General features: G+C 39.4%; 23 protein-coding genes, 1 long non-coding RNA gene and 2 other non-coding genes across 32 annotated transcripts in view; 11 read left to right on the top strand and 15 right to left on the bottom strand.

Annotated features, from left to right (window-relative positions):
- Positions 1-3,901, top strand: part of LOC141911998 (uncharacterized) — a 12,301-nt gene extending 8,400 nt beyond the window's left edge. Inside the window, exons 11-15 of the mRNA XM_074803148.1 lie at positions 430-612; positions 1,047-1,187; positions 2,031-2,269; positions 3,131-3,215; positions 3,315-3,901. Coding sequence (XP_074659249.1) covers positions 430-612; positions 1,047-1,187; positions 2,031-2,269; positions 3,131-3,215; positions 3,315-3,490 — 824 coding nt within the window. The 3' untranslated portion in view covers positions 3,491-3,901. The remainder of the gene's footprint in view (positions 1-429; positions 613-1,046; positions 1,188-2,030; positions 2,270-3,130; positions 3,216-3,314) is intronic.
- An 8,534-nt stretch (positions 3,902-12,435) lies between these two features.
- On the top strand, positions 12,436-22,294 carry LOC141912008 (oncomodulin-like). Its single transcript, XM_074803163.1, has 5 exons — positions 12,436-12,450; positions 13,186-13,323; positions 20,123-20,254; positions 20,439-20,515; positions 21,919-22,294. Exons 3-5 carry the CDS (start codon positions 20,240-20,242, stop codon positions 22,208-22,210), a joined length of 384 nt encoding a protein of 127 aa, XP_074659264.1. The 5' UTR covers positions 12,436-12,450; positions 13,186-13,323; positions 20,123-20,239; the 3' UTR covers positions 22,211-22,294.
- A 3,215-nt stretch (positions 22,295-25,509) lies between these two features.
- LOC141912228 (uncharacterized) lies at positions 25,510-27,498 on the top strand. Its single transcript, XM_074803447.1, has 3 exons — positions 25,510-25,695; positions 25,880-25,956; positions 27,207-27,498. Exons 1-3 carry the CDS (start codon positions 25,510-25,512, stop codon positions 27,496-27,498), a joined length of 555 nt encoding a protein of 184 aa, XP_074659548.1.
- A 7,041-nt stretch (positions 27,499-34,539) lies between these two features.
- LOC141912227 (uncharacterized) lies at positions 34,540-36,694 on the top strand. The gene is made up of 3 exons (XM_074803446.1): positions 34,540-34,725; positions 34,910-34,986; positions 36,394-36,694. Exons 1-3 carry the CDS (start codon positions 34,540-34,542, stop codon positions 36,692-36,694), a joined length of 564 nt encoding a protein of 187 aa, XP_074659547.1.
- A 3,686-nt stretch (positions 36,695-40,380) lies between these two features.
- Positions 40,381-46,014, bottom strand: LOC141912007 (uncharacterized). The gene is made up of 4 exons (XM_074803162.1): positions 45,952-46,014; positions 44,130-44,346; positions 41,311-41,386; positions 40,381-40,513 (listed from the first exon to the last, which is right to left on the bottom strand). Exons 1-4 carry the CDS (start codon positions 46,012-46,014, stop codon positions 40,381-40,383), a joined length of 489 nt encoding a protein of 162 aa, XP_074659263.1.
- A 17,256-nt stretch (positions 46,015-63,270) lies between these two features.
- On the top strand, positions 63,271-90,909 carry LOC141912003 (secernin-2-like). 4 transcript variants are annotated; one of them, XR_012620106.1, is made up of 8 exons: positions 63,285-63,356; positions 68,760-68,955; positions 69,920-70,107; positions 71,147-71,349; positions 72,184-72,423; positions 73,675-74,218; positions 90,747-90,800; positions 90,881-90,909. XR_012620106.1 is itself a non-coding variant. In XM_074803156.1 (6 exons), the coding sequence occupies exons 2-6, from the start codon at positions 68,809-68,811 to the stop codon at positions 74,151-74,153; spliced, it is 1,257 nt and encodes a 418-aa protein (XP_074659257.1). In that variant the 5' UTR covers positions 63,271-63,356; positions 68,764-68,808; the 3' UTR covers positions 74,154-77,805. The 4 variants fall into 4 exon arrangements, 3 of the variants coding, with proteins under 3 accessions (XP_074659257.1, XP_074659258.1, XP_074659256.1); XM_074803156.1 differs by lacking the exons at positions 90,747-90,800; positions 90,881-90,909 and having other exon boundaries at positions 63,271-63,356; positions 68,764-68,955; positions 73,675-77,805; XM_074803155.1 differs by lacking the exons at positions 90,747-90,800; positions 90,881-90,909 and having other exon boundaries at positions 73,675-77,805.
- Positions 78,575-83,392, bottom strand: LOC141912000 (uncharacterized). Its single transcript, XM_074803151.1, has 2 exons — positions 83,337-83,392; positions 78,575-82,005 (listed from the first exon to the last, which is right to left on the bottom strand). Exon 2 carries the CDS (start codon positions 81,971-81,973, stop codon positions 80,057-80,059), a length of 1,917 nt encoding a protein of 638 aa, XP_074659252.1. The 5' UTR covers positions 81,974-82,005; positions 83,337-83,392; the 3' UTR covers positions 78,575-80,056.
- LOC141912001 (uncharacterized) lies at positions 83,988-88,806 on the bottom strand. Of its 2 annotated transcripts, XM_074803153.1 has the most exons (3): positions 88,673-88,806; positions 87,719-87,802; positions 83,988-86,999 (listed from the first exon to the last, which is right to left on the bottom strand). In XM_074803153.1, exon 3 carries the CDS (start codon positions 86,965-86,967, stop codon positions 85,219-85,221), a length of 1,749 nt encoding a protein of 582 aa, XP_074659254.1. In that variant the 5' UTR covers positions 86,968-86,999; positions 87,719-87,802; positions 88,673-88,806; the 3' UTR covers positions 83,988-85,218. The 2 variants fall into 2 exon arrangements, with proteins under 2 accessions (XP_074659254.1, XP_074659253.1); XM_074803152.1 differs by lacking the exon at positions 87,719-87,802.
- A 906-nt stretch (positions 90,910-91,815) lies between the features above and the next one.
- On the top strand, positions 91,816-92,376 carry LOC141912011 (uncharacterized). Its single transcript, XR_012620107.1, has 4 exons — positions 91,816-91,925; positions 92,026-92,052; positions 92,137-92,195; positions 92,280-92,376. It is a non-coding gene; the product is annotated as an uncharacterized LOC141912011 (long non-coding RNA).
- A 4,835-nt stretch (positions 92,377-97,211) lies between these two features.
- Positions 97,212-100,001, bottom strand: LOC141911997 (uncharacterized). Its single transcript, XM_074803147.1, has one exon. It carries the CDS (start codon positions 99,971-99,973, stop codon positions 97,706-97,708), a length of 2,268 nt encoding a protein of 755 aa, XP_074659248.1. The 5' UTR covers positions 99,974-100,001; the 3' UTR covers positions 97,212-97,705.
- Positions 100,002-120,807: 20,806 nt separating this feature from the next.
- Positions 120,808-124,293, bottom strand: LOC141912009 (uncharacterized). The gene is made up of 3 exons (XM_074803164.1): positions 124,132-124,293; positions 123,165-123,259; positions 120,808-122,271 (listed from the first exon to the last, which is right to left on the bottom strand). The coding sequence occupies exons 1-3, from the start codon at positions 124,190-124,192 to the stop codon at positions 122,056-122,058; spliced, it is 372 nt and encodes a 123-aa protein (XP_074659265.1). The 5' UTR covers positions 124,193-124,293; the 3' UTR covers positions 120,808-122,055.
- Positions 124,294-126,163: 1,870 nt separating this feature from the next.
- Positions 126,164-155,937, top strand: LOC141912006 (uncharacterized). 2 transcript variants are annotated; one of them, XM_074803160.1, is made up of 8 exons: positions 126,164-126,178; positions 127,045-127,230; positions 127,872-128,037; positions 128,266-128,437; positions 129,243-129,300; positions 129,375-129,494; positions 155,208-155,315; positions 155,541-155,937. In XM_074803160.1, exons 4-8 carry the CDS (start codon positions 128,276-128,278, stop codon positions 155,657-155,659), a joined length of 567 nt encoding a protein of 188 aa, XP_074659261.1. In that variant the 5' UTR covers positions 126,164-126,178; positions 127,045-127,230; positions 127,872-128,037; positions 128,266-128,275; the 3' UTR covers positions 155,660-155,937. The 2 variants fall into 2 exon arrangements, with proteins under 2 accessions (XP_074659261.1, XP_074659260.1); XM_074803159.1 differs by lacking the exons at positions 126,164-126,178; positions 127,045-127,230 and adding an exon at positions 127,676-127,781.
- On the bottom strand, positions 139,228-142,285 carry LOC141911999 (uncharacterized). Its single transcript, XM_074803150.1, has 2 exons — positions 142,160-142,285; positions 139,228-141,327 (listed from the first exon to the last, which is right to left on the bottom strand). The coding sequence occupies exon 2, from the start codon at positions 141,293-141,295 to the stop codon at positions 139,340-139,342; it is 1,956 nt and encodes a 651-aa protein (XP_074659251.1). The 5' UTR covers positions 141,296-141,327; positions 142,160-142,285; the 3' UTR covers positions 139,228-139,339.
- An 18,660-nt stretch (positions 155,938-174,597) lies between the features above and the next one.
- On the top strand, positions 174,598-204,795 carry LOC141911993 (uncharacterized). Its single transcript, XM_074803138.1, has 30 exons — positions 174,598-174,729; positions 175,459-175,608; positions 176,149-176,216; positions 176,399-176,478; positions 177,056-177,111; positions 177,596-177,654; positions 177,926-178,070; positions 178,425-178,523; positions 179,138-179,274; positions 179,894-180,023; positions 180,500-180,544; positions 181,905-182,023; positions 183,033-183,170; positions 183,341-183,455; positions 184,053-184,266; positions 185,215-185,324; positions 186,245-186,417; positions 194,865-195,116; positions 195,691-196,012; positions 196,536-196,664; positions 197,293-197,640; positions 198,400-198,637; positions 199,355-199,554; positions 200,097-200,221; positions 200,866-201,065; positions 201,428-201,552; positions 202,045-202,289; positions 203,005-203,169; positions 203,862-203,993; positions 204,479-204,795. The coding sequence occupies exons 2-30, from the start codon at positions 175,479-175,481 to the stop codon at positions 204,761-204,763; spliced, it is 4,584 nt and encodes a 1,527-aa protein (XP_074659239.1). The 5' UTR covers positions 174,598-174,729; positions 175,459-175,478; the 3' UTR covers positions 204,764-204,795.
- On the bottom strand, positions 190,017-193,741 carry LOC141912010 (replication protein A 14 kDa subunit-like). The gene is made up of 5 exons (XM_074803165.1): positions 193,704-193,741; positions 192,480-192,589; positions 192,031-192,105; positions 190,909-191,017; positions 190,017-190,308 (listed from the first exon to the last, which is right to left on the bottom strand). Exons 2-5 carry the CDS (start codon positions 192,576-192,578, stop codon positions 190,229-190,231), a joined length of 363 nt encoding a protein of 120 aa, XP_074659266.1. The 5' UTR covers positions 192,579-192,589; positions 193,704-193,741; the 3' UTR covers positions 190,017-190,228.
- Positions 204,796-205,633: 838 nt separating the features above from the next.
- Positions 205,634-212,480, bottom strand: LOC141912005 (protein LSM12 homolog A-like). The gene is made up of 5 exons (XM_074803158.1): positions 212,299-212,480; positions 210,716-210,849; positions 209,321-209,430; positions 207,808-207,970; positions 205,634-207,109 (listed from the first exon to the last, which is right to left on the bottom strand). Exons 1-5 carry the CDS (start codon positions 212,426-212,428, stop codon positions 207,056-207,058), a joined length of 591 nt encoding a protein of 196 aa, XP_074659259.1. The 5' UTR covers positions 212,429-212,480; the 3' UTR covers positions 205,634-207,055.
- Positions 212,481-237,605: 25,125 nt separating this feature from the next.
- Positions 237,606-239,625, top strand: LOC141912133 (glycerotoxin paralog 1-like). The gene is made up of 2 exons (XM_074803352.1): positions 237,606-238,736; positions 239,262-239,625. The coding sequence occupies exons 1-2, from the start codon at positions 237,671-237,673 to the stop codon at positions 239,522-239,524; spliced, it is 1,329 nt and encodes a 442-aa protein (XP_074659453.1). The 5' UTR covers positions 237,606-237,670; the 3' UTR covers positions 239,525-239,625.
- Positions 239,626-241,438: 1,813 nt separating this feature from the next.
- On the bottom strand, positions 241,439-242,425 carry LOC141912225 (uncharacterized). Its single transcript, XM_074803444.1, has one exon. It carries the CDS (start codon positions 242,423-242,425, stop codon positions 241,439-241,441), a length of 987 nt encoding a protein of 328 aa, XP_074659545.1.
- Positions 242,426-245,190: 2,765 nt separating this feature from the next.
- LOC141911710 (formimidoyltransferase-cyclodeaminase-like) overlaps positions 245,191-288,358 on the bottom strand; it is a 46,980-nt gene continuing 3,812 nt past the window's right edge. The window contains exons 1-12 of one of the 2 annotated variants that reach the window (XM_074802720.1): positions 255,252-255,364; positions 254,090-254,273; positions 253,206-253,334; positions 252,251-252,351; positions 251,991-252,170; positions 251,159-251,296; positions 250,331-250,524; positions 249,608-249,734; positions 248,471-248,676; positions 247,809-247,947; positions 247,222-247,317; positions 245,191-246,657 (exon numbers count right to left, since the gene is read on the bottom strand). In XM_074802720.1, the coding sequence (XP_074658821.1) occupies positions 246,571-246,657; positions 247,222-247,317; positions 247,809-247,947; positions 248,471-248,676; positions 249,608-249,734; positions 250,331-250,524; positions 251,159-251,296; positions 251,991-252,170; positions 252,251-252,351; positions 253,206-253,334; positions 254,090-254,273; positions 255,252-255,305 (1,635 nt within the window). In that variant the 5' untranslated portion in view covers positions 255,306-255,364 and the 3' untranslated portion in view covers positions 245,191-246,570. Of the gene's footprint in view, positions 246,658-247,221; positions 247,318-247,808; positions 247,948-248,470; positions 248,677-249,607; positions 249,735-250,330; positions 250,525-251,158; positions 251,297-251,990; positions 252,171-252,250; positions 252,352-253,205; positions 253,335-254,089; positions 254,274-255,251; positions 255,365-288,358 lie in introns of those variants that run through there. The other variant, XM_074802721.1, reaches the window with a different exon arrangement.
- On the top strand, positions 258,746-260,493 carry LOC141912144 (uncharacterized). The gene is made up of 3 exons (XM_074803361.1): positions 258,746-258,799; positions 259,527-259,670; positions 260,113-260,493. The coding sequence occupies exons 1-3, from the start codon at positions 258,746-258,748 to the stop codon at positions 260,491-260,493; spliced, it is 579 nt and encodes a 192-aa protein (XP_074659462.1).
- Positions 261,161-281,394, bottom strand: LOC141911953 (uncharacterized). Its single transcript, XM_074803075.1, has 5 exons — positions 280,960-281,394; positions 263,659-263,795; positions 262,951-263,033; positions 262,446-262,560; positions 261,161-261,702 (listed from the first exon to the last, which is right to left on the bottom strand). The coding sequence occupies exons 1-5, from the start codon at positions 281,253-281,255 to the stop codon at positions 261,581-261,583; spliced, it is 753 nt and encodes a 250-aa protein (XP_074659176.1). The 5' UTR covers positions 281,256-281,394; the 3' UTR covers positions 261,161-261,580.
- On the bottom strand, positions 267,547-270,982 carry LOC141911954 (uncharacterized). Its single transcript, XM_074803076.1, has 5 exons — positions 270,900-270,982; positions 270,529-270,667; positions 269,623-269,705; positions 268,616-268,730; positions 267,547-267,673 (listed from the first exon to the last, which is right to left on the bottom strand). The coding sequence occupies exons 2-5, from the start codon at positions 270,635-270,637 to the stop codon at positions 267,606-267,608; spliced, it is 375 nt and encodes a 124-aa protein (XP_074659177.1). The 5' UTR covers positions 270,638-270,667; positions 270,900-270,982; the 3' UTR covers positions 267,547-267,605.
- On the top strand, positions 272,798-272,870 carry Trnaf-gaa (transfer RNA phenylalanine (anticodon GAA)). Its single transcript has one exon. It is a non-coding gene; the product is annotated as a tRNA-Phe (tRNA).
- On the bottom strand, positions 275,002-275,073 carry Trnad-guc (transfer RNA aspartic acid (anticodon GUC)). The gene has a single exon. It is a non-coding gene; the product is annotated as a tRNA-Asp (tRNA).
- LOC141911952 (toll-like receptor 2) lies at positions 277,245-279,963 on the bottom strand. The gene has a single exon (XM_074803074.1). The coding sequence runs from the start codon at positions 279,961-279,963 to the stop codon at positions 278,263-278,265; it is 1,701 nt and encodes a 566-aa protein (XP_074659175.1). The 3' UTR covers positions 277,245-278,262.
- On the bottom strand, positions 283,012-288,254 carry LOC141912143 (uncharacterized). Its single transcript, XM_074803360.1, has 5 exons — positions 288,202-288,254; positions 285,703-285,839; positions 284,996-285,078; positions 284,652-284,766; positions 283,012-283,133 (listed from the first exon to the last, which is right to left on the bottom strand). Exons 1-5 carry the CDS (start codon positions 288,207-288,209, stop codon positions 283,012-283,014), a joined length of 465 nt encoding a protein of 154 aa, XP_074659461.1. The 5' UTR covers positions 288,210-288,254.

Below are 288,358 nucleotides of genomic sequence, written 5' to 3'. Positions count from 1 at the left end.
ACACACTCAGCCACGGCACGAACCCGTGCCACACTAGACCGGGTGCGCAGCTACATGCGCAGATTTACCGCGTGAAAACTTGCGCCACCAATCATAATGCTCGTTGTCTAATCGCTAATTGTATGATTTCACGAAAGAATATTAAATGGGACAACCCTACAATAAACCTGGATATCTGATTGGCTAATATTGACATCATCTAAGCTGCGCACTCGGTCTAGTACCGCAGCGAATCTCAATGCTATCAGGTTCGAATCCCTGCCGTGCTGGGATCACGAAATACTCGATAGAATCCAAATTATGCATATTTGCGTAAATTATGAAAGCTAATATGCATAATTCATGTAGATATTTAACGGGCTATCTTTGATATGTAAATATATTACCAACGTATGAATGTGTTTCGTCTCAATTTACTTTTTTGCGCAGCTCCAATCGACGGTCATTGGTCGAGGTGGTCCACGTGGTCTGCATGCTCTGGCCAATGCGGTGCATCTGGAACTAAAATACGGACGCGCGTGTGCGACGACCCGGCACCTAAAAATGGAGGCGCCGAGTGCAGCGGAGACAAAACACAAACAGCTAACTGTAAATCAGCGAAATGTGAAGTTGGTAAATATCACACTTATCCAAATGCATCCCATAAGAATGTTGGACTCTGCATCCAATCAGAGTCTGGATCTCTGCATCCCATCAGAGTGTTGTATTCTGCAGCCCATCAGAGTGCGGAATTCAGCGTTCCCTAAAGGTAGTTGATACTTAATCACAATTCTCTTGTGGTTTCTGAACGCCTATACTTCAATGGAGTCTACATCCCTCGACCCTTTAGACAGGAAATACTTTACTTTATTACCATTTTTCAAACAGACTTTGCCAGCACGCTTCCAAACACTTATTGCCATACTTCAAACAGGCGCAGACGTTTCTGAATGGAAATGCACTTCGAATACCTGACGTTGGACATTTTATCATCAAGACTCATTCAAAAAAATGACGATCTTCAATCGAGACAACTTTCCATAATGGATGCCCTCGTCTTTTTTCAGGGATCAGTACGGAGTTCGAGCACGGTAATCAAAGCTTGTGGTCAAACGTGGGAACGACGGCTAATTGGACCATAAAAGACATAGGCACGCCATCTAGTAACACCGGTGCTGATGATGACCATACACTGCAGGACTACACTGGTAAAGTTGCGATGGAAAAATCTGCCAATCCAATTGAAACAATTATGTTAAGGCTTCCATTTGAGGATGTATAGATCAGGAACTGATTCAAGGCAGTCATATGCCACTGATGTATCATTCGATGTCTACTATGATTAATGTTCTGAATTCATCATTTAACACTCTCTACTGTGATCACCGTGCCTCTGCCTCAGAAGCTTGAATCTTATGAATGTTTTAACTTTCAGAATCATGCTCTGATTTGATTACTCTTGAAAACGAGTTAAAACATTTCTCTTTAGACGATCTGTTTATTTGACTGCTTTTGGAGCGGTGTGGCCGAGTGCTTAAAGCGTTCGGCTCTGGGAAACCAGTTCATGAGTTCGAATCCCATATGACCATAAAGTCATCGGGGAAGACACTTATAATTATTGCCTCTCTCCACCCATGAGTAGGTACCTGGCCTGATAGAGGTACCTGGCCTGACCGCAGCGCTTATTAGCTGATCTGATTGTTACTTCTCCCAAGAGATGACTGATACGATGTACATGGTTAGGATTATAGGCTGGGGCAATAAATACCAATTCAATGAAAAGCGCTTTGAGCTGCTTCGCTTCGATTTAGCGCTGTATAAGAGATTATTATCACCATTCTTTAAGTTGTTAATTTTAAGCCCAGCATGTTTTCAAACAGCGCCGAAATGTAAATGAAGCGCGGAATATTATTTCCCATTTACTAATTTTGTAGAAATTTCATATGAATACGTAGGAACTATGCCACGGACACCAGACCATCATTAACAAAGAAAATATTGAAAATCAAACCTACTATGTCCACTGATGAATTCTGATGTATTCTATTCAGGGCATTTTATCTACATCGAGGCATCGGATTTGCACGAAAACGACGAGGCCATTCTTGAATTGAATTCGGTTACGTCAAATGCTACGTGTAAAATGCATCTTTGGTATAACATGTTTGGTGCGACGATTAACACGCTGAGCGTAACGGCAGACGGCAGCACTATCTTCACTATATCCGGCAACCAAGGTGAAGGTTGGAAGGAGGCGATCGCGACAGTTCCAGAAGGAGATGATATTACAGTAAGATATGTGTTCATTGCAGGGCAAGGGAGAATTAGAATTTGATATTTATGGCGGTTTCACAGTTGTTCTGCACTGTGCATTCGGGAAAATGTACCCTATCATACTGGATTTTGCCTATTTTCGGACATTTTTGTCTCATTATTAATGAACTACAAACGAACATACTTACTGATATTTTATCAGCTCATCTGTTCAGGACTTTCCGCGAAGCATTTTTGGATTGACAATCAACTAAGAATACCAGGCACTATAGACATGTTCACACTTCACATCTTCACATATGTTCAGGTTTTCGTCCGAGACATTTTTTGCATTACATTTTTTCATTGATTTAACTACAAACACCAGACATTAGACATTTTATCAGCACACTTTCAAAAACTGATCGCCCACGCTTCACATGTGTTCAGTACTTTACTTGAGACATTTTTAATTGAAAATGAACTACAGACACCAGACATTAGAAATTTTATCAGCACACTTTCAAAAACTGATCGTCCACACTTCATATGTGTTCAGTACTTTACTTGAGACATTTTTAATTGAAAATGAACCACAGACACCAGACATTAGACATTTTATCAGCTCACTTTCAAAAACTGATCGTCCACACTTCACATGTGTTCAGTACTTTACTTGAGACATTTTTAATTGAAAATGACCTACAAACACCAGACATTAGACATTTTATCAGCACACTTTCAAAAACTGATCGTCCACACTTCACATGTGTTCAGTAGTTTACTTGAGACATTTTTAATTGAAAATGAACTACAAACATCAGACATTAGACATTAGACATTAGACATTAGCCATTGCTGAATGGTATGAAATAAACATTAACGTTAATCGTTTCAGGTTCGAATTCACGCCACCAGGGGTCTCGACTATCTCGGTGATATTTGCGTCGATGACGTCGAATTTGTAAATTGCCCCCCAAAAAGTAAGTACCCGGAAATATCCAAGGCATCCGGATCGACGTCCATGAATCAGGAAATACGACCCTTTCGAGTTACTCCACTTTTTTAAACTTTTTCCCCAGGAGACGGAAACTGGACAAAGTGGGGAAATTACGGATTGTGTAGTGTCACGTGCGGCGATGGCACTAAAATGAGGACGAGGACTTGTACGAATCCGTCCCCGCAAAATGGCGGCGCGGATTGCGTCGGTTCAAACAGCGAAACTATATCGTGTAACGACGGAGCTTGCGCGCGGTAATACGACTAGATAATCAAACCAAACACATCATCTCTGCTTTTCCTACAGAGAACGCGGTAAACCTTCTAAAGATAACCACGATTTCATCGAAAAAGACTTATTCAATAAAACCTTCTAAAATGACAACAATTCCGCACGCTGCATGCGTCTCGCCCGATTGTGATAAACCCCCTAAAGCTAACGTGTGAATGTACAGACTTGTCTAGAAATGATGACCGATCCCATTAGGTTCTCTTATGACGTCAGAAACTATCGCTCTAACTTGATTGATGCCGGAGTGAACGATCGATAGACCTTGATGACGTCATATAAGGCTTATGGGTGTAGCCATCTCCTGGTACTAGGATGTCTTACTTGCTTCGTAATGCGAACCCGCATTATTTTAAGAATTTGGAAAATAAAACTCATTGAAATCGCTGGCGTTTTTTTTCTATACCCGTTTCTTTTTATCATCTATGGTGGCTGATTCGGGCCGTACTAAAAAGATTTTCTTTTCGGCTAGAGCAACGATAAAAGAATTTTCACAGTGGCCCTTTTTTGGTTTTCTCGCGCGATAATTCAAAAGGTTCAGTTTTCTCGCGCGAGAATTCAAAAAGTTCGGTTTTCTCGCGCGAGAATTCAAAAAGTTCGGTTTTCTCGCGCGAGAATTCAAAACTTTTGGTTTTCTATATCTCACATCGGCTATATATATATATATATATATATATATATATATATAATATATATATATATATATAACCTATATGTCGGTTTATATGTCGGTACGGTATTATTACCTATATCGTCACGGGCTGTGATTTGGGATTTACACTCGGCGCGTATCAGTCAGTCGCTCGCAAAACGCACGTATAATTACACCGCTTCCTACCATTTCGTACGTACTCGCTGACGGTTACAGTTATGTTGAACGCCTCGATGTCAGCGAGGTGCATGTATTATGATAAAGTAGTGTGGAATCTTGTTTCAGCGACGGTGATAGGACCGGTCGCATGGTCCGGCCTCGTTATCAATTCGCTTACAGTGGTGGTCTTATATCGACTACATAAAATGAATAGCTCGGCGACTTCGCATTTCTTGTTATTGTTACTGGCGGTTTTCGATATTGTCTGTTGCATCGGAGTCGTTTTGTACAACCATATAACCTGGGTCGTGAAACTTTTCCGCTATGGAAAGATAGGTCTTTATTTAGACGGCGCGGTGGGAGCCACTGAGCTCTATATTGCGAGTAATGCCATCTCAAAATGGGCATCTTACATTCGTAACGTTCTGACCCTATTAGTGACGTTCGACCGAACGGTTCATATTTGTTTTCCGCTTAAAGCAAAGCGACATTGGAATCTGAAACATTGTTATGTTTTTTCGGCCATTTGGATCCTCATTTGGAGTGGGATTGAGGCAAACCATGCGCAAGACCGGATCGTTGTGTACGTAAAATATCCATGTACATACGGCCTGACTGTCCCCGGCCCAAAATCTGTTACAAGCCACCCTAGATATACGTCTTTGATAAAGAATGTTTTCTCCTCATATTTGCCGTTCGCTCTTATACCAATCTTAAATGCGATAATGATAATCAAATTACGAATATACGCTAGAAATAGGAAACAATTGACCGGAGGTGCAGATACGAGTAAAGAAAATAAACTCGATGGAACGGCTTACAGAATGGTATTCGTCGCATCAGCCATATTCATGGTGTCAGTTTTTCCCGATATGCTATTCAATGCTTTATTACGTATTACCCCATGGTCCATCCTGTGGCGAATATTACTCGTGAATGACGTTTTCCAAGCCATTAATTCAGCTGTAAACGGCATATTCTATTATGTGTTCAGTATAAAATTTAAAGAACGGATGAAAGTGTTGTTACGCTGCTCTTGAAATCGTACGTTCGCTGCAATGCTGTTTTTGCCATCGATTATTTACGAGGAGCTCGCCTGCCACGGTTTGGTTGCCACCCGCCGAAGCTCACGCCAATACGAACCCTTGTCACGACCTTGCATTCATAACTTCATATATTCATGCATTCTGCATGCATGCATAGCTTATAGCTAGCTGTGTGTTTGTTGGGATCGGCGCACCTTTCTCAATGTGACCATTCAACCCTAGCGGTCAATTCTATATAAGATTTGGTTTAAGCGTCGTTTCACTAGACATGACAAACCCGTCCAGCTGTTAGGACACCGTATTGGGTGTAGTATAGTAACACATGTATGCTGTTCACGGGGTAAGTTAAACTATTCTAATATTCATTCTTAATAATCATTCCAAGCAAATTGCTTAATAGATAAACCATTGCATTGTTCTATCTTCGGATAAATCTTTGTATTATAATCAAATAACATTACAATTGAGACGCACGTTTGGTTTGCAGGGTTTATGACCCTTATAAATGTCGTAACAATAATTGTTGTCTTTTAGTTTGTGAATTATATCCACTCAGATACGTCAAGTGAGTGCGTGTCTCGAAACCTCCCGTACTCAAGCTACGTCAGTTAGTGCGGTTAACGTCTGAGCGCCTGATATTTCAGTTACTAACGGACGGTCGTCAACATTCGCAATATCCTGGGAGACTCGTCATACGTTGATCAGTGTGCACCCATCAAGGTCACGTCTCACTCGGATACCACCACGGCTCACTACTGGAGAAGTGTGATCAAACTCTAACTCTAACTCCATTCTAATTAACTGTAGAAGTTACGTTGGAATAAATTTGTAATTCGTTTTGTTTTAATTTAAGAATTCTTGTCGTCCGTTGTTGATTCTCTGCTATCGGATATCCTATTGGGGTTTTCCACGGACCCTCGTGACAACCCTTGCCGCAAACCCTTCATTGGTCTATTACATCGCCCGCGATTTCTTGGGCGGACACGTTGCCGCTAAGCTAAGCAGGCGCATGTAAATTCTTTAAAATTGCCACTCGTCCTACAATCATTATTCGATGTTGACGAGGAGGTGCTTGTAAAATCTCTAAATTGCTACTTGTCCTACAATCATTATCCATTCGTTTTCGTTCAAAATATGCACATGTTCGACTTACTTGATTTGAGGACGAATATTGTTGGAAAAAGGAGCAAAATGTTCACCCAAAATGAGCTTCTTTTGCATCTGATTTTCCAAATATTTTCTGCGCGACTAATCCCTGGATCCGACATTTGCACGGGCACCTTACAAAACGATCCACTAACATGAAAATCGTTGAAATGGTTGGCTGATATGGCGTCCTCATCGGATCCGCTAAACCGGGAGTGATGTTAAAAACCGCAGTGGAATGAATGCTTGGGCCACGCAAGGAAAATAGCTCGCAGTTTCAGTTTCCGCGCGCGTCAAAAAAAAGGTTCGTCAGTAAAGATAGAAAAGAAAAATGCGCATCCCGCATACAGAAATCCATTTTTATATTTTGTTTTGTTTTTTGAAAAATGGTATCGCACACCCGCACGCATCCTGATAAACAACCTTATCACACTTTCTTATTTTTTGTCTCACGGTCGTTTCCCAATTGTTACTGGCCGTCGAGCAGTAAATCAAATTTGAATATTCTTAATATCCATATTAATGATAGTAATGAAAATGATATTCATTTACTGTCCGTTACAAAAGACATCTCAACAGACTTTACAAATTACAGATATAAAAACTTGGAATATTAAGATGGCAGCATAAAAACATAAGACAATGGACACTGTTTAAAGTATTACTCAATATAATTCTTATTGTTCTATCATTTCGATAAAAACAATAACAAATACAAGCAAATGAGAACAGTGATTATATAAAACGAATTTATTATATATAAAATTTTGATTGGATTTTTTTATATTTAGCGAAGATAGGTGACGTTGTCAGTGTATTTGAAAGGCGACGAACGAATGTTCGGTTTTCCCGTGAAATGTAGACGATATAGACGATTCTTTCTTTAGAAAAGAGCAAACGTGTTGTAACGTGTTTTTTCTCTCTACAGACCGGTTTTTCATTTGATCGAATACGCTTGGAAGTACCACGCGTGTTTTACTAGCTATATCAGCTGTTTGCGCCATTCCGAAACCCTTTACCCTCCGAAACATAGGCGCCGTTGTTGCCGGTTCCCATCAAATACACGGATATTCTTATCGACGAATATGGTAAAAGCTAAGGCGACGATCGGCGGTTCTCAGGTAAGAATGAGCACGATTTAGTCGCTCGTTATCATGTCTCACGTCCCTCCCTCGGCGTGATGCCTCTCTCCCTCGCGTCCTCTCTCATACCTCCCTCTCTCATACTTCCCTCTCCCTTCCTCGCCCGTACCTCTTTATCATTAATTATGCGAATGAATGAATCATTTCGAATGAATACATGCCCTGGTTTTTAGTGAACAAAGCTACGCGACGACTGACAACAGTCTGGTGTCAGTCTACAGTTAGATGTAGAACCCGGCTATATACTGTTTTATACAGGCTTTACAGGATACGGATCAAGGTACTGTTTTCATATATGTCATGATCCTTATTACACGATCATCGCTATCGGGCAAAAAGCAACAGAAATCAAATATTACAGTATCAACAACATATTTACATTTGCACCTACAGATACAACAAGAAGAGCGCATAAAGGATCCTACAACTACGTCTCTATACTTCACCATTCACCAATCATCTAATCATATGTAGCACACACACACAGAAACGGAACAGTAGCTTTAGGTAATTGATGATGTAAAAATTGACCAATTTATGTAAATAAACATGCGTATTATAACATAAATAGGCGCTTGCAGGTCAAGCTACTGTTTTCATCATCTATATCCTATACGTAGAGATAGGATGTAGGTAAAAATTCCCCAGGTAAATATATCCCCCCCCGCAAATCCCCCTTGGTAAAAATCGGCCCATGTATTCACTTTTCTATCAAATCTAAATCTTTTTACAAAAATATCTCGGCATACATAAGTAAATAGATATTTTATCGTTACTTTCGAACTAAGTTTCTTTACCATGATCACTTCTTATCAGCCAGTAGTTTAAATGACCGAATTCAATCGAAAAATAATTTTGTATCTACAGAAATTATTGATATAGAATGGAAGTTGTGCAATAGAATTTTGAATGTACCTGAAGTTTTTTGAACGTAAGAACTCGAGTGTCAATTCTATTGAACATTTGAGTGAAATCAACAAATACGGGGGAAATTTTGCCCAGGGGAATTTTTACCTGTCACCTTAAAGATATAGACATTTATACACCAAAATCGGTCAAAATCTTAAGATTGGTCTTAACGTTGTGAAATCGCCTTCAGAACTAACTTCATCTGAGAATGTGTATTGAGTGCCGATATCTAAACACGCGCATTATTGGCAAGTTTTTTTGACTTATTCGGAATCGCGCGATTTATATTTTCGAGGAATTATCTTTTACCAATTTCGTTATTACGACAATTACCCACGTATCTGCGAGTCTGGTTGTTACGACGTTTTTAGGCAATTCGATTAAATAGTCATCCGTACTAGAAAACGAAATAAACAAACAATCATCATTTGGAAAGTAATAAAACTGAAAGCCACGGCCTGTGTCGTCTAATGGGATTATTGTCTTTCGGGAAATAAAGATATTGTTCGCGGATACGAACTCGGTGTCGCATATATATAAACATCACATTTCGCTTTAGTGTTTTTAGCGATCGAGATATGGACGCGTTACTACGCCACTTATACTCAGCAATATGGATAGCTTTATTCGTTGTTATTTCCGCCGCCGGCTCCGCGAGGACAATGAAAGTCGGTACGTACACGTGTTACCTTAAATGACCCACAGTTATTCAAAATATTTCTATTTCATTCATATCTCTTATCGGTAAGTGGCATTGCTAAATTTACGTGTATCTTTTCGTTGCGTAAACTTATGACTATGATATTGATGACCACTGATCTGGGTACTCATAAAACCCAAAATTCTAATCGATTCCACTTACCTCAGTATAGAACGAGTATCAGGTTGTTCTCTCCCATCCTCCCTCTGCAGGGACTCGAACCTGATGGCATCGCTACACTCAGCCACGGCACGAACCCCTGCATCAGTAGACCGGGTGCGCAGGTACATGCGCAGCTTTCCGAACGAAAACTGGCGGCACCAATCAGATTGCTCGTTGTATAATCGTTGAGGCTAATTTCAAGGAAGAACTATAAATGGGAAAACCCGGGCTAAAATAAAACGGGATTTCTGATTGGCTAAAAATCACATCATCTGAACTGCGCATGTATCTGCGCACACGGTCGATTATGGCAGGGTTTCGTGCCGTGGCAATCTCGATGCCATCAGGTTCGAATCCCTGCCGGGGGACGATGGTTTTCTCCTAACATTGATTGTATTAGAGTTTGGGCTGCTCTCTCCCGACAGAACTACAGCTAGCGTCTAACTTCGACATAATCGAGCGCAATTTGAAGCGGAATATACTAAGAATGTACCAATAGCTATTATTCCGGTCTCTCCAACTCTTGGTTTAAACTTCCTATCCATACTTCATTCCGCCAGCGTATTAGGCTTTTTATCAAAAGTATACCCCCTCGGGGTCCCTTTTTGCACTTTTTCTTTGCTGAAATATCACAAGTACCTTCTTTAACTTTTCTACCCATGTAATAAGTGATGACTGCATTTTATATTGTACTTTCTAGAAAAGAAATAAACTTATACAATAATACGAATAATAGTAAAATAAAAGTTTTGCGTCGATTTTGCCTTATGATTCATATGAACTTTGGTGGCACGCCTTGTCTTTGACTATGTCTGTCACCGAATTTCACGTGCAAAGTTGCGACGGACAGAATTCTAAACCGTCTGCGTTTATTTCGAAATATCTTCTCTCGTAGTCTGCCTCGTCACCGATGAATTCTCGAATATGCAAGAGTTGGTCGAATATTTCTCGAGCGCCATTCATCGTACGCGTATGCGCCGAAAACGTCTCTCGATTTTACGTTCGTCGATTTTCGACCGGAGATGAACAGCGGGATCGGCCTCAACGAAAAATGTGAGTCTCTTGAAAAAAGATGCATGATTCTATCGGTGAAATGAATACAAATACAGCCGGAAAGCAGCAATGTTAAAATATGTGTATAACGTCCTGCCGACTTTATATCAGACGATGAGCGTCGTTCTCAGATTCATTAAAAGTTCACAAGACACAATTTGCTTTCGTTTTATCATCATCACCCACAGTTCAGGTAAATGTGTGCCATTACCTATTCCCAAGTAACCCTTCCGATCAGGCGAGGATCAGTGGCCATTGATTTCCAAATTGCTTGAATGTTCTTAAGCAGTCTCAATTTTTTTAAAATTAATGTTCTGAAGACAAGATTTGCGGTCGTTTTATCATCGTCACGCACGATTCAGGTACAATGTGCCATTACTATTCCTCGGGGCCCTGTGTCGACGTTTGAGTGGATATTTCCTAGGAACCCCGTCGGTCGAGTACATCTTCGCTTTCCGGAGTTTGATCGCCGCCCACTGTAGCTCACGCCAATACAAACCCTTGCCGCAAACCCTTCATTGGTCTTTTACATCGCCCACGATTTCGTGGGAAGGTTCCCGCTCAGCGCCCACCAGTCTATATATCTAGCCAATCAGATGCAAGGTATTTTATAGAGCAAACGTAGTGCTGGTAAAAACACATCTGATTGGCTTGATACGTAGACTGGTGGGCGCTGAGCGGGGATATCCGCCCAAGAAATCGTGGGCGATGTTATAGACCAATGAAGGGTTTGCGGCAAGGGTTTATATTGGTAATTGCTCTATAGCGTGAGGTGATCAAACCCTGGCAAGCGAGGATGGTCGGGTATCAATCTTACCGGGTATAAGAGCATTGTCGATTTTCTAGTTTTGTATTGTTGCTTACATCGGCAAGTCATTAAAGATGTCAAAAATAATGAAGCCACCTAATATATATATCCAGTTTTGAAAAAGCCAATCAAGAAACGTCCTATCATGCTATTTACTAAGAAGCGATGTCGATGTCCCGGAATAAAAATCATTTCGTTTCAGGTGAACTTGATGATTTTCTGGCCGCGTTCAGCTCGTACGTGGCGAGATTTCGGGTACACATCCCGTGCATCAAACACTATCCACTCGTTCTGGATTGGAGACTCCGTTCTTTCATTGACGATTATGCCGATAATAAGAAACGATATGATCGACTCACGTGCACAAGCTCTGGGCGTATCACATTTCATTGTATACACAAGAAAGCCAAATGCGTATAGGACATTCTCGGTGGTAAGTGCGTAATGATATATGTGACGTTTTTGGTTTCAATTCACACTCATGGACACTGGACGGGGCATTGAGGTTGGAAAGTCTGCACCACGAATTGCCCTTCAGTTTTCTGTTCGCTGTTATAGTTTATGAAATTATTACGGAATGAATATTCGTTTACAGGCAACTTTGGCTGGCATGAACACATATCTTTACCGTTGGCTCCTTTTGACATTTGTAAGTATACCTTCTCCTTGATAATAGCATATGATATATGATATATGATATATGATATATGACCTCCTCCTTGATAATAGCATATGATATATGATATATGATATATAATATATGATATATAATAATGATATATAATATATGATATGATATGATACGATACGATATGATATGATATGATATGATATGATATGATATGATATGATATGATATGATCAGTTACTTACAACATATTCTTGATTGCATTTCCTATTTTTTAAGGAAGATGTTCCGTACGTGCGATTCGTAAACGCGATTCGCGATTCACTCATATTTAGAGTTGATGTATCAAAGACCAATCCATCGCTCTCGTTTCTGGACATGCTTAACCTCGATGCGTTAAACAAATATAACCTTACCCAATTATCAACGGGCAACAAGTCACGTGATTATGGACTGTTCGACACGCTTCTCGCTTTGAATCAATTCGCCGAACGACAAGACGAACAGAAATCGAAGGGATTTTTTGTAAGTTGAGATTCTCAGTAAAATTACGATTGCTTACACAGCTTATTGCACTTTCAGCTACTGCTACGATACAGTAAGTCATTAATATCCCAAATTACTTACCGATTCAGTAAATCTGTGATTTGGTTTCAATTCTCAATGACTTTAATGATTCAGCAAAATTGTCTTCGCTTGCTAACGTAAACGCGATTCGCGATTCGCTTACCCACGCAACACATAGCTTGCGAGTTTTGTGGAAAGGTCTTGCTGCATTCGTACAATGCAAAATCACGTCAGGTTTTGCGACGTAATTGTTGTTTAGACGAATTATAACATAAAGCCGGAGTTTAACTCATAAAACTGGTCGACGAAACCATAACCGTATAAGCAATCTACTAGAACGTGATGCCGGCAACATCCGATGGCGCAAAGAAACAACGGGTTATTCCTAGTGAAAAATCAGTTCATTTTACAGCGAAATTTGAACTCGATTTTCTGGCTTTCTGATTTTCGCGGTCAGTGTATGGCATAGATTTCACTGGAAATTGATTTACTAATCGGAAAAGTTAACTCGAATTTATATAAATGTAGAAGGGAATTGAAGCGCAGTTTCCCAGTGCCACTAGCGATCCTAGCAGATTATCGCTCAATCCTCGCTTCCCTCGGTAGCCTTGCCGGTTTCCCATTGAGCTGAAACGAAAGCTAGTGCTCCAAAATGGTTTTCAATTTGTATCTGAAATAATTAGTCGATTCTAGGATTCTGACATCGAAGCTGATGGGTTAAGCGGACGTTTTAACTTCTCACTGAAGAAATGTAGTGAGGCGCCTGCCGTTTATTTTCTTAAAACCAACACGGATAAAAAGAAAACTCGATGTAACTCGACTGAACTAAAGGTAAGAATCTTCGACTAAGAATATGTTGGCCGAAGTAAAGCAGAAATTTGTATAAAGTTTCAACGAATCTAGATAACAAAGTTTAAATTCAGCTAGAATATATTTAACCGATACTGTAAAGTAGTTATGATTAGTTATTAATATTACGACGCGACGACACTCTCATCCTCGAATGCTTCAATGATTCAGTAAAATTATAATGGGGAACCGGTACCGTTACTGTGGAAATCGAGGATTCCACATATATATGGCAGGCGAGTGTCCGCCAGGTTTGCTAGTGGTAACTCGGTTACCACAATTTCTACTACATTTCATTTAAACTCGAAACAACTTTTCTCATCGGCAAATTTCTCTTAATATAAACTATATCATACACTCATTGGGAACGTCAAACTTACATATGTCTATTGGATGTCAGACTTGTTCCATTTGGGAGCCTAAAAATCCAGTTCAAAGTTCAATGAAAATGAACTAATTTTCACTGATTACGATTACGATTTTATTTACACTCCAACCATTTACATGGTATATGGAGGAAAACTATTAAATATGCCTATATAAATATTCACAATTACTGAGTGCATTGTTGCGCCATCTGGTGTGCGCCGGTACCCCACTATCACCTATACACTCAGTGTATATGTGCTTGTTAAACCGGGTCAGTGTCTCTTTGATATATTGCTGTTTTACAGTACACGACATGGAAGGCAATGGATGAAGGAGAACCGATCAAGCCTATTCCACCTCCGGGCGTACATCTTTTTGCCTGGGATACCATATGGATACATATAAGACTGGTTTGTATTGATCTACACACAGCACCTGCTATGCCAGGTGGCGGAACTAGATGGCATTCTAGTATTAGATTGTCAAAATTTATTTCATTTTCAATATATATAATATATATATATATATATATATATACATATATATATATATATATATATATATGTATATATATATATATATATATATATATATATATATATATATATATATATATATATATATATATATATATATATATATATATATATATATATATATATATATATATATATATATATATATATATATATATATTATATATATTGAAAATGAAATAAATTTTGACAATCTAATACTAGAATGCCATCTAGTTCCGCCACCTGGCATAGCAGGTGCTGTGTGTAGGTCAATACAAACCAGTCTTATATGTATCCATATGGTATCCCAGGCAAAAAGATGTACGCCCGGAGGTGGAATAGGCTTGATCGGTTCTCCTTCATCCATTGCCTTCCATGTCGTGTAATTGAATTATATATATATATATATATATATATATATATATATATATATATATATATATATATATATATATATATATATATATATATATATATATATATATATAAATTCAAAATTATATGTACACCTACATCCTCCGGCCGTAGTCGTGAACATCACCACGAAAAACCGGTCGGCTGGAAGAGATCGTCCAGAACCCCAAAATTACACGGCCAAATGGCCAAAGAGAATGGGAAACGTGCTCCCTTCTCCAGCAACTAAATTGAGATTAACAAACTGAACATATGTACACTATTGCCACAACATGTCGAAGGCCGGAAAAGCCAACCGCAAGGTCCCTAGTCCCCCGAGCCGGGAACGAATGGAACCTGACATGAGACAGCGCTTCTCTTGAGCGAGAACAACGGCGCCAAAAGCAGTCAAAGAGCCTATCAGCCCCGACACGTCACGCAAGTAGAAAGACGCAAAGGTAGACGGGGAGGACCAAAAAGCTGCCCTACAAACCTGGTCTAAAGAACCACCAGAGAAAACCGCCCACGAAGTGGCCAGAGACCGAACCTGGTGAGACACTACTCTCGCGGAATCGGGCACCCCTTCTCGGTTGAGCGCCTCCTTGATGAGTGAGACTATCCAGCGGGTCACCTTGTCCCTGGACTTCTCCGAAAGGGGGAGAAAAAGTCTTTCCCTGGACTTATGCATGGGCTCGGAGCGAGACAGGAACATCCTCAAAGCCCTGACTGGGCTCAAGGCCGAGTCCGGCGAGTCACCGGAAACTCCCTGAGTCAGCGCCTCGATTCTCCACTCCCTGCCCGCAGAAGATGGCTTCTGGTTTAAATGACGAAACCTGGAGTCGCATAATAGCTAGGCCGAAATCCGGTAATATGCGGCTCCGTACACCAAAAGAACTTTAGATCCTTGATACCGGATTCGAGAGGAGGCCACGACCAGTCCTGGGAGGAACGAGGGGCTCCCCATACCGTTGGGTCGAGCGAATCTTTGTACTCCTCCAAGTAGGTTGGGTGTTGTGCTAACACCACCGCCGCTGGGTACTCTGGTTCCTGGAAAATACGAGATGCCAGCCCGCGTGGCTGCGTAGTTTTGAGCTTAGGTGCCGTGCCCTTGTATTTGGAGAAGACGTCTCGAATGAGTTCGGAGAACGGCATCTCTCCAGCCGTCAACACGTCCGTAGCCACTGAAGGAACGGGAGAGGTTGCCCTTTTCGTCCGTAACGTTTCCGTAGACTGATGCGAGACGTCCAACGGGACGGATTTTCCGCCGGATTGACGAGGGCCTACCGCAGGACGAGGCAACTGGGAAGTGCCATCCGCTGAGGCTTCCGAGTCAAAATCATTATTTTTATCAAGAACTAACTCTGGAGAGGAGTCGCGCTCTGAACCGAAGGGAGAACCGCGCGGTAGACGGTCCGATTTAAGTGCTTGTAGTTCTTCGCTTGAAGGAGCCGGCCTGAGGCTGGAATTAGGCTTCCTTCGGTGTCGCACCGGGGACCGGGAACGTGACCGAGAGGTCGACGATACCGACGACATTCTTCTCCGGCGGTAGATATCATTATCTCTCCGGTGTTGCGCGCGTGAAACGGAGCTCCTACTCGGAGATCGAGAACGGTGTCTCTTATCCGTTTTCCTACGGCGCTCTCGTGGGCGACGCTCACTGTGCGCATTTAACGAGCGATCGGCTGCAGAACCTTTGCGCAGTGATACAGAGATCGAGTATTCGCGTGCCTTGCGGACCTTGACCGGGGTCCGGGACCGGGTACCGGTACCTGAAGGTGAACTAGTTTCTGACCGGGGACGGGTTTTTGACCGAGACCGGACCTTCGACCGGGAGCGACCGGTTGACTGGGCCCGTGACCGGACCGGGGACCGAGTTATTGAATTCGACCGGGACCGGGAAATCAGACGTAACCGGGCCGGTTGGCGCGATTGAGATCCCGTGGAGACGGAATCCGCCGGGACGGAACCCGGCGCACCACCCGTAGGAGGTGGGTCCGAAACCTGCGTGACCGGCCGATTGACATATCGACAATCTTCCACTCCTCTGTCTCGATCAGTGACTGTAAATCATATATTTACAACCAGATGGGCGTTAAACAACCGATAAATTCAACCGATTTTCCGACCAAACAATTCAAGCAGTCTTGCTCAAGCCGACGCCAGCGTAAAAAGATGGTGAATCTCCCGTTTGGGGCGCCACTATACGGGTTCTCAAAGTCGTTATTTCTGGCGTTATTTCCGGCCAAGCTAACGTTGGCTATGTATGTTTAAGGGAATACCAATATTGATGACGTAATGCACATCGACTTGCACAGTACCCATTCAATAATGCAGAGAAGCTTCATTCATTACTGTAACGGTTTTGACGGCGTCGAAAATGAAGTGCGGAAGACCAAGCAAACTAGACGGGCCTCACCGGGTGAACGATGAGTTATGAAATGTGAACTCACTATGTTATTCATCATTCTATATCTGAACAGGAGCCGCCTTTCTTTATGAAATCAGAAGATGGAAATTTCAGCGGAATTTTTTACGACCTGCTCGAGACGTACAGACCGTTTACTACAGTCAAATTTGCATACATCGATCATGATTTGAAATATAGTGCGAAAATTTTGGATCGCCTTCAAATTTTTGTGAGTATTTTCTCTGGCAATTAATCAAATTTTCAACCAACATCAAAGCAAACTTTGTTGTATTTGTCAAAAATATCATAATACTGCACGCATTTCCACCGCTAGGGGGAGATAGTAGCTGGTGGATTTTCTAACGACTTCGAGCGGACAACCTCCGTGGATTTCAGCGACCCGATTTTTCCGGCGTGGTTGCACCTGGTATCGAAGCTGCCCAGAGTTGAGAAGAATCGCTGGCAATTTCTAAAACCGTTCGTCGGCACTTTTTGGCTGATTATTCTGGCAACGATACTCGTCATAAGTATATTGCTGTCGTTGTTGACGTTTATAGACTACACAACCGACACGATCTCTTTAGTGGACAGTCTCTACTTCACGATGGCTCGACACAGTAGCGGCAGTTCGGAGACTAATCCTAACGCCATTCCCAGTAGGATCCTCGTCACCGTTGTAATGTTCCTCGGTCTAGCCCTGTCGGCCGCCTATACGGCCAATATGACGGCGTTCTTGAGACTGAGAGCCGTTGAAAAACCGATAAAGGATCTCAACGAATTGATCGAAAGGGGCGAGGGAAATTTCGGCGTCATTAAAAACACACAAGTGGAGAAAGTTTTGTCGAAAGCGCAGAAATATCCCGATATCATGGTATGGAACTTTATACACCGAACCGGTAATATACTGCCGGATTTAGAAACGGCTGTTGAAAGAATTGTCAACGAGAATTTCATACTGATCACCGATACGCTAACGGCGCGGTACGCGGCAGCGCAAAGATGCGATTTAATCGAATACGGACTTAAAGAGGTTCACGGGTTACGATTCGCATTAGCTTTGCCGAAGGGTTCTTTAGTAAGACACGTAATGAACTCGTTGATAGCCCGCATAAGAACTCGGGGTGATCAAAAAGAGATAATAGACAGGTCAGTAGTAATATTGGGAAAAATGCTCCGCTCCGGTTTTGTAATTTTAAGGATGACCACATCATAATTCTCCGCCAGCCCCCTGTAACATATTACTCATTTCCGTACATATTAACCATTTGAATTTCTGCCACACTTTACCCTGGTCGTATATACCTGGTGTCTGGTGGAAGACCATATACTATAACTCAATCTCACCCCCCCCCCCCCCAATCTCACTCCCTCCCTCCAAATGCCCAACCCTTGAATATATTTCAGTTCGCTGAAATGGTTCGTACAACAACACTGACCACGTGTATGTACATCAAATGCGTCTCAAGCGTTATTGATCCGAACGGAGGAACAGCCAGCCAACCCACCAGGTGGCGTTAACTTTGAAATGGAAATTTATTGGGCCCGAATTGATTACTAACTGACCCACAACATAACTGCCTGCTTGTATGTGTTAATACTACAGTTAGTCCTACACTAGCATCACCTGGTGGTTCCTCGCGTGTCACCAGTCGAATCGTAGTTGATGTCCTGTTGTCCGCTAGTGACACCTGGTGGATCTTCACTTAACACGAGTGTTATTCTCAATTGCCACGGTAGCTGGTTTCCTATGTACATCATACTAGCGACACCAGGTAGATACTCACGTTCCACTGGACAGGTGGAATCCTCTATAATTTCCACAGTAGTTGATGTCATATTGCGCACTATAACAACCACGTTAGACCCTCACATGCCATGACTAGAATCCTCAATTGCCACAGTCAGATTGCCGGCACCTGATTACAGCGTTTCAGACCAATAGTTAAATGTTTTCGTTCATTGTTTTCAAGTACGCCACGCGTCAGTTTAAATGCGACCATCCTACCAGGTGGTCAGACGAAACGTCAGAGACCGAACCGTTGACGTTTTTTGAAATGTCGGGTGTATTCCTCATATTAGTTATCGGACTAGCCGTCGGGTCATCGGTAGCGCTTATAGAACGCTTACTGTTGATCTACAGAAGAGCGAAATTACAGGAAAATGGCGGCGGCGACCCGAGAAAATAGTCAACACAATGTGTTCCTCGTTGAATAATAAATGCGTTCAGCAAAACCTTGTCTGCACGAAGCGCGACGTAAAATAAGCTGAATATTCTGAAATACTTTTAATCTCAGTAATATTGTTAGATATTATCAATTACTGTAATATCAAAAGGTATAATTGATTACTGGAAAATCATAAAATATTATCAACTGTAAAATTTTACTTTATAATCAATTATTGTAAAATTATTGATGAATTATGATGAATTACTGTAATATGAAAGATTCGCAGAGGTTCAAATGATTATATTATGCGTCTAGGAAACTCAGACGGACTGAATCGCCACGAGGTTACTCAGTGGGCGGAGTTCAACAAAAAACACGCGTGATAGATAAACTACGCTGGCTCTCGTAAAACGTTATATTTCCTAACGTCAACAAAAATTCCTTTGCGAATAATATTTTAAAGTTTTAGTATATATCTTTTGCATTTAAATATCGCATTAAAATCTCGAGAATTAACGTTGATTTTCTTTTCGTTCGTTGTTTTCAGGTTCATGTTCAAAATACACATATATATCTAATGCGCGGCATGTCTGTTCAAATCGAAATGTCCGGAGTTCATTGAAAGAGTAACCGTCCAATGCCCCTGATCCTATCAGTCAAATCATCAAAAGAATTCATTAAATAGACAAAGAATTTACATTGGTGGTTCGTCCGTGTATTGAATGGATTGAATGGGATTAACATAACGACGAAAGAGGGAATGCGTCTAAACCTGTCTCGAGTTTATAGTCGGCGATCAAAACGCACCTTCTAAACCGGGCGGGCACATTCGGCGAATTGACACCGGGAAGTAAAGCGACTGAAACATCGAAATGGACTACGTCAAATATTTTCAGTTGTTCGATGTCATTTTTACTAAATTTCAGATCGACGATAGTTTCAAGGAGGTTTTCCTGCGAGTCGTGCAGCAATATACCAAGAAGTATAACGGACATGGACGTTGCCAGCTCTCGTTACATGAACTGTCGAGGGTCCTGCCGAATATGAAATATATCAAGGTAAGATCTTTTCAGATATGAAATGTCTCTTCGAAAGATGCCTCGAATTTTCTGTCCACATATCGTGCAATACGTGTTTGAATAGGTGTTATCTTTCAGAAATCGATTTTTCGTAAACGATATCATTGAGAAATCCAAAATGCGGATGATATATTGTAAGAATTTGTACGTGATATTTTTTCAGCATTTGGATAATACGTACAACTGCAGAGAAAATAGAACACTGTTAGATTTCAATGACTTCGTACACGACTGGTTCAGGTATGTCATCGATAGTGCATATGCATAAAAGAGACAGCGGCAGCGGTACTTCGGGGGCAGATTCTGGGGGCGGTCCAGTGGTTCAGTTGTGGTTGCCTTTTTTACTAAGACTTACATTGTCAAACCTTACAAATCTGACCACTCATTCTCCCAGTAATCGGTTACTTTCGGCTTTATTCGAAAAAATATTTGACAATGATAGAGGGACCCCGTTATTGCCCTTTGAAATGGCTGTTTTATCCAAGAAATACCTTAGCTGTTCTTCCGAAACAAAATTTCCCTAAATGTGCCTCTTTTTTCTAGTCTCCTCGATGGGGTTTATTTCATTAATCGGTATCCGCCCTAGGTCGTTCGTTCCCAGGGACCACATTAGTGTGATACACACCCCACATTTCAAGATGAATACCTAAAACCTGATATGAGGATTAGGTGAAATGTCCATCACAATGAGGACTCGGTGCCACCAGCTATCCCACTAGATGGCGTGCGCATCGGTGCAACAACCCTGTCAAAATCTAGTTCATTTTGGATGAACTTTCATCTAGATTTTTAGCCTCCCTCATCAGAAATCAGGCAAATCCCCTTCTTGATAATCTCGAATGATCTTTAGGTTCATATATAGGGTGAACTTCACTTAACTCACCATTCAAAGAATTCAACAAATTATGGTTAGATTTTAATTGAATCTTAGAAGAAATCCGGGAGTCGTTGTCTGAATGCACACTAGCGACCCTGGAGGATCTTCGCTTACCACAAGTAGAATCCTCGATTGCCGCAGTCGAACGTAGAGTCCCCATTGAAAACTGACGTTACCGGCCATCTTGGATTTTTCGTTTAAGCCAATGTCATGAAGAATATGCTGGTTGGGTTGATTTTTCATATGGCCGGTACATGACCGAGGTCGCTCGATATTCGGCTTTTTGAAATAGTCGTAAGCTTAATACGTTGGACTTTTAAGTAATGTTTTCAAATCGAGAAAAAAATTCGTGAAACTATATTTTTGATGAGGTTTCAAAATTTGAATGGAAATTTCCAAATCATGGTGTCAGGATTCGGGCTTATGATATGTCCAGGGCCCAGTTTCACGAAAAGTTTAAGCTTAAAACGGTTGAGTTTGAATTGTTGTCCTAATTGAAAACATGAAGTAACCAATGGCAATTAATCAAAAAATTGAGTTAAATTTTCGTGAAACTGGGCCCTGGGCCTTGAATAATCTAACGTTCCTATAATTTGGAATGGTTCACTCTGTTAGTCTGTATGAAGTAGGCACTTGTCTTCTGTCTTCGGTTGCTTGACCTATTACTGTCGTCTTAGCCCGGGGGTCGGATTATCATTACGAAACACTAATCGGCTGTCAATTCATTATACTGTCGCCTCATTTATTCATTTCACAATTATTCCAGCGAGAAAGTCGTTAAAAAGTGGAAGGACACCTTCGAAGAATTCGACAAAGATAAAAGCGGGGATTTGGACGCGGAAGAAGTCGAATGTTACCTGTCATTTCTGGGTCAGATCGGAGAACAAGGAGAAAAAGTAAGAGCGACACTGATGGAATCCGACACCGACGGAAATGGAAGGATATCGAGCGACGAATTCGAGAAATTCGTTAAAGCGGAAATTAAGAAGGATCTCGAAGCGATATTGGAGAATTTTATCGTCAAGATCGACCAGGATTGGCAAAATGCAGTGATGTAACACAGTATTAAATATGTATACATTCATTTAAGTATTTCTTTGAAAATGTGACTTAATCAAAAACTCTTAGTTTTGTTGGTTTTTAGGCCGTCTACTGGCCACCTAGTTTTATTTGTAAAATATGGAGCAAAATAAACTTTGAAAATTCGTCATTACACGTGCCTTTTCTTAATTGATTACTCGGAGTGCGGCTTTTTATAGTCGTCTTAATGGTAGGGAACAAGGAAAAGCAGAGGAATTTGAAATCGTTTTCGTTGTTCGTGGTATGTTCAGTATAATATTTCGGAAGGACTGTAGACAAAAATATATATCAGTGAAAATCGTGATGAAATGAATTCAAAAGATCGGAGAAATGAAGTAAAAGAATTCTTTTTTGCAAATTGTAATCACGGGAGAGCTGGAGCATAGAAGGCAAACAAGACGGCAGTGTTGACATTAGACTGGTTTATTTAGTATACTGCCAAAATTCACAATGTTGCATATAATTTCTATTTTGAAACACCAATATTGATGACGTAGTGCACATCGACTTGCACAGTACCCATTCAATAACGCAGAGAAGCTTCATTCATTACTGTAACGGTTTTTACGGCGTCGAAAATGAAGTGCGGAAGACCAAGCAAACTAGGCGGGCCTCACCGGGTGAACGATGAGTTATGAAATGTGAACTCACTAGGTTATTCATCATTCCATATCTGAACAGGAGCCGCCTTTCTTTATGAAATCGGAAGATGGAAATTTCAGCGGAATTTTTTACGACCTGCTCGAGACGTACAGACCGTTTACTACAGTCAAATTCGCATACATCGATCATGATTTGAAATATAGTGCGAAAATTTTGGATCGCCTTCAAATTTTTGTGAGTATTTTCTCTGGCAATTAATCAAATTTTCAACCAACGTCAAAGCAAACTTTGTTGTATTTGTCAAAAATATCATAATACTGCACGCATTTCCACCGCTAGGGGGAGATAGTAGCTGGTGGATTTTCTAACGACTTCGAGCGGACAACCTCCGTGGATTTCAGCGACCCGATTTTTCCGGCGTGGTTGCACCTGGTATCGAAGCTGCCCAGAGTTGAGAAGAATCGCTGGCAATTTCTAAAACCGTTCGTCGGCACTTTTTGGCTGGTTATTCTGGCAACGATACTCGTCATAAGTATATTGCTGTCGTTGTTGACGTTTATAGACTACACAACCGACACGATCTCTTTAGTGGACAGTCTCTACTTCACGATGGCTCGACTCAGTAGCGGAAGTTCGGACACTAATCCAAACGCCATTCCCAGTAGGATCCTCGTCACCGTTGTAATGTTTCTCGGTCTAGCCCTATCGGCCGCCTATACGGCCAATATGACGGCGTTCTTGAGATTGAGTGCCGGTGAAAACCCGATAAAGGATCTCAACGAATTGATCGAAAGGGGCGAGGGCAATTTCGGCGTCATCAAAAACACCCAAGTGGAGAAAGTTTTGTCGAAAGCGCAGAAATATCCCGATATCATGGTATGGAACTTTATACGCCGAACCGGTAACGTACTGCCGGATTTAGAAACCGCTGTTGAAAGAATTGTCAACGAGAATTTCATACTGATCACCGATACGCTAACGGCGCGGTACACTGTAGCGCAAAGATGCGATTTAATCGAATATGGACTTAAAGAGGTTTACGGGTTACGATTCGCATTAGCTTTGCCGAAGGGTTCTTTAGTAAGACACGTAATGAACTCGTTGATAGCCCGCATAAGAACTCGGGGTGATCAAAAAGAGATAATAGACAGGTCAGTAGTAATATTGGGAAAAATGCTCCGCTCCGGTTTTGTAATTTTAAGGAATACCACATCATAATTCTCCGCCAGCCCCCAGTAACATATTACTCATTTCCGTACATATAAACCATTTGAATTTCTGCCACACTTTCCCCTGGTCGTATATACCTGGTGTCTGGTGGAAGACCATATACTATAACTCCATATCACCCCCCCCCCCCCAAAAAAAAGCCCAAACCTTGGTACGTACAACAACACTGACCACGTGTATGTACATCAAATGCATCTCAAGCGTTATTGATCCGATCAGAGGAACAGCCAGCCAACCCACCAGGTGGCGTTAACTTTTATTGGGCCCGAATTGATTACTAACTGACCCACATTTAGTGGGAGCATTCTGACATTACAGCGAGTCAGACCAACAGTTAAATGTTTTCATTCGTTGTTTTCAGGTACACCACGCGTCAGTTTAAATGCGACCATCCTACCAGGTGGTCAGACGAAACGTCAGAGACCGAACCGTTGACGTTTTTTGAAATGTCGGGCGTATTCCTCATATTAGTTATCGGACTAGCCTTCGGGTCGTCGGTAGCGCATATAGAACGCTTACTGTTGATCTACAGAAGAGCGAAATTACTGGAAAATGGCGGCGGCGACCCGAGAAAATAGTCAACACAATGTGTTCCTCGTTGAATGATAAATGCGTTCAGCAAAACCTTGTCTGCACGAAGCGCGACGTGAAATAAGCTGAATATTCTGAAATACTTAATAATCTCAGTAATATTGTTAGATATTATCAATTACTGTAATATCAAAAGGTATAATTGATTACTGGAAAATCATGAAATATTATCGACTGTAAAATTTTGCTTTATAATCAATTATTGTAAAATTATTGCGATATTATAAAATGTGATGAATTACTGTAATATGAAAGATTCGCAGAGGTTTAAATGATTATATCATGCGTCTAGAAAACTCAGACGGACTGAATCGCCACGAGGTTACTCAGTGGGCGGAGTTCAACAAAAAACACGCGTGATAGATAAACTACGCTGGCTCTCGTAAAACGTTATATTTCCTAACGTCAACAAAAATTCCTTTGCGAATAATATTTCAAAGTTTTAGTATATATCTTTTGCATTTAAAGATCGCATTAAAATCTCGAGAATTAACGTTGATTTTCTTTTCGTTCGTTGTTTTCACGTTCATCTTCAAAATACACATATATAAACATCTAATGCGCGGCATGTCTGTTCAAATCGAAATGTCCGGAGTTCATTGAAAGAGTAACCGTCCAATGCCCCTAATCCTATAAGTCAAATCATCAAAAGAATTCATTAAATAGACAAAGAATTTACATTGGTGGTTCGTCCGTGTATTGAATGGATTGAATGGGATTAACATAACGACGACAGAGGGAATGCGTCTAAACCTGTCTCGAGTTTATAGTCGGCGATCAAAACGCACCTTCTAAACCGGGCGGGCACATTCGGCGAATTGACACCGCGAAGTAAAGCGACTGAAACATCGAAATGGACTACGTCAAATATTTTCAGTTGTTCGATGTCATTTTTACTAAATATCAGATCAACGATAGATTCAAGAAAGTTTTCAAGTACGTCGTGGAGCAATATACCAAGACGTATGACGGAAATGGACGTTGCCAGCTCTCGTTAGATGATCTGTCGAGGGTCCTCATAAATAATAGATATATCGAGGTAAGATCTTTTTAGATATGAAATGTCTCTTCGAAAGATGCCTCGAATTTTCTGTCCACATATCGTGCAATACGTGTTTGAATAGGTATTATCTTTCAGAAATCGATTTTTCGTAAACGATATCATTGAGAAATCCAAAATGCGGATGATATATTGTAAGAATTTGTACGTGATATTTTTTCAGCATTTGGATGATACGTACAACTGCAGAGAAGAGAGAAAACCGTTAGATTTCAATGACTTCGTACACGACTGGTTCAGGTATGTCATCGATAGTGCATATGCATAAAAGAGACAGCGGCAGCGGTACTTCGGGGGCAGATTCTGGGGGCGGTCCAGTGGTTCAGTTGTGGTTGCCTTTTTTACTAAGACTTACATTGTCAAACCTTACAAATCTGAACACTCATTCTCCAGTAATCGGTTACTTTCGGCTTTATTCGAAAAAAATATTTGACAATGATAGAGGGACCCCGTTATTGCCCTTTTAAATGGCTGCTTCATCCAAGAAATACCTTAGCTGTTCTTCCGGACCAAAATTTCCCTAAATGTGCCTCTTTTTTCTAGTCTCCTCGATGGGGTTTATTTCACTAATCGGTGTCCGCCCTAGGTCGTTCGTTCCCAGGGACCACATTAGTGTGATACACACCCCACATTTCAAGATGAATACCTAAAACCTGATATGAGGATTAGGTGAAATGTCCATCACAATGAGGACTCGGTGCCACCAGCTATCCCACTAGATGGCGTGCGCATCGGTGCAACAACCCTGTCAAAATCTAATTCATTTTGGATGAACTTTCATCTAGATTTTTAGCCTCCCTCATCAGAAATTAGGCAAATCCCCTTCTTGATAAACTCGAATGATCTTTAGGTTCATATATAGGGTGAACTTCACTTAACTCACCATTCAAAGAATTCAACAAATTATGGTTAGATTTTAATTGAATCTCAGAAGAAATCTGGGAGTCGTTGTCTGAATGCACACTAGCGACACCTGGAGGATCTTCGCTTACCACAAGTAGAATCCTCGATTGCCGCAGTCGAACGTAGAGTCCCCATTGAAAACTGACGTTACCGGCCATCTTGGATTTTTCGTTTAAGCCAATGTCATGAAGAATATGCGGGTTGGGTTGATTTTTCATGACCGAGGTCACTCGATATTCGGCTTTTTGAAATAGTCGTAAGCATAATACGTTGGACTTTTAAGTAATGTTTTCAAATCAAGAAAAAATTCGTGAAACTATATTTTTTAATGAGGTTTCAAAATTTGAATGAAAATTGAGTTAAATGTTCGTGAAATTGGGCCCTGGGCCTTGAATAATCTAACGTTCCTATAATTTGGAATGGTTCACTCTGTTAGTCTGTATGAAGTAGGCACTTGTTTTCTGTCTTCGGTTGCTTGACCTATTACTGCCGTCTTAGCCCGCGGGTCGGATTATCATTACGAAACACTAATCGGCTGTCAATTCATTATACTGTCGCCTCATTTATTCATTTCACAATTATTCCAGCCATAGAGTCGTTAAAAAGTGGAAGGACACCTTCGAAAAATTCGACAAAGATAAAAGCGGGGATTTGGACGCGGAAGAAGTCGAATGTTACCTGTCATTTCTGGGTCAGACCGGAGAACAAGGAGAAAAAGTAAGAGCGACACTGATGGCATCCGACACCGACGAAAATGGAAGGATATCGCGCGACGAATTCGAGAAATTCGTTAAAGCGGAAATTAAGGAGGATCTCGAAGCGATATTGAAGAATTTTATCGAAGAGATCGACAAGGATTGGGAAAATGCATGGATGTAACACAGTATTAAATATGTATACATTCATTTAAGTATTTCTTTGAAAATGTGACTTAATAAAAAACTCTTAGTTTTGTTGGTTTTTAGGCCGTCTACTGGCCACCTAGTTTTATTTGTAAAATATGGAGCAAAATAAACTTTGAAACTTCGTCATTACACGTGCCTTTTCTTAATTGATTACTCGGAGTGCGGCTTTTTATAGTCGTTTTAATGGTAGGGAACAAGGAAAAGCAGAGGAATTTGAAATCGTTTTCGTTGTTCGTGGTATGTTCAGTATAATATTTCGGAAGGACTGTAGACAAAAATATATATCAGTGAAAATCGTGATGAAATGAATTCAAAAGATCGGAGAAATAAAGTAAAAGAATTCATTTTTGCAAATTGTAATCACGGGAGAGCTGGAGCATAGAAGGCAAACGAGACGGCAGTGTTGACATTAGACTGGTTTATTTAGTATACTGCCAAAATTCACAATGTTGCATATAATTTCTATTTTGATACACCAATATTGATGACGTAGTGCACATCGACTTGCACAGTACCCATTCAATAACGCAGAGAAGCTTCATTCATTACTGTAACGGTTTTGACGGCGTCGAAAATGAAGTGCGGAAGACCAAGCAAACTAGACGGGCCTCACCGGGTGAACGATGAATTATGAAATGTGAACTCACTATGTTATTCATCATTCTGTATCTGAACAGGAGCCGCCTTTCTTTATGAAATCGGAAGATGGAAATTTCAGCGGAATTTTTTACGACCTGCTCGAGACGTACAGACCGTTCACAAGAGTAAAATTCGCATACGACGATCATGATTTGAATTCTAGTACGAATATTTTGGATCGCCTTCAAGTTTTTGTGAGTATTTTCTCTGACATTTAATCAGATTTTCAACCAACATCAAATCAAACTTTGTTTTATTGTCAAACATATCATAATACTGCACGCATATCCATCGATAGGGGCCGAAGGGTTCTTTAGTAAGACACGTAATGAACTCGTTGATAGCCCGCATAAGAACTCAGGGTGATCAAAAAGAGATAATAGACAGGTCAGAAGTAATATTGGGAAAAATGCTCCGCTCCGGTTTTGTAATTTTGGGGAACTTCACATCCGCATAATTCTCCGCCAGCCCCCAGTAACATATTACTCATTTCCGTACATATAAACCATTTGAATTTCTGCCACACTTTCCCCTGGTCGTATATACCTGGTGTCTGGTGGAAGACCATCTACTATAACTCAATCTCACCCCCCCCCCCCCCCCCCAATCTCTTTTCCCTCCCTCTAAATGCCCAACCCTTGAATATATTTCAGTTCGCTGAAATGGTTCGTACAACAACACTGACCACGTGTATGTACATCAAATGCGTCTCAAGCGTTATTGATCCGAACGGAGGAACAGCCAGCCAACCCACCAGGTGGCGTTAACTTTGAAATGCAAATTTATTGGGCCCGAATTGATTACTAACTGACCAACAACATAACTGCCTGCTTTTATGTGTTACTATTACAGTTAGTCCTACACTAGCATCACCTGGTGGTTCCTCGCGTGTCGAATCGCAGTTGATATCCTGTTGTCCGCTAGTGACACCTGGTGGATCTTCACTTAACACAAGTGTAATCCTCAATTGCCACGGCAGCTGGTTTCCTATGTACATCATATTAGCGACACCAGGTAGATACTCACGTTCCACTGGTGCAATCCTCTATAATTTCCACAGTAGTTGATGTCCTATTGCGCACTATAACAACCACGTTAGACCCTCAAATGCCATGACTAGAATCATCGATTGCCACAGTTAGATTGCACTGATTGCCAGCACCTGATTACAGCGAGTCAGACCAACAGTTAAATGTTTTCATTCGTTGTTTTCAGGTACAAATTTAAATTTTTTTTTTAGTTAAGTTAAGTTTATTTACTCTACAATTATACAATTGCACAGAGCACAAAATTAATTTACAATAGACATTGCAACATTTAACATTAGAAATGTATTAAACATTTGCGTATATACAACGCCAATTTTTTAAGAGTTTGGCAATTTGAGTTGAACAAATCATACAACTTTACGTTATTGGGGAATCTCCAATAACGCTCCGGGATATATCTAGCTCTGGATTCCTGGAAGTACGGGCAGACGAGTAAAAAGTGATATTCATCCCCCACCGCCACTAAATCACACTTTTGGCACAGCCTATTGGCACGGGCAATTCCACGCCACCGCCCAACTTCCACCGGTAGCCTGTGAGCTGAGCATCTAAATCTACATAAAGTTAACCGGTCCCTAGGGGTTAATTCAGTTAGATACTTTTCCATTTCGAAACGGCATTTGATTGTTAAATACGTAACAGCCATAGTGGAATCAGTAAGTTTTGCATGCCAGACTTGCATAAACTGATCCTGCAATCTCTGTTTAAGAATCAGACTCAAGTAATTCACGTTTGGAATATTTTGATTTTCCCAAATATATCCGAGCCCATTTCGGAGCAAAATGTTCTTCACAGAATCCATCCAAGAGTTAGCTTGACCATCAATATAGCTATTATAAACACAACTGTAAACCTTTGACGATAATTTATCATCAGTTATTAATTTTGCCCAAAAATTTACAATTCTAAGCTGTACGTAAACTTCGAGAGGAAAACGACCCAGTTCTCCATAGACAAATGAGCTATTAGTAGATTTCTTTAACTTGAGTAAATATTTAAAAAATTTCAGCTGCACGCACTCAAGAACTCGGAGATTTTCGTAACCCCAAATTTCACAACCAAATAATAGGATTGGTAATACCATGCTATCATATAACTTTAAACTAACATCAACGTCGAGTGAATATTCGCTAACCTTTTTTAAAACAGAGAACATAGCCCGCTGTGCTTGGGTTGCTAACGCTTTTCGGCACTGAGCAAAAGACCCGGTATGGGAGAATAGTATACCCAAATACTTATAGTTATATACTAACTCCAACACTCGACCGTTTATATTAAACTCCGGAGGGTTTCGGAGTCTTCGTTTCGAGAATATCATTACTTTTGTTTTTTCGCAATTTATTTGTAACTTCCAATCTTTGCAATAAACATGCAGGTTGTCAATCAATTTCTGAAGACCCTGTGGACTCTCGCTCATAAGTACTGTATCGTCTGCGTACATAAGGATCATCAATTTGACCCATGCATCATTACGCATGCGCAGATTTAGGGAGGGACAATTTTGAGCATCTAAATAGCCTTCCAGATCATTTAAAAATATTGAAAAGAGCACAGGGGACAAATTTTCTCCCTGTCTGACACCCATAAAACTTTCAAAGGCATCTGTTTTACTATCATTAGAAAATACACATGACTTGATGCCCTGGTACATGCTACATATTACATTTAGAACTTTGCCCGTAACACCACTATTGATCATCTTATGCCACAGAGCCTTTCTCCATATGCTATCAAAGGCACGTTTGTAATCTACAAAAATGCAGTAAAGCTTGCGATTACTATTCAAAAACATATCCACAAGTGACTTAAGGGAGTATATATGGTCCAGAATGCCGTGTTTTTGTCTGAAACCTGCTCGATTTTCCAGTAGTATATTGTTCGTCTCTAGGTAATTAGTTAGCCGGTTGTTGATGACACTAGTAAAAAGTTTGCCTACATTGCTCAACAAAGTCACGCCCCTATAGTTACTTGGGTCATCAGCACTACCCTTTTGTTTGAAAATAGGTATAATCATTCCGTTTAACCATGATTCGGGGATATTACCTGTATCAAGGACATTGTTAAAAAGACACATAAGTGTTGGTAGTAAACTCTCCTCGGCCGATTTTAAGAACTCGTTAGGGATTTTGTCCGTACCACAAGCCTTAAAGTTTTTTAATTTATTTATACTCTTTAATATTTCATCCCCGTTAATAGGTTGATTTAAAGGGGTTTGGTCATAGTTATTGCCGTTAAAGTCTTCGACGTTATGAAGCCGTGGTTCACTTCCATCAAGCACAGGACGCTCGTTCATAGATTTAAAGTGATTTAGAAAATCAGCGCTTGAGACATTACACGTGTTATTGTGGTTCTTCTTGAAATAGTTCCAGAAGTTGTGAGGGTCAGATTTTGACAGTGAACGTATTTTCTTGTTGAAAACCGTCTTCCTATCACTATTCCATTTGTGAATGGCGTTTTTGTATTTACGGAACGCACGGTTCATTATGTAGTGATTATTACGTGAGGGTAAAGATGAGTATGTTCTTTTTGCACGACGATAATCCAACCTGGTGTTTCTAACGACTTCGTTTTGGGTAGCCTTGGCCGGTGGCCGAGGTTTCGATTTACGTTTGACAATTCGTTTGCCCATTACTTTAACGGCTGATTGTAACATAACAGCACAAAGCCGTTCATTGGCTTCGCTTGCGCTCAATGACCCATTCATCAGGTTTTCGTTTATTTCAATAAGGACCGTTGAATTTCTCGAAATGTCTTGTGCGAATTGGTCTTTTTTATCTGGGTCCCAGTTCACTACCTCCTCCGGTTCGAAATTTTGAGAACCAGTTACAACTGGCGCTGATGTCTTAAGTTGTAGATGCGTCACGATGGCGCTATGTACGTCGGAAAGTAACCGGTCGAATGCCATTACCTCCAGCCGCTTTACATAGTTTATAAGGTACGATGACGAAATCATGTAGTCGACAATATGTTCATTATCTCCTTTATGGCACGTAAAATCACCAACTGTTAAATCAGGGGCTATTCGACCATTCAGGATAATGATTGAATGGTTTTTACATAGTTCCACCAACCGTAAACCGTAGTTGTTAATAGAAAGATCCTTTGTTTTACGTCTGGTAATATTGAGGGAATTTAATATTTGTACACAAGTATGGGTGTCTGCAAAAACCTCGTTTTCGAATTCCAGCCCTTGTGTTAAAAAGTCGTTTGGGTCACTATAATCAAATAGGCTTCCAGTGTACGCATTAAAATCACCACAAATAAATAAGTGCGAATCATTAGCATTATAATTCTCTATTATTTCGAGATTCAGTTCGTCAAAACACTCACTTCCACCGTAACTGCTCGATTCGGGTGGAACGTAAACACATCCAATCTGGATATTTTTTTCAGATCCAGTTAGCTGCTTATGAACGCGCAGCCACAGAACTAATTTACTTTCGCTGTCAATAGGGCATACATGTGGAGCTAAGTTCAGTCTAACGGCGATCGCTATGCCTCCTGAACGGAACGATGATATTTTTTTCCGGTTCTTAAGGAATATTTTGTATCCTAAACTTTTAAAAAACTGCTTTATCCACTGTTCGTCCGTATCATCGAGTTTAGTTTCAGTTAGCGCGATAACATCGTTTTCCAGAATTAGCGCCTGAAATTCTGGGACATGTAATTTGCTCCTCAATCCACCAACGTTTAGTGATAGAATGGATAATTTTGCCTCAGTGTCCCGTTATGCCTGGACCGGATCGCAATCTAGTGTCATGCGCGCGTTCCTCAGCACCTCGCCTAGATCGCCTAGGCCATCATCCGTTGAGGTAACCGATGAAGAAACCCGTGCCCGTTTCGAATCAGGCTTTGATGACGCATGTTTTCTATTGTGATTCGGTTTCCCCGCGAATTTTGAATAAGATACGGTTTTTGGCACTGTATCATGTTTGTCAAAGCTCTCTGGGCTTGGTCCGGCACGAAACGAAAAAACCCCTTCGTCACGTGTGGCGTCTTGATTTTCGGCTACCGTGTTCCCCTGCGGCGGGGCCACTTTCATTGGTTTTTTCTTACGTCTAAATTCGCTACCATCACCCTTATACGGTTTTTTGTCTACGAAAAGGTTACCCTGCCAGTTGAAGAACGCTTTGTGACCAGCTTTGACGGCCGCTTTTTTAATTGGGAGCAATTCGCGGATTTTATTCGAAGTTTCTGGGCTGTAATCCTCGCTGAGTGACAGTCCCGTACCTTTAAATTTATACGCGTTCCGCGCGTCAGTTTAAATGCGACCATCCTACCAGGTGGTCAGACGTATTGTCAGAGACCGAACCGTTGACGTTTTTTGAAATGTCGGGCGTATTCCTCATATTACTTATCGGACTAGCCGTCGGGTCGTCGGTAGCGCTTATAGAACGCTTACTGTTGATCTACAGAAGAGCGACCCGAGAAAATAATCAACAGAATGTGTTCCTCGTTGAATAACAAATGGGTTCAGCAAAACCTTGTCTGCACGAAGCGCGACGTGAAATAAGCTGAATATTCTGAAATACTTTTAATCTCAGTAATATTGTTAGATATTATCAATTACTGTAATATCAAAAGATATAACTGATTACTGGAAAATCATAAAATATTATCAACAGTAAAATTTTACTTTATAATCAATTATTGTAAAATTATTGATGAATTATGATGAATTACTGTAATATGAAAGATTCGCAGACGAGGTTCAAATGATTATATTATGCGTCTAGGAAACTCAGACGGACTGAAACGCCACGAGGTGGGCGGAGTTCAACAAAAAACACGCGTGATAGATAAACTACGCTGGCTCTCGTAAAACGTTTTATTTCCTAACGTCAACAAAAATTCCTTTGCGAATAATATTTCAAAGTTTTAGTTTATATCTTTTGCATTTAAAGATCGCATTAAAATCTTGAGAATTTACGTTGATTTTCTTTTCGTTCGTTGTTTTTACGTTCATGTTCAAAATGCACATATATAAACATCTAATGCGCGGCATGTTCGTTTAAATCGAAATGTCCGGAGTTCATTGAAAGGTTAACCGTCCAATGCCCCTAATCCTATAAGTCAAATCATCAAAAGAATTCATTAAATATACAAAGAACTTACGTTGGTGGTACGTCGCAAAACGCATATCTAATGTTCGTCCGTGTATTGAATGGATTGAGTGGTATTTTCCAAGGTTGCTTAAAAACATAACGACGACAGGGGGAATGCGTCTAAACCTGTCTCGAGGTTATGGTCGGCGGTCAAAACGCACCTTGTAAACCGGGCACATTCGGCGAATTGACACCGCAAAGTAAAGCGACTGAAACATCGAAATGGACTACGTCAAATATTTTCAGTTGTTCGATGTCATTTTTACTAAATATCAGATCGCCGATAGATTCAAGAAAGTTTTCGAGAAAGCCGTGGAGCAATATACCAAGAATTATAACGGACATGGACGTCGCAAGCTTCCGTTTCAGGAACAGTCGAGGGTCCTGCCGAATATGAAATATATCAAGGTAAGATCTTTTCAGATATGAAATGTCTCTTCGAAAGATGCCTCGAATTTTCTGTCCACATATCGTGCAATACGTGTTTGAACAGGTATTATCTTTCAGAAATCGATTTTTCGTAAACGATATCATTGAGAAATCCAAAATGCGGATGATATATTGTAAGAATTTGTACGTGATATTTTTTCAGCATTTGGATAATAAGTACAACTGCAGAGAAGAGAGAAAACCGTTAGATTTCAATGACTTCGTACACGACTGGTTCAGGTATGTCATCGATAGTGCATATGCATAAAAGAGACAGCGGCAGCGGTACTTCGGGGGCAGATTCTGGGGGCGGTCCAGTGGTTCAGTTGTGGTTGCCTTTTTTACTAAGACTTATATTGTCAAACCTTACAAATCTGACCACTCATTCTCCCAGTAATCGGTTACTTTCGGCTTTATTCGAAAAAATATTTGACAATGATAGAGGGACCCCGTTATTGCCCTTTGAAATGGCTGCTTTATCCAAGAAATACCTTAGCTGTTCTTCCGGACCAAAATTTCCCTAAATGTGCCTCTTTTTTCTAGTCTCCTCGATGGGGTTTATTTCATTAATCGGTGTCCGCCCTAGGTCGTTCGTTCCCAGGGACCACATTAGTGTGATACACACCCCACATTTCAAGATGAATACCTAAAACCTGATATGAGGATTAGGTGAAATGTCCATCACAATGAGGACTCGGTGCCACCAGCTATCCCACTAGATGGCGTGCGCATCGGTGCAACAACCCTGTCAAAATCTAATTCATTTTGGATGAACTTTCATCTAGATTTTTAGCCTCCCTCATCAGAAATTAGGCAAATCACCTTCTTGATAAACTCGAATGATCTTTAGGTTCATATATAGGGTGAACTTCACTTAACTCACCATTCAAAGAATTCAACAAATTATGGTTAGATTTTAATTGAATCGTAGAAGAAATCTGGGAGTCGTTGTCTGAATGCACACTAGCGAACCTGGTGGATCTTCGCTTACCACAAGTAGATTGCCGCAGTCGAACGTAGAGTCCCCATTGAAAACTGACGTTACCGGCCATCTTGGATTTTTCGTTTAAGCCAATGTCATGAAGAATAAGCGGGTTGGGTTGATTTTTCATATGGCCGGTACTTGACTGAGGTCGCTCGATATTCGGCTTTTTGAAATAGTTGTAAGCATAATACGTTGGACTTTTAAGTAATGTTTTAAAATCAAGGAAAAATGTGTGAAACTAAGGTTTTGATGAGGTTTCCAAATTTGAATGGAAATTTCCAAATCATGGTGTCAGGTCTCGGGCTTATCATATGTCCTGGGGCTGGTTCTTCAGTTGAGAGTTACGTCCAAAAAAGGTCTTAAATCTTAAGACTGGTCCTAAGTTGTTAGATTGGCTATAGAACTAAAATGATCTTAAATTGGTCTGAAGTCTAAGCCATGACTTTGGAACTGGGCCCTGGGCCTTGAATAATCTAACGTCCCTATAATTAGGAATGGTTCACTCTGTAAGTCTGTATGAAGTAGGCACTTGTTTTCTGTCTTCGGTTGCTTGACCGATTGCAGTCCTCTTAGTCCGGGGGTTGGATTATCATCTCGAAACACTAATCGGCTGTCAATTCATTATACTGTCGCCTCATTTATTCATTTCACAATCATTCCAGCGAGAGAGTCGTTAAAAAGTGGAAGGACACCTTCGAAGAATTCGACAAAGATAAAAGCGGGGATTTGGACGCGGAAGAAGTCGAATGTTACCTGTCATTTCTGGGTCAGATCGGAGAACAAGGAGAAAAAGTAAGAGCGACACTGATGGAATCCGACACCGACGGAAATAGAAAGATATCGCGAGACGAATTCGAGGAATTTGTTAAAGCGGAACTTCGAGAGAAACTCGAAGCGATATTGGAGGAATTTATCGTCAAGATCGACCAGGATTGGCTAAATGGAGGGATGTATACATTATAAAACATGTTATTCATTCATTTAAGTATTTCGTTGAAAATGTGACTTAATCAAAAACTCTTAGTTTTGTTGGTTTTTAGGCCGTCTACTGGCCACCTTGTTTTATTTGTAAAATAATATGGAGCAAAATAAACTTTGAATCTTCGTCATTACACGTGCCTTTTCTTAATTGATTACTCGGAGCGCGGCCTTGACGTTTTAAAATGGAAGGGATCAAGGAAAAAGCGGAGGAATTTGAAATCGTTTTCGTTGTTCGTGGTATGTTCAGCATAAAATTTCGGAAGGACTGTAGACAAAAAATCTATATCAGCGAAAATCGTGATGAAATGAATTCAAAATATCGGAGAAATAAAGTAAAAGAATTCATTTTTGCAAATTGTAATCACGGGAGAGCTGGAGCATAGAAGGCAAACAAGACGGCAGTGTTGGCATTAGACTGGTTTATTTAGTATACTCACAAAAAATTGATTTACAGGATTGGACACATTTGATAGATATTACAGATTTTGAACCCAGTGACAGAATCATTTCAACACACAAATCATTCGGTTAAAAGTAAAGACGGACGTGACCAAATAAAAATGTATTCTTTTTTGAAAAGTCTCATGAAAACCCGACGGAGGACTTATAGCTATTTGATGATTTCGTTCGCAGAATTCCGGCAGACGAATCCGTTCACCAAATAATCAAGAAAAGCCTGTGAATACTATAATAGTGAATACTGTAATACTATAATCTGGATTTAACTGTATTCAGTGTATACCATTTCAAGCATGAATTCTCTTTTATACGTTAAAGCAGTTTGTGATTAACACATCATTGGACACAGGTATTTATACTGTTGGAGCCCTATACTGTGGGTGAGAAATAAACTAGACGTCTTCTAATACAGTCGTTTCGTCGTTCGTAGTCCAACAGGGAAGGCGTTTACAAAGCCTCACCTGGTGTTAAATCCCGCGAAGAAAACTATATAAGATTAAGTTTAAGTTTAATGAAATAGACCATCGTGGTCCTCAATTTCGTTACAATAATTTTCTATGAATACAGTACTTTCGATACACGACACAATACAATTCGGAAAATATAACGCCGTTCCCGTATCGGCACCGGTCAATTTGTTGAGTAGTAATTTCGAGGATATAATAATAATATAATAATAATTAATTTCTTATATAGCGCATAACTAAAATAATAATCTACGCGCTGTACAAAGGGTTAATACATTTATATATAAATCAAGAACTTAAAAAGCATATGATTAAGCATATGATATAACATGATTGGATTCTTTTCAGACCTAAGAAACAGTATTTACCTAACTTTTAGCAATTCGTTCTCATTCTGTGTACTCAATAACTGAGTACGGTATCGAATCCTATTTAGTCGAAAATCTGTTCAACTCGGCAAATGTTGAAAGTTTTTTCTGTCTCCTATGTTAAACCATACATTTAAAATTCGCTCTACTAATTTCTCAACTCGAATATTCGTTCAACTCGGACTATCTTTTAACAAAACTTCGTTCAAACCCCGGTGTTAACTCGACTATCTTGACGACCTCCCGGCAGCGAACACAAGGATCGGTCAAAACATGCACGTGTTTACTGCTTTGATTAGTAGGCTATCGGTAGCACCGCTGACGGAGACATTCAGTCATTCGTACGTACACGAACTCCTAATTACAATCGATCCTAAATACCCGAAAATTAACGGCCTATTGCCCGTTTATTTATTACAAAATTCACTACGATAACGCGGTAGGCGGCAGTTCATGATCGTTCATTTTCCTTCGTGCCAAATGAATGTACTTATATTTTGCATCTGATAGTCAAACAAGCCATGTCGGATCGAATGTTTTATTGAGGTTTTTCAATTTTTCAACGATTTTTTTTTCACAAATTTCGTCAAAACCCCAACTGCAATTGTTTCGGACCGTTGGGTTTGCTGGTTGCTTCAGAGCTTTTGGATTACTATGTTTCTTTTCGCTGCTGTGATTCTGATTTCACGGTTTGAGTATTTCCGGGTTTAATATTTTGTACGTGCATTTCTGTTCAGTTGGGTTTGTGACTGCGTGGCGTTTTGGTCACTGCAATGTTTCGTTACACGAAGAAGCGGAATAAATTGTAAGTCGGTTGATTTTCCTCTGTTGCCGTTCAGTCTAATTGATTTTTGATAATTACAACAATATTCTGTAAACTTTTATGTTTATAATTTGTATTCCAGTTAACGGTTATATTCTAATAAACCAGTAAAAATTGTCCGCGTATTCTGTCGTTGGTTTGGGATTCGTCCTCGGACACAAATTCCGCTTAACTCAATGATTTTTTTTCTGGTGCCAATGAATTCGAGTTGAGCGGAGTCTACTGTGTATCTATGTACAGATAGGTATCTATAATAATGAGGTTTTATGAATTTCCGTCGCAAATCGTGAAATCTAGGGCATTTTGGAAATAAGATAATATTCATCTTCAAGGTCAGTTCCATCGCAAAATCTACAGTTCCTCTGTTGTCTCTCGAGTGGAGGTCTTTGCCACCTCCAGGGGTGGATCTAGGGTTTAATTATGGAGGGGGGCAGGTAAAGCGTCACACCGAAAATTTTCTAAATTTGATTCAATTTTAGAGCTATCTTGGCTTTTCTGGTGGCACCTGGGAGCCTTTGCGAATCCTGTATCCTAGACATGTATTAAACAGCCAAAGATAAGAGACAAAAAAAGGAAAAGTGGTCTAGCCCCCCGCCCCCCCCCCCCATGAAAGTCACCGGAAATCATCAACTATATTTTTGAAACACCCAATTACGGATGGTTTAGTTTTATAAAAAAAACTTTACTTAAATGAAAAAAAGTTTCAAAAACAATTTTTAAGGCACCTTGAAATTTTGAGGGGGAGCGCTCCCCCTGCTCCCCTTGAAACCACCCCTGCACCTCCCCGTTTCTATTAATAAGATATGGCTACTCATTCGAATTGTAGCTATACTTTTACGGCAATTCGATTCAATTAGTCTTAAATATATTTCCTTTTCGAACATTGATTTTTGATTCTCTGTAAAATGTAACTCTTCTGTATTCGTTTAACTTGCCAAGTCAGGTTTGAACGAACTGATCTTGAAGACGATTTAGGTTTCATAGACCGAGCGTCGAGGTTGTCCCCTTGAGTCAACAACAGTCTAGAGCGGCATATTAATATAAGGACGAAAAGTTACAGGAAAGAAATTGTGCTACGATCAGAACGTCATCCTCCCACGGCAGGGATTCGAACCCGATGGCATCGCCACGCACAGCCACGGCACGAACCCCTGCCACACTAGACCGGGTGCACAGGTACATTGGTTTTATTTTCTCGTTCTCTTTTAAATTTGTTTAGCTTTCTTATGATTTTATTGTTCTGCTTTTCCGTGAAATAGATATTGAATTGAATGCGCAGCTGTGCCGCACGAAAACTTGCGGCACCAATCAGATTGTTCGTTGTATAATCGCTAAGGTAAACTTCGCGGAAGAACTATAAACGGAAAACCCGGGCTAAAATAAAACGGGATATCTGATTGGCTAATAATGACACCATCTAAGCTGCGGGTGTAGCTGCGCACTCGTCTAGCGTGGCAGGGTTTCGTACCGTGGCAATCTCGATGCCATCAGGTTCGAATCCCTGCCGGGGGAGTCTGAGAGCGTAGCGATATCATAACACGTTTGTTCCGTTCAAACTTGTCCGCAATCGGCGATTAAGATCTTTAGTTTAGTTTTTCCACTTTGGGTGCCGTAGCTTTCTATCCTTCTAACTAAATCCATACCTTCAGCGACTTCTCCAAAAACGACATGTTTCCCATCCAACCTGAAGAATAGAATATTGAGAGTCATCCGGCGACTTAACAAATTGTGAAGGGATGAAAAATGCATATTGCATATATATGTGTGCGCGCGCAGAGATTTTTCAGTCTAATCGGTTTACTCCAGACAATGCGCCTCGAGTATCCAGATGTTCGGGCTTCAATATATATATATATATATATATATATATATATATATATATATATATATATATATATATATATATATATATATATATATATATATATATATATATATATATATATATATATATATATATATATATATATATATATATATATATATATATATATATATATATATATATATATATATATATATATATATATATATATATATTGATATATATATTGATATATATATATATATATATTGAAGCCCGAACATCTGGATACTCGAGGCGCATTGTCTGGAGTAAACCGATTAGACTGAAAAATCTCAATTGATCGGCTCTAGGCCAGCTTGTGAACCATTTTCTCAAACTGGCACATTTTATTTTAGCGTAAGCGATTCCAATAAACCGTTCTAACATAGAGAACACGCCGTCAGTCATCTTTTACTAAACCGAAAACCGTGTTCTATTCCCAATACCCGAATTGAAGTGATGTGGCATGTACGGACGCATAGCACACACCTATAAAGTTGAGGGTCTAGCCGCTTCCCTGCTGTTCCATGCAGCGCCCGGCGAAGTCGCCATTTCATACATGCCACATGTAAATACAGATTACGTAGAAGCGTTCATTTTTGACCTTTTGAAATTGGAAGTTTTCATTTACTTACCAACTTGTTACTACGGTAGTGATGAAGAACTGTGAACCATTAGTATTCGGACCAGAATTAGCCATAGACAAAAGTCCTGTCGGAAATAAATGTTTCTTAGAAAAATGCTTCGTATCCTTGAACCTCGTAAATATCCCTAGGATGCCCTGTAGGTCAAATATGACCCCCTCCTTGTTAGCCGGTCGTAAATTTAAGAACTGTTGATGGTGGGGTGCAAAAGTTCATAGCTGTGTTTAATAGCACCTTTGCTACCTAAAAAGGCCCAATGTTCCATGAGCCGTCGTAGAAAATTCACCGTGTAGCGCTCCATGAAATGAATTTACCTCTTCGGCCCAAGGGGTCATATGTGACCCATGGCCAGAATGTAGTTTGTAGAATGTAGTAAATATTTAGGTACTCTAAACTAATAAAAAGCAACCTAGGGGTTGTATTTGACCCATCCCAAAAAAAACATGTCAGCGTTAAAATATATCCCAAATTGCAATTGATTCGCCATAATAGCCCCAAAATTAACTGAAAAACATAAACGTGCGGTTTGCCCTACAGTCAAAAGTATGTTTAGGAATTCCCGATGTGTATAATCCGTTAGCAGGAGCCAGGAGAGCGCATTATCTGTATATGCCTAGGGAATATATTCTTATAGTGCGTTCGTTTCAACCAGAATACGTTCTACCTGGTATTCCGGAATAGCGTATCAAATCTGTAAATCTTATAGAAGTGGCAGACATAGAGTTTAGAATTCGGATAATATTCCTTAACTGGAATATACGTTCAATCGATAACTGTCCTATAACCGTGCGCTTTTAAGGATTAAGAATTTCGAATTCAGACAGGACTTTATCTTTAAACCTCTATCCATATGCGAATTTAATAAATTTCAAACCCTCAGATTGTGGAAAAAAAATTTTTCAAAAAATATTGGGTTCTCGATACTTCTAGACGGTTTAATACGATTCCCTACACTCAAATAGGATGATTCCGCTTGTTTCTGATGATCTAGCAATTCTGGGGTCGTTAGGGCCACCCAAAATTTCAAAAATTAATAATTTTTCACCTTCATCCCTGTCCTTCGGGTACCCCTGTGGCCAACTGCAGCTTCAATTGTCTCTCTATGTGGTGAACGGAAAAAATGGCCAAGGAAAAAATGGCCAAGGAAAAAATGGCCAGGAAAAAATGGCCAAGGTATTTGCCTAGGAAAAAATGGCCAAGGAAAAAATGGCCACGGAAAAAAAGGCCAACGAAGATTGAATGGAAAACTGTCATTTTCTTAACTAAAACGAAATCAAATACATCGGTGTTTTGGCATGTCACTTTTTGAGGTTATTAGACCAATTCCTGAATTCTAGTTTAGGTTAATTTGATGATCATATCTCACTTTGATGTTATCAGTCACTGCACTAGTTTGCTATATAAATTACCACACAATTTCAACGCATTTACCTTTGATGATTTAAGATTTTAATCACTACTAAGTTTATTCATTAAACACTTGCATGATAGTTCTTGATATATTCGTCATATGTAATGAAATGAAATGTCACATTTCTGAACTCATTAATACCGATTTTGATGTTTTAAACCCTATGAAAAATATATGATGTCATTAAATAGAAGACTTAATGTTTTATGGCCATTTTTTCCTTGGCCATTTTTCCGTTCACCATATAGAGAGACAATTTGAAGCTGCGGTTGGCCCCAGGGGTACCCGAAGGACCCGGATGAAGGTAAAAAATTATTTTTTGACATTTTGGGGGGCCCTAACGACCCCAGAATTGTTAGATCATCAGAAACAAGCGGAATCATCCTATTTGAGTGTAGGGAATTTTCCTTGGCCTTTTTTCCCGTGACCATTTTTCCTTGGCCATTTTTTCTATATCGCCATTATATCCACTGAGTCATGTATAGTAAGGTATACCAGCCGCTGTGTCTACTTATAAAGCTTTCAATTTTAGCCCTACTTTGTTATACAACCTGACCTCAATTCACCGATAATCTTACAGAATTGTGGTCTGGGTAATATATGGTTGCAACAAACTTTTCCGGATATTCCCTACCTTGGGGAACTCGTAAAACTTAGACTAGAAGATCAATTTAAACAGACGTGGCATGGATCGATGGTACTATCCTCTAAATTAGATACGTATAGAATATTGATTGGGGGCAAGAAAAATATCTTTCATCACTACCACGAAGTTTAAGAATCTCACTATGTAGATTTAGATGTTCCAACCATAAATTACCAATAGAGACTGGTGGTAGATATGAAAACAAACCACGGAACGAACGAATTTGTAATAAATGTAACGAGAATACTATTGGGGACGAATATCATTTCATACCGAAGTGCGAATTTTTCAACGCTATTAGAATTTTGTATATACCTAACAGATATAGAATTGGCGCAAATCATTATATAGATTATTTATAGATTCAAGCAATTGCTCAGTAATGAAAACTTGTATTAAACTCTAAATACATTACGACTGCTACACGGCTATTATAGCTAGGGCTATTAATATGTACAAATTTGCCAGCTTTTATTTATACTATTCATACTATTTTGTTATGCTCAGAAAAATTGTATATCTTTTTGGGAGCAATAAACTAAACTTGAAACTTGAAACTTTATACATTGCCATTTAGATAGTACGGGGATATACCCTACGTTACCTGAGGTAACAGTCCGCTGATACAAAGAGTTCAACGACTGTACCTCCGGTTGCAGTCCGCACGGGATTTTAAGGTTGACCAAATTGTTATATATTTTCAATCTGGAATTTCATTGATCCCATGGTCCACATTGAGGGGTCTGCTATTACCTGGTTTAGTATGCTTCAGGGAGAAGTTTTCATCCGCGAATTTGTTGCCGTAGATACTTTTGCCACCGGTTCCGTCGCCTCTGGTGAAGTCTCCTCCTTGAAGCATGAAATCTGGTATAACGCGATGGAAAACGGAACCTTTGTACCCGAAACCCTTCTCGCCTGTGCACAGCGCTCGGAAGTTTTCGGCGGTTTTAGGGACGGTATCATGATACAACTGAAAATAATGAATACGAAATTTGATTGTACCATTTACATCAACCGAGACTCTATAACGATCGAAGTAACATTTTCGTCGTGGCCTCTCCCGAGCTAATTTAAGACTTCTAACTTTAAATCGTTATCATGCAACACCCTCCCCCCCCATAGGTAGAGTAAATAAGCCGAAATTCAAATGGACACCACAACACAAATCGTGACGCCGATCAACAACTACGTACTACAGGATATAGCGTTCAAGCCCGAGCAGCAGGCTGTCGAAATGTATCTTCATCAGTGTTTGTCGCCTACACAAACGTAGTTAGTTACCTAATCGTTGGTGGTAAGCTTTTTATAATCGGATGGGCTTATACCAACGTTAGGGATGACAAGGACCAAAACACGGTTGAAAAAAGTAACACTTCAAAAGTATACTTTCTATTCACTTCAGTCCACAATTAATGGCTTAATTCACAAACTAACACAGGTACCTTTCGAAATAATCCAATTTTATGTATGTTTCGAGTGGTTAATCAACATTATTTTGAGAAATTAATTAATTTCTCCACCAATTTCGCCATTGGCCGCCATTTCTCTGTATTGCACATGTGGCATGATAAGACAAGGGGACCTACAAGGATTTATATAAAACTTCCGAGACGAAACGACAATTTTTATTTTTGATGGTTTTCCAACTTATATTTCAAATCTTCGTGTTTTCCATAATAAATAATGAAATAATAAATTCTGGTAAAAGAAAAATGTGAATAAGTGTTGATTTCTTAATTTTTTTCAATTTCGTCGTTTCGCTTCGTTAGTTTGTGCTGTTGTCCTCGCCTCAGTCCACAGGTGCCAGCACCTCCAGTAATTTTCAAAATGGCAGCTGTTGACCCGACGGAAATTTACTCTCACTTTACGGCCGATTTGCACATGGATTAAGATCGTCAGGTGAGGTGTTATAGGTATCAGACAAACTACGAATCTGTTGTGCGTCGATTACAACAAAAAATAGACGGATATCTTAAGAGACAATGAAATGCCAGGCAAATTACTCGTCAGTCAAATTGGCTGACGAAGATTTCATACAAAAATGACCTTCCCATTCCTGACTGTGGTTTGTGAAAATATCCGATTGTGAAACTAAACCACAGACAGGTTACTGACTAACACAAACGCATCCTATAGCAAAGTGTGTCAAAATGTGTATCAAAATTTTCCTTTAGTTTGTATCATCTCTGATGAATTCTATTTGTCTCTGGATTGTATGAGATATAGTTGAAACCTTGAATAAACTACAAGCTTCAGTTACATTTTTCCTTATTATTGTGGGATTCTCTCTACATCGCTTCAACACGGATTGTTTTATCAATCGTGATCGTGAACGGCACACGTTTCATTTCTTTTAAAAACGCCAATCGATTTCCGTTCTAAAGGATAACGAAACGGAAAATCAACGTTAACGATGTCAATTTAATTCTCAAGCTGTACCGCACGTGATATGCCAACAAGACGGCAAAAAAACCGTTTTTGGTCGGTGTTCAAAACCACCGTCGCTGCTGTGCTGTGCATCAACAATACCGGGCCTTCCAACAAACTAAAAAAAAACGTTTTATTGATTATTTACCTTCATGATAATTCGTCCCGCGGGTTTTCCGTCGATTGTGATATCGAAGAAAACGTTTGCCATCGCAGCAGCGTCGAAAGAAGCGATTTGATTTTCGTCGACTCGAACCTTCGATGAAAGAAGTGAAGCACGCCGTACGGTGTACCGGGTGTGATACACAACGATCCCGCGTTCATCCAATATAAGGTAGGCCGATTGCACCTGGCGCACCACATAGCGCGTATGGGCGACAATTCCCTTCAAAAATCAGCGTTTCGTCTATTTGTCAGTACTTCGATAAAATGTCATAATATAATACCGTCCAAATGTCTAAGTGTAAATTCAAATTGTGTAATATCGGCTAAATGTCACGAGGGGGCGATAATGTACGGATAGTAGAATGGCGGCCTATTTTTTGGGATTCGCGATCATCTCAAGGTCGTTCCACCGTTTATTTAACATTTCAATTCGCTGCTATAGTTCCATAGGCTATGACAACTTTTGCCAGAAAAACCACAGAGGCTCGTATGAAGTTTGGGGCTAGGTGAACTGTAGGAGTTAACTCACAAACGGAGTACACGTCACTCATCGAAACAGAGAAGAAAATAAAAACATCTTGATAAGCTAAGCCTCGGGACCTAAAAAGTTGTTTTCAGGACCTTGGATTTACCTTGTCCTTGGTTTCAGTGGGTGCAGATTGTTTCTAGCAGTGCTGATCAACTTTGAAAAAAAAACCCACAATTGGAAATCGCTTCCGAATGAGATTCACGACCTAGCGATTGGACGTACGATGCCGATAACAGATGCTCACTGTTGCAACAAAAGACCAGGGCTGGATTAACTCGATTAGTTTTCATTCCAGTAGAACATGTTTTATTACTACTACGTATCAATAGTCTAATCGACCCAATGTTACATGTGAATCGGCGCGTGCTCGTAGCGTGGTTGAAAGGGTCTGGTCTCTCGATTATTGCGATCAAATATCATGACTTTAATCCCGTCATAGCTCAAGGGAAAATTGAAATTATTGTTACGATTCATAATTATTTACCGTGTTCAATCCTGCATTAATAATGAATAAAGTGCATTTGATTTGAATTGCTAATTACCCCCTAAAAACGTCTCGAAATGCACTTTGATTGTAGCATGTAGATTAAACTTATCCGTCTATTTTTCTTCATTCGAATTTTCATTCGAACGTTTACAAAAGCTATTTTTTTAATTCCCGAGACCCCCCTGATGATACATGATTATACGAAGAAATACATTTTCTAGAAGGTACGTCGCAATAGCACCAGTCCTGATTCAGACGACTGCGATTGACGATGTCACTTACATGTATTCCGTTAAAAAAAAATATATCAAAGTATAGTTCTTAAGAAGTTTGCAAGTCACGATTTTAATTATCCCGCAAGAGACTTGCGCATGCGCAGAAATGAATGATATAGAATTGTAAGCAAACCACGAAAACGAAAGATATAGTCTGCGCATGCGCTGGTCGTGAGATGATCGTATATCTCAGTATATGGGAGTTTTTTTTTCATTTTTTACCATCTACTTTCCCTCGGAAATGGTTTTAATCGTTCGTATTTTCAGGTTGAATATAACGTTATCTATGGAATATATATATATATATATATATATATATATATATATATATATATATATATATATATATATATATATATATATATATATATATATATATATATATATATATATATATATATATATATCGAAGGCGTTAAAGATGCCAATGCTGGGCTTCGATACTAATAAGGATTTTAAGGTTTGAGACTGGGTGGGAAGAGAAATATATTGGGATGAAAAAAGAAAAGAAATGTAATAATATATACGTACTCAAAATCGATTATGATGACCATTTAAATCAATAATTAATAAATAAGCTTGTAATAATTTACTGACATAAGATGGTTGGAGAAATGGTCAAAAAGCTAGATATGGGGGTTATATTCAGCAACTCTCTTGTGAATACTCTCTATAAAGTACGAAAAGTTTGGTCAGTGAAATATCAAGTCTGAATGTCAGAAAAAGTGGCATCTCCGACTGGAAAAATGTTAATGATAACGCAAGCAGTGTATGGGTTGCCTTTTACAACAAAAGAGCGATATTTGAGTATCCTGAATTTCTACGCGTGCGGCAAAAATTGGGCATAGTTTTTTTTTTTTTTTCATTTAGAAAAGAAGATTCATTCCAAATCACCTTTGCAACGTCTCAACGTATTGAAATTTATTGATTTAATGTATGATACTAAATATATTGTAGAATACCTAAGTGCTATTGTTTAAGCATCGACGATGGTTGAAAGCATTAACGCATCTTTGTTGTATTTAAATTGTCTTCGCTTTCACCCATCGCTGTTTATACACTTTATCATATTCCATCATTTTATATCGTATAACCTTACGTGGAATCAAAATAAATTGAATAGAATTGACAGTGAATCGGTCCTGAAAATCATAACCCGTTCGATGCACACATTAAACATATCTGATCGTGTATTGACGACAAATATTATGCGGTGCATTCAATCCTAGTATTTCAAACATTAAGTCGAATGCAGCAAAAAGGATATCGAGTTAATATCTAATGAACGGATAATGCATCGGGAAACGGATAATGCATCAGAATTTCAGATGCGCGTTAATTTAATCAGTTCCAATCTAAGATCCGAACTGTGGTATAGTCTAGTATCTAGCAGTGCTGTTCCTGCTGTCGTCGGGAATTCGTCTGCGTGCTATTCAGACTTATTCGCCAAAACATATCATCATACGTATTATTCGTGACGTTAATGGATATTTTCTAATGTGGCAAAACGCGCGATGTCGAAAAATGAATCAAAATGCGATGGAAAACTTGAAATATCGGATAAGTTCATACAGCGAGTCACAGTTCTGCCCGTATTGATAACGTTTGGTATTTTCTTCAACAGTCTCAGTATCGTGATCCTAAAGCGACAGTCGTCGCAGCACAGGTCGCTGTTTCTGCTCAGAGCTTTGGCCGTCGCTGATATTTCTTTTCTCGAGGTCAAATTCTTCCGGGAGTTCCTGCGTCCGTTGCTGAATGTAGCGGTTTACGGGATTTCCTTTCAACGCGTCGTAACTCGTCATAATCCAAAATTTGCTGGGTTTTATTGGTTGTATTTTGCTATGTTTCCGTTCAATCGGTCGACGAAATTTACGAGGAACTGGATAACGGTTCTGATGGCAACAGAACGGGTTGTGAGTCTTAGTTTCCCGCTGGTGGCGCAGGCTCACATCACCAAACGACGCCTATTAATATGCGTCAGCTTGCAATACGTTTTCTTCGCTTGCTTCGGTCTTTTTTATTTTATGTATATAGGCCATTCATTTTATTGGTTGGACGTTTGTACAGGAATTTACGTTCCAATACTGGCCGAAAAAAAATTAAATCATATTCAAAGCCATCTTATATATTACGTGGAAGAGGTTTTAACAACGATTTTCACGAGTCTGATTCCGATGTTATTTCTTATAATGCTCAACGTCGTTCTTGTATATTTGCTGAAACGAATTGGTAAAAATAGACAAAATCTCGGCACCCAACAGTCAAAGTTCAGCAACCTCGATCGAAAAGCAACTAAGATGACGCTCGCTATTGTCATTGTATTCATCATCTTAGAGTTTCCAACTTCGATGTATACTTATAAGAATATGCTGGTGTACATGGGCGTGTCGCAGCCGAGTAGTGAAGTTAGGGATCTGCTAGCGCGTGTATCAACTATAGGGTCCGACCTGCTGACTCCTTTAGATTCGTGCGTCAATTATTTCGTATATTGTGGAACCAACGACAGATTCAGGGCTGAAGCGATAAGAATATTCAAACGTTTTGGAAGTAGGTGTCGCTGTTTAAGACAAGAGAAAGTGTCGTGATTGTCGGAGTGAACATGCCTTGACGTAGCGGCCAATTACTGTCTGCCACACATGCTCTCCGTACGACGTTGTGGTCCGTAATTTCGCTAATAATCGATTGATCTGTGAATATTATGCATCAATTTGTTCAGTAAGGAATTTGCATTCAGAAATAAATCATGAACTGGCATAAATTTGTTTGAGTTTTCATCTATCAGCGATAGTTTATCTAGCATACGCTCGCGTAATGTTGAAAAAAGGCTTTTATGGCCCGTCACGTGGCGCCACCTACTGTATTTTGCTATGCTAATGAATAGGTAATGACGTCATAGCAACGTTTCCGAGTGTCCGCGGAGCAGTTTTTCAGCACTACACGAACGTATACTGAGTAAACTATCGCTGATAAATGAGAACAAAAACAACTAGCAGAGTTTTTTGTTTATTTCTGAATGCGAATTCCTCCGCTGAACAAATTGATGCAAAGGTAGATAAAAGGATTATTAGCGAAATCCCGGATCAAAATGTCGCACGGAGAGCAGGTGTGACAGACGGTAGAATGGATCGAATGGTTTATTTCTCTCTAACCAAACATTTGTACATTTGTATATAGAGAATACAAGAATTTATACAACAATATTCATAATTTACAAAACATAAAAACAAGAAAATAAAGATTTACACGCTCCGCGGGACTTTCACGAAGCACCAAAACGGAATACATGGCCACACTTCGTATTGTGTAGAGAATATGGTATGAATTTCAGTTAATTTCAGCTCGTAGGATTTCAAGGAACAATATGACTATTTGATGTTATCTTGAGAAATTGATAAATGATATTGCCGCAGTGAAGCTGGTGAGGAACTGTCCCGATTGAGTGTACCTTGGCAATATCGATGCCAGCCCATCAGGTTCGAATCCCTGCCGGAGAGGATGGATTTACACAACTTTCATGGATTCGAACCCCAACACCTGAGCCACCAGGTCGACAGCAAACAACAGCCGAGGCCTTCGCGATAACTACTGGTTCTTAACGAAATCTAAACGGCTACTAATTTTCGCTGCATTGTTTTATATTTGCCATTGATTATCAGAGAGACACGTAAATTCATCAATAGAAAAATAACATAAATCTCGTGATGATAAGGCCACGCAAAGAAATACCATTGTTTCTCGTCAGCCTTTTTTCTTAACAATGAGGGCGACAGGCTTTCATTTTACCTCCCTGTTTAAAAAAAGAGAAATAAAAAACCTTATTACAATATTCAAAAAGTGATTAGAGCGAATATTTTCAATTTTTCAAATGGGGAAATTTAGGCATTTACGACCTTCAATCAGGATAAACAGCAAAACCAAAATACTCACCTGCCAAAGTAACATTTGGGAGGCGACCGTGAAGATGTTTTACTTTTTTCAAGCGAAACGGAAACAGATATCTCCACGCGGAATGCGCGCACGGAAAATGAAATTGATGAGAAACAGGCTAACTTTGAATTTGCGTGGCCTCTATCAGGGTTTTTGTGACTGACCGACAGCAAACCCTATTTTGTTCTTGTGATTATACACTAGGGCGTTCCGACCGGCAAAAAACCTTATCATTATTGTCGTGATTATTTTTAGTTTTCCGCAAAATGATAGAAAGCCCTTGCCGTCCGTCTCGTGATTGATATTAGCAGAAATACGACTCAAGCATTGAAATCGTAATGTGGGCAGCTGAATAGAAAAACAGATCCCGTGTCATTCATGTGCCAATTATCTTAACGGACATATTCTCGAAGAACGAATCTCGTTGCACTTAAGCGCCAATTATCGTGGCTCAAATGAATGGAAAAAGCTCTCTGTTAACTTAAACAGCGGAATTTGCTTACAAAACTTTTAAATAGTTTTATCGCTTCAGCCCTGAATCTGTCGTTTGTCCCACAATATAGGAAATAGTTGACGCTCGAATCTAAAGGAGTCATCACGTCAGACCCAAAAGTTGATATACGCGCTAGCAGATCCCTAACTTCACTACTCGGCTGCGACACGCCCATGGACACCAGCATATTCTTATAAGTATACACCGATGTGGGAAACTCTAAGATGATGAATAAAATGACAATAGCGAGCGTCATTTTAGTAGCTTTTCGATCGAGGTTGCTGAACTTCGAATCTTGGGTGCCGAGATTTTGTCTATTTTTACCGATTCGTTTCAGCAAATATACAAGAACGACGTTGAGCATTATATGAAATAACATCGGAATCAGACTCGTGAAAATCGTTGTTAAAATCTCTTCTACGAAATACAAAAGGAGGGTTTGAGTATGATTTAAATGTCTTTGGGCGAGTACCGCGATGTAAATTCCTGTACAAACGTCCAACCAATAAAATGAATGGCCTATATACATAAAATAAAAAAGACCGAAGCAAGCGAAGAAAACGTATTGCAAGCTGACGCATATTAATAGGCGTCGTTTGGTGATGTGAGCCTGCGCGACCAGCGGGAAACTAAGACTCACGGCCCGTTCTGTTGCCATCAGAACCGTTATCCAGTTCCTCGTCAACTTCGTCGAACGATTGAAGATAAACATACCGAAATACAACCAATAAAACCCTGCAAATCTCGTACCATGTCGAGATGAGATGCGTTGGAGGGATATCCCGTAAACTGATACATTCAGCAACGGACGCAGGAACTCTCTAAAGAATTTGACGGCGAGAAAAGAAATATCAGCGACGGCCAAAGCCCTGAGCAGAAACAGCGACCTGTGCTGCGACGACTGTCGTTTTAGGATCACGATACTGAGACTGTTGAAGAAAATGCCGAACGTTATCAATAAAGGCAGAAATGTGACTCGCTGTATGAACCTATCCGATAGTTCGAGTTTTTCATCGCATTTTGATTCATTTTTCGACATCGCGCGTTTTGCCGCATTAGAAAACACTAATTACACGCCACGAATTGTACGTATATACTGGCTAATCAGCGCGGTACGGTTAGTCTCAACTACGAGCAAAGTGTTAGATAATTGCTCGTAGGTCTCAATATCAGACCATGTACACATTCTCATATTACATCAACAACACTGCTAGATACTAGACTATACGGTTCGGATCTCAGATTGAAACTGATTATCTAAAATATTTTGCACATCTATTTCGCGCATCTGAAATATTTTTATGCATTATCCGTTTCCCTAATGCATCGGTTTCCCTAATTCATTAATATCTTTGAAATTGACCAAGTACATTATTTTCGATATGTAGCAATGTTTGAAAAGTATCCACGCGCTATAAGGAATACAAAACTAGATGTGTACGTGTCTATCGAACAGGTTATTGTCAGGACTGATAAACCTATCCGTGAATGAAAATCTATCAGTATGCCAGTATGTTTTTGGGTCTCCTTTCTTTATTTACATAAACCGGAATCAAATCCCCGTCTCGCGCCCGACAGGCGTGGTGGGTTTGTTGGGGGATCCACCAAATCGAAACAAAAGAAATCTAACCAGAATCTACCGCAATCAAATAAAAAACAGGGACGTTCTCTTTTTCAAGATCAAGTGCAGCACTGCTGCGCACTAGCGACACCTATTGGATCCTGGTGGGTCATGTTTAATAAACGTAGTTACTCTAGTGTTGGCCTGTTTAATAAACGTAGTAACCATAGTGTTGCCCTGGTGAATAAACGTAAACCTGGTGTTGGCCTACATTTATTCACCAGGCCAACACTATGGTTACTACGTTTATTAAACAGGCCAACACTAGAGTAATTACGTTTATTCACCAGGCCAACACTAGGGTAACTGCGTTTATTCACCAGGCCAACACTAGGGTAACTCCGTTTATTGAAACAGGCCAACACTAGAATTACTGCGTTTATTAAACAGATTTTTCGCTCGATATAGGTACATTACGACATAGCGTTTTGACGAGTGATGAAATTGGGATATCGGGCATCTTCCACCTGTCCATCTGTATTCATAAAACTCCATCGATTATCATCCATCGATTATCATCATTAAAAACTCCAGAATTTAAATATTTCAAACGTAATATCTACCGTAGAGTGATTCTTATTCTAAGTAGGAATATTATATTATATGAATCGATTTTATATCGATTTATGAATAACCTTGAACTTGTGCATGCATTTTATCATTTTTAAGATTTTGAATCGTAGTATTACTTATCATATCCTATCTTAAATGACTTAAAATTTTACGTGAAATAACTACTGGTTACTAATTACCCGCATTCGTTGTATAGATATCATGAATGACCCGTTAAATGGAACTCGTGTTTCTATTGTCACGTAGCAATTCGACCAATGTAAGCCCTCTGTACAATAAGTAAGGTGGGACCGTTTCCCTGGTACAATATACTTAGGTAAGCAACGATACCACCAGAGTCTTATATTTCTCATATTGTCCGAATCGTTAGACCGCTATAGGTTACAAATAATTCCGACTTTTTCGGACTGAAGCTGGAGATACCGACTTAAACGTTGTATTTGAACAGTTGGTGATCTGAACACACATATCAATTATCTCACCCTCCATTATACATGCATTAGACGAAATAGTATATTCATTCGTCACGACAAACGCGATCCGGGATCGGCGTAGTTAGTTGAAGACAAAAAATATCCGCTGAAATCGACTGACAGCAACTAGCGAACATGTCATCACAGGTAATTTTTTCTGATTCGTATATGAAGTCATTAATTTTTTGGAATCGTAGTAAAATACTTAGAAATAGTAACATCTCAACAACTCGATTCAAACGATCGTTCACGTAACGAACGAGAAACCTAACTTAAAAGTTTATTGATGCGTTGGAAAAAAAACGCATATTTTGCTTAATATCGTCTATAATTGATGATATAAATCATATAACAATAAGTATCAATAAGTAAGTGATTTTGGATTTGAATATATCGATGATTTAATTGAATTGATCGGCAACCAGCCTAACCTGCAAGTTTTTTGCACAAGAGATTTTCCACCATCTTACTCGTAGTACCGCGCCTGTCTACCTAAAAACAAATTCGCGTCAAATACCCGCCCGGTAACAATTTATTTTCTACTATTTTACGTCCACATGTCTTGATTTCATGATGTCAATATCTGACGTATATTTCAATTCGTGATCAGAGTTTCAACGTTTTTAGGAATATGGGGACTCGCGAGGACGGATCTTAAATGAACGTTTCCCCATCCAAGCTCAATGCAAAATTTCATAATTCGTATTTCCTTTTTATGCCGTGTACGTCATATTAAGTCAGAGTAATCTTCTAACTCGTATATTTTGGAGGATTTAAGAAATAGTCGTATCACGTTGATCGCGATCACCACGGCGCGTTGCTCGGATCCTGCTTGAAATGCAAAAGAATATCTTTTTCCTTGATCCAAACTGTTGGTGATTGAAAATAAAAGATTTCAATGACATCTTAAGTTGTGTTCGTTTTATCAAAGAGAAACACCTATGATGCATAAGAATGTTTGGAAATAAGATTATTTTCTTTTTTTCTCAAGTTGGGCAATGTTCCCTAAAAATTTATTTCTAATGTAAAAATGTCTATATTCACTGACTCTTCGAAAAGATCTTTTCCGTGTAAGTATTGGCCATTTTGATCGGTTAACAAAAGCGCTAGGTTGACCTTTGATAGCCGGATTTGATGGGGAGGTTTGCTATTCGATAGGTTTACACGGATACAGGCCCACCACACTAATACAGCGATGCTGTAAGCTCTCAAGCCAGGCGAAATATAGTCAGACCCCTCTTGCGAAAAAGAAAATCGCCTCTACTCTCGATATTTATTGATGACAGTGCGCATCGACTCCCACTGAGAACCCCTCATTTATACCGCATACTATACGTAGGTATCAATTTTCTATATTAACATTATTGTAACAGTTTTCACGGCATCAGAAGGAATTGAAACAAGTATCGAAACTTTTTTCTTTTCAGTGTTTGTTGATTTTAGTTCTGATAATGGTCGCACAGGGCGTTGGCGTTGCTAATGGTGGTTTTTTGTCTTTTCTGAGTGAAAAAATCTGCTCAATGTGTTCAATGCACTGCGGCGCAGGATGTGTCAAAAAAGTATTCAGCTACTTAGACTGCTATAACGAATGTTTCCATAAATACTGCGTTCACTGTCCTAATTAGTTACGAATTAAAACAACAAAGCTTATAAGCTTACGTGAAAATAATTAAAAAGATCTGTTCATTCAGATTCAGTTACACAGTATAATTGGTATTTTTATGTATTGATTGTTGGTTTATTTCTTCGGTAGAAATTACGATACAAAAAGGCATTCACGTGGCAATGAGGAATCATAAAACCTGCTATCCCGCAAGATGGCGTGACCAGCAAGAGTTTTCATACGTTGTCAAAATTCGTTCGAATGAATTTTAAAAATAAATGTCTACGGATACGAATCCATATATTATCAAAGGACCCATCAAATACACATTGAACTAGTTATACTAGCCAGTGATTGGTGTAGTTTTCATCAATAATTGATTTATTTGTCTATGAAAAAAAAAAAACGTTTATTCAGTTTTAGCTGAAATGTAGAAGAAATTGAATGTGGAAGACCGAGTAACTTCTAGCGAACCTGGCAGATCCTCGCTTGCCGTAAGTGGAATCCTCGATTGCCATTGTCACATGAGGTTAGAGGTTCGCCATTACACGAGAAACACGATTGTCTTTTTCTACGTATAGCGAAGAAGAAGGCGAAAAATGATCCCGGGTCTCGATCAAGATTAAGACGACCATTCCTAACTTCACTGCAAATGGGCATTCACCTATAGTGCACATGGTCTCGTGAATTTACGTGCTGTTACAACATATCAGCATAGAATACTTATATGAAGGTTTACAAAATTGAAACGGGTTCAAGGCAAACCGCTGGACCCAGTTTTATTATAGACTGGTATTGATTATAACCCGGGGTTAACTCGGTCGAAGATGAATTGCGTTAGCCCCGGTTTAAAGTTGATACTAGTCTATAAACCGACCCTTGAAACTTTATTTCCAAAAAGCAACAATATAGACTATGGAAAATGAGCATCGATAAACGGTTTTTGAAATGAAGAGAATTTGTGTAAAGGCGAATGTCAACTCCAAGCTAATTCAATCTTCCAATGCTACATTGTACGCGGTCAAAAGCTTTTATTACACAATTCTTACAATGAACAAACTTACAATGAACGAATACACTAAGACATCGTGGTGGATTTGTTTCTGAAACAAAATCCAAACAAAAAAAAACAAACCAGCTCTACCAAACCTGTTAAGGAAACACTAAACAGGGACAATGTCTTTTTTAAATCAAGAACACCATCATTTAAGGCTAAAAACAATTGAAAGAAACAAAGGTAATGTAAAGGATAGGCGGCCGGACGGGTCACCTTTAAAGCTTAGCTGAAATTGGAAACTAAGGTATCAATTGTTTTTAGCCTTGTACATGTACATGGAATCACTTACTTGCGACGACTTCAATTTGTTAGTTTTTTAGTGTCCATGCTAAAACTTACTGCTAAATTGTCCTACCTTCGACTTGAAACAGCTAGCTACGGCAATTACATCTGATTGGCATCATTTGGAATAAAACGAATCAATATTATTTCTTTTTTTTCTAATTTGGCTTAGGTTGTTGATCGGCGTACCCACCCAACACTAAATAGTACAAACATACCTTTTATGCGTTCTTATTTGGTGCCAATCAGAAATACTTGCCGTAGCTAGCAGCTCGAATGTATAGGAACGCATAAATACCAGTTCGACTTTTCGTGAAATGTCCCCGTAACCGATCCACAGTGAATATGAGTTGAGTTGTAAGATTGAATCAAACTTAAAATCAATTGTTATTTGACTGGATTTCTAGTGCATATCTGTGTACAGAAATATTCGCGAATTTCTCGTCCTAGTAAAAGATATATGTAAAAGTTGACCACGTAGTTACAAGCGTGGAACTGGGTGAAAATGTCTAGTAGAAAATCTTTCTGTCCTGCTGAGATTGGTAAATATACAGTAATAGTGTTAGGAAGTGTAAATATTGCAAATGCAATTGAAACTGTTACAAGCATTATTGTTGTACGTTTTGAATTTGTAGTTTTTTTATCGGACGAAACCATTTTTGACCCTCTGAACAACTGAACTATTATAACATGATTCGATACTATAATCAGGGCTAACGGTATGATGTAAAGGTGGATGACTTTTACGGTAAAAAAAGTTATCTGGTCAGCTAATTCATGGTAACATCCAAAAAGCGGGTCGGAAAAATGTATCGACTAAGTTGGTAGAAGACATAGAATCAGTACGTTCACTGCAGTAATTATCATTATAACAGTTCTAGCGAATCTCGGTGTACATATCAAACGAGATGTGAACGGGAAGAGCACAACTGCCGCACGTTCAAGAGTTATAGCAACTATTAGCCACGAACTATTGCAGGCTACGAGCTCCATAAGAAATTCATAGATTTTACAACTGACCAGTGATTTCATCACGAATATCGGACCCGTTTCCACGCGTAAGAGAACAAACTGTAAAACAGGCATAAAAGTTATACTAGCGCAGTACACGGAATCGCAGACTGACAAAACGATCAGATAGTTGGCGTAAGATAAACTGCGGAATCTGCGACTTATCATTATGACGAAGGGAGCTGAATTTCCGAAAGCTCCTAGCAGGAACAAAATAATCAGAATAACCAACGACAACGTACGGTAGCTTTCAGGCTTATTTGCCAAACCCATTAAAGTAATGTAACTGCAATAAGTTCGGCCAATTTTCATCTGGGAAAAATTCATCTCTCCGTGAATATCAAGCGAGAATGTCGGCTACACTTGTCTGTGAATGTACGGTACTGATCTCGCATCATTCAGGTCTATGTTGTGAAATTGATACCCTTATTAATCATTAAGAATTTCCATGGAAGTTTGCAATTCATTAGCTGGCATCAAATGAAAAATCCATTCTTAGTATTCTGACACAGGTCACAAAAACCAATGAAAACGGGTTTATTCTCAGTAACATATTGATTTTAAGCTTGGGACTAAATTGCATATAAATATGTATGCGCGAACAAGAATCCATCGTAAATTGTAGAATATCTAATTGTAATACATCTGAAAAAGTTGGATTACTACAATATTTGCCTAAGTTTGGTTCGTTCTGGATACCGACATCACAATGACAGCAGAATCATGCATGACCCGTGGCGTTCAGGACTTAGAACCTTATCGGTTGACGTGCCCTTCCTAATGACTTGAAGAAAATGAGCTAAGATGATAAAAAGCCTGTGCCGAACATGAACATTAGTATACCTTAGACAAAAAGGGCACTTCTTTATCTCGGGTACACCTTCCACGAAAAGGGCCCTTTAACGTGGCAGCTATTTTATGTGTAAGAGGAACCCTTTTAACAAAAAATGCACTTGCATCGACGCGAGGTTTTATGGACACTATTTTTTGGATTGGCTATTAAATATAGGAACAATTACATCAAGCTAAGATATAATGATGGCTGCCAATACCAAAGCAATCTGTAGACCACCAAATGCTCCATTAGGGCCCCATTCCTACTGCGAGTATTCGGTCTATGGGTGCCATTTTCGAGTTTATTGACGCCGCTGGGACTCTGTCGCTTCGCAGCTCGTTGGACGAAATTCCTAGACAGTGTGATGTTATTCGATATCAGGTGCCGTTTTATGTGAAATAACCATCACACTTTCTAAATCCTGCCTATGGGACTGCATCCCCCAGATCAGGTGTTGAACAATAATCCCGCGTTTTACTACACTTTCATGGAAATTGGGAAATTCCAAACAAATCCAGACCTATACTGGCTCTAAAGCGGGGGCACCCTGGGCGATGAGTCGGGCGATGAGTCGGGCGATGAGTCGGCCGACTAAACCGCCCGGTGTGTCTGAGCCACAACTCATACCACAGAATCGGCCGCTCACGTAACCAGAGGCAACGCCCCTTCCGAGAAAGATGGATTTGAAAAGTTGATCGTAAAATTTCAAATTTCATATCCAAGTTCAATAAAAACGGAAGGCTCAGAACCACACGACTGTTACTCTCCCAGAATACGAGAGTCTACATTTATTTTTGTTTGCGCCGAACCGGTGCCAGCATCTCCAGTGACACAGATATACTCGGATACAACACCCAGGCTTTTTCGGAATTTTGAAAAATCCCTCGATCTACTTGCTGTAGTCACCGTTGTATCGAAACCCATATCGTCTGGTAGTGAGACTAACCGCGTCGCTGATTCTCCAATATATACGTATCATTCGTGACGTTAATGGATATTTTCTAATGCGGCAAAACGCGCGATGTCGAAAAATGAATCAAAGTGCGATAAAAAACTTGAAATATCCGATGATTTCATACAGCGAGTCACAGTTCTGCCCGTATTGATAACGTTCGGTATCTTCTTCAACAGTCTCAGCATCGTGATCCTAAAACGACAGTCGTCGCAGCACAGGTCGCTGTTTCTGCTCAGGGCTTTGGCCGTCGCTGATATATCATTTCTCGCTGTCAAATTCTTTCGGGACGTCCTTCGTCCGTTGCTGAATATAGCGGTTTACGGGGTTTCGCTTCAACGCTATTATCACGATGGCAGATTTATGGGGTTTTATTGGATGTATTTCGGTATGTTTATCTTCAACCGTTCGACGAAGTTGACGAGGAACTGGATAACGGTTCTGATAGCCGCTGAACGAGTAACAAGTCTCGGTTTCCCGCTGTTTGCGCATTCTCACATCACCAAACGACGCTTATTAATATCTGTGTGCTTGCAATACGTTTTCTTCGCTTGTTTCGGTCTTTTTTATTTCGTAAATATAAGCCATCTATTCTATTGGTTGGACGTATGTACAGGAATTTACGTTCCGATACTGGCCCGAAGAAAATTAAAGCGTATTCACCTAGGTCTTCAATATTGGGGTGAACAGATTTTGACGACATTTTTCTCGAGTCTGATACCGATGTTATTGCTTATAATCCTAAATGTCGTTCTTATAGTTTTGCTGAAAAGAATTGGTAAAAATAGACAAAATCTCGGCACCCAAGATTCAAAGTTCAGCAACCTCGATCGAAAAGCTTCTAAAATGACGCTCGCTATTGTCATTTTATTCATCATCTTAGAGTTTCCTTCTTCGCTTTGGGTTTATACAGCTATGCTAATTGACTTAGGCATGCCGCGGCCGAGTGATTCAGTTTATAACACGATTATGCGTCTATCACCTATAGGGTCCGATGTGTTGAGTCCGTTAGATTCGAGCGTCAATTATTTCGTATATTGCGGGACCAACGACAGATTCAGGGCTGAAGCGATACGAATATTCAAAGGTTTTGGATGTCGTCGTTCAAGACTGCAGAAAGCGTTGTGATTATAACCACGATACATGGTGTTTGCGGGTAACAACACTGATGAAACCGTGAAAACATTATCAGACTTTGTTTAGCTCGTATTAACGGAATCGTGCACAAACGTGGCTCAAACAAATAAACGAGCTCCCTAAATTACCATTTTACATAACTGTTAAGAGCGAATTCTTACCCGAAAACTACGTCACCGCCAAAATGACACGCGGTCAACGGTCCGTATAATCGCTCTGATTAGAAACGGTACATTTCCGCTAGAAGTAGAGACCGGTCGTTTTAAAGGAATACCTCCTGAACGGAGATTCGGCAGACAATGCGATGAAAACGTTGTCGAAGACAAACGTCACTTTTTAACATCTTGTGACGGATACGCAGAACTGAGGAATACGCTACTGTTTACCACTCAAACTGGTTTATTCAAAATCGAAAAAAACAATATAAACTTTTGGCTAACTACATTATCCAAACAAATGCGATGCGCCATAAATGAGTCTAAACAGAAGTTATGAATATTTAATCTGCTCTTATAGCCCAAAATTGGCCGGTTGGATCGACTTAGTAATGCATCATCAAATTATGTAACGAAATCATATCATAATATATCCAAACTGCACAATGAACAAATTATATATATCAAAATGTTTTTGCATGTATTAAAATGTATTGAAATGTAAATGGCCCATGTAATGGTCAGCGCAACATCACTTGTGTGAAATGGCGCATGATACTTCCACTGGTGAAATCACGAAATACTTGTGAGAATGTCTATAAAACCGATTAAAGATTCCTTGGCTAATATTGCAGGGGTGAAAATAGAATTCAAGAACAGTATCAGTTCGAATGCGTTGATCGTTTTTGTGCCATATACCGTGAACTTAAGTTATACATATACCATGTTAAAAGTGTATGATATTTTATTCTGATGGGATCAATAACTGATTCTGCGTATTGATTTTAACTTGATATGAAAAAAAGGATCTTGCAAAATTTTGTATTTTTCCTGTAAAAGAATAATTACAAGGAATTGGAAAAATAAATACAGCGACACCGACGCGGTGAACATGAGCCTTCACGCGAATAAGAGTGTTGGAAAAGGTCATCATCGTCGCCAACTGACGTAAAGAAGGCCCGGTAATGGCCTATAGGTGTTCAGCTCGTTTTCTATCCGCAATTTGTCATGTTTCATTGCCGAAACCCCATCATTTGTGGAATTCAATCGGTGCGATGAACGATTTTCAATTAGGTTGTATTGATTTGTGGTATTTTTGTATGGAATAACTTGGGTCTATGAACCGCAAAAAACCTGGATGGGCATTTCCAGGCCGGATTTAAGGGATGGTCTCGACGTCCGGACCTCTGGCTTCCCATTAAGGTTGCCATTTTGATAGAGACAGATCATTAAAACCTTTCAATTTCACACTTGTCCTCTCGGAAATTGCATTGGTTCTTCGCAAACTCTTCTTAGATTGAGCGGGGTTCCACTAAAGTTCTTTGACGTGGCTGCTTTATCCGAGAATGCCCTTTCTCTGGACCCGGGCTTCCAATTTTCGTCCTCTGATTTCTGGATAAACAAAACGACTATTTGTGCCAACAAAAATGACCGGCGGCCTGAATCGAAAATTGCGGCCGCATGCCTGGAGTGACACGCATAAATCGTCATTTATTACATCATTTTTCCTGGGGGTCAGTATCATCCTTTGTCACTGTGACAAAATGCAATACTTGAAGATCCTAACAAATATGTGTTTGACTGCGCCAGCTTCACAAGGGGTTGGAACTCAAGCTGTTGGTCTAAGCGAGCGAAACCGGACCCCTGGCAAGCGAGGATGGACTGCGCAAGCAGGTGGCGCAGAATTGGACCGGTAACCAGTCTAACCAGGCGGAAAGACAAGTAATCAACCTATTAAAAATAGTACCTCTTACAATTTTTACGTCCATCATTTACGGTGAAAATCACGATTATTAAGTTCAATACCCCAATCGACGATTCACTAAAAGTAGTTTTCTATTTACACGTCGCCGGATATTTATGTGCCGAGCATGCGCACTGGAGCCGGTACCCGCAGCTTCCGGTCGTCGGGGATTATTTAGACAAGAAAAGGGCGTCGTTTTCGACTCGATTTAACGCGCAATTTCTGCATCGAAACGTGAGTAAATTCTCCTGAATTATTCGTTGAATAGTTTAAAATTCGATCCGATTTCAATCTATTCTAATATTAATCGGCGAAATGTAGTTTTAAGTCGTTAAAATCGGCTTTCTTCGTCGCGCCGATCGCGGGATCAATTCGTTCGCGAACTGTCAAAACAACATTTTGACAGCTGTCAAAATACAACAGTAGACTGCGCTTAGCTGGGAATATCGTTTTGCTCCATAAAACTGGAGTCCTGCACTCGTTCAGTCAGTGCTGGACTACAGTTTGTTTAGTCTGTACCCAGCCTACGGTTTAGTTCAGTAGTAATCAGATTCAGCGGTTTGGCTCAGTTTAGTCAAACTCAATAAGGGGCCGTGCATAAAGTACGTACGCTTGACTTCCGGATATTTTTAACCCCCCCTCCCCCTTGTACGCTCATTGTACGTTTTTTTATAACCCCCCTTGCGTACATACTTTTAGGGGTAACCCCCCCCCCCCAGTAAAACAGAATTTTCAGGAATAATGGTTTAAAGAAGGCAAAATCCACCCTGGTTCAACTGAGTTCCTGCTGATGTTGATCAACAATGTTCCATGGCGACGAAATGAAAGACTGAAAGTGGGGAATTCCCGAGATCCAAATATAATATATTGAATGCAACAAACCCAGTGAGACCCAGGTTTCGCAATTAAGGCAGTGTTTGCTATACATTAAAGGAAGACAGGTTTACCCACAGTTATATGTTTCGTGCACAAAGTACGTACTATTAATATTAACCCTCCCCCCTTGGAAAGTATGTACGTTTTTAGCTGACCCCTCCCCTCCCCCTGTACGCTTTTGTACGGATTTTAAGAACCCCCCACCCCCCCTACGGACGTACGTACTTTATGCACGGCCCCTAAGACTGTGGGTTTATAGTCATTCATTGGACTAACTATGACTTCCGGCAGTGATGTAGTCTGTAGGCCTATTGATCACTCGCACTCTGAAGAACCAGTCTTGCACAAACTATTCATTCACTATGAGTTAGTCAACTGCACTGGACCCAGCCAGAATATCCGAATGACATTTGTTTTCACCACGGAAATAATTTGATATAGAATTAGCGGTAGAATTAGAAAATTCAAGGATAGTTTGGAGAACAGAGTTAGAGAAAAATAGAGCGGATAGAGCGAGACTCGAACCCGGGCCAGTAAATTACTAGCGCAGTGTCGTCCCACTAGACCACGGAGCTCGCTGAAACTGTTTTAACTAGATATAGTACCTCTCCTTAACCTAATCCTATCCCTAGGGGTAAAACGGACCCTAACCCAAACCCTCTGGGTCTTTTAGACCCTTAACCCATCGGAACACTTAAGCCAATAAATGATTTTATTGTTACTTTTTATTAGTTAATACTATAATATATATAGTAATGATGTACAATAAAATAGCGGAAGTAAATACTTTGCCGTTTATTCAGTTAAATATCGAAAAGAATATGACAAAAATATCGCATCCATCAGAAATTCTGAACAACCTCATTTTCCGGCTTTTGTTATGGTAACAGAAATGGAGGACATGTCGAGGGATCAAATCAGTTTGGCTGTGTAGGTCTGTACACGCGCGACAAATTAAAATCTTACTTACGGCCAAACAAAAAATGTATTCTGTTTCTGGTCAGCAGGCGCGTCGATCTTGAACCCCCGCTTCGAAATTTTTTTTCGGAAACAAAAATCGGCTTCGAAATTTTCGCACCGCGTCATCTAGTCAAACTGGAAGTTTAGTCCATCTATTCATTGCTATTGTCTGATTGTGAATGAAAACGAAAAGCATGTCGATAACTAGCCAGTAACCTGTCTGTGGTTTAGTTTCACGATCGGATATTTTCACAAGCCACATATTATGTTATATTAACCACATTGGTATAAGCCCATCCGGTCATAAAGGGCTTACCATCAACGATTAGGTAACTAACTAGATGATATCGATATCGATTTTGAAAGGGCCGGCTACTATACATCCGTTCGGACTTTTTCCAGTCGACTAATCCACCACACTCGATATTCCAACGTAGGAACATTAAAAAAAACTGCATCATTTTGTGCAGAAAGAGGCCTGACCAGAAACAGAATATATTTTTTTGCCTAAAAGACACATGACGTACACAAGAAAATATATTTTTGAAAATGGTTTATTCATTTAAGATTTTTGTTTAAAGTTTTTTTTTTGGCTTACAGGATACTTTCCTACCATTGAAAAAATAGACAATTTTTTAACATTGCTCGGAAATCCTTTAGGTGGTCCCGAGTATCCCGAAGTATGCAGAGTCTACTGTTGGTTTTTAAAACTGTTCGGGGTTCGTACACGTCCTGGAATGCCTGGATTTCTTGGTAATTGAGCGAATCGAGCAAAATCAATTCCACAACCTGGAATTCCTGGAAATTCAGGGGTTTTTAAACTCCAGGGCCCGGTTTCATAGACTGAGTATCGAAGTTATCCCTAGGGGTTAGTTAATCCTCAATCTGGATGACGACCATCATAGTAACAATTAGAAACCATGGTTATAACTGACGAATTTCAAAATGTTCCCAGGGACTATTTTTCTTCCACATCTATGAAACCCAGCCCTGGAATTTCAGGATCTCGGTCTGATCTGAAAATTCTCTAGTTATTTCTATTGTGGTCAGGCTCATTTTCAAAGTGTGGTCTCATGCAGGTATGATTTGTGAAGTGTCTACACATTGTGATTGTAGCACCTGGCTTAAGTCTTCGTAATAGGCAATTAGTAAAAACCATTATTCCCAGCTAGTAAATTATGGACTTGTAAAGTTATAAAAAATAAGGTCCAGGTCTAGGAATTATCAGTAGTTCAATCAGTAATAGCACTGAAGTTTTAAACGATAAGGTTTACCTTCATTGTAGGCTACGTGTGCAATTTAGATGACTGTAGACTCGAGGAATTATCAGCAGTTAAGTCAGTAATGGTACTGCGGCTTAGTCAGAGTCCTGTACTAGTCAGTACTAGGCTGCAGTAACTTTAGTCGGTAGGCTAACTGAAATCCTGTGATTAAGTCAGTACGAAATTGCAGTTTAGTCTCTACCCAAACTGTGTTCAGTCAGTCAGTAAACTGACTGCAGTTTAGTCAGTAAGCTGGACGGTGGTTTAGTCAGTAAACAAAGCCCTGTGGTTCAGTGTGTAACTGGAGTCCTGCACTCGTTCAGTCAGTGCTGGACTACAGTTTGTTTAGTCTGTATCCGGACTAGGTTTAGTTCAGATTCAGCGGTTCGGCTCGGTTTAGTCAATAAGACTGTGGGTTTAGTCATTCATCGGACTATCTACGAATTCCGTCAGTGATCGAAATTGTGATGTAGTCTGTAGGCCTACTGATCACTCGCACTCTGAAGAACCAGTCTTGCACAAACTATTCATTCACTATGAATTAGTCGACTGCACTGGGCCCAGCCAGAATATCCGAATGACATTTTTTTCATGGAAATAATTTGATATAGAATTAGCGGTAGAGAGAAGAGCCGGCCCCGGTGTATTCCCAGGTACCCGAACCGGGTAGTGCATATTTTTACGAACGCGCAGCGTCACAATCGTCTAGACTGTCGCGGCGGCTGGATTGTTACCATGGTAACGTGTTGGCGTATAGTCCAGTCATGTACTGATGTGTATTATTGTTAGTGATACTAAAACCTCGCCACTCGCTTGAAAACATACGTATCAGGGATTAGAGACAAACCACACATCTGTGACACTGTTTCGTGAAGATGTATGTCATTTATGTCCCGAATATAGTCTTGATTGAGGTACCGGCTATGCCACCAGATGGCATGACTAACAGTAGGTCATACTTTCTGTTAATTTCAAATATTGTATACTTTGTATTAGTCTCCCTCCATGTACCATAGAAATGGTTGGAGTGTAAATAAAATCCTAATCCTAATCCAGGGTCATTTCAATTTCAACTGGATTTTTTAATATAAATATAAGATTCACCTTTCTATTTTTCGCTGTTTGGTTTTCACATCTATGGACAATAGATTTGTGACACTGTTTTGTGAATTGATAAAAGTTAAATCGATTTTAGATTTGGAATACTTATGAAATTGAAGTGCCGAAAACAGAGTTACTACTAGTGGCGACACTTCGTGGATCCTATGTTTCCGTAGTGGTGCCCTACTGCACGCTAGCGACACCTGGTGGATCCTCACTTGCAGCAAGTCGAATCCTCTATTGCCGCAGCTACTGCATACTAGTGACTCCTGATGGCTGCTCACTTTTGGTGCAATGAGCCTTGATTGCGATTGTATAGCATTGTCTCATTGTAAGGCTATTGAAGAAATTGAAGCATGGTGGCTACAGCGACTCCTGGTATATCCTCACATCCCCATTCTATTCCCATAAATGCTATGAAGTGTCCCACGCTCTGATCTCAGCTAGTATGAAGAATGATAGCGGAAGCCCATACAACTGAGGGTCATTGGCTGATTTGTAACTATGGGATATCTCATAGTGGCAATGATGCCTGAACTGGAACTACAAGATATCTCATAGTGGCAATGTTGGCTGAATTGTAACTACGAGATATCTCATAGTGGCAATGATGGCTGAATTGGAACTACGAGATATATCATAGTGGCAATGATGGCTGAATTGGAACTACGAGATATATCATAGTGGCAATGATGGCTGAACTGGCATTACAAGATATCTCATAGTGGCAATGATGGCTGAACTGGAATTACAAGATATACTAGTGGCAATGATGGCTGAATTGTAACTACGAGATATCTCATAGTGGCAATGATGGCTGAACTGGAATCATAAGATATCTCATAGTGGCAATGATGGCTGAACTGGAATCATAAGATATCTCATAGTGGCAATGATGGCTGAACTGGCATTACAAGATATCTCATAGTGGCAATGATGGCTGAACTGGAATTACAAGATATACTAGTGGCAATGATGGCTGAATTGTAACTACGAGATATCTCATAGTGGCAATGATGGCTGAACTGGAATCATAAGATATCTCATAGTGGCAATGATGGCTGAACTGGAATCATAAGATATCTCATAGTGGCAATGATGGCTGAACTGGAATCATAAGATATCTCATAGTGGCAATGATGGCTGAACTGGAATCATAAGATATCTCATAGTGGCAATGATGGCTGAATTGTAACTACGAGATATCTCATAGTGGCAATGATGGCTGAACTGGAACTACAAGATATCTCATAGTGGCAATGATGGCTGAATTGTAAATACGAGATATCTCATAGTGGCAATGATGGCTGAACTGGAACCACAAGATATCTCATAGTGGCTTTGATGATAGAACTGTAACCATGAGATGTCTCTGAGTCAGCAGTGAACATGTTGTTCCATGTCAAGAAATAAATAATCCCGTGTTTTATTTTTTAAGTCAGTGGTTAGCGGTACGTGCAGCTGTGTCCAGGTCCCTGCGTTAGGTCATGTCGTGCAGTACGTTCGTGGTGCTTCCACCGGCGACCGGTGACGGCTCCATCATATTCGGCAAGAACTCCGATCGGCCGGAGAGCGAGGTCGCCGAGGTCGTCTATCACGCGGCTGCCGATCACGAAGCCGACTCTAAATTACAGGTATCTATTCCCGTTCGATACGATCTGGAGTCTGTTGAGGCCTTTAGCAAACAGAGTCGACTCCTAGGTTCCTTAATAAAAGCTCCTAAACTTAAGATGCTAGAAATTCCTTTTATTTAAACAAAATGCCCCAACAAAGAAGATTTTAAAAGGACAAAGAATAAATCCAAATGGGCTCGGCTAAGGCCCAGAAAAGCCGCTTGTTGTCCGAGATTTTCTGTTTGAGGGCCACCGGAACCCTCACCGTGCTTGCAGCCCTAGCATTGCCAAGTCTGCCCTTCTCAGATTGAGCGTCGATTGCAGTTTTCAGGTCCATCTCCATTCGAGGAAAACTAGATTCGCCCTCTTTAAATCACCAAATTTGAATCCATCCCTTTCTGAAGCGGGTGGCTGTGCGTGAACTCAGTTTTTTCAGACGGCCAAGCCAGCTTATTCAGCGAACTGACTTTCTGGTTCGGCTGGTTTGATCGTTTTTACCCCTTAACCCTTTCAGTGCGTCTACACCGCATATATATGTATAAATCGGTGATGGATTTTGCTGGTACACTGCGCTGCGGTGTATTGATTTAATTAGTAATTAGTAATTATCTCTTTTGAAAGATGGCAGCACCTGTCAAACATAGTGAAATATTAGTAACTAATGATACACCGCGCCGCGGTGTACACGCACTATAGTGCTATTCCCGTTATTCAACACACTAGGGTGAAATTTTCCCATTTTCTCAAGCACTATAGGGTATTAGTTAGTCAGCACGGAAAGGGTTAAAAGGTTTTGGGCATATGTCCACGTCTAATACGGCCATTCTTTCAGGACTAATTTGGAGGTTACATATATACCGGTATACGTTCAAGTGAAATACATGAATATCGTGAGATTAATTGAAACCCTGGGAAAAAGGATTATGAAATGATAGAAACCTTAAAGGGCTTAATAGATCGCTATAAACTGGTTCTCTGATTTCAGTGCACGTACATCGAGATTGATCAGGTCGGCCGCACGGAGGCCGTCGTGCTGAGTAAACCGGTGTGGTGCTGGGGCGCCGAAATGGGAGCCAATCAGCACGGAGTCTGCATCGGCAACGAGGCCATTTTCACGAAATTGATCGGACCGGAAACGAAGGACAAAAAACTGCTTGGCATGGATTTAGTCAGGTAAATAAAACTAACATTGAGAACCTGGTGGATCGTCGATACCACCGCATGGAATCCTCTATTGCAGCAGTAGGTTATATCCTACTGCACACTAGCGACACCTGGTGGATCCTCGATAACATCAAGTAGAATCCTCTATTGCAGCAGTAGGTTATATCCTACTGCACACTAGCGACACCTGGTGGATCCTTGATAACAGGAAGCGGAATCCTTATTGCAGCAGTAGGTTACATCCTACTGCACACTAGCGACACCTGGTGGATCCTTGATAACAGGAAGCGGAATCCTCTGTTGCAGCAGTAGGTTATATCCTACTGCACACTAGCGACACCTGGTGGATCCTTGATAACAGGAAGCGGAATCCTCTATTGCAGCAGTAGGTGATATCCTATTGCACACTAGCGACACCTGTTGGATCCTCAATAACACCAAGCGGAATCCTTTATTGCCGCAGAAGTTGACGTCCTACTGCACACTATCGACACCTGGTGGATCCCCCATTACACCCAGTGGAATCCTCTTTGGCGGCAGTAGTTGATGTTCCACTGCACACTAGCGACACCTGTTGGATCCGTATTTGCCACAAATTTAATCTTCTATTGCTGCAGTAGTTGATGTGCTAATGAGCCACACTAGCGACACCTGGTGGATCCTCACTTGCCACAAGTGGAACCCTCTATTGCTGCAGTAGTTAATGTCATATTGCACACTAGCGACACATGGTGGATCCTCACTTGCCACAAGTGGAACCCTCTATTGCTGCAGTAGTTAATGTCATATTGCACACTAGCGACACATGGTGGATCCTCACTTGTCAGTAGTGGAATCCTATATTGCCGCAGTAGTCGATGTCATATTGCACACTAGCGACACCTGGTGGATCCTCATTTGCCGCAAATAGAATCCATTATTGCCGGGATGAATTGCGTATTCCTTTTCCAATTGATTTTTGCATTAAAAGTCAATTCAATTGATTCTGATTTTTTAAACGTATATGTATTAGAATTTTATTTCGTCGCTTTATTTTCCGACATTGAAGATTAGGCCTCGAACGCAGTAGAACGGCGACCGACGCGTTGAAGGTCATCACGTCGTTGTTGGAGTGTCACGGTCAGGGCGGACCGTGCTACGAAGACCCATCGATGGACTTCGTCTACCACAACAGTTTCCTGATCGCCGATCGCTCGGAGGCCTGGGTTTTGGAGACCGCCGACAAGTGGTGGGCCGCCGAAAAAGTGAAAGGTTGGTTTTTTTTTGTGCATTTTGTGCATTTAAGAAATTTACTCGCAGTCGAATCGTATCGCCGAAGTCATCAACCTTTGACATCATCAAATTTTCGACTAATGATTTGATAGACCCTTCCCTAAAAATGGCTGCCTCAATCATTCCACCTATGACGTCATCAAATAATGTACCTTCATATTAACTGTTTCCTTTCATAAACCCTATGACATCGTATTAATTACTAGTGATTTGATGTGTTAGACACTACTTCCGGAAAAGATGGCTACCTCCATAAATCCCCCTGTGACATCATCAAATAACCTATTAATTATTAGTGATTTGATGTGTTAGAAACTTCCGGAAAAGATGGCTACCTCCGTAAATCCGCTTAGGGGTCATTCATTTATTACGTACGCATTAGGGGAGGGGGAGGGGTCAGTGCAATTGCGTACTGTAATGCTTAATGTATACGAAAAAATGGCCGATTTTGCGTACAGGGGGGATCGGGGGGTTGAAATTCAAATTTTATGCGTACGTAATAAATGAATGATCCCTTATGACATCATCAAATAACCTACTAATTACTAGTGATTTGATGTGTTAGTCACTTCGGAAAAGATGGCTACCTCCATAAATCCCCCTATGACATCATCAAATTTTCTATTAGGGTTTTTTTTAATATGACCACCAAATGATTGTGATTTTACCCAAGCAAGAAAATGCGTTTGCGTCCGAAATCCCTTAATGAGCTCGCGATATTTGCCAGCGATCTTATCTATGGACCCACAAATGTAAGATGGCCATCCAGGACCATATATCCCCCTATGACATCATTATTGTTTTCTTTTACAGATGGAGTTAAACATATCGGCAACGTTTTGTCGATCGGGAGTAAAATCGACGCCATGTCGGACGGTCTCGAGGAGCACGCGAAATCGAACGGCTTCACAGGTGGCGCCGCCGAGTTCAACTTCGCCGATTCGTACCGCGGCGAGTATCCGTCTGCCCTCGTCGACTCGGTGCCGACCAATCAGCATCCGGCTAGTCGCTACGCCGAGGGTAAACGTCTGCTACTAGAACATTCCGCCACTGGTAAGTGAGTGAGGGCGAAGTTGATCCCATTATTCATATCCCTTCAGCCCTTCAGGAGAGGTCCTGGTGTCCTGGAGCACCCCCTACTATTGTAGGCACTATTGCACTTTTGTGCCCCCTCCCAAAGATGTTTACTTCAGCATATTATTGATCAGTGTAGTCTGTGACTTTTAGGCAAAACAAAATCTGACTTTTCTGAGTCAAATTTGTAGCTTCGATTTCAGCCTGCGTGGTTGTCTATTGAAACGGCTTTGCACCAGAATATAATGTCATCCTCGAAATTTCGCCGAATTGCTGTTAAGGGTGCAAATGGTAAAAACCGTGAGAGTTCCGGATTTTCTCACGGGTGATTAGTAATATATTAATATATATTAGTCATGGGTCTGCTCAATTTGTTCATGATGTCTCGATTCCGTAGGAAGATGGCGCACTTTCCAGATATTGCAGAGTTCGACTTCGTTTAGCTGATACAGATCGGTGCGAATTTTCAGAATGAAAGACGACATACGATTGGCTGGTGTCAACAGTTGTGACAAAAAAGTGTTGTGACATAAAAAGATAAAATCCCACTATTTACAGATTAAAAGAATTTAAAAACCAGATTTTATTTATTCAATCAAAGATGTATAAAAGGCACGACGTTTTGCTCTCACACTAGAGATCATCGTCAGGTGTGAGATATAGATTAAAAACAGGGGTATATATACGGAGGAGGACAGGTTAATTGAGTAATATTGGTGAGTGAGTAAATAATTAGTGTTTGGCAAGGCATGAAGTAATATACTTAGAAAGAAGGGAATTATGCTTTTAAGAAAGAAGGGAATTATGTTTTTAATCTATATCTCACACCTGACGATGGTCTGTAGGGTGAGATCGAAACGTCAAGTCTTTTATATATTTTTGATAGAATTAATAAAATCGGGTTCTTAAATTCTTTTAATCTGTAGATAGTGGGATTTTATCTTATTATCCGTTCACCACGTTCGAGTGTGGTTATCGTTCTATTCTGTTGTGACATAAAATTGCACTAGCCCGGGGGACAAGTGATAAATGATAACCTACTTGCCCTGATAAAGATATACTTGTCCCGGGCAATCGGACAAGTGTTAAGATCGGACCCTGCAATCCCATATGAATTGACCTAAAAGGTTTATTTGAAGTATTAGAAATGTTTCAGGTGGTTGCTTCCACCCTTCTTCGGTCTAAAATTACTCGTGCATTTTCCGACGATCTGATGTTGTTATTTTGCAGGCAGTTTCTCGGTACGGGACATGTTCGGTATACTGCGTAACGAGGAGAGCGGAATCTGCCGGTCGGGACCGCGCGTCATAACGACGGCGAGCATGGTATCGGTGATCGCGCCGCTCGACTCGACCGTACCGTCGACGCACTGGTTCACGGCGACGCCGAACCCGCAGTACTCGGTGTTCAAACCGTTCGTGTTCTCGCGCGACGTCGCCATCGGGCGCCACACGGTGGCGCCGCGCGACGACGACGCCACCGATCGCGAGCACACTCTATACAAGCATCACAAGCACGCCGAGCGCCTGATGCGCACGCCCGAGGGCGCCGAACTGAAAAACACGCTGTTGCATTTAGAGTCGACGTGCGTGCGCGACGTCGACGAGTACGTGCGTACGATCGACGTGTCGCAGGACGCCGCCGAGTTGGAAGATCTGTTCAAGGACGTCGTCGAGTCGGAGATTAAGTTCTACAAGTGGGGCGTTTAATCGTCGCCCCTTTGGAAACATCCACGGATACGGAAATAGTAGATCCGCGCTCGATCCCGATCGCGGTACGTAATCTTATCGGTTCCGCAATCATCCGGATTAAAACTGGTTTTACTCTAGCTATGATTTTTCGCCGAATAGATTTCATCGGTCCAGAATGATTGACCAGATGAACCCTTTCAGTGCGGTGTATTAATTTGCGATCGACTTCACTAGTACACCGCAGTGCATGGATGTAATTACGTATTTATTAGTTAATATTACCCTTTCGGTGTGTCTACACTCAGCGCGGTGTATAAATCACTGATGGACTTAGCTGATACACTGCATCATGGTGTATTTTGATGCTATCAGCATCTAGTTGTTCTACTGAAAGATAAGCACCAGCATTGGTGACTTGATACACCGCACCAAAGTGTAAATTCACTACAATGGTACGCTTGTTCTGTCGGATGCAAGGCACTAGGGTTGAATTTTTTCAAATTTTCCGATTATCTCTGGCACTTTAGGGTATTGCTTGGTCAGCACTGAAAGGGTTCAGTCGGTTTTAACTCGCATTATCGGCGAACCATATCGGGATTAAGTGGGGTCTCTACTTTCGAGTGATATCGGTGTGGAATCGTTCAGCCGAAAACCACTGTTGGAATATCGTTAAACTATAGTAACTAGAGTCGGCTTCATTCGCTTGTAGAACCGGAGTTATATTCGTTCTCTGTGTAAACGTACTTAAGAAGAATATCCAGATCGCCAATTTGCGGTTATTAGATATGACCTTAGTGTTGTTTAAACATCGGGAAATTAACTGACGTTCACTCTGTGGAACTGGATCGTGGTGTTTTTTTTTTTCTTATCTGTCAGCATTTCGAGTTGTAAACTCGGTACTTATTCCTGATTAACTCAGAGTTTCTCTGTCACCGTAAAAAAGAGTTCTCTTAGAGTCGAATTTGTGGCTTGTATGCCGTAATGCTAGTCGTGCCGGGCCGGTGAAATTCTGCTTGACGGACAAATTTAAGCCTAGGTTACTTAAGTTAGGAAAATTTGTTTTTCGTACAGTTAGTTCTTTACGAAATTTTTCTGTGATAGGGTGGTGTTCATTTCACTAAGCGGGAATAATTATAGTAAATAGGGGCCTATCATATTGAGTTCATAGTTAGACCCAATGCCGTGCAGAAAAGTGAACCCCATATCGATTTCGTTTTAGGAATTTCTGATAAAATGAATGTGTCGATGTGCTATTTGTTGTAGGTACTTAAACAAATTGCGCTCAAAAAATGATTATTATACATACTTCGTCGTCGCAAGTTGTTTGAGACGAGGGGCTGTTTAACCCTGTAAAAAATACTCGCTTAGTTTTATGAAAGCTTTTTGCCGGTATCAATCTGCAGTCGGTGGACTTTGCATCCCGCCTCTGACATTGGATACTAATGAGTTTTGAGGCCGGTCCGGTCTAGTGTGGCAGGGTTTCGCACCGGTTCAGGTTCCAATCCTTGCGAAGGGAGGATGAGACTTCACATGTGTTCGGAACTTCACCCGAGACATTTTTGTAAATGAAAATGAACTAAAAACACCAGACATTAGACATTTTATCAGCACAATTTTGAAAACTGAGTGTCCACGACTTCACCTGAGACAATCCAACCTGCAGATTGATACCTACGCTGACCAAGTGCTATATGCGTGTGTATTTGTTACCGGTTTGTTGTTTTTACTAACAGGGGGCGCTGACCGCATTATCACTAGTCTTCGCTCTAGCCGTAAGTAAATAATCAAAGTGTCCTGTACAACGGTGTCGACCCGATTAATCTGCCAAAAAGGTACATGACAAAATATTGTGTTATATAAGTGTTCAAAGATGATTACCATTTTCATCGAGCTCGCGAAGCGCTCGGTCATTAAAACTATCAGAGTTGTTTCCGCATCGAAGTTTGTGATTCCTGTTTTTCTAGTCAAAATCCTGCATTCCATTTATTTATTCATCTTTAGTCAGAGTCGACATGATGCATTTTTAAAAAATCTGTGCTTTTAACGCCGGTTTTAAGGCGAATGCGAAAAATTGCGAAGAATATTTTATCACTTTATGTCGCGTAGGTGCATGTTGTCATAGTCAAAGTCTGTTATAACGCATCTTCACTTGCCAGGGTTTGATTGCTGCCCGCAGAAGCTCACGCCAATCAGCCGATCAGCAACCTGTCCGCCCTAGAAATCTTGGGTAGTGAACGGTTTGCGATGGCGTGAGCTTTGGGCGGTAAGCAAGATGGTTATAAAGCTGCCATCTTTTTATAACGCCACTGGTCAACACTATAACGCCAACATTCTTTGCCGAGAATAAATTAATAGAGAATAAAAGCTCAATTTGACTGGAATTCAATGGAAAAGGACTTTAACTGTAAGTGTATAGCATTTGTGGTTTTTGAATTAAAAATTGGTGTAGCTCGAACTCTTTTGCGGGAGCCCCCACGCTTCAGGATTCTAACATGCGTAGTCCTGTGAATTTTTTCAAATGTATTTTGAAGAACAGCTGAGGGTTAGTTAATTGTTCTACAGAGTAGGGGCTGACATGAGACTCGAGTTTTATTTATCGTTCGAAATAGTGTGTGCGTTTGTTATGTTTCTACTAACCCCCTTTATAGTCAAGCGTGTGAACAAGGTTTTATTTTTCAAACTTTTTTTTAAAATAAGGGATATACACAACCCCTGAGATGTATTTCCACTGTCTCACGTATGGGTTCTGGTTGAAGCTAGGTGTGAATTATACCTGGATTAGAGTACGATCCAAAACTAATTCTCATCTGCTCATGAGAGTACTCAGGGGCGGATCCAGGGGGACCTGAGTTGTGAGACTAAGTGCGAGGCTATCAGAAGTGCCCATTTTCATTTTTCCGACCGAGAAAATGGTGCATTTCAGCGCAGGAGCATCCCTAATACATGTATCCCCTCTAGGACAGCAATGTGCCCTTTTCGGACGGGACATGTTCTTCAAAATTGGCGCCTGGATCCGCCCTTGGTACTTCAATTTAAATATTATGACATTATTGTATAATTGATAGTCCCCCATTAGGATTGGTTCATTGAAGGGACCGATCAGGGCGAGTTGGTCAGGGTGGTGAATGAGGGTTAAATCGGAACAGGGTGAGCAGGTAGGTAGATTAGCGGGTTGGGTAATGGGGTATTTTCAAAAAGAAGGCTGGGAAGGCTAGTCTAGAGTGAGGATAATTTACACTGGGGCTGGGTGATGTTTTAGTTGACAGAGTCGGCCAGGGATAGTTAAGGGACTAAAGGTTGAGGGATCATAGATATGAGTCGGGGGCCTAAGGTCCAAGGTAGGTTAGTCAATATGGGGGGGGAGCGGCAAGTTGCGGGAGGTCTATTGACGCCAGACTTTTCTGTATTGTGCCGTATAAATATTATACTGTGTTCTAAATTAATAAATGATCGATGTAAAGCGGCGAACTTCATAATAGCCTGAGTGTTTGATCTCTCCGCCACCACCAGGGGGCTCCAGCAATCAGACGCTGCTGCTGTCGCTAGTTCCTGTGTATATATATCTCTATATGTGGTCAACTCGGTGTTATACTTACTCCATACATATGTGTTGTGATTGAATCAATAAAATCATGATCTATGCTTGAACACGGTACAATTTAAAACTAGCGTTCTCTTTTTCAGTTTTTCTATTCACGGTTAAAACCCCGTAATGCAGCTGTCAATCTGCTGTCAGTACCCAACCGTGCAGACGATCGACTTTTGACTTGCAGTGCGGACGAACATATTTTTCACGAATGGTGAATGTCTTTGTCTTATATTCATGGTTCCCACTGTTATATGAATTCAAAATTCCCAAGTTTTTCCCAAGTATTTCAGTGATTTTTCAATTTTCCAAAATGGTAATGAACAGATATCGTCATACTACAGTCAACATTTTAGCGGTGACTGGTTGATAAAGGTGATTTTCAAGGGAAATCGCAGAAGAAAGTTGCCCTTTGGCGAATGCAATACGTGAAATGTAATGAACTTCCCAAATATTTCCCTGATTTGAGGAAAATCTTTCAAATTCCCAAAAATATCCAAACCGGGAATTATTATTTTAAAATTCCCAAGTTTTTCCAAATTTCCCTGTTCTGTGGGAACCATGTATATTGATGGTTCAGACACGACAACAATCATTTTCAAAGATAATTGTCCTGGACGGACATGTTTTGGGAAAATGGGAAAATGGTGACAGTCTGTCGAACGTCTGCAGGGGTTGTGTACATACAGGGACCGGGTTGCCAAAAAGTTGGTTACAATTAACCAGTGGGTAATTGACATAGTGATAATGAAAGGTTACCATGCTATTTATCTGCTGGTTATTTTTAACCAACTAGCCCCAGCTGGTTGATAACTGCATAAGGGGGTCCCTACAGATCAGTGTCTGTATCACTTGTAACATATGTATCCCAATTAGAGTCGACTCCTCCTAAATCGGTACTGTTCACTTCCATAAACCATTAATTCAGTGGTTTTGTAAGAACATTTTTATTCTATACACTAGCTGCTCGGTTTCAAATTTGGTAACCACCTAATTGGGTAAAAAGAAGTCCTGCTCCCAACTCCAACAATGTAAGCAGAGTCTACTCTTTTACAACAAATCCGACAAAATTTCTCAAAATTGAAGGAATTTCGAGCATCTTAACCCTTTCAGTGCTGACTAATTATTACCCTATAGAGCTGAAGATAATTTGAAAATTTTTAAAAATTCCACCCTAGTGTGTTGAATAACGGAAATACCACGTAGTGCTTCTACACTGCGGTGCGGTGTATCGTTAGTTATTAATATTTCACTATGTTTGACAGGTGCGGCCATTGTCCAAGAGAGATAATTATCAATTGCTAATTAAATCAATACACCGCAATGCAGTGTACCAGCAAAATCCATCAGTGATTTATACACCGCACTGCGGTGTAGACGCACTGAAAGGGTTAAAAGCATCGAAATTTCCTGCATGTTTTAACACTTGGGGTTCTGAAACTTCCTCTTCATGTTTGCCATTCAGAAATGAAGTTAAGACATGAAGACACCATCCTCCCTCAGCAGGAATTCGAACCACGGCACGAGCCCCTGTCACACTAAACCGGGTGCGCAACTACATGCGCAGCTTGCATGAAAACTTGCAGCACCAATCTGATTGCTCTTTGTATAATCGCTGAGGTAAATTTCACGAAAGAACTATAAATGGGAAAACCCGGGCTAAAATTTAACAGGACATCTGATTGGCTGATAATGACATCATCTAAAGCTGCGGGCACTCGGCCTAGTGTGGCAGGGTTTCGTACCGAGGCAATCTCGATGCCATCAGGTTCGAATCCCTGCTGGGGGAAGAATGTTGCCGTCCTCAAACCTTAGTACATGTACTGTGAAACCTTGTTATATCAGCCTCAGATAATGATTTATCAGTGACATATTACACAACTAGAATTTCATCCCAAATGCGACAATATCAATTATTTTCATATACATGTAACTAGATATAATGAACAGACTTCATGGTCCCCTGATATTCGTCGTGACGAGGTTCCACCGTAATTACAGCCGTTTTGGCTGATTCGGTGACGCAACTACCAATTGCAGATCATCATCATTATTCCGCTAAACATCGGATAAATCTAACGGAAAAAAGAACCGCTGCCACCTGGTGTCAATCTCCATTTAGATAAGTTGATGAATTGCTATACATTGTCTATTTCATGAATGAAAATCTATATTTTCTCAGACAACACCGCTAAACAACACCATTATCTTCATCAAAAACTGAAGATAATTATCATGGTTGAGTTAAAAACATGATCAAGATTATCTCTATGTCATTTGGTTAATTTTGTCATTGGCAATGGAACTGTTGCTGCCTGCTGTCGATTATTCATAATCAATTATCGTCTAAAAATATCCATATTCTCCCAGAACACACTGCATAGTGTTGCCACGCGAATGATTTGTCGTATTTCATCTTTTTTATCGGATTCACACTTTCCTTTTCCTCAAAGTCTGCCTCAGATTCGGTTCCCTCATCCGCGTCGGAATCAGACTCATCATGTGAATGCGTGCCGACCTTTTTAGAATCAGTATTCGCCTCATTTGTCTCATCATCTATCTCAGAAACTGTATTAGCCTCATTTGTCTCCTTCACCTGAGTGTTCACTTTAGTCTCGGAATCGGACTCACTTTCTGAATCCGTGTTGACCTGCTCGGCGTTTGTCATCATCCCCTCCGTTGTCTTCTCAGAGTCGGCGTCTGTTTCAAAATGATGATGAACGTTTTTCATATGTTGATTCAGCGCAGCCTTGTACAAATAATTCTTCAAACAGAGTTTACACCGAAATCTCCTTCCAGTGGACCGTTGGTGCGGCGTTGATTTCAGATGAACCGCAGATGTATGATCTTTCAGCGTTGCCTTTCTGGTGAATGTTTTATCACAGTGATCACATTTAAACAGACCCACACCGCCGTGCATGGTCTTTAAATGGTACTGCAGGCTATCTTTCTGACTGAACCCCTGTTTACAAATCTTGCACTGGAACGGCTTCGCTTCCTTATGAATGGTCATGTGTCGCTTTAAATGACCTTTTAGTCCAAACGTCCTAAGGCAGATTTCGCATTGAAACGCCCGAACGCCTTCGTGCACGATCTTGACATGTCTTTTCAAACTGGTAATTGCTATGAAACGTTTCTCACAGATGGCGCACTGGTGCGGCTTTTTCAGATGAACCGAAGATGTATGATCTTTCAGCGCTGCCTTGCTGGTAAATGTTTCACCGCAGTGATCACATTTAAACGAACCCACACCGCCGTGTATGGTCTTTAAATGGTACTTCAGGTTACTGTTCAAAGCAAAACGCGCTTCACAAATCTCGCATTGGTACAGCTTCGCCCCCTGGTGGATGGTTGTCAGGTGCCGGTTTAGACTTCCCTCTTTTCCAAACGTCTGCTGACAGATTGCACACGTGTACGGTTGAACGCCTTCATGGACGACTTCGACGTGGCTCTTCAAGTTTGATTGATTAACGAACGGTTTTCGACAAACCTTGCACTGGTACGGCTTCACCCCATGGTGGGTGAGCGTCACGTGCCGAATTAATTGAGGTTTTCGCCCAAACGACTGCTGACAGATTTCGCATTTATACCGTCTGATGCCTTCGTGTATGACGTCGATATGACTTTTCAGTTCGAATTTATTAACAAAATGTTTCTGACAGGTGGCGCACTGGTGCGGTTTTAGTTTCAGATGAACGAAAGACGTGTGAACTTTTAAGTCTCGTATTTTGGTGAATGTTTTATCGCAGTGATCGCATTCAAATGGACGCACGCTGAAGTCGTGGTTTGCCATTATGTGGTACTGCAGGGCACCTTTCTGACGGAACCCACGTTTACAAATGTCGCACTGGAACGGCTTCGCCTCCTGGTGAACTGACATGTGTCGCTTTAAACTACCTTTTCGTCCAAACGTCTGCTGACAGATTTCACATTGAAACGCGCGAACGCCTTCGTGCACAATCTTCATATGTGCTTTCATACTGTCAATTGCTGTGAAACGTTTCTCACAGATGGCGCACTGGTGCGGCTTTAATTTCAAATGAATGGCGGACATGTGATAATCTAACTGTAGTTTGGCATAGAATGATTTATCGCAGCGATCGCATTTAAACCGATGCACGCGGTCGTGCATGCGGAGTTTGTGTTGTCGTAGATTCCATTTCTTGCTGAAACTCTTTTCACACAACTCGCACTCGAACAGCTTCGCCCCCTGGTGGACGGTCGATTCTTCGTGGTGTTGTGACGAACTCATTGCGACGTTCAAAAATCAGCCTAACGTCGAATCTAAAAACAAACGGAATTGCACATTAACGGGGTCAAAAATGATTAAGATAAGGTCCAACATAGAGTAGACACTCCACTTTAACACGTTCACTGCCGGCCGTCTAAAAAAATTCAACAGTTCTCCTACTTTGAATAACCCGCTAAGTAATGAGACCCCTTCCAACCTCAAAAATGAATTTATGAATGAAAAGTGTTGACTTTTTTCAGCACAGTATGTAATGTGGTAAAGAGATCCGCTTCAGGTTGTTTCATGCTTCAAAACACTGGATATTTCCACGGCAGGATTACTAATGTCTGTTTCAACCTGACTTGAGAGCATTCCGGGTGGCCTAGCTCGCTCATTTTTGGTAGTACATACCCGATAAAGGTCTTAATAGGTCCAGAAAGGACTGGGAGTCGACCTAAATCATCATTTTTTAATCCATTTGAAACTGTATTGAAGGATATCCACAAAGTCTTCACTGTAAGAGGTTAAATGAAGAGAAGTGACTCCATGATTTGTGATGTTCCATGCCTACGTATCAAACTTCAGTTGGTAGGCATGGAGACATATTGTTTAACTTTCAAATCACGGAGTCTCTTTTCTATCAGGAACCCCTCTCAATGCAGATTTTTTGGATATCCTTCAATACAGTTTAAAAAAGTCGATTAAAAAGCGATATTTTAGGTCAGCTGCCAATGCATTCTGGCCCTAATAAGATTTTTATCAGGTATGTTCTACCAAAACTGCCTGAGCTAGGCCATTCGGGATGCACTCAAGCCAGGTTGAAATAAACATTAGGATTAAGGATTAAATTTATGTTTACACACTCGCTGTTTTATGTGCGCTGTTTTGATGATTTAATGTTCATGGCCGTAGATCAATTTTTCAATGATAAAGCGACGTTAAGCCAAAAAACTAAACAAACAAACATATCTATACAGTGATATTGGTATAACATGGGTTGACTAGATATGACAAACAATACGGATATCACTCTCAAGTTGGACACATTTTAACAGCCCCAAAAGATCCAACTCGAGCGAAGTCTACTGTACACTGGGTATCTGTACGCGATTGGCTGGCGATGTGGGCGGATAAAGGATTTCATGGAGGGGGTGCACAAATCCAAATTGGGGGGTTTGGCAAGTCCTTCCCCAGAAAATTTTTTAAAATTGGCAAGCGGAGCGACTGCAGGTTAGGTGTCCCGGACCTGGTGTCCCTAATGGTTATGTACCTTACCAGCTTACCTAACCATAACTAAACTAGCACCACACAGTGGAAAGGTGACCCAAACTGCAGTAACGGAACGACAGCGCTTTTTTGGACCATCGGCATCAAAACAACTTACCTGCTTACCGAGTCTCGGCTCAGTCGTCGTGACGACGTGTGACGGTGTACTGTAAAATTGAAACCTTCTCCTTGGTGTTTGTTTTGTCTCGAAATAACACGAGATGCGATTGATCGCTGGGAATTGCCAGCATACTGGTACGATAGGAGAATTTAAAGGGCCAGTTTGTGATAGTCCTTTTCTCCTTGCTATGTTAAACAACGCGCCGCACGTTATTGATTATTTCGGCCAGCATTTTCGATCAAAGCGCCGTCTACTAAATGAACATAAGTTCGAGTCCCGATTTATTCCAAATTCAATCCGACCTTTATTGTGCCAAATATATAATCGGCATACCACAATTTAAAAGACAAATATACAATACAAACATTTTCATATCTAGGGACGAAATCAAGTTACAACAGTTCAGGGAATTCTTGATATTTTAGGGAGAACTCATGAGAGAGAAATCATGACGTTATGAGACGGAAAATCGAAAACCCAGTGTAGAGAGAATCCCAAAATGATAAGGAAAAATTCCGAAAATGTAACTTTGATATAGTAGTTTATTCAACGTTTCGACTATATCCTAATAGTCATCTTCAGGAATAATGAGATACAACAAAAAATATAGAGACTAATTCAAGTAATCAGAGATGATACAAACTAAGGAAAATTAACGTAGAAACAGTTACACGCTGTAAAATAGATTAAAGGGAACCAAATCAACGGGTAATCATAAGCAACAATAGTGAATATAAATATAAATTGTAACTTAAAATCAGTTGTATCGGAAAACCCGGGCTAAGATAAAACGGGATTTCTGATCTGGCTGAAAATGACATCTTCTAAGCTGTGTATGTACCTGCATACCTGGTCTAGTGTACAGGGTTTCGTACAGTGGCTGAGTGTAGCGATGCCATTAGGTTCGATTCCCTGCCGAGGAGGGATGAGACTTCACATGTGTGTCGGAACTTCACCCGAGACATTTTGTAAATGAAAATGAACTAAAAACACCTGACATCAGACATTTTATCAGCAGACTTTTAAAAACTAAGTGTCCACACTTCACACGTACACGACTTCACCCGAGACAATCCAATTGATGCAGATTGATACCTATGCTGACCTGTTTTTACTAACATGACAACCTCAGATAATGATTTATCAGTTACATACTACAAAACTAGAATTTCATCCCAAACGCGACAATATAAATTATTTTCATGTAACCAGATATAACGAACAGACTTCATGGTCCCCTGATGTTTGTCGTGACGAGGTTCCACCGTAAGTTCAGCCGTTTTGGCTCATTCGGTGACGCAACTACCAATTGCAGATCATCATCATTATTCCACTAAACATCGGAAAAATCTATCTCGATTCACGGGCGGATCCAGGGGCATGTTGTGACCATGTCGACCAATAAAAAGGGCATATATTCTTAATTTAGGGCGGAAAGGCATATCAGCAAAATTGTTGAAATTTTACTATCGTTTTAGAGCTTTCTAAGCATCTCTGAGAGGCATGTAGTCAAGAAACATAGGTTATATATTTAAGAAAAATATCTATGGTGTATCTCAGGTGGTTACAACGGAAAATTTTGATAAGAGAAAAAATAAAAAGGCGCTTTAAAATTCCGACCGTGTCGGGCCACACGGTCTAAATCCGCCCCTAAGATTTAGATAAGTTGATGAATTGCTATACATTGTCTATGAGTGAAAATCTATATTTTCTCAGACAACACCGCTAAACAACACCATTATCTTCATCAAAAACTGAAGATAATTATCATCGTTGAGTTATGCTAAACATGAAACATGATCAAGATTATCTCTATGTCATTTGGTTAATTTTGTCATTGGCAATAGAACTGCTGCTGCCTGGTGTCGATAATTCATGATCAATTATCCTCTAAAAATATCCATATTTTCCCAGAACACACTGCATAGTGTTGCCACGCAAATGATTTGTTGTATTTCATCTTTTTTATCGGATTAGCACTTTCCTTTTCCTCAAAATCTGCCTCAGATTCTGTTCCCTCCTCAGTGTCGGAATCGGACACATCATGTGAATCTGTGCCGACCTTCTTAGAATCGGTATTCACCTCGTTTGTCTCCTCATCTATCTCAGAAACTGCGTTAACCTCATTTGTTTCCTTCACCTGAGTGTTCACCTCAGTCTCGGAATTCGACTCACTTTCTGAATCCGTGTTGACCTGCTCGGCGTTTGTCATCATCCCCTCCGTTGTCTTCTCAGAGTCGGCGTCTGTTTCAAAATGATGATGAACGTTTTTCACATGTTGATTCAGCGAAGCCCTGGACGAATAACTTTGCAAACAGAGTTTACACCGAAGTCTCCTTTCATTAGTGGCGTGCTGGTGCGGCATGAATTTCAGATGAACCGCAGATGTATGATCTTTCAGCGTTGCCTTTCTGGTGAATGTTTTATCACAGTGATCATATTTAAACGGACCCACACCGCCGTGCATGGTCTTTAAATGGTACTGCAGGCTATCTTTCTGACCGAACCCCCGTTTACAAATGTCGCACTGGAACGCCTTCGCCTCCTTATGAATGGTCATGTGTCGCTTTAAATGACCTCTTTGTCCAAACGTCCGGAGGCAGATTTCGCATTGAAACGCCCGAACGCCTTCGTGCACAATCTTGACATGTGTTTTCAAACTGGTAATTCCTATGAAACGTTTCTCACAGATGGCGCACTTGTGCGGCTTTGATATCAGATGAACCGCAGATGTATGATCTTTCAGCATTGCCTTTCTGGTGAATGTTTTATCACAGTGATCACATTTAAACCGACCGACACTGTCATGTATGGTCTCTATATGGTACTTCAGGTTACTGCGCAGAGCAAAACGCACTTCACAAATCTCGCATTGGTACAGCTTCGCCCCCTGGTGGATGGTTGCCAGGTGCCGGTTTAGACTTCCCTCTTTTCCAAACGTCTGCTGACAGATTGCACACGTGTACGGTTGAGAGCCTTCGTGGACGACTTCGACGTGTCTCTTCAAATTTGATTGATTAACGAACGGTTTACGACAAACCTTGCACTGGTACGGCGTCGCCCCCTGGTGGACGAGCGTCATGTGCAGATTTAATGGAGTTCTTCGCCCAAACGTCCGCTGACAGATTTCGCATTTATACGGTCTGATGCCTTCATGTACAACGTCGATATGTCTTTTCAGATCGAATTTATTAACGAAATGCTTCTGACAGGTGGCGCACTGGTGCGGTTTTAGTTTCAGATGAACGAAAGACGTGTGTTTTTTTAAGTCTCGTATTCTGGTGAATGTTTCATCGCAGTGATCGCATTCAAATGGACGCACGCTGTTGTCGTGGTTTGTCATTAGATGGTACTGCAGGCTATCTTTCTGACTGAACCCCTGTTTACAAATGTCGCACTGGAACGGCTTCGCGTCCTTATGAATGGTCATGTGTCGCTTTAAATGACCTTTTCGTCCAAACGTCCGGGAGCAGATTTCACATTGAAACACCCGAACGCGGTCGTGTATGCAGAGTTTGTGTTGTCGTAGATTCCATTTCCCACTGAAACTCTTTTCACAGAACTCGCACTCAAACAGCTTCGCCCCCTGGTGGACGGTCGGTTTTTTGCGGCATTGTGACGAACTCATCGCGACATTCAAAAATCAGCCTAACGTTGAATCTAAAAACAAACGGAATCACAGATTAACAGGGTCAACAATGATTAAGATAAGTTTCAACATAGAGTAGACGACACTCCACTTTAACACGTTCACTGCCGGCCGTCTTAAAAAAAAAAATTCAACAGTTCTCATACTTTGAATAACCCTCAAAAATGAATTTATGAATGAAAAGTGTTGACTTTTTTCAGCACGGTATGTGGTAAAGAGATTTGCTTCGGGTTGTTTCATGCTTCAAAACACTGAATATTTCCACGGCAGGATTTATAGGATTAAGGATTAAATTCATGTTTACACACTCGCTGTTTTGATAATTAAATGTTCATGGCCGTAGATAAATTTTCCAATGATAAAACGACGTAAAGCCAAAAAACTAAACAAACAAACATATCTATACAGTGATATTGGTATAACATGGGTTGACTAGATATGACAAACAATACGGATATCACTCTCAAGTCGGACATATTTTAACAAACCCAAAAGATCCGACTTGAGCAAAGACAACTGTACACAGGGTATCCGTACGCGATTGGCTTGCGATGTGGGAAAATTGTGCTTCATTACCAATGCTCCTCAGTGGTCGATTCCGAGCTAAGGCCAGCTATGTAATACAGCCCCGGTGCCAACCTACGAGTTTATTCGTAATGGCAATTGGGGGCAGCACTGTATCATCATAATGGCAGCGAACATTTAAAGAATGAATTGTAGGCCTATATACCTGTTATGCCCGTGCCTTTAGTGATGGCCAACTTTTCACTCTTGTATAGGACAGGCCTAGCCTAGGCCAACAATACAGCATTGCCTAAAATTAGTTAAGGCCAAAAATCAAAAAAGTGCATATTTAGCCGTATGCCGCAAAGTATTTACTACCGCTATTTGACAGTACACACATAAACTAAGTAACAATTAAATCATCATATTGGGTCTAGGGTTTCAATAGGGTTACAGTCTAATATAGCTATTTCAACTCGACTTGAGGCATATCCAAAAAGTCTTCATTAAAAGGGTTCATGACAGAAAAGAGCCTCCATGATTTGAAAGTTTAACAATAGGACAATGCCATGCCTATGTAGGCATGGAAACATATTGATAAACTTTCAAATCATGGAGTCTCTTTTCTCTCAGGAACCCCTCTCAATGCAGACTTTTTGGATCCTTCAATTCAGTTTCAAATGGATTGAAAAACGATGTTTTAGGTCGACTGCCAGTGCTTTCTGATCCCAATAAGACACTAATGAGGTATGGACAACCAAAAATGAGCGAGCTAGGCCACCCGGAATGCTGTCAAGTCAGGTTGAAATAGACATTAGTCAAATGTTTTGAGCTACTACGATCGTCGAAAGCTACTTATGATTACAAATTTATGCACAAACCATAGTTTACTTCTATCTGATTACAGAACAGTCAGTTTGAGGTAAGTTGACGATATAGTAAGGGGTGAAATAGACGCTCAAAGCCTCGTCCTTCAGAATGAGGGAGGAAAATTAAGCTTATATGAGCACTTTCGCCCTCTACTGTTTGCAGAACAACGGCTATTTAGTTACAAGACTAGGTGGTCCGTATTTTCTCTAATCAACTAAGTTCTCCAAACAGTGACCGCGCTTTTGGACCATCAAAACTTACCGAGTGTGTAAAAAGGAGGTAAGTGTAAACTAAAAGATGAAGTTGGTACCTTTAATCTTGCCTTTTTTGGTGTTTGATTGTTCTTTTGTTGAAATATCACGAGATGCGATTGATCGCTGGTATTACCAGCATTCTGGTATGTTGGGAGAATTTTAAGAGGCGGTTTGTGATAGGCCTTTCTCCTTGCTGCATGTTATACAACGCGAACGATTATTTGAAACAGGTTAAACTGCAGCTATGCAGCATGTCCCGTGAGAGGACCTGGGGCCTGTGACGGGACAAGGATGTCCCGTCACAGGTCCCGATGGAAAATGAAAACTTTGCATTTCGTAGACGAAATGTCGAAAGAAACTGCACTCGATTGGTTACTATATACACTCAAAATAATGTTAAGAACATGTTAATAATCGAAATTTGTTCGTAATTTTATTATTTCAGATCAATGATATCATCAAATCGAAACATTAAATGTAATAATGAAGATCGGATCAAGAGAAGACAGAACCACAGCTATCGAAATTTCAATTTTTAGTGTATAGACTGACTCATACTATCGAAAATAAAGTGAATGTATCTTGACAATTTTGGTGCCAATGGTGTTAGTAACCGTTTGTTAAGCGTTACACTGCAAACAAAAGTAAAAGTGGAGGGGGCAACTTAATGGCCCTAGATCACTCTCGAGAGAGAATTCAAAGTGAGGGACCCGATTCAACACACTGTCCCGTGAGAAGACCCGATTCAACTTACTGTCCCGTGAGAGGACCCGATTTTAAATACTGTCCCGTGAGAGGACCCGATTCAACACACTGTCCCGTGAGAGGACCTGATTCAACACACTGTCCCGTGAGAGGACCCGATTTCAAATAATGTCCCGTGAGAGGGCCCGATTCAACACACTGTCCCGTGAGAGGACCCGATTTTAAATACTGTCCCGTGAGAGGACCCGGTTCAACACACTGTTCCGTGAGAGGGCCCGATTTTAAATACTGTCCCGTGAGAGGATCCGATTTTGAATACTGTCCCGTGATAGGGCCCGGTTTCAAATAATGTCCCGTGAGAGGGCCCGATTCAACTCACTGTCCCGTGAGAGGGCCCGATCTTAAATACTGTCCCGTGAGAGGACCCGATTTTGAATACTGTCCCGTGAGAGGGCCCAGTTTCAAATAATGTCCCGTGAGAGGGCCCGATTCAACACACTGTCCCGTGAGAGGACCCGGTTCAACACACTGTTCCGTGAGAGGGCCCGATTTTGAATACTGTCCCGTGAGAGGACCCGATTTTGAATACTGTCCCGTGAGAGGCCCCGGTTTCAAATAATGTCCCGTGAGAGGGCCCGATTCAACACACTGTCCCGTGAGAGGGCCCGATTTTAAATAATGTCCCGTGAGAGGACCCGATTCAACACACTGTCCCGTGAGAGGGTCCGGTTTTAAATACTGTCCCGTGAGATGACCCGAATCAACTTGCTGTCCCGTGAGAGGACCCGGTTCAACACACTGTCCCGTGAGAGGGCCCGATTTTAAATAATGTCCCGTGAGAGGACCCGATTCAACACACTGTCCCGTGAGAGGACCCGATTTTAAATACTGTCCCGTTAGAGGACCCGGTTCAACACACTCTCCCGTGAGAGGACCCTATTTTAAATACTGTCCCGCGAAGGAACCCGATTTTAAATACTGTCCCGCGAGAGGGCCCGATTCAACACACTGTCCCGTGAGAGGACCCGGTTTCAAATAATGTCCCGCGAGAGGGCCCGTATCAACACACTGTCCCGTGAGAGGACCCGATTTTAAATACTGTCCCGTGAGAAGACCCGAATCAACTTGCTGTCCCGTGAGAGGGCCCGGTTTCAAATAATGTCCCGTGAGAGGGCCCGATTCAACACACTGTCCCGTGAGAGGACCCGATTTCTAATACTGTCCCGTGAGAGGACCCGAATCAACTTGCTGTCCCATGAGAGGACCCGGTTTCAAATAATGTCCCGTGAGAGGACCCGATTCAACACACTGTCCCGTGAGAGGACCCGATTCAACACACTGTCCCGTGAGCCAAAAGTTGTTGAATGAGTATCTTTATGACAAATAGTGAATATTGGTGGAATATTTCTCTATTTTGATTTGTAGGTGTCCGGCGAACGACAGGACCAAGACGATGACGTGGGCGATGATATTTCAAACGTGAGTCAAAAGTTGTTGAATAAATATCTTTATGACAAATAGTGAATACTGGTGGAATATTTCTCTATTTTGATTTATAGGTATCCGGCGAACGACAGGACCAAGACGACGACGTGGGCGATGATATTTCAAACGTGAGCCAAAAGTTGTTGCATGGCGGCTAGCAACTGTAAAATGGTTTATTGAGGCGAGAAAACGTTGACATAACAGCACATGAGCTACGATTAATGGCTGTTTCATACCTTTCTGAAAATAGATATTGCGCTGTAAGTAAATTAAAAACCCATTGATATATCAAGACAGACTACAATAAATATTATATACACATATTATGGTTTGCTTCGCTGGATGGGGCTGATAAGGCCGACTTTCTGGAGTCTCATCTGACATGGCCATTATATCTTAATAAAATGAGACAAAGAACCACCTGGGCCGATGCTTTAGTTGTCCGTGCCACAGCTGACTGTTAAGGGAGACCAATGGTACTATATACCAGTTCAGAGCAGTCAAACATCAATATGATAGATCCTGTCGAATGTAAAAATGCTGAACCCATCTTACTAGGGCATATTCAAGATATTCACTACGTTGCCCTAGTAAAAAGGAGCTATATCCCAAGACGACGCGTGTCAGTCGAGAGTGTCAGAGGGTAACCTTGCGGCCTAACCCACGGAAGACGGTAAGTTGATAGTATATGCCACCCCTTCTGACTATTTGGCAAAAATAATACAGCCATCAGAAGCCTTGTTCATGTCAGCTAAGGGTTAATTAATTGAATTTCATAGCGTCAAAGTGACAGTTACCTCTGAGAACCGCAGAAAAAAAGAAGACGGGTTGTCGATAAAGGAATCTACTGCGTTTGCAAGAAACCAGATGATGGAAGGTAAAGCTTAATTATATCATATAAGATCAGGCTGTTGTTTTAAGATTCAGTCGTCATTGTCGAAAAAATCTTTTACCTTCACTTTCACTTTCACTTACCTTCACTTTCAAAATTTTCTGCATTTGCATTTTGGGAAGTATTTGCAATGCGATGAATGTAGTGGGTGGTTCCATCCGAAATGTATTGGTCTGAACGAAGATACTGTGGAGAAAATTGACTATAGATGCGAAACGTGTTTTCAGGTAAGCGATGAACTAAAAAAATATTTTGATCAAATAAGCTATGCCTATATCCTTGCTATGCTATCCTTTTATACAATGTGATTGCATTCTTTTTATATAGGTACCTAAACGATTCATTAAGAGTCAGGTATGGAATCCGATACATAATGCATACGAAACTCTTGCCATTTTCCACTAGAAAGCAATGAATCAAATGTTTTTCTTTTCGCAGCTTGGCGCGGTTGAATATCACGTTTCTCGTATAATTAATGCCGAGATAAAAGACAAGAGGTAAATATTGTACCTTAGTAGAAATCTCGCCAGTTTGTTGAATTTTTCAAACTTTTGTTGATAATATACAATCTTTGGTTTCAGAAGGCCGGAATTCAGGAGACATTTGGACTTGATTAACAAAGACCATGAAAGAGCCGAAAAAGAACTGAAAGGATATGGCTATGGGCTTTTAACTGATGGGGTAAGCATTGATAACAGAAAATATGAAATGCGTACAAATAAATGAGCTTTCTTTCGATCATCGTAATATTCAATATTTTAAAGGGCCATGCATATCTCTATAGTGTAATGAAATCATACGTCAGCCCTACCTTTGCGGACAAATCGTAAGTATATACATGAATCAGACGTGAAGTTTTTTTACTATATTTCGAAATGATAATCAATTCATTTCAATTACAGGAAACCATATTCAACTCGCTACATGACCCTCCGACAACATCATTCTAAAATGCTGAATTCAGTTTTTAAAGAAGGAAAGACGTAAGTTCATTCTCATCTTCTATTGCTAATTTCTTAAAAGAATTTCATCCATGTTATATTCATTGTATTAAAATATTTTTCAGGTCAGCAGTAACGTATGTTAATGACGTTTTGCTTAAAGAGGCCATTTGTTTATTGGTGTCAACCTACCGAAATATCACATACAACGAGGCTGATATTCTTGGAAGAAGAACAGAGGCCAAAAAACTAAAAGATGTACAACGACTAATGTCCAAATACTTCTTGCCAGATTATTGAAGAGTGAAGCAGTTTTCGATTCTTAAATGGAGCTGTTGTAGATTGGTTATCCCGTAATGATTGTATTCTATGGAATAAGTTTTCTTGTTGCGATGAATTTTTGGATTGCTAGAGATGAATTTTTGGATTGCTAGTCTTTGCTGAATTTTGGTAATGGTTTTAATAGGAACCAGATTGTGACATGGATGTTTGAATTGTTGAAATGCTGTCCAGTCTTCTAATAGATGTGTGTAGTATATAGCCTATAGAAGTTCTTTGCAATGATGTTTCAGAAGTTATGAATGATGGTTGAAAGATTCCAGCCGGGGCCGAGATGGTATTGTAAATTGTTGTTAATTAGTGGATCGTTTTATCTGCCTGGTTTGTTGTCGATGTCTTATGCTGTGTACTACTTCGTGTTAAATATTATTTTTGTATTGTGTCTTAACAGACAAGGGCGTTTTCTGTCATCCAATATGAAATGATAATTTTTGGTTCAAATTATAATACATCTATCCGGAATTGGGAAATATTGCTGAAGAGTAAAAGGGGAAATATGAAAGAATTGATGATAACCTTTTTTACCGTGTAAAGTAATAATTAATAATTAAATGATAAGTAACAATTTAGTTTGGCGACAAAGATTTAGTAATCTAAAATGCTAAATTGATTTCGAATTCCAACGTATGTTGTTTATGTTCAAATATGAATAATATAGTCTTCGAATGTAATATGGTTTACAGATTTTGATAAATAAATAACTGAACATAATTTCACATATATACGATTTGTTTTATGTTTTAAGGGGACATAGCCAATTTGGCTTTTAGTACGTACATCCAGCCATCATTGTACGCATATTGTTGAAATAATAATTTCTTGTTGTAATTTTTATATATGGCAAAAATGCATTATCATTATGAGCATGGGACTCAACATTGACAAAGTGGACAATTTTAGTCCTCTCACGGGACATTCTTTGAAACCAGGTCCTCTCACGGAACAGTAAGTTGATTCGGGTCCTCTCACGGGACAGTGTGTTGAATCGGGTCCTCTCACGGGACAGTATGTTGAATCGGGTCCTCTCACGGGACATTATTTAAAAGCGGGCCCTCTCACGGGACAGTGTGTTGAATCGGGTCCTCTCACGGGACAGAGTGTTGAATCGGGCCCTATCACGTGACATTATTTGAAACCAGGTCCTCTCACGGGACAGTGTGTTGAACCGAGTCCTCTCACGTGACATTCTTTGAAACCAGGTCCTCTCACGGGACAGTAAGTTGATTCGGGTCCTCTCACGGGACAGTGTGTTGAATCGGGTCCTCTCACGGGACAGTATGTTGAATCGGGTCCTCTCACGGGACAGTATTTAAAATAAGGTCCACTTACGGGACAGTGTGTTGAATCGGGTCCTCTCACGGGACAGTGTGTTGAACCGGGTCCTCTCACGGGACAGTATTTAAAATCGGGTTCCTTCGCGGGACAGTATTTAAAATAGGGTCCTCTCACGGGACAGTGTGTTGATTCGGGTCCTCTCACGGGACAGTGTGTTGAACCGGGTCCTCTCACGGGACAGTATTTAAAATAGGGTCCTCTAACGGGACAGTATTTAAAATCGGGTCCTCTCACGGGACAGTGTGTTGAACCGGGTCCTCTCACGTGACATTATTTGAAACCAGGTCCTCTCACGGAACAGTAAGTTGATCCGGGTCCTCTCACGGGACATTATTTGAAACCAGGTCCTCTCACGGGACAGTGTGTTGAATCGGGTCCTCTCACGGGACAGTATTTAAAATCGGGTTCCTTCACGGGACAGTATTTAAAATAGGGTCGTCTAACGGGACAGTATTCAAAATCGGGTCCTCTCACGGAACAGTGTGTTTAATCGGGTCCTCTCACGTGACATTATTTGAAACCAGGTCCTCTCACGGAACAGTAAGTTGATCCGGGTCCTCTCACGGGACATTATTTGAAACCAGGTCCTCTCACGGGACAGTGTGTTGAATCGGGTCCTCTCACGGGACAGTATTTAAAATCGGGTTCCTTCGCGGGACAGTATTTAAAATAGGGTCGTCTAACGGGACAGTATTCAAAATCGGGTCCTCTCACGGAACAGTGTGTTTAATCGGGTCCTCTCACGGGACAGTATTTAAAATCGGGTCCTCTCACGGGACATTGTGTTGAATCGGGACCTCTCACGGGACGGTAACTTGAATCGCGGGTTCCGTTGTAAAATCCTGCGTGAAAAACGTGCATTCATATCCCCTATTGTCCCCCTGGCCCTGCAGTAAATTAGAATTTTTCGGTAGGCCCTCATGTATTTATAAATGAAATCAAATTGGAAAATGTAATAATTACAATCGATAGTTGAATTTATTTATTCATAATCGTTATAGGCGGAATACATAAGAATATATAAGGGACTCGAAACCGCTAGCATTGGAATCGACGTTTCATGTAAGAATTCTACATTTGTCCCGTGAGAGGACCCATGTCCCGTCACAGGCCCGGGTCCTCTCACGGGACGCTGCAGTTAAACTCATATGGATTATTTTGATTTTCGGCTCATTATTTTCGACCAAAGCGCCGTCTACTCCAATGAACAATTCAATTCAAATACTTCATTGGCACTAATAAATTTTAAAATAAAATATTTTAGTGATACGTCAACAAAGTTAAACAAGACAAAGAAATGGAAAAATGATGACAAATTATTTAACATATTAAAAGATATACAGGATAAAATATGAAAAAGTTGACCGGATGTGTTCAAAGAACGCAGCACAGTAGTTGGCCCCAGTAGATTGATTTAAATACCTGACGTCCTGATATCGGCAATGGAATAAATAGAATTACTGACTAAAATACGAATTTTTGAATCTATCTCGATGAACGCTTTGGCCCCCGCATTGAATTCGATTAAAAGCGGGCTCGACTGTATAAGTTTGGAATGTAAAAACTTTATCATCCGACGATCGAATGGGGGAGAGACGGTCGAGTTTATCAAAAAGGAGGTTTCTAGTTCATTTTTTTAAGTGTTGGACATTTCGTGTTGAAATGCAAGTTCTAATCCTCAACCTCGACGCCCGGTGGAACATGCTCCGGCTTGGAGAGGGTAGGCGGGGTGTCGCCCACGTTCTATTTCGAACCTTTTATCCGTCCGATCGTATTCTTTCGCGGTCCGTAAACAACCAACGAGTCACTTAATGGTTTTTCAGCCGAATCAAGGAAATCAATGAGGGCGATGTCCACCAAGTTCATCCTCGCTTCCCACCGATGCTGAACCAGCTGTGGCCTATCACTTTGCCCATTTCTTGGCAACCTGTCCGTCCATCAGAAATATAGGACAATAAATAGACCAATAAAGGGTTTTTACGGCCATGGTTTAATGTTGGCGTGAACTTTCGGTGTCAGGCAATCAAACCCTGGCAAGCGAGGATGACCAAGCCCAGCAAATGGGGGCTGGTTTTCTTTCCCAGAGCACTCTACATACAAACCGGTAAACGCAGCCCATGTTTAGAATAGTCTCACGTTCCGATATCGACGTCCCGTCTTTTAGGATATTTATTCTAGATGGTATAAGCCGAATGATTTGCATTGTAAAGACCGTTTTACGTTTTGAAATATCTTTTTCCGCTCCGTTGCTGGTTTATCAACTCCTATGCAGGGAATTGATAAAATCAGGAACGAAAAGGAATAAGAATTTTCCATGCTTGAAAAGTCATCTACCAGAGACCTGCGCAGCAAATATACGAGAAAAACTATCTTTTCAAGTTATATCAGACATTGCAAGTGGTGTTCTACCGCAGTGGATGGCTGGTATGTTCAACTTTTTGAAGTCGCAGTTATCAAACTCCCATGACAAACTTGTGCCGCCCCGTGATAAAATAATTTATTCTTAAGATGAAGAGGCGATCAAAAAACAAAACCGAAAAAGATAGGAGCGGGAACGGAAACGAGCAAGATATACGGTATAAGTGCGGATCCAGGGGGTGGGGGGTTCCAGGGGTCGTTTTAACATTATATTCTTTATGAAACGCCCCCCCCCCCCACACACAATGGAAAAAATCCTGGATCCGCGCCTGCGATACCTGTTCCATTGCGTTCAGTTGCTGGAATTGTATCATCAGTCCAGTTGAACCTCGTTAATACGTTTCTGTAAACGTATAATGATCACGGGGTTTAGAGAACCTCCCCTAAATCCGCCCTGCACATCAATACAGAGAAGCTTTCTGATAAGGATAATGAATATATTTTTGTATATAATCATGAATTCGCTAGATGTAAACGCAGACACATTACAAGAGAATATGTTGCCTATATTACATTATTCAAAAATAGGACACATGATTCTATATTGATGAATTGATAAAAATGTCACATATTAACTTGTTAAGAAAGATTTTGCAGTGAAAAAATCACGAAGCTATCAAAAACTTCAAATCTAATCAAACCTAATTACCGTGGAACCTCGTTATAACAACCTTAACTATAACGATTCCACTTAACATCAGAATAATCCAACGAAAAAAACTGCTGCCACCTGGTGGCAATCTCGATTTAGACAAGTTGACGAGTTACTATTCTTTGTCTAAAATGAAAATTAACACTTTCTCAGCAGACGACACCTTAACAACATCGTTATCTTTATCAAAAACGAAGATAATTATCATCAATAAATTCTGCAAAGCATCAGACAAAAAGTGATCAAGATGTCATCAGATATTAGATATGTCATTGGCAATGGAACTGCAGCTGCCTGGTGGCAATCTTTGATAAGTTCATTATTATTCATCGTCTACAAAAATCCATATTCTCCCAGAACACACTGCGTAGTGTTGCCACGCGAATGATTTGTCGTATTTCATCTTTTTTATCGGATTCACATTTTCCTCTTCCTTAAAATCTGCCTCAGATTCTGTTCCCTCCTCAGTGTCGGAATCGGACTCAACAAGTGAATCTGTGCCGACCTTCTTAGAATCGGTGTTCACCTCGTTTGTCTCATCTGTTCCAGAACCTGTATTTACCCCCTTTGTCACCTTATCTGACTGACAAACGGCATTTACCGTCTTTGTCTCCTCAGTTTTCACATCCTCGATCTCCTCCTCAGTCTCGGAATCGGATTTTACCTCTAAATCTGTGTCGAACATCTCAGAGTCTGTATTTACCTCGTTTGTCTCCTCTTCAATTTCTAAACCTGTCTCCTCCGCCGTCACCGAGTCTTTTTCAAACCGATGATGAGTTTTTTTCACATGTTGATTCAGCGAAGCCTTGTGCGAATAACTTTTCGAACAGAATTTACACCGAAATCTCCTTTCAGCGCCCTCTTTAGGATGTTTGGAAGACACGTGTATCGCCAGACTGTCTTTTGTTCCGCATGATTTCTCACATATTTCACAATTAAACGTTGCTGATGACGATGAAAGACTAGAATGACTAGCGCCCCTGGTGGAATGAATTGCTAACACCTGCTCATTTGGAGTACCGGTATTCTTTGTTTTGAACGTCTGCTGACGGATTTTACAACGACGCGGTCTGTGTTTATGCACGCTCTCTAAATGAACTTTCAACGACGATTTTGTTGTGAATCTTTCCTGACAGGTGGCGCACTTGTGCGGCGTTGATTTCAGATGAACCGCAGATATATGATCTTTCAGCGTTGCCTCTCTGGTGAATGTTTTATCACAGTGATCACATTTAAACAGACCCACACCGCCGTGCATGGTCTTTAAATGGTACCGCAGGCTACCTTTCTGACTGAACCCCCGTTTACAAATGTCGCACTGGAACGGCTTCGCCTCCTTATGAATGGTCATGTGTTGCTTTAAATGACCTTTTCGTCCAAACTTCCGGAGGCAGATTTCGCATTGAAACGCCCGAACGCCTTCGTGCACAATCTTGACATGTGTTTTCAAACTGGTAATTCCTATGAAATGTTTCTCACACATGGCGCACTGGTGCGGCTTTTTCAGATGAACCGCAGATGTATGATCTTTCAGCGTTGCCTTTCTGGTGAATGTTTTATCGCAGTGATCACATTTAAACGGACCCACACCGTCGTGTATGGTCTCTATATGGTACTTCAGGTTACTTCGCAGAGCAAAACGCGCTTCACAAATCTCGCACTGGTACGGCTTCGCCCCCTGGTGGAAGGTTGCCACGTGCCGGTTTAGACTTACCTCTTGCCCAAACGTCTGCTGACAGATTGCACACGTGTACGGTTGAACGCCTTCATGGACGAATTTGACATGTCTCTTCAAATTAAATTGATCAATGAACGGTTTACGACAAATCTCGCACTGGTAAGGCGACGCCCCCTGGTGGATGAGCGTCACGTGTAGATTTAATTGAGATTTTCGTTTAAATGCCCGCTGACAGATTTCGCATTCATACGGTCTGATGCCTTTGTGTACAGCGTCAATGTGTCTTTTCAGATCCAATTTATTAACGAAATGTTTCTGACAGGTGGCGCACTGGTGCGGTTTTAGTTCCAGATGAACGAAAGACGTGTGATTTTTTAAGTCTCGTATTCTGGTGAATGTTTCATCGCAGTGATCGCATTCAAACGGACGCACGCTGCTGTCGTGGTTTGTCATTAGATGGTACTGCAGGCCATTTTTCCGACTGAACCCCCGTTTACAAATGTCGCACTGGAACGGCTTCGCCTCCTTATGAACGTTCATGTGTTGCTTTAAACTACCTTTTTGTCCAAACGTCTGGAGGCAGATTTCGCATTGAAACGCCCGAACGCCTTCGTGCACAATCTTGACATGTGTTTTCAAAGTGGTAATTTTTACGTAACGTTTCTCACAGATGGCGCACTGGTGCGGCTTTAATTTCAAATGAACGGCAGACATGTGATGTTTTAACTCTTCTTTGGCACAGAATGTTTTACCGCAGTGATCGCATTTAAACCGATGCACGCGGTCGTGTATGCGGAGTCTGTGTTGTCGTAGATTCCACTTCCAGCTGAAACTCTTTTCACAGAACTCGCACTCGAACAGCTTCGCCCCCTGGTGGACGGTCGATTCTTCGCGGCGTTGTGAAGAACTCATCGCGGCGTTCAAAAATCAGCCTAACGTTGAATCTAAAAACAAACGGAATCACAGATTAACAGGGTCAACAATGATTAAGATAAGGTCCAACATAGAGTAGACACTCAACTTTTACACGTTCACTGCCGGCCGTCTAAAAAAATTCAACAGTTCTCATATTTTGAATGACCCTCAAAAATGAATTTTTGAATGAAAAGTGTTGACTTTTTTCAGCACAGTATGTGATAAAGAGATTCGCTTCAGGTTGTTTCATGCATGAAAACACTGGATATTTCCACGGCAGGATTACTAGGATTAAGGATTAAATTTATGTTTGCACACTCGCTGTTTTGATGATTTAATGTTCATGGCTGTAGATCAATTTTCCAATGATCACACTTGAACACTTTATTTTTCAAATATAATTTACAGCATAGTGTACAGAGCATAATACAAAATACAGTAAATTAGACCTGGAGGGGCCTGTAGAAGCTAAGGAATAGTTTGTATAAAACAAAAGAGAAAGGAAAAGAAGAGAAATGCAATAAAGAAAATAATATGCTCACAGTCAACCCTTAAACAGACAAAATGCAATCAAAGTAAACTATGATAACAGCTTGATTAAGATATAATCATTTAATAAGCCAGTTATTTTCTGAAATATTCCAAAAACAATAATTTAAGTTCGAATAACTGTATGATAAAATCAAGCACAAAGTTGCTTTCTATAATTTCTTAGGAACAGTTTAGAATTGTAGTAATTAGAAAAGTAGGCTTTCAGGCCAGAGAACGAGAGGACGAGACACCACTCATCACCACAAATAATTTTTTTCCTAACACTCATCACCACAAGTAATTTTTTTTCCTAATAAATGGGGGAGAATGAACACCAACTAGAAAACAATAATGTCAATAAAAATCAATATTATTGTCAATATTGTAAAAAATACATCGATACATCTAATAAAACACGACATGAAAAAACTGCAAATCATATAAAAAATGTAATAGATTTTGAAACTCCAGAAAATTCCAATGAAAGAAAAGAACGATTAGAAAATATGAATGTGAATGAAATAAAATGTGAAGTTTGTGATGAATTTATAACAAAAAGGAATTATAATAGACATCTCGAAACAGAAAAACACCATCAAAATTTGAGAAATAATGTTTTAGGAATAGATTATTTTGATGATAAACCACAACAAGTAAAAGAATCAACTTCAAAAACTAAATCCATTTCAAATAAACCTTACATGGAAAATGTTAGAAATTATATTGATTCACTAGAAATAAAAGATACAATTGAAATCTTAGAAACATTACATAGTAAAATTGGTCCTGCAGCTATTATATTTAGATTTTTTAAAGGTACAACAATAGAAGATTATAGTAAATTTAATGAAATAATAGAAAAAATACTAGATTTGATAACAGATGTTGAATATCCAAAAATTAGTATCTCTGGGAAAGTAAGTTTTATAAAGTCAGAAGAAAAAATGAATTATAATATTCAAACACTCTCTGAAGAAATAATTTCAAAAACACAAATAAAAGAGAAGTTAGAAAAAATATTAAATGAATTTAAACGTCATATTGAAGAAAGATATTTTGAGGGTTCTGGCTTAACATTGAATGAAATTATATATTTAGATTTAAATGTTTATAATACAAAAAGGAATAAAACATCAAAAAGTAATAAAATGTTTAAAAATGATTCAAACTTTACAACAGAAAAGGATATTAAAGCATCATCTTATATTAAATTACCATTTACAACAAAAGCAGTAATAAATGTTCAAAATGAAGATAATAAATGTTTTCTATGGTCAATTATTAGTTGCTTACATCCAACAGAAGAACATGTTTATAGAATAACAGATTACCGGAAATATGAAACATTATATAAAATTGATCAATATCCAGTAACTATAAAAATGATTCCTAAAATAGAAAAAGTTAATAATTTAAAAATAAATGTATTCGAATTAATGCAATTACCAAAGACAAAAGGTGAAAATATTAAAGATTATACATTGGAAGCTTTATATTTAACAGAATATTATGATAATGAAAATGCTATAGATTTGTTATATTATAAAAAAGATGAAAATGAACATTATATGTGGTTAAAACAAATTGATTTATTCTTTAGAACAGAAAGTGATCATCATAATAAAATTTATCTATGTAGAAAATGTTTATCTAAATTTATGACTGAGAATACATTATTAAAACATAAAGAATTATGTGATAATAAAGATTTTTGTAAATTAATAATGCCAACAGAAAAAGATTATAAATTGAAATTTACTAATCATAAATTTAAAAATATTGTTCCATTTGTAATTTATGGGGATTTTGAATCGTTGAATAAAGAATTAACTGATCAAGATAGAAAAGAAATATATAACAAAAAGCAATTATTAAAATCAATGGATAAAGGAAATGAATTAAATGAAGACACAATACAAGACCCACCAATTATAAATACAATTAAAAAAGTTCATCAAAGAGCTGCTGCTTATGGAATTTATATAAAATCAAATTATCCCGAATTATATGAAAGTCAATATATTTCTTTTAGAGGTGAAAATGTAGTTAATGATTTTTGTGATAAAATGATTGAATTAGAAAGTGATTTTGCAAAATTATTAAACAAAAATAAACGAATAGTTATGACAAAAGAAGATGAAATTGATTTCAATTATGCAACTCATTGTTGTTATTGTGAAAAACGTTTTTATTCATTTGATAAAAGAGTTAGAGATCATAATCATTTAAATTCAAAATATCGTGGAGCTGCTCATGAAGATTGCAATTTACAAGCTAAAAAAGTAAATTTTGTACCAATATTATTTCATAATTTATCAGGATATGATACCCATCTATTTATAAAACAATTATCAGGAAAATTGGGTGCAATTAATCAAGAAATAGAAGAATATAATGCTATGAATGAAGCAAATGTAAGAAAATATGATTTTAAACAATTAGCTAAAACATCTGAAAATTATATTTCATTTCAATTTGGTTGCATTAGATTTTTAGATTCTTATAGATTTCTAGCAAGTTCATTAGATAATTTATCAAAAAGTTTAGTTGATAATGATTTTGTTATAACTCGATATTATTATCCAAATGACCAAGATTTTAAATTATTGAGATATAAAGGCGCAATTCCTTACTCATTTTATAAAACACACGATGATTTTAATGTAACAGAATTATTAAAAGATCAATTTTATGATAAATTAAAAGAGGAGTATGTGAAAGACGAAGTTTTTGATAGAACATTAAATATTTGGAACCATTTTAATATGAAAAATCATGGTGAATTAGTTGATTTATATTTAAAATCAGATGTTATGATATTAGCTGACATATTTGAAAAATTTAGAGAAGTTAATTTGAATCATTTTAATGTTGATCCTTGTTATTGCTACTCTAGTCCTGGTTTAACCTGGCAATGTGGTTTAAAATATACAAATGTAGAATTAGATTTATTAAAAGAACCAGATATGGTTTTATTATTTGAAAAATCAATTAGAGGTGGAATTAGTGGTGTTATGGGAGATAGGTATTTTAAAGCAAATGATGAATATAAATTATTATATATTGACGCCAATAATTTATATGGTTGGGCAATGATGCAACCTCAACCATATAAAAATTTTATATTAACAGAAGTTGAAAATGGTGATAAAACTGATTGGGAAAACGCAATTATTAGTTTAAAAGATGAAGCACCAATTGGTTATTTCTTTGTAGTTGATTTAGAATATCCTGAAAATATAAAGTTTAAAACAAGAAACTTACCTTATTGCCCAGAACATTTAACTGTAGATGATAGTTATTTAAGTGAATACCAGAAGAAAATAAAACCGAAAGATCATGTTTTTACAGAAAAATTAATACTTACTCAAAATAATAAATACAATTATATTGTTCATTATAGAATGTTAAAATTTTATCTAAAACAAGGAATGAAATTAAAGAAAGTACATAGATATATTGAATTTAATCAATCGAAGTGGTTAGAAAAATATATAGATTTCAATACTCAACAGAGAACCATATCAAAAACAGATTTTGAAAAAGATTTCTTTAAATTAATGAACAATAGTTTTTATGGTAAAACATGTGAAAATATTAGAAATAGAAATGATATTGAATTAGTAAATAATTCTGAAAGATTAAGACATTTACAATCAAGTCCTAGACATTTAGGAAATAAAAGATTTGAAGATTATTTAACAGCAGTTAAATTAAAAAGAACATCAATGAAATTTAATAAACCTATATTTATTGGTTCGACTGTTTTAGAAGTATCAAAATTATTAATGTATGATTTTTATTATAATGTTTTACAACCACTTTTTGGAGAAAAACATATAGAAATATTATATTTTGATTCTGTAACAGCTGACACCCCAATATTATTAAAATGTAATAATAAAATATTGGTGAGAAGAATTTCAGAAATAATTCCTAATCAAAATGAATGTTATATTTCAAAAAGAAAAAGAATTAATACAAATAAATGGTTTAATGGATGTTTGGACAAGAAATGGATGGAAAAAATTAAAGAATATTATTAGACATAAAACAAATAAGAAAATCTATAGAGTTAGAACTAAATTAGGGTTTGTAGATGTTACTGAAGACCACAGTTTAATTAAACGAAATGGTGATGAAATAAAACCAACTGATATAAAAATTGGAGATGAATTATTACATAAAAGATTTTTCCAAAGAATGAATCATATGTCATTTGATGAAATTATTGATAATATTTATAATATAGAACCCGAAACATTAGAAGAAAAAGAATATTTTATCAAAGGATTTTTCATGGGTGATGGTTCAGCAGGTGTGTATAATTATGTTAATCGCACTCAATATCGTTGGTATTTATGCAATCAAGATTTGAAATTATTAGAAAGAATAAAGAAATTTTGCGAAGAAGTTTATTCACTATTAGAATCATTTAGAATCATGGACCATATGAAATCATCCGCGGTTTATAGAATATTTGTAAATAATCCTAAAGATTTTGCTATAAAATATAATGATGAATTCTATATTCATGCAATAGTGAAAAGTAATACTTCAACTAAAGAAAAGATAGTACCAGATTATGTATTAAATGCAAAAAATAATTTAAGAAAATGGTTCTTCATTGGATTCTATGCCGCAGATGGCACTAAAAAATTTACAAAGGATAAAACGATAACCTTTGCACAGAAAGGAAAAGTTGCTATATCAGGATTGAATATATTATGTAATTCATTAGGCTTCAATATGAATATTGGGTTGATTAAATCTAAACCAAATTGTTTTAATTTAAGGCATGTAGAAAAAGATTTAACTGAAGAAGTTAAAGATTTATTTGAAATATATAACCCAACTGATTATGTTTATGATTTATCAACAGATGATGGAACATTCAATTCTGGGTTCCCATTAATCCAAAAAAATACTGACGCCTACATACTAAAAATCAAGACAAATGACATAACAAAAGACTTAAAAACATTAAAACATCATTTTGATTTTAGCAATTATCCCAAAGATCATGAACTATTTAGCAATGATAATAAAAAGATTCCTGGTAAATTTAAAGATGAATTAGGAGGTGATGAAATGATTGAATTTGTTGGGATAAGAAGTAAGATGTATAGTTACAGAACAAAAGATCATGAAGCTAAAAAGTTAAAAGGAATAACAAAACATGTGGTTGATAAACATATAGAATTTCAAGATTATATAAAGTGTTTATATAAATCAATTGTAATGAAACACAAAATGAATTGTTTAAGATCAGAAGATCATGAGATGTACATTAATGAAGTTGAAAAAACTAGTTTAAATCCATTTGATGATAAAAGGCATATTTTAGATGATGGAATAAAAACATTACCTTATGGCCATTAAAACATAAAATCAATATCATCAAACTCGAAATCATTATTGGCTTCTTCATTTTCATTTAATTGTTCAGGTTCTTCTTCCATTCCATTTTTCTCATTTAAATAAAGTTCTATCTTGTTCCACATTTCATCTCGCTCTCTTTGTTTCTTTTTGTTTGTTAATTCGTCAAATGGAATTATAATATCTAGGTTTAAATAATTTACAATCTTATTTAAAAAGAATTCATAATTTATTGAATCTGTTATTCTATTTTCCAAATGATACATTAATATTTGTTTGAATATTTTTTTTATATTTTTCATATCTTCTTCTGTTAATTTAGGTTTTTCATAATAATCGTTAAATAATAAATATAAATACATTTTCTTTTGTTTTGTGTTAAATGTTGGTGGAATAATTGTTTTTATAATATCTTTTTTAGTTATTTCACCAATTTCATTTTCTATTATTTTCATTTTTTCAAGCCATTGCATATATTCTGGTGTATGATCTTCTATAGAAAATATTTTAAAAATTTCATCAAGATAATTTAATTTTGGATCTATGAGAAAATCTCTAGTTTTTTCTTCACCCAATAAATTCTTTTGCCATCCACATTCATTACAAAATATCACAGGACCTTCTTGTCTTAAGTACTCATAAATACATTGTGGGCATTTTTTTCTATCATAGCTTGGTAATAGATCTTCATTAAGCTCTTGGTATTTTCTTACGTTTTCTTTATGTTTTATTGTTCTATTATGTAGATTTGAATTACTTGTTGTAATAATCAATTTACAATATTTACAATAATATGTTTTTCTTGTTAATTCATTATATTGTTTTTCTAACTTTTCAACTGTTTCTTCATTATCTGGTAACGTTTTCTCATATTTTATTTTTTCTAATAAATTATTTTTTCTTTCATTGAATTCAGTTTCAAATTTATTAGAAATTTTATCTATATGTACTTTACGAAATTGATGATTCTCCCAATCTTCTATATTTTCAGGGTTATATTTTATTCGACATGGCTCACAGAAATGATCTTTTATATTATCCTTATCATAGAATAAGAAAGGTCTTTTCCAAATAATTTCAGGTTCAACTTCAACAGAATTACTATTACTTTCGTTACTATCAACATTAGCCGTTGCGCCATTAATTCTACACTTCTCTGAATGTTTTTTAACATAATTTCTTGAGAATAATTTATTACATTTTGGGCAGTTTATTTTAGGGGGTTTATAATTTTCATCATGTTTTTTCATATGTCGAGCCATATTACTTTTTCTTAGAAGTTCACCACAAATTTCGCATGCTATCTTCTCATCCATTTATAAAGGAAAAATTTTTTTAAAATTAATTTTTAGTGATGAGCGGTAATTTTTTTATGTTATAAATAATGGTAGAATTAAAAGAATACAGAATATTTGTTGATTCTAGAAGACTTACAAATTATAAATCACATAATTTATTAGTACAATTAGATAGAGAATTTAAGAATTGTGTAGATTTAAAATTAGTAAATATAAGTTTATGTAATTCTTTTTATAATATATCGGATAAAACTGATGAACATAGAAGCCTTCTTATTTTTGATAAACTTGAAAAAAAATGGATTCAACTTATGCTTACACCAGGATTATATGATTTAGAAACATTAGAGCAAGAAATTAATAGAAAAGCTCGGATTAGATTAGGTAATGGTAATTCTAAATTTAATATTAAATTCATAAAAAGTGAGAGCTCTAATAAAATTAAAATAAAGTTTGATGATGAACTTATTAAACTTGATAAATCTAGTGTATTGATGTCAAGAAGACATACTTACACGGTAAAAAAACCTATAGCTAAACTATTAGGAATTACTCCAAATCAATTTGGTGGAAACAAACACGGTAACTCAAATATAATACCTTTTACACACTTTTATATTTATTGCAATTTAATCGATCCTACAAAAACATTCGAAGCAACTAAAGATACAACATGTAATTCTAGTATATTAAACATTTTACCATTGAAGAATGTTAAACAATTTGGAACGCAAATAAATTATAATTTAGCTGAATGTGATTTCAAACCTTGTATTCCTCAATTTAATAATTTTAAATTAGAAATAAGAAATCATAATGGATACTTAATTGATTTGAATAACTTTCCTGTAATTTATGAATTAGTTATAAGATGTAAAGAGTAATTTTTCACCTATATAAATGAATATAACTGTTGGACCGAGTATATGTTTTGGGTTTGATTTTAAACGTGAGAAAGAAATGAAATTTAACATTAATGATGTAATAACACATATCAAAAATATTGCATTTTCTAATGAAACAACATTTGAGTATGAAACAACAATTGATAAAGAAACTTTAAATGTAGAAAAGATTACTAATTTAATTAGAGAATCTTTAAGATTTTATGAATTAGATGAAGATTTTATCATCGATGATATTAAAAACATATTATCCAAAATATATGATAATCATAAAACTAGTAATAAAATACATGTTGAATTAATCATAAATAAGTTAACTAAATATTTTGAAGATAGTAATTTTTTTGATAAATAAATGAGTGATAATAAGTGGATAATAACTGGATTATATAATGGTGCCTTACTATCAGTTGGAACGGTTGGTTATTCAATGGTATTAAAAAAAGTATTCAAAATGGGAAATGTTAATGTTGATAGATTTGATATCAATGATATTTTGAAATTAACATTAGCGGTTACTTTATCTAATTTAACAATTGATTATTTGGAAAAACAAAAATATATTCCTCCCATATAAATGTGTAATTTTTTTTGTTAAATAAATGGCTTCTGCAATTATAACTATTATAGGATCGGCAATTGTTAACGCTTTAGCATTTACTGGTGGTGGTTATTTATTTAAACATATTGATAAAAATAGTTCATTAGGAGAACAAAGAAGACATAACTTAGCGTTAGAGAAATACAATAAAGCTGCAGAAGAATATAGAAAAAAGAGACAAAACTATATGGATTACATCAATAAAGAATTATATGATCAGAAGATTTCACATAGAGATTTTCAATCAGTTGATGATGCAATGAGTTTATATAACGCAGTAACAAATAAAGAAAAATTACATCTATACAAACCTAAATTATCAGATTATTATACCCCAAGTAAAGAACAACAGAAATATGAAATAATATGGATTTTAGGTGGAACAGTTATTGTTATATTTGTTGCTTATAAATTTACTAATTAGTAATTTTTATTCTAAATAAATGGAAGATAAAGTTGATAGTATTGATATTATTCCTCATGATATAAATAAAACTAAATTAAAAACATATTTAGAAAAACAAATATAAGAATTTGAAAGTGACTTAAAGATAAAAAAGAAAAAATATTTAAAAAGTAAAATTATATATTATTTGATTATAAGTGGTTCGGTTACAATTAGTTCTGTAATAACATTTCTAGCAATATTCAGCCCATTAACACCTTTAGCTATATCAATTGGTGTATTAGGATTAAGTTCAAGTGTTTTAACTGGTATAAGTTCAAAATTAAATATAAAAAGTAATAAAGAAAAAATAAAATCTAATATAAAAGAAATTAATAAATTAAAGAACACACTAGATTATATAATAAGTTTAAATGGTCATATAACAGTTGAAGAACAAGATAAATTATTAAAAGAATTAATAAATTATTAATTTTTTTAAATATATAAATGGTAGATAGTTTTCCAAAAGCTTTCCAATATAATAAATCAATTAAATATAATATTCCAGCAATAGATTTTAATAAAGATATTACATATAGAAATGAAGTTTTAGATTCATTAACTAATTTAGAAATTTATGTTACTGAAACTAATAATTTTAATGCAAAGATGGAAAATATATTTCATGTATATTTAATTAATTTTAAAAAATTGAAAGATGAAAAACAATGGTTATTAAAATCTAATATGAAGTATTGGCAGAATCAATTAAATTTTGCTGTTTATTGTGCAACAACAGGATGTGGAATTAGTTGGAATGATCATTTGAATAATTCTAAATATAAATTAATTCAAAGTTTATTTAGATTTCATACATACTTTCAAATCAGAATAATATTAAATGAATTAGAGTGCGCTTTACCAGGATCTAGGTATTTCAAAGAATTAGATAATAATATTAATTTATCAAAGTTTTATAAGATTTGTAATGAATTTAATATAGATATAAATAATTCTGATTTTAGAACAAAAATTGGAACAATAAGATCACTTCCTTGCCCTAAAAAGATTGCAGAATATTGTGCACTTCCCATACCATCTAATAGTTTTTATAATATCTATAATAATAAATTAGGTTATGGTAAAATAGAAACTAAGGATTTAGAAACATTAAATTTCAATAAATTGCCGAAATTTTATGATCATTTAAAACAAGAAAACAATAATGGTTGGGTTTTTTTTTATTTTAGAAAATAGTGAAGGTTTTACTTAATCAGGTATAGAAAGAATAAATCAATCTATTAGAATTTATTTGATTTGTATTCTAGGTGCGCAAGTTGAAACAAGATCACCGATAATTGGAAATTTGAATACATCATTCGATACACAAAAACAATTTAAAGTATTATTTGAAGATTCCATACATGATGATAAAAATAGATCGATTCCAGAAAACATTATAAGATATCAAAATTATTTAGATAAATCTCATGTAAGACTTAATTATTGTATAGGCCCTAATCTATTAATTATTTCTAATGATTTAGTATTAAAGATGGGAAATATAATTGGTTATAATAATCTAATTAAAACTGCAACAATAAATAATTCATTTGGATTGAATGATATAAATAAAAAGATTATTACTGCTCTAAAATTAATGGAAGGTGAAAAAAATAAAAAACATATTCAATCAACAGAAACTAAAACTAATAATATTAAATTAAATAATGATTCTAAAATAAAAGATTACAATACATCAGAAGATATAAAAACTGATAAAATTCAACATGATATAATTAAACTAAATGATGATAATAAATCCCATGAAAATACTAAATTAGCTATAACTTGTATAGGAATTGTTATAGGAGGAATATTATATCTTAAATTTTAATTTTTTTATTATATAAATGGATGTAGAAGGTGGAGAAGATATTGGAATGGATCCTTTTGATGAACCTGATATAACTGATGAACAACCACCTGATTTTGATGAAACAAGTTTTAATGATGGTAATGAACCAGAATATAACAATAATTTAAATATGCCTGATTATATTAAAAATGCTGAATCACAATTAAATCCTGAAAATTTTGACCCAGATTTAGTAAAACAAGATTTAGATAATTTAAACAAAATACCTAAATTAGAAGATTTAATTGAAAAATCTAATTTTAACATAAATGATGAAGACGTTGGACTTTTAGCAGATCAATTAAAATTTTTAGATAATGGTAAATGTTATTATCGTTTGAAAGGTGATTATTATATTGATATCACTTATAAAAATAATAAAAATAAAATATTATCAGAATCAACTTTAGAAAAATTAAAACCAGATAGAATTAAAATAATAAGTAATAGTAATGAAATAACTGATGTTACACAAAAAGAAATAGATGATAATATAGATGTATTTAAACAAAGAATTAATGAATTATTTGAAATAATCAAAAAGAAATCAGAAACAGAAACAACTTCTGAACAGAATATAACTTCCAAAAATAGTAAACTTAAATCAAATAAAGTTCCAATTGAAAAACTTTTACCGAATGGATTACTTGATGCAACAGATCAAGAATTAGAAGATTTAGATATATTTTCTGATAAAGCAATTAGAGAAATTATTAGTATAAGACTTGCATCTGATAAAATTGCACATAATAAAAGTATAAGAGATTTTAAAATTAGAACTTTAGAAAAAGAATTAACTGATAAAAATAAAGAAATAGAACAATTAAAGTCTGATTTAGATCATCAAGTAATTGATGAAATAGAATATAGGCAAAAAGAATTACGTTTAGAAAAAGAAAAAGATGATTTAGAATATAACATAGAATTACAAAAAGAAGAAATTAAATTATTGTTAAAATCATATGATTATAATATTAATAGATTAAAAGTTATTTTTAAAGATTTGTTGATTAAACCAAATTCTGAAATATCATTAAAAGACAGGATGAAGTTATTATTTAAATTAGAAGGAATAACAATTCTTTCAATTCTAACAGCTGTAACTATGGTATTTACAACAATTGGTTTAGCAATATCAAATGTTTTGAAATCTACTCCTACTCCCACTCCCAATAAACCAGATAAACCTCCAGGTAATAATTCTGTACAAGATAAAGTTAAGGATGGTTTAAAGAAATTAGCAAAATATTTATGGGAACTATCTAAAAAATCTGCTGCAGCATTGCCAGGAGTTATTGCATCAATTGTTGGTTTTATATTGAAATCTGCTGGGAATATTCTTAACTTTGCTGCTGAACATATTATTTTATTTTTAATTACAGTTGTAAGTGCTATTATTTTTGGTTTAGTAAATATGATATCAAAAAATAAATAATTAATTTTTTTGTTAAATAAATGAGTGGGAGTTATATAAGTCCTTCGAAGAATCATAGAATATCTAATGCTATTAAAGCAGAAAGATCACATCATATAATTACTCATAACCCTTCAAATATTAATCCCGATGAAACTTTATATGTTAGAATTCCTAGATTAACACAAAATACTTTTTATGTTCCAAACAGTATTTATTTATCAGCTGATATAAAAGTAATCGGTAATAATAATAATTATGTTGTTGATAATGTTGGAAGATATTTGATTAAAAAATTAACAATAAAGATTGGTCCGGAAACAGTTTTCTCATTAGATGATTATAATTTATTTTCACATTATAAAGATTTATGGTTAACTAAAGAAAATAGAAATAATATGATATTTCAAGGAATTCAATCAGAAAACCAAAATAAATTAAGATCTGAAGCCAATAACGCAGTAGTAAATAATGGCGTAGATAATTTGATTAAAAAGATTTATGGAAGCAAATATAAAATTCCATTAGACTTTGAATTGATAAATAATAATGCACCTTTATATAAATACGCAATTCAAGAAGATATTATATTTGAGATAACATTTGCTCCTGTAAATGAAATTGTATTATCTAGCGTTGTTAAAGATATGAGTTATAAATTATCGAATATATGTTTAGAATATGATACAGTAACTGATGAAAATATTTCAAGTATAATTCAAACTCAATACAATCAAGGGTTTTCATTATTATATGATTATATTGATAAATTTAAAACTGTAACTATTAATGCAAATGATGAAATAATTAATGAGAATATTAACTTTCCTAGAAGATCTATTAAAGGTATATTAATATTTTTTACCATTGGAACGTATACTAATGGCGCAATAAATGTTGACAATTATTATAATCCTGAAATAACAAAAGTAGAAATAACTATCGAAGGAATAGCGAATACAATATTTTGCCAAGGAATGAGAATGATTGATCAATGGCCAGAAATTAGAAAACATTTTATGAATGAAAAAGTAAAATCATTTGAAAATTGTAATATTAATCAAATTGATTATTATACCGGTAATAAATATGCATTATGGTTAGATTTTAGAACAACAGAAGATAATTCATTACATGGTTCTGGAAAAAAACTACAAAACACTAAAGATGGAATACAATTATTCATGACAAAGAATAAAGGAATCAAAAATTTTAAAATGCACATTTATATTATATCTGACGCGCAATTAAATATTGTAAATTCACAATTAGATAGTATTCAATATTAGAAATATAAAGTTAAAATTAAGGATATATAAATGGGTGGTAAAAAAACTCCTAATACTAAAGAACAATATTTAAGAAATTTATATTACAACCCTGAGAGTTCGGTTGCTTATTCTTCTACTAAAAATATATGGTGTAAAGTAAAACAAGATAAATTAGATAAGATAATCCCACAAAATTTAGTTAAATATAAAGATATAAATGAATTTATGTTAGAACAACCAACATACACAACACATAAAAAAATTGTTAGAAAATATAAAACTCGTAAAACTATGGTTAGTTATGTAGATCAACAGTGGCAAGGAGATTTAATTGATATGAAAAATGTTAAGAAAGATAATGATGATTATTGGTGGTTATTGAATATAATTGATATTTTTAGTCGTTATGTATGGAGTTTCCCACTTTATAGAAAAGATGCTGTACAAACATCAAATGTTTTAAGAAAATTTCTTTCGGATGATAAACTAAATCCAGAAAAAATACAATTTGATGATGGAAAAGAGTTTGATAATTCACTTGTTCATGAACTCTTAGATAATCATAATATTAAATATTTTTCAACAAAATCAGATAAAAAAGCAGCAGTTGTTGAACGATTTAATAGAACATTAAGAACAAGAATGTGGAAATATTTTACAGCAAATAATACTTTTAAATGGATTGATGTTTTACCAAAATTGATAGAAGGATATAATAATTCTTATCATTCTTCTATTGGAATGAAACCTATTGATGCTAGAAAATCTGAAAATGCTGAAATTGTTTGGAATAATTTATATGGAGCATTTCTTGTAGATGATTTTGGTGAACCTAAATTTAAAGTTGGCCAAAATGTTAGAATATCTAAGTATAAAAAGATATTTGACAAAGGATACGATCGAAATTTTACTAGAGAAATATATAAAATAAAAAAGGTAATAAATACAAAACCATATGTCTATAAATTAGAAGATTTAGATGGTGAAGAAGTTGATGGCTACTTTTACGAAGAAGAATTAAGTTTAACTACTGAAAATCTAGAACAAGAATATAAAATTGAAAAAGTATTAAAAACAAAAACTATTAAAAGAAAAAAATATTCTTTAGTAAAATGGGTTGGATGGCCAGATAAATTTAATGAATGGATATTATCAAGTAAAATTAAAAATATATAAATGAATAAGGAATTATTCATATTTGAGCCTCATAATATGTTAATTTCTGGTGTAACAAATTGTGGAAAAACTTATTTTATATTAAATTTATTAGAAGCTATTTATGAAAACTATTTTGATAATATAGTATTATTTTGTCCAACATATGAATTTAATCAAACTTATGATAGAAACATTACTAGAAATAATAAATTTATTATATTAGATCCTAAAACAGTTAAAGAAAATTTAGATAATTGTATTAAAATAGCAATTGATATTTATAAAGGATCAAATACATTATTCATTATAGATGATTGTGCTAATCTACATGATTCAAAAGTTAGAGAAAGTGAGTTATGCTATTTAGCTTTCTCTGGGAGACATTTTGGGATAACAACATGGGTTTTAAATCAGAAATATAATTCAATTGTGAAAGATTTTAGAGAGAATATAAGATTTCTAGTTTTATTCTACAATAAAGATAGAAAATCAATGAAAAATGCACTTGAGGAAAATGTTATTATTCCACATGATTTACATAATGAATATATGGATAAGTTGAAAAATATTAAAAGATCAAAATTACTATTTAGATTACAACACCCATTTAAATATGAATTTATTTAAATTCAATTAGTTTGTTAATCTAGTTGAATTCTAGTTGAATTCTAGTTATTAGTAGTTGTAACAAAAATCAAATAGATTTAACAATATTTTAACTAGCTTGTTAATCTAGTTTAATTCTAGTTACATTCTAGTTGAATTCTAGTTGTTAGTAGTTGGAACAAAAATCAACTACATTTAACAAGAAATAAACAAAAACAACAATATTTCAACTAGCTTGTTAATCTAGTTGAATTCTAGTTACATTCTAGTTGAATTCTAGTTGCAACAACACAACCAATTTCATTTGTTTTATAAATGGGAGGTGAAAAGAAAATAAAATCTAAAAATGGTGATGTTCCAATTGAAAAAACTTTAGATGATTTAGGAATAACAGAAACAAAATTAACTCCAGATGATGGTGCTTTAAATAATGTTACAACAAATAATAATTATGAATATTATCTTTATTGTAAACATCAATTAGAAATATTAATAGCATCTGGAAAATGTAAAAATTTTGTCGGTAAAAATTTAACTTATAATGAATTAGATACAATGAAATCAGATGAAATTATTAGATTATTTAAGATTTATGAAGCCGCGAGAACAGCTAAAATTAATGACGCGATATCAGAAAATGTAGTAAAAGGTTATAGTAAATTATGTAATTATATACTACCAATTGAAGATGAAAATAGATTATATTCCGATTTAAAAAATGATTATTTAGTTATGACTGAATTAAATAAATGGATTGGATATTTATCGTTTCAATTAGGAGGATTTATGACATTATTATCAACCGGGGTTATAACATTTTCAAATATTGAAAGTAAAAATATTTCTATAATAAATGAGCGAAGTGAAAGAAGTGAAGGAATTAACTGTGAAGAAAAAACCGAGAACTCAGAAACAAATTGAATGGTCTCGACAATTAGGAATTAAATCACAAGAATATAAAAAAGCTGTAAAAGAAAAAATAAGTAATAAAAATGTTAATAAAAATGGTGAAAATATTGTTATTTCTACTCCTTCTGATAGTAGAATATTTGATAAATATCTATATTTTACAGTTGGATTTGTAATTGTATTCATTTTGATTGGGTGTAATTGGTATAAGAAATCAAATAAAATTCATGATATTAGTAATTCTGAACCAACTGCTATCAAAAATGAAAGTACTTCTGAAATTCCAAAATTGATAATAAAAAAAATGGATTAATATTTTAGAAAAAAAGCAAAAAAAATAATTGAATATCTCACTACTTTTGTCTATCACTGTGTGGGTGCTGTTTATGGCACCATCTATGCGGAGCAATTAAATTGTCCAGATAAGTCATTTCGGATTCTAGATATTCATTATTTTTATTAATTTATTTTTTTAAAAATTTAATCAACAATTTCTAAATCATGATGACCGTCTTCATTTTTCCCATGATATATTATTTTAAATCCTACTAAATCTTTCAATTCCTCCGTACTCAATGAAACCCATTTATCGGGTAAAAACACTTTAAATTCTCGTGATGTACTAACATTACAGTAGCTTAAATTAGCTGATACTTTCTCTCCATATTTAGTTTTTATCTTTTCTAATTTCAATATCTTATGTTCAATTTCTTTTGTAACATCAACTAACTTTTTTATTTCAAATTGTTTTTTTGCTGGTTTTATTCTGATATTTATTGTTGCTAAGAATGCTTTTCTATCTCCCATTTATTAGGAAAAGAAATTACTTGTGGTGATGAGTGGGGATTACTTCCCCTTGTATATAACAAAAACGCTATTAACCGTTCTCACCCAAGCCTCACAGCATCTATTAGGAGCAGTAATTATAACTGTCTAGATAAGTCATTTCGGTTCCTTGATATCAAATTCCTCAACGTATTGTTCATTATTTGGATCATTGTTCCATAATTCAATAAATTTCTTTGCCTTTGTTAACTGTTCTAAATATAACTGTAAATCTAGTTTATTATATTTAATTTGATTTTCTTTCTTTTCTAAAGGCCGTAAATTTTTCCAACCCCACATAAGTTTTTTATTGTATTCATCATTCCTTTCCATTTATAAGGAAAAAAAATTACTTGTGGTAATGAGTGGGGATTACTTCCCCCTGTATATAACAAGCGCGCTATTAACCGTTCTCACCCAAGCCTCACAGCATCTATTTATCCGGGTACAGTTGACACGCAATCACTGTACTACTACAGTAATAGCACACGCGTTAATAACCGTTCTCAGTAGAGACTCACTGTATCGATCTATCCACGCGCAGCTGCTGTTACGCGCCCTCACTGTATATGTGTTTCACAGAGCAATCGTCCGTTCTCACTAGAGCCTAGCTGTGATGAGTGGTGTCTCGACCTCTCGACCTCTGATCTGAAAGCCCACTTTCCCAATTACTTACTACCAAAAATGAGCGAGCTAGGCCACACGGAATGCTCTCAAGTCAGGTTGAAATAGACATTAGTAAGAGATATAAAATATTACGAACATCTCGTTGTGAATAGGCGTATGATAACATAAAATGTGTGACTTCAGGGTGACACATTTCCCGATGTTGATGATAACCAGCCGCGGTGTTCGCACACTGCACGGGAATAAATTTCGCGACAAGAAAAATGGAATTAGGCCCTAACTTTGTTTTTTTTAAATATCTAACAACTATGGATCATAAACGATTCGCGACTGCTTTCTGAACGTACCATCTGACGCACATTTTATTGTGAATTGCATTATACGTGTACAGATCTATTCATACTCGAAACTAGTTATTTTTTATGATCTCTATAGTGTATAGTATACCAGGCCTTCCTTATGTAAAACACACAGCTGCGCTTCGACACCGTACCGTACGTATGTTGTCTTCTGCATCGCGGCTGATTGTATTCGGATACACGGAGCACATAGGTCTACAACGCGGCGGCTTACGATAATGGAAGCGCAAAAGAAGGTATTTGAATACGTTAAAGACGGTTTATCAAAGCGACAGCAGATTCTAGCCGAGTCCGGGGGACAGGCTGAGGTTACATTTTGTGACCATAAATTCACGAACTTTGAAGGTGTTTTGTTCCTGGATGGATGCGAGGGATTTGTAAAGAATCTACCGGCAGCAGATCAAAAAGATGCTAAATTCCTAGAAATAGGATGCGGAACCGGTTGTATCAGCGTGTTGCACTATCTACGCAACAAAGCAAATCTGAGCTATGTTTTGGCTACTGATATAAGTCAACACGCTCTGGACAACACCAGTTACAACTTCAACCGTTACAGCGTCCCGGGAGAGGTACGATATTCCGATGTATTCGACAGTATTTCCGAAGATGAGAAATTCGATTTGATTTTCTGGAATTTTCCGTTCGTGTATTTACCTACCGATGCTGAGGTCGTCAGTACGTTAACTGTGCTTGATTTGAGTATGGTCGACGCTGGGTACGAAGCAGCAGGGCGATTCATGGCAGGTGCACATAAACACCTGCGTCCCGGAGGTAAAGCTATCCTTGGTTTTAGTCGTACAATTGGACGTCTCGATATACTGGAAAACATGGCCAAGAAAGAGAACCGACGTTTGGAAATTATTTGGAGTGAAAACACTGTCCAGAGCGGAGTCGCGGAAATATTTGATTTGGTTCAAGTGATTGCTATGGATTAATAATAACTAACTGATGCAGCTTGATCAAAGTGTAAGGAAATTTGTGCCGATTGTCTGGAAACGTTCAAAAGGAAGGCTTTTTCTATCAATTTCTTGTGCTTATTCTGTATTCCCCTAAATGGGGCTGAAAATGTACAACATGAAAAACGTACAACAATAATTAGTTAATAGAATCAGAAAATGCACAACATTGAAAATGATAGAATTCTATCATTTGACTGTTGTGCATTTTCCATTTTGCTTTTTCTGCTATATTCTGGCACTGGATCTTTCTTTCAAATTCATGTATGTTATTTCCATGTTGTACATTTTTATAGAGTGCATTTTCTATTAATTTCCAATAGTGGATTTTTCTACCAAATTCCGACTGATCTTTTCCACCATTTTCAATGCCGCACAATTTCCACCCATGTCTTTTCTGTCATATTCCAAAAGTGGTTAATTCTGTATGATTCTTGTTGGTCAAGCACCATGTTGTGCATTTTCATGTTGTACATCTTCTAGCTATCCCCTTTTACAGTAACAGTTCTATTCAAAGTCGAATCCTCGTAAGCAATGTACTGAAATATTTGAGTCTTTATCTACTAGCAAAACATACCCTCGTTTTTTCGTTTCATGTGTATCAAATAATATGAACAAGAATCAAATTAGGTCCTAGCGCATGAAACAAGATCACGTAGCTAAAAACAAAAATCGTCAGCCTGTTTTATTGGCTTTTCGCGAATGTATTAGTTTCGGTCTGTCAAAATACACTTTATGCCTCCACGTAATTCACACAGTACAATGTACAATTATTTATAACACGAAGATGGCAAGAAAAATTACTTCAGGCCAGGCCAATTTTCTCCTTCGTTTCATTTGAATGCGCGATATAATTGAATCGGATTTAAAAAGCTTTCGAAATAGGAATTGGATTCGATATTTACTGGTAGAATAAGATTTGATTGAATTTGCAATACAAGGATATGGTTTAATAGAATCGAAGTCATCCACGCCTAGCACCGATATAAGAAAAGAAGCCATTTTTCCTAAACCTGGCACAGTTGTCAAGGATAAATGATTTTGTAGTGCAAATAATTCCTGAAAACGAAGTTTCTCGGACTCATTTCTCGTAGTATCCGAATTGTGGGATTTAACCATATGGTGAAAACCTTTAGAAGGGAGCTGATCCAGGAATTCTCCTAGGGTAGATACTCGGAGGCTATTAGGGGATTCACCGGCGATTAATGAACCCCTGCTCCCTCTGCGTCCCGTGTAGTAAATCTCGACTTTTCTCTTGCTTTTGTTACGGAATGCGTTCCAAATATTTCGTATGGTAAGTTGGAGTTCTTCTGCGATTTATTTTTGGAATTATATCAATCTTGACTCGGTGGCGTATCCTCCATTTTTCTATTGGTCAAACATCATGGGAAAAGGGCATGATGCCCCTAAAATTTTGATAAATCAGAGGCATCCACTTGCATTTTAATTTGTTCTAAAAACAGGATCGGCACTGAAAGACCATTTCTTAAAGTTTTTTGGAACATGTCTACCAGTCTACTTGCTATGCAAAATAAATATACATTCTTGGAATTTTCCAAAGATCCTTTTTTGCATTATTGGTCCAACAAATGTCCGTCCTATCGGACCTTATTTTTGGAGCGCCTGTCGTACATTTTACAAAAACCCAAAAGATGGCAGACTGGCTGCCACACACGTAAGTATAATATAAGTGATTTATTAAATTCAAGGTGGATACATTGTGTCTAGCCTTATACAGACTTCTTAGGCATATGCAATAGACTCTAAATACCCCGGCTGGGACTCGAACCTGATGTCATCGAGACTCGCAACGGGACGAAACCATACCACACTAGACCGAGTGCGCAGATAAATACGCAGCTTAGATAATGCTATTACTAGCCAATCAGATATCCCGTTTTATATTCAGCACAGGTTTTCCCATCGATAGTTCTTCCGGGAAATTTACCTCAGCGACTATACAACGAGCAATCTGATTGGTGCCGCAAGTTTTCGCGCGGCAAAGCTGCGCGTGTACCTGCGCACCCAGTCTAGCTAGTGTAGCGATGCTATCAGGTTCGAATCTCTGCCGAGGGAGGATGTAAACTTCATGCTAAAAACGATCCCTCGTTTCTCCTTATCAGTCGATCCATTTTGTAAGCTGCTATTAACAATTGTAATCAGTTTATTTTCTATAGCTGCCAGGTCTGTTCTAGTTATCTTGATCATAATTTAAAAAGTAATGTACTGGGTTAAAAGGCGTGTGGCCGGAACAATCTTTGAGATAAGAAACAAGGCATCAGTTTTGTTAGAGTTATCACGAACTCCTACTGTGCAATACGCCTAATGAACCAACAAACGCTACTCCGACAATAGATGGTTGCACTTTGTAGTTAGGTTGAATCCCGTCTGTGTGTTCCTATTCTACATTTCAATTAGAATCGAATGAATTTGTGACTACGATGACGTTTTGCTTCTGGAATTTGAAGACTTAAAAGAAACGATAGCGAAAATGAACTAATTTTTAATGGCGTGATAAGTGGCGTGACGTATTGCTGGTAACGCATATATTAGTCTTAGAAAAATTTCCACACGTTCGAAATATCTGTGGTTTACGTTTGCATTTGATTAAAATAAGCTATAATCTACATTTATGTGGATTCTCGGGTAATTATTAGCCTAATGGACTCCTCCCAGATTCAGTGCGATTCCCATTTGCTTGGCCTAATGCCTAATAAAACTCGTATCAAATTTCTCAATTTTTATAATCTGTCAAATAGTAATTCAAAGGTCCTAATTTTTCATTCGATCAATTTCCCTAGCATCTACGTAAAGCGAGATTAGTGAACCCGAAAAGTTTCGTTTAAATTAGATGTAATTCGTCGTCTGCTCACAGATTATTATATCTTCTAAATCGCTAACTGATGCAGAATCATCCACACGTCGTCTCTGCATTTAAAATCTGTTATACACCGTCGACAATACCGCTACGAGGACCGCGACGATTCCGGAGGCTTTTAGTGCAAAACCGCTGTTACACTTGTCTGTAGCGCAGCAATTGCCTTTGAATGCAGGAAAGGTGTTGAATGTTGCAATGTAACCTGGACAGGCAGCCTTTATATAACAGTCTCTAACTTCTATTTCTGTGGATCCCTGTTTGTAGTAAAAGGCCTGAAATGAAATTATGTCTTTATATCAAACTATTTATTGTTTTTTGTCTGTGTTAGGCCGCGTGAAGAAATCATACCCTTGTTTCGTATTCAAGCCGAATTCTGCCGTGTTCTAGAATCAATCTCTCGTTACTAAGAAATTCGATCTATTTTTCTAGATTTTCTTGGTAGTGGAAGCCGGTTAAAGGCCTCATTCCTGAGCGGTCGGCGTTCGCGGTCGAGTACCGAGAAAAGCTGGCCACGGATGTTCCCCCTAATCGAAATTACTGGCCCTGATTGAGAATGCGACAATTAATGATCACGTTCTTTTGGTAACATTTAATATCTTGAAAAATTGTCAGGTAAAGAACGACTAGCCTTCATTTCGTTCGTGTCATGAGAATTCTATCGTTCCAAAAAATAATAAGTCATTATTATCATATCTTAGGTAAGACAAGTGATGTTTTAATGTACAATTGTTTTTCAGCAAGCTTAAATAAATCACCCAATAGTCCTTCATAACTTTTAGAAATCTGAATGAGAAACAAGGGTACATATCTGTGTGGCCTAATGCGAAAGTAGACAATTGTTAGTTGAATTGGTTCTCGGCGGTAATTAGTGCCGGAGATCATAAGAGTAGAATATAATATAAGTCCCACGATCACAAGTTCGAAAAAGATTTAAAACATCAAAAATATAAAAGTTTATTAAAAGACTCGAATTTTCGGTCTTATACTAAAAACGAGAGTGAAAATGGTTTTTAGTATAAGACCGAAAATTCGAGTCTTTTAATAAACTTTTATATTTTTGATGTTTTAAAATCTCTTTCGAACTTGTGATCGTGGGACTTATATTTCATTCGTCTCTCGCGATTTATTGCGTAGTTTTATCACGATAAGAGTAGAATATACTCACCACGCAGGCGTCAACATTGACTGGACAGCTAACTATGCTGGGGCTTTTACACGAACTGAAGTTGGGACATTTGTAGCATTGTAACGCTCTTGTATCTAGAATATGAATGCAATTTCCAATTTACTAAAAACATCTCTTATAATTTTACCACCCTCATTTTTGCTCGCATTAAAAAACTTTGTTCGGCTTCTTCAAATGAGGCGTGACGAGATTTGATCGATAGGTTTTGGCGTGACCTCATAACTTTCATCTCCACTAGATGGCGCACTAGTCGAACTTGGTTGCTTCGTTAGCTTCGTTGTCTCGTTTAGGTGTGGTAAAGTTTGTATTATTTGCATCTCCATTCACCCTCTCCGGTCCTCACTACGGCCTCTGTTAAGAACTTTAAATTACGAACCGAAGCAGGCTCCGAAAAAAAGATTATGACTTTTAGGACGAATTTCTGATAACTAATATCTTAATGCCATAAAGAGGCGTACGTTAATTGTAAATCATGAAATTAAATAAAGATTTGATTTTTGGCTAACAAACGATACCGTGTTATCGTGTTTCCCATTTCTGCTCAAAAGTTGACCCGGCCTGCCATCTATATACCCTGTACATTACGATTTAAAACCATAACATACCCGCTATCATTTTTAGTTTAGCCTTAATAAGATTTTATATTTTTTTTCGATTGGTGACCATTGAATCCCGCCTTTTATCACGAAATTAAATCATTTCTTTTTTTAATTTTATCTTTTTTGACCTCCAATTAAAACTTTTGAGATCCGCCATTTAATTCCGAGCAGAAAAAATGAAATAAAGATATTAATTGCGAGTCGGAATTAAATGACTGCCGGGCAAAAAAAAATGAACCGATGATACACTGGAAAATCGAATTTTTATTTGATTCAATGATTTTTGATCGGCAAAATTGAAAAAGAAAATCAATTCCGTCCCGAGGACGCCTCCATAAACACTATACCTTTACAAAGTCCCAACAGAACGATAACCGCAACAACCACGATGCTATTTATCTTCGACATTTTCAATAAGCGGGAGCGATTTTCACTTCGAGAATGGATGATAGAATTTAAGACGTCCGTTTCGTTCGGTGTCTGTTGACGATCTGCGTGTTTCGTTACTAAAGCAACGACCAACAACCCGATACAAAAAACAATTTACATTTCAGTGCTAACGACTATGAGGGGTTGACCTGTTTTTTTATACACAGGTTTCTTTTCATCCCCTCGCTTTTGTGCTTTGCAATTTTGACTATAATTCACTCGCTCAAAGGAATGAATATTTTAGTCTTATTTTTCGACTCCGCTAGAGGTTATATTGTTTTCAATGTGAAAAATTGTCAACGGAGTTTATTCGCACGTGTGAACACCCCCCCCCCCCGTCCTTCAACACGCACAGGTCGGTATACAAAAATGAAATCGACGTCACGCGGTTGTAATTCTTCGAAATACCCGTAACTCATTTTTCTAAATGTAATGTTATTGAAGCATAGGAACTCGTTAGAAAAAAACACTGATTCACCGTCGGCCATGAAACCACCGGATTGATTGGATCGATTTTTCGCACTTCATCGTCGAAGTTAAATATCATTTCGTTACACGCGGTTATTTGCCTACTACTAGCGAGCAAACTATCACAAAATAATCGTATTCGCTTGCCAGCGTTTGATTGACTCTTGCCAACACGAACCCCGACCACACTTCCTATATTCGTCCATCACACTCCGCCCAAGATTCCATGGGCGGACGGGTTGCCGACACGCAGCTACCAGTCTATGCATTCAACCAATCAGATGTGTTATTCTTGGTCGTACCAGAAGATTCGCTCTTAGCAAAACCTGCATCCATTGGTTAAACATATAGACATATATCAAATGGAAGAAATATTGTGTGGTGTTTTAGACCAATGAAGGAAGTGCAACCGCAGTTTGAGGTGGCGTGAATTTCAGTGGTAGAAAATCAGAACGACGAACGTTTAAGGAAAAGCCGAAATCATGATTTAACATTCGATCCTGACTTAACGTTTACAACCCATCGAAACGTGCTATTACTAGATGGCCAGAAAATGGCAAACAAAAACAAAAATAATTTATCAGGAAGTTTTGCAAGTACATACATTCATGATCTGATATAAGCAATGCTTTTAAAGACGTATTAATGAATCGCTATCAAGAGGAGAAAAGAGTGCGTCAGTCGAAACAAAATGTTACGCGTACGGTACATCAAACCTCATGTGTTGGCAGTTTCGAACCCCGATCTATACAAATTCCAATCACCGGACTCATTGCCGACACCATAGCATTTTCATCCATTTCCAGGCGCACAGAAAAAGAAAAATGAAAGCTGATATCACGAAAGATTTATTCATGCGGGCGTTTTTCTATTTTTTTTACAAAACCTAACATAAATTATAACACTAGACGCGAGAGTGATCATTTTATTTTTGGCCCGATTTTCGCTCTTTGATTTGGTTTTCGGGATATATCGTTATTTTCTAAAACGATGATCCCTAAAACGAATTCCGGACACACGCGAACGTAGTGTGAAAGTAACATTTCTATAAGACTGCTGTTGCCCCCAAGTAAAAAGAATATACCTCGATGTTTTTATATAGCATATGGATAATCCTCGAATGTTTCCGCTGATATTGATTTGCATTTTTGTTTTATCGCTCGCTCACATTGTACGTGATGTACCGCAGGGAATATTGCGTGGGAATACTTTGAATTGACAACTTGAATAGAATTGATATTTACGAAATGTTTACTGTTGCGTAAAAGCTTTTTCAAACCTGAAAAACCTGGTTTGTAATTTACATTCGAAAAAAGAGGCCTGCATAAAATGAGACGTATGCGTATATGTAAAGTCGTCGGTGACGCTGAAAATGCACGACATGAAACTAACTGCAATGGAATATTCCTGAAATGAAAACGTAGGAATTATTGGAAAATACTATAGAAGGCTCAACCTGATTACAGGAACTGGAAAATGTAGGGAAAAGCACGCTGGGTAAAGAAATAAACTTGCATTACTGGAATATACAAGAAACTACTGGAAAATACAAGAACGGGAAGATGTAGGAATTTCCTGAATATTCCAGTTCCTGCAAAGACACGTGTTTTTCCTGTCCTCACAATATTATGCACTATTTTGAGCTACCTAATATTTGCGTCGCGAACATAACGACAGTAATGATTTATTGGTTATTACGAACCCGAAATTATCGCTTATAACATAGACTCTCTCGTTTCAGAGTCCATGTTATAAACGAACGTATAAATCGGTTTCTTGAAGTTCGCTGGAACAATAGTTCCCGATAGGGAGACAGATTTAAAACGTACTAGCTAAATAACCCTAACGATTGTACGATTATGAAACGACTTAGAGAATTGACAGTGAAATTACGCGCACTAACCGGGGATCGAACCCGGGTCTCGTGGTAGAAAGCAAGCATCCTAACCAGAAGACCAATAGAACATCTCCAAATGGGCAGTGATTATACAGCTTGTCGAATCCCGGTCCATTCTACGTTAACCCTTATCGATAATATGAATTATATAATATTTATTTTGCCATGTACATATACAATATAAATAATATACAAATATATACACACATACATACATATGCTGATGGTGAACTTTAGCAGTTTATCGACACCAGTTCTCTTAACGTTGAATTCCAAATCGGACAATAGCTATTCATAAGTGAATATATCGTTCTTTGTTTCGTAGTCTTCGTTACTAGAATTTAGTTGTATTTGCAAAACGTGATTGACATATTGAATCATTCATATCATTCTTCCTTTAGTCGAGCCAGTCATAACTAGTTTACATCTATTCAAATAAACGTGTAAACGTGTTTTCACTTTTTAGATGAGTGACGCACGATAGTCGACACGAGGCCGAACTGGTGGGATATTCAACGCAAAAAGCGACAAAGCTTCATTGCCTGCAATTTTCGTCCGATACAAGCTGAATGCGATTAGAATGGCATTGCGCCAACACAGATCTGCTCATACCTAACCTAAACCCCTAAACGGGTTCAGAAAGTGGCGGGATGTATGTCAACAAATATTCATATTTATTCCATTCACTCGTTATGTAGCTGAACTACCGTTCCAGTACCTGGAAATCGGTTAAAAGTCAGGGAATTTTGTAAAAAAAGAAATCTAAAAAGCAAAGGAAACTCGGGGAAATTTGTTGGGATCGCTAGATAAAAAATACCCTCTATTTCTTACGTATTAGGCTACAGTGTTATTTGAAAGGATTCCTGGCAAATCGAGTCTGGCGAAACAACGTGCTTGTCTAGGGATTAGTCGAAGAAAAGTCAGGGAAAAAGCAAGTCAAATAAAATTGAACACTTTTATCCAGGCCTTCGTCTTAAGAAATTCAGTCATTATCAATTACAAGATGAATTCGAAAATACGTGTATTTTCTTGTAGAAATAATACGTTTCTGCCTATTTCGTCGTTTCCTAATGGGAAATTTGGCTCACGCTGTACAGAGTTTGCTGTACATCGACTGGTCAGTCATCGACTGGTCAGTCATCGACTGGTCAGTCATCGACTGGTCAGCTACTACAAATGAAGCATCGACCACTTCTTATCAAAGTAATCGCTATACTCGAGCGCGTTGACATTTCTCTTCGCCCAAAATGTCTCAGTAGATCATAAAGTCTATTGTTTTTTTTTCTCGCACAGGAATTCGCTAGCGGATAACACATGTATCGAAAGAAGAATTTTCGTCTGGGAACCTAGATTATAATGTATTTCTCGATCAAAGGCAAGCTAAAGTGCAATAAGTTATCGACTCGTCAATTTGGTCAATAGTCTGGGCGCTTGCTGCTGGAGATCACCAATATTAAAGGTAAACTCGATGCTATTTAACAAAACTTACGATAAGTTGCATTTTTTTAATCTCAGTTATATGAAATGTCAAAAATATCAAAAATCTAAAATTCTAGGACGCTAGGCCTTTAGCAGGTAGTTTTCCGATGAAATTACCTACGAAACTTGGCGGTTCTCGGATGTTAGCCCCAATGATACCAATACTTTCGCGCTCCATCATTTTTACTATTAAAACGATGAATTTCAGCTTCACGGCGATGGGTTGGTTCGACGCGTGGAGAGAGGGTGCATGGAACACGTGGTACCCATCGGTAAGGGTACCTGCCGTTGTAGACGTCAATACAGTTATTGTTGGTTACATCACTTTTGTTATCGGGGTGGCGTGTTTAGTAGTCGCTTTTGGCAGTCGAGGTGAAGATGTAAGTGGTTCGCGACAGTTATTTCATTAGGCTTTTCTGACTTTCGTCGAAAACTCTCTTGTAATTTTGTTAATTATTAGGGTTCCTGCTGCCTTGGCAGAAACCCTATTGTATTCCTGCTGATTATTATTTTAACATATTTTCTACTCAATTTCGTCACATAAAAATCATCTTCTATCAGATTCGACAAGAAACAGCTTTTAAACGAAATGTTTTAAACTCTGATAGTAATATAATAGTCTCTTTCTCCGCGTAGATTCTATGGATGTACTGTGCATCCTATTTTAAACTTAACATTACTTAAAGAGGTCTCTCTGAACCAGCAGATTATCTCAATGTACTGTCCATCCTATTTGAAACTTAAAATTACTTATTAGGTTACTGTCAATTAAGAATTGAATTGAATTCTTAGACCAAAACACCGGCGAAATAACAGTTCTACAGCATACCGGCAAAGGGCTTATTTGGACTAGTAATATTAAATAACGTAATCGGACTATACCGGTACTCCGGAGATATGCTTGTTTGTGACGTCATTTTGTAAGGAAATAAAGGAGGGCTCCCAGAATTTCCAAATAACGGTGATCTATACTGGGGTTTGACCAATCAAAAGTTCATAATGTACTTGTAGGTTATTAAAAATTTTATGATATTTTACCAGTGGGGGGATTTTTACCTATGGGGGATCTTGCAATGCAGAAAACCCGTTATCACTGTTTTGCAGTTATATTTCTGATAATTTTTCTGTTTTTAATGATTTGATATATTGATGGCCTTTTGCTTTAATTTATTTCCCTTTTTCCAGCGTTGTAAACTTTGCTTCAAACTAGTTGCTACGATATTAATTGAATCGCTTTTAATACGTAAGTAGAGTACATATATTCCGCATAAGAGAAAACCTTGAATTCAAGTTCGAACCAGATTTTTAAAATTTCAGTTTGTCTGATATCGAAACAATGGAGAACCTCTTCTGGATTTGTTGTCCTAGTCAGACATAACATCACGTGTCTGATGACGATGAACCTGGGTCTGGATGGATTTAACATCACGATGAAAGGTAACGCACAGTTAATCGAGGTTTCGTATTCTAAAAGTGCTATCAGCCCAGTAGAGGGCGTTACGAGGTGATGTTTTTAGCTCGGTGGGATAAGGCGTGAAGCCGCTGAATCAACTATCTGAGCTGACTGACAAACGGGTTTGACTCCTGATGGCGAATTACTACAGTGCGCGGGCAACACTTTCAAATATCGCCCCGTCTTGAGGTTAAGCCTTTTTTAATAGCTTGGTTTACGGGAAAATTTCTCCGAAATTTCTCCGAAATTTGAAGAAAATTCAAATGAATATACAACTTTTTTATTCCCGTCCGTGGAACAAATTCGGTGGAAAAATGAGCAAAACAAATTTTTTTCATATCCACCGAATGAGAATCCTGGCTTGAATGATGAAAAGATTGAAAAACGCGAGGTTCTTTTTTGATCACAGAATTCATTGCAGAATTCGAACTTCCTAAGAATCATTTGTTTGGACATATGTATATTGCCCTATCGACAGTTCCCTCTTCCATCGAAATGTGATTTTATCTCGTTAAGGGAAATTTTTGAAATTTGTATTTCCTCCTCCGAAATGATATTTTCATAGTTCACGATTGATAGAACACAATATCCGTGTTGACGCGATGTAGAGAGAATCCCACAATGAATAAGAAAAAAGTCCGAAAATGTTACTTTGAGCTAGTGTAGTTTATTCAACGTTTCGACTATATCCTAATAGTCATCTTCAGGAATACTGTATTCCTTGAACTAGTGTAGTTTATTCAACGTTTCGACTATATCCTAATAGTCATCTTCAGGAATACTGTATTCCTTGAGCTAGTGTAGTTTATTCAACGTTTCGACTATATCCTAATAGTCATCTTCAGGAATACTGTATTCCTTGAACTAGTGTAGTTTATTCAACGTTTCAACTATATCCTAATAGTCATCTTCAGGAATACTGTATTCCTTGAGCTAGTGTAGTTTATTCAACGTTTCGACTATATCCTAATAGTCATCTTCAGGAATACTGTATTCCTTGAGCTAGTGTAGTTTATTCAACGTTTCGACTATATCCTAATAGTCATCTTCAGGAATACTGTATTCCTTGAGCTAGTGTAGTTTATTCAACATTTCGACTATATCCTAATAGTCATCTTCAGGAATACTGTATTCCTTGAACTAGTGTAGTTTATTCAACGTTTCAACTATATCCTAATAGTCATCTTCAGGAATACTGTATTCCTTGAGCTAGTGTAGTTTATTCAACGTTTCGACTATATCCTAATAGTCATCTTCAGGAATACTGTATTCCTTGAGCTAGTGTAGTTCATTCACAGTTTCGACTATATCCTAATAGTCATCTTCAGGAATACTGTATTCCTTGAGCTAGTGTAGTTTATTCAACGTTTCGACTATATCCTAATAGTCATCTTCAGGAATACTGTATTCCTTGAACTAGTGTAGTTTATTCAACGTTTCGACTATATCCTAATAGTCATCTTCAGGAATACTGTATTCCTTGAGCTAGTGTAGTTTATTCAACGTTTCAACTATATCCTAATAGTCATCTTCAGGAATACTGTATTCCTTGAGCTAGTGTAGTTTATTCAACGTTTCGACTTTATCCTAATAGTCATCTTCAGGAATACTGTATTCCTTGAGCTAGTGTAGTTCATTCACAGTTTCGACTATATCCTAATAGTCATCTTCAGGAATACTGTATTCCTTGAGCTAGTGTAGTTTATTCAACGTTTCGACTATATCCTAATAGTCATCTTCAGGAATACTGTATTCCTTGAACTAGTGTAGTTTATTCAACGTTTCAACTATATCCTAATAGTCATCTTCAGGAATACTGTATTCCTTGAGCTAGTGTAGTTTATTCAACGTTTCAACTATATCCTAATAGTCATCTTCAGGAATACTGTATTCCTTGAGCTAGTGTAGTTTATTCAACGTTTCGACTATATCCTAATAGTCATCTTCAGGAATACTGTATTCCTTGAGCTAGTGTAGTTTATTCAACGTTTCAACTATATCCTAATAGTCATCTTCAGGAATACTGTATTCCTTGAGCTAGTGTAGTTTATTCAACGTTTCGACTATATCCTAATAGTCATCTTCAGGAATACTGTATTCCTTGAACTAGTGTAGTTTATTCAACGTTTCGACTATATCCTAATAGTCATCTTCAGGAATACTGTATTCCTTGAGCTAGTGTAGTTTATTCAACGTTTCGACTATATCCTAATAGTCATCTTCAGGAATACTGTATTCCTTGAACTAGTGTAGTTTATTCAACGTTTCGACTATATCCTAATAGTCATCTTCAGGAATACTGTATTCCTTGAGCTAGTGTAGTTTATTCACAGTTTCGACTATATCCTAATAGTCATCTTCAGGAATATTGTATTCCTTGAGCTAGTGTAGTTTATTCAACGTTTCAACTATATCCTAATAGTCATCTTCAGGAATACTGTATTCCTTGAACTAGTGTAGTTTATTCAACGTTTCAACTATATCCTAATAGTCATCTTCAGGAATACTGTATTCCTTGAGCTAGTGTAGTTTATTCAACGTTTCGACTATATCCTAATAGTCATCTTCAGGAATACTGTATTCCTTGAGCTAGTGTAGTTTATTCAACGTTTCGACTATATCCTAATAGTCATCTTCAGGAATACTGTATTCCTTGAGCTAGTGTAGTTTATTCAACGTTTCGACTATATCCTAATAGTCATCTTCAGGAATACTGTATTCCTTGAGCTAGTGTAGTTTATTCAACGTTTCGACTATATCCTAATAGTCATCTTCGGGAATACAGTAATTCTGAAGATGACTATTAGGATATAGTCGAAACGTCGATAGGTCTACCCCGTAAACCAAACTATTAAAAAAGGCCTTAAATGAACAATACATTGAAAATCCACTCTTTAAAAGACTGAAAATACTTAGAACTAAAGAAATGAACAAAATACAGTTAGGATGCTTCATGTTTAATTATAACAAATCCTGATTCTTTTAATAACTATTTTCAATTTCGACATGAAATCCACAATTATCAGACTCGTAGCCAAAACAATGTGGAAATCCCTCGATTTCAAAATTCTCCGCATAAACCGTCTTACAAAACTTCGGGTGTACGGTCTCCAACACCTACCAGGCTCGACGAGACCGATCCGCGAAGCAGCCGCCGAAAAAGATTGGATACGACGACTCGACACGAACCACGCCCCGAGGCATCATCATCATCATCATCATCATCATCATCATCATCATCACGACCGCGACCACCACCAACACCCCCACCACCACCACCACCAAGCTAAGAAAATTAACTTTGTTCCAGTAATATTTCATAATTTATCAGGGTATGACGCACATTTATTTATCAAACAGTTATGCCATAAAATAGAAGAAATCAATAATGAAATAGAAATATTAAATTCCAATAGATCAAAAGATAAAATACCAACTTATAAATTTAAAATGTTAGCTAAATAAAATCAACTAAATTTTAACTATTAGCTAAATTTATTGGTAACAGAATATTTGATGAAAATTTAGCTGCAGTTAAAATGAGAAGAACATCTATGAAATTTAATAAACCAATTTATGTTGGAGCATCAGTTTTTTAAATCAAATGATAAAGTCATTGAAACTAAATCTAGATTATTATTTATGGATTAAAATAAGATGAAAAAGAACAATATTTAAGAGATTTATATTATAACCCAGAGAGTGAATTCTAGTTTTCAGAATTATGGGATAAAGTAAAATTTGATAATGAAAATATAAAATATAGTGAATTAAGATTATGGTTACAAAATCAACCAACATATCAAATCCATAAGAAAATGGATAAAAGATATTTAACAAGAAAAGTTATTGTGTCATATATCGATCAACAATGGCAAGCAGATTTCATTGATATGAAAAACTAAGAAGAATACAATAAAGAATATTTTTTGGATATTTAATGTTATAGATATATCCAGTAGATATGCATGGTCAATTCCAATCAAAAATAAAACTGGTATAGGAGTAGCAAATGCTTTTAAAAATATATTTAAAGAAGAAGATACAATTTGATGAACGTAAAGAATTTTATAATAAACATTTTAGAAAATTATTATCTGATAACGATATATAATATTTTTCAACACATTCAGATAAAAAAAACATCTATTATAGAAAGATTTGATAAAACGTTGAAAACTAGAATGTGGAAATATTTACTGCTAATGAAACATATAAATATATCGATGTATTGAAATGATTTAGTGAAAGGTTAGAATAATTCTAAACATAGTTCTATAAATATGAAACCCATACAAGCTAGAAAAGAATATAATTCAGAAGTTGTTTGGAATAATTTATATGGTGTGTTTGTTACACATGATTTTGGAGAACCTAAATTTAAAATTGGACAACATATTAGAATATCTAAATATAGAAAAACATTTTAAAAAGGTTATACTCCAAATTTTACTGAAGAAATATTTAGGATTAAAAAAATAATATTAACTAAACCTTCGGTTTATAAGTTAGAAAATTTAAAAGATGAAGAAATATTAGGTTATTTTTATGAACAAGAATTATCACTTGTACCAAATCCAGATGAAATAGAAGACAAAATAGAAAAAGTATTGAAAACAAAAACTCTTAAAGGAAAAAAGTATTCTCTGGTGAAATATAAAGGGTACGATGACAAATTCAATGAATGGATTTTATCTAGTAAAATTAAAAGAATAAATGAATAAAGATTTATTTATATTTGAACCGCATAATATGTTAGTTACTGGAGTAACAAATTGTGGTAAAACACATTTTGTATTAAACTTATTAGAAACTATTTATAAGAATCATTTTGATAATATAATATTTATTATTCTGCCTTACTTATGAAATGAATAAAACATATAATAGGGATATAGTTAAGATAAAAAAAGTTTATTATATTAGATCCTAAAACAGTAAAACATTATTAGATGTAGAAGGTAAATCATTATAATCAATTTCATTACTTAAATTATCAACAACACCACTTTTATTATTATCTATTTTACTTATTCTATATTTGAATTGATTATAGAATTCTCAAAAATACTTACTATATTCATAAGGTAAAATCTTACCATAATGCATATTTATTGCCGGTATAATAATCAATTTGATCAATATTACAATCTTCAGATAATTTTATTTTTCCATGCATAAAATGTTTTCTCATTTCTGGCCATTGATCGATCATTCTCGTTCCTTGAAAAAATATTTTATTTGCTATTCCTTCAATTGTTATTTCTACTTTTGATATTTCAGGTATCAAAGTCCCGTAGATAATATCTTATCTTTGTCAATAATATTTTGCCAAATAGCTTGTATGTGTACACCTGTGACGCTTTGCACATCGATTCAAGGTTGTCGTCGTCGTTTGTAAAATGACGCTGTATGATTAACATTGTTTAGGTTTCATATAATGGTAACGTTTTATTTTAAGACGTCAAAAAAGAGACCCGATTTAAGATTCAATTGAAGCTTGAACATGGATTCGAGTCCCGATTTAATTCTCAATTCAATTCGTACTATATTGTGCCAAATAATCGGCATATTTAATACTACAACAACAAAGTAAAAGGCAATATATATATATATATATATATATATATATATATATATATATATATACAATACAAACATCACCATATCTAGGGACGAAATACAAGATATAACGGATGAAATAACGGATTTTTTCCTCTCAAATGTGAAATATTTCGGCAGGTGTTTGGACGAAAGATTAGTTCAAATCGACGCATCATCGCATTTTGTGGAAATGCGTGAGAAATCGAACTTAACAAAGGAGAGTCTGGCTCTACACCACGTGTTTCACAAACATCCTACTTAGAGATTTTGGTATAGATTCTGTGCAGAAAGTTACTTATTAAAACGTGTTCACTGATGCGACATTTGCGAATATATATCTTTCGCCCATATGTATATATTTTTCCCACGGGCGCACCGGCTATATCATTATCAGTACATATCTATCTCCGCCGGAGGCTCTTAAACACCATGACGGCGCTCAACATCTCCGATGCGGCGTTCGCCAACTGTGTCCATCTGATAAGCGTTGTATGGACGCGAGTTGTGGTGTTGGTAGCCGCTCCGATCGGCTGGTTCGGTATGATCACCAACCCCATCACGATCGTCGCGTTGTACCGTTTGTTTAAAGCGAACAATCACGCCACGTCGTATTACAACCTGTTGTTACTCGCGATCGCCGACATTTTCGTCAGTTTGTCGATTGTTATCGAAAACCATTTGCACTGGATTTTGAAGTTCGCGCGTCACGGGCTTTACGTCGGCGCTTGGCTTCCCTCTTACGGGTCGCCGGAGCTCATTATGCTCGGAAACTGCATGATGAAATGGTCGATTACTCTTCGAAACGGTATATCCGTATTGGTGGCGTTCGATCGCGCGGTGCATATCTGCTTTCCGTTGAAAGCGAAACAGTGGAAAGTGCAGCATTGTAACTTTATCGTCGGCGCGTGGTTAATCAGTTGGAGCGGGTTGTGGACGTATCGCGCCGTGCGCAATCGTCGAATCGCTCTCGTCAATGAAGAATGCACGTTCGGCCTGACGGTACTCGGCATCGTCGAAATATACTCGGCGCCGCGGATATCGTATCTAATCGAAGCAATTTTCGCGACGTATTTCGCGTTCGTTTTCGTGCCCTTGCTAAACTTAATTATGATAACGAAATTGGCGATTCACCGTCGCGCCAGACGCCGGCTAACCGGCGGGGTAAAAGCAGTGGGCTCCGAGAATGAGAAGCGAGATAATCAACAGGGTCTTCGAATGGTATTCGTCGCCTCAGCGATATTCATGGTTTCGATCCTACCCGAGATGGCCTTTAACGCTATGTATTTACCGTGGTCAGTAACATGGCCGGTGTTATTGACGGATACAGTTTTTCAGGCCATCAATTCGGCCGTTAATGGTATTTTCTATTACGTTTATAGCAATAAATTTAAACTAGTAATAAAATCGATATTTTCTCAGTGTTGTCGCCGTTCTTAACACATTCCGCTCGCCGCACTGCCTCGGAAAAATTGCCGTTGTTTGTTCCATACATATTCTCATCCACAATTTGGGAGCAGCAGTCCTTGACCTTATTTGGGCCTAACGCTTGATGTTCCCTTAACTGAAATTTCTTTCATTAAATGATAAATCATTGGATGACTACAAATAGTAGTTTAAAGGAAGAAAATTGTAACAAGATAACGGGGCTACACGGAGAGACTGAAACGGTCTATCGAGGCCGTGTCACTCAAAATCATGCCCACAAGTAATAAACAGGTACCGGTAAATTGTTAATTTGGTAATTGAAGTTCCAATATAGTTGTTAAAGGTTCTGGGTAGTTTTGAATTGACGAACTTATGTTAAAAAATAGCTGAGTTTGTTAAAAATTGCTTATTTTCCGTATATTTAACCGAGCAAAAATGAGATCAGTATCAAAATAAAAACCCACTACAGTCAACCCCCGATACAGAACAATTTTGGCGGTAGATGTGCCTTCATGCACCAACAGAAGTTTCGTATGCGGGCATGGAAACATATTGTTAAACTTTCAAATCATGGAGTCAATTTTCTCTTTTAGACTTTTTAACCCCTTTCAATGAAGACTTTTTGGATATCCTTCAATAAAGCGAAAATGGATTAAAAATCGAGGTTTTAGGTCCACTGCCAGTGCTTCCTGGTCCTAATAAGACTTCTATCAGGAATGCACCATCAAAGATGATCGAGCTAGGCCATCTGATATGCTCTCAAGTAAAGTTGAAATAGACATTTTACACGTCACATTAATTACGACGCTATCAGATTATTTCTTTTAACTTGAGTTTTGTTGTAAGTGTAAGTTGAAGTTGGTACCTTGTCCTTGCGAGTGAACGTGTGGTATTACAAGCGTTCTGGTATGATGGAAGAATCTAAGAGACTACGGTTTGTAATGGTCCTTTCCATGTTAAACAACAAGCCGCACGTTATTGAGGTAGGCTTGTATATACTCACGTCAACAGTGAACAGAAATATTTTAGTTTCTCTCATGATGGGCTTTAGAATTAACCCTAAGAATCTTATGTAACAAACCTTTTTACATATCTACTGTGGCTTTTTATTTGTTATTCTATGTACTCCCTTGGGAAGGAGCTAAATCTAATGACGGCCGGCTTTTCTCCGCAAAAATTCCCCTCTTTCAAAGTATATTAATTCATGCCTTGCCAACCACAGTCACTCACTCAGAAAGTGACTCAATTAAACCGTTATCCCATGAATACCCCTTGTCTTTAGTCATTATCTCACATCTGACAATGGGTAAGATCGATACGGTGTGTTCTTTTAAGTTTTTTGATTGAATAAATGAACGATTTTTAAAAACTCTTTATCTGCGCATAGCGGGTTTCTGGATGGGGCCTTCGATTGTGGTGATTGAATTCGGGTCATATCAAACAATTTTCTGCATGTCTAGACTCACGAGCGAAACGATCTTTTTTTCTGGCGGATCAAACTTCAATGATGAATTGAAAAAATGTCCAAACAATCTAAGGAAAAGATTACACAGTCGAGTCGAACCAATTAAGTTGAGCGGAACCTCGTCGTGACGACCTCGGATCTAACATCAGTTACAAACTCAGAATTTCATCTCAAGAAATAGGACAATATCAATTACATGTACTTCCTAACCCGGGTCAAATTTGGCCCAAATCAAAGACCCAGGCCACGTGGCACACGTAAACCAACGCGAATCCGAGTCGTTCCCGGAACCAGTTCATTGCCAGGTGCTAAAATTTGGCTCGGGCCTGGTACGACGTTTCTGGTTGGGCGAAATAGGCCAAATTTCGGTCGGGCTGAAACGGGCACGCGTCCATTTCTTGGCACCGTCTGTTACGAACAGTTGTTCGAACCGAATTAGGCGCGGGCCAAAAACGCTCGTGTGATCGCGGCTTATGCATAATCTTGAATGAGATGACTGACGACGACATCAGTGTACGAATCAGGTGAATCATGTTATCCGACTTACATCTGTCTTGACGACCATAGCCCGGCAACCTCAGTCGTAGGCAGGGGTCCCGACACTAATCCTTAAATTCCGCTCCGTGTACAGCACTGAAAGACCATCCGACGAAGGATTTGTTCAATTAAGTCAATTTGTTAATTAAATTAATTTGTTTTTACTTCACGTACAAAATAACAAATTCACTGGAATGTTGAAACAGAGACTTGTCATTACAAAATAATGAATTCACATAATTCATAAATAGACGTACACGATTCTACATCTTATATACTGATAATCGATCTAATTAATTTAAAATAAATGTCCAAACAATCTAATGGAAAGTAGTCACAGTAAAGTCGAACCAATTAATTACAGCGGAACCTCGCCATGACGACCTCGGATCTAACAATTCATCAGTTACAAACTTAGAAATTCATCCCAAATACGACTATATCAATTACTTTCATACTGGATATAACGAACAGTATCGGTTATAACGAACAGGTTTTATGGTCCCTTGATGTTCGTTATAACGAGGTTCCACTGTAAATAGGCTTACAATTATTGTGTTCATGGGTGTCACCAGGGTTTGCTCGGACAACTTGACGTCATCTTTTTCAAACAATCTATATATATATATATATATATATATATATATATATATATATATATATATATATATATATATATATATATATATATATATATATATAAAATCATGATTAAATTCCGCTCAAATTCCAGACATGACCAGATTTATCCAATGAATCTACCGTTCTGCCGGGGGGCAATCTGAGATAACTTCATTATTATTCATCGTCTACAAAAATCCATATTTTCCCAGAACAAACCGCGTAGTGTTGCCATGGGTATGATTTGTCGTATTTCATCTTTTTTATCGGATTCACACTTTCCTCTTCCTCAAAATCTGCCTGAGATTCTGTTCCCCCCTCAGTGTCGATATCAGATTTAACATGTGAATATGTGTCGACTTTCTCAGACTCCGTATTTACCTCGTTTGTCTCCCCATCTATCCCAGGAACTGTATTCACCTCGTTTATCTCATCGTCTATCTCAGAAACTGTATTTACCCCCTTTGTCACCTTATTTGTCTCACAAACTATATTTGCCTTCCTTACCTCCTCAATTTTCACATCCTCGATCTCCTCCTCAGTCTTGGAATCAGATTTTACCTCTAAATCTGTGTCGACCTTCTCAGAGACTGTATTCACCTCTTTCGTCTCCTCTTCAATTTCTAAACCTGTCTCCTCCACTGTCACTGAGTCTTTTTCACACTGATGATGAGTGTTTTTCACATGTTGATTCAGCGAAGCCTTGTGCGAATAACATTTCGAACAGAATTTACACCGAAATCTCCTTTCAGCGCCCTCTTTAGGATGTTTGTAAAACACGTGTATCGCCAGACTGTCTTTTGTTCTGCATGATTTCTCACATATTTCACAATTAAACGTTGCTGATGATGATGAAAGACTAGAATGACTAGCGCCCCTGGTGGAATGAATTGCTAACACCTGCTCATTTGGAGTACCGGTATTCTTTGTTTTGAACGTCTGCTGACGGATTTTACAACAACGCGGTCTGTCGCGTTTATGCACGCTCTCTAAATGAACTTTCAACGACGATTTCGTTGTGAATCTTTCCTGGCAGGTGGCGCACTTGTGCGGCTTTGATATCAGATGAACCGCAGATGTATGATCTTTCAGCGTTGCCTTGCGGGTGAACGTTTTATCACAGTGATCACATTTAAACCGACCCACACCGTCGTGCATGGTCTTTAAGTGGTACTTCAAGTTACTGTTCAAAGCAAAACGCGCTTCACAAATCTCGCATTGGTACAGCTTCGCCCCCTGGTGGATGGTTGCCATGTGCCGGTTTAGATTTCCCTCTTGTCCAAACGTCTGCTGACAGATTGCACACGTGTACGTTTGAGTGCCTTCATGGACGACTTCGACGTGGCTCTTCAAATTTGATTGATTAACGAAGGATTTTCGACAAACCTTGCACTGGTACGGCTTCACCCCATGGTGGATGAGCGTCATGTGCCGATTTAAATGGGGTTTTCGCCCAAACGTCCGCTGACAGATTTCGCATTTATACGGTCTGATGCCTTCATGTACAATGTTGATATGACTGTTCAGTTCGGATTTACTAATGAAATGTTTCTGACAGGTGGCGCACTGGTGCGGTCTTAGTTTCAGATGAACGACAGACGTGTGACCTTTTAAGTCTCCTATTCTAGTGAATGTTTCATCGCAGTGATCGCATTCAAACGGACGCACGCTGTTGTCGTGGTTTGTCATTAGATGGTACTGCAGGCTACCTTTCTGACCGAACCCTCGTTTACAAATGTCGCACTGGAACGGCTTCGCCTCCTTATGAATGGTCATGTGTCGCTTTAAATGACCTTTTCGTCCAAACGTCTGGGGACAGATTTCACATTGAAACGCCCGAACGCCTTCGTGCACAGTCTTGATATGCATTTTCATACTGGTAATTGCTGTGAATTTTTTTTCACAGATGGCGCACTGGTGCGGCTTTAATTTCAAATGAACGGTAGACGTGTGATTTTTTAACACTGCTTTGGCACAGAATGTTTGATCGCAGTGATCGCATTTAAACCGACGCACACTGTCGTGTACGCGGAGTTTGGGTTGACGTAGATTCGATTTCCCGCTGAAACTTGCGCACTCTAACAGCTTCGCCCCCTGCTGGACACTTGATTTGCGATGTGGTGGTGAACTCATCGCGCTGTTCAAAAATAAGCTCAACGTTGAAACTGAAAATAGACATAATCACAGATTAACAGGGTCAACTTTAACCGACAGGGGCGATTCTTGAGTTTTTGTACCGGGTATGGTAAATATTAGAATTCATTGTATCCACTTCAATTTGGTCTTATTTTTTAGCTAAGACCCGAAAGTACCAGGAATAAACTGTTTTTGGTGCTGGAAAGCATGCAACATGGACAATTTTAGGCATATTCACATGTTACATGATGGCGGATGAAATTTGGCCTTAATTGGGTAGGGGTAACCACGGTCCCAGTATACTGAAAGAAACAGGTACGAGATTGTTTATGTAACTGGGTGTTAGGCCCCTACAACAGCAGGCCATTCGCAAGAACAAAGCCTTGAATTTCCTTTTGAAAATTCAAAGATTTCAAGGCTCACTACGTCGCATTCAAATACAGCCCGTCTTGAAAAGTTGACTACATATATCAAGTTGTTGAAGATGTCAGTGGTGCAACAGTATCGCCCATTGACTCTAGTTTGGTTTATGGTGTTATAGTATCACATCTGGACCATGCACCTGATCTCACAGTATCCGAATTCAGCAAACTTTTTTCATATTACTTTAGAGCGACTTCTGGTTACTTTTCACTGATTCTGTAGGTGTGCCCCCAGGGCAGATCCCCCCGTTTAGTGCTATGATATAGCCTATTTGCCCTTCCAGTTCAACAGGACGCCGCTCTGGTGTGGTGAAACATCTGGATCCCTTCCTAGTGGGTGGTGACTTGATAGATACCGCCGGTTATCAGCACAGGATTAGGCTATTTCTATTAACTTGTTGAGTTTTGTTGTAAGTGTAATGTAAGTAAAAGTTGGTACCTTGTCCTTGCGAGTGATCGTGTGGTTTTACCAGCAATCTGTTATAATGGAAGAATCTAAGAGACTACGGTTTGTAATGGTCCTTTCTATATGTTAAACAACGCGCCGCACATTATTTTCGGCCCATTATTTTTCGACGACAGCGCCGTCTACTTAATGGACGCGGATTCTAGTCCCGATTTAATTCAATTCAATTCGTACTATATTGCGCCGAACATAGTAATCGGCACGTGGAACAAAGAAACTAGAAACATACAATACTGATACAAACATTATCATATCTAGGCATAAAAAACAAGTTATAGGAGTTCAGGTTTTTTAACATTTTAGGGTGAAACATATGAGATATCATGAATAAAGTTATGAGACAAGACAAGTGGGCGCTGGAGGCGCCGGCCCGGATTGATCGTCCCAACGCCGTTCGCCAAAATGCCAAGCAGCGCCCGATGAAGAAGCAAAAACCATTTTGAAGTTTGATCCGCCAGAAAACAAAAAGATCGTGCGTCTAGCCATGCAGAAAATTGTTTGATATGACCCGAATTCAACCACCACAGGCCCCATCCAGAAACCATGTACATATAATAAAGATATATGATAAAGAGTTTTTTTAAATCGATAATTTATTCAATCAAAAATCTTTAAAGAACACACCGTATCGATCTTACCCATTGTCAGATGTGAGATAATGACTAAAAACAAGCGGTATTTATACACGGAATAACAGTTTAATTGAGTCACTTTCTGAGTGAGTGTCTGTGGTTGTCAAAGGATGAATTAACATACTTTGAAAGAAGGGAATTTATGCGGAGAAAAGCCGCCCGTCATTAGATTTAGCTTGTTTGAAAGTAATAGAATTAACAAATAACAACCCACAGTAGATATGTAGAAAAGTTTATTAGCTCCAACAGTTTTGGGGTTACTGCTATCCCATCATCAGAGAAACTAAAATGATACAATGTATCATTTTAACTCTACACTGAGATGATATATGTTCATATAGTCAAGTATGAATATCTCTAGAAAATAAAGAACGCAATGAAGCCGATAGAACGTTGATTCCTCAAGTTAACTTCTCAATATTACGGTAATTAATCGTATTCTATGATATTACGCAGATTTTGAAAACTTATTTCATAATAATTAGTTGTTTAATTTACTAGCGAATAGAAAATATATTTTTAAAGAGATGCAAATTGCGGTGGTGATTCATCGATTGCGCTTCAGCATTTTCGATCTTCTGTAGATCAACAGTAAGCGTTCTATAAGCGCTACCGATGACCCGACGGCTAGTCCGATAACTAATATGAGGAATACACCCGACATTTCAAAAAACGTCAACGGTTCGGTCTCTGACGTTCCGTCTGACCACCTGGTGGGATGATCGCATTTCAACTCACGTTTCGTGTACCTGAAAACCAAATGAATGGAAAGATTGTGAATATGGCCAATGGTCTGACTCGCTGTTATGAGGTGTCGGCAATGTGACTGGTGCATTGATTCTACTGTATTGCATGTGGGGATCTATCGGATTTGGTTTATTTAATTATTCATTCAGGACATCAACTACGTTGGCATAGCCCTTGATGGTAATGGGGGAGCTGGCGGGGAATGATGCTATGGAATAACCAAGAAAAACTGATACAAAACCAGTCGCCAGTAAGAGTTTTGGCGGTAACATTTTCCCCAAACATTACTGACCTGTCTATTATCTCTTTTTGATCACCCCGAGTTCTTATGCGGGCTATCAACGAGTTCATTACGTGTCTTACTAAAGAACCCTTCGGCAAAGCCAAAGCGAATCGTAACCCGTAAACCTCTTTAAGTGCGTAGTTAACTAAATCGCATCTCTGCGCTACCGCGTACCGCGCCGTTAGCGTATCGGTGATCAGTATGAAATTCTCGTTGACTATTCTTTCAACGGCCGTTTCTAAATCCGGCAGTACGTTACCGGTTCGGCAAATAAAGTTCCACACCATGATATCGGGATATTTTTGCGCTTTCGACAAAACTTTCTCCACTTGTGCGTTTTTGATAACGCCGAAATTCCCCTCGCCTCTTTCGATCAATTCGTTGAGATCCGTTATCGGTTTTTCACCGACTCTCAGTCTCAAGAACGCCGTCATATTGGCCGTATAGGCGGCCGATAGGGCTATACCGAGAAACATTACAACGGTGACGAGGATCCTACTGGGAATGGCGTTTGGATTAGTGTCCGAACTTCCGCTACTGAGTCGAGCCATCGTGAAGTAGAGACTGTCCACTAAAGAGATCGTGTCGGTTGTGTAGTCTATAAATGTCAACAGCGACAGCAAAATACTTATGACGAGTATCGTAGCTAGAATAACCATCCAAAAAGTGCTGACGAACGGTTTCAGAAATTGCCAGCGATTCTTTTCCACTGCTGGCATCTTCGATACCAGATGCAACCACGCTGGATAGATCGGGTCGCTGAAATCCACGTAGGCCAGTCGTTCGAAGTCGATAGAAAATCCACCAGCTGCTATGTCCTAGCGGTGGAAATGTGTGCAGTATTATGATATATTTTAGACAAATACAACCGAGTGTGGTTTGATGTAAGTTGAAATTCTAATTTCATGAGAATATACTCACATATTTTACAAAGCTATCTAAAATATTCTTAGTATCGTTCAAAGCATGATCGAAGTATTTGAATTCGACTCTTGTAAACGGCTTGTATATCTCAAGCAGGTCGTAGAATATTCCGCTGTAATTTCCATCTTCTGATTGCATGAAGAAAGGCGGCTCCTGTCAAGATACAGAATGATGATAACATTAGTGAGTTCAGCGATGTTAGAGGGTTTCAACTCGACATCATATTTTATTATTCATCCTTCATCCAGTCGCTACCGTGACAAGACGATTCCGCCTGTGGCATGTGAGGCCATTCGCGCGAACCTACTTTTTTGATGCCGTAAAAACCGTGCGTAACAATGATGTTTCATACATTGGAACTACTAGGCAGCATGCCGACATATTCAAATCAATGATTTCTCTAAAGGCGGGCGTAGGTCGGCCTTGCGACGGCTTGCGACACACTGCGATGCGATTCACTGCCACCGCCAGCGTCGATCGCGTCGCAACCGACTTACTCACTTGCGACGCGACGGCCGACCTACGCCCGCCTCAAACCTAACACTAGAATAGATAAGATAGATAAGTCTAATACTAGAATGGTCATTTGATATTAGATAAGTCCTAATATATCCCATCAGCATTTAGAAATTTCACAAATTACCCCTGGGGAAATTCAAGGAAATATCCACATTCGATCACGATATTCATTCTAATTCAATTTTCATGTATTGCAAGTTCATATTTGTAGTAGATAGCTAAGCATTTCATATGATAAAAGGTTTGATAAGATGGGCCACATAAATCGTGATTATTCATCCAAAATTCGTTCAAACCTACTTGGATATATAAGTGAGCGCTTAGATCTGTCATGTTCGTACTCCAAATACTCGAGAATTTTAAAACGGAATATGATGTATATTTCTATACGAATTTCCGAAGAAGAAGGTGTCGAGTTTATCATTAGCTATTGGATTCGGATTGTTTTCCACAAGGACTGTTTTCGTGTTGCAGACAAGAGGTCTCAGGGTGGATACTGGCAGCTTGAGTGCTAATGGGATACCGTAACAATCCAACTTGAAAATCAATCTCAGGTTGATTGAAAAGCAGCATAGCCATACCACCAGGTGCGATAGCCTGGCCCCGTATAGTTCAATACAAACCATTCTTATCCATATGTGCGCTGCATGCCAGGTAAAAAGTTGTACACCTGGAGGTGGAATAGGCTTGATCGGATCTCCTTCGTCGATTTCATTCCATGTCGTGTACTATAAAAACAACAGCGATATCGAAATAAATAAACCCGAAATATTTCAAACAGTCTTTTTGAATCATTGCTTGTAGATTTATTTTTTTTCCGTTACAGAAATTAGTTGTTCAGTCGTAATTTTCGGGAAAAGGCTCGAAATCTGACATCCCCAAAATCAGACTTTTTCTAAATCGTAGAATCATTCTCGGTCCCGAGATATTTCACTTATGAAAGATTAACTGTAATCGCAATTATACTTCAGAATTCAGCTGAATTTTAGCTAAGTTGTCGAGACTTTTTTGTAACTTTCTGATTTTTGCTTTGATTCATACCTTTAGTTCAGTCATTTTACATCGAGTTTTCTTTCTATCCGTGTTGGTTTTACAAACATACACGGCAGGCGCCTCGCGACATTTCTTCAGTGAGAAGTCAAAACGTCCGCTTAAACCATCAACTTCGACTTTAGAATCCTAAATTCGACGATCGAAAAGTAATAACAATTTGACATGAAAATTATTGAGAACGAATTATGAATTTATTGAATCGATGAAGTGGTTCAGAACATTGATGATGCTATACTCGATGGCAGGAGGCGGTGAAAGTGAAAATGCTATTCTAGCAATCGTTATTTAACTAAATCTTAACTTACAAAACAACCTTTCAATTTCTGTTCGTCTCGTCGCTCGGCGAATCGATTCAAAGCGCGAAGGGTGTCGAACAGTCCATAATCACGTGACTTTTTGCCCGTTGATAATTGGGTAAGGTTGTATTTGTTCACTATATCGTAGTTATACAAATCCAGAAACGAGAGCGATGGATCCGTCTTTGAGATATCTACTAGTTTCGGGTCGTTGGAAATGGTATCGGAAAAATTGAAACGCCCGTACGGAACATCTTCCTTAAAAAAAAGTACGAAATGCTATTACGAATATGTTGTTATTCACCATATTGCATCCCTCTATCCGATAATCACGCTAATTGGAGTACGGATCCGGCACCCGGATTCTGCCTATAGTATAGGATTTATCATCTTCCACCCGTCACAAGGGATTCGAACTCACTAAGCTAAAGCCATTCCCGGACCGCTTGACTTCGCGAGTCGTTGGAGTCTTTACTAGATTTGAATCCGGTCTTACCAATCACATCACTTGTATGCGAACAAGTAAGTATCTCGCAAGTTGATACATGGCGTCATGCGCTAATGCCCGAGTAATGAAATCACGTGTCGTGAGGCCAGGGGGCTGGTGGAAGCGAGTTCGGGGAGCGATACCGAACCCCTGGCAAGCGAGGATGGGGATTTATGGGATATTATGCCTGTAATCTAGTCTTCAGTCTTACTTAAATAATAACTTTGGTTCCGCGCCGCGCAAAACTGTTGATTCAATGTGGACAGGTGTTCATTGAAAGAGGGTTCACTAAGAGAGGTTTTACTGTAAATAAGTTTCGTAGTTTTTCGCATAAGTTGTATTCCCTTCGCCCATCCATTTCCTTGTGGAAAAATGCCTTACGCAGACTTAGAGGAACATTAACTTACAAATGTCAAATGGAGCCAACGGTAAAGATAAGTGGCCATGCCGATCGCAGCTGACTGTAAAATATGAATTTCACAATAGTTTCATAAACTGGATGCAAGTGTCCATGAGAAAAGTAAACCTCAATGACCCCCCAATTGTTCATATCATGAATTGATAGCGAAAAGGTCATAATTACGTAGCACCATACCTACCATCTCGAACGTCAAATATGCAAGAGGCTTTCTTGTGTACACAATCACATGCGATACTCCTAGAGCTCGTGATCGTATCAGGTGAAGGAATGGCTGCGCGTCTTCAATACTGATATATCCATTACGAGAAGGGTTCTTCCAACCCAGAACGAATGGATAGTGTTCAATGCACGGCGTGCGACGGCCGACCGGAAATCTCGCCACGTACGAGCTGAACGCGGTCAGAAAATCATCGAGTTCATCTAAAGCAAAATAATTCGCATTACAGGCCATCGGTATTGCTTCTTGGTAGAAATGTATGAAAAGCACGCCCCGGCCTTCGTTTCTTGGTTGGCGTTTTAAAAGCTGGCTAACTATGTAGGCCTTTCATATCTTCAATATCTTTGAGACATTGTCACTCCCATTCACCGTTCACAATTGTGACATCCTCAGTGTAGAAGACAGCTTGAAACATCGTAAAAAATACTGCTACAACTAATGAATCCCTGCTTACTATTTTGGATATTAGCGGTGGGACCCCGGTACCCGACTTCTGTTGATAATAAAAGTGGCCACATATATATATTTACGAAGAATCTAAGTAATATGACTCCGTCAAGTTCACGTTGTGGCTCATGTACGTAAGCAACAAAACGAAAATCAAAATTCAGGACCACTGAAAAATTCTCTTATCCTTAACCCGGCCGAAAGGCTTCCCAAAAAAGATCCTCCCCATCCGACAGGTTTCCTAGGAAAGATCCTCCCCATCCGACTGGCTTCCCAGGTAAGATCGCCCCCACCCGACAAGCTTCCCAAGAAAGATCACTCTCACTCAACAGGCTTCCTAGGAAAGATGCTCACCGGCCGACATGGTTCCTGAGAAATATTTTCACCCTACCCACATTGTTCCTGGGAAAGTTTCTCCCCCGACTGAAAGGGTCCCCGAGGAATATAGTAATGGTACATTGTACCTGAATCGTGTGTGACGATCACAAAGCGACGGCAAATTGTGTCTTGTGAACTTTTAATGTATCTGAGAACGACGCTCATCATCTGATATAAAGTCGGCAGGACGTTATACACGTGTTTTCTCGACGAGCAACTGTCGCCTCCAGTTAACAAACCGTTCCCGACCTCAAAATATGGCATATTGTCTATCGCTCTTTGGAGATACGCTATCGATGGTCCAATCGCGACGTCGAATCCAAACATGTATACCGTATTCACTGAAAATTACGTTAGTTAAGTTAAATGGAATAGATCACCATAAGCCGCGATCACACGAGCATTTTTGGCCCAACCAAAAACGCCGGACCAGACCCGAGCCAAATTTTAGCACCAGACAAATGATTGCTTCTGAATTGCTGGCACCGGAAATGATCCACTTCGCTTTGTTTGAGCATTGTTTAGTATCGAGTAAATAGTTTAGGTGTGAACGTGCTTTCTAATCAGGCACGGGCCAAATTTGGCCCGAGCCTAATCCGTACCAATTTGGCCCGGGCCCGACGAGAGTAAATTATGGCAAAGGTGGGATTCGAACCCATCAAACTATATCTATGGAGCCATGTGCTTTTTTACCCGACAACGGGGGGGGGGGGGGGTAACACAGGGCAACATTTTTACGAGAAGTTCTAGAAATTATGACGTTACTTCCAGCACCACTATTCTAATTTTTATGTCCGACAAAGGCAAGTCATAGTTGGCTTCAAATTCCATTAGTATACAATTTGGTTGGTTTCCTCTCCACAAATTCGAAACCGTTCGAACTCCGTCGTGTAAAACGTAATTTGTAAGGTATTTTACTGTGATATGACAAACACATTGACGTTGTGGTACCATTCAAGTCAGATTAGAATCCGAGACAATAAACAATTATATCAAAAGGTTATATACCATTAGGCAGAAAGCCCGTTATTGCTGCTCTGTGGCTATGTTTATATTTATTTCATTAATGAAACCTCGTGCGTTTACATTAAACAAACTCACATTTTTCGTTGAGGCCGATCCCGCTGTTCATCTCCGGTCGAAAATCGACGAACGTAAAATCGAGAGACGTTTTCGGAGCGGTTGCGTCCGTTTCGTTTTGAAGCCGCGCACGACGAATGGCGCTCGAGAAATACTCGACCAACTCTTGCATATTCGCGAATTCATCGGTGACGAGGCAGACTACGAGAGGAAATATTTCGACATGAGCGCTGGCCGTTTTTAGAATTCTGTCCGTTGCAGCTTTACACAAAATTCGGAACCGGTGAAGATCGATTTAGGCAGCCAGTCACAGACGAGACGTGCCACCGAAGTTGAAACATTTAGACAAAATCTAGGTTTAGGCGAAGACTTAACCAATGGTCATCAACATAATAGTCATAACTTACGTAACGAAAAGATACACGTAAATTTAGCAATGCCACTTACCGATAAGAGATATGAATGAAATAGAAATATTTTGAATAACTGTGGGTCATTTAAGGTAACACGTGTACGTACCGACTTTCATTGTCCTCGCGGAGCCGACGGCTGAAATCACACCGAATAAAGCTATCCATATTGCTGAGTATAAGTGGCGTAGTAACGCGTCCATATCTCGATCGCTAAAAACACTAAAGCGAAATGTGATGTTTATATATATGCGACACCGAGTTCGTATCCGCGAACAATATCTTTATTTCCCGAAAGACAATAATCCCATTAGACGACACAGACCGTGGCTTTCAGTTTTATTACTTTCCAAATGATGATTGTCCTAATAACGAAATTAAAATGCGTCATGCGGCAAATTCACATTTCAAATATTTTACTCTTTTGCGAATAACCATTTTAGAATTACTCGAATAATCATTCCATTACGATTCGCCCAATGGCCTGACAAAAGAAATAAAAGATATAAAAGAATATATACAATCCTCGCGTGACAGACACTCATCCGTTCTATCTCTTGTTTTGAGGATTTTCCGACATTATTTTCGTTCTTCGGCCCGTTGCCTTCTCCGTTTCGTTTTGGCTCCCGCCTTCATTTTGGCTTCGTTTAACCGATTTTAAACGATTGATATCCTCGCAGCTGTTGAAACTAAAGATACGATCCACAATCAGCATCAGCAATATTGAGTGAAATGGTTAAGAATCACTTTCCATAATTCCATACAAAATATGCTCTTTGCCTTACAAATGAATTCGCTGAGATAAAACAAGAAAAATAACGAACTTACTGAAAGTTTATTCACGCCTTGAAAATTAACATATACTGGTGGATGATAGACAATAGAGTGTCGATTATAAGATATCGCGAGAGTAATAAAGTTATTTCGAATTTGAATACGTCTTGCAGTCTAGCCCCGCTATATTGATGACGAAGTGTACGACCTTTCAAAAATAATTATCAAAATCGATCAAATACAAAATATGAGTTATTGAGTATATCTATTTACAAAATAAACACCAAAATTCACAATTGAAAATGGTAGTTAAAAACACTTATAGTGGTGACGTAGTGCACATAGAATCCTTTGAATAATGCATACTTGTTATCAATGTATATAGACTATTTTATAACGGTTTTTACGGCGTCAAAAATGATGCAAAAGTTTCTGAACATTAATGACAGATGGCCAATGGTCCCGGTGCCAGGTATGTTATAAACAACTTTATCCATATATTTATATTTTTGCAGTTTCTATGTGTAAAAACATTTCTCAATTTATTACATTAGGCCTGCTAATTATTTAGAAATGACGTTTTTGTCCTCGTTGTTTGAGATCAGAGGAGGAGCCCCGAAAAAAGTCTAAATTCGCTTTTCTATAATACTGCCTTAGTGGTTGGTATATAGGCCTTGAAATGAAAAACAAAACATCATTCAGAAGCAATTGCGATGACCTGATAGATCAGCAAAGTCGTTAATGTCGTTAGAGAAATAATTGCGTTGCCTAATAAATTAATTCACCGAGTAATATGAACACTTTTTCAAATCATACATGTATTTTAATAAAGTAATTATTTTCATTCCGGATGGTTTTGTAGTTTTCTCTAAGCTTTAAAAGGCATTATTTCGGTGCTTTACGCCTTCTGTTGAATTTTCAAAGAACTAAAATGACAAAAGATATTTTTTTAGTTTGAAATGAGATGATTTTTCACCTCTTGGTCTAATATTTCTATGAGGACAAATAACCTTATATAGCTTTATGTTAATCTTGTTGCATTTCGAAATACGCAGTACTTTCGTAATAAGTTCAAACATTGCCGAGATATCTGTAACAACGAATACGTAATTAGAGTACGTTTAGAACTGATAAAACGCTGTCATTATTTTGTCGTAAGTTTTCTCAGTCGCCTGACCAGGGCATATAGATTTCCTTAACCTACAACGTATATCTTATATCAATCGTCTTATATCGTCCGTCTTATTTCGGGTTCGAATCCCAGTGAATTGATACCCGACGTCCTGCTCACACAGTCGTGACGTCACGTTAACGGTCCAGCGGTCTTTCCCCATTTGGGTTGGTCTTTCTAACATCTATATCCGGGTATATTCTACGAGTTATTTCCGCGAGGTCTGTTGTGCAGATAGTTTAGTAGTTTAGATAAATGTACGGAAGCTGGAGTTCATGGCCAGTGTTGTTATCGCCAGACAACCTGCGTTGATGCGTACGTCATACATAAACATAAATAGAAGTTATACAAGTAAACAAGTCTGGAACTGACGTATTTGTCTACGTAGGTAAACCTAATATGGCGCGGCCATGAGCTCTGGTGAGTGCAAAAGGGTATTTATAGATAATTGTGACGTGTGCAGATACGTCATCACCCATACATGGATGGGAGGAATGTTGTGACGTATGAATACGTCACAAGCCATGAATTCCAAGCCATGTGTGGAAGAGGGCCTGCACACGTTACTAAAGATAAAATAATATAAAAGGGTTTAAGAAAGCTTTAGAGAGAGGCTGGAGAGAAGAGGTTTTAGGGAGAGCTCCGGGAATGAAGTTATATTAAGAAAGTTATATCCGGGAGCCTTATAAGAAAGTCAAGACCAAGGACTAAGATCCGACCTAAGAGAGTGTCCCTCGCAACATCGTCGAAAGAATCATTACCACAACGCTAGTTGGAGAACCCAACCCGGATCCACAACACTGGTAGATATACGCGACTATAACATTGGTGGAGAATCCATACCCACAACAGGTCCTTGGGGTGTGTTAGACCTCGATAGAAAACCGGCTTCACTAGACGGCTATACCTAGACTCCACCCGCCAATTACGTACTGTTATTTTCTAATCGATGAGCTCCCTCGCGTGCACTCCGTCTTTCGGGATATCAGTATTTCTGCAGGTACCGGCTCACGGTGATAGCTACTATAACATAACCGCAAAAGGCAAACCGGTGCGTCAGTTACTATGGAAACCAGTTTGAGTACAGTTTTTCTCGTCGCTATGGCGATGTGTCGATCAGCTTCGATGACCGGTGGTCAAGCGACTGATGTATCGTTCCGTTTTCGCCGGTTGAAACCGGATGAAGACCCGGGTGTGAAATTCTCGTCTGCTCCGGTCAGATATTGGATTGATTGCGCAATGACATGTAGCAATGACCGGAACTGCGATAGCTACAGATCTGTTTCAGGTACATGTGAACTTTATAAGGACTCGTCCCGTAAAATTCGAACACCGCCTCCGGCAAGTGACCGGATCATGATTTACGGCAAAGGTAATTCCTTTATTGGATAGACAATATTTCAAAGTGAGTTCTTTTAGATTTGACTCTTAACTCAGTTCCACAATTGTTTCGGTTTAAATTGACATTGGATCCAGTTCCACAGTTGTTTGGGTTTAAAATGACTTATGATCCAGTTCCACAGTTGTGTGTGTTTAATATGACTGTGGATCCAGTTCCACAGTTCCGTGGGTTTAATTTGACTCTAGATACAAGTCATAAGTTTGATTTACTTGTCGGTCAACGATCTGGAAGTTCTCTCAGACTAAACGCGACTAGTCAATAAATTTACCAATAACGTAATGTACAACCTGATTCTTTGCATTGTCTATTTTCATATTGATATTCGATAACATTGCGTTCTACAAAATTGTTGGTTCTATTCTTTCTATTCTTTACATTATTCTCACGATAAGCAAATTAATGAATCGCAGCATAGCGTCTAGCAGCATAAACAAATCTGCCTGCAGTTTTCAACAACAAACTCTATCATCAAACTTTCAACTGACTTCAGTCCCCTGATTGTCAGGAACAGTCTCTGAAAATAGTTTACTGTCCTCTGATTGTCAGGAACAGTCTTTGAAAATGGTTTACTGTCCCCTGACAGTCAAGGACAGTCTCTAAAATTGCTTGACTGTCCCTTGATTTCAGTAAAGTATCCAAAATTGAACTTTTGAATCAATTTTACTCTGGACCCAGTTTCACAGTTGTGTGGGTTTAATTTGACTCTGGACCCAGTTTCACAGTTGTGTGGGTTTAATTTGACTCTGGATCCAGTTTCACAGTTGTGTGGGTTTAATTCGCCTCTGGACCCAGTTTCACAGTTGTGTGGGTTTAATTTGCCTATGTACCTAGTTCTATCGCATCTGACTTGCGGATCCTGCTATTCCCATATAGCCTCTAAAATTACGTCATAATCACGTGCGACAGTTATACGCCAAAGAGAATACTCTGAAACTGTTCCCCGATTTTCATTGTCATTGTTTTCCGATATCTGCTGAATTATAAATGATGTAATTTGTCGCAATTATTGATGCGCGGTGTGTGCGTCAAATCATATTTTATTTTTACTGCAGCGTGAAATGCAATATTTACTTCTTTTTTTTCTAAAAAAAAGGCTATTCATTCCAGAGAAAAATCCATTTTAGGCCATTTAAAAATAAAACCGTGTTTCTCATCACCGCGTCGGGAAATTCAGCGACGGGAATCTGGTCAAAATGAAATGAGTGCTCCCGCATCTAATGTGATATATTGATATTGATATTGATTTATTTTCATAGAACTATATATAATACAAGTACAAAACTAAGCATTTCTGTATGTATATTCTCCCCCGGCAGGGATTCGAACCTGTTGGCGTCGAGATTGCCACGGTACGAAACCCTGCCGCACTAGACCGAGTGCGCAGCTACACGCGCACCTCAGATGATGTAATAATATCAGCCAATCAGATATCCCGTTTCATTTTAGCCCGGGTTTTCCCATTTATGGTTCTTCCGTGAAATTTACCTCGGCGATTATACGAGGAGCAATCTGATTGGTGCCGCAAGTTTTCGTGCGGCAAAGCTGCGCATGTACCTGCGCAGCCGGTCTACTGCGGCATTATAATTGTAATTGTAATTGTAATTGTAATTGTAATTGTAATTGTAATTGTAATTGTAATTGTAATTGTAATTGTAATTGTAATTGTAATCGCGAAATTAGAGGTACCACTCGCTTAGTAGATGACAACCTCGCAAAAGTCCGCTTACTGTGGAACTGTTGATTGTGATATAATAATCCGCATTCATGATTGTTTCCACAGTTTATCGAGGCTGCTATCGCGACTGTAATACCAGAGATTTCACCTTCACAACCGGACGCCAAACCCCGCAACACCCGGACTTCTGCAGAAAAAGCTGCGGGCAAAAAGGTACGCTTTGTTACGTCATATTGGCCGTATATGGAAGCAACGTGTTACGGCCAATATGAAGATCGACTGGCTGATATTTAGAAAGAGATGGAACGTGATTGAATGTTAGAATCATTAGTGCAGCTAACTATATTGATTAATTTTGAATGAAATTTTCAATATTTTATCGTAATTGTGCCTTAAATGTTTTGTTTTGATTGTTTTTTTTTTTTAAATATCATCCAGGTTACTACTACGCGGCAGTACAGAATATGATGAATGTTATTGCGGAAATTTCTACGGCAACCAAGGTCGCGCGCCCGATTCCGAATGTAACCAAGGTTGCCTCGGTAACGGTCACGTGATTTGTGGCGGATCGTGCCGGAATTCGGTTTATACAGTTTTAAACTAGGATTCGCGACGAGTTCAATCGGGAATTTCCGGCAATTTCCGTGAAGTACGTGAATTATTCAAAACCAGTTGAAATGGTGTACTGACAACGCTACTGTGGCAAGCGGTATTCCACCATTATTCGCCAGGTGTCGCTAGTGTACAGTGCGGTCCGATATACACTAACTTTAGGCAATATTAAAATGATATTAGGCTAGAGAAGCATATAATAGAACTTGGTGAAGACTTAGTAACTGGGTTTATTTGAATTTAAGGTCGGGTCCTATATTTTACCTGGATTTTACCTTATATTTGAACAAATTTTCAAACCTTCATTTAGACAGAGCTGATAGAATTATCCTCACTTGTAATACTTAAGGTGATGAATCCCATTTTCTGTTTGACTGTATCTCACTTGATGAACCCCGCATAAACTATTTGAATTTGAATACCTTTAATACATTTGATATTTTGAAAAAACCCAATGGTCCAATTGGTTAAATTCATTAAAACCGGCTTAGATGATGTATAGATACCTCCAATAGTATAAATATGTATTGTAAATAGTTGATTTATACATATATATATATATATATATATATATATATATATATATATATATATATATATATATATATATATATATATATATATATATATATATATATATATATATATATATATATATATATATATATATATATATATATATTTTTTTTTTTGTAAATATTTGTATATACATGTGTAATAGTTTTGCTCCATATACCATGGAAAAGGTTGGAGTTGGAGTGTTAATATAATCGTAATCGTAATCGTAATCGCAATCGTAATACATGTAGTAAACTGTATTTGTATATATTGTAAATGACCTTGTTATGTTTTCAAAATGTTCACGTCCCTTTACCAACCGTGGGGTGTACTTTCTTCTCAGGGCGGAGAATCCGTTTGCCTCCAATCATGGTCACATGACTTAGAGAGTCCGAAACCTCCTTTCCGTCGAGGTTGATGGGTGATTCAATTTTTGCCATCCTAGCAAGACTGAAGCAGAAATGGGTTCGAATCCTTTACATATCAGGAATAAAGTGTGGGGTCTGAATTCCAAGGCACAAGAGAACATATCCATTCCCCATACCCACCCCATCGCGATGACGACCCTTCGGCCAAACGAAACCAATTTCGAAAAAGGATTGGATTCGTGTTGGATTCGTTTTCGAGCTTCTATTTTAGAAGCCGAACCGTAGATGGGCATTGTATCTGTTTGTATTTTGTCGGGAAATACGTCCACTTTCCTCCGGACGTTGCAACTCGATTGTGTACTCACTAGACGGCAACGGCGTAACGGAAATACTCCGGCAAATTCGGGGAACAGCTTTGGCGTAGGGGGCTCGAGTCCCTTACCGGGTGAAGATGGGTTTTTATACAAGGTAGCAGAAAACCCTTTATTGTTATTCTAGCGATTACTTTTTTCCATCCTCTTTCCAGTCAGTGCGGGTGTTATCACCTGAACTTCTAAGTTCGTTTCTCGTTATATCTTCAGGTTCATTTATGTTCTGTTTTAGATTCGTTCGTTTAACTTCTTTTTTTCAAACTGGTGAACAAGTGCATAAATTGTTTTCGGAAAACTGGAATTGTTCCTATGTAAATGAAAAAGTTAACGCAGAAAGCTGATTGTCGGAATATTTGAAGTGACTCTCTCGCTATGACCGTGTGTCTAAGTACGTCGTGTGTGTTCGAGTAAGCGGACCGTTTACCAGCAGTCTTAAAAACCCTAAATAGAAATGAGTATAGATAATCGACGAATGTGCATAATTCTTCGGGCAAAACAAGCACTACGAACATTATGACAAGAGCAAGAAGAGTTTTACTGGCTGAAGATTGATGGCGATCTGTTCTTCTCGACGCTCTCAGATCTGATCTTTTATTACGCGTCACAGCAGTTATTACTGATAGCATAATTATGGGAAAACACGGTAAGACCTCTTCGGCAAATGGTTTTAGAAATGCCGGAATTTTATTTGAAATAAAATCAGGACGGTCACATCTCCATTCGTAAATGGTTTCATTGTGTCTGTATCTTCTACGTTGCCGGAGACTTACGGCACTTTGTGTAATAAGCCTACGTACTTGTAAAACGTAAGCCCACAAAACGACGGCAGCTATCGCCAGTTTACGCCGTTTAACGGTGAAGTGCGTAAGTGAAAGAACGGAAAACGAATCGAAATAAATCGTTCCATAACGATCACTAAAACTGTGTAGTTTGATACGGCAATGGCCGGACGGTAGAGCAGACTTGTGACGTAACAGAAAGGAATCAACCTTCTCGGCATATATTGAAAATAGTAATAGAAATAATAAATATATGGACATCGTCTTTTGACGTCTGTTAGTGACATGTAAAATATAAAACACCTGTTTAATCCAATTCTGTAGAGGAAATCGATCACATTTCGGGCGAAATCGAGAATCATGTGATATGTGATGATAGTTTGATCAGTGATCGCAATAGCCATCAGATAGGGGAACGTGTAACGAACCGACTGACACCTCCGACATTTTATCAGTAAAACTATAGTCACGGTATTGAAGAAATTTCCCATTGGAAACAGAAGTAGGTGTCTGATGTGTTGGTTTCCATTGTTAATGTATAAAATGAATCGAAAAAACGCGTCACCGGGCGAGTAGACCTGACGATGAGTTGTGATCGTGTAAGTGGCGGCTGTAGTGAAGTTGTTCGCAGGTTCCAGTGAGGTAACTTCAGTCGACTCATTCATGTCATTATCAGAACGCAGACGACACTGAGTCCGTCCTCAGACGGCTGAACACTGCGGCTCGGGAAAGCGCACGTCTATGATTATTTCTATACATATCATAGTGACAAAACCCTGCTAGAAATTGAAGGTTTCAGTGAAATATAAAACTGCGTTATATATTCTAGTTTGAACGCTAAAATAGACACTAAAACGTAGTGTTGAGTCGGGTGGAGAGGGTATATCGATGGTATTGATATATGGGAATAGCTCAGAAGTGATCTTATAATGTCCGTGAAATATCTGCCTGGTTCCGTAAAATAAAAAACGTCCACTCGTGAATTTGAATATATGTAAGGTTTATTATAACCGACTGGTACGAATGGCGATGATCGAGGGAGGGATACTACTATATTCTAAAATGATGGAAGTAGAGAATCTCACCGTCGGGATCGGATTTCCTTACCCGATATGGTAAACTGACCGACGGTTCAACTCTCCACATGAAATGTATGAGGAGGTGAAATGAAGATGAATCATGGGATGAAATGATGTAACAAATAATATATAGTACATGGGCTATATGTCAGTATCGCAAGAAAAATATCGTCCCTAAAGATCACGAAATATTACATCCTAAAATATTACAAACATATATGTACCAATGTATCAAAACGATCTGAGCTACGTTTTTTGGTTTGAGGACACGGATTTGACACATTGACAAAATTAATTTAGCTTAATTTGTTCAATCGAATTTTGTTTCTATTTTCCATTTTTTAAGACCCAGTGAATTATCAGTTGGCCTATACAGTGGGACCTCGTTATAACGGACCCCGATACAACGATTCATCGGATAAAGAATTTCGTCCCAAGTAATTTGATTGATTTCATTTTGGATAGAGCGAACTATCGGTTATAACGAACATATTTTCCGGTCCCGTCGAGTTCGCTGTAACGAGGTTCCACGGTTGTGTACGGCATAAGACTTACTGCTGCTAGGTTCTCGTAAGAATGATATCGCGGTAGCGTCCTGCGGACATGAGAAAGGAATACAACATATTTCTGAATTACGAATAAGAAAATCCACATTTTTACAACACGAGGTAGAAAAATTTCAACAAAAAGCCAAATCCCTGGTTCATCTTTCCTAGCCAGGAAACTAAATCCCAATGTAGTGAATTTTCTAGAAAGCACTTTGCGTGTTCCTATCGTAAGCTCGGACTTTCGCTTACCTCGGAAAAATGAATTTTTGTATTGTATCGTATTTTTGTATTATAGTGACATGTACGACATAATACATACATGAATTTACGTGTAAGAGGATCCAGCGTACCGAGCCATGTATGGCTTACAAATCACTTTAACATAGCATTTACATTAACAAGTCTTGCAAATGTGATCATTAATATATACAAAAAATTGTATAGGATACAAAAAAGTGATTCTAAACTGATATTGACGATGGAATTTCTCTTAAACCATGCTCGAATCAAGAAGTTTCCAAGGTGTTTTTTATTTGATAATCAGTGAGTAAATTTCTTGCCGAAAGTTGTCATGACTAATTTGCGATGCGAGTATAGGTCTAAGCGAAATTCGTCGTAGCACGGACATTCTATTACAAAGTGCATTTCACTTTCAACCTGGTGTCGGTGATTAGGTAGGTCCAAGTTAGGCGAAGTTTTCTGGGCAACGGCATTTGTCTTATTACCATCTTGTGCAGCCAGCAAAAAACAGTATAAAGCCAGGCCCAGGGAACTTGGTAAGTTAGAAACAAATGTAACAAATGTAATGAATATCAATAAGTTTCAATGAACTAAGTAAAGACGAATAGATGCTATACGCGATGGATCTTGGGGTTCTATAGGTGTGCAATCACCGGATGGAGATAACTGGTTGCTTATTTTTCATGCATCTTAATGTTAGAGTCATGAATATCATGCTTCTTATTTCCAGGGTTTCTCATGTCTGGTCTTTCCATTCGGAATGTACATTTCATACATCGTAGATGATAAACGATTACTATATTAATATGCTTCAGTTGAAAAACTATATGGATAACTATGGTGGCTGATTCGGGCCATACTAAAAAAATTTTCTGTACGGCTAAAGCACCGATAAAAACTTTTTCACATTGGCCCGTTTTTTGGCTTTCTCACGCGAAAATTCAAAACTTTTGGTTTCCTCGCGCGAGAATTCAAAAAGTTTGGTTTTCTCGCGCGAGAATTCAAAAAATTTTGGTATCTCACGCGAGAATTCAAAAAATTTTGGTTTTCTCGCGCGAGAATTCAACAAGTTTGGTTTTCTCGCGCGAGAATTCAAAACGTTCGGTTTTCTCGCACGAGAAAACTAAACATTTTAGTTTGAAAATTTTTCTACAATGGCCCATTTTGTTTTCCTGCGCGAGAACTCAAAACTTTTGGTTTTCTCACGCGAGAAAACCAAAAGTTTTGAATTCTCGCGCGAGAAAACCAAAAAAGGGCCACTGTAAAAATTTTTTTATCGTTGCTCTAGCCGTACAAAAAATTTTTTTAGTATGGTCCGAATCAGCCACCATATATAACAGGTTAATTGCTGAGACAAAATCCTCGGCCACAATCAACATCCCTGCACGCCTTGGAAAATAGAATGGCCTGCAAGTTAAGTTGTACGGAAGCCCCTGGGTGACATACGAGATGATATTTTCACAATTTCGACTTATTATGTCGCAATTCGACATATCATGTCGAATTTCGAGTTAATCATGTCGATGACTTATGTCGAATTTCGACATAAAAAGTCGAAATTATGAAATAATTATCTCGTATGTCACCTAGGGGCTTCCGTAAAGTTGCGATTTCAGTGAGACCCAGGGTCACAGGAGATTTTACCTGAAGCTGATTGATCATGGCAAAGACTATGTATAATAGTCCATCCGACAAAAGGACCGGATTCTGTGGTCACGAAGGGATTATCTGAAAATTTCAATACTTTGACGTCTCAGTTAGATTAACCGTCGAATACTTTCTTACCTACCACCCCGCCCTTTCATTAGACAAATGCCAAATACTGCGGAGAACGATTACGAACTAACCCGGTACCAGTTTCTGTCCACGCTGACAGAATTAGCTCGTTTTAAAATTTGAAACGGGCCTGACTCGCTCTTTGAACCGGGCCAATTTGGAACGGACATTTTACAAGTGCGAACGTTTGGTCAGGTCAAAATTGGATTACGCCAAATTCAGGCAGGTCTAAATAACGTCGTTCGAACGCGCGCCTGTAAAACCTGTAAGATCAGACGTAAGACCAATGCGTAAGGTTAATGCGTTTTATAGACATCAGCAAGAATGATAAAATATCATATAAAAAATTAACATCAGGTTAACCTGGGCGAAGCAAAAATTATTTTAATGAGCGATTTTGAAATGTTATTATTTGGACGTCGACATGACGACGCGTGGAAACGTGAAACCAGAAATCGCTACTATGGAAATAACTGGGAAGCTCGTTATCTGTGTAATTTAAGGATCTCGGAATATTTTGATGATGGCCCATGCGGAATATCGCTTGCAACTAATTATTAGTGGCTGCAAAATGTTGTTAATGTATTCTGAAGTTGTCGAGGGAAGCGAATGATTTATAGTTTGCGTTAGTTTTTGGTCTCTCAACATCGGAAAACCGAACTGCAATGGAATTCTGAGAACTTGAGAATCGTTGAGCAATTTCGTTCATTGTATCGTGATGATGTTGTTCGGTATGGAGCAGTGGCTGAGAGCGCTGTTTATAGCGTCACTTATCGTCTGTCAAGTTCGCATCGCACGCGCAGACTCTACCGATGAATCGTCTGTGACGGTCCGTTCGTCTTGTAACAACACGTGGCACCCCGTAGATTCTACGTCCGGTTACATCGTTTCGCCGAATTATCCGTCGTTAACGCGCGGTGTTGAATGTCGTTGGTTCATCGACAGCTCTTTACCGGGAACTTTCCGCGTCCGAGCATACTACGACATCGAGCCGTCGATATTCTGTAGTGATAACTATGTCGTCTACGAGTCTGATAACAGATTGTGTGGTAATGGAAAACATGAAATCCGCCGTCACGATTCGATGTCGTTGATGTTCAGTAGTAACGACGAAGGTCTGCGAGGCAGTAGAGTTTATATCCTTTATCGTTTCGAACGAAGTCAGTTGAAAATTAGTCACAGCTGCCGAAAATATGATATCAAAATTAAGGAAATCCAAACATCGAAAGGATATAATTACGCAATTAGTCGTCTGGAGAATTGCCAGATGTTTCTGGAATGGATCGGAATGCCAAATGCCATGAATCTGACTTTCACCATGATAAGTTTTAAACTCACACCAGAGGCCGATCAAGCGGCGACAGTTAAAATCTACGATGGATGGAACGCCAGCAGCAAACCTATGGCACTTATACCAGAGCAAACCGGACATCCACCCTTGTCATTTTATACTAAAACGAACCAAGCCCACATCTCTGTTCTTTATCGTCAGCTGCAATTCAAGTCACAACTTTCAGTTAAGCCGTACAGAATATCAGATTGGAACGTCTCTAATCCGCTGATTCAGATCTTTAATCGCGAGTCTGGAGTGCTCGTTCCCGATGTCAACAGTTTACACGTAATAACTCGATCAAAACACTTACACTGCTGGTCTATCACAGTGCAGGTGTTACAGTACGTCGTCTTCAACTGGACACGTGATCTCGTCACATCCGGTGACGTCATTGGTGTCTATAAACTAGAAGGGTTACGTGTCGTAGGAACTGACGTTTTACTCGCTTACAACTACCTGGAATCGCTGAATGTGAAATCCGATGGATTTCTCGTAATACTGTGCGCTTTAATGACGCGAGAAACCCCGTTAGCAAAAGCGATACGATTTAAAGTGAATTCGCTATCGGCAGAAGATGTACACGTCACTAATCTTCGAGTGAGTATAAATTAAAATTGATAATTATGATTGAACATTCCGAAAATACGTTAATCGAACTATGAAATATTAATTTTTGTAGATATATAATCAAAAGAAAACTGAGTACATGGCATCATACAAAGTGTTTCCAAAGAAATCCTCCATATATCGCGCAAATACATTACCGTTCAGAACGAAAGTTGATGTTCGTGAAGAGAATATGGAACTAACAGTTTTGTCGGAGAACTGCGAACGGGCTGGATTTTACATATTTGACGGCGGTAATTTCACGGCTAGACGCTATGGTCCGTATTGTCCTGGTTCGTACTACGGTCGATCCGTCGTCAGCCTGATTACATCAGGCGGACCGGTTACTGTAGTAGCGTACGCTTATAACTTTTACGGTCCACTAACGGTCGATAGGAGGTCTTATCTCGTATTTCGTCCTACTGACTGTGATGGATACGTCTTAAAGGAGGGGGAACGGCAGGTCAATACGACATCACGCTGTCTCGTGATTACACCCGAAAACCGACGCCTTCATTTCGGGAATATCTATGTATCATCGGAACACGAATATCAAATCGACCGTTGCTCTCTTGATCGGTCATATTCCTGTCGCCGGTTTTGGAGAATAGATACCAAATATCTCAAAGATGCTATCGTGTTAAACACGGTAATAACGGGTAGTGGGGTCGGCTTCTGGTGGCGTCCACTATTTGTCCAACTGCGCCATAAATGTCTAGTATCGAAAAAACATGATGACAAATTAGATTTTAATAGTATTGGTATTACAATTGCACCAGTGAACAGATGTGGACTCGTTCAATCACCAAACTATCCGGCATTGGCAGGGCGTACAACAGTGTCTTTATATTATAAATTTACGACTAACGCCCCGCAAAAAGGGCATTTTCAATACTACAGATTCATCATCAAAGTAATAGATTCGATAAGTTGTGCAACGAACATCTTTAGCAAAAATGATCCAATCTTCTTCATTCAGGAAATGTATGGGAGAGGCATTGCGAACCAACGTCAAACCAAAATATGTGGGAATAACGCAGTAAAAGAGCTCGTATTTCATAGTTTAATGGATGATTACTTGTATTTCGAAATAAAAAATACTATCCCTAAATTTCAAATACAATATATTTTACAACATGTGTTGGAGACGAAACACTTTGACGCTGTTCATTGTAATCACGTTGGATTTATGTATTCGGGAATTTCGTGCGTGAAATACATCAGCGATGAACGTCTGAATTGGGAGAATGCTGAAATTTACTGTAGACACAAATACGCGGGACATCTTCTGAGCATAAACACGGAACAGGAGATGATGGCTATCAAAAGATTATTCGCCACGAAACTTCTGAAACAGGCGTATTCACTGGAAGCGCTCATAATGATGATTGGATTGAAACTGCAGGTAAACCCGTCAATAGTAGAATATCTACACCCCAACATTGAGGATAGTCCCGTTTGTACTTGTTTTAGAAAAGTTTCGTCACTCTCCCCTTATTGGATAAACGAATCATTATGAGCATAAAATTAGTCGTGTATTGGTCAAAGGTAATCAAGCCAAACCTTAACCTAGACTGCGATGTATATAAAATCTAACCCCCGTGAAGCTGGCTCCCGGTTCCTGGTTCCCGGTTCGGCTCCCGATTGAAAAAAAATATAGTCCAAAAACTTACTGGTATAAATAAAGGCGTAGCCAGTCATGGTTGGAGCACCAATCATCGATTTGATTTTGATAAAGCTGAAATTATTCATACATCTAGTGAGTACACTGAATACCACGCACACACAGTGCAACCTCGTTACAACGAACTCGGATACAACTATTCTTCGGATATAGCAAATATAGAATTTCGTCCCAAGTAAGAAGTATCTGGTCCTGTGTAACGAGGAAACACTATAGTCGAGTCTGCTCTGATGATCGTCACTCAGCTATTAGTGCATGTAGATAATGGTTTTCCTCCGCGTAATTCCTTTCGTTCTTAGTATATCACTTGATTTTGTATTTTCTATATCTCTAGTCTAGATCTGGTCATTACGCGTGGACTGATGGAAAACCGTTGAGCTACACGGAGTGGTATAAACCTACGAAGAACGACACGATACCAGCAGTTATTCGAGGGTTGATATCTCCACAAAGAAAACAACCGATAAACGACGTTAACATGCCGTGCACGGCGATGATACTGAATAATCCGCGAGGATCGGCGAACTGGGTTCGATTCCCGTGTCAAATCGAAGAGGTTCACACGAGTTTCATTTGTGAAACGCAAAAAATCGATATCAGTGAAAATAAAACTGAAAATGTTTCGAAGACAAGTAGTAAATTTCAAATAAGAGACAAATTATCACGTGAGAATAACGACTCGGCATGTCCACTCGGTTGGCTAGGTGTATTTCGACGTTGTTATCAAATATTGACAAACTGGAACGAACATCAGATTCTCGATATTTTCAACGCAAAAGAAATGTGTCATGGCATCAGTGGTGAAATAGGTATTATACAGGATTTACACGTTTACGAATTGATCGACAGATTACGTTTTCAGCACCAATATGGGGCTATTTTAACTAAGGATTCTGGGAATCAATGGAGGGCCATAAAACCATTTGTTACCAGGGATGAATATACGTATAATCAATCGGTTTATTGGGAACTGGTACCCTGGAAAATTCAAACAGATACTGCGCATTCTGTTTTGTGTTCCTACAATGCAACTGATGAGGATTTAGCTTCTATAAGCGGTTGTAAATCGTGGCAGTTTAAATGTAACGATCAAAGATGTATCAGCGACCATCGGGTATGTGATACCAGACACGACTGTCAACACGGGGAAGATGAACTAAATTGTACGCAAAGAAATTTACACAGTCAGTTCCACTGCAATGATGGTCAGGTTGTATCCATAAGTGGATTCTGTGATTTCGCACAAGATTGCGTGGATGGTACCGATGAGAGCTCGTGTTTTCATCCGCCGTGTTTGTCCGCACAATTTCGCTGCAAAAGTGGTCAATGTGTCGGTAGGTCTAACAGATGTGATGCAGTAGTTGATTGTAACGACGGTTCGGATGAAATGGGATGCACTGCACACCTGTGTCAGGGATTTCTGTGTAATAGTGGAGACTGTATCAGTTCTCAGTTGTATCAGGATGGTGTCGTGGATTGCAGTGGAAGCCTCGAGGAGGATGAGTTAGTAATAACTTCTAATGTAACAGTAGATCCTATGGTTCATTGCAATGATAAGAACCAATGTGCGACAAACTTCACAAATCTCTGTACGGAATCTGATGAACAAAGGTGTTCTTTCAGTTCTCCCCATTGTTATTCGAGACGTAAAAGATGTATTCTTGAAAGAAAGAGAAATGGTCACTCAGTTTGTAGAAACGTCGAGCATATATTGAGATGTGAAGAATTTGAGTGTCCAATTGGTACTGTAAAATGTCCAGCATCGTATTGTATACCGATCAGACAGGTGTGCGATGGTCAATCAGATTGTCCTAATTCAGAAGATGAACAAGACTGCGAGTCATTTTCATGTCCAGGAATGTTTAGGTGCGGCCACGAAAATCGATGTATTCCACAATTTGAAGTATGTGATGGCGTTGTGCATTGCATAAGTACCACCGATGACGAGGCTTTCTGTAACGTTACATGCCCTAGAGGTTGCAAATGTCAAGGGCATCGGATTGATTGTGGAGATTCCGATTTAAGAAATATTACACGCCTTTTCTCGGCAACAACCCGAGTTTTAATTATGTCCGGTAACCGAATTACCATCGACACGTCGACATTTCGTTCATTCGTTTATCTACGCTTTCTCAACATTTCCTCTAATAAATTGTCTTACATTTTACCTAAAACGTTTTCAAAATTGCATAATCTACATACATTAGACCTGACATACAACAACATAACATCAATATCCGCAAGCACATTTACCGGTTTGTATAGTTTGAATGAATTATTCTTAGCTGGAAATCCACTGAGATATTTGGAAGAAGGCAGTTTTCAAGGTTTGACGTCGCTTCGAGGTCTTGATCTTCATGGACTTTCTCTGTCCGTTTTGGCTGAATACGTTTTCAAAGGTTTATCATCACTACAGTCTTTAAATATCAGCGGCAACACAATCGTGTATATTTCAATGTATGCCTTTTTTGGGTTGAATGCTCTTAAAAACCTTGACATAGCAAACAATTCTGCAACAATCAATGCAGAAAAAAGTGTTTTTGATAATTTGACATCATTGGCATTTATTGTATCAGATGCCTACAAATTTTGCTGCATGGCTCCGAATGTTGACCAGTGTTTCCCTGAAGCAGATCCATTTTCCTCCTGTTCTGACCTGATGGGTAACACGGTCCTCAGAGCTATCATCTGGGTTATCGCTTCATTTAGCTTCTTTGCAAACAGTATTGTTATTCTATTTCGTTTTCGATCAATTCAACTATCGTCCTCTGAAAAGCGCAACGTATCTTCCGACATCCTTATTATCAATATCGCAGCTTGTGATTTCTTGATGTCGGTTTATTTATTTTTGATCGCGGGAGCCGATTACGTTTATCAAGGAGTTTATTATTTTAATTCTGAACGTTGGATGAATAGTTATGTTTGTCATTTCGGTGGTGTCATGGTGACTCTATCATGTGAAGGCTCGTTGACGTTTCTCCTTATTCTTACTCGTCATAGATTATCAAAAATTGTTAATCCATTTTCTGGAAGCTCAACCACATCTCCGAGATGTGTATATGTTCTTTGTTGCGTGTGTTGGTTATCAATAGTTACAATTTCTGTAATGCCGCTGTCACAATTATTCTATTTCGGTAACAATTACTATGGTACTACTGGGGTTTGCTTACCTATGCATTTGATTTCGATTGACGTGAAAGCCTGGCAATATTCATTCGCTATTTTCGCCGTGTTCAACTCTGCAATACTCGCTACGATAATGGTTATGTATGCGCAGATGTACAAACTTGTATCTGGAAGCAGGTCCGGTTCGGGCAGAGCTGATCCTACCGAACTGATTTTAGCACGCAGGAGTTTGGTGATAAATCTTTGTAATTTATTTTGCTGGCTGCCGTTGATCATCGTGCAGTTTTGCGCGGTGCTTCGGGTCGAGATACCGAATCAGGTGGCGGCTTGGCTGGCGGTTCTTTTCTTGCCGATCAACTCGTCCCTCAACCCTCTTCTTTACACCATACTGACTATTGATATGAAGTCGATACGAGTAAAAACTAAACGCCGATACCATTAAAGATCATGAGCTTGCTGTGTTGTTTGTTTATCCAATACCATTTCACCAAGGCCTAGAACATGTTTAGGCTTATAGCCTATATGGCATCGGTCACGTGAGTAGAGCACATAGCTACTTGGCGTATATAGTCTGTCAACCGCTTAGTAGGAATAGGTTGAACGCTCCTAGCGTTTGTTATTTTTGCGTCTCGTAACTCTATAGGCGAATTTCAACCACTGCCAAAGAGGGCCGTAACAATCAGGGCCCGTTTCTAGATACATGTATTGACCCATTAGCATGCCGATGAAAGCATTCCTAAAGATTCTCAGATGATCATACGTTGATTTACAACTTTACTTCTTCACCCAGGAGAATGCAGCGGCTGCGGTATGTATTTTCCGGGTTTACTTAAATAAACAATTCAAAATTCAAACTTTAAGCAGCATACACATAAAAACACCTTTCGTAGCTGACTCATGTGCAGTAAAAACAAGTATATACGATTTCCGATTTCAAAATCAAACCCCCTGTTTCGCTCCCGGTAGGTGTGGTGGGTTTATTAGGGACAATCAATCAATAAAATTAGTAAATAGATAAAACGAAATTAACCAACAAAATAAATGACAAGGTCAATCACAAATTTATGATAAAGAAAATCAAGTATATACGTAATAGGAAATAAACATGCAATGAAATAAGGCATTATCAACAGTAATTACAGATGAAGAAAAAAGAAAAAATGTCGGGAATTGTTACGTGTCTGTCAGTTACCAGTAACGTACTCCCCTCAGTTCATGTAACCCCGCCTATGTAAGCCCCGCATGTACTTATGCTGTATTGAGTAGAGAAATAAATCAGAGTTTACTTAGTCACCAAACATAATATGGTCGTTGTCCACCTCTCCGGCGGTCTTGGTTATTTTACTCAGAACCTGGACCATTTAATGTGGCGATCTTAGCCCACAAAAATATGGAACTGGTGGTAATAAAAATCGCAGAAACACTACATCTACATGAGTCATCGCATAATATGTAACGCCTAAAGACTTTGTTGAAAATTTTCATCCTCCCCCGGCAGGGATTCGAACCTGATGGCATCGAGATTGCCACGGCACGAAACCCTGCCTTAATCGACCGTGTGCGCAGATACATGCGCAGTTCAGATGATGTGATTTTTAGCCAATCAAAAATCCCGTTTTATTTTATCCCGGGTTTTCCCATTTATAGTTCTTCCTTGAAATTTGCCTCAACGATTATACAACGAGCAATCTGATTGGTGCCGCCAGTTTTCGTTCGGGAAGCTGCGCATGTACCTGCGCACCCGGTCTACTGATGCAGGGGTTCGTGCCGTGGCTGAGTGTAGCGATGCCATCAGGTTCGAGTCCCTGCAGAGGGAGGATGGAAAATTTTAGGCAAACCAGCAAACAAAATGGCAAACTGAGTTTAGTAAATTAAGCTACATGTAGTTAAGAACGATACTGGTGGAAGAATTTAAGTTGTCGGAAGTGCAGATTAAAATATTTACGCTGTTCCTCACCGCTAGATGAAATAAATGAGAACGCGGGTTCAATGCGGAGTGCACCCTTCTTTTTCAAGAAGGGTTTCTAAAATTCGGGTTTCGCGGAAAACTCTGCCTTGAACCCGCGTTCGCGTAAAACTGCATTTTTTCTAGTGTAGACGGGTACATTGAAACCAGAGTTTAACGCGCACCTAGTGTGAACGCGCACGTAGTGTAGACGTGGTTGTAGTGTAGACGTGGTTGTCGTGTAGGCGCGGATCCAGAAGGGGTTTCAGGAGTCGTGACGCCCCACCCTCGCTCAGCTACCAAAACAGACAGTACTGTAACGAATCTCTTTGGTCACTTCAATTCACGAATGTGGATGGGATGTCTCTTTTTGTGGACCGATTTCCATCAATGAACACGAACAATAGGCTTCTTTATTCTGCCACACGATTGTAAGAGACCGCTTCCGGTCTTACAGGTTTACATAAAAATATGGATACGGACTAAACTAAACAAGGGATACGGACTCGGTTAAGCCTAGTCCGCCACAGTACTACATAACCAGACAGTACTACATAATCGGAAGCATATCATCTTATGTTTAGCAAAATAAAATGCTATATAGCCCCCTATTATTAGAGATTTTAATCGGCAGTTTAACATTAACATTTTTATGAACCCCCTCCTGGAAAAAATCCCGGATCCGCGCCTGTGTCGACGTAGCTTTACGTCATCGACTAAAGTTATTAGTTCTAATGATGGCTGATAATATCCTGATGTACAGGAATGCAGTATATATACATATATTTTTTTTTTAATGCAGTATATATATATTTTCTATATATACTGCACTCCTGTGCATACCTGTGCACCAACAATTAGCGGCATAAATTCGCTCTTAAATTTCATAGTATGTTTCCGCTGTAAGAAATATGAACTCTCGGACTGTAGAATAACTGTGACGCGTATTGTGATACTGATATCGACATGAGCGCTAATTAGGGTTAGGTCGACACTAGACACCCCCTCGCATTGAGTAGACTGGAGACTGCGGCGCATCATCCGCTCCAATAATGGATGGAAACTTAACGGATTCCGACACGCAGGTTGTTAGAGTCTATTCTCCAGCCGAGCCATCCGTCTCTGGCTCAATTTATTACCGCGATGATTGTGGCGTTAGATTATCCGCCTCAACTTTCGGGATAAAGCTAGTTCTTTTTGGAGGCTTCTCGATCATGATAGTCGGCATATTGTTGAACATTTTGGTTATCAGCGCACTAAAAAAACAGAGTGCAACTCACATTTCGTTTTATCTGTTACGCTGTTTGGCTTTTTGGGACTTGATGTTCTTACTATGGGGTGGAATACAAAGCCCAGTGCGCTATTTACTAGCGTTGCTGATACAAGGGGAATTCATATTTGCAAGTACGCATCCTTATTATATGCCTTGGATTTACGTCTTAGCGCATTTGCCACGTTATGCGTCACAATTGACACGCAACTGGATAACCGTCGGCGTCGTCGTACAACGAACTATATCGATTTTATTTCCTTTTTTCGCTAAACGAAATATTACAAAATTTCGAATCAAAGTCTTGACCGCTATAGGTTTCGTAATGTTCGCACTGCTTTATAGCCCTTATTTCGCAACTATTAAAATCATATATTTTTTGGATGTCTGCACAAACCGTCAGCAAATGAAACTCCAGAAAAGAGATTCGAAGTTATTGAAGCATATTTCTTCGTCACTTTTCGCCGTTTACGGGCCAACTTTTAAGGAGTATCTACCGACTGCGTTGTTAGTTATTTTCAATATTGTTTTGATAATAAAACTGCGACAAATCCAGGCGAAACGTAAAGAGGATTTAATCGCACACGGAGCCGAGGATAAGAACAGAAATATCGATATTAAGGCTACTAAAATGGCGATATCAGTTGTTTTCATTTTTCTGATATTCGAGTCGCCCGGCTCAATATCCACGTTACATCGTTACGTGCGCGCTCGTTTCAAGGGTCTTCCTGATTTACCGCGCGAATGGCACGTCTATGTCGATCCGATTTTCTGGGCTTTTTTTCCGCCGTTGAATTCGACGTCTAATTTTTTCTTGTACTGTATTGTAAATGACACGTTCAGGAAGACGGCTCTGAAACTTATACGAGACCGATTTAAACGAAACACGGCGATATAATAATCGCGTTACACCTTTTTTTGCCGGTAGGTTCGAATCCCAATGTTTCCGGCGAAATTAATATCTTCACCACAGCTCTTACATTAGAACTGGGTTAAACAGGCCCGTGCCGAGGGCGGAGCTCATCAAATAGGTCACAAATGGTCAAAATATCACGATAACCTTGTTTTCATCTAAAATGGTCAAAAGTGAAGTAGATTTAGAGTGTACTGTTGGAAAATGCAAATTAATACCGGCACACAAGCTATCCCGTCAGATGGCGCCACTGAGATATCGGACGAACTCGATCAAAATTAGTTCATTTTCAAACTTAGATCTCAGTTTTCGGTCTTTCGATCCAACGATTAGGCAAATCACGCATCTAGATTAATCTGTTTAAGAGTTCATAGGCCTATGCGGCAGAATTTGAGAAATGATTTTTTGGATTCTAGAAGACGCTACGATCGACTGTGGCAATCGAGGATTCCACTTGTGGCAATGAAGGATCCACCAGGTTCGCTAGTGTATATAGTCATTCAAACTCTATATTTTAATCACTTCAGTGTTGTTTTGTAAATATTTGTATATACATGTGTAATAGTTTTCCTCCATATACCATGGAAATGGTTGGAGTGTAAATAAAATCGTAATCGTAATCGTAATCAACAACGATACCAGGATTTCTTCTCAGTTTCAATTAAAATCCATCCATAATTTCTCGAATTCTTTGAATGGTGATTTCAGTAAAAGTTCACCGAACCTAAAGATCATCTGAGTTTATCAAGAGGAGTGATTTGTCTTAATTTCTGCTGAGGGAGGCTAGAAATCTAGATGAAAGTTCATCGAAAATGAGCTAGATTGTGCACCGATACGCACGCCATCTAGAGGGATAGCTGGTGGCACCGAGTCCTCATTGAGTTTGAAATCCAGTGTCGTACTGTACACTAGCGTCACCTGGCGGATAATGGTCGAATCTCGCTTGCGTTGCCGTAACCCATATTGTCCATAAGCTATTTCTGCACCGCTTGTAGCAAACTTTTGATCAACTCCTCACAGAATGATCTACATCTGTCATTGGTAATGAAGCTGCTGCTGCCTGGTGGCAATCTTTCATCAATTGATTATTATTCACATGTTCAATAAAAATCCATATTTTACCAGAACGTATCGCGTAGTGTTGTCGTATTTCATCTTTCTTATTATTCATTCATGTTCAATAAAAATCCATATTTTACCAGAACGTATCGCGTTGTTGTCGTATTTCATCTTTCTTATCGTATTTCCTTTCTTCTCCCTCAAAGTCTCCGTCAGATTCTGTTCAGGCGCGGATCTAGGGGGTAGCACACGCGGCACGCGCTACCCTCTAGATTTTCTAAGTGCCCCCGAAAATTATTACTATGTTTTTATTTTGAGGAAAGAATTCCAACTGCTTGGAAATTTCATCTGAAGGGGATAGTGCCCTTTTAAAATATTGCCTGCCCTTTTGATTTTGTGCTACCCCTAAAATAACGTCCTGGATCCGCGCCTGCTGTTCCCTCCTCAGTGTCGGAATCTGATTCAATCTTTGAATCACTATTGACCTTCTCGGAGGCGGTATTCCCCTCTTTTGCTGTTTCCGAAACTTTTTCAAACCGATCAGTTTTTTTTCACATGCTGATTCAGTGAAGCCTTCTGCGAGTAACTTTTCGAACAGAATTTGCACCGAATACGAATATTTATTACACTCCAACCATTTCCATGGTGTATGGAGGAATAAACAGTATTTACAATAATTACATAAACGGTAATAAAAGCTACAAAACTTAATTAACTGGTCTCACACTTATGTACATAATATACTTCTTACTATTTACAATACATATATTTACAATACATGTACTACCGGGGGGATTTATATACATCTAGACCTATTTTGATGAATTTAGCCAAATTTAAAGTTGGATTTTTAATACATCTAAGTTCCGAAAGGTATTTATATCTAAGTGGTGATCAGAGTGGGAGGATTATTTTTCTTATTCTTGGTCACAAAACTTTCGAATAATGCAAACTTACTCGTCCATCGCCGGCACGAGAACCCCCTAATTTAACTGGAAACATGAAATTTACCCATAACTAACGAATCGCTTTTTAAGTTCCTAAAGTTTACAACCACATAACGGAAGCTCTACTAAATCAATATTGGTTCGAGTCCAGATTTATTGTGCTGTTTTCGTTGGGTCGCACGGGTGACTCTGGGAAAACTACTGCGGCGCCGGCGTTTCGTACTGTTTTCGGACCTACGCCGCCGATCCGCTTATTTAGTCCGAATCCGTGTTGTACGCATATTCTCAATGGCCGCCGTCGGTACCCAAATGTCAAAATTACAGCAATAAATCTCCGAATCAGAGCAAACAACTCGGTATATCCTTAAATAAGTAGTGACAATCGATTCGTTGTGTTATAACAGGGTGTTAGGGTAAGTTTCGTAAACTTGTCTGCTGAATTTATGGAATGAGGAGGAAAAAATGTTGACTGCGTCCCGTCTCGCGTCGTGTGACACCGGCCGGTACTGCGGACTTGCGGTGGTGGTAGTGTCTGTCTGGTACCGTGGTGGCCTCACCTCGCCCGCGCGCAATCCACCAGACGTACCGTACCGTTTAACTCTTTTCCAACAAATTCACTTTGACTCGTGACGTCATAAGTTGTTTTTATTTTTCTACATAAATTACCAAATTTTGACACCCTGGGCCTAGTCCCTATTATAATAATTTTGGGTATGACTACAGTTTAGGTGTCCCTAATGGTTATGTACCTAACCTTACCATAACGCTATTCTTTAATAACACTAGCGCCACCCAGTGGATAGGTGACCCAAACTGCAGTAAGACCGCTAAGGGCCTGTGTGTGCAGTGTTCCCACGCAGCGGCCACCCCTTTAATTTTAACATCCACCTCTGTGCTGAAAATCAGCCACCCCCTTGGCCCTATGAAATATACGCTACCCCTTCCAGAGTCAACATTCTGTCTCGGTGCTGTTGATTGCTTTGAAAATATTGGTTTTATGTGAAAAAAAGGAGATTACACCAAAAAAAGCTTAGGCCTAAGTTTTGGTATTTTTAGGGGTCGGCCGCGATGTCTAAGCTTAACAATGAATGCAGCCCTTTCAAAATTCATATGGAGAACCCTTGTATGTTTTTCTTTTCTAGTCTGATTCGGGGTGTTCAACATGGCGATCAGCTCGGCGAAAGTGGACATCGTCTGGTCTCCGAATCACGAGGATAAATTCGTCACGTTCGGCACCGACTTGAGTTTGTACAAGGTCGAACGAACGAAAACCAGTTCGGCGAAAGGTCAAGGTGAGTAGTTGTTTCATGTCTGAACCGGGTTCATTGTTCATTATATTCATTTGACGACCCAACCCCCCCACCCCCGGGCACCGTGACATTAGTTTAACATCTACGGACAGTTGTGCATTCGTGAAAACTTATCCCTTTCAGTGCGGTGTATAAATCGGTGATTGATTATTGCTAGTACACCGCGCTGCGGTGTATTGATGTAATTAGTAATTAGTTTTTATCTTCATTGAAAGATGGCACACCTGTCGAACATGGTAATGAAATATTAGTAATTAATGATACACCGCACCGCGGTGTAGATGCAAGCGGTACATGCCCGACACACTGGGGTGAAATTTTCCGAAAAAAAATTTTCTGCAATAGTTAATCCTCTATGGGTAGATCCAAAGGCTCGTTAAAAAAACTGAATACGATGCGCTTTACAAACGATATTTTCCCGAAGGGGTTGCTCTAGCACCCCGGATCCACTCCTGCCCACCTCCCTCTCTCGGATGTTCCCAGTGAATGATTTTAACCGTCTCTTCTCTCTGTTATATGCAGGAATGCGTATCGCCGATGGTGTTCACGCCAGTCTACTATCCAGCAACACCAATCATCAATACATGAAAGTAAGCGTTCGAATTCTCATCACTAGGGGGCAGCACATACTGTATGGCTTCTCAAACATGTCCCGTGTATTGTAAATTGTTGTGTATACTCGTCGTTGCTTATTTGTATCACTAGGGGGCAGCACGGTAGGCGGGGGTCTCCTCGATGATAAGTAATCGCCGTTTATCGTATTTTTTTGTAGTGTATATCGTGGTGTCCGCGGAGAAATCCCGATCATCTTATCGCGGTCGGACAGGCTAACGGAAGAGTCGTGTTAACCAGGTTTGTTTGCTATCTGTCATCCCCCCCCCCTCGGGCGGCCGCACTGACCCGGTGAACCTTCGAAAACTCGGGAATCGGAAAAATTTAGGGAAAAAACCGGTGAAAAACCCAAAATTTTGCAAAACTTTCCGGAAAGCTCAGGGAATTCTAATATGCTATAGACCCCACAAGTTTCTATCAATACGCGATTCACGAAAAGTGAATTGATTGTTACATTTTAAAACACAAGATTTAACATATTCAATCGGGGAATTTTCGTGTTTTAACAATGGCAAAATTAGGGAATTTGTAAACGGGCGTAAAGCGACCGTTCTGATTATGGTAGCTCCAACTGTATTTAAAAACAGTTGTTTCCGTCGTAAAATAGGAAAGAAAACTATAATGTCCGGTATGATATACGCTAGGAATGACCTTAATGCAGCGGCCGACCACGATTCAGGAAATTAGGGAAAACTTTGCGAACCGATTTTTCTCCCGGAAAACGCGAGGAATTTGATAAAACCGTGAAAAACGATTGTGCGTCGTTCGAACTTCAAGCTAGATGCGATTTAATCGTCTTTGAACGTTTGAATTTTAGTTTCGGAAAAGGAACCGGAAATTCCGACCCGGACGATTTGATCGGAAAAGAATTCGGTAAGTACAGAGAGAGAGACCTCTTTGCGTTCGAACAGCTTCTTGTCTTTTACATAGATGGGATCAAGTTCACTAACCCTATGAGTTGATTTGACCCTAGGTACCAAATTCCCTCTTTCGCAAAAATTCGAAAAGTGCTTTAAAAGTGTTAACTTTTAAAAGATTCATTAAGGCCCCTAAAAAGTGCTTGATCACTTACACAAAAATTGTTATGCAAAAGTGCTTACAAAGTACTCTTTAACTTTTGACTTTCAGTATCCGAAATGAGTTTCTTGGACAATTACGCATTTGTGCCAATATTAATGCCTAAATATTTTGGGCTTCGATGATTTATGTTGTGGATTAGGACCAGGGCTGCCGTCTAAAGTGTTGCCTTACAAACATACATAAGGATTACTTACATTTATGATAAGAAAAGTGTATACTTTAGCATTGGCCTTACCACTGTGAGCCCGGTTTTTAGAAATTTTGTTTTTGATTTCAGTGCCCAGGCACCAGCGCCCGTGCCACGCCCTATCCTGGAATCCTATCGACACTAACTTGGTAAGTTCGAAATGTATGCTCCGATTGCGTGATTTCGTGTAAAAAGGGATCATTTATTTATTACGTACGCATTAGGGGAGAGGGGAGGGGTCAGTGCAATTGCGTACTGTAATGCTTATTGTATAGGCCTATAAAAAAATGGCCGATTTTGCGTACAGAGGGGGACGGGGGATTGAAAAAGTCAAATTTTATGCTTACGTAATAAATGAATGGTCCCAAAGCAGATTTTCATACCAAAATTTCGGACGTCATTTTTTCTCGGTTTTTTCAGTTGGCGGAAGTTTTAGAGAAACATAAAGCCGATAATTCGATTATAATCTGGGACGTGAACTCGTCGCCGGCGTCGCGTCACATGATGACGCCCGACAGACGACATTTGGACGACTCGTCGATTACGCGGTCTTTCATCGAACTAGGTATCGATTTAACCCTCCCTCTGCGTTTGAAACCTTGTCAATGCTGATTACTTGAAACTCGAAAGCGCTGGAGACAATGTGAAAATTTTTTAAAATGTCCACCCGCGGGGATATATGCGTGCGGCCAGTCGTGGCCTAAACTAAAGACTAGTCTAAGACAATCTTAGTTCTATAGCCAATTTAACTGTTAGATTGTCTGTTATACAACTTTAGACCAGTCTTGAGATTTAAGACCATTCGAAGTCATGACTGGTACTGGGTCCTGCTGATTGATACCTGAATTAGTTCCGTATTTTGTCAACAGATGTCACCAGCTTACGTGGTGATTAATTCTCGAAACTTCTTCTCCCGCAGGTCCGGCCGAGTCTACTTACTCCCTCTGTTGGTTTCAACACGAACCGAAAACGCTGGTCGCCGGAATGAACAAATATCTGAAAATATTCGATTTACGAGGTAATGGAAATATTTACGAACTAATATGCGTTATGTCATATATTCGAGGTTCGTTTTTAGAACCATGAATATGCAGCTGTTTGGTGAATAGATTAATGATTTAACCCTTTTAGTGCTGTCACATATATACATACCTTAGCCTAATGTGTCGGAGAAAATTTGAAATTAAAAAAGAATATTTTTGCACTGTAATGCGATGTATGACGGGCATAGCACTAGGTTCTGTACTGTGTCTACCCTGTAGTATGGTAAATAAAAGGCGTACCGCTATATTGCCTCTACCCAACAGTGCGGTGTATCATTATTTAATTTACGTCTCGATGTTCGCCAGTTGCTGTAATCTTTAAGGAGAGATAAAAACTAGATACAAATGACACCGAAACACTGCGATGCGGCGTATTAGCAAATTCCATCACTGATTTATATACCGCACAGCGGTGTAGATGCACTAAAGGGTTAGAGGGATTTCAAGTAATTAATCATAACCCATATACATTATCGCACCGCGGGGTAGGCACAATTTAGGATTGGTAGATAATACACCGCATTTCGGGGTACACACGCAGACAGGGGATTGAAGATAATGAGAATAATTTGATGATGTTTTCATTCAGATATAAGCCGGCCGCAGAATATGACCGTGAATAAAGCTGTTTATTGCGTCAGCGTCGACCCTCATTGCGAACACCGTTTAGCCTCGTGTCACGAGGGTCAAATTCTAGTCTGGGACGTCCGATCGTTCGATAAACCCGTATCCTTTATAACGTAGCGCCGTCTAGTGGCAGAAATTGAGACGTCTACGACGCCGCCTGCCGATGTGGAAATACAGTTGCATTCATCGCCGCTTAGAATAAGATTGACATATACAGCGATAAAGACAAGAAGATGCAACGCCATCTAGTGAGAGAAATAATAGTAATTCAGTGCCGCGTAGTGAGAGGCAATGAGATGTATACAGCGCCACCTAGTGTAGAAAATGAGATGTGTTAAGAGCCACCTTTTGAGAGACAATGAGGTATGTTTAGGGCAACCTAGTATGAGACAATGAGATGTGTTAAGCGCCACCTATTGAGACAATGAGGTTTGTTTAGGCTACCTAGCGAGAGACAATGAGATGTTTTTAGGGCCACCTATTGAGAGACAGTGATTTATGTTTAGGGCGACCTAGTATGAGACAATGAGATGGGTTTAGTGCCTATTGAGAGATAATGAGATATGTACAGCGCCACCTGATGAGAGCAATAAGAGAATAATCGCGAGTAACTGTTGTTTATTTGAATGGTTCTTTAAAGTCAAATGCCGGCAAATATTTGATTGATAATTCGTAGGTGACGTTTTACATACATTTCCTTACAGCAGACGTATTTCAGGTTTTAACGTTTCAAGAGCCGCGGAACGTGGTTAAACTGTCGTGGTGTACGGCGAGGTTCGGTCTGCTCGCGTGTCTAACTAAGGATAGCTCCGTCGTCAAGTTGTTCGACGTTCAACATTCAGGATTAGGTACGTAAAATGAATAGAGGAGAGAGGGGAGGGAGGCCAGAGAGGAGAGTGAGTGGGAGACTCGCGCTACCATGCGCGACGTATATTTACGTCGCAAATAGATTAACATACTACAATTGCTAGTGTGGTGAGTCACTATGCCGCTGGTGTATAGACGTACTAAATAATCGTCTGCTTCAATTTAGTTACACTATTTACTCATAGATGGCGAATCAGTGCCTCAAATACTGAACTTAATTGAAAATAAATATGAATATGGGAAAATGTTCTGGTGAGGGGCGTTACATTACCTATGGTAGCGAAGAGGTTAAGGGAGTGAAGAGGGAGTGGGATAGAGAAGGGAGAGAACAAGAGCGAGAGAAGGGAATGTAAGAGATTTCAATGGAGGGATGAGGAGAGTGGAGGGAAGAAGAGGTTTCGGGATTAGTAGTCATTTTCATAAGATGTAATTCGTTGATTTTATTGTTTTTTTGCAGGATCGGATGAATTGGAGCCTGCGGTGATTGAAAGAATGGTCCATCGTAAGTTGAATATCTGGGGCCTTGGGGTAGATAGTGAGGTTACCCTGTTCCATTCTGGGCAGGTGTAGATGTAAATGATAATGAAGATGATGATATGATATGATATGATATGATCAGTAAGATTGGATATACAGGAAAATTATGTTAATAATTGGAATTACCCTGGAATGTATGACTGGTCTACATGACTAGTTTTCCGGTGAAGCCATTGTCAAAATTCTTCCTTATTGGCCATGGTTTTATTTGAAAGATCTTCCGAAAGTCCTTCCTTTTGAGTCCAAAATTGCCGAAAAAGTCCTTCTTAGTACTTCTTTTTACCCTGGCCTTACCATAAGCATTATGTTGCTTCTCCAAGACCCTGCCCTTTTATTACAACATGAATATCACCATGGACGTATAGACTAGAGCTTAACACTAGTCTATGCGCCCATGACGACACTTACATATAATAATAATAATAATAATAATGATAATATATTTATTTCCACTAAAAATTACAATGTATCATTATACATTATAAAAATGAAGTTAAATGAAATATTTTAATATTAAGCAGGGGAGACTTGAAGAAGCCAGTTAAGACTTATGTCAAACGTACAAGTCCCCCAACATGCAAAGAACCACACTCACACTCCCTCACACACTCACATACGCACGCACGCATAATAAAGTGATAGATGACAGAAACCATAATGTTGAAAAATGATAAATGTTACAGACACTGAGTTATTGATTGATTGATTGATTAACATAACATACCTTGTATTCTTTTAAATAACTTTGTATGTATATAATCGTGTTGTAATTCGAGGGAAAATAAAGTTATATTATTATTACCACTGGAAACCCTGATAGACCACCGAATAAGCACTATTTCTATTGTCACAGAGCCGACGGCGTCACCTGTATGATGAGCCGACGTTGACCGCGTAACACCGAACGTCAGGCTCAGGCTCTACAAGTCGCCAACACTCCTCGGGTGACAGGTCACGTATATCCTCCAAGCGGTCCTGGGTTCTTCGCTCCTGCTACCTACCACAGTGTCCGCACCAATGGGCCGGGACAAGCTGCGGGAAGCTATATCAAAACGACGAGGGGTGGATTATGGGTGTCCTCAATTGACGAGTAACAGCACCCAAATTAAACAATGAATACCGAATAAAGTATATGATGATATCGCTTTATTTTACGAAAAGCTACCTTTCCATTCCGGTTTCTTTCCAAAACGGAAGTGTGTCCACAAAATTACAAAAACAGAGGGCGCCACAATACAGTATTAACATACAGCGGAGCCACCCTATCACACTATGAAACAGAAGGGATGATCAGTGTGGGTTAATCTGAGGGTTCGTCATTTCAGCGTACGGACAGCAGGTAGTGTCGTCGTTCGCGTGGCACCCGACGCACGAGAATCGCATGTTAACGGTGACACCTGGTGGAGTAATACGCGACGTATCGGTGTTCGAACGAATCAGCGTGGTGAGTTTGAACGTTTGAAAAATCCCGATAAGATTTTTATACGAACCTAGGAAACTAACCTAGATTCAATATAAAGATAGGCCTAAGTTAAGATAATCTTATTACTCTCCTACCATTTCTATGGTATGTGGAGGGTAAAGATAATTTTGTTCATAGATATTTACGAATGGGTAAAAGTAAAGACATACACATGTATTTAACCCTTTAGTGCATCTACACCGCAGTGTGGTGTACAAATCAGTGATGGATTTTGCTAGTACACCGCACTGTGGTGTATTGATTTAATTAGTAATTACTAATTATCTCTCTTGAAAGATGGCAGCATCTGTCAAACATAGTGAAATATTAGTAACTAACGATACACTGCACCGTGGTGTAGACGCACTATAGTGCTATTCCTGTTATTCAACACACTAGGGTGGGATTTTTCAGAATTTTCAAATTATCTTCAGCACTATAGGGTATTAATTAGCCAGCACTGAAAGGGTTAAAACATAGGTTTTATTTCCAATACATACAAATATATCTACTATTTACAATACTACAGGCGGATCTAGACTTTAAAAACCATCTTTAATGATGGAATTGGAAATTGTGGGTTTTTGACGTAGAAAAGTTTCTGAATGTGTCTAAATTTGGAATTGTTTTCGCAAAGTTCAGCGATTCCAGTACAACCAAAAAATAGAATGTAATTCATCCCTAAAAATTCTTTTATTTCTGGCTAAACGCTGGTTGATTTGAGAATCTATGTACAGGTCAATTGGGGGAACCAATTCTTAGCATAAACTGACAAAAACTAGTCGCAAAATTTTCACCGAGTTTGATATTACAACGACTACTTAGTCGCACAATCTGGTGGTGTGTCAGTACAACCTTGGAGTAATCAGACTAGTACAAGGTACAACATGACACAAACCTATTTACCTGGGGCCAGTTGCTCGAATGTTGGTTGAAAAGATATTGCAAAATTTTTTTAAAAAACGTTTTCTTTCTCTCTCTCGCGCCGCAGACGTGGTCCCCGTCGCGTACGTTACTGTGGTCGTGCGGCAAGCGTCTGATCCAGTGCGAACGCGTGAAAAAATCCGGCATCGAAGAAGACATTTCGGTCGTTATGAAAAAACGCGCGAACGCCGGCTACGGGTTAAAGGTATGTATCTAGAGACAAAAAACCGCAGTGTCCACGGGACATATTTGTAAGAAAAAACGATTTTAGGTTTATTCTGAGTTGCGATTGGTTATATTAACTGATAGAAATTCTTAAAAATGGCTGACTGGTGGCCATTTCTAGTTAACTGGTTTCGTGTTTTGATATTTCAGATGAATCACATTTGGGAAAACGCCTACATAACCGATAATAACCCTCAGATACAGAGTCTGTGGCATTGGTTGGATTTAGTCGGAAGTCTATTCGATGAAGGGAAACTTCTGAAGGGTAAGATATCTACGCTTTGACCTCTTACACCCTATCCAACTCCGGTCAAAAGATCCGACTCGAGCGGAGTCTACTGCAGCATCCAACTCAGATATCACTCAAGTCTTTAGGTCTGACTTGAATGGAATCTATCGTGTCATCTAACTCGGATATCGCTCTTGAGTAAGGAAATCTGAATTGAGAGGAGTCTTCTGTATCGTCCAATTCAGATATCACTCTCAAGTCAAAAGATCAGACTTGAACAGAGTCTTCTGTATCGTCCAATTCAGATATCACTCTCAAGTCAAAAGATCTGACTTGAACGGAGTCAACTGTTCTAACTCTAAATCTAACTCAGATATCCCTATCTCACTTGCACAAATTTCAAGACCTCAGCAGCGTCAGCTGTATAAGCCTAATACCTTTAGCTCATATTTGTGTCCATGTTCACGAAAGGTTTTAACTTAATTTCTCCATTAGTTCAGTTACATCTTGAAATAGATTTAGGAATTAATCCATTTCATGGAAAACTGGAGCACCCCTGTAACATAATAACCGTAAGTAATTCCGTCCGGGATTATAGGCACTGACGTGGAAAGGATTAACTATGCGTTTCAGGAGCAGGCGGCGTGAAACGAGTCATCGGAGTGAACAGTTTCCTACGCGGCGACGATAGCTACGTGTCTTGTAAAACGGACGAGGTCGCCGACCGTCAGCTCGAGGGCTACAGTTCGACGGTGAACACGTACCGCAGCGACGCCCGCGCGAAGTCCATGCAGCTGTGCGGCTGGGAGTTCGATAAAGAGTACAGTCTACGGTGTTTTATCGAAAGGTACGCGTGACTGCCCGCATTCAAAGAAATAAATAAAGACCTAATGAAAAGTCCGATGCCTTAACCCTTTCAGAGCTGACTAATTAATACCCTATAGTGCTGGAGATAATTTGAAAATTCTGAAAAATTCCACCCTAGTGTGTTGAATAATGGGAATAGCACTATAGTGCGTCTACACTGCAGTGCGGTGTATTGTTAGTTACTAATATTTCACTGTGTTTGACAGGTGCTGCCATCTTTCAAGAGAGATAATAAGTAATTACTAATTAAATCTGTACACGGCAGTGCGGTGTACTAGCAAAATCCATCACTGATTCGTACACCGCACTGCGGTGTAGACGCACTGAAAGGGTTAATGCGACTCTTCGACTTTGCTTTACGCGACGTTCTGACACCGCTGTAAGAAAAAAAGAAGGGAAAAGTCAGGAGAATTTGTCGAGATTTGCTAGATCGCGCGTAAAATTCTAAGCGGATTGATTCGGGGAAAATAACATACACGTCAGGTAATGGGGAAAAGCATGTCAAATAAAAATGGTCGCCCTTGATAGCTTTAACGTCTAAAAAACTAGTATAATGTTCATATTATGGGGACTATAAAGTGGGACCTCGTTACAGCAAACTTCATGGGACTAGAAATATGTTCGTTATAAACGATAGTTCGTTATATCCGGTATGAAATTAGTGAAATTGTTTCACTTGGGACGAAATTCTATATTTGTTATATCCGATGAATCGTTGTATTTGAGTTCGTTATAACGAGGTTCCACTGTATTATTCTTGTGTTATAAAATGTTGGTTTTTCGTAAAGAAAAATTCGACTCCCCTTCGAAAAATCCTCGGGATGCCCGTCACTCATGCGACGTAGTAACAGCACGGTCAGCCGCGAATCGAGGTTGTATTCCGCGTATCGCAGAAAACAGTTATTATTTTGATTGGTTTATTTTGCAGATTGGAAGCGGATAAACAGTACGAGCGGGCAGCGGCTATAGCGCTGTTCAATCTCAAACTGCGCATGGCCATCGACGTTTTAAAGAAAGGATCGACTCACAATAAGAAAGGTACAACATTTCAGCCCACTCGGGGCTCCGGTCCCTGCCGGCTATTAAGTTCGCTTTCGTATACAGGGTCATTGGTTTTTTGCATACGTATTGTCACCAGGGGGCGTTGGATAGCTGAATATCTTAGTGTGTTCGTATTATCAAGGTGGAACCTAGCCATATTTTGTTACCACAATTAATTGCAGAATCATAGCTCATGACACGTTCTATGATTGCGGTGGGTTTCATGGTCTTCGGTTTCAGTATATGTTCACCAGGGGGCGTTGAACGTTGAAATTGTCAGACTGTCGAGCATTTTAAACCACTTTCCAAGCGGTCGTGGTGTCCCCGCACCCCTAGTAATGATGATATCATTTGTCGATACGACCGCGGCTTTTGAGCATCCACCAGGTGTCGCTAGCAGCTTCGCCGTGGGCTTCGATTTCTTCTTTGTTTCGATAAAAAATCGAAAAAGCGAATCATTGAAATCTTTTTCAAGGCTCGTGTGAAAACGTTTGGATTTGTTAGCGAAAAATATCCAATTCAAAGTAGAAAATCGAACGAATATGAAACGTACCGTTAATGTCGCCATCTGGTGACGTAGCTCGTACTACCCATTCATTAACCCTTTCAGTGCTGACTAATTAATACCCTATAGTGCTGGAGATAAATTGAAAATTTTTAAAATTCCACCCTAGTGTGTTGAATAACGCAAATACCACTATAGTGCGTCTACACCGCGGTGCAGTGCATCGTTAGTTACTAATATTTCACTATGTTTGACAGGTGCTGCCATCTTTCAATAGAGATAAAAACTAATTACTAATAACCTCAATACACCGCAGTGCGGTGAACTAGAAAAATCCATCACCGATTTATACACCGCACTGCGGTGTAGACGCACTGAAAAGGTTAAAGATTCTGAATTCTCTTTCCGACAGACGGCAGTATCAATTTGAGCATCGTCGCGATGGCGTTGTCGGGATACACGGACGATAAAGACGCGCTGTGGAGGGAGATGTGCGGCACGATGACGACGCAGTTGATGAGTCCGTACATACGCGCGATGTTCGCGTTTCTCACCAACGAATCCGACAATTACAAAGACGTGCTGGTTTGTATAGCATTTTCTCTATATCCTCACCAATAAGACACTTATAAAAGACACTATAGTATGTATGTGACTGTGCGTTGTGACAAACAGTGAGATCCCGCAAAAATTATGACAAATAATAGAAAGAAAGTCGGAAAATGTTTCTTTGAGCTAGTATCTGGTCTGTGCCAAGCTTTTTGGAGGGGTGGTTCTATATCAAGAAAAGGAGGGCACTATTTCACCGTGAAAAAGGCACTTTTCCATTGAAAAAAAGGATATCTTTATATGCAGTGCCCGGGTACCCGCATTAATCATTTTAGACGGGATTACTTTTCATATAAAAGAAAAACATCAAAATTGTATCCAAATTTCGAAAAATCTTGACAAAAATTTTTGGGACACTGAATTTTTGAAGGGCACTTTGAAAATTTTCGGGAGGGTTTCGTTCACTTCCTCGGAAAGTGCTAATCTTCATGATAGTCTCACAACTACGAACCCTGATAGGGTTTGTAGCTGGTCTAAAAACGGCTAAGAATTACGACTCTGAACACCAACGTGCTATATCGATGTATTTGTAGAAGGAGACCGGAATGGCGATTCAGGATCGCGTCGCGTTCGCGTGTATATTCCTACCGGACGCGCTGTTGAACGACTACGTCGATAAACTGACGAATAAAATGATCGACGAAGGAAATTTAGAGGGCGTTTTATTGACGGGTTTAACGAGCGAAGGTTTACAGTTATTACAGCGTTACGTCGATTTGACCGGCGACGTGCAGACGGCGTCGCTCGCCGCGATACAAGCATTCCCCAGCGATATATCGCGCGACCCGCGAGTTCTTATGTGGATCGAAAGGTACGTTACTCTCTGACCCTGTCCTACCCTGTCAGTCCCTGCCGGACCCTGTCTCACCATCAACCAGTCACTGTCCAACCCTGTCAATCCCTGCCCGACCATGTCTGACCATCAGTCAGTCCCCGTGCATTCCAGTGCAGCTAACTGTATCAGTCCCTGGTCGACCGTCACCCTGTGTATGTCGTCACTACATAAGTTTATCTCACCAACTTCTCCCGCGATTATCTACAGATTTTTTCTCATTTATTTTCAGTTATAGAGATTTGTTAGACCAGTGGAGATTGTGGCATCAAAGGTTCGTATCAATATATAAATGGACTCGGTATCATATTTATCTCTTATGATTGATTATTAGAGACCAAATTTGGATTTTCGCCCGGACTGACTGTGCAACTGATACGTAATGTGTGGATTACATAGGATAAGACTAAACCGCGTGTATGAAATACATATATTTGGAAGACTTTTAGGATCCAAGGAGAATTAGCATTCAAAGATACGTTTTGAACATTCAGATACATGAACATTGTATATTATTATTGTGTCGTTGTAGAGCTGAGTTCGATGTTCACAGACAGCAGTTCGACACGCTGAATCGACCGCTGCAACAAGTATTCGTCAGTTGTAATTTCTGCGGCAAATCGATATCGTACAGTTCGATGAACGCGGCTCGTACGCGGCATTACCACGTGTTCAGCGGTGGATCGCCGAACAAATCGAAAGTACGTATATAAACCTGTACGATTACAGGGGTTAGATGGATGTCAAAGATGGACACTCGCTTAACTCGTTATGAGTGCTGATTGTCGATACCCAAAAGCTGGAGATAATTTGAGAATATGATAAGATTTTAATGGGTGCACTGCTTCAGTGCTTCTACACCGCAGTGCGGCATATTGTCGGGTACCAATATTTTGTCGTGTTCGACGAGTGCTGCCATCTTTCACTAGAGATAAGGACTAGTTAATCATTACACCGACAAATGCGATGTAGTGTACTAGCGAAGTACATACATCACCGATTCATACACCGCACTACGGTGTAGACGCATTGTAAGGGTTAAAAAGATGTTCGATAATTTAAGAAATGTATGAAACATTCAAGGAAAGTTTCAAAATTTTTTTTGTTCGCCTAAACCCACTGAGCGCCACACGCGGCATTTCTATAACCGGTATTTCTAGGTGACGAGCTGTCCGGGATGTCGTAAGCCGCTGCCGAGATGCGCGCTGTGTCTGATCAACATGGGAACGCCGTCCGGTTTCACGTTGGATAAACAAAAAGACGCCGACAAAGACGGTTTGAAGATGTCGGAGTTTTCGAGTTGGTTCACGTGGTGTCAAGGTTGTCGTCACGGCGGTCACGCTAATCATATTACCGAATGGTTCAAGTAAGTTCGTAAAGCCCGACTCCGTACCACGCACCTATCAATCCGCAGCTCGGGCAGACGCTTTTAAACTGTTAGCCATACTAGCATCAGTATTCAGTACTTCACCCGAGATATTTCTAATTGAAAATGAACTACAAGCACCAGGTATTTGACAATATCAGCACACTTTCAAAAACTAATTGTCCACACTTCGCATGTGTTCAGTGCTTCACCTTACATTTTTAATTGAAAATGAACTACAAACAACAGACATTAGAGATTTTATCAGCACACTTTCAAAAACTGATCATCCATACTTCACATGTGTTCAGTGTTTCAACTGAGACATTTCTAATTGAAAATAAACTATAAACACCAGATATTAGACATTTTACGTTGCCCCAGTCCATCTCCTACTAGAAATTATCCAGTTTGGAGTATTGATTCTGTATTGTTTTTATTTGCAGGGAGCACATGGAATGCCCGGTGACCGGTTGCGTTTGTAAGTGTATGTCGTTGGATATACTCAGTAAACTGGAGATCGAAGAACAGTCTGTATCACCTAGAAACACGTAGTAGCTACCACTGGCGAGTGTGTGGAGCATGTCGTAGCTACCACTGGCGAGTGTGTGGAACCTTGGCGTAGCTACCACTGGCGAGTGTCGAATCATGCTGTAGCTATCACTGGCGAGTGTGTGGAGCATATTGTAGCTACCACTGGCGAGTGTGTGGAGCATATTGTAGCTACCACTGGCGAGTGTGTGGAGCAGATCATAGCTACCACTGGCGAGTGTGTGGAACCTTGGGGTAGCTACCACTGGCAAGTGTCGAACCGTGCTGTAGCTATCACTGGCGAGTGTGTGGAACCTTGGCGTAGCTACCACTGGCAAGTGTCAAACCCTGCTGTAGCTATCACTGGCGAGTGTGTGGAACCTTGGCATAGCTACCACTTGTGATTGTCAAACCTTGGCATGTGTGGGACCTCGTATCGTACTACCCTCAGTGTAGCTATCACCGGTTAGCGAGGATCTTGTGAACTATGTAGCCACCGCCTAATATTCCGCAAACTATGTACGCGACTACCTTTCGGGAGTGAGGTTGTCCACTCGCAAGTGAGGAACCTCAACTATGTAGTTTGTTCCACTGGCGAGTGTCTGAAGAAACCTCAAATTTTTTAGCTAGCAGAGACCTACCACTGGCAAGTGAGGAATATGTAACTTCCTTCGCTGGCGAGTGAGGAATCTACCGAACTTTGTCTATGTTGCTGCTACCTCTGGCGAGTGAGGTGAATACCACATAACTTCGGTCGGCAAGCGAGGAACTTTAACTCAACTTACGTATAGAGATAAATAGTTCCGACCCCTGGCAATTGAGCATCAGTTCAAATTGACTGTTATTAACGCGTTAAATCTTCCGAGATTCAAAAACCAATAAATAATGCTGCCAAAATTAAAGAAACGATTACTGAATTGTCATTTTGTTGAAGTCGAAACTTTTGTTCTTAAGTTTATTAAAAAATATTATAGGTATATTCAAGAAAATCGGTAATTATTGATTACGAAGTATCGGTGTCCATCACTGAGTAGGCGGAGTTAGGGAAGCTTGTTCGTTCATGATTCGTTACTCGCGATCTTGTAATATTGAGGACATTGAGCGATCAGATTCAACGCTTTATTGTACTGTTTCATATCTACAAAAAAAAAGAATCTTCATGAGAGGTCTGGTAATAAATCTGTTTAACGAATCGGTCAATTCAGGATTTTAGAAGTTTTAACCCTTTCACTGCTGGCTTATTAATACCCTATTTGAAAATTCTGAAAAATTCCATCCTAGTGTGTTGAATAACGGGAATAGCACTATAGTGCGTCTACACCGCAGTGCGGTGTATCGTTAGTTACTAATATTTCACTATGTTTGACAGGTGCTGCCATCTTTCAAAAGAGATAATAAGTAATTACTAATTAAATTAATACACCGCAGTGCGGTGTACTAGCAAAATCCATCACTGATTCATACACCGCACTGCGGTGTAGACGCACTGAAAGGGTTAAAGGAGTTTCAGGCATTTTGCTCTAATCAACCCTTTCAGTGCTGACGGATTAATACCCATAAGTGCTAGAGCCGATTTGAAACTATTTAAAAATTCCATCCCAGTGTGTTGATTAACGGGCATATCGCTTTAGTGCGTCTACGCCGCAGCGCGGTGTATCAACTGCTAATAATATTTCACTACGTTTGACAGGTGCTGCCATCTTTCAATAGGGATGAAAACTAATTTTTGCATAATTACCAAAACTACTGGAATATTCCGCCGGGAAAACGACGTACGACTGAGCTTTTATCTCGCGACCTTGAACTTCACCGTGCACCTCGGTCAAGCCCTGCAGGTATTCTTGTAACTGAAACGTCGAACGGAACGAACTCTTTGAGGGAAAGAATTTGTAGAACAAAGTCGCCCCACAATCTGCAGAAGCGACCGCATTTAATAACGGAAGCGACCCCGGAAATTGTTTTTCGTAAAACTCAGGGGCCGGTTCCATAGACGGGGCTTTGACTTAAGACCGGTCTAAGACAAACTTAGTTCTATAGCCAATCTAACAACTTGAGACAAGTCTTAAGGTTTAAGACCACTTTTGGTCTTAAGTCTCGACTATGCAACCAGCCCCTGGGGCCAGTTGCACAGTCGTGACTCAAAAAGTGGTCTTAAATCTTAAGACCGGTCTTGTTAGATTGGCTATAGAACTAAGTTGGTCTTAGACTGGTCTTAAGTCTAAGCCATGACTATGCAACCGGCCCCAGGAGTGTATCCAGGAATTTTGAATAAGAACTATCTCTCTGGGCCTTGTTGTACAGTGGGACCTCGTTACAGCTAACTTCACGGGACCAGAAACTATTTTCGTTATAACTGATAGTTTGTTATATCCAGTATTAAATTAATCGAATCTTCTCACTCGGGACGAAATTCTATATTTGTTAAATCCGGACCCAGTTCCACAGTTGTGAGTTAAGATTTGACTAGAGTCAAGTCATTGGAAATGAACTAATTTTCACCCAGAGTTAACTCTAACTCACGACTGTGGAACTGGGTCCTGATGAATCGTCGTATCTGAGTTGGTTGTGACGAGGTTCAACTGTAGTACATGCACTGGGTACATAAAACCCGAAGTGGGTTTGGGGCCCTGCCTCGAGAAAATTTTAAAAAAAACGAACATTTATCGAAACCTTTAGTGATTCTAGAGTAGAACAAAATGACTGGCAATGATATACCATGAGCCAGGTAGCGAATATGTTATTTGCAAAAATAGGGGGGGGGGGGCGAGGCGGAGGGGGTATGGATTTACCAACAATACCAACTAAAACTGTTTTGAGCTCGAACATGAAACTGGGCCTTCGTCGCGTATTTAAAACTTACCGGTTCTTGTAGTTTGACGGTTACGATTTGATCGTCGCAGGTTTTCAGTTTAAACGACATTCCGCTGTTATCGGGCTGTAAAACATACCGTGAGCATTTCGATTAAGATTACGATTTAAAAACTGTCCCGTCCACGTTCGGGGGATAAATTGATATCAAATTTTCCACTTTCTCGCGCAAATTTTAACACATCCGCTGCTGGCTAAGACTTCATATTACGGGTTTCTGGTACGCATTAGGGGAGGGGAATTGCATACTGCAATGATGAAAGGGGGTCCAATTCAAATTTTATGCCTACCATAAATAAATGAATGATCCCTTAGCAAATTGACCCGCCTGACCAGGAGAAACAACTTAGGTATCTTCTTTTTCTAGCCGGAACAGACATTCATGGCTTAACAAAATGACCAAAACCGAAGTTCGCCCCCCCTCGATTAAATCGAACTTACATCGTGAGCTATTCCCAGTAAACAAACGACGGTTCCCTGATTCTGTCCGAGCATCGCTCCGTTGATCCGCGGCTTAGAACCGACGTGTATACCTGCCATTGTTGATTTCGCTGAAAAAAATAAAATAAACATTCATAATATTCTGAGTCGACGCCAAAAACGAGTCCACCGGAGCCACCCATTTTAGAGATTCCTCGATGAAGTCTGCGCCGAGTTTCGAATTGGAAGTCCAGCAGAAGCCACAGTTGTCGGTAACCTGTGTCCGTGGTTTAGTTTCACGATCAGATATTTTCACAGTTGATATAAAAGCCTGATAAAAATACGATTACAAAAGCTTATCCTTACCCCAGTTAGTTGCCTAATTGTTGTTTTTATAATCGGATGAGCTTGTACCATGCTTGTGGTTTGTGAAAATATCCGATCGTGAAACTAAACCACAGTCAGGTAACTGACTAACCCTTACCCCATCAACCCTAAGCCAGGTAACAAACTAGAGCCACAGGGGCTCGTATTTGAATAAAGTTAGGGGGTGAACTTAGTCTAGTACCGAGCCGTTGTTCCACAAACAACCGGTTGTAGGGAACCGGTAACAATGACTGGTATTCAGGCTAGAGGTGAACTGTAGTGTGAATACCAGTCTCTGTTACCAGTTCCCTACAACCGGTTGTTTGTGGAACGACAGCTAGGTACTAAACTAGGGTGAACTGCAGCTTAGATCCTTCAATATCTCAGGTTCGATATAATAGTACCTGGGATACTGCTGGATGCAGTTAATCCCCAAACTTCAAGTCTACTTACTTCACTTGAATTGAAAACACTATTTTATTTTTTTCACCCTTTGTGGCTTTCAAAAAACCATGTCATGAAGAATGACATGGACTGGAGTGAATGATTAATAATCAACGAGACAGATGCCTCTGTCTGTCTGATAATCTGATCAAATAGACCCGATAGTTTCTAGTCTCTAGTTTTGATTTGAAATTCTTTTTGGGAAAAAAACTAACATTTTTTTCGTTTAACTCAAAAATATTGAATAATTTCATTGAATTAAATTGATTGGTTGGCTTCATTTGCTTATATATAACTCCTTGTTTTTCAGGTAAAGTTTCTTTGAACCGTAAAAAAAATTAATTCAAGATGATAACATGAAATTTCGTCGAATTTACTCGACAACGGCACAATTATTTCTGTTTCGCGTCGATGAATAAATCACGATAAAATCACCTTTACAAAAACCCGCGTCAATCAAAACTGATTGAATTGAATGATACTTCCCGCCACGGCCAGGTGGCGCTGGCAGTGGGGAATCCCGGGTAACACTAACGACCGTAAGCCGGACTTACATGCGGACCGAACATGCGTGGCTCCACAATTCTATAAAATTCAATGAACTTTATTCTGACGATACAACAAGTGATTAAAAGCGAGTAAATAATCAGTATTCAAACGGTTTGGTTCAAAAATCTAAGTTCATAATCACTCGATTTCTTAATTAGTTGATTAGGCCGAGGATAATCACTCGTTATTTATTTCTCTGATTCCGACGACTCAATGAAATTGAAATGAATGAAAATCGCCCCACACACTACACACGACACAGCCGGCATACTCAGCACAGCCCACACAAACCCTATTGGTAAGATTCAAGAATAGGGGACTAGTGGTTAGGATTAGGGTTAGGATTAGGGTTAGGGTTAGGTTTAGTTCCCTAATCATCATTAATTACTATATACATTACTATCATTATATATCATCATTATCAATTACTAATATTATTACTTAATTGATTACTATCACTACATATATATTGCTATAGTCCCCTATTCTTGAATCGCACCACCCTATTTATTTTGGCCGATTTTTGGAGTAGTCTACTCCTGTCAATATAGAGACATCCTCAGCTCGCTTGCCAGGTTTTGATTGCCATCCGCTGAAGCTCACGCCAGTCGCTAACACAAAATAATAGGGTTACTCTTGGGAAACCAAGAAGATCGACGTAAAGCCAAACAAACCCTTGCCGCAAACAGTTCATTGGTCCAATACATCGCCCACGATTTCTTGGGCGGACAGGTTCCCACTTAGCCAATCAGATTTTTGGTATTGCTCTATTGCCGCATTAGTTGATGTCCTACTGCACACTAGCGACACCTGGTGGATCCATACAATTGCCACGAGTGAAATCCTCTATTGCCGCAGTAGTTGATGTCCTACATACCACTTGTGACACCTGTGGATCCATATAGGCCTAATTGCCACGAATGAAATCCTCTATTGCCGCAGTAGTTGATGTCCTACTTACCACTAGCGACACCTGGTGGATCCTCACATGCCACGACCTTTCACAGAATCTTCTTTCTTCAATCTCTCTTAATCGTTATATTCCAGATTGTTGACACATCTACCGGAATGAAGCGCAGAAAATTCCACGATAAAGATGCGCCGAATTTAAAAAGATTTCGAGCGAGCGTCGAACAGTTCGCGAAGCAACAATCGGGCGGCGACACGCAGCAGCACGCGGCATCCACGACGATGACGACGCAACAATCGGACGAGAAAAAAATCCCGCGTAAACAAAGACGCAAACAGGGTCGATTGTTGAAGAAAGCGAAAATGAACGCCTTTTATCACAAAAAACCGGTATGTACTTATGTCTATTCCAACTTGACTTGAGAGCACATCAGGTAGTCTAGCTTAGTCTTATAAGAATCACAAAGCACTGGCAGTTGACCAAACACATTGTTTTTTAATCCATTCTTCATTGTATTGAAGGATATCCGAAAAGGGGTTCATGAGGGAAAAGAGACTCGATGATTTGAAAGTTTAATAATATAATTCCATGCCTACTTACTGAAGTTTGGTACGTAGGCATGGCAGGCATACTGCTATATTGTGTCTACACCAATTAGTACACTGCACTGCTGTGTAAGTAAGGCTCTGCACTGCGGTGTTAAACTCTGCACTGCGGTGTAAGATGCTGCACTTCGATGTAAGATGCTGCACTGCGGTGTAAGACAATGCACTGCGGTGTAAGATGCTGCACTGCGGTGTAAGATGCTGAACTGCGGTGTAAGACTGCACTGCTGTGTAAGATGCTGCACTGCGGCGTAAGACACTGCATTGCAGTGTAAGACACTGCATTGCAGTGTAAGACACTGCATTGCAGTGTAAGACGCACTAAAAGGGCTGAAAAGAATCATTTGCCTTGTTTTAGATTCCGCAAGATTATAAAGACATTTTCCCCGAGAAGAAACCGGAGAAGAAAAAGAAGAAGAAGAAAAAGAAATCGAAAGGCGACAAGAAAAAGCCGCCGGCCGAGAAAGGCGACGACGGTGATAGCGAGGGTGAGACAGCCGGAGGAGGGTCAGGCGAAGAGAACGAGGGAGCGTTACCTCGCGCGGAATTCCGTCGCAAACAGCTGATGATGGAAAACGAACGCGAGGATAAACTGATCAAACGACTCGAAAAACAGATGAAACTGAATCGAAGGAAGAGTAAAAATTTGCCAAAGTCGTTCACAGACGATGGATTGGACTGTATCCTTTTGTTCAACTAGAAACACAACTATCGGACGAGCGGGGAAGGCTCCACAAATACCAGGGCCGGACTTAAATAGCATTGCGAGAAAATTAACAAAGCTTGTACTGTGTAAGAGAGGATCTAGGCTTCTTTGAAGGGGTGGACCTGAAAGTTGGAATGGGCGCTCAATTTGAAAAGGGCAGGTTTGGACATTGGTAGGGGTTCAGGCGGCCCTCCCACGGATTATTTAGGACAAAAAAGGGCTTTTCTGACCCTCTTAGGAGCCAGTTGGATTATTTTAAAAATCCAAAACTTTTTAAAAATTCCTTCCCAAACCTTTTGGAGGGCATATTCGTATTTAGAGGGAGCAGACTAGTCCACCTCAAATCCACTCTTGAACAAGCGCGGTAGGCGCGAAGCTAAAACAGGGGTTTGGAAATTTTTCGAAATGTTTGTGCATTTAAATGCAATTTCCAAGAGCTGGTTTAAAAAAGTCATAAATCTTACAACTGGTCTTGATTTTTTTAATAAACTGTACAGATATATTTGAAACGCTGGATTCGGAAAAACTGAAATGTTTATATGAAAATGATGGAAGTGAAGATGATGATGGAAATGATGACCAGTTGTTGTCCAGTTTACAGGCGAATGATGACTCAGATGACCAAGGTGTGAATCAGATTGTATTCAGAACAAAAGCCTGATTTATTTCTGTTTTGTAGTAGACAACTCGATTTTAGAAATCAAGGGTTCCATTTGTGGCAAGTTAAGATCCACCAGGTTTTACTAGTGTGCAGTAGGTCATCAACTACTGCATCAATAGAGGATTCCATTTGTGGCAAGTGAGGATACACCAGGTGTCGCTAGTGTGCAGTAGGACATCAACTACGGCAGCAATCGATGATTCCACTTGTGGCAAGTGAGGATCCACCAGGTGTCGCTAGTGTGCTGTAGGACATCAACTACTGCTGCATCTAATTTTGGCAAGTTAGGATCCACCAGGTGTTGCTAGTGTGCAGTAGGACATCAACTACTGTGGCAATACCCGGTAGATGATTTCCACTTGTGGCAAGTGAGGATCCACCGGATGTTGCACATAGTTAGTCAGGCTTTATCGCTTGAATTTATCCTATATTTCTATTAAAAATCAACTTTTGTCGCAATAATCAATGATAACTATACGAAACGCCCAAAGTAGAAGATTGAATCATATAAAAAAGCTTGTTCCATTACATTTGGATTCGAAAGCTAAAAAATCCAGATTGAAGTCATAAGGGAGCTAATTTCTTTCGTTCAGATGTAAGTGAAAACGATGATGAAAGCGACGAAGATGAAATCGATGATAAACCGATGGAGAAGAAAAAGTCGGTGAAATTCGCCGAGAATTTGACGGACGAGCGAGAAATCCTGGAACGGTCTATACTGGAGAAATTAGTGAAACTGAAGAAATCGAACGTCGAGGAGATAATGAGAAGTGAGGGACGCGAGGAGATGCGCGATGAGGAGAGTGAGGAGGAAATGCGGGATGAGGGTAGCGAGGAGGAACAGGAGAGCGAGGATATGGAGGACAACGGCAGCGATGAGGATGGTTCTAGCGAAGAGGAGTCGAAAGAGGAGATGTCGAATGAGGAGGACTTACAAAACGGTACGTACGCATCCCTCAACGACGAGTTTAGAATGTCAGTCATGATGCCAAGATAGTCGGGTCTGCCTTCGTTTATTTTCGGGAGCTATATATAATTAGCTTATATAATTGCTTGATCTTGATCTCGAGTGTCTTAGTAATTTAGTACAGCCCTAGGCTTGCGCTGTGTCCCTCATCTTATGTATGTAAAAACTATGTGAATTCATACGACGTACGATAATCTTCGATGACATAATGATGAAAATAGATTATATTATTATATACAATAAAACCTCTCTTAGTGAACACCTCTATTTAGTACCTTAGTCAACACTTTTTGCCCGGAACCAAATATTCCCTACTCACTCATTTTCAAATAAACGGAACCTTCATTTCGTGAACACCTCTCTATAGCGAACAGTGGTCCCATCCCAGAATGTCTAGACAGTCAAAGTTTGCTAGTAGACTCATTGTTGTCAGTATCTAGGTGTTCATCATTTACTATATGTACATAACCCATGGTCATTCAATGGCTGGTTGTCTTTAATAGTCCTTAGGCAGTACTAATTAGGTTAGTTGGTAACTACAATTATGAATGGACAGCTGTTATTGTTTTGGATTAATGCTTAATTTTGGGGGTAGTAATTATTCAAACTGCTGGTAGGTGGCGTGAAACAAATAAGTGCTACCTCTATTCAGTGAACACCTCTCTATAATAAACAATTTTTCAGAACCCCAAGCGTAGCACTATAGAGAGGTTATACTGTATTATGTTTTAAGATTCCGAAGTCGACGGCGTTGACAGCGACTCCGAAGTCGTCGCGGAGCCCGAGCCCGAACTGAAAGAGGATATTTACGGCCGGTTGCGCGATAAAGACGGTAATATCGTCACCGGTCGCCAACAACAACAACAGAAATATATACCACCGGGAAAACGAGCCGAGTTGACGAAAATCAGCGAAAAGAAAAAGATTCAAAACGAACGACTGACTAAACTACTGAAAGGTTTGATTAATCGGTGAGTTTATAATTCGTGGATGCAATGTGACGTGACTAACTTGTAGCCGTCTTTAATTAGAAAGGAATGATAAATCTTCGTTTTGGCTTGGTTGGAATTTTTTAGGACTCATTTGGCTGGCTGGCAGCCGCGATTGCCGCGATTGGTATTTCTTTTTGAATAATGGTGAATAATTTGTCCATTTGATAAGGCTGACTGGTAGACATATTAAATAGGGAAAGAATTGTTATTCTTTGTCGATTTTGGTGGGATTTTGCGCGATTCAATGTGGCTGACTGGCAGCCATCATCATTTCAGAGGGAACAGTATTTTATCCCTAATTTTGTGGATTCGATATTCCAGGTAGCTGACTAGCGGTCATCTTCATACTAAAATTTCTATCTCTGTGGATATTCAATATAGTTGCCTGGCAGTCAACTTCATTTCAGGGGGAACGGTATTTCATCCCTATTAGTGTAGATTCAATATTCCAGATAGCTGCTAGAATTTACATTTCTGTAGATACAATATAGTCGACTGGCAGCCTTCTTTATTTCAGAAGGAACAGTATTTCATCTCTATTTGTGTAGATTCGATATTCCAGATATCTGCCAGAATTTCCATTTCTGTGGATACAATATAGTCGACTGGCAGCCTTCTTTATTTCAGAAGGAATAGTAATTTTGTCTTGATGTAGAGAATGTTTTTAATGAGTATTAACGACCGTTTTTTTTCCAGAGTGAGCGAATCGAACATGCAGCCGATCGCGAACGAGATCGAGTCTCAGTACAGATCTCACAGCCGCGCCGATATGAACGAGACGTTGTACGGTTTGATAACGGCCTCGTGTATCTCGCCGATTCCGACCCCCGAACGTTTGATCATGGAACTAGCGATGTTGGTCACCGTCCTACACGGCAACATCGGCTCGGAAGTCGGTAAGTTCGATTTCGATTTAAACGTCGTGAACCGTACTCGTACCGTACTAAAAAATGATGATTTAGGTCGACTGCCAGTTCTTTCTTGTACTATTAAGACCTTTATCAGGTATGAACTACCAAAAACGAGCGAGCTAGGCCACCCGCAATGCTCTCAAATCAGGTTGAAATAGACATTAGTCATGTAGACTGTCATATTCCAGCGTAATTCCATAACACTTTCCTGTATATTCAATCCTACTGACAATTGAATCACCAGGCCTAAGTAATGAAATACTTCAACAGTCAAATTTTGATATATAACGTTGAAATGCATTGAAATACATAAAAATCAAGTTTCGAAGGACTTTTTCATCAAAAGGATGGACGTTTAGAGTCAAATAGAGGGACAAAGATGATGTTTGTCCAAACTTTTTCCAAAAGAAAGACAAAGAAGGGCTTGGAAGGACCGCTGGAAACCCGGCCCAGGGCGCTCATTTATACCCTTTTCAGTTGTAATCGTTTACTTCATGGACTCGAGAGGTTTGTCATTTATTTCCTAGGCGCGTATTTCTTGCAAAATCTGGCGATGAAATTCGATGAATTGTTTCGCGCCGGTGGAAACTACGGCGAAGGCAAAACGATGGATAATCTAGTCATATTTCTAATGTACATGTACAACTTCAAGGTGAGTGACATTCAAGGCGAGGGCTGATCCGAGGGGCAGGTGCAAGGGTGATGTGCACGTACATCTTGCCTCACAGTACTCGTACGTACATGTGAACACGTCGTCTGCTGAGTGGCCACTGACCGGGAAAAACTCGAGGAATCAGTAAAGTCAGGGAAACCTCTGGGAATGCAACAAATTTGTGTAATTCCATGAAAAAAATCAGAGAAAACTCAGGCGAACCCCTGCCTGATTAGGACATCATCCGTGTATGACACCTTCGCTTGCCAGGGTTTGATTGCCTCCTACCGAAGTTCACGCTGACAAAAACCGTGGCCGCAAACTGTTCACTGGTCTATTACACTGATTTCTCGGGCGGACGGGTTGCCACTCAGCGGCCACCAGTCTATGTATCTAGCCAATCAGATGCGTTGTTTTTCACCGGCCGATTCGCTCTATCATTAAACCACATCTGATTGGCTAGATATATAGCCTGGTGGCTGCTGAGTGGCAACCTGTCCGCCCAAGAAGTCTTGGGCCAAGTAATAGACAAGTGTAAGTGTGGCCAGTGTTGTGTAAGAGGAAGGCAATCAAACCCTGGTAGACGAGAATGGAGTGCGGAAACTATTTGATAAAAGCAACTTTTGTCGTTGTTTTCTGCGTAGGTCGTGGATAGTTTAATTGTGTTCGATATCGGCGGAATATTGTGCGAAAGTTTCACGGAGAAATCAATCGAACTATTGGTGATCATACTGCGCATCGCGGGTATGACGCTACGCCGAGATGACGCCCTCGCGCTCAAAGACATCATACTGAAAATACAAAACAAAGCGAGCACCGCCGACATGGAACGATTCGAGGATAAGTAAGTGTTCGTTGATGCTCACAGAACTAAGGATCTAAGTCTTCTAGTCTTGGACCCTACAACTCCTTGATTCCCTTAACAACTCTTTCGAAACAGAAAATATGTTTAAATGTGCTTTCTTCGTGTTTACAAGGACCCTACGACTCCTAGATTCCCTAAAAACCTTCTAAACAGAAAATGTGCTTTCTTAGTTGTTTACGATACCCTGATTCCTAAAAAAAACTTCTAAACAGACAATGCTTTTAAAGGTGCTTGAGGCTCCTTTTATTTGAGCAAATTGCCTGAAATTCTGATTTTGAGAAATAGACGGTTAGAAATGTTTGTAGTCGTTAAGTAAATGTTTTCTGCGTAAAATTTTTCAGATCTCGCGTGAAGTTCATGTTGGACATTTTGTTGGCCATCAAAAATAACAACGTACGAAAAATTCCCAATTACGATCCGACTCATCTGGATCACCTGAAAAAACTGCTGAGGTCCTATGTAGGAGGTAAGACAGATTCGCGCGACTCAAATTGGCATTTAAAACTCGTAGAAGCAATTTGAATAAACACTAAAAAATTTAAATATTTTGAAGGGACATTCATCATGAGGGAAGTCCATCTATGTGATCAGGAGCGCGTTGCTCAAAATTTGGTTAGAGTTAACCAGTGGAGAGTGGACATCGTGACAATTATACGTTCATTGTTACTATGCTATTTATCCGCCATGTTTAAAGGGTAAAACTAAGAGCGTTTACAAGTCATCACTTATTGAAAGTCATCACTTTTTGAAAGTCATCACTTTTTGAAAGTCATCACTATTTGAAAGCCACCCCATTCCTAAATGGATGGCTCCAAGGATATCTAAACTACTCAGTTTCGAATCGTCCTTTCTAAAGCGAGCGGCTCTGAGATGATGACACTCCTTTCTCTAGTAGGAGGGGTGGTTCCGGGCGGACTTGGTTCCGGGCGGCAGTCTATCTTTTTTCCCGGTATTTCAGGTTCGTTGGAAGCGCCGTTGCGGATATCGCTCGACGATTTGCTCTCGGCCGAATCTCACGGCCGATGGTGGATGGTCGGCTCGGCGTGGTCGGGTAAGCAGACGGATTCGACCGCGACGAGTAAAACGGGCGCGACGTCGACGGTCGACAGTTCGTTTAGCTCGGACATCGTCGAACTGGCGCGAAAACAGAGAATGAACACGGATATACGTAAAAATATCTTCTGCATCATAATGACCAGTGAGGTATACTTGAAATTCAAAACAACAGCTTAATACCCCCTATGACATCATCACATTGCAGGCTGGATCTTGGAAAATTGGTAGGCCGGGGTCCAGAAGGAAAGAAATGGCATTTTTCTGAGAGTCCATGAGATCAAATTAACGATAACTGATGATGTCATAGGTGGATTTTTCGAGACATCTTTTCTGAAAGAGTCCATAGATCATGCATTCTGATGATGTCATAGGGGGATTTTGGGGGCAGACATTTTTTCTGAAAGTGTCGTTATCCTATGTGATGATGTCATAGGGGGATTTTAAGCGACATCTTTTCTGAAAGAGTCCATAGATCAAATTAATTTTCATGCTGATGATGTCATTCGAGGATTTTTGGAGGCAGACATCTTTTCTGGAAGAGTGCATAGATCAAATTGATATGTAATCTGATGATATCACAGGTGGATGAAGGGAGCCATCTTTTCTGGAAATATCTTTTGATCATTTGATGATGTCATAGGGGATCTATGGAGGCAGACATCTTGTCTGGAAGAGCGCATAGATCAAATTGATATTATGTAATCTGATGATATCACAGGTTGGTGAAGGGAGCCATCTTTTCTAGAAATATCTTGATCATTTGTGGGTTTTATTTGATGATGTCTCAGGGGATTTATGGAGGCGGCCATCTTTCCTAGCCGTGTCTATAACGTAAAGTTCGTCGATCTAATTGCGTTTACAGGATTTCGTGGAAGCGTTCGAGAAATTGCTGAAACTCGGATTGAAACACCAGCAGGAACGCGAAATCGTGCACGTGATAACCGTCTGCTGTTTGCAGGAGAAACGTTACAATCCGTACTACGGGTTCCTCGCGCAGAAATTCGCCGAGTACGATCGACGATTTCAGGTTCGTAGTTTATCTTCGCGCGCACGTGCGCAGACGTGTTCCTATCTGTACGCGAGAATCCTCTCTCAGATGGGCTGTAACAATTGTAGTGTGTAAGGAATTCAGGAACAAGGTGGCCATTTACCTGTAAATAGCCAGGGATTTTTTCTATTCTTTAAGATAGTCAGGGAATATTGCGGGAATTTTGGAGAAAAAAAGGAGCTAAAAATCATTGAGAAGTCAGGGAAATTTGTGGAGACTGCTAGATCATGAGATTGCTAGTGAGGGAATATTGCGGGAATTTTGGAGAAAAAAAAGCTTAAAATCATCGATAAGTCAGGGAAATTTTTGGAGACCGCTAGATCGTAGAGATTGCTAATGTGAATTGATTGGATACTTAGCAGATCTAGTCCGGGAAAACAACGTACATGTCAAGGAAGTCAGGGAAAAGTCAAGTAAAAGTGGCCACCCTTAAGTGTTTAGTTTTATTTCGATGCAACTTGGTGTGGTTTGTACATGTAGTTGCGCTCCTGCGATTTATCTAACAAAAATATCAAACATGGCGGCCATTTTGGCATTTTTTCTATGTAATGAATCTTATGCAGACAACTCTTTCAAACTGTACAGTATAAGTCCACCCCGACGTAGACGTTTCTTCACTATTCACTACTCCCTTTTTTAGTTCATTCAGATGTTTTGTTTCATTATTTCAGATGACAATACAGTTTAATTTATGGGACAAATTGAAGGAGATTTCGAGTCTATCCGAACAGAATCTGAAGAACTACAGCGGCTTTCTCACTCATCTGATCGCGACGAAGGCTCTCTCGTTATCCATATTCAAAGTGAGTCGGTTCTAACAATTAGAACAAATTGAGTAGATTTTCAATTTTAACCAAGACTTCTAGCCTGCCTTATAAAATATTTGAAAAATCCCATGTCTCTGGATAAACGAAGTTCATATCATGCTGCGCACTAGCGACACCTGGTGATCCTTATTTGCCAGGAGTGGAATCCTCTATTGCCACAGAAGTTGATGTCCTACTTCACACTAGCGACACCTGGTGGATCCTCACTTGCCACAAGTGGAATCTTCAATTGCCGCAGTAGTTACTGCAACAATCTTACTGACAACTTATCCTACTGCACACTTGCGACACCTGGTGGATCCTCACTTGACACAAGTGGAACCCTCTATCGCCGCAGTTGTTTAATGTCCCACTGCACACTAGCGACACCTGGTTAGATCCTCACTTGCCACGAGTGGAATCCTCTATTGCCAATTAGCTACCTCGCTTTACTTGAGGAAAACGTTTAAATTATTTTCTAGGTCGTTGAATTCGGAGAATTAGACAAATCGAAAGTATTTCTGATCAAGTCGATCCTGCTCGGTCTGCTGGTCGACTACGACGAGGACGTCACTCGCGAGGTATTCCAACGCGTCGCTCCGTTTCCGAAACTGCGCACGCTGCGACAAGGATTAAAACTGTTCTTGCAACATTTCGTGTTGAAACACAAGTCGAAGTTGAACGTGGACGATTCGGTCGATATAGACGCGAAAGTGAAACTAGCATTTAACTCAATGTCGGCGAGTGACTCAAAATTACATATGTAGCATTTTTTATACTTCGAAAGAATAAAAAATAAATCGAAAAAAATGTCTGTAGTTGAGATTACAGCGGAACCTCGTTACCGCGAACTTCACGGGAACAGAACATCTGTTATAACTGATAGTTCATTATATCTGGTATGAAATTAATCAAATCTTGTTAATTAATCTTAATCAATTTGTTAAACAAATATAGAATTTCGTCCCTAGTAAGAATATATCCGATGAATCGTGCATCCGACTTCGTTATAATGAGGTTCACCAGTCTTGAATATCATTGAGCGAAATCCCACGATATCAATCTCGGTAAACAACATTATTTAGGGGGTCCCGACAATATGATGGTATTGCGATTAATTTCATGGGCTTTATAGCCTGGTATTGCCTTTAACCCCAGGGCTAATTCAATTGAAAATGAATTAAGTTTACCCCCGGGTTAAAGGTAATACTAGTTCATAAAAACACGCCCATAGATTTCATTGTTCAGCTTGCACCCCTCACGGTCATTGGCCATAAGGGCTACGCCGTAGCGCGGCTTGCATCGTCCTTACATTAACATTTCATATGGTCCTTTTATCCTTTCAGGTGGTGGATTCCTTCCATCCATCCTCATAGCTTATTTGATAATAAGGTCTTGGCAAATTTCCTTCGGATTGTCTCCAGTTTTTCGACGCTGCATTTCTAAGTAGTGTAGCCTACAAGGTTCACAAGATGATCAAGCAGTCCCTTAAAATGTTTAGAATGCTCGGAAGAGACCAATTTTTTTGGGGGATGACTAGCAGATGACCCACTTTGAAAATCCTGGATCCGCCCTCTCGGTTGATCAACCTTTCATAAAAATACACAATTTAAAAATGATTCATGAAGTTAAGCTACCAGTGGTCATATTTATTCTTTTAAAAACAAATTTAGTTTTACACATCAATACGTCATTTATATAAAGTAAGTCCCCCCCCTATAATCGGTCAAAGACCTGTAATCCTCGAAACTAAACCATGATCAGAGTTGAATAAAATTTCTTAAACCCTTCACTAGTCGCTTTTTTAAATAAGGACACCTGTTAACTGCTTTTGGAACTAATAACTGACTCTTTAAAAAAATCTCTTACAGTCCACGCACACTTTTTCAGCTATGAATCTGCAGCCCGGAAGTCAACCCTCTCCAAACACATTTGTTTAGTGTAGTTAATTCATTCCTTTTTCAAATTAACCCTTTCGGTGCATCTACACCGCAGTGCGGCGTACAAATCAGTAGACTGCCAATACACCGCATCATGGTGGATCGATGTTACAAATGTATTAATAATTAGTTTTCATCTTAACGGAAAGATGGCAGCACACCTATCAACCATAGTGAAATGTAAGTAACGACACACTGCACCGCAGTGTAGATGCAATTTTATGGTACACCCGTATAATAATTCACTGCAATGGAATTTTTCGAAAGTTTCAAATTATCTCAACCATTTTCAGGTATCAATTAGTTAAGTGTCGATGATCAGTTTTTGAAAGAGTGTGCTTATAAAACTTTGAACTTCATTGTCAATTAAAAAAATTTCTCGGACGAAGTTCTGAACACGATAAGAAATTGGCAGAACGGCTATGAAAAGCCGAGACATATCCTGCCAGGGGTTGCGGGCCGCAGATTGAAACGCCATGATTTCAGAAACAGCTACGCGTCCATATGTCATACAGGTTCAACACCCCCTCCCCCTCATCCCCAGACTACTCCCCGACCATGAATTTGTGTTTAATTACCAAATTTTGGCCATGCATCGACCAACGCTTTATTCATTATTCGTTTCGATAAGTTCCGTGGTTTTTTTTTTTACTTTCGGCCGGCAAAAAAAAATTCTCCACCGTAGCCGAACGCGCGATAAAAATCTCAAATATATTTTCTCGGCACGAATTGTATCATTTCGCGCATCTCGCGCTCGCGGACAGGCGGACGGGGCCCCGACGGAGCCGGCGCCCGACGAGCCCGTCCAGCCGTCGTTTGCATTGCGAATCACCCCCGATTCAGGTCGATTCCGAAATTGTCGCGAATATGTTGAAAAAAGCTAAAATCTAAAATCGACGAAAGCTTCGAAATTTCGATTAAAATACGTGCTGTTTGTTTCTGATCTCTAAGCGTTTTTTGTTGTTTTTTATTTCCGGCTGGTGAAGTCATGATTCCAGGTCATCTACGATTTCATCGTCATTTTTTCATCTTCATTTTTTTGTGAAACGAATTTTCTTTTTCTTTTGTTTGTTTTTTTGCTGCTTCATTTTTTTTCAACGCGCGCCCGCGTTTACGGAATCACTGGCCGTCCTCTTTCTCCGACGACGACGTCTCTCGGAAATATTTCTCGACCTGAAAGGAATTCGAAAAGAGAATTGAATCGGCGATCGCGATAACTGTTGATAGATTCAGCTCGTGGCAGGTGAGGATCCACCAGGTGTCGCTAGTGTGCAGTATGACATCAATTACTGCAGCAATAAAGGATTTCACTTAGGTCAAGTTAGGATCCACCAGGTGTCACTAGTGTGCAGTACGACATCAACTACTGCAGCAATAGAGGATTACACCCGTGGCAAGTGATGATCCACCAGGTGTCGCTAGTGTGCAGTAGGATATCGAATACTGCAACAATAGAGGATTTTACTAGTGGCAAGTGAGGATCCACCAGGTGTCACTAGTGCGCAGTAGGATATCAAATACTGCAGCAATAGAGGATTACACCTGTGGCAAGTGATGATCCACCAGGTGTCGCTAGTGTGCAGTAGGACATCAACTACTGCAGGAATAGAGGATTTTACTTGTGGCAAGTGAGTATCCACCAGGAAAGCTTGGAATAACGTGACGTCAATCACTTTTTTTTAAAATAGAATTTAAGTCGCAGAATATAATATATGAATTCTTTATCCGAACGAACTCGCAATTGAATCCAGACTTCGACAACAGAAAATACTGAGCCAGTGACTCGCACGAAATGCCGTTGAAACGTTTTTCAAAGATCAACGACGCGAGTCGAAAAAAACCAAAATACGTTGGAAAAAAAAAATACTTACGATTTTTTTCACGTGATCCAACGCCTTTTGCTTTTGAACGAGCGTTTGCGATCTGTTGGGACTGTCCTCGCGGCACTTACAGCAGTCTATGGTATACGGCGGTGTTATCGTCACTTGGTCTAACACGATTATATTCTTTTCTTGCCAACGTACCTCTTTTATCCTACGAATAAAAACGAAAAGCGAATCGTCGTTTTTAAACTTCCGATATCCGTAGATAAAAATGCCATACGCGTTGTTATGACGATAATATTCAGACATTGTTCCCACAGTTATATGAATTTAAAACTCACAAGTATTTCATGGGTGATTTTCCCAAATACAAATGAACAAATATCGTCATTCAACAGTCAAAATGTTAGCGGTGACCTGTTGAAAAAGGTGACTTTCAAGGGAAATTGCTGAAGAAAGTTGCCCTTGGCAAATGCAATATGTGAAATGTAATGAATTTCCCAAGTATTTCCCTGATTAGAGGAAAATTTTTCAAATTCCCAAATATTTCCAAACCGGGTATGATTACTTCAAAATTCCCAAGTTTTTCCCTATTTCCCTGTTCTGTGGGAACCATGTTTAGAAAATCCTACACAAGTGTGAAAATGTTTCCTCGAGCTAGTTGTTCGGCATTTCCACAATCACTGGAGGTACATATCGCTTCGGTACCCGGTCAATAAAACCGGGGTCAGGTTAAGGATTCATCCCGTCGAGATATCCTTGTTGCTACCCAAAGTTTATGAAATCAGTCCTACGAATCAGTTTATAAAACTGAACCCAACTTAAGGATTTATCCTGGATCTAACTTTGATAGCAGGTTTACGATCCGTATATCACTTAGATACTATGGACCTAGTTCCACAGTTGTTAGAGTTAACTCCCGAGTTAAAATTAGTTCATTTTCAATGAGTTACGGTAACTCAGAGAGTCAAATCTTAACTCACAACTGTGGAACTGGACCTAGTTCATTAACCCCTTCAGCGCTGAACCGAAAGCGCTGGAGATAAGGCTAACAAAAATGATACCTTGTTTCTCCGCAGCGGCCGGGTCATTTTTGTAAAATATGATAAACTTTGTAAACAGTTCATTTCTATAGCGGCCGGGTCTGTTATGGTAAAATTGATCACGATTTTAAAAAAAGTAATGTATAGGGTAGATAGGCGGCCGGCCGGATCAACATTTTAGCTCAGCAGAGCGGAGAAACAAGGTATCAATTTTTTTAGCCTAATTTGAAAATTTTGAGAAAAATACCACCCCAGTGGCAGTGGGTTAGATAACCGCTGAAGTGTGTCTACCGCGGTGCGGAGTATCGTTATTTACTAACGTTTCACTACGTTCGTCAGTCGCTTATATTTCGCTATGTTTCACAGGCGCTGCCATCTATAGACGAAAAAACTAATTACGAATAACATCGATACACTACGACGATGCGGTGTACTAGCGCAAGTCCATCACGGATTAGTACACCGCACTGAAAGCGATGACTTAGAAACTAGAGCCGGGGTAAGGGATGGTTACTCACGTTTTGGTGATAGCGTTGAAGACGCGTTGTCCCTCCGGCGGTACGTCGACTCCTATGTATTCTAATTGTCGTCGTTTGTCGTCTAGATTCTGTTTCAATCGGTTCGTTAGCTACAAATATACACAGAGTAGAAAATGGGAATAAAATAGCTTCTCAATTTTGGGGCCATTTGGGACCTAAAAATCGAATGAATCCACGTTCAGAGTTACAAAAACCTTAAAACATATATAAGGTTTTTTTCTTAGGTTTTTAAATAGGGATTGTCCCAGTTATTTATTTGATCAGGGGCTGGTTCCATAGTCGAGACTTTAGTCCAAAAGTGGTCTTAAATCTTAAGACTGATCTTAAGCTGTTATATTAGCTATATATAACTAAGATAGTCTTAGACTGGTCTTAAGTCTAAGCCATGACTATGGAACCGGCCCTGGAAGATTTCGTTTGATTTTTTCTTTTGAACAGGGGGTTTTATTTAGCTAGGTAACCGAACCAAAATGAGTTAAGATGGAGCATTTTGCTCAAAAGTTGGTTTAGGTTTAACCACTGAAAAGTTAGCACGACAACTAATCTTGTATTTTACGCCGGTTATCTTTAACCAACTTTTCAGCAACTGGCCCTAGGTTTTTATAGGCTAGCCTATGTTAAGTCTCAACTGTGGAAGGAACTGTGAAACCAATTTGAAATGAATTCATTCATTCATTTATGGAATGGATTTATCGCACTCAAGGCTTAGATTCAAGTCCAGTTTTTTACCAAGCCCATTTCGGTAATATCAATCAATCCAAGAACCTAAGATCAGTCTAAGCTCATTTTGGTTCTATAACCAATCTAATAACTTAAGACCAGTCTAAGCTCATTTTGGTTCTATAACCAATCTTACAACTTAAAACATGTCTCAACTCATTTTGGTTCCATAATTAACCAATCTAGCAACTGTAGACCAGTCTAAGTTCATTGAGGTTGTATATAGCTAATCTAACATCTTAATAGGACCAGTCTAAGCTCATTTTGGTTCTATAACCAATCTTACAACTTAAAACATGTCTAAACTCATTTTGGTTCTATAATTAACCAATCTAGCAACTTAAGACCAGTCTAAGCTCATTTAGGTTGTTTTAGCTAATCTAACATCTTAATAGGACCAGTCTAAGCTCATTTTGGTTCTATAACCGATCTAACAACTTAAGACCAATCTAAGCTCACTTTTGTTAGTTCTATAGCCAATCCAACAACTTAAAACCAATCTATACTAATTTTACTTTTATAACCAAACCAACAAACTCATAGGGCCTAAAACCAGTCTTAGGAAAAACGTATGACCAAACCATCAAGACTGGGCCATAGACAAGTCTTGTCGAGACGCAGCTGAGTAGAAACCATCTGATGTTCAGTACTCACCTTGCTTAGATTCAGATGTGACAACACTTCAGGCGAGCCCTGCGCCGGTTTAATTAGCGAGATGTGTTTAACGAGCGATACGTTGATGAATCTGACGTCGTTCAAACCGTTCCGTTCGTTCGTCGGCGGTTGTTCTTAGAGAGAACGCGTCAGTTAAGGCGAAATAACATAGTCGCATAAACTAGATCAAGAGGCGGATCCAGAGGTAAGGGTGGATCTACGGTTCGAGGGAGGGGTGCACCCCCAAAATAGGGCATAGGCCCATCATAAATCAAAAGGTCTTGTTAACCCTTTCAGTGCGTCTACACCGCAGTGCGGTGTATAAATCGGTGATGGATTTTGCTAGTGTTGATGTAATTAGTAATTAGTTTTTATCTCTATCCAAAGATGGCAGCACCTGTCAAACATAGTGAAATACTAGTAACTAACGATACACCGCACCGCAGTGTAGACGCACTACGTGGTATTTCCGTTATTCAACACACTAGGGTGGAATTTTTTAAAATTTTCAAATTATCTCCAGCACTATATGGTATTAATTTGTCAGCACTGAAAGGGTTAATGTTTTACGACGAGTTTCCTTTTGAGGTGTGTCCTAGGCCTAACTCATCTGAGGAACAGAGGACAAGCAGTTTACGAATTTAAACTTCTTTAGGTACCAGTTTTAAGTTGTTAATTTTTCATGAAATTTCCCAGGGCAACTTACCATTTTTAAGGGGGGAGAGGTGACGTGCGCGACCCCCGCAGCCTCCCGTGGATCCTATCCCTGAGGGGTCTAGACACCCGCTTAAAGGTACCTCAAAAATTGCGGACAGACAATTTTCCGATGAAAGATAGAAATCAAGCTCGAATGAAACATCAATAATATCTGTATCTGATAGCAGTAGTTGCCTGAAGTTTGTCCCGATGCAGGGACAGTAACCTCGCCTTGGCAAATGTTTTATGGTCGCAATCTGTATCTTCTAGATCGAAAACATTATCGCACCGACAAGCAATTGTGACAGATAGTGGTTGACAGAACCGAACGGACTATAGGCTAAATCAGTCTTAACACATTTCACCGTGTCGGTCATCAATTTCTGGAATAAAATTCCAACTGAATGACTGTTTTACTGAGTTCGCAGATAGTCGACTAACCTTGTCAGCCCAAGAAACCTCGGGCTGTTTAATAGACCAACAAAGGGTCAGTGGCCCGGGTCTGTGTTTGGCTTGGGCGGGAGGAAAAAAACCCGAAGCAAGCAAGGACGGTATTAAGTCAAGCCGGTCTCCGTCCGTCAACAACAACAACAACAACTAACAACGCTGATTCCATTTGAAATGCAATTTCAAAATAGGCCCGAGTGGACCGAGAAATGATCTATCTCTAGGCCCTAATAATCGAGATGGATCTTGCAGATCGACAATAATATAACAGTGACTGGAGGGGTAAGAATAGTGAAGCAGTAATAGTAATGAGATTGACCCAGTGAGATTGGAGTCTGGAGAGCTGATTGATGATATGAGAGCTGCTGCCGAGAAATACCCGATTTTTTTGAGGCCCGTTTACGAAATATCCGCGCGCTTCACCGTTAAGTAAAGGATACTGAGCACGACCATTTTCGTCGGGTAATCAAAGGCGACCACTTCGCCTTTTAGTTCCTGTTCATGGCAAGTGGTACAGGAGATAAAACTTCCAATCTGAAAATAGTCCTCTTCCGCCATCACCAGCTTCATCTTTACACACACATCTATCAGCGTAGACTGGTGTCCGTTCCTGTAGCTGGCGGCCTCCGGGGTTCAGGGGGTTAAATTTTTGCAAATATTGCCGTTTATTCTAAAATCGAGGCTCAATTTTACGTTAGAGAATCCGTTTGTTTTTTGTGAATTTCAATTTTTGTCGAAACTCGTCGATATTTCTTGTGAATGAGTGTAAGTATTTCGCTTTGTCGTTTCAGTTCAAGAAAGTTCGAATTTTCACGTTGAGCGGTGTTTGACTAGACTGGTTGCTGGTCTGACTCGGTTATGACTTAACGGCCTCCAACAGGGCACCATCAACACAGTACAATCAAAATAGACTTTATTCGTATCGAACTAATCCGGCGACAATAAATAATCCAGATGCCATTACACTCAGAGCCTACACGATCCACAATTCGGCAATATGTGACGACGATATCACCACGAAGAAACAGAAGAATTCAGGGAAATCAGGGAAAAGTTTTCATCAAACAGTTTTCATCCTATATCCTACCTATTTGACTGCGGTTACCTGATTGGATTCTTTACATCGAATAGTCAGTGTGTCCCAGGGGAATCATATCAAATTCAACAGTAGTGACCACCCCGAGAAACGAAAAAAAAACGACTCCAAATTTTTTTTTTTTTTAAAGTTTTTTTTTCGACGTTTCGATTTTCCTCGGGGATCTCCTAACTGCTTCTAAGCCCTGCATCGACCCGACTTTCATCCTTTGCATACTCAATCATACATTGAAACATTTTATTTCATATACTCAATAATTTGCACACTGAAGCACCTGCCCGGCCCGGCATGTATGAAGAGGGCCTGGTGACAGGTTGGTGACAGGCTATGTACGATACTGATATTCCGATATATTCTGTGCAAATAGATATTATTACATTGTAATAAATTGTAAATGTCCACGGTAATGCAGGGAACTAGGGTCGATCGATGGTCTCGAAGGTCCAGGGCCTGCTCCCGACTGATTTGCCCTTTTCAACAAGACAAAGTTAAAACCTTTAAATTTGCATCTTTTTGACTTCACTGTATAAACCGCTTATTTGAGGACAAAAGAATATTTTTTCATATTTTTGCTTTGATTTCATCACTCAGTCCCTCTCTCCCTCTCTCCCTCTCTCCCTCTCTCCCTCTTTCCCCATCTCTCCCTCTCTCCCTCTCTCCCTCTCCCCCTCTCCCCCTCTCCCCCTCTCCCCCTCTCTCCCTCTCTCCCTCACTACATACACAGTGTCACCTTGACGAGCATACCCCGCACGAGATCGATATTTCAAATCACCTGACAACTCGCTATCGACCAGATACAGATGTTCGTATCGCTATTCACTAGTTATATTTTGTTGAACTCTGATTTCAACTTATATATTAGCAAAATGTGAAAGTTTCGCGAATTCCTAATAAATCCACATATAGCTGGTCCGATAAACACATGGCCGCGTGGAGACTAAACCATCACCACTCTTTACATTGACCGTTCAAGAGAAATCACAGCACAAACAATGAGACATCGACCTGATAATGATATCATGTTATTTTCTTAAGTTAACGATTTAATAATTCGATCGATTCAGTAGGGGGTCTAGCCGCAGCGGTCCTTTCACAATTCACAATTCGAGAAAATTGTAATCCACTCGGTACTATAGACCACGAATCTGCAACCTATGTACGTCGAGCTGGATTAAGTAGCGATTTCTAGGTCAGGGAGTTCTGTAGCCTACACGGGGGACTGGGTTTGGTTCTAGATTCAGACTCTACAATTCTAGGTCCAGACAATACGACTTACACGTGGAACTGGGTTTGTCAAACTCTACAATAGGTCCAGACTTTACGACCTACACGTGGAACTGGGTTGGGTTCTAGGTTCAGACTCAACAATTCTAGGTCCAGACTCTACGACCTACACGTGGAACTGGGTTTGGTTCTAGATCAGACTCTACAATTCTAGGTTCAAACTCTACGACCTACACGTGGAACTGAGTTTGGTTCTAGGTTCAGACTCTACAATTCTAGGTTCAAACTCTACGACCTACACGTGGAACTGGGTTTGGTTCTAGATCAGACTCTACAATTCTAGGTTCAAACTCTACGACCTACACGTGGAACTAGGTTTGGTTCTAGATCAGACTCTACAATTCTAGGTTCAAACGCTACGACCTACACGTGGAACTGGTTTTGGTTAGAACTAGGTTCAGAGTCTGCAACCTACACGTGGAACCGGCATGGGTTGGATTAAAACTAGGTTCAGAATCTGCGACCTAATACGCGGAACTAGCGGTCCACAAACAGAATATAATTGATAGTACATTCGATCCGTCATTAAAGACGCAACTGTTGAGGATGAAATTTCTAATGATCGCTTTATCTATAGAGCTCGTGTCTTGAAACCGGGGACCAGTTTTTCGCGGGAGATTCAAGTCATTTCTGTAAAGATAATAGAACTCAGCACTAATTGTCGTACAACAACAACCTGTATGTATATACATTTTACTTCTGACTTGTCAAAATGTCACCTGACGTGTAATTTTTAAAACATCCGCACAAGTGACACATCAGAATATACCGAATCAATTGTTCGTTGCACGATCAGCAATTTTAGCGAATCAAGTGAACGTTTTGCGCGCATTAGGCGTCATTCCAACGAATGCTTTTACAAGAGGAGTGGATACTGGTGAGTAATCACTTAAAATGTATATCTTATGTTCGTGTTTCAGCGAAAAGTCGACTGATATACGAAAGATTAGGGATCGGGAATATTTAAAGATACTACAAGATATTAGAATGTAATAATAAGTACTCATTAGATCTTTTAGAATCAAATATCATATTTACGATAACCAATTATCAAACAAAAGTGATAAACGTTATCATCATAATTATAACGAAAATGCCGCACGACCACAGGCGATCAATGACAAAGGCTCATCGATACAATATTACACTTCCGAAATTAAAAAGGGGGCTTACTCGGCGAAAAAAGTTCAAGCCCCGGCTCAGCTTAATTCGATTTAGCCTTATCGCAAATTCCGACTACTATTAAAGATTTTAATCGTCTGGTTTCATTTCTTTTTAACTAGATGGGTATGGAAAAAATCTGCTTCGTTTTTCCCATGCTAAGAAATTGTTACGTGATAAAATGTGCCTCGACATCTAGTCAAATCTTGGAGTTGTTTTTGATGGCGCAATATCTTTAACTATTCACGTGTCCGTCTGTCGTGTAGAATTTATCTATTTATTTCCCGAATAATTTACACCGATGAATACCAGATTCACAAAATGACAATAGATAATTGATTTGTTTTGCACTGGTGCAAAATAACAGCAGGGCGGCCGGAGAGCTTGTAATATCAGGCACCCTAGAAGGAAGACAAGAGGAAATGAAATACGCACACAAAACATTCAGTACCAGAATCCATTCAGTACCAGCATCTAAAGACAAATTTTATTATTCGTTTTTCAGATAGAACTTATTCGACTTCGAATTTAGTAACTTGATAACTGATATGGAGAAAGAAGCGCACTGGGTGAAGTGTTTGTTGGTTTTGTTCACAATATTCATACACCCGATTGTTGCAGGTAAGACCATTTTACAGTAACTGTTGTACATTTGTTAGCCGCATATTCGAATGAATGAATGAATGAATGAATGAATGAATGAATGAATGAATGAATGAATGAATGAATGAATGAATGAATGATTGAATGAATGAATGAATGAATGAATGAATGAATGAATGAATGAATGAATGAATGAATGAATTTGCAAAATAAATTGTTAAAAAAATATCGACACAGTATACATTATATTCAGAGTAACAATATATAGTGCGAGGAGTAAGGAGAAGTCAAAAGCTGACTTATACGAGTCCTTACCCCTCGGTCAACAACTGATATAATTATCAATCTAAGTGTAGAGTTAACAAATAAAAGCCCACAGTAGATGTGTAGAAATGTTTATTTTCTGACAGTTCCGAGGTTACTTCTTAAGAAACCTCTTTTTTAGTTTCATCAGAGAAACCAAAAAAAAAAACAATTAGAAAAAGTTTTTGTTTCCCGGATGATTGGGTTTAGAACTCACTCCGAAACTATGGAAAAAATGGGGTTTTATTCGTGAAATGTATTCATTTTGTCATCGACCGACTCAAAAACGAAGATGGTTTTAGAGTCCATGATTTTGTGGACTGGAAGAAATGGTCCAAAAACCACAATAGGAATTTATTGCCAGTCGATTCTTTAGAATTGGGGCGGCGTGGCTACGCGCTCGCCTAACCGGAAACCAAAACATGCCCTTTTTTCATTACGTCTGGCCTAGGATACGACGCTGTACTTTTGTCCTGCATTGTTGTGTCATTATTCGCTTTTCTGAAAACCATTTGCGACGCGTGGTTTTTTTTTAAATCTTATTTCATCGGTCTCTAATAGATTTTGATAACTTTGGTAGCGTTCGAACCGCACGAATCTCTAGTTTTCAGAGTTTATTTCACAACTTTACAACAACGTGACACGAGAGCAATATAAAAAAAACAAAACTGTGGCCAATTTTTGCCACGCGCGTAAAAAGATTTGAAGTTTTTTATTTGAGAAAAAATTACTTTTGAAAAAGTTCAAAGAAGATCAGTGAATATAGCCGAGTTTAATGTAAAACATTGTGGTATATGCAACTTACGCAAATCTGAAAAGTGATCTCATTCCAGAACAAAATGGAATTCATCGCCAAATTTGTTTAGGCCACTTTAGGCACATAAGCGATCGTCCCTCGGTATGTTTTGACCAGTTTCTATACGTAGGTAGTGGGTGATTAGAGCACCTTAATCGGATCAGTGCCGAATCTAAATCCGTTGATAGATTAACCGAACATGCTCTGTTCCCCATTCTAATATAATGCTACGATAAGTCTCTAACTTATGCGTAATTTTCGAGGGATTGATGCCATTTTTTGTTTTAGAATTACAGAATTAAACAGCGAAATAACGAAATATCGCTTCAACTGTAAGCAAAGTTACTCAGAATACGAGTTTATGAATATTCAAATTTCCTAAAGTTTGAGAAGCTTTGCATCATCCAACGAATACGAATACGAATACGAATATTTATTACACTCCAACCTTTTCCATGGTGCGTGGAGGAAAAAACAGTTTTTACAAATAATTACAAAAATGGTAATAAAAGCATTTAAAACTTGATAAACTGGGCTCACACTTATGTACGGGTACATAATATACTGTTTACAATACATATTTACAATATATATATATATATATATATATATATATATATATATATATATACACAACCGCAGGGATTTATATATATACATCTAGACCTATTTCGATAAATTTAGCCAAATTTAAAGATTTCTTAATACATCTAAGTTCCGAAAGGTATTCATATCACAGATCCGGAATTCGGTAAGCAAATAACAATCGAAAATAAAATTCAGTTCGTCTCCTAAAACGTTGCAGGCGGGGCATCATCTATCGGTTCTGGGTAAATGAAGGTTCGCTATAATCCATTTACGGGTAAATAATATAAGACTCAATCCTGAACTGGGATAAACTGGTCACTAAATCGCCATCAAGCTGACTAATATAGTTTTCAAATTTAACATCCTTCTTATATTGCCTAAAATTGAAATGTATAACAGATAAATGTTCAACTTAAAATCTCTTGTACGTGCTAGTCATTTTAATTGTTTTGAGAATGTCACGGAGTTAACCATTAATTGCTGCGTCCAAGTATATGAAAGACCGCAGTCATCAAAAATCCACTACCTACAGTGTAGCCTGATTATTTTGTTGCATTCTTATTCCTTGACTAAGGCCCTTTTAGTGCGGTTCGGCCTGTTAGAATTTTGCACAAATCATGAAATTAAGAAAACAATTTTTAAAAGTCCTAATTCGTGTTTTCATTACAATTTTTTGATTAAAAAGATTATATTTTTTCATGTCCGTGTTGATTTTCAATGCAGTTACTTGTCAAAGTTATGCCCATCTTACTTTTCATTCTCGACATTTGTAAGAAGTTAGTTTTTTTCTCCCATCATTTGAATCAAATTCATCACAATTTTCACTCCTTTCAATTTTTTTCTGCGGTTCTTCCGAGTAATAAAAGAAAAATTCTATTCTAATCTGTTTCCTGCTCCCTTCCATCGTAAAACGCCTATCACCAGGGGCGGAACTAAGGGGGAGCAGGGGGAGCGCTCCCCCTCAAAATTTCAAGGTGCCCTAAAAAACTTTTTTTAAATATTTTTTTTATTTAAGTAAAATTTTTCATAAAACTTAACCATCCGTATTTGGGTGTTTCAAAAATATAGTTGATGTTTTCTGGTGACTTTCATATGGGGGGGGGGGGCTAGACCATGACTCTTCCTTTTCGACTCTTATCTTTGGCTAATTAATATATGTCTAGGATACAGGATTCGCAAAGGCTCCCAGGTGCCACCAGAAAAGCCCAGTTAGCTTTAAAATTGCATCAAATTTAGAAAATTTTCTGGGGGATATTTTAAACGCCCAAAAATGTCACATTTTGATGAAAATAAATTTTAGTTTTAAGAAACTAAAAACATTTGCCTAAAATACCCAGCGTTTGCTACTGAATTCACCCCTCCCCGCCGCGACTTGTCTCATTACAGGAAAATTAGTGTCCGAATGTGCCGATGGGTGGCTACTGCATCGCGACGATACTTGCTTCAAAATCTCAGACGACCAAGCCAGCTGGCACGAGGCCCGAAAACAGTGCTGGCGAAGCGGCGCGATGTTGTTCTCGGAACAGAATCAGGCCGAATTGAAATTCATAAAATCACACTTGAATTCCGGTGAAGAATATTGGTTCGGTGTTTATTACAATGAAAGATACAGTACGTACGGATTCGTTAAAAACTCGCCTCCATTCTCTCTCGCTACTAATGTCTATTTCAACCTGACTTGAGAGCATTCCGGATGGCCTAGCTCGCTAATTTTTGGTAGTACATACCTGATAAAGGTCTTAATAGGTCCAGAAAGGACTGGGAGTCGACCTAAATCATGATTTTTTAATCCATTTGAAACTGTATTGAAGGATATCCAAAAAGTCTTCACTGAAAGGGGTTAAATGAAGAGAAGTGACTCCATGATTTGATAGTTTAACAATATGTTTCGATGCCTACGTATCAAATTTCAGTTGGTAGGTATGGAGACATATTGTTTAACTTTCAAATCACGGAGTCTCTTTTTACTCATGAACCCCTTTCGGCAATAAAGACTTTTTGGATATCCTTCAATACAGTTTCAAATGGATTAAAAAAGGATGATTTAGGTCGACTGCATTCTGGTCCTAATAAGACTTTTATCAGGTATGTACCACCAAAACTGACTGAGCTAGGCCACCCTGTATGCTCTCTAGTCAGGTTGAAATAGACATAAGTCGATTTAAAAACGTTATCTTTTTTATTTCAATTCATCTAGTCAGGGACGACGGAGTGCAACTTATTGCGTTCAACGACCACGAAGGAAAACCGAGACATTGCTTGACGAGTGAAGACAAAAGTACCAGCTGCGACACGAAATACAAATACATTTGTGAAAAACGTTTGCATTGTGAGTACTCTCTTATTTATCGAACTTGTTAATAATTGTTGTCATGTTAAGTCGGGGCTTTAGGTAGGTTATTGTTTTGGGAGGTTATTGAGAAGTGCGTACAGTGGCCGAGTGATTCGGGCCACCGGTCGCCGGCTGCTCTCGTCTATCTACGGTTCATAAGGTCGAATCCCCGTGGCGACGGAGTTTTTTTATTAAAGTTTTTCTCTGATCACTCCCAAACCCGCTGTTCTGCGCGGCGGCGGGTGTTGAAAAGGGAACGTTGATATGTTGTGAATTTCAAAAACATTCTACTAAGTTGGAATCCGTCATCGCGAAGTTTACGAAGTTCATTGACGAAGTTACGATAATGCCGGCTTTAACCCTGGGACGCCCTGCGGGTCATATATGACCCCACCTATTTAGCCGGTCATTAATTTAAGAACTGCTGATGATGGGGTTCGTGAGTTCTTAGCTGTGTTTAAGAGCACCTGTGCCACCTAAAAAGCCCAATTATACATATATGAGCCTTGTCGGTGAGTAGAAAACTCACCAGGTGGCGCTCCATGAAACTAAATTAACCACTTTTACCCAAGGGGTCATATATGACCCATGGCTAAAACGTAGCTTGTACGAATTGGGGTCATATGGAACACTGGGCATTAAAGGATGCTTTTTTTCATATTATGAAGTTTCTCTAAAAATATTTAGGTACTCTAAACTAATAATGAAGCAGCTTGGGGGCCGTATATGACCCCTCCCAAAAAACATGTTAATGTGAAAACATATCCAAAACTGATATTGATTTGTCATAAGGGACCCAAATGAACTGAAGAAAATAAATATTTGAGGTATGCCCTACTGCCAGAAGTATGTTTGGGCATCCCAGGGGTAAGAATTTGAGCACTGTTTCACTCATTGGTAAAACTATCATTCGTGCGATATATATGCACATGCTACCAAACTTACTTGAACTCGAGGCCAAATTGTAGTAAGCAAAAAGTTACGGGTTTGCGGGGAGGGTTGGTGTTGGCGTGAGCTCCGGCGGGCGGCAATCAAACCCTGACAAGCGAGGAAGATAGACGAATGGGATATGTTAAAAATAAAAGTTTATTTTTCCATATACCGGCCTCTGGTAGTTAAACGTATGTTCAATTGATGGAAAAGTGTAAATCCTTTCAGATAAGTACGAAGTGCTGACTTCGCCGAATTTCGAGTTAACCCTCTCCTGCCCGGATGACTTACAGATTAAGATGATACAGTGGCTGGCCGAACCGGTCAGCTCGAGTCCCGATGATTGTAAAATGATAGAGAAGGTAGCTATTCGAATGCCCCTGGGGCTGGTTGCATAGTCATGACTTAGATTTAAGACCAGTTTAAGACCAACTGAGTTCTATAGCCAATCTAACAACTTAAGACCAGTCTTAAGATTTAAGACCACTTTTGGACATAAGTCATGACTGTGCAACTGGCCCCTGTTGTTTATTGCTAGACAACGCATCGTTACGGTACGCGTCAATATTGTCTCATTTCTGTTCATCATATAGGCTTGGCCCGATGTGTACCACGACTCTCCAAGCAAGAAGTGGGAAAAAGCAAGAAATACTTGCGAACTGAAAAATGAATGCAAATTCACTTTTGATGCGACTAGCCCTCTGATCAATTGCAAATACGATAAGGCGCACGTAGTGTACGCATGCGTTTATCCAATCGGTACGTATTACGCTAATTGTAGCTACGTCACCAGCTACAGATGCATCATCCCTCTACAGATGCATCACCCTGCTACAGATGCACCATCCCTCTACAGATGCATCACCCCGCTACAGATGCATCATCCCGCTTCAGATGCATCACCCCGCTACAGATGCATCACCCCCGCTACAGATGCATTACCCCGCTACAGATGCATCACCCCGCTACAGATGCATCCCCCTCTACAGATGCATCACCCCGCTACAGATGCATCACCCCGCTACAGATGCATCACCCCGCTACAGATGCATCCCCCTCTACAGATGCATCACCCCGCTACAGATGCATCACCCCGCTATAGATGCATCACCCCGCTACAGATGCATCACCCCGCAACAGATGCATCACCCCGCTACAGATGCATCACCCCGCTACAGATGCATCATCCCGCTTCAGATGCATCACCCCGCTACAGATGCATCACCCCCGCTACAGATGCATTACCCCGCTACAGATGCATCACCCCGCTACAGATGCATCCCCCTCTACAGATGCATCACCCCGCTACAGATGCATCACCCCGCTACAGATGCATCACCCCGCTACAGATGCATCACCCCGCAACAGATGCATCACCCCGCTACAGATGCATCACCCCTACATATGGACCATCGCGCTACAGATGCATCACCCCCTACAGATGTACCATCCCGCTACAGATGCATCACCCCGCTACAGATTTATAACCCCGTTACAGATGCATCACCCCATTACAGATGCATCAGCCGATTACAGATATATAACCCCGCTACAGATGCATCACCCCGCTACAGATGCATCACCCCGCTACAGATGCATCACCCCATTACAGGTGCATCACCCCGCTACAGATAGACCACATTACATCTGCTACAGGTGATGATGGTAGGGAAAATGTCAACATATATCTCACTGGTTATAAACACACTGGGTGTGGCTAGTAATTAGTTTTAACCATAGTTGAAAAATAGATATTACAGAATTCTGATGATTGGAAGTAGTGGTTTGTATCACTAGATGGGAGCGTAGCCGCATAGGTTTAGTTTCTTAACCAATTTTCGTACGTACTTAAGTCCCAAAAATGCGCGAAAACTGATTTTGTAATCTTACGATATTTCATCGCAGAATGCCCAGAGAAGACCAGCGCATTAAGCAGCAACAGCGAATCTTTTGAAAAACGTAAATACTGGCTTACTCACAACGGTAGGTGCTATGGTCGCCACCGCACCGATAAGAATTTCCCGGAAGCCGAGGGGTTGTGTCAGGAATATTCGCCATATTCTCATGTATTCAGCCCGGAGTCGAACTACGAAATGGATGTTCTCTATACGATATATGCGTAAGTCTGATATTGAATCGGTTGTTCTCGCAGAGCAGCCGGCCAACTACTGTTCCCGATTTTCAGTAATTTGCTACTATTTTGACCTTAGAAATACTGATTTCAATAATCATTATAGAATAACTTTATTTACTGCAATGTTTTTAGATTATATATTCATACAATAGGATATAATACGTACATGTAAATCTATAACAATGATGATGACTTTAGATTGAGACCTCAAGAAGTTTTTGGAGGCTTTCAATATGACAAGGGTGTTAGGAAATGGTACGAATTAGACGGTCACCGAGCTACACAACTGATGTCAACTCCATCGAGAGACCAATGTATCGAGCTTAGTAAGACCGGTTACGAGGTGACTTCTTGTTACAAGGATCTTTATTTCACGTGTAAAGTTCCTAATAAAGGTAAGTCGACCAAGTTCATTCCGATTCTAAGTGGCCACGACACGAATTACACATGGCGGATCTAAAGCCGGGCGTAGGTCGGCCTTGCGACGGCTTGCGACTCACTGCGACGCGACTCACTGCGACTGCCAGCGACGATCGCGTCTCAACGACCAACCGACCTACGCTACCTTGCGACTGCCAGCGACGCAATGAGTCGCACATGTTCTACTTTCTGCGATGCAACGCGACCGTCGCAACCGATCTACGCGCTCTTGCGGCTGGGAGCAACAAGTCGCACACAGTCGCTGACAATCGTGTCGCAACCGACTTACGCCCCCACTTGTGACGCAACGCGACGATCGCGTCGCGTCGCAAGGTCGACCTACGCCCGGCTTAAGAGGGGCCCCACAGGCACTCACCGATGGGCTTGGGATTCAGTTCGTGGGGTTGTTGATAATCTATCTGCATTTTGGGGTGTTATTCTGCAATCAAGTCAGATGAAAAAAACGTCTTGCTTTTGATAAGTTCACATTGACAATGGCCGCCAATTCTGTATTCATCACCAAAATACTAACAAACTCCGTTTTACAATGTACAATTGAAATGACGTTTCTTTTATGTGTGATACTTGCTTGTGATATGACATGACCACAACCAGTACCTTATGAGAATCGCACCTGCCCTATTTGTAATGATGATCAAATTGAAGATTTCTAGCACGTTTTACTAGTATGTCCCACATACGCTATACACCCAGGAAGAAAGACACTAAATATTTGGATGGATATATGAAAGTTGTGGGTACTGGAGTGTGTAATGGGTAGTGTAGTGTGATCTGTGTGCATTTGTGGCCAGCACACAGATCACATTGTTCATTGGGGTTTGGTCCAGGACTCGCGGGATTTTCAACAACACGGAAGTAACGTGTAATAAATGATGACTTGAATTGCATGACTACCTACCACCCCTCATTATTGTTGGAAAACTAAACGTTCGGCACTGACTAAAAATAAGTAATAACATTTTAGAAATGGCCAGAATTTTAACTTAGGTTCTATCTCATTTTTATTTTACAATTGCGATTGGTATAATTTTTTTTAAACGGCCGTTAAGGCTTCATGTTTCGTCTGCAATTCACTGCAAATAGTTACGCAACTACGCACATTTCAGTGTTTTTGGCAGCTGTACACTCAATCGGCACCGTTCGTGACTAGCTTCACTGCGGAATTATCATTAATTAACATCGCCATATCACATCATCAACTTATATTGTGCCTTAAAACCCTAACAGCCGAAATAATTGAAATGCACACACGATTTCTATCATTGAAAATTGAGAGAGTGGCCGTGTTTGTGTTTGCTGCTTCGCGTAAATCCCGCGCGGTGGCGCAACCGCGTGGAGTGGGGGCCGATACGTCCAGATCCCAATACATCCCTATAGAAAGTATAATGTACACCCGAACACCGATAAATTCGTTAATTTAATGGGCAATACAAATCATGTTCATAACATCTCTAGATTTTTTTAAAAGATGTGGAAAAGCTTAGGACAACTCGTTTATTAGATGTATGATTTTTTGTGTTATTTCGGACTTTGAATTGTTATATGGAACCATCTTTATAAATGTGTCATTGTATGTTATTTGTCAAAAGTCATTATTAACTGACAATAGAGTTTATGTATATTACACCGATTATGCGACACTATCTTCAGATGTCTTAAAACGCCTTTTGTAGTGTAAAAGACTTTGCCGACTAAAAACAGATACATTTTCATTCAATATCGCCAGGCTTTCAGGGGGTATACCAGCCACAAGAGATCCTCCTGGTCAGCCACCAACAGCTTTTTACCGACAATCATTTATATAGCTACCACGCGCATTTAGAAGTTAACTGCTCCGGGCCGCCATATTCGAGTACCATAACGGTTTTCATGTTACAGTGAATTACTATACTAAAAAGTTTAAATATAACGCCTTATTCTAATAAGTATTTATACGGTGTTTAATTGACCTAGAGATGTCTCACGTCACAACATTCACAGACACAATCTCAAGAAAAGCGGCTTTTTTCAAAAATGGGTTGTTAGGCATGTTTAAAAAAACATCGACACAACTGGCCTGGTTAGAATGGGAACACGGTTGCCTGAAACAGGAGCTACTTGAACAAACAAATGATCAAAGGCCATACCTTTTTATCCAAATGACTTTGAACTCGCTCTCCTTAACATACTTACATTATTCGATGTTATATCGTATTATTTCCAGAGGATTTTTTTTTCATTAAGATAATTATCCGTATCTTTTCTATGTACTTATTATTTTCAGAATGCAGTCGGCCTCTCGGTGTTGAAGACGGTAGAATTGAAGATATCCTCATCACAGCCGACGACTATGATTCGGATTCGGTGCCGCATAATGCTAGACTCGGAAATACGGCCGGTGCTTGGTGCGTAAATTCCGCGCAACTTCCTTCGTTTTTAGAAATAGAGTTTCCCGACGAGGAGAAAGTCTTCGGTAAGTGGTGACGGTTAATTCGACACACGCGTGTAACGAAAGCTCTTTACATCTATGGAGACCTTTATTACGAAGAATATCTTTAAAACCATTTTACTTGAACAAATCGGCGAATTTCGTTCATTAGGTCATTATTACAAGTGGAAATTTGAAAAAAAAAAGAATTCAATGGCTCTTCTATTATTCAAGGACCTGCTACCTCGGCAGGGATTCGAACCCGATGGCATCGCTACAACCAGCCACGGACCCCTGCCACACTAGACTGACTGCGCAGGTACATGCGCAGGTTTGCCGCAGGAAAACTTGCGTGCAAATCGGATTGCCCGTTGCATAATCGCTGAGGCAAATATCACAGATAAGCTACAACTGGAAAACCCAGTACAAAATTGAACGGGACCTCTGACTAATTAGTCTTCATTCTTTATTGCTCCAAATTATACATAATTTTCTAGCACAAAACAAAAGTTAATACATGGAAATATAAGTTTACATACTTCTGCATAATATCTTAACATACACTGTAAGTTTTCTTATCACATTTCTATCGTTTGAATTGAATAATTTACTAAATTTGTCAATAGTTGATTTTACTGTGAAAAATTAGGGTATATACACATTTCGCAAGTTCGAAAAGTAATTACATTCCAAAATGACATCTAAGCTGCTCATGTAGCTGCGCACTCGATCTAGTGTGCGACATTTTATTTTAAGTCTCGATTATGGCACCGGTCCTCGATGATTGAAATCAATTTTCTATTATATCCAAGTCAAAGCGGCATTACAAAACTACTTGGGACGAGTGATTTTTCCACAAACGGTATAAAAGCTTTATCGCTAATATTCTTGAGAAGCGACCTCCACGCAAAAAGGACAAAAGGTTAAAGATTCTTCATCTCGCGTTTGACAATGATTGGATATCTATCATCAACAGGTCTCCAAACTCAAGGCTTCGATACTGAAAACGGCTACAAATTCGTAACGAATTTGAATATCACCATCAGTACTGATCGTGTCACGTGGTCTCAGGTCTATCTCGCTGACGGAAACGATGTAAGTTTCTACAGGGAAGTTTCCAGTTACCAGCAGGCGCAATTTTGAATCGAATAACAGCCAATGACACAAAAGTACCAATTTTTAAAGTTGCATCTGTAAAGTGACGTATATTTTCTGAAACTGTAACTGTGTTCGATAGCTCGGCTACCTCGCGACTACCTCGCTCATTGATTTCCCTACTCGCGTAAGAATACTTGCTTTACACTCAGCCTTCGCAAATCTACTTTTACCCGCTCTGGAGTCGAGCCGGTGGCGGCCAAGATCAATGAAATAAACATTATCAGAAAATAGAAGTCGTCACCTTTCTAACGATATATAAGTTTTTGGAAAAAGGGGTTAGGAGGGACGACAATAAGTCGCTAGAGGTTTTGAGGTAAACAATGTTAAAATCTGTCCAGCAATGCGAGGGGCCCGGCGGGACCGCCTCAAAATGGCGCCTGGTAACTTTCCTTTTGCTCGAATTCGAACCGCCATATCAACGGTATCAACTGAAAAGATTAATTCCGGTTTCGCATTATGTCTGAAAAAGTAATTTTCAAATCTTTATGGTAAAATACTCGCATGATTTTAGAGATATCGTTCACGTTGCAGCAAAAATACGTAAATACATTTCCTCTTTATGTATTTTTGGTTGCAGGTATTTCAGGGGAACAGCGAAAACTCGAAACTTGTCACGTCGTTTTTTTCGCGAGTGTTGAAGGCAAAATTCATACGACTGAACGTCCTGGGAATTAGTAAAGACATAGGCTGCCTACGCACCGAGATTCTAGGATGCACAGGTATACGCTTTAGCTTTTCCACAAGGAGGGGGTGGGCAGGCGCGGATCAAGACTAACGCACATGCAGCACGTGCGGTAGTCGCAGTTTTCAAATGCCCTTGCAAAATTTTTGTTTCGGGAAAAAAGTAAATAATATGGCACACAATTAGTGGCATGATACAAATAAATGGCACTCAAACTCAAACTTGCTCGCTGGGCATTAATACTGGCCCTTTTCAAAGTTGGTGCCCCTTTTTTCACTGTGCTGTAGTCACCGAATGGCCTGAATCTGTGGGGGGGGGGCGATCCAGGAGTTCGGAGGAATTAAGGCGAACAAGTAGGAGCCGCTGATGTAACGTCTCTGTGGTTGCATGGTGAATGTTTGCGTGTATGTGGTGTGTGTGCGCGTGTTCAAGGGGGATAAGGACCCAAAGCTTTAGCTTCTCCTTACTCCTCGGTCTGTTTGCATATTGTAAGTTCATTCTATGATCCTGTAATTATGTGACAATTTATTTCGTTCACTCGTTCGTTCGTTCGTTCGTTCGTTCGTTCGTTCGTTCGTTCGTTCGTTCGTTCGTTCGTTCGTTCGTTCGTTCGTTCGTTCGTTCGTTCGTTCGTTCGTTCGTTCGTTCGTTCGATGCATTGCTGCGGTATCTGGCAGTCATAATTTAATAATTCATAGCAAATCCATCTCCACTATTATGGATTTATCTTACGCTCTTCAGTTGACGGAGGATGGGGCGAATGGGCGGACTATACTCCGTGTTCGGCAAGTTGCGGAAAGGGATCGACGATTCGAAGCCGGATTTGTAACAACCCGACACCGCGTCATCATGGCAAACAATGCGACGGGTCCGCATCGGATGTAGGCGAATGCACGCTTAAAGATTGCCCAGGTAATGATACATTTCACCGATTTTATTTCCGAGGTTCCGCGTGAGGAGTCTACGGCCAGAAATAAATTGATCAATCACCGATTTGAGGTTCCGTGGTTCCGCGTGAGGAGTCTACCGCCAGAAATGAATTGATCAATCACCGATTTGAAGTTCCGTGGTTCCGCGTGGGGAGTCTACGGCCAGAAATAAATCGGTCAATCACCGATTTGAGGTTCCGTGGTTCCGCGTGAGGAGTCTACGGCCAAAAATAAATTGGTCAATCACCGATTTGAGGTTCCGTGGTTCCGCGTGAAGAGTCTACGGCCAAAAATAAATTGGTCAATCACCGATTTGAGGTTCCGTGGTTCCGCGTGAGGAGTCTACGGCCAGAAATAAATTGGTCGAAACTTTGGGTTTCGTCCCCGTCTCGATGGCACTTTCCAGATGGTGCAAAAAAACACTGGGTTTATTCGTATTCATAATCAGTTAATTTCCAATGAAATTTAAACTCGCTTTTTATGCTCTCAAATCCGGAGATCAAACGAATCTTCCGGATAGATATAGATTCGTTTTTCTCACTCAGTTTATGGTATAGATTTCATTGAACATCTTGAAAGTTAACTCGAATTTTATTGAAATGTAGAAGAAACTGAAGTACGGTAACACAATGCCACTAGCGACACCTGGTGGAATCCTCGATTGCCACGGTAGCGTTGCCGGTTCCCGTCCAAAACGGCCGCCCCTGTAGAATTGAATTAGATCGCCATATAATTTGATCTTTCGAAGCGTCAATGTTTTTTTTCATATCTGTCGTATCTAAGTCGATGGCTTTTGGAGTTCTTGGGGCGGATGGTCGCAGTGTTCGAAAAAATGCGGCCAAGGAACGCGTGAACGGTCGAGAGCGTGCGACAGCCCCCCGCAGAGCGGAGGCGGTGCCGGCTGCGCGGGCAATTCTACCGAAGTTGAAGATTGCGTCAATATCGCCAGATGCTACAGGAATTTAGTACCGCGTATGTATTCTTTTCGTGCAAAACGTACAGATGTACTTTAGAGGAAAAAAATATAGAACACAGAAATACCAAAAACGATCCACATTCACATGGGACAAACAACAGTGTGGATAATTCAAGGGCAGAACAACAATATAGACTATTATATATAGACTTTTCAGATACAAACATTAGTAATGGGGAAACGGCACCCACTAGATGGTGTAACCATACACTCAGTTTTAAGAGCCCCTGGACCCAGTTCCACAGTTGTGATTTACAGTTAACTCTGAGTTAAAGTTAGTTCATTTTCAATGTTTTAACCCAGGGTCAAATCTTAACTCAGAACTGTGGAACTGGACCCTGGTTATCATATATAAACAAACCTATTATATCTTTAACTAGTTTACTTATTCCAATTTCAATATGCAAGTAATGAACGAATGGTGGTAGAATTTATCAAAAATTAAAATCAAAAGACACAACGCATTGGACTATTCTTTTATATAGAGGTCATCGTCGCTTCATTCGCTCTTGAACTTTTAAATTCCGTACAAGGCGGGTTTAGATTCTGTCAATTCTATATCGCATTGCAGGTGATGTTAGTGCTGTTTATCACGGCTGCTTCCTACAAAACCGATACCAATCAGCGAAAACGGAGGAGATATTCATCACGCTCAGTAATCTAACCGTCGACCAGTGTTTGTTCTTCTGCCTCGAGGTTAGCCACTACTGTATCGGGGTACAGTTTACTAATGGTACCGATGGAGTTCCACCGACTTGCGGATTTATACATTTGAAAGCGGCGTCTAGATCAAAATTCAATCTACATTTGGGAAGAGGCAAGTGTTATCATTGATCGTCAAATCTGTGATATTATCCAATCGTAAATGCCGAGTTCTGAGTTTAAATCCAACTCACAACAACAGTGTGGAACTTGTTCCAGTTCTTCCATTGAGTTCAGATTTGACCCTTGGATCGAAAAGTTGGAAATCGACTAATTTCAATAGTCAGACAAATCTCAATCAAATCTGTTTGATTTACTGATTTTCATATTCAACACTAGATAAAATCGTAAATATAGTAATTCATTTTTATCATTTTTGATAGTTATATGTAATTGGAAATTGCGACAACCAGGGTACAGGTTTCACGAGAACGTTTAAGCTTAAAACGGTTAAGTTTGTCGTTGAAAACATGAAGTGACCAATTCAGCAATTGAATCACAAATTTGAGCTTAATTAACCTTTTCGTGAAACTGGTCTGGTTGAACCGGTAAAGAGGCATACATCCACCCATTTAGTCCACGGAATACCAACCCAAGGTCTTCGTGATAGAATTAGTTTAGCAATATTATCAATGATCTGTAACTTATGCTTAAATCCCCGAATTTATTAGATTTGAAGCTTCTATTTCTCTATCTTCCGTCAAGGAGGACTAAATACCCCTAATTTGTTGGTATATTTGTTGGACGACTATTTGGATGGGAACTATAGTTGTACGAAGACTAAATGTCGAAAGACTAAATGTACTGAATTGATGCCACCAAAATAAACAAAGCACTGATTACAATTAAGTCTCAAGCCTTTAAGAGAAAAGGCATATCTGCGCATATATCACATATCATGATATACAGATAATCAATTTTCTATTTGTATAACATTTTTTCAAACATTTTATCACAGATTATTTCAAGGAAATGCCTGATTACACCGGAACGAGCGAAGTTGAAAACCATGTAGCTAGTTCAGAGGGTTGTCGAAAGTTATGTGTCCCCGATCACTTCAAAGGATGCCTCGGTTACGAAATGAGTGGCAATACCGCCTGCAAACTGTACAGATTCCCGCTCGACGTGTTGAACACTCCCGTCGAGGGCGCCGTACTTTATAAACGAGCTTGCCACGCGAAACGACCGCCGAAAACACGACTTTTGCAATGTATGTATGAAGAGATTTTTGATATTATAGTGAATTTAGTTTAAACCTCTCGGCGCATCTACACAACAGGTGCGGTGTATAAATCGTTGATGGGCTTTGATATTACACCGCACCGAGGTGTATTGGAATTACTAGTAATTAGTTTTCATCTCTATTGAAAGATGGCAGTACCTGGCAAATATAAGTAACTAACGATGCGCCGCACCGCGGTGTAGATGCACTAAAGCGATGTACCTGCTATTCAACATAATTGGATGGAATTTTCCAAATTTTCTCCAGTATTTTTGGGAATTAATTACTCAGCACTGAAAGGGTTAACGCCATGATCAGTGACATGATGATGGCCGCGGTAGCCTGGAAGAAATATTCCCCTTTTCTATTCGTGATCTACTTATGACCTGACGTATATGATATTGTAGATTTTTAGTTCTTACTTGGTACCGGCCAGCTCGGGGTTACTCATTTTACTAAGTTTAATGATTTTACTAAAATTCTTTTGTGAAATCCTTCAAGTCCTTCTGATTTTCACTCGTTGAAAGATTTACAGCAGTCCCGACGCTACCGAGTTCCCTGATTCTCAACTCGGTGAAATAGTTTAAGCAGTCTCAGCGCTACCGAAATCCCTGCACAGTGAAACATTCACAGCAACGCTACCGAGTTCCCTGATTCTCAACTCGGTGAAATATTTTAAGCAGTTTCAACGCAACCGAGTTCCCTGATTCTCAACTCGGTGAAATATTTTAAGCAGTCTCAACGCTACCGAGTTCCCTGCACAGTGAAACATTCACAGCAACGATACCGAGTTCCCTGATTCTCAACTGAATTCTCTCAAAAATATCTATAGCAGTCCTGACACTACCGAGTTTCCCGATTTACCTGGTTTACTTAACGGCATTTTGTACGTCGTTTCAGCAAACATGGCGGATGAATACACAGGCTGTTTCTCGAAGAGGCCGAATAGGTCAATGACATCCACCGACAGCCATCTGCGAGGATTCCAAACGGCTGAAGAATGTTTAGTTTACTGTATGGAGAGTGACAAATATTGCGTGGCCGTTCATTATGAGCTGAAACAGTTTATCTGTCATACATTGCGCTTGTTTCCAGTCCCCGAAAATGAAGCTTCAATATACATCAGAGAGGGAGACGGTGAGTGCGACCGTTAATCAATACATAATTCTAATAACGATAATAATGATAATCATAACTAAATAATCGTTATTTTTTCGTGGAAACGAAAAATCTTTTCGTTGGTACGAAATGTTCTTCGGGGAAACGAAATGATTATTTCGTGGTAACGAAAATATTTTCATGGGAACGAAATGTTTGTTATGGGAACGAAATAGTCTTTTCGTGGGAACGAAATAGTCTTTTCGTGGGAACGAAATAATCTTTTCATGGGAACGAAAAGATTTTCATGGGAACGAAATGTTTTTCATGGGGACGAAATAATATCTAATGTTAGTGAGTATACTAGTCGAAATTTGAGCACCTTGCAAAAGGTTCCACTTTCATAGACGAAGTTCCACTTCCACGTGAAAAGTTCCACTTGTATAATGAAAATTGAATACTGTTATGCGACTGAACCCCGGATCAATCGAATCCTTCAACCGCTAGTATCTAAGTAATAGACAATTGAATTCAAATATATATGAAACTAAACATGAATTTCAGATAAATTCTACGAAATCAAGGGCGTTCACACCGCACCTGGTCACCAAGCGATCGAAAGTTATGCGGATAAGAACATTTCTCGCGAATTGTGCCAAGCGAAATGTTACGACGCTCGAGATTTCAAGTGCGCTTATTACGCGTCTGAAGACGGCTCGTGCGCGCTGTTCGCAGTGGAGCCAGAGCTGGGCGACAGCGAACTGACCGACGCCTACATACGAACGTGCCACGGACCCGAACCGACCGGTAAGTATGTCGTAGTTAGCGTGGTATTCAAATACGTCTTATATCGAAATAAGAATGAAAAAAAAAACAAACAAAAATCATGAAGGAAAACTAAAAAATTCTATAAGCCATTGTTAAAACTATGGGAGTAGTGACGTTAAGACAAGCCATTGTCCAAACCTTTTTTTCAAAGATGGCTCGTATAGAATTGAGTCGGAACGTCACTACTATTTTAGTTCTATTGAAATGTCGGTATTGAAGTCCCCGCGACATTTTGTGTATGGTATGTGTGGGGGGGGGGGGGGGGCATCCTGTAGGGTACTGTAGGTAAGGTTTATACCGGTTGTTGATACTGAGTTAACGTCTGACTCCAATTCAAATCATTGTTATAAATGGAACCATCAATCTTAACTCCGAGTTGACCGCAACTCACGCGTTACTGTGGAACTGAATTCAGCCTATTACATGGATTGATGCACAGATGGCTGAAGTCAGATCGTCTCTGTTCAATCGACTTATTATCGTTAATTATTTCTAAACTCATTAGGAGCTGTGCGGCAAATTCTGACCAAATTCTGACCACAACGCAAAACAGTCGACTTTTTTTTCTCTCAAGATAGAAATTTGTAGGATTTTCTATTCAAAAATAATTGCGCTTGGTTAAACTGCAACGACGGGACTCTACATAAATAATTGTTGTTTTTCGTGTATTTCCCTTCCAGAAATGTGGCGTACTATTTATAATAGTCTATCAGCTGGAAGAACGGAAATGTGAGTTTATCAATCAGAACAGCAGCCGGGCCGGGTTCTACAGCTCTGACTCAGGATTTGACTTACGAGGTTTAACTGGACTACGCAGTTAATTCAACAGGAAAATCTGCGCAAGTCAACCGACCGAGAGGTTACGATATTGTAGCCTCGGTCAGTGTTTCATTTTGCCCAAACCTAATCTGCTAGGTTACTGATTTATTTGTCTTTATCCTGGCCGAAGTATAACCGTATTTCTCGTGTCAGCTTAATTGATTCTACAAATTCAATAATTCCATTTTCGAATGATAAAGTGTTTTAAGTATTTTATGATGCCACTGTTAGGACCGATGGGAAAATGTCGGCGTTAAGCGAGCGGCGTTAATGATAAGGATGGTTACAAATCAAAACACTAATTACAGTCAGCCTTTCTGATAAAATGGAAATCCATCCTCACTTTTGTTCAAAATCGTGTTCCATTCGGTACCGGAATTCCGCGCTGGTTTATTCTTTGCAAATTCCTTCCGATTCGGGAATTTTATAAACGTTCCGCTGTGGATCCAGTTCCACAGTCGTGAGTTAGTGTTAACTCTGAGTTGAAATTATAGTTCATTTTCGATGAGTTGTCTCCAGAGTCAAATATCAACTCACAACTGTAGGAACTGGATCCTGGTGCCCCTGTCCAGAAGAGGAATGCCAGAAAAATGACGTCATCATCTGATATCTCTTTTTTTCGTCAGCGATCTTTCGGCGATCGATCTTACCGGAGTGAGACTTCCCAATAATTTATTCGACGGCGCCAAATATGTCACCAAAATGTGCGTGCTTTTTTCATTCATCGCGAATTCGCAAACATTTTCTCAACCGGTTTCGGTTTCATAAATGGGTTTTCATTGACATCAATTTCAGAAAAATGGCTAAGATCGGCAATATACCGAAAGGATTTTTTGACGGACTACAAAATCTGGAGGAGCTGTAAGTGGACTGTTACGGGAAACCCGCAGCACCAGCTATCCCACCAGATGGCGTGACGAACACTCGGTTTTTCATCGTCAAAATTAGTTCATTCTCAATGAGCATTGAACTGAATTTTTAGGTTCCCGAATCCATGTCTCAGCACTGCACCCACCGAATAAACAATAAGCTCATTTTCTCAGATATAGGAATATAGTTTTTAATCATATTTAATTCATTTGAGACATGTTCATTCAGTTTTAATCGAAATGTAGAAGATATCGAACGCGGAAAACGAGAGTAACTACTAGCGAACAAATAGAATCCTCGATTGCCACAGGAGGTCGCAGGATCCCCATTAAGTAGTCTTGCGCTTATCAATATATATATATATACACTTGTATCACACCATATATGGCATCGTATTTCAGAGATTTGTCCAGTCCAGAGGTCGTGACTATAGCCCCGGATGTGTTCGGTAACCTTAAACATCTGAAAAAAATTAAAATGTGAGTTATTTTGGCATTATTAGCAATGTATAATTAGTTAACGGTTAATTTGAAATTATCAATTGCTTTTGTGGAATATTTAAATTGATTTATTATATAATGAAGGTTTGCATTTTAAGATCAACAACAGTGATTCAAATATTTGATTCAAAATGATAATTTGTTGTTTTTTAGTGATTTCGACTCGTCGTCATTGATCCACTACAGAATGATTTCAACTTCTCCCGTCCAGACATTGGAGTAAGACTTCTCTTAAACTTCATTTAAACGGGGGTCTGAAAGCAACGTTCATCTTTTAGAGCTAGTAAAGTTCTAGCGCCTGGGTGTATAGAGAATACTTTCGGGTCCAGGGCCACCAGGCTTTTCAAAGATTATTCTGCTGGTCAGCCCCAGGAAATTCTTAAAAATGATTTTCAATTTTATGTATCGTTAGCGCTTTCAGGCACTGCTTGGTCATTACATATATTTGAAATACACCTTGTACTTCGAAAAGAAGTGTTGAACAGCTGGAAATAGATAATACGAAAGAGAGGATGCTCTAGCACCCAAAGCACCCCTTGGACCCCTTGGACACACTCATCCACGGCACGAAACCAGTCACACTAGACTGAGTGCGCGGCTTAGATGATGTCATTATCAGCTAATCAGAAATCCTGTTTTATTTTGGCCCAGGTTTTCCCATTTATAGTTCTTCGTTTGACTCAGCGATTATACAACGAGCAATCTGATTGGTGCCGCAAGTTTTCGCGCGGCAAAGCTGCGCATGTACCTGCGCACCCGGTCTAGTGTGGCAGGGTTTCTCGTGCCGAGGCTGAGTGTAGCGATGCCTTGAGGTTCGAATCGATCCCTACCGATGAAGGACGATGAAAATAACACCATCAGTGTCAGGGGAATAACTTAATCGTAAAAACCCTTCGTTTCAGCATCAACGCTCTGATAGAATTTAGAGAAATTGAACCGCAGTCAACTGACGCCGTACTTTGCGGACGCAGAAACTGTTATTCACAATGCGGTTCGCCCGAATTCCTGCGAAGCGACGACGAAGGCGGGATCATCACCATCTACGAAACTCACGTCGATTTGAACGAGATCTTCTCCGAAGTCAAAGATCGGACGGATCTGAAGGAGTTGCGAATTTTCGCGTTTTCCGTTTCGTTCAGCGGCCGGGCTAGCGTGATATACCGTCTACAAATCGTCGCTAAGACATTCTACATGGAAGCGGGCTCGTATTTGAAGTTCAACTACAAGTCGTCGACGAATGTAGAATTGCTCGGGTGTACGACGCAGTTCATCAGAACGTCGGACGCGTCGGAAACCCAGGTGGCGATATCGTACAACGACGACGACAACGAGGGTTCGTTATTACTGGTCGCGTCGGAGATCATAGCCCCGTTTCAGTGCACGGTCGCCTCGAAGGGCAGCTTCGCAATCCCCGTTCAGCGTCTCGACTTCTTACAGATGGCCATGTTTTGCGCGAAGAGCCTCGTCGAAAACGGCGATCAACAGAATATCGACATCGCCGTCGATTTGCTACGAGAGGTCGCCGCCGTCGCGTCGGCCGAAGCGTTGAGAAACGCCGGCCACCCGGAGGACGACGACCTGCAACAGATGTCGTATTTAGCGCGACAGAACGTGATGGACGTGATTCTGCACGAGAAATCCGACGTGCGCAGCGTGCCCCCGCTGTCTATGGACACGTATAAACGTTACGCGGAGGTTCTGACCGAGATGCTGCGGGATTACATCGGCAACTTGAAATATCTGAAAGAGAGCGGTCAGAATACGGCAGACGTGCTTTCGCGGATCAAGTTATCGATTAGCGAAATGCAACAGCCGATTTCGCACATGGAGAGTCTGAAGGAGGACGCCGAGAGCGCGTTCAGCGTCGCTTCCAGCACAATAGGTATGTTGGAATTCGAATTTCAAAATGCTCGCGATAAATCGGCCGAAGACGTGAAGAGACTCAGGACCCACATGGCCGATATGGATCAGTTGGATATCTTGAGCGTGATGTCGGGAATATTCGCGAACACCGAAGAAATCGGACCGGCGATCATCGTCAACGGCTACGCGAATATGGCCAACGTCGTGAAAGACGTACTCGAAATGGAGGAGATAATCAATCGTATAATCCAAGTCAGCAGTAGTTACGAAACCGGCGTCGAGGGCAACACCGTCGAAAGCATATACGACAGTCGCACGGTCGGCGATACGGCTCGACTCAAAGTGCAAATCGGTAAGTGGCAAGCCTTGAAAGCGTTGATCGAACAGCGTCTGGAAGCGATGATTATCCCGGATATAGCGCCGTTTATCAACGAGGTGAAGGCATCGCTTATCGAGATGACCGTCTGGGGCGAAGCGTTGACTAAAGAAGCCATCAACATCGGCGTCAGGGTGCAGAACGCGGCGCGTTTGAGGCAGAGTCTACAACTGTCGCAGATTTACAAAACGCAGCTGGAAGCGGAATACAAGAAATCCTTAGAGCAGGATCAGGTGACGAAGCAATTACTCAGCAAATTTCATAGGCAGTCGTTCTATTATCGGGAACTGGTTCACGACGTTATTCGCTTGTATTGTCAATCGAAGTTCTACAACGAATTTACCGAATGTTCGAAAAAGAACATACCGTTGTTGAAAGACGATCTGGAGACGGTGTTGACGAAAATCCAAGCGACCACTCTGTTCCAGTTGGATCCCGACCTGAAATGCAGCAGCAAACCGCTGAACATCTACCTGGACCTGACGGATAGCGGGGATTGCGCGGGCGACGGCCCGACCGAATCCGAATGCCCGATCACGTTCTTGAAAAACGACCGAAGCGTGAACTTCGTCATCGACGTCGACGAGCCGGCGTTCGCCGACTACGAACGAATTCGAATAATCGAAATGAGAATCGTCGTTCACGGGGCCGAATCGAGCAAAGATGAATTGGGTATTTTGTTGGCGAGGGCTGGTGAATTTTCGGACAGGTACCGCGGCAAGATTTACAGTTTTTTCGGCAACGGTAAAACGATCGCCTACAAATATAAACTTTCATCAGGTAAGGATATCGAAGAATCGATAAGCATAATGCTTCCATTTTTATTATTGTTATTATTATTATTATTATTATTATTATTATTATTATTATTATTATTATTATTATTATTATTATTATTATTATTATTATTATTATTATTATTATTATTATTATTATTATTATTATTATTATTATTATTATTATTATTATTATTATTATTATTATTATTATTATTATTATTATTATTATTATTATCATTACCGTTAATCTTCTTCTTTTTTTCTCTAAGGGGCCTGAACGTCCTAGTGATTGTACAGCCTTTAAGGCTCTGTTCAGGTTCCTATCATCAATCTACTTAGTCGTTATACATTCAATTTGTGATTATGTTTAATTGATGATGACATAAATTACACACACATACATTCTAAATAGGCATTTTTATAAAGAAGTATTCTGTTAACAAATAACATCGCCAGGAATTCTCAATACGATATACTTGCCACGCCAGAAATGTTATGGCCAATGTTTATGTTCTCATTTTTGCAGGGGAAATCACGGAATTCGGCTGCATGTTTGGCGAGAATCAAGACGAACTTTCTGCCCTGCCTCCCTTCACAACCTGGACGTTGAAAATATCGGAAGACGCTTCGATCGATTTGAGTAAAGTCACGCGCGTCGAGATGAAGTTTCTGACCTACTCGTCGAATACGAAGCAATGCGACGAGAATTCGGACAGAAATGCGCCGGGTTCGACTCGCGTCAGACGTTCAGATTCTGGCTCCATATCTCCGGCTTGTATGAGAAAATAATTCTTTTGCGAAACCCCGAAGCCTTGACTTATTTTGTTTTTGCATATTCCAAATGGAATTTCAATATCCAATTTCTGTAGTCAAGGACTATGATGTCTATTGTGAAGTTAATCAAATCGAAATAAAAATGTCTCCGGATGAATTACCCACATAATGTCTTCAGAGTTAAATTTCCGTTCAAAAATCGGTTCAATCTGTCGTTGGTCATCGAGGTGAAAAGGCATACATATAGTTGTGCTCACTCGTAGATTTAGTTTTAAAATGGAAGGGAACCTGGAGGGAACATTGAAATCGTTTCAGCCGTAAAAATCTAATTAAGACTTCATTAGTAGGCCTATACTCCAGGTATTGAACTTGCAGATGTCCCACAATATTGAAATTAACGCGTTCTATAATTCTAGTTCGTCAAAAGTTTATTCAATATGGAATCTTATATTACCAGACCATTAACATTTTCTGCACGAGAAGTAATACCTCCTTAATGGTATAGACATGTTAATGATATAATGATAATTTTCGAATACATATGTTCATATAAGAGTAACAGATCTTTTGGATTTAAAAGACAGACACCAAACACCGCGCATGAGGAAGGAGAGATGACAGCATTCGGACTATCACGATCTTCTGCACTGGATCGATTTGAGGATTTTCAGGCGTGCAGAACGTGGATCTCAGTGATGGTCGCTCTGCGTGCGGTGAGGAGCGCTCTATACTATATCACGATCTTCATCCGACCGAATTGAGGTTTCCTTGGGAACGTGGATCTCAGTGATGGTCGCTCTATGCGCGGTGAGGAGCGCTCTACACAATCACGATCTTCATCCGACCGAATTGAGGGTTCCCTGGGAACGTGGATCTCAGTGATGGTCGCTCTGCGTGCGGTGAGGAGCGCTCTATACTATATCACGATCTTCACCCGACCGAATTGAGGGTTTTCGCCAGAGAACGTAGATCTCAGCGCTCAACTATCACAATCTTCGCCCGAATTGAGATGGCTTTTACGTATTTTCGGTTGCCGGAACTCACTCAGGGGCGGGTCTTGGCTCAAAGGAAAGGTAGGTGTCCACTTAAGAAATTAAGGGCCTTTTTCTATGCTTCGCCACAATATCGTTGTTCGCACAAACAGGATGGGTTTAAGTAGATCTTTTCGAATTGGTAAAATAGCTAATTGCCGAAACAATATCTTCAGCCTGGAATATTTGAGGATGGAAATTTCGGGGACCTCAAAATTTTGTGGGAAGTCCGAACCCACGCGGACACTCCCTTGAAATCATAATTTTCACAGTGAATTTTATCGTAACTTTTGCAGCAACAGTGACGACGGACATCAAGTGCAGTAAGTGCAGAATTAATCTCAGGCCGATCAAACTATACCGTTTTGAAAATAATCATGAATTCATCATTTATCAGAAGTTTAACAGTTCAAGGGCAATGAAATCGAGTCGAGATGTTTTCCGAAGTCGTCAGCATATTTCAAATCGATTCCTCCGCATGTATCATGGTTAAAAGTTGGAATGGATTAATTGGACATTAATTAGAAACGAAGAAACTAAGTTCGTATTCTAATTAAGCGGAGAAAGATTTCTTAGTTAATTAGCTAAATCAAACAGAAGTCAGGGCGCGGTTTAAACTGTATTTAACTTCTGGAATGGTAATCGATTTTTTTCTAAACGGTCGTCTTGCCGCCGGTTGCCAGAATAGACGAGTGATGAAATTTTTCGCAGCGGTGGATCCAAGCGAACTCGTGAGAAAACTCGTCAAAGAACATCAAATCTTTCTAATGTATTAAGTGTCTTTTCAACTTTGTCAACAAAGATGATCGGTACGTATCAGTGCGGGAGTATATAGGCCTAGTAGCCATTTTGGAAATCAGAGTGCCCTTTTGTGTGAGGCAATATCTTCAAAAATAGTCTACATGGATCCGCCCCTGTTACGGCACGGGAACATATTGAGGCCGTTCACGAAGACTTTCAGCATCAACTTGCGCAATTCGTTTCTGATTTCTTTTCCCGTCAGCAGATACACGCAGAGGTTGTACGAATAGTTTATCATCAGAATGTCGATGAGGGCGGCGAAGATGTTTTTCAATCGTGAATTCGTCCAGACAAAAGGGGCAAACAAAGTAGCGGGGAAAGTTGTGGCCAGGAAGAAGACGCACAACAACAGAACCAACACGGTTACCTGATTCGAGTATTTCGATGCGCGGGTTGTTTTCGAGTCGCCCTTTTTTCGGTACAAAGCGACAGAGGTTATCACGGACGTGATCGCTAACGCAATAAACGGGCCTACTGAGGTAAGAATAGAAGTCAGCAAAGGCTTGGTGAATTGCTGGTCTTTGAAATTACAGCCGCTATCGCTAACATCGATAGTTACGAGTAAATAGCTATTTATAAGCGCTATGGAGCAGGCTACGAATAAACAGAGTCTAGACGCGGTTTTCGGGCTCCAGAAACGAGGGCCTCTGAACGGAAAACAAACCACGCACATTCGCTCGGCGGCTACGAGGACCAACGTCCACGGACTTGCCGATACGCATATTGTTATGAAATACTCGAAACATATACATTGAATTCGTGTTGACGGTTTGAGGGCTATCTTCCCGTGAAATGTGTAAGATACGACGTTGATGTATTTCATCGAACACGTGATCAGTACGAGAGTGTCGCAGACGGCTAGTTGAACGAACACGCGACTGTACGAACGTCGCCACAGTTTACGCTGCAGCATCACTACCACGATCAAGAGATTGCCGACGAATCCGATGATAAAACAAACACCGGCGAATACCAGGTAAAACCAGAGATAGGTCTCGTTTATCGTGGTTGCAGCCAGTACGATCGCTGTGTAGACATTCGTCGGATTCGCCGTGCGGTTCTGGGGAACTGAAGATGCAGCCATTGCGTCGACCAATCAGACTATTCTCTCAATTACGGCTAATTATCGTAAATATATCGAGAAAACTATAATTATAGATTTTACCAACGTGCACGCATTCTTATTTCGTTCACGAATTCAAATGACCTTCAATTTTACAATATACCAATATACTTACGCTACGTGAAAATCATAGTTGTTTCTTAGGGAATCAATGGTCTTCCTTGAATTCATAACGTACGTTCACGCGAATCATTAGTTTATTGTATTTCAAAGTTGAAAGATTTAGATACATTTATGTATATTTTTAATTCATTACAATACTAAGAAGAGTTTGAGAAATTCAGTAGACTGTTTCTTAATTGGCGTTTCGAGGGTTCCCTCGGGGAATGTAGATCTCAGTGATGGTCGCTCTGCGCGCGGAGAGGATCGCTCTATACTATATCACGATCTTCATCCGACCGAATTGAGGGTTCCCTGGGAACGTGGATCTCAGTGATGGTCGCTCTATGCGCGGTGAGGAGCGCTCTATACAATATCACGATCTTCATCCGACCGAATTGAGGGTTCCCTGGGAACGTGGATCTCAGTGATGGTCGCTCTATGCGCGGTGAGGAGCGCTCTATACTATATCACGATCTTCATCCGACCGAATTGAGGGTTCCTTGGGAACGTGGATCTCAGTGATGGTCGCTCTATGCGCGGTGAGGAGCGCTCTATACTATATCACGATCTTCACCCGACCGAATTGAGGGTTCCCTGGGAACGTGGATCTCAGCGATGGTTGCTCCATGCGCGGTGAGGAGCGCTCTATACTATATCACGATCTTCATCCGACCGAATTGAGGGTTCCCTGGGAACGTGGATCTCAGTGATGGTCGCTCTATGCGCGGTGAGGAGCGCTCTATACTATATCACGATCTTCATCCGACCGAATTGAGGGTTCCCTGGGAACGTGGATCTCATTGATGGTCGCTCTATGCGCGGTGAGGAGCGCTCTATACTATATCACGATCTTCACCCGACCGAATTGAGGGTTCCCTGGGAACGTGGATCTCAGTGATGGTCGCTCTGCGCGCGGTGAGGAGCACGCTAAACTATCTCGATCTTCACCAGGCCGAATTGAGGGTTCCCGGGGAACTTGGATCTCAGTGATTGTCGCAGCTCCATGCGCACACGACCACAATGAAGGCAAATACCAGCACACAAACATTTGTGACAAGTCATCTTAATATACTACATAAACTTTATTTCAGAAAATAAGATCAAAATGCAAATAATCGTTATTTGTAAATAGTTCATTTTTGAATATAGTGCCCGGGACGGTTTTATAGACTGGTATTACCTTTAACCCGGGGGTAAACTCCATTCATTTTCAATTGAGTTAGCCCGCGGGTTAAAGGTCATACCAGTCTATAAAACCGGGACACTATGTGTTTAAATTCCTCTAAATCACTCAAATAATGGTCGTGCAATACACATCACACACGTTGAAAGCCAGCGGCATAGAAGCAGCATAGCAAAGCCCGTGACGGACTTAGGCGAATTCCATCATCGGCAAATCAGTCTTCGCACAACGAATTCGCCTACTAATATTTTATCAACCGGCCTTATGGACTCCCGATTTCAACCCAAGGCGAATTATACGACATCGATTCGCCTACGAGATTCGCCTTGTGTGTTTATCACTAGCTTATGTAAGCGCTATATTATACGGGGCCGTGAGTGCCATCACAAAACTAAAAAAAAAAATGCGCGATTCACAAAAGATTGTCTAAATCATAGCTCATTAGACAAGGGCGGATCCAGAGGGGTGCGGAGCGCGTGCGCCCTTGAAGTTTTCCGATTGCCTTTTTTTCTGGCCCCAATTGTTTGCCAGAACCCCCCCCCCCCCACAGGATTCGCACTTTGGGTACTCGCGCAGCGCCGCCCTTTGGAGAAATCATAGATCCGCCCCAGTGAGAAACATCAAACATCTATCAATACATAGAACTCAATATCAGATCACATTTTTAGTGAATAACATTCAACTTGTAAGAGTGAAAAATATAAATATCCGTGTACAACTCAGGCTTAAAAAATCAAAAAATCACATGTTATGCCCTGAATATAAGTTGGAGGGAATGTTGATGTAACTACCACGCGGGTTCTCAGCATTTCACGGGCTATCAGATTCTGTGAGTATATGTCACACACTCAAGACTCTAAGGCAGAGGGGAATTTTCATCGTTAAGAAATATTCTTCAAAACTCATCAGCAGTTTCCTAATCACTTTTTTTCGATAAACTTCACTTTTTAAGACACATTTATACAGATGTTATACATATATGTATACATATGCATACGCATGGAATGCATATGCATATGCATATGGGATGCATATACATACGCATATGGGATGCATATGCATATGCATATACATGCAGATATACGAGATGATCTCCCAGTTTAAAATCACATGCTATAACAGACAATAAACTATGCGTACTGTATATAAATACGGAGAAATTATTTTGTAAATCATTGTATGAATAAATTTGATTTAAAAAAAAGAAAAAACATCACAGTTTTCTTTTTGTTCCTCCCAAGGACTAGATATTGCACAGGCAGTTCGCGTTAAAAACTATTTAGAGTGAACAATTTCTACGTATATCGTATAGAAATAATTTACAACAAACAGTGAAGGTATATATATATATATATATATATATATATATATATATATATATATATATATATATATATATATATATATATATATATATATATATATCTGTTTTGTATCCTGAAAACAATAGATTTTTGAGATAGAAGTCTAATCGCTCCCCGCGCATAGGCCTGGAAATGGACCGTTTTAGAAACGGGGAATTTTTTTGCTTTTTGCAAAGTAGGTGCAACGATCGGACTTCTATCTTATTTCACTCGCAAAAGAAAACTAGCAAGATATTCTGGATCAGCATTCAAGATTGTAACCAATTACTTTGACTTAACAGTCAAAATTAGTCAATTTTCAATTTCTTTAAGTCTACAGTCAAGATAAGTCATTTTTAATAAGTTAGTCCGTTTTCAATCACTTTGAATCAGGAGACAAAATTCAGTTCATTTTCATTTACTAAAACCCAATAATTCGGGTCGACAAGTTCGTTCTCAAAAACTGGACGGATTGAGAATAAATGAGACAATTACGAGACGTACTGGAAATCACATTCTTAGGGGGTGGGGAGATAATTGTGCGAATAATATTCATATGAACACCAATTCGAATTAAGCCGATCTGAGTTAGATTAATTAAGCCAATTTTTGATTGTTTTTCAAGAATCATCGCAAAATATTTAACGGCGGAAAATTGTCACCGCACACAATTCAATAATGTCAATCAGTTGTTGATCGAAGCAACAGCAGCTACGGGCAAAAAATAAAGCAGCCGGGAAAAAACCCAAGGCGCCGAATTAGGATTTATCAGCGGGGGTATAGCGGCCACGGGTCTCTCGGAAATATTGTGAAATTCTCTAGAAGCCCGTTAAAGCGATTTTGCGGTATCAGAATCTCCAAACAAAAATCCTGTAGCAATCTTTTGTTCCGGTTCAAAATTCATTAATTGGAAAAGATTTCGTTTTTGATCAGAGAAACTAGAGTGGAGCCTATGACCTCCGAAGTTCCTGTCAAATCCGCAACCCTGGCATACCCCCCTTCGCTAACCCTCGTACAGATCGGCGCCTGTTACTACAATAAAATCCACTTAATCCGGATATTTTCCATCTTATACATAAATATATGTAAAACATAATGTTTAACCCTTTCAGCGCGTCTACACTGCGATGCGGTGTACAAATTGGTAATGAGTTTGCTAGTACAGCACCGCGGGTGTCCCTAGGGGGTTCGGCAGTTCAAACAAACCCCCTTATCAATTTTCAAACGTCGACGAACATCGGCACATGTTCTGGTATACGTAGTGAAATAGTAGTAACTAATAATACACGGCACTAAAGCGATATGCCCGTTTTTCAACACAAAAATTGTGGGTGAAATTTTTCAATACTTTCAAATTATCGCCAGCACTTTCCGATATTAGTTAGTAAGCACTGAAAGGGTCAACGCAGATTTCTCATAAATTTCATTGGTCCCAAATGATCAGATATAAACAGGCTCTCTGCGGTCTCGTAACAAAATTATTCCTTCCTGTTGCGTAGAATTTCCAAGATGGCCGAACAATTTTCGTTGGCGACACGGACCGCCTCTTCTGCCTCGGTTAACAGCTAGAATAAAAGAAATACATTTTTAGAAAACAGGTCCATGATGGATCTTTACAGGGTTCACTTCAGGCAAGTGGCATTCTAAAAGCCTTGATCGAGTAAAAGTTCTTTGACCCAGTTCGGCAGTTTTGAAACTCTCTGGACCCAGTGCAATAGTTCATGTGCATGATTTGACCTTTAAAAGTCAAAATGTTTAGAAATGAACTAAGATCTTTAATTTCATCTAACCCTTGCAGTGTGTCTACACTGCAGTGCAATGTATAAATCAATGATAGACTTTGTTAGTACACTGCGTCGCGGTGCATCATTAATTAATTTGCATCCCTATTGAAAGATGGCAGCACCTGTCAAACACAGTGAAATATTAGTTACTAATGATACACCGCACCGGGGTGTACTCACAAGTGGTATGCCTGTTTTATGCGACGCTGGGCTGGAATTTTTGAAGATTTTCAAATTATCTGCACGACACTTAATGCTGGGAATAAATCAGTCAGCACTGAAAAGGCTAAAGCTTAACCGACTATTTCGGAACCGGGTTCAGAACTGTGCAACTGGTTCATTCACCTTAGTTTTATACTCTTCATCGCTGATATCTTTAACGTTGATCTCGACGTTCCAGAAAGCTCCGAGCACTCCTGATTCCAGACACCGTGCGCCAACCTATTGTAGAAATAGAGATAGTTTAGGGGTATGCGATCGATTTGAATAGATCTGTATAACTGAGACCCGAGGACCTTGAATGAATCCGGGCTTGGTTTTATAGACCGGTATTACCTTTAACCCGGGGGCAAACTAGATTGAAAATGAACCAAGTTAACTCCAGGGGTAAAGGTAATACCAGTCTGTAAAACCGCCCCCTGTAGAACTGAGACCTGAACTGAAACCTCCTGCCGTGTTCGCACTCATGAACCAAGTACATGCATACAACTAGACCTCAGATGTATTCGGCCCCTATTCCAGGATTCGCCCCTAATTACATAATTGCTTGTATCCAAAACCTAATTTTCAATTTTTTTTGTCACAATTATCCGAACTCCCTACGCAGGATTTTATGCCTCCAAGACCGTAACATTTTGGGACGCGGGCCCTTCCTTTCACCTCTGGACACGTCCACCCCCTTTCCATGTTTTCCGGGATACGCCCTCGTTTACCTGTAGATCTGATTTACAGTTGATATTCGCGACTTGCGACATTTCCTTCAACGCCGGCCACAATTCGTTCGATCTTCTGATGACAGTCATCGGCACGTCGATCGCCGATTTCAAACCGCGTTGCATCGCCACTGTACGCCTGCAAATAAAATACGTGACATTTTGAAAATTTTGTTTATCTGTATAGACCTGCAGGGGTGAATACGAATTTGAATTTATTTTTCACTTCAAATAACAATTACATACAATACATAGATACGTTAGATTACATTAATGTTCATTGAATGTTAAGGACACGCCTAGAACCATAAGGCTGTACAAGAGGAGCGCCCCATGATGAATGAAGATAATAACAATAATCATAATCAGTAATAAAAATAGTAATAATAATAATAATAATAATGTAATGTCTTACAGGGCCCATTTTCACCAAAAAGTTTTACTAAAATATTTGGTGTAATCGCTATTGGTTACTGCATAGTTCCAATGAGGACAACAAGTCAAACCTAACTGATTTAGGCTTAAACTTTTTCATGAAACTGACTCCTGAATACTAGCTCACTTGTCACAATCGGAATCACCAAATGCCACAGTTCCCATTGTCTAGAACAAGAAAATCACGCCAGTACCTCGAGGCGAAAGACGTGTATTCGAATAATTACCTCTCTTGTTCGTCCGGTGTCGATTTCGGTAACTTCAGCGCCGTCATGTAATCGTTGAAAGCCTCGGCGTCCGCGTCGATGAAACCCATCAGATCTTTCATCGTTTTATAAAACGGCGGAATCAAACGCCGCATCGTCGCGTCCAAACTTTCGAATACTCGCTTGCCGTACGTCAACTGCCCGACCATCGATCCTAGTGCCGCCCCCTACAATGCAGACGCGCAAGATTTGCAATATAGTATCGAATTGCAGGGCTGCCGACCTCTGAAAAGTGCTATCAGTAACAAGTTGAATTTTTTTTCAAAAAAATTTCATCGAAATATGAAAGAAAATCTTCAAATTAATCAGCAATCAACAGTTAAGACCCTCAGTAACACCTTTCATATTTCTGTTCAAATTAATCAGTAATCGACAGTAAGACCCTCAGTAACATCTTTCATATTTCTGTTCAAATTAATCAGTAATCGACAGTAAGACCCTCAGTAACATCTTTCATATTTTTGTTCAAATTAATCAGTAATCAACATTAAGACCTACAGTAACATCTTTCATATTTCTCTTCAAATTAATCAGTAATCAACATTATGACCTACAGTGACATCTTTCATATTTCTCTTCAAATTAATCAGTAATCAACATTAAGACCTACAGTAACATCTTTCATATTTCTGTTCAAATGAATCAGTAATCAACAGTAAGACCCTCAGTAACATCTTTCATATTTCTGTTCAAATGAATCAGTAATCAACAGTAAGACCCTCAGTAACATCTTCCATATTTCTGTTCAAATTAATCAGTAATCAACATTAAGACCCGCGGTAACATCTTTCATATTTCTGTTGAAATTAATCAGTAATCAACATTAAGACCTGCGGTAACATCTATCATATTTCTGTTGAAATTAATCAGTAATCAACAGAAAGACCCTCAGTAACATCTATCGTATTTCTGTTGAAATTAATCAGTAATCAACAGTAAGACCCTCGGTAACATATGTAATTTTTCTGTATGCATCAAATCAGTACTTCTCATTGTAAAATACTAACAAATACTGAAAATCGGGAACAGTTGGCAGTTCTGAAATTGCCGCAGAAGCTTTGGGATAGAATTGGAATGGATCTGTTCCGTAACACATACCATAGTAGCGTTTAATGCGGCAACTGAGCCGCCCCCTGGTGCAGCCGAGCGGTAACCAACGTTATAGATGAAATTCTTCAATTGCATACTGACGAGCGGTCCCTCTTTCTCCGTTTCAACCATATACCTATAAATAGACGAAACGCGTTTCCAATTTCGAACGAACAAATGAACCGATGATACCACATCAATTTCTCATGTTTAAACGCAACTGATTTTAATCATCTACGATGAACTCGGTCTGAAGAATATTCACATCGATACAAACTGTGACTGAAGAGTGACAACTTTCAAACACTCTTAGTTTCACCTTATGATCTGATAACGCATACCATACATGGACTTGATCAGAGACAAATGTCCATCAAAAGGATGTTTACCAAACCCAGATTCACTTAAATTTTTCGGATAGCTTTCAAGTCACAAAGTAGCCCTGAGCAGCACTTTTTGTGACATTATTTTGTGATAAGTAAGCCCAAATCAGGGCCTTTAAAATTTTTTTCCTCAAAAAAGAACCCCTTTGTTACTCGCTACAAACCTGGGGCCAGTTGCGTAGTCATGGCTTAGATTTAAGACCATTCTAAGACCAACTTAGTTCTATAGCCAATCTAACAACTTAAGACCAGTCTTAAGATTTAAGACCACTTTTGGACTGAAGTCACGACTGTGCAACTGGCCCCTAAATCAGGAGCCCCGCCCGCCTCTCACCCCTCTCCAACTTACTCGATGATTCTTTCTTTCGGATTGAATTCCGCTAACGAGTGAAGCCCGAGTCGATCAACGACCAGACGGATTTTCTGCGACTCGTCCAAAATAAACAGGTTCTCTTTGCGCATGTAATAATCGGCGGCCTGCAAGATCGCGGCTAGCGGAACCAGTCCGACTATCTGCGAACCGGTCACCGGTAAATTCATCTCCTGCAATCGTAGCAAATATTGTTGAATGTCGGAACTTTATTAGTTTCGAAATACGTCGAATAAGTCTCTTAGATTAAACTGATTGGAATTGAGGATGCCTGAGTGCGACACCAAAAGGATGACTTATGACGTACGCATAAAATGAGAATTCTGTCATCTTTTCCAAAATTTCTAGCTTAATGCCTACATAGTAACATCCTCCTCCCCGGCAGGGATTCGAACCTGATGGCATCGAGATTGCCACTGTACAAAACCCTGCCACGCTAGACCGAGTGCGCAGCTTAGATGATGTCATTATCAGCCAATCAGATACCCCGTTTTATTTTTGCACGGGTTTTCCCATTTATAGTTCTTCCGTGAAATTAATCTCAGCGATTATACAACGAGCAATCTGATTGGTGCCGCAAGTTTTCGTGCGGCAAAGCTGCGCGTGTACCTGCGCACCCGGTCTACTGTGGTAGGTGTTCGTGCCGTGGCTGAGTGTAGCGATCCTATCAGGTTCGAGTCCCCGCCGAGGGAGGATGACGTAGTAAATGAATGAACCTAAAATAAGTTATCGCACTCATCAATGTTTTCATCGAGAAAGACTCATTCGGAAATTTGAATTAATAAATAATCAAAGTCTAGTTTTTACCTTCGCATCTTCGACGCAAGCTTCGAAAACCTCGTGTATCGGCGTGACGTCGAAATCGGTGATATTAGCAGAGACCTGAGCGAGTTCAGCCTCTTCCAACCACCAACCGATAGCCTGCACGTTCTTGAAACTACCGGGCTGAAAATAGAATTTATCAACAAAAATTAAGTCTCCGTTATAGTTCAACTGGGGCCGGTTCCATAGTCATGACTTAAGACTTAAGACTGGTCTAAGACTCTTTTAGTTATATAGCTAATCTAACAGCTTAAAGACCAGTCTTAAGATTCAAGACCAATTTTGGACTTAAGTCTCGACTATGGAACTGGCCCAAGGTGCAATAAATCGCTTCAATTCTCCATTCCTCTTTCTCTCTACCTGACTCTCACCGTCTCTTTCTTCCCTTTCCACCTTTCTCTGCCCTCTCTCCCGACCTGTCTCTTCTCCCTCTGTCCATTTACTACCTCACCTCTCCCCTCTGTCTTTCTTCTTTCTCGCCCTCTTCCCACCCTTCCTGCCTCTCTTCCTTCTGTCTTCTGCCTCTTCCCTCTCCCCCGCTTTTTCTTCTCACTGCCTCTCAGAGAAAGCGAAGGAATTTCTCTCTCTCCCTCACTCACCCTCTCTCTCCCTCCCAGAACCGAAGTCCTAATTCGAAACCACCTGTCGAAACTACCATGGACAAAGCTCTGCTAACTGTCAGTTGTGAGCCATAACAACCTTTAAAAGGTCCTGGCCGTCTCTTAAGACCCACTAGGGTTACGCTGTAACTAATTGCAGTTGGGACGTAAAACTCATCTAAACTCTAAACTCTGACGTGTATACGTGTATGTATTACCTGGTCTTTTCCGCGGCCCTGTTCTCGGATATCTAACGCGATCCTGTGCGCCTGTTCTTTCGTCGACAGCAAGTTTACGTTGTAGGCGACGAGGAACTTGCGCGCGCCGGTCGCCGTAGCTCCCCAGTGGGGCACGAATTCAGCCGGGCCGTAGTTCGGGCTCCACTCGGGCTTACCGATCTGAATTAAACAATCGAATGAGCAACTAGTTTTAGCATTTCGCCGGTCAAATTTGTGATAGTATGAACTTCGTAACTTACTTTGTCCAGTATTCCCTCGTATTCCCCGGAACGAACTTGCGGTAACGATTTCCGGTATTTCAAGTGCTCCTCGTCGGTGACGGCTTCGCCGTATAAATACACTACAAATAACGAAAACAATAACGCAGTCAACAAACTGTCGCGAAAAAAAAAAATCTCAAAACGCGTCGAGAGGGTCGACTTAGAACGGAAACTTCCTTCGACATTGCGCGGAGAAAATCTCAAACTGCATCAGCGACAGCACGTGCACTCCCCTCCTAAAGTCCTCGCTATTTTGTAATTGGTTTTCCATAGAAAATGAAGTGAATTTGGATAAAATCGTTATTCAATTTGTGAGTAGAAATGAGGCGCCACGATCGTGCCTAAAACGCGTCTCCTCGCATCTCATTTTGAAAAGTTTTCTGGGGGAGGACGCCCAAATCCCCTTCCTAATTTGTGCACCCCGTCCCTGAAATCCTGGATCCTTTGTGGTGTATAAAGGGTTAATTTAGAACTGACGTGTAGGCCCTATAGCCCAGAATCTCAATCTCAATCCGCATACAAAGATGAATTTCACTTTATTATGTCATGCAAGAAAAACAAACAAGAACGGTATAAACTTTTTGTGGATATGTCACAGGAGGTGCATGACTTCCAAGAACTAACAAAACAACAACAGTTTCAAATATTAATGGCTAACTATCAAATATATATATTTATAAATAAATCTAATTAATGGTGACTTATAAGCCCGTTGAGGGCTGGGTAGTGTTGAAATGTATATATTATATGTTGGTAAAGAAGACTTATGACTACATGTCACAATAATAAAATAAATATACACAAAATATACACACAAAGGGACATCTCAAACTGCTTACAAAAGCTTTATTAGGACAGAACCATAAATACTGCCCCAAACATATCGCAACCTAAGACTAGAAAAGGTTCATTAATGGATATATGGATACGTTACCTGGCACCCCTAATTCCATTGAGAGGCGTTCTCCAAATTCTTTAGCGCATTCCACGCATTCCTCCATCGTAACGTCTTGTAACGGAATAAACGGACAAACGTCTAGAGCTCCGAACCGCGGGTGTTCTCCTGAAATCAAAATATTTTCAGAACTAAAAAATTTGCACGTCACCCGGGAGTCTAAAGTGGTCTATAAGATTTTTTAGACTCGGCTCAAGTTGTACGAGTGGCTTTAGATGTAAGAATGGTTTTTACATAGGCTGTAGAATGAAGATGGTCTAAGACTCGTCTTAAATCTAAGCCATGACTATGTAAATTGGCAATTGGGCAAGTTGCACAGTCGTGACATAAGTCCAAAAGTGGTCTTAAATCTTAAGACTGGTCTTAAGTCTAAGGCATGACTGCTAAAGTGGGCCCTGAGTTTTAGCCGATGCCTGGGTTTTAGCTGATGCCTCAATGAGCCAGTTCCTAAGTCAGGGGTCGGTTGCACAGTCAAGGCTAAGATTTAAGACCTAGTCTAAAACCTTCTTTGTTCAATAGTCTTAAGACTAGTCTTAAGACAACTTAAGACTAGTCTTGTCTTAAGACTAGTCTTAAGACAACTTAAGACTAGTCTTAAGATTTAGGACCACTTTTGTATTTCTTCTATGCAAATGGGCCCTAGAGACTTACTTATTCTAAAGACCAGTCTTAAGTTGTTAGATTGGCTATAGAATGAAGTTAGTCTTAGACTGGTTTTAAATCTGGGCCATGACTGTGCAACCGGCGCCTGAAGTTCCACCGTATTTCAAATGGACAAAAGTAACATCCCCATCGGATCGAAATCAGGATTAATGTAACAGGAATTAAAGCGGGCTTAATCAGAGAGGTAGGCCTACACGTACCGCTATGCCGAGTCATGTCGATTAGCTGAGCGGCCGCCCGAGCCGCGTTCAAAGCGCCCTCTACAACGGCGTCCGGAGATCCGACGAACGTGTACACGGTCCTGTTGGTCGACGCGCCGGGGTCGACGTCGAGAAGAGAACAGCCATCCGTTGATTGGATCGCCGCGGCAATAGCTTCGACAACCTGAATGATAACAATACAATGATGGTTTCGATGTAGGGCAGACCACGGCGACAACGCTCCTACTGCGGCAGGTGAATTCAACCATTATCCACCAGGTGTCGCTAGTGTACTGTAAGAAGTTTACACTAGATTTTTCTCAAACTCCATTAACCCTTTCAGTGCATCTACACCGCAGTGCGAATCAGTAATGGATTTTGCTAGTACACCGCACTGCGGTGTATTGATTTAATTAGTAATTACTAATTATCTCTCCTGAAAGATGGCAGCACCTGTCAAACATAGAGAAATATTAGTAACTAATGATACACCGCGCCGCGGTGTAGACGCACTATAGTGCTATTCCCGTTATTCAACACACTAGGGTGGAATTTTTCAGAATTTTCAAATTATCTTCAGCCCTATAGGGTATTAATTAGCCAGCACTGAAAGGGTTAAAATGTAACAATAATTTCTCAAATTCTATGCATGATGTATGAAAATCGTGCCACATTGAACTGTAAAGACTAATCAGAATTAATTTCGATGCGCGATTCACCTAATGTTCGGATCGGAAGACCGAATGAGATCCGAGCAGAAAATTAATCGAAAATGAATTTATTTTGATCAGATTTCAATAACCTAGGCTAGATCGGAGTCACTAGATCAGCCCCCTGTCCTGTCTTTTTACTGATCCGATCCGGCTCCAGTCGGAAAAACCACACCACACAGTCACAGATCATTTTCAGCAGACTTCAATCACAGTGATCAAGACAATGAATTCTACTCAAAATCCTAATTCAACATCCTAACTGATATACATTTGTCCATAGATTGACCATAACATCGAAATCCGTCCCGAGTTTGACAGTATAAAATTCCGAAACTAAAAAAAAAAGTTGATTTGAATTGAATTGGGGGTGTGTGTGTATTTTCAGACTTTTAACAGATTGATTAGAGCGACCTCACGAATATCTTCCTTATTTATGAGTCGATATTAACCTCTTTATGTCGTCCTTCTGAGAAATTGGGCACGCATTCGACGAGTCGCGGCATTTTCAGGTCGTTTCTGATTTATTTCCGATTTTTGACAGTTGCGTAAACAACCTCGGGAGCTAAGGATTAGACGCGATGCCTCAGAGGCTGGTATTACGTCACGGGATGCGCAGTGGCTGCTGTTTGAAATGCGCGAGGGAGCAGCATCACAAAATTTCGATTTTAATGTATACAACTTTATTGTCTAAGTATTACAACTTTTATGACAAAATTAACATAACATAGTACCAATTTTAGGGACGCCAACCGACTTTGGAAGCCAACTCATCAGGAATTAAATAGAATATCCAATCTAAAGAAAGTTTGAGAGCTGTTGTACAGTCGTTGATTGACACTGAGCCAAACGCTGATAGGTGGTGAAACTTTTTGAAACATTTTTGTTTGAAAAATCGCAAAAAGAAATTCCCCAAGCCTTATTTTTTTCTTAGTTCACAAGTGGGAAATTTTGTACAGAAATCGTGGTCGGATTGAAACTGCCACGCAGTTCAATTCTTGAAATCCTTTAGAAAAGAGTCAAAACCTGAATCCCTGAATGATGTTATTTCCCAGTGCATTTTAAAAGCACGTTGGTGAAAATGTCTTAGGAACAAGTCGTCAAATTCATTCTGTTGAGCAAATCTTATTTGATTAGAAGACACTAGCAAATGATTAGGAAAATAAAATCTGATATGACAAATCTCCGGAAACTTTCCGAAAAGCTGAAGCGATTTCTGAATGGGACAGAAAATTATCAAAATACCATTGCAATACAAGAACATGAAAACAAACTGTAAGATACTTTATTGAATTTTAGTGATTCTATTTTGCAATCTGATGAAATATGGTTAACAATACTATACATCATGCCGATTGAAATGCCAGGAACCGCAAGAATCCGGAAATTATGATAAATACAGGAAAACTTAGTTGTCGAATAAACACTATAATCCGTGTATACTGTAGATAAATAAAGAAATCCCACACTTCGAATTAAATTATAGGATAGAATTTATTATTTCGAAACCACAGAGTTGTTGACTAACAGCCATCATCAGGTGGAATGACCAGAAAAACAAGTAACAAAGCATATTAACTCGCAGGATCTAAACAGTGAATCAAAACTAAAGATAAACATTTAATGCTTGGTCTGTTTATCTTTAGTTTTGATACACTGCTTCTATTTTAGATCCTGCGAGTTTATGCTTTGTTACTCGTTTTTTTGGTCATTCTACCTGATGATGGCTGTTAGTCAACAGCCGAAACGTTGTGGTTTCATTATGATAAATTTGATCGTATGATTTTAAAATTCGAAGTGTGGGATTTCCTCATTTATCTACAGGAAAACTTGTATTCATCGTGGTGGTTTGATAAAACCATACACCGTGCGTACGAATTGCATTTGTTATTCAGAAAATCTTTTTCGCTGATCGTGTTTGAAGGTCGAATTCTACACCACTAGTTCTCAGAATTAGTGTGAGTTCAATGTGTAATCAGTAGGCCTAGTAACAGACGACTGGCAATGTGACGTCTAGTTTGAATGGTCGTGTGTTTGATGATGGGATAGGCTACATAGTGTTAGCGTTCTAGAGATAACAGAAGTGAACTGTGTAAACTCAAATATCGGCAGTAAAAACATTATTGTTCGAACACGATCCAGTGTTTAATCAGACAGTTCCCTTACCAACCTTACAACGGCAAATTTTCATACAAAGAAAAAATAAAAAGGCACTTTAAAATTCCGACCGTGTCGGGCCACACGGTCCACACGGTCTAAATCCGCCCCTGAAACAAATCCCCCTAGGTTCGGTTTTCTATCAACTTAAGTATAAAAACCTAAATGAAAATAGATAGATACTTCTACAATAATATCTAGCAAACACATATGCACATACATATTCATCATATCATTCAAACTATATATTTCTTCATAGAAATTTACAAAACTATACGTCGTATGATAATCTAATTTTTTGTGCATGTTGTTGTTTGTGCATGTTGCTTGATTAGTCCATTTTATGCACGTAGCTTGGTCAAGGGATCACTATCCAAGGTGAATTGTAAAGAAATACCCCGGAAAATTTTTAAAACTAAGTTTTTCAACATACGAATTCAATTGCAGTATTTTGTTCGAGATTAGCTGTGAAATCTGGATGTTGATTTTTACCGAGGAAGTGGGGGGGGGGGGATTGGCGTAATAAGTTTTCTGTTCGCCAATTTCCCCCAATTTGAACAAGTTCTCGACAATGTAACTGCATACAGAAAACAAACGAGTTGCAATAGATTTTTATGTCAAAACATCAGCTTTTTCAGGTTGAGACCAAATTCCTCAGTTCAACACAGATTCCACAATCCTGGACCAAGTTCAATAAAACTAGATCCACTTTTGAAAGATCTGGGTTCAATTCCACACGTTGTTCATCTGTTTCTACAGTTCTATCCACAGCCCTGAACCCAGTTCCACAGTTTGGGACCTACCTCTAGTTGTGGATCTAGTTCCACAGTTCTTGTTGACCCAGTTCCATAGTTCTGGATCTACTTCTACCTATCCCAAGTACAGTTTTAGACAACACTGAGTTTATTGACCCAGTTCGAGATCCGGGCGTAACTAAACAGTAAGGACCCAGTTCCACATTTTCTAGATCTGCTTCTACATGATCGGCCCAGTTACCCAGGTCCACAGTTGCGGACCTTGCGGATCCAGTTTCACAGTTCTGCGCCTACTTCGAGCCAAGTTCTACGGTTATGGACCTACTTCTACAGTGGACCCAGTTCCACAGTCCACAGCCACTTTGGGTACGGAAGTTAGGTAAAATCCTTAGAATATTTTCTAGAAATTCGCTAAGTAGCGTGGACCCTTAGGCTGACGTTTGGGAATTATCTGCTTGGAAAAGGGAAGGAAAATAATAATGATAACGATAAAGCTTATAATCCGGAGGAAATCAAAAAGGTTTTCTGCGAAACAGCAAGAGAAGTCTCAAGTCTGTCGAATATCAGTTCGGTTAATATCTAAAACTTCAATTCAAATCTACAGCAGCCTTCTGGAAGTAATCACGCCTAGCGGTGATCTCTTTAGGGTGAGATCATTTGAAACATCATGTTCGTTTAATTTTTTTTGAATGAATAGATTCTCGTTAAAAAAAAGAAAATCCAATTCGTACAAAGCAGGTTTGATCTTATTATCTGTTCACAACGTTTGAGACTGTGGACATTCGACTAATCTAATTCATGTCTGGATGAAAATTTAAAACCGCCAACACGACCGTCCTTCAAATTTCCAGCAAAATACGGGTAGAATAACAGGCGCCAAAGATTAATCAAACAAAGCAGCGATCGATCCTGTAAATCGATGGTATTAAATCTATTGTTCAGTGAATTGTTTAATCTGAAGCCGTTTGGCAACTTCTGTTCAAATATTATTCAGGCCAGAAAATGTATAAAACTCGCAAGATTCAATCCGTAAAATGAGACATTCCTCAGTCGCTTCAACAGCACGTTTAGACATCTCAACACACAAGGTAAGATCACTTATAACATCTCTAGTTCTGGTGCGGCAGGGAGTAGTCTCTAGTTCTGGTGCGGCAGGGAGCCAGTATCTAGTTCTGGTGCGGCAGAGATACAGTCTCTAGTTCTGGTGCGGCAGGGAGCCAGACTCTAGTTCTGGTGCTGCTGGGAGCCAGTATCTAGTTCTGGTGCGGCAGGGCGCCAATTTCTAGTTCTGGTGCGACTGGGAGCCAGTCTCTAGTTCTGGTGTGGCAGGGAGCCAGTCTCTAGTTCTGGTGCGGCAGAGAGCCAGTCTCTAGTGCTGGTACGGCAGGGAGCCAGTCTCTAGTTCTGGTGCTGCTGGGAGCCAGTCTCTAGTTCTGGTGCGGCAGGGAACCAGTCTCTTGTTCTGGTGCTGCTGGGAGCTAGTCTCTAGTTCTGGTGCGGCAGGGAGCCAGTCTCTAGTTCTGGTGCGACAGGGAGCCAGTCTCTAGTTCTGGTGCTGCTGGGAGCCAGTGTCTAGTTCTGGTGCGGCAGGGAACCAGTCTCTCGGTGCTGGTACGGCAGGGAGCCAGTCTCTAGTTCTGGTGCTGCTGGGAGCCAGTATCTAGTTCTGGTGCTACCGGGAGCCATTCTTTTTCTAGCAACCAGGAACTAATCTATTGGGCGTTCTTATCGAAAAAATCTAGTAGATTAATATGTAGAATCAACTTTGGAAAAATCCATTTGACAAATCTCTATTCTCTTATGATCTACTTGCAGTTTACCGGAGAAAACATGAATTTGATCAGTTTGTTGGTGGTTTTTATGGCTGTTTTCTTGGTTTCAACCGATGCCATTGATCCGGCGAAGGCAAGAAGTAGAAATAAAAGTAAAAGTAAAGAATTGAAGCCTCTATGTCGCAAGGTAAATTAGGACAAGCGCGTCTCGTTAAAAGCGTTTGTTCAATCATACCACGTGTAGTTCGTTAAATCCATCTATCTGTCTGTCATCTGTCTGTCGATATGTCTATCTGTCTATCTGTCTGTCTGTCTATCTGCCTATCTGTCTGTCGTCAGTCTGGCTGCCTGTCTTATCTGTATGTCTGCATGCATGTCTATCTATCTATCTGCCTGACAGGCTGCCTGTCTTTTCTATCTGATCTGTCTGTCCGTCTGTCGTATGTCTGTCGTCTCTCTGTCTATCTTTCTGTCTGTCTGTCTACCCATTCTATCTACGTATCTATCCTCTTGGAAAGACAAATCACCGGAAATACCTCTAGTATTCTTGTAATCGTGATTTACAGTTGTACGTGAAGTGTTTACCTAGAAATAGCATTTTCAATCGTGTTTTTGTTTTTATTTTGCAGGCGTTAACTCATGCTCGTAAGTTATACGGCAACGCCGTATCACCACTGATGAAAGTAGATTGCGATACTATCACCAAGAGCAAGATCTTGGAAGTTTTACGATCACCGGATTCACGTCTACCTCGCCCCTTACCAAAAATCCTCAAATCAAAACGAGGCAAATCGCTGATAATCAATTTCGTAAGAAGTAATGTAAAAGATCTTGTAAAAAATGTAAAAGCTTTCAAAATGGCATTGAAACGGCTCTCGAAAGGACCAGTTACCACTGCAACGGATGCTGTGGATAATCCCGCTGAATCTGTGGATAATTCCGCTGATAATGCGGATAATCCCGCTGAATCTGTGGATAATCCCGCTGAATCTGTGGATGATTCCGCATGAATGACGGGTATTTTACACTTAAGATTTGAAGATGTATATGGTCCTGAGATAGGTGTCGGGTTTCCTGGTTCTATATACGATTAAAGTTTGTGTCAAATTATTAACATTTGTTTGAAAATGCAAATAAAAAATGATTGTTAGTCGGTATTAGAAATGAACGTATTGATGTATTGATTTTATTGATGGTTCGTAGTTCGTATAGTTTCCGAGCGAGTGCCAAGTTCCCAGTTTTTTCCAGCCCGTATCTGACATAATACCTGCGACAGGTTTGTGTAGCAGTATTAACAGGATCGTCTGCGATAGAAAAACAAATGACCAACGCGGAAACACCAGGGAGAGACACTGGTTCCGACCTTGACCTTGTTCGATGAGAAAATCGATACCCGTAGGCGTGAACAGTGGATGGGCGTGTCCTTCTGCTATCAGCCACAGACCACTGCCCGATCAGGCTTTATTCTTTCCGATCGATTTGATATTAGTAAGTGTGATGTACAGCGACGCATCGACCGCGTTTCTGATTACGGGGTTTGAAAACCATCACGATTTGACGAAAATCCCACAAAATTTCAAAACAACAAACGACTTATTGATATATCGCTATATCTTATTAGCTATTCATAGATATCAGACATTCTTATGTACGAGATTACTAAGGTTTTTAGTTGTCAAGGGTGGATTTAGGGGCTGGACCGGGTGGAATAGTCCACCCCTATGAAACCCACCAATAGCCGCGATCACAAGGAACGATCTGGCCCGTGCCGAATTGTCGCTGATCGGACCCGAGTCAAATTTGGCCCAAACAAAGCGAAGTAAGTCATCTCCGGAACCAGTTGCGATTGAGACGCAATCATGTCCCGTGCTAGAATTTGGCTCGGGCCTGGTCCGACGTTTTTGGTCGTACCAAACAGGCTTGGGCCCATTGGGCACCCGTGAGAACAGTTGTTCCAGGCCAAAAACGCTCGTATGATCGCGGCTACTAAAGTTTCGCGTGTGAAGCTCTCGCGTTGCCAAATCTGCCCACTTCAAATTGAATGCCAATTCCAATTTGGTAGTCCAACCCCTTCGACGAATTCTCCTTAATCAGCCCTTAGTTTTGACCGCATTTGATGTTTCTCATTTTCCGTTTTTCTGTTTTTGCGATCGAGTTGAATTTCTTTGCATATTGACACGAGCCTATGGTAGCCCTTTTGTTCTTTGCGTCATAAGACCCTATAAAATCACGAAAATCCGTCGGTTATTTTAAAGAAGCATCTAATTAATGTGCTGTTAACCTACAGCACACACCAGATGGCATAAGCATACACCCAATTCGTAATCGTAATTATAGTAAGTCACGCGGCTTAATGGGAGTACCACTGTGGCATTCGGGGATTCCACGCATGGCAGGCGAGGATGCACCAGGTGTCGCTAGTAGACAGCTGATCGTCTACGTTCGATTTCTTCTACATTTCAATTAAAACGGAATGAATTTTGTCTTGAACGAATCAATCATTTACGAAAGTAGTTCAGAGTTGAAAGTAGTTGGGAGTTCAGACAACGGACGACCTACTGCTCGTCCCGCCATCTGGTGGGATAGCTGGTTTTGCGGCTACCCCAATGGGATACCAAGAATCGGATACCCCATATCTTCGGTTTTCGTTCGACGACTGTCAGTTCGACGACTAATAACGCGCTGCGGTTTAACGCATTGCACCACTAATCGTCCATCTTGGAACAATAGTTTCGAACTGTAGCTATTTTCGGACTTCAGTTCCGACTAACCGGTATACGGTTTTACCTAGTTGGCGAATATACGACTAACTATAATTAGTTAAATCGTTGAATAAATCACATAACCTAAGTGCGCCCGATAGTGGAATGATAGTAATGACACCAGTAATAATTCATACCGCCGATTAGTGGTGCCGATTCTCGATTACTGATAAGTCATAGGTTACTTCAGCGGTACTTACCACCGAGTACGTATACGTCTCCTTCTGTTAGGGTAACTGCATATCTGGTATCTTTATAGGCATAGATATCCAGCATTTTGTCTTTTTTGCCAAATGTGTTCATCTGCGTAGTAGGCTACAAATAATATTACACGTATATATATATATATATATATATATATATATATATATATATATATATATATATATATATATATATATATATATATATATATATATATATATATATATATATATATATATATATATATATATATATATATATATATATATATATATATATATATATATATATATATATATATATATATATATATATATATATATATATATATATATATATATATATATATATATATATATATATATATATATATATATATATATATATATATATATATATATATATATATATATATATATATATACTGGACCTAGAACTGATTTTCGTGCGTACGAAATGCGTAAATTCCTGTTAAGCCTTTTTTCTTGTTTTGTTACATACTTGTTTAAAGTATTTTCTTATTTTCACTTGGTATCTGCGTATTCCGTTCACATCGTGTACAGCTTTTACCAGTGCCTTCATCACTGGAACATAGATGATAAAACTAGATGAAATGTGTTCTAATGAGGACTTTGCGTTCGACTGTGGCAATCGAGGATTCCACTTGTGGCAAGCGAGGATTCACCAGGTTCGCTAGTGTGCACCCAGACAAAAAACTCTTCTCATATTCGATTAAAGTCTATCCATAATGGTGATCAGTAAAAACCACCTTAAATATGAACCTCAAGATCATCTGAGTTTATCAAAATGAGTGATTTACCTAATTTCTGACGAGGGAGGCTAAAAATCTAGATGAAAGGTCATTGAAAATGAACTAGATTTTGACGGGGTTGTTGCACAGTTACGCGCGCCATCTAGCGGGATAGCTGGTGGCACGAAGTCCTCATTACTAAGAAATACATAGAGAAAATGAAGGTCCATGTACATATCAAAATAAACGGACCCGGAAAAAATACGTTCACCCTAAAACCATAGACACCTTTTTTCATTTATATAGAAAAATTTTTAAAGAATTGTTCATTTTCCCTTCGTTCGCCCACTCCATTTTCCCCCTTCTGTTATTATTCCAAATAATTGAAAAAATGGCCAAATATTAATTGAATCATTCATAATACCCGAACCATTCGAACTCTAACCATGTAAACTTACCAAAATCATATTGACAAAAATCATCTTCAGCTAGCAACGGGTCGCAGGAAAAGGCTTCCGAGACCGCCAGCGCCGCCACGCATAAAACAAAGCAGAACACGAATTTCATATTGACTTCTCGAGCGACAACTGTTTTCCTGAAATGGTAATAAAACCGAATTCGAATTCAGCATAAAAAAAGGGAAATTCATTCTCTCCACGATTAGAACTAAACTAGAAAACGATAAAATCATAAATAAGAAATTTATTGAATAGAAAATCGGAGTCTATTATGTTTGATTACAAAATAGACGTCCAAATATCGTTTTTATATTTTGAAACGCCAATATTGATGACGTTGTGCACAACGCGCACAGTTCACACGGAACCCCTAACGAAAACTAGGTATTAACGTATAAAAATGAATTAATTTATTTATTCATTTCAAAAATTCAAAAAGCGAAGAATTTATACTTTTCATAGATTACGGTTGGTCACGCCTGAATGTGAAGGACACATTAATGTAACACACTGTAGTACACACACTTTGATGATGATAAAGAATAAACTACATCATTGTAACGGTAGACATCTCGCCTACTCGTTACGAAAATCGTACGCAAACCAGGAACCCGTTCGAGAGATCGAGAATACGTTTATACGGAAGCGATAAGGGGCCTCGAGATGTCGCGTTCAAACTCGACAAGTCGTCATATTTATGTCGATATATCGCGATATATCGCGTCAAGTCGACATGAATATGTCGACATATCGTGACGTTTTCACGACAAATTTCGCTTTTTCGCCCATTTTCCACGGGACAAGCCGTCATTTGAAGACACGTCTAAATGGAAGATGAGGACACCAGTGAAATGACGACTGAGTTTCAAGTCGTCGTGAATATGTCGACTTGCCGCGTGGAAAGTGGTCGAGAGAACGAAATATGTCGTCAAAACGTCACGATATATCGACATATTCATGTCGACTTGACGCGATATATCGCGGTATGTCGACATAAATATGACGACTTGTCAAGTTTGAACGCGACATCTCGAGGCCCCTTATCGCTTCCGTAACCAGTACATATTCTGCTAACTTTAACGCCGAGCTGCGAAAACCGCGCCGTGTTTAGACAAGAAAGAAAACCAACCATAATGTTATGGAGCACTTACCGCTTCTAACCGTAGAGAATGAACACTGTTTCAGATGGTGGCCGCGTTGGCCATTTTATACACGAATTTATTTACCCAACGACAACTCGAGCATCATCGACCATTGCAAAGATTTAGAGAGTCGTCAATAGGTTTTGACAATTGAAAACATGTGTCACAACTAATTCTCGACTGTGGCGATAGCGTCGACCACGCTTTATCTAAACAACGGCCACGACAACGTCATAATCGAGAAATTGAAGAGGCTCAGACAACTGAATCCCAGCATATGTCGCAACTTAGTATTTGACCGACAGTTTGTAACACGTGTGCAAAACGAATTCCGATATCATCGACCGACTCAAGTCGCCGGATGGATGTTTAAGATCACCGAGAAATGCATGTAGAAAATATTCAAGGAACCAATTCAGTTATCACTGTAGCCCAACTTTTGTTTACATTTTTCATAAATCATTTTCTTGGTCGATTTCCAATTTTGAGGTTTTTACCCTAATTATACCCTAATGTGGCGTGTCAGAGAAATGGCCTTATACTGATGATAAGTAAATACCGCAACAGATACCAGAGTGAACGATTAACAACTCATTTGACTGAATTTCTACTGCGGATTCGTGTACGGAATAAAACCGCGAATTCAACGTCCCAAGATGTAGAAATTGAATCGAATGGTTACACAAAACGACTGATTAGGCTAAACAAAAATGACACCTTGTTTCTCCGCAGCGGCCTGGTCATTTTTGTAAAATATGATAAAATTTATAAACAGTTCATTTCTATAGCGGCCGAGTCTGTTATGGTAAAATTGATCACGATTTTAAAAAAAGTAATGTATAGGGTAGATAGGCGGCCGGCCGGGTCAACATTTAAGCTCAGCAGAGCGGAGAAACAAGGTATCAATTTCTTTTTAGCCTTATATTGCTAAAAGAAAAAGTCTTTGCTCCGAGGTATGTACGAACGCAGCAACAGCGTTTGGTTATGCGAACATTGCGCTAATGCGGGTGAAACTGAAACAAGCGTTACTGCTTGTCGTACGTTTCGATTTCGTAGTTTTCTGTTTCAGTCGAAACCATCTCTGAACTTCTTAATAACTGGATAATTATAACAGAATTTGATACGATTATCACCGATGAAGGCAGAATTAAAACGCGGGTGGTGATTATCGTGCAGAATACAAATATTACGTATTATTACAACCAATTATTGCAGAAAACTATATTTACGCCGTCTTTTGTAATAGAGCTCACTCATAATGTCTTTCGAGACCTAAGTGGGAAATTCGTCAATTCTATGTCGTATTTCTATTTTTCTATAATATAGACTTGTATTTGAAAAAAAGAAATATTTAAAATATCTCACAGTAACATCCAAATCGTCAGAAAAATCCGTTATTACTGCTTGCTAAGTACCCCGGGGAAGACCAATGTATCGATACCGAAAATAATATAAACGGCGCTTCGGGCGAATATCGGTGTACATGTCAAACGGGATGTAATCATATGAACAGTCTCGGACTGTCGGATCATAGTCGGCATAGTATCGAAAAACTATAGTGTATCTGCTTATCTTCTTATCATATTTGTATAGAGACTGCTACAAATTTTATCTGGTTCTTTCATCTTCCGATATATATATATATACTATACATGTACTCTCCTTTTTGACACTTGATTCTTGTTCTCCTCTTCATTGTGAAAAGCCATTAATGTCATTAATATATTAAGGTGCAATAAAGATTAAATTGAATTGAATTGAATTGTGAACGGGAAGAGCACAATTGCCGCGCGTTCTACAGATATGGCTACTATCAGGAACTGCAAGCAGCCAGGGAATTCAACAAATATTCGTAGACGTGACAACCGATCAGTGAATTCACCATCGATATTCGACCGATGTTTAAAAGCACAGGAAAAAAACTGTGTAAACCAGACACCAATGTCTAGAAAACCACTGAGAAGTGAATCGACGAAAACGCGAAATAAAGAAAAGTGTGACGTACGAAGTCTTTTTTAAAACGGAGCAAGTATTTCGGTCCAAACGTCAAAACTCTTAATTGCGTTCTTACGATTGCGCAGGGTTTTTTTTTCAAAACTACAAGAGGTTTTAGAAGGCCATGATTTCACGGAGCAAAATTCTGATACGTGTTCAAAGACGACCGTCTCCTTTTCAATAACTTCCACGGACCTGTGGTCGACGAACGTAATTTCTACTTATACGCGGAACAGCTCACCATTAGCCTGACATCGTTAAAGTTTGTTCGTATTCCGCTTCTTTTATGTTTGCGAAACGGGAAATGATCGGCGTCTAGGAAAGGAATGAAACGCCTGTACCGCACATAGATGTATCGGTTTTAAAACGCGTCGCGACTTGATCGCGTTGGATCGATAAACGATCGAGAACGAGACTCAACACGCAGACGGTGCGCGCGCAATTTACCTTTAGTTAATACTATGCCGTACTGCACCCCAGCTGCACAGATCCCGGAAGATCCTGGAGATTTTGTCGGCTTTTCCTTCGCTTAAAGAGATATGTAGCGCGTATTGACCCGATCGATTTGAAGTCGATAATTGTGACGAACAGCGACGCGTTTTAACCCGAGTTTTGAAGTTCTGATTTACCGGCGTGAAAACCAACACGATTTGACGAAAATCCCACAGAAATACAAAATAGAAAACGACTTATGGATATATCACTATATCTTATTAACTATTCAGATGACAGGCAATTCTTTGTAATAGATACCGCGGTCATTGTAACTGCATTTTCTTTTCTTCAATCGGCTCCCTTGGGAATTATCGATTAACTTACTTGGGTATAATATTGACACGAGCCTATGTTCGCTCTGCTGCTCGTTGCATCATAACTTCCTATAAATCACAAAAAACGTCGCTTATTTTTAAAGCAATCTTTAACGCGGTATCGACACCACAAGCTTACGCGCCAAGGGTCAGTTGATCAACAGTTGGTTAAAAGGCAACCGGCGATGTCAGCTATCCCCATTGGTTAACGCTAAACAACTTTTGAAATACCGGCCCCAGATGGCACTACGATACAATCAATTCCAAGTTCATTTCCGAATTCTTTAGTCCCCTAAACTAAAACTTAAGATAACCTTACTGAGTGTATCGTTGTGCCATCTGGTGTCCCAAAGAGTCGACTAATAAACCTGGAAATTTTGAAATTGAAATTCTTCATGGAAAAATGTCACATTATTGAACGTTATAACAGACTTACAGACATAAGGAAATAAAATTGACAAAATGATGGGGTACCGGCACAAACCAGATGGCGCAACAATGCAACTCAGTTGTCGATAGCGAAAATTAGTTCATTTTCAATGGACTTAGAACTTGATTTTTAGGCTCCCAAACGGAAATTTTGTGAAACAAGTCACCAAATGTATCTGTTTCAAATTCAAATTGGCATCGCCCGCTGATTTTATAGTATAGTTTTACTAAAAAAAGATTTGCCGAAGAAAAGTTGATTCGAATTTAAATGAAATGTAGAAGAAATTGAAGCGCGGTGACCGAGTAACCACTAGCGAACCTGGCGGATACTCGATTGCCACAGTAGCGGTGCCGGTATCGAATCGGGTTACGCGGAGAGACTGGAAGCAGTCTCGGCCGTATCATCCGGACGCATCACAGCGCGTCATCACACTCGCACATCGTGCAACCAAGTATTTCAAACCGACGAATGGAAATAGAAATGAATCTTCAATAACCGGCACGGAATCCTCGCTTGCCGCAGTAACAGTGCCGATACCTGACTAACAATAGAAGAGCGTAGATGACTTTCATGGTACTTACCGCCGAGCACATACAGGCTGCCTACTGTTAGGCGAATTCCGCATAGACTCGATTCTGAATTAGTATAGATATTCAACTTGTTACCGCCACCCCCGTACGTGACCATATTTGGGGGCTGCAAATGATATACGTTTTCCATTTACGAATATGTTAAAATGATAATTATAATAATCGATAATGTAGATCCATTTAACATTTTGAATTGTAATACGCCTAATTATAGAAATACAAAAATACTTAGATGGAGGGACGCGTGAAGAAATCGAAAAAGGTTTGTGAATTGTTAGAGCAATCAGCAAATAGCATAAATGATGCTAAAATCTATGAATGACGCGTGTCGGTATATATTGTCATCGGCGATGAGTCATTGGATGAAAGAACCCATTTGGAACGTACGTAATAAATCCCGCAATTATCTAAGCAAAAGACGGAAAGTTCTCGAAGAAATGAGAGAGTATCAACCATGTTTAGAGCAACGTTTCGACTCTTAACAGATAGCCACACAGGCCCTTATTAGGGGAGGGGGACTCGGGAGTCCGAACGAACCCCCCTCCCCGCCCATGGACGAAGTTCCACCCAGATGCCAGTCTTAAGAAAATGTTGAGCATCGATTTCAAAAGATTCGCGCTATGGTAACAGTTAGTCATTCGTTTTCGTTCAAAATATGGGCATGCTGCGAAACTTATACTTGAGGCAAAATTGTAGGAAAAAAAAACACCAAAATGTTCATCCCAAATATGCTAGAAGTTGTGATAATGCTCTTGCATCTGATTTTAGATAGTTTCCTGCGCGGGTACTCCCAGGACCCGACTTGGTTTGAGCACCTTACAAACAGTTCCGCTTTCAACAAAAAGTTCCACCCTCATGAAAATCGAGGCCTGCGTCACATGGCGTACATGATTATGGCTTTGGGAATGCATTCAAGATATTTCACGAAGAATTCAGCACTGGACCTATCTACGGATACTAAACACAGAAATGCGTAAAGCTCTTGTTTTGTTACCTACTTGTTCGAATATTTCCTTTATTTTCACTACATATTTACGCATTCCGTTCTTAACGCGTTCCCTCTTCACCCGAGCTCGCACCACTGGAATATATCAAGTCGATACAGGATAGAAGCTGTTCTAATTATTATGATATACCTAGAACGAATGGAGGTACATTTAAAATAGTTTAAATATAGTCCAAGAAATCAGTGTCGGAATATTCGGAATTGGTTCGGTGAAAATCCATAGAAGCAAAAACAGTAAAAATCTCATTTTCTAATGAGTATATATATATATTAAAGCAAACGTTTTCGAGAGTTACATTTTCCCCTCCTCAGGTTAGTCAATTGGTCAATTGGTTTGTCTCTAAGAATCAACTTAAAATCCCTTGAAAAAAAATTCTTTCGTTGTCTCGAAGACCTCTATTGTTATGGCTAGGTTAGTACCAGTAGTTAGCTAGTCCGATCCTAGAAAAGCGTGCATTGGATTAAAATACGGGAAAACACAAAATTATTATCAATAAAAGATAAGTGAGGATCATAAGAACATGATCGATTAAGGTCTGCCTCGCGGAATTCTGCAAAAATCAACAATTTGAAAAATTAGATTTTTTTTTAAATTCGTTCTTTTTTCTATTCAAAAGTAACTTTTTTTAAATCCCTCTTATCACTTGAATCCAATGCAAAATACAATTTTTACTCTTGTCTTTTTTTCTATGTCGAAATTAGAAAAAGAAATTATTTCTAATTTCGTTCTTTCCTGTTCACGCCCGTTTGAAAATTTCTGTATAAAATGGAAATTTATTAAATATTTGTAATATCTACATCAGCTTGCCATCTTATTTCTTATCTTGCCCTCCAAATTATTCTAAAAGGCATAGATATCAATTGATTCACCGTTCGACCTCTAACTACACAAACTAACCAAAGTCATAACGACTGTAGTCGCTTACATCTACCGTCGGGTCGCACGAACACGCTTCAGATACCGCCAGCGCCGTCACGCATAAAACCAAGCAAAACACGAATTTCATCTTGACTCGAATCGAACAAAAACTGTTTTACTGAAATGGTAATAAAACCGAATTCTAATCAAGAAAAAGAGTCAGATTCATTTCTTATCCACGATGTACGATTCGGAACAAAAAACTAGATAGAATTCTTGCGAAAATTCACGTTCGCCAATGAAATCTTCATTTAAAAATATCGACTAAATACGATTCTCACTTTATACACTTTTAATAAGTTATATTACAATGTCAAACTCCGAGAAATTGATACCGGAACAGCACTTACGTTCAGCTTCCACGAATTGTTACTCCGAGTCCGGTCCGCGGTAACTCCTTATGAAGACATGCGCAAGAATGCAATCTCCGAATAACAACACCTGTTACGGACCAAAATACAATAAACCTATATCTTGAAATTTTATCAATTATTTTTGAAAACCCCCGTCGGATAGTAACAGATTAAGTTTATTATTCTAAGGTTAGATAAGTGGGGACCGACGTGTTCTGAAAAACTGCAACAGCCGTTTTTCTACGATATGATGATCTTCAGTCAGAAGAGTTGTAATTTATGAATCTGAAAATTCAACCACGCGTTTTATGAACATGAAAATTCGACCTGATGTTAGAGTTAGAAATAATGATCGTATTCGCAGACGTTGTAATCTGAATGAAATTGAGGTCGAGTACCATTTTTTTGCCTTAACATGCCCTGCATACTCTGGCTTAAGACTAAGTTATATACCAAGAACTTACTGGACATTACGTGTGATTATTAGGTGTGTACCGTAGGCGGAGGCCACGTACCCCTCCCTCCCTTGTACGCATTTGTATGCATTTTCATAGACCCCTCTCCCCTCTATCGTGCGTACGGACTAAATGGATGGTCTATCAATTTAGTTTAATTTAGTTTCTGATATGTTCTGGTACCCCTGAGAGTAGAACATGTTCTTTCGTATGCTGCTGACATCGCTGTATGAGTAGGCCTACTTTGCCGGATGGATGCCGAGTGGCGATCGCTTTTAATGTGTTGGAATGACGAAGAGGAACCTGAGTCACAGGGTACTACAGACAGTATTCGAACTAAATGGCACCGTCTCATATCCGAGGGAAATCCTACAATAATTCAGCCCTTGTGGACATTGAACTTGATCGACGACAAGTGACGCTAACTTTCCTGGAGGAACTTACGTACTGTAGACCGCGATAGTTGGTGGAGGTCCCTTAACAGTCACCATCACGACGCAGCGGCGTGGCGATGAAAATGATTAGCGAAATTGTTAAGAAATTAAGGTCCTTCGAAGTTGATACCTTGTTTCTCATCAAATCGCGAAACCGGCCCGCGTCACTCCCGAAAGCCAAAATAAAAAGAAGCTCGCCAAGTCCGAAACTCGCGTCAGATTGCTTACGGTCGTTTCTTTTTGATATAAAACACCTCACGCGCGCCCGATGACGCGTTGTACATACCGTAATCTTTTTTTAAGCATTTCGATTCTATCGATAATCAGTATTGTGTAAAAGTAGTGTCGGTTATTGAACATTTCAATTTTTCTATGATGAACTGGAGTCATTCATTATAATCGAGTAGAACGACCTTCAGCCATAAGTTTGGCTCATGTGTCCTAATAAAGCAGTCAATCAAGAGAAAAATTAGTGTTCTTAGTTTCGATAATGAGGATGACATCCCCAGCCATTCACAAAATCATCGGGCATGACGCGAGATTATACATTATGCCATTTCATAATGCAGTCACTCGGTTCGAAGTTCAGATGTTTTAGTTACTGTAACGGGAAAACAAGCAAAATGAAGATGTCCACTTGAACTTGTATGGATCGAGTCTCTGAAAAACTTCCGCCCTTGTCTCATATGATATACATTATGCACTGAATAATTTGTGGATTTAAAAAGAAAGAACCTCCCGCCGGCTCGTGTCCTTGGAAAATATGAAAATATACGAGTTCCATTTCCACAATTTCTTATTTCAAAAAAGCTAATTAACAAAAAATTCGCCCGTCCTCGTCACGTCTACGAAAGGAAAGAGGTCGGGATGAGAAACAGGGTATCAACTTTGAATAGTCCAAACGGGAATAATTACTTTAGAAACAGCGAGCTGAGCGGTATTGTATGCCTACATGCAGAATTGATTTGAGGTTTAAATTGTAGTGAAGCCGTGACAATAATTACCGGCCGAAATAGCTCAGTTGGGAGAGCGTTAGACTGAAGATCTAAAGGTCCCTGGTTCGATCCCGGGTTTCGGCAGGTTCAGTTTTCGTTTTTCTTTCCTTTAATTTTCTTTTTAACCTGAGCGGCGAAACTTCCATATTCCCAAAAATTGTTCCCAACATCATTAATTAATCTATGGCCGAGAAATAAAGTTGTTGAGCCAAAGGGAATATTCTAAGCAGATTCTAGTAGACACACAGACAGATAGTGAGAGACAGCGGACAGCCATTAGGACAGCAGCCACGCTATAAGGCAGTAGGCAGAGATTGGGTGACGGAGTCAGGTGTAACACTAGTTAGGGCAGTCAGACAGACAGTGACTGGGACAGCACAGACACAGTGATAGAAGCCACGCTTACAGACGGCAGACGACAGCATCAAGGACAGACATACTGCCAGTAGCCACGCAGACAGCAGACAGCCGCTTATAAACAGCATCGAGGATGACTCGTTCGCGACTTTGGCCGCTATACGACGAGTGTTTAGTTCATGATTTCAATAAAACATGTCGACCCAATTACATCACGTGGTCGCGTTTCTATATCAACACGTTAGTGGCGACACCTATCGCGTTAGTGGCTACGATTCTAAACGTGTTCTGTTATTTCGTGCTCAGACGGTTCTCGTTCCAGCCTACCTATCATTTACTGAAAGCGCTGACAATAGTTGACGCACTATTTTCGCTGGTAAGCGTTCCCGAATTCAGCGTAGGTGCACTGTACAGATATTTCCAATATGGCCGACGATTTATCTACATCCGCCACAACCTGTTACTTCCGCGTCTCGACGGATATCTGCCAGGCGTGGTGCACGCGTTCTATATGATACGCAATTGGATAACGATCTGTATCACCCTGGAACGAGTGCTTACCGTTCTGTTTCCGTTCAAGGTCAAACGATGGACGACCGTACGATCGTTGAATCACGTGATCGCCGCGGTCGTCTGCTTCAACGTGCTCGCGTCCGTGCCGAATTTACTCTATAAAATTCATCCGATAAGATTGAACAGACAATGTCGATTTTATTTCAAATCGAAGGTTTTCTACAGTTATGGGAATATTTGGCCGTTCCCTATGGGCAGATATACCCGACCACTCATCGTATATTTCGGTACGGTCACCCCGATCTTACTTTTATTGATCGGTAACGCCATTTTATGTTCGAGCGTTATAAACGTTCAAAAGAAACGGCGCTCATTGTTGGCGAAGAGCTCGCAGCAGACGAACAGCAACAAAGATAAAATGGCGCTGGTTACCACTGTCACCATAGTTACGGCGCATTTGCTTTGCGAATTTCCGAATATGTTCGCATTGTTGAACTACGATTTTCGTTGGTTACGCGGAATCGTACAGAGCGATGTGTTTAAATATGGCGCCGAAATCGGGAGTAAAATCGATTCTTTAGTGAACGTAATTTTGTATCTAGTTGTTAACGGACGTTTCCGTAGCAACGCGGCGGATGTTATGCGTTGTGCCAAACGAAAATAACAATATGAATACATTGTTAGGATCTGATCATTGGTTTACTGGGGCCCAGACTCTGAAATCCACCAGACCCATCTCCCAGCTCAACCTAAAGCACAAAATGTTAAATGCCTTAGTTGACTAGTCCAGCACGTGTATCTTTGAAATAATGAATACTGAATGGCGCTGGGGGATAATTCAATTTCAATTTATGAGAGAGAGAGAAGATATGAGAACAAATTGCACTTCTCTACAGTCACGTGCATCCCCCTCCCCCTCGCCATTGGAACCGGACACGAATTCAATTTTACCCGAGTGGATCACTGATGAGTTGGCTTTTTAATGATCGCCATTTTGACTAAAAAAGCAACAACATCAACTTAGGAAGCGGCGGTCGTCTGGATCCTGGAAACCAGAAACCATCCATCCCTGTCCTAAATCAGCACTTGTACATGGCTAATAAATACCCAGTGTACGCGGGTACAATATGCTTTCGGCCCCAGATTCTATGTAATAAAGTGATGTATTGTTTTCTAAACACGGTGATGTTGTGAAGTAAAATCGTTGTGTATAAACTCTCCCGTGTAACAGGCTTGTCGGTCGGTGAAATTTGTCTGTAATACGAAGCGCCACCTACCTCGAGATTTAAGACCACTTATGGGGAGCCAACTGTGCAATAGAAATGATACGACCCAAATAAAAATTCTCCCCGGCCGGGAATCGAACCCGGGTCTCGCACGTGACAGGCGCGGATACTCACCACTATACTACCGAGGATTGTTGATGTAATGACCAGATCTCAATTTAAATAGCTACATGTATAACCAACGTCGAAATGATCATATGAATCCTGAGGTTTGTGAATCGGGGAAGAACTCCTCGGGTTGGGACCAGAAGAAATTCCATCGAGTCAGGCCTTAAATTTCCTGCAATTTAGCCTCCCCATTATTGCTACCCTTCACTATATTTATCATTCCTCTTATTCCATTCGATTAGTTAGATTTTTTCTATCTAGCCCCTTTTTCAATGAGGACTCTGTGCCACTAGCTATCCCACTAGATGGCGTGCGTATCGGTGCGACAACCCTGTCAAAATGTAGTTCATTTTTAATGAACTTTAATCTAGATTTTTTTTGCCTCCCTCATCAGAAATTAGGCAGACACTCATCTTGATGAACTCTTGATGATCTTTAGGTTCATAAAAAGGGCGGATTTTACTATGATCACCATTCAAATTTGAGAAATTATGGATAGATTTCAATTGAATTTGAGAAAATCCGGGAGTTGTTGTCTGAAACTAGCGACACCTGGTGAATCCTCGCGTGCCACAAGTGGAATCCTCGATTGCCGCAGTCGAACGAAGAGTCATCATTTACTTCGACAAGAAGTATTCGTCTTTTTACTTTCTCATCATTCTCTGTTCGTTCGGGTCTTGCATATACAGTATTTTTAAGATCGATATGTTACCAGCGTGCCTGGTGAAGGCGGGCATACGGGTCAAGTGTCGTCCATCTAAATTTGAACAATTTACGAAACGTTCGATAGAGCATGGTAAACGACATCGAGACTTTGACAGTACCGGATACCGAGTTGACACCGAACTCAAACTGCTAAGCACTCCTTTTAAAGATACGATGAGATTTCTTTATGTATTTTTGCCGGAATAATTATTTCATACAAGATGATATCACTTTGAATAAACTTGAACATATCTTACTCATAATTCATCTTTTATATCACATTTACAAATTAATGTTTTGAATTAAAAACTTGAATAAATTAAGCACGCAAAATAAATGTACAAATCACTTATTTCCAGGTGCGGATCCTGGATTTTTACAGGAGGGGCGCATAAGAAATGTTAATGATAAACCGCCGACTAAAATCTCTAATGATAGGGGCCAAACATTAGATGATGTGGTACCGTTTATGTGGTATCGTTCGCCCGCTTTGCTTTGTCATGAGTACATTCCTTCAAGGAAACGGTTAAAGATCTTTTGGTAGCTGAGCAGGGGGGAGGTCACGACCCCTGAACCCGCACCTGATATCAACTACGGTATTATTTCTACTCGAGTACACGTGAACAGAATGAGAAATAATATTATTCCTTGGCTTACACAACGTCGATTCTGCGGGAACCAGTCCAATAATACATGTGATAGCTAAATTCTGTCAGTGTGTTATTAATGGCAAATGATGTGCGACTATCGAAGCACGGGACCTTGGGAACTAAATGCGTTAAATACTTTTAGTTTTGGGTGGGAAATAAGGAATTCCGTGAGATTCAAATTATGGATATTGTTCAGTAGCAAGGTTATCGCCTGAAGATTAACGAGTCCTTTGAATTGTTGCTTTCGAAAATTCGTTTTGCAATAGTTCATCTGCAGGTTTTCTAAACTTTTAAATCCATGAAAAAAGCCTATATCTATTTCAGGTATGCGATTATACATCAGACTTAAAAACTTCAAATTCTGTACAGGTAAATATTTCAATATTTCAATATTGAAGCGGTCAAAGAAATTGGTTTAAATGAGATGAATTGTCAATTCCGCCGCCGTGTACAAGGATACAATAAATGAATACTTTATGAAACATCGTATATGGAACTGTTAATTCCGGGTAGGATATCGAAACAATAAATGTATATTGAAATAAAAAATGTCAATTCCTTGACTATAACATAACATAATCTATTATATATATACAAAAGCAACTAAATGGCGGACCTACTAGTTTATACTGTTAGAATTGTTATATACAAGATGATATCACTTTGGAAAACTTGAACATATCAAACTCATAATTCATATTTAGGTCACGTTTACAAATTAATATTTTGAACTAAAACCTTGAATACATTTAGAACACGCAAAATCAAAATGTAAAAACACTCATTTCAAATACGATAAAATCTCTTGATTTATTTCATTCGCTTGGATAAACGTGAAAAAATGATAAAGTAGATACTCTTCGGCTTACATAACATAATCTTTTATCTATATAGAGAGCACTGCAAGAGTTTATACTCGAATGGTTATTATATACAAGATGATATCGCTTTGAACAAACTTGAAAATATCTAAATCAGAATTCATCTTTAGGTCACATTTACAATATCTAAACGCGCAAAATTTAAGTGTACAACACACTCATTTCAAATTACAGCAAGATTTCTTGATATTCTTGATATATTTCTACTCGCATAAACGTGAACAAGATGACAAATCAAATATTTGGCATACATAACTTCATTCCTTATCATGTGATGTTAGGCCCTGGGTGTTGCCGACAGTAGACCCTAGGGGATGTCTTGCGGAAAGTCTTTCCAGAAGCAGACCTACTTGTTTATACTGGAGTAATTCATTGCCGAAATCAGATATTTGACAAATAAGTAAAAAAGAACTAAGTTAAATTCAAACTCATTTTTCGGTCACATTTACAAGTTAATATTTCTTGTTAAACAATTTAAATACATATTATACACGCAAAATTGATGTATAACAATAATCATTTTTAAAGCAACTGTTTTGTGCCCGTGACCGAAATGTCTGGGGAGTTTGTGAGGTTAACACGCTAAATAACATCTATGAAATAAACAAGAAGGATCTTTTCACGTTTGAAAATGATTATTTTTCAAATTGAACAGATCATATTTCTTCAAATGGGTATCAATCCGGATCGTTTTTTTTTATACAGTCGTGAATTAGATTCCACGCGGAGTTTTGAAATTAGTTTATTTACAATTATAAATCGGGGACAAGCTGATTTTCAGTGCATGGTCAAAAATTGAATATGTATTTGTTCGTGATGCCTGGTTTTGATGTTGCCGACTTAAATCCCGGTGAAGCGTTCAGTCTTTTATTAGGGTGTCAAAATCTGAGGGGTTGGGAATATCACCAGTGACTATGTGCGTACGTTGAAAAATGGGTTATACTATCGGGTATATCAGGCGAGTAGCTTTGATAGATTAGCGGTTAGATCGATACATATTAGCTGGTTGTATGAATTTTTTCTGTTTACCGATCAGGGTAAGGCGAACCTTTTTCCAAAACGTAGAACGGGCTTTATCGTCTCGCGGGTATTTCATGTAAACAACATTTGAAATGATCGTCCGCAAGGATTCGGGCATGCGCGATTCGGGTATATGATCGATATCGAGCACGATTATGATGTTTTTGCCCTCCTCGACGCACCGGTTTGCCGCCATGCTTATTACAAATTCTACCCATCTTTCCTCGATGAATGATTCGGTCAACAAAAACACGACCCACCGAGACCCGTAAATAGCGTCGATATTGTTCTGTTGTATGTAGCCACCGATTGTAAAGTCTCGAAACTCGACGCAAAACTTCGAAGCGAAATCTTTGGATTTTTCTATTTCGGGTATGAAATCCAAATAGACAAATTGAAGGTCTTCCATGCTATGGCTCAGAAATCCGTCAAATTTCATATCATCAGAACGGCTTACCGTCGCTATACGTAATAGTTTCGGTAGAAATCGATTGATTTTTACCATCCACCAATAGTAAATTTGCCATTTCTTTTTGGCGACAATTCGTCCAATAGCCATAATAATAGCAGCGACGCATAAAGTTGAAAAAGAAATGATTATGTCTTTGTGGTTGTCACATTCTATCCAATGTAACTGAAAATCTGCGATAGCAACTCCGGATAGTTTTTTTGGTGAAGTACAAACAAGTTTGATCGTGGTATGATTGTGTTGTTTTTCTGCCCTAAAGTCGTAAAAGTAATGCTTTTTAGTTCGACGACTACCTAACTCTTTTAGCCAATTTCGCAATTTTCTCAGTTGACAATCGCATTCAAATGTATTACCGAGAAGAGAAATGGATATAAAATGTCTTAAATTAATTATTTCATCAGGATCGAACGTTTTTAGTTGATTCGATGCTAAATTCAAAACGCGTAGGTTCGTTAATGGTTTTAACAGACCTGGTTGAATCGTGGACAGTCTGTTATACTTTAGCCTCAAAAACTTTAAGTTGAGAATTGCTTCAAATGCGTTTATATCCAAATGTCTAATTCCATTACTGGAGAGATCGAGTACTTCTACTGAAGGGACTCTGCTTAGGATATGACGGAGTACATGACTAGGACAGCTGCCAATAATCGTCCCTGTAAGGACGAACAAAGTTAGTTTATAAAACGTCTTATTCCACATAAGGCTTTCACACGCGTTATGAAGCAGTTGTTCTTTTAGATAGTAATTAAACGGTCCTGCAAGATTGTCTATTTCGATATAATGCATAGATTCGGGTAACAGATCGAACGACTTCAGGCATAAGAATACGAAAGGACTTTTCAAATGAATCACTAAGGAATGCAACTTCCGCAGGTTCTTTATATCCTTTCTCAAATAAAAAGCCCTCTCGGGGGATCGGGTACCACACGGTGATTCACCGGGATTCAGCTCAATTATACACGAGATTAATAATTTTGTCAGTCTGTTGTTTATGGTAAATGATGTGCGACTATCGAAGCAAGTTAAACCTGGTGAACTTAATGCGTTAATTGAATCTAGTCTTGTGTGGGAAATAATGAATTCCGTGAGATTCAAATTTTGGATGTTGTTCTGAACCAAAAATACATTACGCAGATTAACGAGTCCTTTGAATTGATGCTTTTTAAAATTCGTTCTGCAATATGCCATTCCCAGGTATTCCAAACTTTTGAACCCACGAAAAAAGCCTGTATCAATTTCAGGTATCCGATTATTGCTTAGTTTTAAAACCTTCAAATTATGTACAGGTAGATATTTCAATATTGATGTAGTCAAAGAAATCGCTTCAAACGACCAAACAGCAATTAAAGATAAATATTCTAAGAAAGCGCAATTTTGTAAAGAATGAAATAAATTATGAATATCTTCGACAGTGTGCTTTGAATGACACACCCTTCTGACAAATGCTACTGGAGGTTTGAATGACAGAAAAAAATTGTAAGCGAATAATCTCAGATACTCATTCTTCATGAGAGCCTGTTTGTCAATAAACCGTACTGGATTACATGAAACATCGAGATGTGTCAGATTCGGTAGATAATGAAGTGATTTGCGTCCAACCAGTGAACTCAATGCGTTTTCCTGTAATCCTAGCCAATACAATCTCGGTAATCGACGGAACGGTTTTATGCTCTTTATCCTATTCTTCGACAAGTACAGAAAATTTATGTTATTCTTTATTCGGGGGAACTTCGTGAGTCCTTTATTCCTGCAGTTAGCCATACCAAACCTGGAAAATTTGTTCAGGTGTTAGTGTTGCGGATAAAAGTTTCTTTTAACTCGAAAAATCACCTAATCTATTAATAACTTCCAATCAAATTGCGTTGTGGAAACGGCAATAACACAAGGGTCGGGTGAGTTAGGGGGTTCGGGCCCTGCCTTTCTAATTAGGGTTTCATGGGTCTTCGTAGAAAAGCCTATTGGAATTCTAGTTGAATTTGACTTATTACCCGAACAGTGATCGCCCATACCCGCTATTCTAACACTCATCCTCTCTCAAATGCATCTTTTCGCGTGCCATCATCGGAGATTTTAACCCCAGGCTCTACACTGCTAAACTTTACATTTCTTTTCAATTCGACCCCAGCCTCCAATTCTAGATACAAATTTGCCCTGGCAATAGATACAAAATAGATTTTTACTTACCATTTCAAACCATAACGTTTATAATAACAGCGACACACTGACGGGCAACCGTAGTAAAAGCGTCTGCTGAGGATACCGTCGCGTCGGTTTGGACGCCGCTTATCGTCGACTATTCCAGAATACAGCATCATACTACCGCCGAGTGCCGACCGGTATTTCTGATAATCTAGTAAGTTACTTTCTGAACTCCACGGCGTTCTGTCGATTTCATCAATAATTTCCGATATGGCACCATAGCGGCAAAGCAGTATCGCAACCACGAGAATTAGAAGTTTAGACGCGGACATTTTCATCATTCTGTCACTGATCGCATCGAACAGACGACCAAAATTCTACGTGCATCGATGCAACAAAAGTATACTATGAATTATCAAATGATATGAATTGTAAATTCCGTGTAAAACGCTGCAATGAATGCACAGTGACTTAATACGAAATATCAATTCTAGTTTATCTTCCTGGTTATTGGATACATTGTTCTATCAAAGCCGCCCCAAATTTCTGAACATTTCTACCTAGGGCTTCTAATCTATACATGCATGCATTTCGGGGTTTTGTCGATACCCGGAACCATCCTCAATATTCAAAGGTACCGTATTCAAGCCGGTTGCTTATTTCAACAACATAAAGCTACGAACACGAGGTGGGAATTTTGCCGCCTAATTTGAAAAAAAAGCGAATTAAGCGAAACGATTTTTCACAAAAACAGAATAATGAGTTGGATAATTCCGCTGAAGCTGTGGATAATTCCGCTGAATCTGTGGATAATTCCGCTGAATCTGTGGATAATCCCGCTGAATCTGTGGATGATTCCGCATGAATGCCGGGTATTTGAGCAACAGCTCATTATACTTAAGATTTGAAGATGTATATGGTCCTAAGATAGGTGTCGGGTTTCCTGGTTCTATATACGATTCAAGTTTGTGTCAAATTATTAACATTTGTTTGAAAATGCAAATAAATGATTGTTAGTCGGCATTAGAAATGAACGTATTGATGTATTGATTTTATTGATGGTTCGTAGTTCGCATAGTTCCCGAGCGAGTGCCAAGTTCCCAGTTTTTTCCAGCCCGTATCTGACATAATACCTGCGACAGGTTTGTGTAGCAGTATTAACAGGATCGTCTGCGATAGAAAAACAAATGACCAACGCGGAAACACCAGGGAGAGACACTGGTTCCGACCTTGACCTTGTTCGATGAGAAAATCGATACCCGTAGGCGTGAACAGTGGATGGGCGTGTCCTTCTGCTATCAGCCACAGACCACTGCCCGATCAGGCTTTTTTCTTTCCGATCGATTTGATATTAGTAAGTGTGATGTACAGCGACGCATCGACCGCGTTTTTGAGTTCTGATTACGGGGTTTGAAAACCATCACGATTTGACGAAAATCCCACAAAATTTCAAAACAACAAACGATTTATTGATATATCGCTATATCTTATTAGCTATTCATAGATATCAGACATTCTTATGTACGAGATTACTAAGGTTTTTAGTTGTCAAGGGTGGATTTAGGGGCTGGACCGGGTGGAATAGTCCACCCCTTTAAAATTCGAATGGCCCTCACAAAAAGATCTGAATCTTTTTTGCAAACAAATTTTTTTAGAAGACGAAAATATAAATCCAAATGGACCCTGCTAAGGGTCAAAATGCCCGTTTCGAGGAGGGCTTCCGGAAACCCACCAATAGCCGCGATCACAAGGAACGATCTGGCCCGTGCCGAATTGTCGCTGATCGGACCCGAGTCAAATTTGGCCCAAACAAAGCGAAGTAAGTCATCTCCGGAACCAGTTGCGATTGAGACGCAATCATGTCCCGTGCTAGAATTTGGCTCGGGCCTGGTCCGACGTTTTTGGTCGTACCAAACAGGCTTGGGCCCATTGGGCACCCGTGTGAACAGTTGTTCCTGGCCAAAAACGCTCGTATGATCGCGGCTACTAAAGTTTCGCGTGTGAAGCTCTCGCGTTTCTAAATCTGCCCATTTCAAATTGAATGCCCATTCCAATTTGGAAGTCCAACCCCTTCGAAGAATTCTCCTTAATCAGCCCTTAGTTTTGACCGCATTTGATGTTTCTCATTTTCCGTTTTTCTGTTTTTGCGATCGAGTTGAATTTCTTTGCATATTGACACGAGCCTATGGTTGCCCTTTTGTTCTTTGCGTCATAAGACCCTATAAAATCACGAAAATCCGTCGGTTATTTTAAAGAAACATCTAATTAATGTGGTACCTACAGCACACACCAGATGGCATAGGCATACACCCAATTCGTAATCGTAATTATAGTAAGTCACGCGGCTTAATGGGAGTACTACTGTGGCATTCGGGGATTCCACGCATGGCAGGCGAGGATGCACCAGGTGTCGCTAGTAGACAGCTGATCGTCTACGTTCGGCAAAAACCGTAAAGTTTCCCAAGTCTCCGTTTCTACCTAACGTATGCACATTAGTCAGTGCTGGAATTGCTCTAAGTCGAGAAATCGGCACATTGCGCATGCGGCACTACATGTGAGCTACATGTAACCTTTAATGACTAATAGTCGCTGTAGTTTCCATTAGGTTCGAATACCGTAAAAATATTGATCTTATTTACGCTGTTCATCTTATAAGCGGCGTTATCAGATTCGAAACCCGAAAATTACTGATCGTATTTCAAGCGTTACGACATGAACTTTGATGATTAAAGTGTCACTGGGTTATTGTTTGCCGAGTAAAAAAGTGATAGCATCCCGAATATGAAATAATGAACTTTGATAGCCCCAGGATTTACTTTTAAGTGCTATTAGGTTCGAATCCCGAATGTGTAGCAAAAAAATACATTCATCCTTTATAATATACCGATATATATCTTAGATTTTTAGCTAATGGCAAGACCACTTGAACACCTGTCATTCCCAAAAATACAAATGATCCTCTAAGAGGATCATGAAGAGTCTTAAGTGACCAAACAAACTGCGCCTTCCCGCTGCGCAAAAGTTCACGCAGGTTCATTCCGTTATAGTTCTATGTTTCAGAGTTCTGACATGACCCAGTTTAGGAAAAAATACACATGTAGCGACGCATGCGCACGCGACCAATTTCTGGACTTAGAGGATTTCCCCAACACTTCCTAATGCGCATGCGTTATAAACAGAGACTTGGGAAACTTTACGGTTTTTGCCTACGTTCGATTTCTTCTACATTTCAATTAAAACGGAATGAATTTTGTCTTGAACGAATCAATCATTTACGAAAGTAGTTCAGAGTTGAAAGAAGTTGGGAGTTCAGACAACGGACGACCTACTGCTCGTCCCGCCATCTGGTGGGATAGCTGGTTTTGCGGCTACCCCAATGGGATACCAAGAATCGGATACCCCATATCTTCGGTTTTCGTTCGACGACTGTCAGTTCGACGACTAATAACGCGCTTCGGTTTAACGCATTGCACCACTAATCGTCCATCTTGGAACAATAGTTTCGAACTGTAGCTATTCTCGGACTTCAGTTCCGACTAACCGGTATACGGTTTTACCTAGTTGGCGAATATACGACTAACTATAATTAGTTAAATCGTTGAATAAATCACATAACCTAAGTGCGCCCGATAGTGGAATGATAGTAATGACACCAGTAATAATTCATACCGCTTGCCACAGTAGTGGTGCCGATTCTCGATTACTGATAAGTCATAGGTTACTTCAGCGGTACTTACCACCGAGTACGTATACGTCTCCTTCTGTTAGGGTAACTGCATATCTGGTATCTTTATAGGCATAGATATCCAGCATTTTGTCTTTTTTGCCAAATGTGTTCATCTGCGTAGTGGGCTACAAATAATATTACACGTATATATATATATATATATATATATATATATATATATATATATATATATATATATATATATATATATATATATATATATATATATATATATATATATATATATATATATATATATATATATATATATATATACTGGACCTAGAACTGATTTTCGTGCGTACGAAATGCGTAAAATACGTGTTAAGCCTTTTTTCTTGTTTTGTTACCTACTTGTTTAAAGTATTTTCTTATTTTCACTTGGTATCTGTGTATTCCGTTCACATCATGTACAGCTTTTACCAGTGCCTTCATCACTGGAACATAGATGATAAAACTAGATGAAATGTGTTCTAATGAGGACTTTGCGTTCGACTGTGGCAATCGAGGATTCCACTTGTGGCAAGCGAGGATTCACCAGGTTCGCTAGTGTGCACCCAGACAGCAACTCTTCTCATATTCGATTAAAGTCTATCCATAATGGTGATCGGTAAAAACCACCTTAAATATGAACCTCGAGATCATCTGAGTTTATCAAAATGAGTGATTTACCTAATTTCTGACGAGGGAGGCTAAAAATCTAGATGAAAGGTCATTGAAAATGAACTAGATTTTGACGGGGTTGTTGCACAGTTACGCGCGCCATCTAGCGGGATAGCTGGTGGCACGAAGTCCTCATTACTAAGAAATACATAGAGAAAATGAAGGTCCATGTATATATCAAAATAAACGGACCCGGAAAAAATACGTTCACCCTAAAACCATAGACACCTTTTTTTATTTATATAGAAAAATTTTTAAAGAATTGTTCATTTTCCCTTCGTTCGCCCACTCCATTTTCCCCCTTCTGTTAGTATTCCAAATAATTGAAAAAAAGGCCAAATATTAATTGAATCATTCATAATACCCGAACCATTCGAACTCTAACCATGTAAACTTACCAAAATCATATTGACAAAAATCATCTTCAGCAAGCAACGGGTCGCAGGAAAAGGCTTCCGAGACCGCCAGCGCCGCCACGCATAAAACAAAGCAGAACACGAATTTCATATTGACTTCTCGAGCGACAACTGTTTTCCTGAAATGGTAATAAAACCGAATTCGAATTCAGCATAAAAAAGGGAAATTCATTCTCTCCACGATTAGAACTAAACTAGAAAACGATAAAATCATCAATAAGAAATTTATTGAATAGAAAATCGGAGTCTATTATGTTTGATTACAAAATAGACGTCCAAATATCGTTTTTATATTTTGAAACGCCAATATTGATGACGTTGTGCACAACGCGCACAGTTCACACGGAACCCCTAACGCATACTAGGTATTAACGTATAAAAATGAATGAATTAATTTATTCATTTCAAAAATTCAAAAAGCGAAGAATTTATACTTTTCATAGATTACGGTTGGTCACGCCTGAATGTGAAGGACACATTATTGTAACACACTGTAGTTCACACACTTTGATGATGATAAAGAATAAACTACATTGTTGTAACGATAGATAATGACATCGCCTGCTCGTTACGAAAATCGTACGCAAACCAGGAACCCGTTCGAGAGATCGAGAATACGTTTATACGGACGCGATAAGGGGCCTCGAGATGTCGCGTTCCAACTCGACAAGTCGCCATATTTATGTCGATATATCGCGATATATCGCGTCAAGTCGACATGAATATGTCGACATATCGTGACGTTTTCACGACAAATTTCGCTTTTTCGCCCATTTTCCACGGGACAAGCCGTCATTTGAAGACACGTCTAAATGGAAGATGAGGACACCAGTGAAATGACGACTGAGTTTCAAGTCGTCGTGAATATGTCGACTTGCCGCGTGGAAAGTGGTCGAGAGAACGAAATATGTCGTCAAAACGTCACGATATATCGACATATTCATGTCGACTTGACGCGATATATCGCGGTATGTCGACATAAATATGACGACTTGTCAAGTTTGAACGCGACATCTCGAGGCCCTTTATCGCTTCCGTAGTAACCAGTACATATTCTGCTAACTTTAACGCCGAGCTGCGAAAACCGCGCCGTGTTTAGACAAGAAAGAAAACCAACCATAATGTTATGGAGCACTTACCGCTTCTTACCGCAGAGAATGAACACTGTTTCAGATGGTGGCCGCGTTGGCCATTTTATACACGAATTTATTTACCCAACGACAACTCGAGCATCATCGACCATTGCAAAGATTTAGAGAGTCGTCAATAGGTTTCGACAATTGAAAACATGTGTCACAACTAATTCTCGACTGTGGCGATTGCGTCGACCACGCTTTATCTAAACAACGGCCACGACAACGTCAAAATCGAGAAATTGAAGAGGCTCAGACAACTGAATCCCAGCACATGTCGCAACTTAGTATTTGACCGACAGTTTGTAACACGTGTGCAAAACGAATTCCGATATCATCGACCGACTCAAGTCGCCGGATGGATGTTTAACATCACCGAGAAATGCATGTAGAAAATATTCAAGGAACCAATTCAGTTATCACTGTAGCCCAACTTTTTTTTACATTTTTCATAAATCATTTTGGTCGATTTCCAATTATGAGGTTTTTACCCTAATTATACCCTAATGTGGCGTGTCAGAGAAATGGCCTTATACTGATGATAAGTAAATACCGCAACAGATACCAGAGTGAACGATTAACAACTCATTTGACTGAATTTCTACTGCGGATTCGTGTTCGGAATAAAACCGCGAATTCAACGTCCCAAGATGTAGAAATTGAATTGAATGGTTACACAAAACGACTGACTAGGCTAAACAAAAATGATACCTTGTTTCTCCGCAGCGGCCTGGTCATTTTTGTAAAATATGATAAAATTTATAAACAGTTCATTTCTATAGCGGCCGAGTCTGTTATGGTAAAATTGATCACGATTTAAAAAAAAAGTAATGTATAGGGTAGATAGGCAGCCGGCCGGGTCAACATTTAAGCTCAGCGAAACAAGGTATCAATTTTTTTAGCCTTATATTTCTAAAGGAAAAGTCTTTGCTCCGAGGTATGTACGAACGCAGCAACAGCGTTTGGTTATGCGAACATTGCGCTAATGCGAGTGAAACTGAAACAAGCGTTACTGCTTGTCGTACGTTTCCATTTCCTAGTTTTCTGTTTCAGTCGAAACCATCTCTGAACTTCTTAATAACTGGATGTTTATAACAGAATTTGATACGATTATCACCGATGAAGGCAGAATTAAAACGCGGGTGGTGATTATCGTGCAGAATACAAATATTACGTATATTACAACCAATTATTGCAGAAAACTATATATACGCCGTCTTTTGTAATAGAGCTCACTCATAATTTCTTTCGAGACCTAAGTCGGAAATTTGTCAATTCTATGTCGTATTTCTATTTTTCTATAATATAGACTTGTATTTGAAAAAAAGAAATATTTAAAATATCTCACAGTAACATCCAAATCGTCAGAAAAATCCGTTATTACTGCTTGCTAAGTACCCCGGGGAAGACCAATGTATCGATACCGAAAATAATATAAACGGCGCTTCGGGCGAATATCGGTGTACATGTCAAACGGGATGTAATCATATGAACAGTCTCGGACT

This window comes from Tubulanus polymorphus, chromosome 10 (assembly GCF_964204645.1).
Source record: "Tubulanus polymorphus chromosome 10, tnTubPoly1.2, whole genome shotgun sequence".
In the NCBI taxonomy this organism is placed as follows: Eukaryota; Metazoa; Nemertea; class Palaeonemertea; order Tubulaniformes; family Tubulanidae; genus Tubulanus; species Tubulanus polymorphus.
The sequence above is the reverse complement of the archived record's forward strand: the minus strand, read 5'-3'. Positions and strand labels throughout refer to the sequence as shown.

Bases quoted from the DNA above. Each gene is read 5' to 3' on its own strand.
- LOC141912227 (XM_074803446.1), top strand. From the start codon at position 34,540: ATGGACTACGTCAAATATTTTCAGTTGTTCGATGTCATTTTTACTAAA. The intron at 34,726-34,909 runs GTAAGATCTTTT...ATATTTTTTCAG, and splicing joins CGAATATGAAATATATCAAG to CATTTGGATAATAAGTACAA. The intron at 34,987-36,393 runs GTATGTCATCGA...CAATCATTCCAG, and splicing joins TTCGTACACGACTGGTTCAG to CGAGAGAGTCGTTAAAAAGT.
- LOC141911954 (XM_074803076.1), bottom strand. From the start codon at position 270,637: ATGAAATTCGTGTTTTGCTTGGTTTTATGCGTGACGGCGCTGGCGGTA. The intron at 268,731-269,622 runs GTAGGTAACAAA...TATCATTTGCAG, and splicing joins TAAAGGAAATATTCGAACAA to CCCCCAAATATGGTCACGTA. The intron at 267,674-268,615 runs GTAAGTACCATG...TGTGATTTATAG, and splicing joins CAGCCTGTATGTGCTCGGCG to GAAGTTATGATGCAACGAGC.
- LOC141912009 (XM_074803164.1), bottom strand. From the start codon at position 124,192: ATGTCGAAGATAAATAGCATCGTGGTTGTTGCGGTTATCGTTCTGTTG. The intron at 123,260-124,131 runs GTATAGTGTTTA...TTCATATTCTAG, and splicing joins TCTGTTGGGACTTTGTAAAG to ATACAAGAGCGTTACAATGC. The intron at 122,272-123,164 runs GTGAGTATATTC...ATTTCATTTCAG, and splicing joins TCAATGTTGACGCCTGCGTG to GCCTTTTACTACAAACAGGG.
- LOC141912007 (XM_074803162.1), bottom strand. From the start codon at position 46,014: ATGGCAAACGTTTTCTTCGATATCACAATCGACGGAAAACCCGCGGGA. The intron at 44,347-45,951 runs GTAAATAATCAA...CATTATTTTCAG, and splicing joins CGGGACGAATTATCATGAAG to TTGTATCATGATACCGTCCC. The intron at 41,387-44,129 runs GTAATAGCAGAC...TATTTCCGACAG, and splicing joins CCTGAAGCATACTAAACCAG to GACTTTTGTCTATGGCTAAT.
- LOC141911993 (XM_074803138.1), top strand. From the start codon at position 175,479: ATGGCGATCAGCTCGGCGAAAGTGGACATCGTCTGGTCTCCGAATCAC. The intron at 177,112-177,595 runs GTAAGTACAGAG...TTTTGATTTCAG, and splicing joins TTTGATCGGAAAAGAATTCG to TGCCCAGGCACCAGCGCCCG. The intron at 178,071-178,424 runs GTATCGATTTAA...CTTCTCCCGCAG, and splicing joins GCGGTCTTTCATCGAACTAG to GTCCGGCCGAGTCTACTTAC.
- LOC141912001 (XM_074803153.1), bottom strand. From the start codon at position 86,967: ATGAGTTCGTCACAATGCCGCAAAAAACCGACCGTCCACCAGGGGGCG.
- LOC141912008 (XM_074803163.1), top strand. The intron at 20,516-21,918 runs GTATGTCATCGA...CAATTATTCCAG, and splicing joins TTCGTACACGACTGGTTCAG to CGAGAAAGTCGTTAAAAAGT.
- LOC141911997 (XM_074803147.1), bottom strand. From the start codon at position 99,973: ATGAGTTCTTCACAACGCCGCGAAGAATCGACCGTCCACCAGGGGGCG.
- LOC141912225 (XM_074803444.1), bottom strand. From the start codon at position 242,425: ATGGCTGCATCTTCAGTTCCCCAGAACCGCACGGCGAATCCGACGAAT.
- LOC141912005 (XM_074803158.1), bottom strand. From the start codon at position 212,428: ATGAAGCTGGTGATGGCGGAAGAGGACTATTTTCAGATTGGAAGTTTT. The intron at 210,850-212,298 runs GTATCCTTTACT...GTTCTCTCTAAG, and splicing joins GACGAAAATGGTCGTGCTCA to AACAACCGCCGACGAACGAA. The intron at 207,971-209,320 runs GTGAGTAACCAT...TTTTATTCGTAG, and splicing joins TTCAACGCTATCACCAAAAC to GATAAAAGAGGTACGTTGGC.
- LOC141912133 (XM_074803352.1), top strand. From the start codon at position 237,671: ATGGCCGATATGGATCAGTTGGATATCTTGAGCGTGATGTCGGGAATA. The intron at 238,737-239,261 runs GTAAGGATATCG...TCATTTTTGCAG, and splicing joins CAAATATAAACTTTCATCAG to GGGAAATCACGGAATTCGGC.
- LOC141912000 (XM_074803151.1), bottom strand. From the start codon at position 81,973: ATGAGTTCGTCACAACACCACGAAGAATCGACCGTCCACCAGGGGGCG.
- LOC141912006 (XM_074803160.1), top strand. From the start codon at position 128,276: ATGGGTTGGTTCGACGCGTGGAGAGAGGGTGCATGGAACACGTGGTAC. The intron at 129,301-129,374 runs GTAAGTAGAGTA...TTAAAATTTCAG, and splicing joins AATTGAATCGCTTTTAATAC to TTTGTCTGATATCGAAACAA. The intron at 155,316-155,540 runs GTACGCTTTGTT...AATATCATCCAG, and splicing joins AAAAAGCTGCGGGCAAAAAG to GTTACTACTACGCGGCAGTA.
- LOC141912010 (XM_074803165.1), bottom strand. From the start codon at position 192,578: ATGGCAGGTATACACGTCGGTTCTAAGCCGCGGATCAACGGAGCGATG. The intron at 192,106-192,479 runs GTAAGTTCGATT...TATGTTTTACAG, and splicing joins TACTGGGAATAGCTCACGAT to CCCGATAACAGCGGAATGTC. The intron at 190,309-190,908 runs GTAATTATGCAA...TTTTTTTTGTAG, and splicing joins GGAATATTCCAGTAGTTTTG to ATATGAAACAGTACAATAAA.
- LOC141912144 (XM_074803361.1), top strand. From the start codon at position 258,746: ATGAGACATTCCTCAGTCGCTTCAACAGCACGTTTAGACATCTCAACA. The intron at 258,800-259,526 runs GTAAGATCACTT...ATCTACTTGCAG, and splicing joins TAGACATCTCAACACACAAG to TTTACCGGAGAAAACATGAA. The intron at 259,671-260,112 runs GTAAATTAGGAC...TTTATTTTGCAG, and splicing joins TGAAGCCTCTATGTCGCAAG to GCGTTAACTCATGCTCGTAA.
- LOC141912003 (XM_074803156.1), top strand. From the start codon at position 68,809: ATGTCGTGCAGTACGTTCGTGGTGCTTCCACCGGCGACCGGTGACGGC. The intron at 68,956-69,919 runs GTATCTATTCCC...CTCTGATTTCAG, and splicing joins AAGCCGACTCTAAATTACAG to TGCACGTACATCGAGATTGA. The intron at 71,350-72,183 runs GTTGGTTTTTTT...TTTCTTTTACAG, and splicing joins GGCCGCCGAAAAAGTGAAAG to ATGGAGTTAAACATATCGGC.
- LOC141912228 (XM_074803447.1), top strand. From the start codon at position 25,510: ATGGACTACGTCAAATATTTTCAGTTGTTCGATGTCATTTTTACTAAA. The intron at 25,696-25,879 runs GTAAGATCTTTT...ATATTTTTTCAG, and splicing joins TAAATAATAGATATATCGAG to CATTTGGATGATACGTACAA. The intron at 25,957-27,206 runs GTATGTCATCGA...CAATTATTCCAG, and splicing joins TTCGTACACGACTGGTTCAG to CCATAGAGTCGTTAAAAAGT.
- LOC141912143 (XM_074803360.1), bottom strand. The intron at 284,767-284,995 runs GTAGGTAACAAA...TATTATTTGTAG, and splicing joins TAAGAAAATACTTTAAACAA to CCCACTACGCAGATGAACAC. The intron at 283,134-284,651 runs GTAAGTACCGCT...GTGATTTTATAG, and splicing joins AGACGTATACGTACTCGGTG to GGTCTTATGACGCAAAGAAC.
- LOC141911952 (XM_074803074.1), bottom strand. From the start codon at position 279,963: ATGGCATATTGCAGAACGAATTTTAAAAAGCATCAATTCAAAGGACTC.
- LOC141911999 (XM_074803150.1), bottom strand. From the start codon at position 141,295: ATGAGTTCACCACCACATCGCAAATCAAGTGTCCAGCAGGGGGCGAAG.
- LOC141911953 (XM_074803075.1), bottom strand. From the start codon at position 281,255: ATGATGAAAATGTCCGCGTCTAAACTTCTAATTCTCGTGGTTGCGATA. The intron at 263,034-263,658 runs GTAAGTTTACAT...TCTATGTTCCAG, and splicing joins TTTTTGTCAATATGATTTTG to TGATGAAGGCACTGGTAAAA. The intron at 261,703-262,445 runs GTAAGTACCGCT...GTGATTTTATAG, and splicing joins AGACGTATACGTACTCGGTG to GGTCTTATGACGCAAAGAAC.